We start from the raw sequence: 265,611 nt of genomic DNA on the forward strand, positions 1-265,611 counted from the left end.
TATTTAATGCTCGCTAATAATAGAAATAACACTTTTACAAAATCTCATTTTTCTACTCAATATACATTGCACTATTTTTATAATTGTTATACTACGGATTAAAAATGATGGAAATAAAATAGCCAGTATCATATAGAAATATTAACATTATGCGACTGTTGATTGCTTTGAAGGTTTCAGTTTTTTCTTACGCATGAAGGTGAGATGAAGCAGCCTGTTCTGTCTGGTCAGACTCTTCCAGTCTAAGATCCGCAAAGTCAGGACAGACGTCTGTAACATTATTATACCGTAAATCAAGAATCAAGGATAAAAACAATGAAATACTCCAGATTGTCAGTTATTGCAGTCGTAGAAGCTAAAATATCAGATGAGTTATGTACATGCGAAAGCAGAGATTTGGCTTCAGAAGGCATGTGTTAAAGCGTAATGCTTATGAGAGAGCGTAACTCCTAAATCAGTTACATAACTCTAACTAAAGCTGGTATAGAAAAGGGAAGATGCGATGTAACTGCCAACAACTATCTAATAGATGTTTCAAAATTTTTATGTTCTGCTAAATTGTATGAAATGAGAGAAAAGTGGGTTTTTGCCACCAATGGTGAAAGGGTTTTCTAATTAATATTGCAGAGTATCATAACTCCTTAGTGTTGAGTTATTCCAATCAATTTTGAGATTTTACCTACTCCGTACTACTAGTTCTGTAAACTGTTTGTTTATGCATATGCTAGCCATCAAACAATTTATTAATAAATAGTAAATTATTATATTAAATTGTTGGCTCAGCAATGAAAGCCTCAAGTTCGACAATCGACCAGAGAGCTAAACTTTCAGCAGGTGAGAAAATATGTACTTTCATCTACCGATGCAAATCATGCCATTCAGGAAACATATTCTTACTCTCTGCGCAAGCTTGACAACATTCTTTATTGTGTTTCGCCTGAGGTTTGCCAGGTCTTCTGTCTACCCGAACGCAGGGCCGATAGAACCCATAGTACTCTTGGCCAATCCTGTTGAACAGGTTTCCGATTACCTATAAAGATGAAACAAGTGCTTATAACTTATGCACTAGATACGCTCAACTCTTTTTACTACAACTAGAGCCTTTTTACGGATTGCACGCTTAGCCATAGTTTAATACTTGTTTCGTTGCCCAAAGGCAACGAATAAAATAAATGAATAATTCATACTAATTTTTTAGATTTATATAAAAAATGACCCCCAAACTGCAAATGTTGTTTGTACTATTACTTAATTTTCTCTGCCATAGTAGATAGCGTCACATGTATTTGTATACCAATTGTTGCTAGTTCACAAATCAATGCTGATAAATTCGCAGTGCGTGACACCTTGTCTACCATCTCCCATCTCTCACACATTTGTTACCCATGTTAAGACCTGAAGCTGGAAAAAAAAGGCTTGGTGCAATTACAAAATAAGGTTTGGGCCTTTATGAGTGTCTTTTTACTGTACTGTTTGGCATGACATTGACACAATGTTTACTTTTTATTGCCTATAAGGCAGAGCAATGCAGCTAAATTAGTTTGTTACGTTAAACTGTTCTGCAATAAAAATAGAACGGTTGTCAATTTATAGCCTAATTTCTACTAAGAATTTGTTGTGTTGCCATCCGCTATTTACTAAGGTCCACATGCTATGACCAAACACCGCTCATCTGAGCTGCAAACCCATGTGAATGCAGGGAATGACAATTATAGACACGGACACTCAAGATCCCGCAGAGACGTTTTAACCTTACAGCAATCTACCAAGTCTCCAGAACATTGGTTGGTCCATTTTTAAATAAAGTTCATGATTGAAACACTAAAATAATAAAATTCAAACAAGATTTTTAAAAAATACTCGGAAAAGGTGCAGTATAACATTACTTTTGGTTCCCTTGTGCCACTAATGAATGTCATATAATCTACGCTAGCAAACAAAAAGGATACATTGTTATATTTAGCATTATGTGAACACACATGTAACTTCTGAACAGGTTCTTACCTTGATAACCTCCTCTGGATACCACATGGCATGCTCGAATGTCTCTGGAGTGCATCGTTGACATTTTTGCCCAAATAATCGAAAGAAAACAATTCCTGTTAATGAACTCTCATTGAACTGAAAGTTGAAAACAACTCGACCCTTCATGCTTGTCCAGCCATGGTCACAAAACTACAGAAGACAAATTTGTGTGTAGCAGTAGATAAATAAAACAGATCTTTAAAAAATTTTGTTTTGACTCCGTCAAATGACTTCATCATGACTCCATATGTTACCCAGACGTAACTTTAAAATACTTTGCTAAAGTAAATTTATTCTTTGTACAAAACACACCTGACCATTGGGTGACATGGAACTCTATTACACTTACACTCTATGATTAAGCAGTACTGAATATGAAGTCTGTTCAGTGGCTGTTTAACATGCATTTTGTTTTAGCTGAACAACAAAACTTTATTTTTATTCAGTCATGTTAAGTACTCTGCTGTCGGTAAGTTGAAACACTTCTGTCATTGGGCACCCTCCCCATTAACCAAGCAAATAACAACGATCAACCAATACGGTACCATCAGTTAACCAATATGGTACCCTCAGTTAACCAATATGGTACCCTCAGTTAACCAATATGGTACCCTCAGTTAACCAATTATAGGGAGCAGCAGTTAATAGGGCGAGTTTGTGTTCCATCATACGATATCAACAATAATTTCTCTCAAAATTAAAATTTGGCGATTGTATTTTAGTTCAGTTATCCAGGTCATCCGTTATGGTAAAAACGGATTCACAAACAGATTTACAAACTTTACAAAATTTACATTGCAATTATTTGGTATCAAAAGGCTCACCATGTCTTACTCTGCTGGGTTGTAAGTGCAAAATATGTAGAAATGTAATTACAAACTTTTAAAAGCTCAAAAACGATGAATAAAAATAAAATTTTAAAAGAAAATGAATTTTTTTCCCCGGACTTTTTTATTACTCGGGCAACGTCAGGCATTCATCTAATAATATAATATGTTCGTCACCTAGAGCCTGAGTAAAAGAAAACAACCTAAAGAAAAGAATATAAATGTACAGATGAAATACAGCGTATCCTTTTTTGTCATACAAAAAATGATATGCGGTATTTAGGATGTGGTGATATGAAGCCTAGATTTTTTAACAAAAGCCTTTCTCTTCACTCTAAAAGTGCTCTAACACTGATAAAAGCGTTTACCCCAAAAATTAACTATCACAAATACAACAAGAAAAGATAACTTCTCGTTTAAAATGAACATTGGCACAATTTACAGCTTTGATAATATTGGCCCATCCATGGCTCGTCCTCCAATGGAAAAAAGCTATTGCAATGTTTATTTTTCTTGTCTCATTTGTAAGAAGAGATATTTTACTTTTCAATGCCATAGATAGCAGTGTACCATGGAAAGAACAGAGTTTAGCACAAGATGTATTTCTACGTAACCATCCGGTTTATCGCTGAGTTATGTGTAGTACTTCGTTAGAGCGCAAAAAAGCTTGTTTCACATAAGCTGCCGTTCTTATATTAGATTTTCATCTGCAGCAATACCAATGGTTGAAACAACATGCCAAGCAATGAGGTGAGCTAAAAGAGCTTGTTTATCTCTTAACCCATCCATAAACTTGGATTTATCTTCTCTGGGCTGCTTTCAGCGATGTATACAGACAATGTAATTGTTCTACCGAAGACCCGCAAACGAACTCAGTAAAATATTCTTTGCGTAATAAAACACATTGAATGGCAAGCATTTGGTTACCATAGCCTAAAAACATTAACATACTTATAAAGATCTTAGTCTACGCCTTTTAGTGATGGACTGTCATGCATGCGCCTCTCTCTTACATACAGACCCTATCTGACTAAGTTCCCTTTACCATTGTGTACCCTGATCAAGGTGAAAACAACAGCGATTTATCCTAAAATTGGAACGCAAACGCTCCAGGTGTGCCCAATCTCACATTCATTTTAAAGGTCTTCCAGATATTGACCACAGAGACAAGCATACATGTCGACTCAAGAAATCTAGAATCTAACTTTGGCGGTAAAGTGAACTCGATGGAATAATTGATTGCTAAAAATCAAAACGAAGAACATGATATCCGATGGAAACGAGGAACACCATTTTACCTACCTTGCACAAAAACCTGACCTTCGCGCAATCAGTAAAAGTGTACCACTGGTAATTTAGGGGCCGGCCCAAATATGGACTCAGGTACCACCTATGTGGGAAAAAGTGCTGACAGAGACGGTTAAATTCACCGTGCCAAACAACCTCCATACTATAGAAACAGAACAAGGTAGCGGATTACTATAGAAACAGAACAAGGTAACAGATTACTATAGAAACAGAACAAGGTAACATATTACTATAGAAACAGAACAAGGTAACAGATTACTATAGAAATAGAACAAGGTAACATATTACTATAGAAATAAAACAAGGTAACATATTACTACAGAAACAGAACAAGGTAACATATTACTATAGAAACAGAACAAGGTAACAGATTACTATAGAAATAGAACAAGGTAACATATTACTATAGAAACAGAACAAGGTAACATATTACTATAGAAATAGAACAAGGTAACATACTACTATAGAAACAGAACAAGGTAACAGATTACCTATAGAAACAGAACAAAGTAACAGATTACTACAGAAACAGAACAAGGTAACAGATTACTATAGAAACAGAACAAGGTAACATATTACTATAGAAACAGACAAGGTAACAGATTACTATAGAAATAGAACAAGGTAACATATTACTATAGAAACAGAACAAGGTAACATATTACTATAGAAACAGAACAAGGTAACAGATTACTACAGAAACAGAACAAGGTAACAGATTACCTATAGAAACAGAACAAGGTAACAGATTACTATAGAAACAGAACAAGGTAACATATTACTATAGAAACAGAACAAGGTAACAGATTACTGTTTGCTATTTTATCTACATACTACAGATATTTTATACCAGCTAAAACAGTTAACAAAAAGCCCAATTTCAGTTTGACAGATAAAACTGAAGGTTGACAGATCTTTTGTCAAAAGGTGTGGGTTGTTCTATCGAATGGAGATTTTGTGAACGTCGTCATCAGGCGGGAAATTCAGTAATTTTTGTTTAATATCTCAATCGCTTTCTAATAGTACCTATCGTAGTAAACCGAACTGCATCTCTTAGTCTTGATTGGTCAACATAGTTCATTCATGCATTTTGCTGGTTTTCATTTTGCTTCTAAATAATAGTGTAACAAATCTTTGTAAAAAATAGTGAAAGAAGTACATGAAGTAGCCAAGTGTCCTATAAGCCTGGTAGATAACTGACAGAGTAGAAAGACTGAAAAATAACAGCAAAGTGCGGTCAATATGTACAAAGAGTAAGACTGAGAGATGAAGTTTGGTTTACTACGATAGGTACAATTAGAAAGTGATTGAGATATTAAACGGAAATTACTAAATTTCCTGCCTGATGACGACATCCACAAAATCTTTCGACAAAAATATCGAAAAGGTTTCCTTTCGTATTGTCATCAATGCATCCGTCTGATGTTTTCAGGCGGTCTGATAAATGTGTAATACAGAGAGCCACCAACATCGGTCTCATCTGAATAGGTAACATACTTTCTAGTATAGCAGCTCAACGATCTTCCGATTTTCTTATCTTCATCAGGATCTACACTCCTCATAGGTTTCAGGGGTATATCTCTTGTCCGCATAAGCGTTGGAAGTGGCAGTGCCTCAGCCACCTGTCCCATGACAATAGATTGAACTTGTCTAGGCATTAGCTGGATACTAGGGTACACAGAGGAAACTTGCTGTCCATATGGGTAGTAGCAACTCCACTCTGGTGCGGCCATTACAGCTGCCCCTTGAAGTACGCTCTAACAGCATGAAAACAATTGCATGTATGCTGTAGTATTCGGAAATGCAGAGTTGTTAGACATGACACTAGAATAAAGACTAACCTTGCCTTCCTTTCGCAGCTGGCTGAGTTGACAACTGTGAAGTAGAAACTCCCACCAAATTTCCTGTAGACTACAACTGCGATGTAATGTCAAGAGGGCTCAGATGGATGATAACGGGATTTATGGTGCTTGTGCGAGGTCCACTTTAAGATGTATATTAGTGGGTAGTACAAGGAATAGTTGTCATAGCTGAATTAGCCATAAAATGGTACTTTCCATGGAATTTGGTTAGACAATTTTATGGAGAATGCTGCTCATCAGTAGATTCGTGTATCTAGGTTATTTTTGTTGTAGATCATGTCAACGAAACCTTGGTTGTAACTACAGCCAAGAGGCTGGTAGAAACTCTACATGCAAGAGCTTGCTAAATTCATGAGGTTTCAGCTATTTTTGTACATTTGAAAACTTAGAAAGTAATTTTTTCTAGACAGACACCTTGACAATGAAATAATGCATATCTTTTTCTTTAACATCTCTGTTCAGACCTATCATGTAATTCACATTGGTTTTGCTACTACCTAATGTTATCTTACTTTCAACTAGTAGTGTATTTGGCTTTCCAGCATGCAGGCACAACTCCACTACTCAGAGGTAACACAATCAAGTTTATTACCTAGAACATTTAACCAAAATACACAATCCAATATGTGATAGACCAAAAGCAATGAACAGATATTTCCAACAATAACTATGAGATGTCCAATGATTAACCAACAATAGCTTAATCCGCTACCATGTACTGTTTGAAAGAACATAGTCAAGAGATTGGCAGAAGAGAAGTGAGATCCTTTGCTGTTCACATTTATTGTAAAAAATATTTGATGACCAGCAAACACGCATTACCTTTAGCAGAACTGGCAGCCTTACTCGGCAAAGTAAAACCTATATTAACAGGATAATAAATACTTGAAGCTACGTGTGAACCCTGAAATTAACGTGAAATAATGAGTCTGATAGCATACAGTGCACCCTTATCCGAACTAACCCTCCCACCCCCAAAACATCACACAAATAATGCCCGAACAATAAGATAAGGCTTTAGGAAGAAATACATTGCACTCAATACATTGCACGCAATAATAGTGCATAAAAAATTTAAGGAATGAGTATGTCAACAATCAGCTGCTCGTCCCCTATTGAAGGAATCAATTCTTTCCAATACTTACCGTTTTTATATACATATATAGCTCTTACGAGAGAGAAATTGTTTCGGAAGACCCTGGGTAGGTGTATACAATATCGTATTGCATAGTGATTAGGCCTCATTGCAAACATAACTGCAAATAAGTAAATAAAATAAAAAAGATAGGTGTATAAGTGTATAAGGATATGCTCAATGTCAAACGCCAGCTCAGAACTGGCTATCTCCCTTCCATCAAGGGCACACCGGTTACACGGTTACACATACACACCAGGAGACTATCTGTGTATTGATGTCCCACAGTTGCACACGACTATTGCTACATTCCCTCGACTTTCCGGTATACGTTGACTAAGCGACATTAAAAGTTGGTGAGACTCTTGCTACGATTAACCTTGACACCGACCATTCGACTGGCTCGAGTATTTGGACGGACAGCTGCGAGGCCAGCTCGCATTTCCTCCCTCTCTTGTACCGCTCTCAGCTGCCTGACAAATAGATGAGAATTTTGTGAGCATAATGTAAATAAAGAACATACGAATAGCGACACACAGCTGCCACGGATAAATCGAAAAATGGCAGTAAAAGTAAACAACTCTGAGCAATATAACACCTGCTAACGAAAGAAGCTTTCGCTCTCTCAGAGGTTTTACTTACTCAGAAAGCACCTGATTCTTAAACTTCTCTTCATTCAGCTCTCGTGCCAACTCTTGTCGTGACCTCAATGCTGCCGGACACAGCTCTGGATGCGTAGCAATAGCAGCGGCTGATGGCCTACAAGCCACATTTGGCTGCACCATTCTCTACATATAACAAACGAACGAATCAGACTCGAACTGACATCATATATACACACGAGGTGCAGACAGACAGCACGGGATCAAGGAGGCTATAGACAGCGAGGGACCAAGGAGGCTATAGACAGCGAGGGACCAAGGAGGCTATAGACAGAGGGACCAAGGAGGCTACAGACAGCGAGGGACCAAGGAGACTACAGACAGCAAGGGACCAAGGAGGCTACAGACAGCGAGGGACCAAGGAGACTACAGACAGCAAGGGACCAAGGAGGCTACAGACAGCGAGGGACCAAGGAGACTACAGACAGCAAGGGACCAAGGAGGCTACAGACAGCGAGGGACCAAGGAGACTACAGACAGCGAGGGACTGAGACAGCATACCTGGATGAGTTTGTTGAAGTTGGCCGAGCGACCTTCCATATATGGAAGGTTGCCAGTTCGCAGGTCGTGCCACTCCTTTCCATTCTTTGGAAGCTTGGTCAGAGTTGCCTGCAAATATTATACCAGCAATTACGAGACTCTTAGACAATTAAGAGATACTTAGCAACTGACATATCATATTACAAAGATGCTAGTACCTTATAGAACATAAAAAAAAAGCAACTGACTCGTTAGCCAGTGAAAAGGACAAATTAAACTTACGGCCTGATAGATGGTGAGACCGAGGGAAAAGATATCAGCCTTTGGAAGGTTGTGAAAATCATCGTGAAGTATTTCATTAGGAAGGAACCTGCAGTCACCCTCCTCAAGGTGTAATGTACCCAGGGAAGCCACATTCCCAAAGTCACCTAAAACCATGCACAGCTGTCTTAGTCACACAATCACATTTTCAACATAACGGTTTTCAAATTATTTATTCAAAACACTTCAAACAGTTAAAATCAACGGAGAGCGCCTTAATTTGCTGCCCACCACTCAATAGCTTAATATAACAACTCTTATGTAATAGAACATGCTTCCACCTTTGGCTCGAGCAAACACGCTAATTCAATTTCTCACCAGTAATTTAATACATAACGCGGAGACAAAGAGTCTAAAAGACGTATCTCTAAGGACTTTGAATAGAATATCAGTTAAATCATTGTAAAACTGGGATATCAAGCGGTAAACAAATTACACAATGCCGCTATATATCTCTAATTAATTGAATCAGCCGGATTCTCAAGCAGAGCTAGATTAGAGCTAGACTAACCTATCTTATAGGTGATTTCTTCGGTAAGCTCGGAATCATTACACTGGTCATCCTCAATGCCAGATTCTGGTGACTGAGTTATCATCGGATTGTACTGGATAAATATGTTCGCTGCAAACACAGTTAAATATTATGGATACTACGAATCCATGCGTTTCCAGGTTTGGACGGTTGAACCGTATGAAGAGCTGTTGGTAGAAACCAAAAAGGTAACAATCACATGAATGCACTCAGCAGTTTAGCCTGTGAACCTAGCTTGTCTCATCATAACAACTGACTAAAAATATGACCTTTTCTGTATGGAAACACATACCATATCTAGAAATGATTAACAATGACTACAATGGCACACAAAGAAAAAAAGAAAATGAATAAAAAATTCAAGACTTACCAGGTTTTATGTCCATATGCACGAGCAGCTGGGCGTGGATATACTTCAGCCCTGTGGCAATCTGTCTCAGCATCTCCTTGAGCTCTCCCTCAGTAAACTGTGTCCTTCGCTTGATATGCGTCTCCATCTCTTCTTCCAGGTTGCCTCCTGTGCAGTACTCACTCTGTATGTAGAGATAGCCATCCTCAGCCCATGCCGAGTAGTAGCGTACAACATGAGCATGCTTTCCCAAAACTGCCTGAGCGTAAACCTCATTCCTCGAGCACCGCCTGTCAACAAAAGAAACCTTGATAGCCTCTCATCAGCCGGTACATGGCAGCATTGCATAATAGAGAGAAACGCAGAGAATACTTACTCATAGTTGCTGCCAGCAACAGGCTGTTGGGAACGTTTGATCGCGTATGTGCAGCCATCAAGCTTGTTGATGCATTTGAAGACCTTGCCAAACTCTCCATTACCGAGTATGGACTCTTCACAGAATTCCTCCTTGTAACGCGCTGTAGAGATCTCATCCAGATCAGGCTATATAAAGACCATAGCATAACTACTAAACATCTCAAAGGTGAACTATAGAAACTAACGTATGTACCGTCACCTCAACAGTTAAAGTACTAAATCCTGAAAGATTATTATCAACAACAATGGAGTGTATCAATGGAGTACTCAAGACCACAGCTTCTAAAACAGCTGTCTCTTTCTCCCTGCTTCCCGATAAGAAACAGGTAACAAGGTAATAAGGTAACAATTAGCAGCTGGGATTAGAACACAAACTAAATTCACTGAATTTGAAGGTGGCAAATGGCCAAGGTAACCCAGCATTTTCCTAGACCCTTAATCATGAGAAACACATCCATAACAATGAGTTTAAACACAGTATGTTAATCTGTCAAAATAAGAAGCTTCCATGCCTCGGCGTAGCATCACTGTTGACTTATTGACACCGGATTTGAGCACAAGCGAAGAATCACAATATTGTATCAGCTAAAACGCAAGCGTTAAATGTTTACATAGCTCATTTTGTTTAGGTTGGCAAACAAAAGGCATTGACTCGACCGGGACATCTTATCAAGCCAATTAACTGACGAAAATGTTTGGTCGTTTGTCATGGTTACAATAGGGTTGGACAATTGGGTTTAATTCAAATTTATAATAGCGGTTACCTTGACAAATAAAACCGTTGCCAAGCTCTGCTTCTATAGTCATGTGGTTATTGAAACGGCGAATAATTCAAAAGATTAGGACTTGTACGAAATACAAACAGAAAAGCGTCGAGGTCTATTGAGGCTGAGAAACAGCTTCAAGATTTGAACATTTGCAGGCACTTCCTCTATTATTTATAAGAAACCAACGTGAAGAATGTCCTTGGTTTCAGCGTATTTGCTTTTCAAGTTATTGGCCTAACCGTATAGACTTATAACTTTAACATTCAAAATCTTTAAATAAGAACTTAAGCGTCGTAAAAGTAAGTTTATACTGAACTGGGTGGAGTAGACGAAGGAAGTAAAATCCAATATGGAAGGCAGATAACATAACATACCTGTTGAAAGCTCTCTTCTGCATCCATATCACAACTTGAGTCATGCTTTCCTATATCCAGTAGCCATGAGTCATCAGCAAAACCACTGAAACGGAGCCGGACAACACTGGTTGATGCAAGACATGTCGACATAAATGAATCATTAATCATTCAGAGGCGACTGGTGATATGAATAGACTGGTAAAAACTCGATGAGTAATTATTTCAAAAGAACAAATCGGTTGAAATAAAAAGAAGGTAGAACTAGCAGGAGGTCCAATTGTATATTTACTACCATAATTGGCCATGGCAAACATATGTTGAAATTGCAAAAAGAAACGTTTTATCATTATATCACCACTATCGTCTTGCCAATGCATATTTGTGGTATTCAGTCACAAAATAAAACATGACATTTCCTGTTAGTGTTACATTTACAGCTTTTTATGTATGGTTCTTGATGGCATCATCTGATACAAGCAAAATCACCAACATTAACTAGATAAAAATGTCATTAGGTCACCATCATTGGTGATAACCAGTTCAATATATATCAACACACAATAATTTTTGTTTTTGCTAGATAACTGACTCAAAAGAAATCAGCTTGAACTAGGGAAAATATGACAGGTGTTGAATGACAACAACAAAGACAGGACCTACCTATCTGAATTGGACCTATTTCTGTTGAGAGTTTTCTGCACGGTCTTCATATTTCTTGTAGGTGTGAAAGGATTAATAGATAGTCTCTTGGCATCTGGAGGTGCAACCTTTTGGACTCGCTTGCCTCCACTTGAGAAAAGCGAGCCTCGAGGAGAAAACTTTCTTGAGCGAGTGGGTGATCGACGGGACATGACAAGCACCGGAGACGTAGAAGCGCTGAAGGAGCCGTCGTGTAGTTGCAGTGCTCTGAGACGTTTATGAGGAGGGGTTGTTAATGGACTAGATTGTGGTGTTGGACGGAGGTTATTTTCTTTATCTGAAATGAATTAAAATAAACAATGCATGAAATTTTACTTTTTATTTTATGAGTAACTATGATTAAATTCCAATGGGATGACTCCGTTTGAAGGGCTGGATATGCTCTGATCAAAATTATCAAAAGGAACATATTGCAAAGGGGTAATAATAGAGTGTAACATACTGCAATGTTTATTTTAACCCCAATTACAGACAACGCGGCTGACTGTGAGATCAAGGCACCATATTGCTGGGAGACATTCTCAACCGTTTTTTTATTCAGTATCAGGAACAAAGACTTGTGGTAGTAAAGCACGCTACTCTCTCAATAGGGTAAACAAACCAAAATGTGGTTTTTTCGTGTCTCAAACATTCGAAAGTTCAACCATAGAAATAAACAAAAGCTAATTGTCACCCCATGGTATATAGCGAGTGATTCACTTGGGTGAATGACAAATATGAATATCAACACAAAACACCTGCCAAATGATACCAACAAAGAGAATCGCAAAGCATATGAGAGGATAAAGAACAGTGTTCTGTAGTTGAGCAACCAAACAGTACCCAATGACTATGTTCTTCTGGGATTTAAGGTAAAACAAAATTAAAATCAAACAACAAAACGAGTCATATGGAGACAGAAATTTGCTGAAGACTGCGAAGCAGCAACTGCGATCATGATTTTAAAAATTTGATAAAATAAACGTTTGACATAATAAACTGCTAAAACGAATTGTTCCAAATATATTCTTATGCCAAAAAAAGTTCTTTGACAAAAAAAGGTTCACAATATGAAACAAAGAATAACGCAGATACTTCTGAATTGAAAACACTAAATGTGAAAATAGTCGAATGACAAACGCTGTCGAACTTGTAATTTTATGACTCTTAACCTTTTAAACCCTGACGCCTGGTATACGAGCATCTACATGGCTCTGTTTACAAACACTGTTTCTGAGTAGCAGAGTAAACCCATCAAATTTTTACATAGGGGTGTTGGACCAGGTCTTCTACTTCCATCTTTAACCATTTTCAAACATCTTCCTCTACTTCCTTCATTAATAACAATTTTACTGGAATTATATCACAAAATTTTTTATACGACTATGTTGTTGGTATGTCATAGATGACTGTAATGCAGATGAAGAATTTCTTGATACTAACTATAATTTTGCTATCTATTTTCAGTCAGAAAACAATGATGAACGTATAATCAATGGATATGATGCTACCGCATAGATTTTCAAAATTTATTGAAATCGTACAAATTTTTATGGTTTGTGTCCACAGAATTGTGAAACAATTGCTTTTGTATTTGGTGACATTTACTGTATGTTGCAGGACTTATTTACTAGTGTTTTCAACAAACCTCATTGGGTTATGGGCATATTTAGATATATTTAATAAATGTTTTAAAAAGTCCTATTGTGTGACAACTTGCACAGGGGTACTGACACATATTGACAGTACCGGGTAGGGTTCAAAAGGCGCATTATGAACTACTGAATCAGTGTGAAATCATAACTTAATTTACTCCTTATAACACCAGGACTACGTGTCATATTGGATTTAGACTACTACCTACAGCAAGTTTTTTTGCTGTGGTTTATTACATGTCTGACATGTAATAAACCACAGCAAATGACATTTCAGGTATTGTACAATTGCTATAATTGTGCTAAGACAGACCCAGCTTAAGCCAGATTAATCATGCGGATTTACTTTTAAGCACTTAGTATGACGCTGGTCACGCAGAATGAGTTTTTTTCTACTCGTGTAAACATTTGTAAAACATCCAAATCAAATAGTCCAAAATATGGATGATAAAAAAGTGTATTGCAATATAGACAGGCAATCCATTACAATGAAAACTGTTTATCATAATCACGGAAATGTACCAATAATTTGTAGGGCAGAGCGCATGCCGCAACGTTTCTAAAAATTCAAATAGTATGGTTGATGAAAATTGAATATTCTACATGACGTTATAACATGCTAACACGGTTGCAAAATGGTCAATCTACATGAGTTTTGGTGAAGAAACTAAATCAGTTCTGATGCAATACTATTATGGATCTAAGGTAGGCAGCTTGTTTTACCGTTTTAGTAAATGCATGAAAACATTGATGACAGATTTTAAATAAGTATTTTTTGTAAAAACCGCAATAAATTAATTGGATGCGAGTTTGAATTCAATATAGATGATCCGCAGGATAACTGTACCGAACATAACGTTCGTCTAAATGAGATACGCTTTATTATATTTTTAGTAATGCATTTGCAAAGTTTTTTACTATCAAGTGACGTACTTATTGAGCAACACAATAGCTTCATTAGGATGACATTGTGAATTATTAAAATATTGAGTTTATTTGTTATTTTTGTGACGACCACTTCGACACATAAATTTTGGCAGAGAAGTTCCGCAATTAGTATATTGATACAGTAACAAGCACGAAAAATGAAAGAGAAAAGCCAAACGTCTACAAAAATAAAATCTTAATTAATGAATACTTCAAATAGATTGCAATATCTAAACTTACCTATGTTTCTACGGGCTGATTCAACGGGAGGCGAATTGTGAATATCTATCAACCTGCTTCTTATCCTATGTATTTTTCGCAAAGCAGGAGGTTTCTTTGGCGCTGGTGAAATAAGAGACTCATCCCATTCAAAATCAGAATCATCGTCCAGTTTAAATTTTGGAATCGCTTGAGCTGAAATAGGCTTGTACGCGGTAGATGTGTGAGAAAAGAAATTTGGTGTTCCCAAACGATTAGTAGTGTTCTTGTGTATTGAGTCTGGAGATCCAGAAGAGCTAGACAGCCTTCCGTCGGGTGGAGGTGTTAACTCTTTATCGAACATCTTTAAACGCTACAGTCTAGTCGAAGAATACCAAAAACCTCCCAAAACGGGGAATTAATAAATATATACCACCTGTTGATGCTGTTGTTTGTAAATGGCGGCGAGTGATATCACGTGGATGAGTTTTACGGAATGAACCAATAGTAATTAAAAACATCACAGAGCGGTTAGTGCGAGAGCTTTGTTTAGCGCGAACTGGTAAATTCAACACGAAAAGACAACTCTTAAGAGAATATGCTCTCGCTTTGGAAGGGATGACGCACCGCATCCATGGATTATCTTTTCGCCACGTATCATAAAAAAAGCAACATTAGGTCGAGTATGGCAAAAACTACTGAGTTTCAACCGTTTACTTGGAGTCAACTATTATCGATACAGCAAAACTATCACACGTTATTACATGGTTAATGCGTTGACTTATTAGCAAAACCTCACCTCGTCAGTGAGGTAATAACCTACAGTAATGTATTGTACTATTGTGCAACGTTATCATATAAGATATACCACAGAGTAGATTTGTTCGTTTACTACAACATAAATCAGGTTGAGGAAACAGGTCGTGTTGTGCTTCAAGTAATCGATAGCGTAGCAGCATAAGTAGGGCCTGATTCCTGCGGCGAAAATTCTAGATTTTATGGCTCTACATAAATAACATAATAGGTTGATCAACATTGAAGTTGAAAATTATTATTTAATCCTATACAAAAAGCGGGTGTTAATAAGACAGCTCTATATGAGACTCTAAACTTTATAGCCAACAGTTATCATTGTACTCATAAAGAGTTGGTAGCAGGCAAAATACTAGCATGCTTGCTGAACATTATTGCAACCAATATCATGAAGAGCAAAGGAGCTCGGCATGTTGGCATTAGTGTGACTGTTCTTTGCAACCAACTCGGGTGACATTCAAATTTGCCAAAGTTTCCGTGATGAGTTAGAGACTGATCCAAATTCTGATAGAAAGTGAATCTGGTAAGTTAAAAGCTTGTCATCATTGAAAAAGTTGATTGTTTTTAAGAGAGTTGCCATGGATTAATGGAGTCAACATGTCAGCTGGTAGGACTGACTGACCGCCCATTCAGGATGCCCTTAACGAGGTTACGAGGTGGTGAAGTCTTTTGAACATGAGTAATCACACCTTAGCTCAGACAACCGGAGTCAGTTCCGAGCAATAAGTTTCTCTAATTTTCACCATTGGCCACCATTGGAAACTGTCTTTATTCATCGAGAGACAATGAAGTGACAGGATTATAATATTGTCTTACCAGCCATTTCAATAAGTACAGACATAGGATTGAAGTCACTGTGTGAGATACCAGCCAACATTACTGCTTGACACCTGTGATGGTTCTAAGTGCACCGAAGAGTGCCGGCTATACATGTGTTTATCCGTGACATATACTAAGTTTCCATACAACGAAAGCGTAGAAACACACATACCCCCCATATGGCTGTGTAATGTCATCATGGAAACAGCAGTGTTGCTCTTACTCTGTCATGGCTGAGTGTCATTATTTGGAAGCAAAAAGCCCCTGCAATTCGCCATCTTTGTGCCATGAAAACGGCTTTAGCGACCAACAACTTATGCATGCGTTTAGGTCTTTGCACAACCATCGCTTCACTGAGCGCCCTATGGAAACATAATCTGCTTGTCGGCTCAGCGTAGCCCTTTAGCACTGGTGCACCCAGGTGTCGCTGCCATATCGCTGTATGTAAACTTAGCAACTTATGTCAAAATATGTATTTGCAAAACAGTATTCATATCGCGAAAAAGGTGCAGAGCGAGGTGAATGTGTTGGAATTTTACCTTCTAAAAAGTTGCAGGGGTAAACCGCATGAACTTTACTGGCTATGATTGGCAGCGGTCAACCTAGTCTAGTTTTGAAATCGTTTTGAAATTTAAAATTGAAAAGGTTAAAAATATTTGTCACAACTAATTAACCAATAACGAAAGAGGCTGTTGTCAGAAATTAAATATTTTGCTCCTAATTAATTTTTAAAATAAAACAGATACGCTAAGCATCAATTGGGTAATCTTATGGCTTGTTGGTGAATTCTATTAGCTAGTAGCAAGAGTAAATCACAAGCTAATGTGAACAAGGTTAAACTACTAGTTAAGAAGTTAACCCCTTCCCTCACTCGAGATGATGATTGTCTCACCTTTATAAATCATTACGACTATTTGTGCAAGGTTGTGGATATTTACAGATGAAAATCTTCTTATGTGCTTTATATAATAATAGTCTGCTTTATAATTTAAATGTAAATGTTTTATATAACTGAAGCAGAAAAGATTATAAAAACTGAAGTTTACCCACAAAAGTCAAATCACAATAACAGAATAAAAAGAGAACCATACAAATCTTTAAAAAAGAAGCAGATCTCTGACTGTAGAATTCACAATTGACAAGTGACCTACATTTGATATTAACATTTGTATCAGTACTTTTATTTACTGTGCTTTGGGTGAACAAAACATGCCGATTTTACTGGCCGTCTGCTAACACTGCAGGCATTTTTAATTCAGCATAATGTATTATAGCTTATTGATTGTATTAAATATACTTGTGTACATACAAAAATACTATGCACACCCTACTGTCTACCGATTGTTGTAATACCTGTAAATATGTGATTATAGTATGATTGTAATGTATATACTGAAATAGTGAGTCACAATAGGAGTAGCCAGTGTATGTTAGAATAGCTATTATCCTTAAGATTATTCTGTAGCATTCGTTAGTAGGTCTTACTACTGCAAGTAGACATCTGCATTAGTAAGTTAGTCATCTTACTAGTACAGACTTTAGCTGACATTTGAAGTGTTGAGGATATAATGGATACTGTTGCCTATACGTCTCTCACTATGGATATTACCTGAATACAATGCAGCAAACATCTTAATATTCTCTGTGTATCATGCGCGTTAGAGCAATGCAGGAGAAGACAACATCCAATTGGATTCATGGCTCTATCATAACATATGTAGATCTTTTGTTTGGCTAACACATTGCACATGGATCAAGAGTTGTCTTTTCTGTAGTTTTACCAAAACAATGTGGTCCCTATATAAATGAAAAAATATCATATTCATAAGCTCAGACTAAACATTATTCATAAGACAGGAGATACAGTGAGTGTGAGCTTACAAGGAATACGCTGTCATGTGGCAAGTTGTACGTAGGAGATGACAACTCCGGGGCATTACTTGAGTCCAAAACCTCAAACCCCATATTCACTTGTCTAAAATACTCAGATCGCATCTCCAATCTGCCTGGCTATCCATTATATTTCCAGTTCTTCAGGCAATCTGCTAAACCTTATACCAAACACCAACTCCTTGCCAATCCACATAAAACAGCGTTAAACAAGAAAATTTTTTTTTTTCGAAATGAATAATTTTGCTTCACTTTTTTATTTTTGTCTTATGGTCTAATCTGCTTTTAGGGGCATTGACCAGTGATGGTAGTTTATACCTATTTATCTACCTTTTTATCTACCTACCTATCTATCTATATATCTATCTACCTATCTACCTATCTATCTATCTACCTATCTACCTATCTACCTATCTATCTACCTATCTATCTACCTATCTCTCTATCTATCTACCTATCTACCTATCTATCTACCTATCTACCTATCTACCTACCTATTTACCTATCTATCTACCTATCTATCTACCTTTTTATCTACCTGTATATCTACCTATCTATCTACCTATCTATCTATATATTTCTACCTATCTATTTGCCTTTCTATCTACTTCTCTCTTTACATATCTATCTACTTATTTTTCTACCTATCAATCTACCTATCTATCTGCCTACCTATCGACCTATCTATTTATCTATATATCTATCTACCTATCTCTCTATCTACCTACCTATCTATCTACCTATCTCTTTATCTACCTACCTCTCTATCCACCTATCTATCCACCTATTTATCTATCTACCTATCTATCTACCTATCTATCTATCTACTTACCTATTTATCTATTTACCTATCTATCTACCTGTATACCTACCTATCTATCTACCTATCTATCTACCTATTTCTCTATCTACCTACCTATCTACCTACCTATCTACCTATCTATCTATCTATCTACTTACCTATTTATCTATTTACCTATCTATCTACCTGTATACCTACCTATCTATCTACCTATCTATCTACCTTTCTATCTACCTGTATATCTACCTATCTATCTATATATTTCTACCTATCTATCTGCCTTTCTATCTACTTATCTCTTTACATATCTATCTACTTATTTTTCTGCCTATCAATCTACTTATCTATCTGCCTATTTGTCTACCTATCTATCTACCTATCTATCTACCTATTATCTCCCTATGTCCCTATCTATCTCCCTATCTATTTATCTATCTACCTATCTATCAACCTATCTACCCATCTATCTACCTATCTATCTGCCTCTCTATCTGCCTATTATCTCCCTATCTATTTATCTATCTACCTATCTATCGACCTATCTATCTACCTATCTATCTGCCTCTCTATCTACTTATCTATTTACCTACCTATCTACTTATCTATCTACCTATCTATTTACCTATCTATCTACCTACCTCTCTATCTACCTATTTTTTAGCCTATCTATCTACTTATCAATCTATAGCTAATGCCTCCACTGGTGACACTGTAGTACTGAGTAGTAAGTGGTTAACACTAGTAGAAGCACTATGTTAGAATAGCTATTATCCTTAGGATTATTCTGTAGCATTTGTTAGTAGGTATCACTACTGCAAGTAAACAGCTGCATTAGTAAGTTAGTAATTTTACTAGTACAGACTTTAGCTGACATTTGAAGTGTTGAGGATATATTGTATACTGTGGACTATAAGAAGCCTCTCACTATAGATGTTACCTGAATACAATGCAACAAACATCTTAATATTCTCTGTGTGTCATGTATGTTAGAGCAATGCAGGAGAAGACAACCCCCTAATTAGATTCACGGATCTATCATAACATCTTTTGTTTAGTTACCACAATGATCAAGAGTTGTCTTATCTGTAGTTTTTCCAACAGAATTTGGTTACTATATCACTGGTGAAATATCATATTCATAAGCTCAGACTAAACATTATTCATAAGACAGGAGATACAGTGAGTGTAAGCTTACAAGGGATACGCTGTCACGTGTGACACTGTTAAACTATCCCGATTCTTATCTTATGGATAATGACTGCAATCAATGTGTCACATGCCAAAACTCGATGACAAATTTACAGCAGCTCTTATCAACAAGCAGAGAAGATATCTGTGACAGGAATTGATAATATGTTAGAGCAATATAAACAAATACACGCCAAAAATTGCCTAGCTCGTAACTAGCAAGGGTTTGGGAACTCGTATCTTCCAGTGCAGAAGGTCAGGAGTCAGCAGAGCAAGAGAAGTCTGCAGGAATGTGGGTCATGAGTAAATAAAGGTGACGCTGGACGGTGAAAACAACTTTGTAGAATTTTCTGCCGATGTTACTCAAAGGTTTCATCAGAACTTTTTAAGAGTGAATCTAATAGGCCTACTGAATGACTGGCTGTTCGAAATGCAACTTGTTCAAATTTAGAATGGAGTTCTTCCATTATAAATATTGTAAAAATTTTTCATTCTGTTCCAAGGTAAAAAATTACTTTTTAAGCATCTTTACGTTACGTCACACAATAAACTGTTTATTAAAAGAGCAGGTAAAATATAAAGTTTGCTGAATTTCTCATAAACACTGAGCAGGCGTGGATGGAGAATGTACATGTATTGCGTTTTCTGTAGCAATTCGTACCCTGGCATTGTATTCTCACATTTTTGCGTAAAATACACAAATGTAGCAATTGCTTGTGTATCTTGTTTTACTAAAATTAATGATGGAAATAAATAGATACGCTAACAAAACGCATTCAGTATTTTGTAGACGAAAACCGACAATAATAATAATAGTCTAATATGTACTAAAGATAGCGGAGAGAGTGCACCAGTTGGCAACTGAACTGGATCGTCAGGCTTTTCAGATCATCTTGAGGATGTTCGATGTCCGATTAAATTTTTATCTCAAGTTCTTTTTTCAAACTCTGATTTCTTTTAAATTTGAGACGCATGAAGATTGAGGTAAGAAGGTACGCGAAGTTCAGTGCGCAGCAAAAACATCAAAAGGCGCCACACAACCGATTGCAGCCACAGTTGGAGAGCCCAGTTTTTGACCAATGCAACTGAAACTGTCAATAAGCTGTTTTCCAAATCCAAGTTTGTGTCTTCTAAAGCACTATGTTACCATGATGCGCATGACTCACATGATGTGCATGACTCACATGATGCGCATGACTTGCATTATGCGAATTTGGAGTTGCATTACCGTGCGAATTAAGTGTTTCTATGGACATTTGCATGATGCAAATGTCCATAGAAACGGATTGACATCCATCGATGTCAATCCATCCATCGATGCGGATTGACTCCTGTGCCTTGTTTAAAAAAGGTAAGGAACTGTATGCTGTATGGTAATAATTAGCGACGCAGTTAGCTACGCAAGCGCCTGAAACTTGATCAAGAAAGGATGACAGAAGTATTGAAAATGTTTAAAATTGAATAGCTTGTGTGGTATTGTAATGCGCATGATTCGCAAGTAGGATGGGTTCGATTAAGTTTTGCAAATCGAAAAACTCACTTAGCTTGCAGATTTATGCCGTTTTCATGATACGGATAACTTGTGGATTGGCTTAAATTTGTGCATCATGGAAACATTGTAGATGAACCAAACCGACAATAATGATAGCTGCAGAAGTAATGACAAGTAATGCTTTGGTTATAAGAATATGATTCTCAAAGAAAATCTTGAACAAAAATTGGTGGTAAATTTAGTTTGGGCCCAAATGATTAATCTGTTAGGATTTTATGGTGATCGAGCAGTGGTAGGTTTCACAAAACCTTAAAGAAAAGAGGATCGACATGGTTGTTGAGCTATAGCTTTTGTCACCTTCTTATTGGATAAGCTTAATTATTGAATATAGATTTATTATTGACTGAATTGAGGAACCTAATGAATTGCTCAGACAAGCGTTGGTGAGGTTAATATCGTTTCGTTTATTCAGAGGTTATTTTGGAGATTCACCCCTGTATAAACTTGCCTTGAAGGCAGATATTGGCTAATAATACATCATCTGATCCAAACTTGTTAAAATGTGAAAGTAAAACATCATTTTCTATTTTCTTGTTCTTTTTCTGAGATTTTATTATGTTTGACGAATTAACAGCCTGAATAGAGCAGCAGTAACTATTACATTCACTATTAATGTGTTATGGTATAATACATTATATACCATTATATTCTATAATATAAAGTAATATGATCTGACATAATGTAGTAATACATACATTATTTAGTTCAGCTGATGGTTCATTGTAATTGAGGCAACATACTAGAATGATTGAATGATCGAACCAAGTTGTGCATAACCAAAGCTCACTCGTTTGGAGCTTTTGAATTATTGCTCACCTCTCGAGCTAGCTGCAAAGGTTACCTGGTCACCCTTAATTATACATAATATACAAATATCTTCCACATTCTTTCTTTACAGCATGTCGCTTTCTACCTCTGATCTACTACATGTTTTACGAAGGTTAAATGTGCAAATATTACATTATTGTAGTAATCTGAATTAAATATTTTTGGTTTTATTTGAATGATGCAGATGAACAATTGATTACTGGTGAGTGCATTCATTTCTTGAAGAGATTATATCCAACTAGAGGAAACAATGCCAACTTTCTGTGTGCGGGATGAAAAACACCCAATCATATGACCACGAGTTCATTAGCTTGTAAGCAAGCGTAACGAGGTAAAGATTGTATGTAATCTCACCTACGAGAACAGGGCGAGCAGCAGTGAAAGAAGCGTTGAAATCGAGGCTGGTTTATAATACATATTGCTTGCACCAAATTCTGAACATCTCAAGTACAAAATCTTTAGCTTCTGGCGGTTCTTCTCATCGAAGCAACGACTGCGGGTGAAGGCCGGAATAGCGCTTCAGAATAATGCTTGCGCGAACAAATTCGGCAGAACCCTTTCATGGTCCAACATATAACTTGGCGGTTGTTGGGTGCGGAGGAGTAGGGAAGAGCGCTTTGGCCATCCAGTTCATACAGGTAATGATACGTTATATGTTTATATATACTTTTTACCTGCTGAATGCTCTGAAGGACTAGGCACTAAATCTGATGTATGTCTGTAGAAAAGTACCTGAGAGGTGCTTGTGGAAACATCAAACATTTTAACAAGTTAATTATCAGTAAAACTTCATACAAGTAGAAGAGTGATAATATTCAATTTATTACTATTACTATTACTATTGTATTATGGATGTATGTAAACAGTACAATTTATTACTATTGTATTATGGATTTATGTAAACAGTAAAATATATATACTATTAGTAGGCTGGTAGCACCGTGCGCTGCAAGAGATTACCATGTGTAATAGCTATGAGCACAATTATTCTTATATTGGAAAGGTCGTAATGCGGTACAGATGGTAGTGTGCTTGCCTGGAAATCTGAATATTTGGACTCGATTCAGAGCAGTGCAATTTTTTTTTGATGGACAGACAGACATGGCTTTTACTATAATAAAGGTTAATCTAGACTGTACCTATAGGAAGGTGACAGAACACCTTGCTGACTAGTTCACAATACAAGCAATAGCAAGGAGACTCTAATGCCTACCAACTATGTTATTCACATAGTGATATGAGCAATGTCAGTCCCCATTGTACAGTCGACTGACCGAGACACTTTATCCCTCTGCGTATAATTAAAACTTGGTTTGTGCCAGAATTCTGAGATGTATCATGATGAATGTTTGAGACCAAAGTAGTTAGATAAGAGTGATGCCTGAAATACTGCAGACTACATATAGCCACTGATGCATTTGATGCCTTGCATGCCTTAGGAGCGTTAGGTGCCGTATCTCGGTCACATAAAATTGACATATGCCACGAATGCTACACGGTCCATAGGTGCATGCCGAAAAAAAGGGAAGGGAAGTTGAGAGAAAGAGGGCAATGAGGTTTAGATAAAAAGGGAAGGGAAGTTGAGAGAAAGAGGGCTATGAGGTTTAGATAAAAAGGGAAGGGAAGTTGAGAGAAAGAGGGCTATGAGGTTTAGATAAAAAGGGAAGGGAAGTTGAGAGAAAGAGGGCTATGAGGTTTAGATAAAAAGGGAAGGGAAGTTGAGAGAAAGAGGGCTATGAGGTTTAGATAAAAAGGGAAGGGAAGTTGAGAGAAAGAGGGCTAGGAGGTTTAGATAAAAAGGGAAGGGAAGTTGAGAGAAAGAGGGCTATGAGGTTTAGATAAAAAGGGAAGGGAAGTTGAGAGAAAGAGGGCTATGAGGTTTAGATAAAAAGGGAAGGGAAGTTGAGAGAAAGAGGGCTATGAGGTTGGTTTAGATAAAAAGAACCAAAAAAGAAAATGTGTCCTAAAGTCAGCCTGTCAGCTTATTCAAAGTTTCATCATTATTAATTTGTACCCCGCGCTTGGCCCGACTGGCTTCCAGATTGTTCTAGAGAAAAACAGTTAGTTTACACCATATTTAATAAAGAACAGAAGAAACCATTTGTCTTCCATGTGTTATAAACAATACAACCATTGATCAGTTAGGTTACTGGAACTGTATGAGATACAATCGCGGCCTTATATATTTTACAGCGCAGTCATATGAGACATGTAGGTAGTATAGGCATCCTCCCAGCATGCCTTGGCGTTTACAGTCCTCTATCATCTTATCTTTTGTAACTCGAGATGATTGTGATGTTGAATGTGTGAAGGAAACTGCATATCTCCTTGGGAATCTGTATCACCAGTACTAGCATACTAGTGCAGCCTGCAATGATCCGTAACACACTCTAGTCCTGTATATTGATATGTAGTAACTTATGTTTTATATAGGCTTAATGATGGCTAAAGGCTCCTTTCTCAGTTTTTACATGAAAACCTCTGCAGTATTAGAGAGAATTCTGGTTAAGGAATTACTTATTGTCCTGAGAAAGGCAGTGGTTAGATCAGTAAAGTTACAAGGGCTGACATCAGATCCTAAGTTATCAAAAGTATGATAACCGAGTCTGCTCGTCTAGAAACTTCTATGCAGAACTCTGAAGATTTTAGTTTTTGCAAAAACAGAGACCAAAGGTGTTCACTCAATGAAATGTGAGATAGTTGGCTAGTGATGGAAGGACAAATGCTAAGCTTGTGAAATATAGCTGCAATTACTATTGTTATTATTGTCATTGATCTTATTATACGATCCTCACCAAAGTAATCAGACTGGCAGATTAGCACATGAACTCAGCCTTGAGAGTTATTTAAACTATGCTATTAGGAGGGAGCTTTCTGTTTTGATTGAGGCTTGTCAAAGCTAAGCAACAATATTAGGTCTACAGGTAAAGGGAAGGTTGATGTTAAATGTTCAAATCTTAGACTATCATGCTGATTGAACAAGATATTTCGCTGTGAAGCACTCTCTGGTATGCCCCTCAGGTGTACCTTCATGTACTCCAGGCACTCTTAGTTACTATTAAATACCCTCAGGTACTCTCAGGTGCCCTTGGGTACTGTCAGCTGCCCTCTGGTACCGTCAGTTACTCTCAGGTACTCCAGGTACTCTTAGTTACCACTAAATACCCTCATGTACCCTCACTCACCCTTGGGTACTGTCAGCTGCCCTCAGGTACCATCAGTTACTCTCAGGTACTCTCAGGTGCCCCAGGTACTCTCAGGTGCCTCCAGGTGCTCTCAGGTGCTGTCGGGTACTGATATATGCCCTCAGGTATTGTCAAATACTGTCAGGTACTATCAGGTGCTCTCAGAAACTCTGAAGTAATGTCTAAGACGCTGACTGATGCCGAGTGCATTTTGGTTAATAAACTTGACATCATAAAATATTTAATTAAAATCAAGACAATATGAGAGTTTACAACTGTTTGGATCAGAGTGCACATGTAACTATATACACATCATAGTTGGTTATAAAGGTGTCAGCAGGTTTCGAATATGATGCTCTGATTCAATGCTGTCTCCCTTAAAGGTTGACTTGCAACAAAATTCACATTACCTACAGTTATTTGGTATCAAAAGATTCACCATGTCTTGCTCTGTTGTGTTGTAGGTGCCAAATATGTGGAAATGTGATTAAAAGCTCTTAAAAGTTCAAAAACGAAAAGCCGCGGTAGATTGGAATCTCTTTATTTCGATGACGTAGCCATGAAATTTGGTTATTGTCTTGTCACGTGATGTTCTCACGTGAATTGAAAGGCCAACAAAAAGCTCAATAGAAAACTTATCGTAGCACTAGTTTATGACAAACACTTCGGGTTTTACCGAAGACCCCGCATCAAATATAGATGCTCACTACTTTACAGTTTTGTTTTGGTTTGGTCTAATCGGCAAGTCGTAATCTGATCATGTGACCCAATACTTCGCAAATAATTTTTGTAGCACTTTTCGATTATCACAGGTGACCAACAGGCTCGTCATGATTATCAGACAATGATATGTACTCATTCGAGGTAAGGCTAAAAGATTAAACGAACTTTTACGGTAAGTTATAAGATATCACTGCTAAAAGTGAGTAGCAACAGCATTACAATGACGATAAAATAGACGCGTAAGAACAATAGACATGGTTTTATTGAATGCGGGAAGTATACTTGTGAAAATATTTCGACGAATAAGGTTGCATGAAAGTGTAAACAGAAACCATCTCTCACAACTACGTCACATTTGAACGTTTTGGAAAGAGAATCCAAACTACGGCGGTCTCGTGTGGCTGCGATTAACTGTCGTTTTTGAGCTTTTAAGAGCTTGTAATCACATTCCCACATATTTGGCACTTACTACACAACAGAGTAAGGCATGGTGAATCTTTTGATACCAAATAACTGTAATGTGAATTTTATTGCAAGTCAACCTTTAACTGATTTCCTAACATTAAATTACATATCTCTCGAGTTTACTAATGCAAACTCTTGACTGCTATAGTTTTAATATATAGCCGTGGTTCTCAGGGATAGGGTGCAGACTTGAAATCAGTAGGTTTGATGGTTTGAGTCATGCAAGGACCATTGGGGGTGTTAGGAAGGGCACCCAACCACAATTGTTCCTGTGTCAAATCTCATGAGCAAATGGCCACAAAAGGACTACACCAGGAGAAAGACTATTTGTGGCGGTGACTCATAACAGGGAAAATCTAAAAAAAGATTGTGAAAAATAATAATTTAATGGAAAAAGAGAAGTACCACGATACTATAATTTTATTACTATACAAGATATCGACACAGAATGATGCTAATCTAATGTTTCTCATGAGCCTGCTAAGCCAATAAAATGGTTAGAAGATGGAGATTAATCCTATTTGTATAAATAGAGGCTCTCAGCTCTCTATGCCAATAACACGGGCAACAATCTTCCGACAATCCAAAATAAATTTCTAGATTAAGAAAATTTTTGCAGTTCCAAGTATGTAGGGACAACTTTCTACTACCTGCAGGTGTATGTCGAGACAACTTTCAACTACCTGCAGGTGTATGTCGAGACAACTTTCAACTACCTGCAGGAGTATGTCGGGACAACTTTCAATTAACTGCAGGTGTATGTCGAGGCAACTTTCAACTACCTGCAGGTGTGTGTCGGGACAACTTTCAACTACCTGCAGGTGTATGTCGGGACAACTTTCAACTACCTGCAGGTGTATGTCTAGACAACTTTCAACTACCTGCAGGTGTATGTCGGAGCAACTTTCAACTACCTGCAGGTGTATGTCGAGACAACTTTCAACTACCTGCAGGTGTATGTCGGGACAACTTTCAACTACCTGCAGGTGTATGTCGAGACAACTTTCAACTACCTGCAGGTGTATGTCGGGACAACGTTCAACTACCTGCAGGTGTATGTCTAGACAACTTTCAACTACCTGCAGGTGTATGTCGGGGCAACTTTCAACTACCTGCAGGTGTATGTCGAGACAACTTTCAACTACCTGCAGGTGTATGTCGGGACAACTTTCAACTACCTGCAGGTGTATGTCGAGACAACTTTCAACTACCTGCAGGTGTATGTCGGGACAACGTTCAACTACCTGAAGGTGTATGTCAGAACAACTTTCAACTACCTGCATTGCTGAGAGCCACAGCATATTCATAGTAATGTTAAGGTAATGATGTACCCAGCACACTAGCCTACTCTGGAAACGCGACAACAGTTTAAGTTGTACAAATATATGGCGTTATCTTCTAAATGCGCAGCGACCGGATCACTACTACTATCACGCCACACAACTTTTGCAAAATTACAACCAGTTAAAACTATGTAAATCAATTTATCAGTTGGCAATTAGCGCTGCCTTATCAGCCTCTGACGTAATACCTTTATTGAAGAAATAACACCCTCGAAGGCCTCTGCCATCTTGTCATATCACCTAATGATGCCCCTGAGTGCTTTGCTGCATGATGCCTGAAGGGCATCATGTAGACAAAATGGCATTATGCCAAAATAGTCAAGCAGCATTTGCGCAATTTTAGAAAGTACATAAATAGCCATGTCCAAAAGAAGGGCAACGATGGAGGGCCCGAAAGGATAACTGTGAGGTATATTGGCCTTGTGCTAGCCTCAGAAACTCAAAGGGGGTTGAAGCAAGCCTTATTTGCTAGATGCGTTCGAGTGTATTTATTTTCTGTAGCAAAATATGGCTACAGACTGTAGCTCATATCAGTCTCACAAATTGGCATCATATGCTTATCCGCTGTATGAATAATTGGCTTTTATCTATTGCTCACTATTGCAGGTTCGAAAAAATACTAAAGTAATAATTCAATGACTTTGAACGATATCAAGGAGAACATTTAAGAGCCTCTCATTGGTTATTTAGAGTAACTCTACAGTTACAATCCTACAATCAAAAATAGTTAGCTTCCATGAGCTAAAAGTTTGAATAAGGAACAAAAAGGTCAAGGTCGTGAGTATTTACAAGGCTTGCAGTTCACTCATACAAGACTTGTGATATGGCTAGAATGTTTGGCCTGGTCAAACATTTCTGTCTGACCAGGCCTCTATGCCATGTCTTTTATGAGTGAATCACTGTTTCCTTGGCGCGGAATATGGAGTTGTGCACACGTTGAGTTACTGCGTGATGAGTGTTTCAATGAATATTCACGTGTTGAGGATTAACACGGATGCTTTGTTAAAAAAGATAAGGAGTTCTACGCCGGAGGTCATAACGGTAAACTCCTGTCTCGATTAACAGCTATCGAAATAGGAATGATTGAAGTGTGACAAATACTCAAAATGGAATAGCTTGCACGGTCTTTTCTTGCCGATCATTCGGAAGATTCCCATCTTACGCGAGTATGAAAGGTTCTGTAAAAGTTTGTGAGTAAGAAAACTCACTCGACTTGCCGTGTTTGCAGTTTCCATCTTGCGGTTGCGCAAACTTGCAGATTATGAAATGTCATAGAAACATAGAAGAAACATAGAGGAAACATAGAGGAAACATAGAGCATGGTAACCAATGTGAACCAGGCTGTAATTTAATAGATCTACTTTTAGAAAGGTTTAGAGGTTTAGAGACAGCGTTTCTAGGGGTTGTGTTCTCTGAATATTGTTACCTATTCATGTTTTATTAGTCACTCTCAACTTGACAAGGAATTTCATGTCTAAGTATTTTTCGAAATAGAACTGTCAATGCTATCAAATAATATCAATTTATCGCCGTCTTTGAGGTTGATCTCTGAAGGTCAGTTGAGTGTCACCTATGATTCTAGTAAGCTTTGCATCAAACATAGCAGGTCATGTTCTAGGCCTGTAAGCCCAAGTTCTTTGCTATCTAGCTTTTTAGAAAGATTTTGAGTACCTACAAAATTCCTTCATACGAAACAGTTCGAAGCTCAATTATATCTGAGTGATTTACAGTATATTTAAAAGGAAACACAGTGTTTTTATGGTTTTATACATAAAGATTTCTATTATTCGCTCAAAAATGCTGACGTAGAAATATGAATCTGGATGAGACAGATGCCCACTTGTCTAACCATGTTATGACATGAAGAAGAGCTCTCAAGTAACCACTAGCAACCAGACCCCTTCCTTACTCACGAATTAGCAATGTTCCTCCCTAACAATGAAATGTTATTGATAGCGAACACAATTTATCTTCTGTTCTTATTCTTCTCTGACGAACACCACAAAACAACGATCATCGATAAAAAGGATATTAGTCATAAGCCTGATGCCCTATCAGCTCTGACTAAATTCTGCATTTAGTTCATGAGTCAGACAGACCTAAGGCTATGTTTTAGCTAACTCTTCATTAGTGACTAGGGCTAAGCTGTTGGGCTGAGTGCAGTAATTAATATAAACCTCCCTGTCAGCTCTTACCAAAAATCCTCAGAAATGTAAATACTGAAGGCTCGTTTAGTAGTGACACAGAGCTGCCTCTGCCGATGCTGTCATTACTGTTCTACAGAAAGCTGTTGAACCATAAACTCTACTAATTAAATGAATGTGAGTTAATATTGAACTCTGAGCTCTATAATATACTCGTAGTATTGCCTTCAGTATCATCTGCCTGGTCATGTTCATCGTGTCGGGAAGCTGAAACAAATAACAACATTTTATGATCCTATAAGATTTCACGCCTCCAGGATTGTACTTCCATTTTTGTGAAGAGATCAAAGCAGACCCACAGTCTTTACCTGCACTGTATTGTTGTATGTACTAGGGCTATGAAGTAGGGCTGTTCAGGTTGGTCAGAGCATTGTACGTAACATTAAGTTTAAACCAACATAAAGAATTGAAGTCACAAATACTATGTATGAAACTTTTGCCTATAACCGGCGTGTGAAACTGGCGACCTGCGTTTACAAGATGTACATCAGCAACATACAGCTATTTAGAGCTCTAGAGCTGATACCACATGACTCGCTGCCGTATGCTCTGTGGCGGCACCAAGCTTTTCATCTCTTTCTGTAAATGCTGCTCGCGCACACACTTTCCCAAATAACCAGTGGGCTATGAGAAACCATGAGCGCTCAAGTGGCCAACTGCAGCCCTTGACTTATCTATGTTTGATAAGCCACCCCTAATTACACTGTGCTCCACGGCGATTGCCTAACCTAATAGCTAGCTTCTAAATTCCGAGGCAAGTCAGCCTCTATCTACGCTAGTAGCTTTATGTACTTGACCTTTCTGACACGAGGCTTTTCCTTGTGGGATGCCTTTCAAAGACCCCGGCGAGTATCAACTCACCATTGAGGCTCCCCAGTGTTCTACCACAATACTTAAATTGTTTGCCATATTACACATACAGTTAAAAATAAATCTAGTAACCAAAGTTATTGTTTAAAAAGCTGACATTGCCTGCAGGTGCTCTCTTCTTGCAGAATGCTTGGGAGACAAATATAGTAGTATTTATGATTATATAAATGGCTGACTAAGCATTGGGAAGAGTTAAAGAGGCAGCATCTCATAAGCATAGAGTTTGTTAACTGATGCCTGAACTTGATACTGAGGAGTCTTTAAGATTCTTTATGTGAAGGGGGGCACACGTAAAGCATTTGAATTTTAATAGTGTACCCTTCAAAGTATTAGGCGCAATATGGTAGTTGGGGCTTAGATCAGGAGGGGATTGGGCACATCACAGGGGTAGGTGGTAGTACATCAGCGAAACTCCTGGCTCTATATCTTTGTAAGGATTTTACTATTTTTAGGTCAACACAACTGAACATTTACTTTTAAATAAACCCATTCAGTGTATGTTAAAAATGTATTCACGGTTTGTTTATCAATCTTCAATAGAGTTATTACCGTGTCGGTCACACCTCGCTAAACAACACAAATTAGAAGATAACTCCAAGGTTGAGGACACAAGATAAACAAATGCTTGTCATAGACATACTTCCATGATAGATACTTTTTTGACATGATGTCACAGGTGTTATTTTAGGGTTGGCGTAAGGAATCTAAAGTTGTTGACAGCAAGCTTGAGCTTGGCTCAACAGCGATCTGACAGGCTGGCTTTCGTTACTTATTGTTTGATAGATTTTCAATAGAGTAACTGTGTGGTAACAACGCTTCTACTGTAGCAATTAAAGACCTCTTACTATATCATAAAAGGTTGGACAATAGCCGAGCTGGTTATTAGACTGCATGCAATAACAAGGTCGTGATAGAGGAATGCTACACCTTGTCAACAAATGTTTATGTTATTAACTTCATTATGGGCTCGACACCGGCTGCCTGGCTTATTACTTGTTCACTGAATAGGGCCTGGAGTGTGTAATAGTGAGAGGTTATCTGAACAAACCATGTGACCTGGTGAAACCTGTTCTGATTCAGATATTGGGGCTGTTGACAAGCGTGGACAGCATGGAGCAAGGATTAGCCAGTGATTCAACTTCAACTCTAGCTGCAAAAATACCAAAATTTATTTTAATTATTACTATAACTGATGCTCTGTTTTATTCTATTTTTTATAACAAGTAGAGACAACTTCTCTTTGCTTCAAAATGCACTTTAACCTCGAAGTTTGAATACTTTTTATATCAAACAAACGGCCGAAAATCGAATGCATCAAATAAAAGCTAAAAATTTCTACCTGGATTGATAGCCAACTGTCCCTATTCCTCCTTCTTTCGTTATTTTAGTATTCAACTCTTGTATGCTCTTGCGTTCATTGTGGTTTAAAAATCACTGATGGTGTTTTTAATCTTAAAACAAAATTATTTAAATTGTTTCAATTATTTGTAATGGTAAAATTTATTTCGGAGTTTGAATGAATCGCTTTTCAAGCAGCCCTCTAGTACGAGTCAAAGTCGGCCAACTTTGAACTGTTCCCCCACAGTGAAAGAAGAAATGAGTGACAGTTTAAAATCATGCAGTATCTTGCTAAAAAGCTGTCTTCTAACACCAGTCCAACATCCAGCAACTCTGTGTTAATCTATATTCTTAAATCAGTGTCATTTTCTGTCTGTTTGTCCGCGCAAACGCTATCCCTGTCCAAAGTTTTTTGCTGATTTTATCAAAACTTTATACGCCGATGCTTCATGCCTTCTGCCAGGTCGCTAAAAATATTTTGTCTCAAAGCTCCATTTGATTCTTGAAAACTAGCCTCTTGCGTGCTAACTGATTGGAAATGAAAGAACTCCCGGGCATCTTTGTCTTGTATATCTAGTATCTATACTTGGTCTAGTATATCTAGTGTCTATACGTAGTCTTATAAATCTCGTGTCTATACGTTGTATTGTATATCTAGTGTCTATACTTTGTATTGTATATCTAGTGTTTATACATTGTCTTGTATATCTAGTGTCTATACATTGTCTTGTATATCTAGTGTCTACACTTCGTCTTGTATATCTAGTGTCTATACGTTGTATTGTATTTCTAGTGTTTATACTTTGCCTTGTATATCTAGTGTCTATACTTTGTCTTGTATCTCTAGCTTACAGCTAGTGCTGCTATGTGTAGCGTTAGTACATGTTTTGGTTAGGCATATTTTTGCATGTTTAGTGACTATTACTGTTTACATACAGAGATAGTGTAGCGACACCTAGTGACAGGTGCACCTGTACCGAAGCTCTACGCTGCAGACCACGTTTCTAAGCAGACCATGTTTTTAATCGGATGGACGCTTAGTAGAGCGACGGTTTATGTCAAGGTTGTATCTTTAAGAGGTCAAGGACAAAACAAATTATAGATGATCCGAAAAAAACTACAACTTCTTATGACACTAGTTATTCATCAGCTTTTATCACCACTGTATCTGGCTATCACGCTTTATTACTACTGTATCTGGCCATCACGCTTTATTACTACTGTACCTGGCTATTACGCTTTTATTACTACTGTATCTGGCTATCACACTTTATTACTACTGTATCTGGCTATCACGCTTTATTACTACTGTATCTGGCTATCACACTTTATTACTACTGTATCTGGCTATCACGCTTTATTACTACTGTACCTGGCTATCACGCTTTTATTACTACTGTATCTGGCTATCACGCTTTATTACTACTGTATCTGGCTATCACACTTTATTACTACTGTATCTGGTTATAATACAACAAATACTGCGCTGCATATGAAGCACAAGGAAAGCAAGACCTGTGCGCATCCACAAGTGTGGCACCATTGGTCACTACGGCCATTTCCATGGCACAAAGATGGCGGATTGTACAGTTGTTTCGCATCTATACAGCGACACTGAATCACAACTGAATGAGAGCGACACGGCTGCGTTGTCACAAGGGCTGGGGTGAATTTTATTTCATTTCCGTTACCCACACATATAATATAATATTTATATGGTTGACAGTATTGAAATGGTTGGGCTCACTCACTTAATTATATATAGATGTTGCGATTGTTAGAAAATCTCATAAAAACTGGAGAAACATCTTTGATCTCTTTTGAATGCGTGTTATCTCAGGGTGGTAAACAAAACATGTGCCTGTTACACGGGAAGGTCTCCTGAGATATTAAAAACAATTTTCTGATTCAGCGGATGGTCTGGATTACTACTAATAAATTTCCAACGATTTTCACAAACACCAAAAATAAAAATATTCAATCGTGGTAGTGCACGATAAAGTCGTGTTCACCATTTTAGACTGAATCGGCTGCGAGTGGGAGTGCGATCTGTTTCTTCTTCATTATGTAAACATTTATTAATGTATTCCCATAAGCTTAGATTGTACTGAGAGCTCTTGTTTCTATATTTGCATAGACGCGCTTGTAGCCTAGGCACCTCACCCCAACCTCTCACTTTCTGCTTGAATAGATAACAAGTAGAAGCAGGTTTGAGCAACTGCTGGACCACACACAGTGGACATTCGAGTCAGCTTCTGTTAAAAATTGACCTCATTTTACAAATGATACCCTGATAAAGTTGCTTCACTTTGGCAGCAAGCTTTATCATGTCATCATACAAGAGCTGTTGGCTCAAAGTGCGTAGCGTAATAGAATAATAATAGGTCAGCGCTCGCCAAATCATGTATTGATTTATCAAAGAGAGCATGCTTTGCAATAACACACTATTTCCTGTGTCATCAACTGTGTCTGGCCACAGATCATTACTTTTCTATCATTCAGAGAAAGCCTTAGCTGAGGCGAGATTAGCAACCTTTGAAAGAAACTTCTGTTTGATTTTCTTAAAAATTCAATTTTAAGCAAAGATCGTCATCAATGATATTTGTTAGCATTCTTGGAAGGCCTCGGTCTTATTGCCATATCCATTATATTATTTCAAACCTATTACGAATAGAAGTCGGTTACAACAAGCCGCTTGACTTGCGTATACCTACTGACTGTTGGGCTCTGTCTGTAAAGGCAGCAGCTGTTGTAAAACACTTAGTCCATTTTCTTATGTCTCTTCCTGTCTTGTTATTGCAGGGCTACTTTGTAACAGAATATGATCCTACGATTGAAGACAGCTACATAAAAATATGTACCATCGACGGAGTACATTGCAAGCTTTCTGGTAAGAATGGAATAGTTCTACGATACTTTTAAGCATGTGTTATGCGTTTGTTTGAGTAGCTCTATAGTTGCCAGACGGAGGATGCTCTGCAAAATTTTAATAACCATGAGAAAATTTGCTGCCTATTGTTCATTGCTGCCGTTTATTATACATTGTGCTAGTTTATTACATCCTCTGTCTTTACTTGAGCTTATCACTGTCTATGATTATAACTTACAGCTTATAGTTCTTGCATTGACTTTGTTCTGTTACGCAGAAGTTTGTAAAAAGGGTGAAACAGCCAAATACGTACCTATTTATATAAAATATTCGCTCTGGTAGTATCATCACATGACATTTATATCATATAGACTTCCAAACCACTAGCTAGCAAAATTGTTTAAAAACTGGCGTGTACACCTTTGACCGTCAGTGAATGATTTAGCGAGGAGAGAAACTTGATCAGGTCAAGGGCAACTGTACATAGAGTAAAGCGTTAGTCTTCATTTATCTGGATGTCTTTTTACTATGGTGGTTGTATAAAAGCTGCCTCTTCAGCAAGAGAATTGAAAGTTCAAGACCAACCTGAAGTTTATTTTTTGTGTTCACTATGCTATTAATTTATTCTATATCTCATAGGAATACACAACTTTATTTTACAAGCAAATCACCATAAACATTTAATCTTCATTATAATAAGAGCAGTATCCGTCTGTCTGTCCGTGTGTCTGTCCGTGTGTCCGGAGCCATGCCAAGGACATTAGAAAAAATATTGCCCAGCACAGGAGTCAAACCCGGATATTTGGATTTCTAGCTGAGTACACTTCCATCTGCAACACTCAATCACCTTGCTACACCATGAAATAATTATTCATAGAGTTATTATACATGATGGTCTCTCATGGCGAACAAGACCGCCAGCGTACGAGTATATATAAAAAATGTCATATTGTGCCAGTAGGCAGTATTTGTTTGCATATGAGCAAGAATGGCTTCAGCTGTACCTTAGCACTGTAGCTATTTAGGTCTGTAGATGCAGTTTAAAATGTGTACATACATGTAGTTGTACGCCTATCTATAACATTTCTAAACTTTTTCGAGCTGCCAAGAAGTTTTCATGCCAGCTGGCACAAGACTGGAGATCCCATCCTGTTGCTTCAAAACATGTATGCATCAGAGCTTGGCAATGGTGCGAGATTAGCTATAAGGAGGCTTTTGTGACATGACATAAAGGGGATGACATAAAGGGGATTACACTCGCTTACTATAGTACAACAAAAGGTGTCTTCAAATTAAAATTCATACAGAATAGAGAGCTTAATTCAAAATTAATTCAACAGAGTTACATGCAAGAGAATGTAACTCTGAATTCACCTTAGTTTTGCCTCGCTCACAAACAGGTCTCAAGGACAAAAATTAAAAGTACGTAACAAGACTCCATTACTAGTAATCTTGCTTTCACATGAACACTCTTATGTTGGTTTTTCTAAAAATGACAATTGCAAATGTATGTATATTTATTTGACCTGCACGAAACATTTTCCTCATGATATGAAGTTTAAGTTGTTTGACAAGGTTTGAAAACTTTTACAGTGGTTTTTATTTTCTCTCTTAATTTATTTCAACTACACAAGACACTTCTCTCATGATATGTAGTTTGAAAGTTAGAATGGCAAATGTTGTTATATATTAAATACAAATCAGTTTTCTGACCAGACTTTTTTATTACCCAGGCAACGCTGGGTAGTACAGCTAGTTTACTCATATACTTGAAATGAATAAACTCTGACAGTTCTCTGCCATTACTATTGGCTATTTTTTACTCTCAGCTACTTATTCCTACAAAATTAACTAAACATACTACAGACACGCTGCAGTAAATACTTGTTTTTCTATCATCACCTTTCACTTAACTTTGTACTCAAGGCTAAACAATGCCACGGTGAACCTAAACGAATGGTTTGTGATTTAACACTTGAGGATTTGTGAGGTGATTTTATATAGAAGTTTTCTGCTAAAAATTTCTGATAGTTATTCTACTAGTGCTATTGATTATTACACTTTATGTTTTTGTTGGAGTTAAACTCGTAAAGTAAACATAGACACGCTGTAAATATTTTTCTCTCTGCAGTCAGATTTTATTCACTTCTGATCTGAATGGTTAATCATTCATCTGTAAAGATCAAAGTTAGCCCTGCAATACAAGCATTAGGATTAAGTTGAGCACATATGGCATGGATACATATCATATGATATTGATTAATAGATAAACACATAAAAAGAGATAAAGATATATGGTGAGAATAAGTTTAAGGCAAAACATACCTCTGTCAATCATATGTATTTCAGCGAGTTATTATAAATTTTATGCTCGCAACTGTTGCTAGTTGCAAGTGACTACTACTAGGTACCTGGATATTTTTATCTGTGTAAAACTCATCAAACATAAACTCGTCATAAATGTCTTTTATTTACAGTTTTTTATCACATTTTATCACCTCAGGCTCACTTGTTTATAGCTATACATCTACATCTTATAGCTATACATCTACATCTTATAGCTATACATCTACATCTTATAGCTATACATCTGTCATGATACAAATTAACCCTGTATTACGGGCATTGTAATTTACTTGAGTACATATGCAAATACTGGCATAGGTTGACAAACACATAAAATGGGAAAGATGTCAAGCAGGAAAAAGTAGAAAGTTAATAGCATGTATTCTATCCATTAATTTCCTAAATAATATTCCGCACTTTAATTATATTAAGTTACAAAGTGATTTTAAAACTACTCATGTTTTAGAAAAATAGCTTTAATGAAAAAATTCCTACTATTTTTACATTCAGATGCTTGTGGTGATTGGAATTCTAAAAGCTACAAGAGTTGTCTTACCAAATCAAAAGATTTTAGTTGATCGATAGGAATGTTGCCCGGCTAAAGAAAGCCTGAAGGAGTTATATAGGCAGCCCCGCAGGTTAATTCATACAACATTTTTAGGTCTTGTCTATTTATAGGCTTACTTTTATAGCTGCTGCCACAGCAATGCTTTTTTATATACTTGTAGGCTGGGTGGAAAACAACATTATTTGCTTTCTGTAATGAATAATTAGTGAGAATAATTATATACAAACAAAGATGCTCACCTTGGGATGATGATGATGCAACGAGTGATATGAATGATAGAAACATGATTAATTTAGTACCAGCAAGTCTGATGAGATAACCGCTGAAAAGCTTGGTCAAAATCTAATTGCAGAAAAGAGGCTCACTCTAATAGCTAATCTCTGATTTCTTCGGAAACATGTACAAAATCAAAATTACTAACTACTTCTCCTAACCTTCAAAAATATTTTTAGCTTTTTGATTTAAACAATCGTACCTTTTGATACAATGTCATAAAACTTTTAAATGTGATAAAAAAATGATAGCATCAATTTTTTTATTTTATAATAAGCAAATTATTCTTCATAATATATAATCTATAAATGTTATAGAATTCTGGGTGATCACCATAGACATCAAATAGCACCTTGATGATCTGTATAAAAATGTATTTTACCACGAGTATAAACATGACAAGTTCGATACAAGAGAGTTTCTTAATTTAAAAGTTTGAAAGTTTTAACATATCTTGAAAAAGATTATCTAGCCCAAGAATCCTACTTGGTATAATAAAAAACATGCATTTCAAACTAATTACAACCCATTTACTAAGACTATAAGGTTGTTTCAAGTAAAGTGCTTGTTTTTCTAAAAGTAACATCGACCATGCGTTGCAAATTCTTGATAAAAAATAGCTGTTTGTTTTTATTTAATCAACTAATGCTGGAATGGCAGAGCCTCAGAAATATTTATGAACATTTATCACTAGTTTTTACTTAATTTTAATAAATCCTGAAAAGTTGGAAATTTATGTGAGTTATTAGGCCATTGCTGAATAATGGCAACAGTCGTACCATGTTTTTCTTTACCTAGCCACTCGGACCACTCATCAATGCAGGTAAAACTATTACACAGCTCGTATGACTACACCAAATACCTATTTCTAGGTCTCACAAAGTCTCAAAAAGAGCTGACCTACACATACGCTATAAGAAATGACATTTTTATAAAGATACCCATTCAAAGTTTTCTACAGTACATGCGGAGAGCTTTATTTGTATCTTGACTATTTAATTCGCAGAACGCGATAGCGCATGAACTCTATCAGAGGTCAAGGACAAATGTGAACTGTTGTTGTTGTTATTGCTACGCAGCCAATCGTCTACTCAATGGACTAATAATACTTGATGCTGTGCACAAAGCATTATTATTATTTATTGTTAGTAGTGTTATCCTCGTGTCAGACAAACAAATCTTACTGTGAATGTAATTACGGGTACATTGTTATTGTATGTAATTTTTCATAGTATCCAAGTGTTTATGCTACACTAACATTATGAAAACAACTGTTTGAAACTTTTTTGCTGTACACAGTTATATAAGGGGTTACACAGATAGAAGTAAAATGGGTATTCGGCAGCAGTTGAATGCACAAACAGGTAAAGGGCAAGGGAGACAATTCAAAACATGAAAATGCGTTACTGTACGATCTTGACGACACATTCATGTCACTCCTATAATCGTAGAGGATATGTGTATGGTTTGCAGAGATAGCTTTAAATATGCATTTAGGCTGTTTGCTTATTTACAAATGTTATGCAAAAGGTAGCAGATGCATGAGGGTCTGGCCAATGTTTTAGTTTTACTTAAACAGCCACCAACAATCTACGACTGGTGAGTCGAGAGAAATAGAGAGAGATAATAAAATATTTTTCACCTATGGTTGTTCTTATTATCAATAAATTATCCATTTAAATTGTGACAGAACATATATTTAAACTACGACGAACTATGTGTTTCAGTATTAGACACAGCAGGACAAGAGGATTTCCATGCTATGAGAGATTCATTTATAAAGTCATCAGATGGTTTCCTACTAGTCTTTTCCTTTGCAGATAAACACAGGTAGGTTCCAGTGCTTATTTCTGCTTATTTATTAGACAAGCTGTTCATCTAAAAGCCTGACCTACTAATCCTAGTATCCTGACTAACGAACCATACTAGCCTGACTTACTAACCCTAGTAGCCTGACAAGCTAACCCTAATAACCTGACCTACTAACCCTAGTACCCTGACTAACGAACCATAGTAGCCTGACTTACTAACCCTAGTACCCTGACTAACAAACCATAGTAGCATGACTAAGTAACCCTAGTAGCCTGACAAACTAACCCTAGTAATCTGACCTACTAACCCTAGTAACCTGACCTACTAACTCTGGTAGCCTGACTAACTAACCCTAGTAACCTGACCAACTAACTCTAGTAGCCTGACTAACTAACCCTAATAACCTGACCTACTAACCCTAGTAACCTGGCCAACTAACCCTAGTAGCCTCACTAGCTAACCCTAGTAGCATGACTAAGTAGCCCTAGTAGCCTGACTAGCTAACCCTAGTAACCTGGCTAAGTAACCCTAGTAGCCTGACTAGTTAACCCTAGTAGCCTGGCTAAGAAACCATAGTAGCCTCACTAGCTAACCCTAGTACCATGACTAGGTAACCCTAGTAGCCTCACTAGCTAACTCTAGTACCATGACTAGGTAACCCTAGTAGCCTCACTAGCTAACCCTAGTAGCCTCACTAGCTAACCCTAGTAGCATGACTAGGTAACCCTAGTAGCCTCACTAGCTAACCCTAGTAGCCTCACTAACTAACCCTAGTAGCCTCACTAGCTAACCCTAGTAGCATGACTAAGTAACCCTAGTAGCCTGACTAGCTAACCCTAGTAACCTGACCTACTAACCCTAGTAACCTGACCTACTAACTCTAGTAGCTTGACTAACTAACCCTAGTAACCTGACCTACTAACCATAGTAACCTCACTAGCTAACTCTAGTACCGTGACCAACTAACATGAGTTCGCAAATAGAAATTATTAATCAACTGAAGAATAGTACTTGGTTAACAACAATCAACAAAAGGTAGACGACTCTATAAATTAATGAATATTTTATTGGTTTTTATCGTAATTACCAAAAATATTTACACTTGACGAAATAATACATTTTTGCCACATCCAGACTTCAAAAATTGAAACATCAATTTAAAGAAATACTAGATAAAGATACTCGGGTGTGGTGGGAGCTACTAAAGTCTCGACACTGTAAATACATAAAAAACTGAAAGTTTAAATATATGGATTGTTATATCACAAAAATTGTGTAAAAAGTGTATATATATATATATATGATATTTTGGCGAAATTTGCCTATTTACTTTGCCACAAGAGTGAATAAGCTGTTTTCAATGGTTTTGTCTATCGATCGGCCCAAACCATTATAAAACATATGCACATGGCAAGGCAAAAATGGGGCAACTGCCTGTAACATACCCCTTGCTGTCAGCTAAAGTAGCAACGTTGTTAAAATCATTTTTTAATCGTTTGCTTTTCTACAAAATTTTAAAACATGTAAAGCAAATATTACCTTAAATCCCATTTTATGTGTTATAGCTTTAGTAAAACTGCTAATAATAGAGTTGTCCTCTCACAGTGTAAACTCCTGAGTGAAAAAAGTTTCTAATTATAAATGAAGCAAGCTGAATTAGCCATACACAGTTAAGGAGATGTTGGAGATTTCACTTAAGTATTATACATTTCAGGTCCTGCTATACACTTCAGACCATGTTATACACTTCAGACCATGTTATACACTGCAGACCCTGTTATACATTTAAGGCTTTGTTACATTACCTGTAACAGGTACTTGTTGTTCTTGCAGCCTAGAGAGCTTAAGGGTTTTACACAAACAGATAGTCAGGGTGAAGGACAGAGACAATATTCCAATGGTATTGATTGGTAACAAGTGTGACTTGAGCCGTGACCTTCGATCTGTGAGTAGCAAAGTTTCTATTCAAAGTCTCATCTATTAACACAGAAGTAGACTGTTTTATTACAGTTTTATTAACTAAAAGAGAAATGCAGATATACTGTTGATTATCAATAGACTAGCCGATTTCCTGGTGTTGCAAGGGTATTAAAAACAGCTTATAAACAGTGGCAGGTAATGTAGTTGCCTGCCACTTGTCATTAGCTTAGCACATTGCTAATGGTTAACTTGAATAAGTTAGTATCCCTATTGCTAAATTTGGCAATAAGAGCTGTGAGAGCAAGCTTTAGTGACATTGCGCCGTAAAGCATAGTGCTATGCGTATTTTAACCTAGATAAAGAGTCATATCACTCAAAGAATCCACTGCATCTCGCGTAGCTCAAAGGTTTAATTTATCGCCTGGTGAACGGAAGGCTCCGAAATAAAATCTTCTGCGATACAGATTCTTCATTGCTAAATACTAGCCAGCTATAGCTGGAAAGACTGAACGACAGAATTTGGGACTTATATAGGCCTATATATAGATTAGTTCAGCTCTGCGCTCTCGACCAAAACATAAACAGTAACTGGGTTTGCATGAGCCAGTTTTTTTAATATTAAAAACCCTGCAATAAAGTTATTTATAAAAACACCAAATTTTCTATTAATATAATTTTTGTTCCAAGCCAGGCGGTCCAGAATGCTTTAAATATGGACAAAAGTTTGGGGTTTGGTTCACAGAGAAGGTCACTGGTTGTGGCTGGCACCACATATGATCTTAAATAACCCCCTTTGACATATTTTCAGATTTGTTTAGATGGCTATTTGGGTTTACGACTAAAACCATTTAAAACCCATGTTGTTTGACATAAAGGTATATTATATATTATTGCTCAACGCAAAATTCACATAATAATTACATGAGTGAAATGTTTTGCAGTAACTAAAAGTTGATCATAAAACAAGGCTATCTATAGATCATAGACTATAGTAGAAGTTTACCATTTTATTAAGCAGAATGGGGATGCGACTAGCCTGTCTTGACAAGCTGCTGTGTTTGCGTAGTTGTCCCCCCGTCGAGCGGCGAGCAACAACAGCTTGTCACAAGACATACCGCACCTGATGCATCAGCTGCACTTATAAGGAGTTGTTCTCTTCCGTCTACGCGGCTTGGCCGCGATGTTATGTCGGTCGCTCCATTGGTAATCATAACGGATTTCGCGCAAAAATTTCTGTAGAAAAAAAAACAAGATTACAACGTTTAACCAAAAACCAGTTTTTGTGATAAACTTTAGTAGAACTTAAGAACAAAGTAAACCCAAAATAAAATCCGTAAGAGCAAATAAAACTGACTGATACAAAAATAGAAATAAAATTGACTGAGCGCACAAATAACGACATGTTTAGTCGCTGTTGTAGCCTAAGTTCTCAAATTCTAATAAAGTTTACTGCAGAGAGGAGTCGCCAGTTAAACGTTCTCATCTTAATTTTTCTACATAAATTTTTGCGTGAAATCCGGTTATGATTACCAATGGAGCGACCGGGATAACATCGCAGCCGAGCCGCGTAGACGGAAGAGAATAACTCCTTATAAGTGCAGCTGATGCATCAGGTGCAGGACGTCTTGTGACAAGCTGTTGTTGCTCGCCGCTCGACGGGGGGACAACTACGCAAAAACAACAGCTTGTCAAAACAGGCTAGGATGCGACGCGAATGTGACTTTCAGACTGCATGCTTACATACATGTACATGGGATAGTGCAGACAATTCCACATTTAAAAGTAGTTGAATTATATAGTTTCCAAGGAAAGACAACTTCATATCAAATATTGACAAACCCAGAAACACCATTTGCAGAGAACTGTTTCAGTGAAAACCCAGTGAAATCAACTACTGTAGCAAAACTGACCCTCTAAAAATGGCCTGCCAATGATGTACTCTACGAAACTAGTTACGCAGACAAAACCAAGTTTGATCAGTCCAAATGTGTTTTTTGACCTGCGGAAACAATGTGCGATAGTTTGATTCTAAAATGAAGACCTACATGTACAACAACATTGTGCGATTATCATAGGTATCAGACTAAATAGGTCAATAAGCTTGTTTGCAAACAATCATTTTGACCAAATATATCGCTGCAATATAAGCCGACTCTTTGCTGACAATAATAACTATTTAACCTCCAAATGTATAAGGTCGGTCTTATAAAAGCTCAGTCTGCGCTGATTGGCTTGAATCTGCTGTTGGCTCTTTAGCTGTTGGTATACGAGTTGCTAAGCAAACACCGCTAGGTTATTTAACTATTTGCGTGTTTTAGGTGAGCGGCGAACATGGCAAAGCCTTAGCTCGAGAACTTAAACTGCACTACGTGGAAACAAGTGCAAAGCTCAATCTCAACGTTGAGCAAGCTTTTCATGACACTGCCCGCTACATCAGAAAATTTCAAGAAGAAGAAAGACAACTCCATATTGTCAAACCAAAGAAACGGAAAAAAAGTTGTATCATTTTGTAATTAACCTTCTATTAAGAATTTCCGTCACATTATATAATATAGATACTATTATTTACATTGAGTAAAAGTGATGAAAGTGCAATCACCCCTTAGACTTTTTACCTTCTATTAGGGAGAGGTTTGTAAAGAATGTAGCTATGATATTACCTACTGGTTGACTATTATAATGCTGGACAGTGGTAACTGGTGGAAGCGGTGTTAACCTAAAACTATTAAAATATAATAGTTTTAGGTTAGTACCGCTTCCACCAGTTACCACTGTCCAGCATTGTTATACTGGTCTAGACAAGTTGCTGACCAACAGAAGAATATTTTTGTACACATTTAGATTGGTTGCTAATTTTATTTTGTGCTCCTATATTTAATATATTTTATTATAAACAATTGTTTGTTTTGCTAGCCTCAGTTTCTAAACTTATTTTGCAAGGCCATAATGAGGGGAAGCACTGTTTCCCTTCAAGCCTCACTTCAACTATTCAGTGATTTTGCTCAGGAATTTGAAACCTAGCTTCAAAAGTAGGCGACCTTGCAGTTGTGACCTTTATGAAAAACTCATAACTGCCAATTGATAAGTTCTCACTGATGACCAGATGCCTTACAGTTTCAGTAAACTTCGGCCTGGACATCTATGTTGTTGCCTTAGTAGTGCAGTAGTAGTGAACACGTCACAGCCATGCAGTATAATTACATTACATTCTTTTACTACTGCACAGTATGCATGTAGATGCACTAAAACTATTTTCTAATGGACAGTAAGCAGTGCTGCGGCGGTATTGCCTACTGCACAGTGCTGGATGCAGTGAGAGTGTGACTAGTGCTCATTTCACAGAGCTAGATGTAGCAGTAACACTTGCATTACTGTGTACATATATGCACAGCACATTTACATGAAAACTCATAACAGAATCAGGTATTAAGTTGACTTTGATGCAATAACTATACAATTGTGAGATGTGAGTGCTAATCAAACTCAAAACAAAATTGATCACAATTGATAGATTGTATACGGTTGAAATGAAAATCTACTATGGTTCTAATATGTAACATTAATAAGAACACAATAGAAAGACCCTAATTTCATCAACCAGAAGTGCGATAATATCTGTTCAGTAATTCCAAAATGATCTCAGTGTAAGAGCACAAGCTCATGAGCTTGCTAAATATAGCATTTGACAAATTTGTACAATGCAGTACAGATGTTTGAAAAGCTAGCACTGTCAGTTGACCCACAGTATCAACTTCAAGTTTTGAAGAATGAGCATTTGTAGTATGCAGGAATTGCCTTGTTTCAGGTAATGTTTCATGGGAGTCAATGCGCAGTAGACCGTAGTGGGTAACTTGCAGTAGGAGGGTAGTTGCAGTTGCAGTAGGAGGGTAGTTGCAGTTGCAGTAGGAGGGTAGTTGCAGTTGCATTAGGAGGGTAGTTGCAGTAGGAGGGTAGTTGCAGTAGGAGGGTAGTCGCAGTTGCAGTAGGAGGGTAGTTGCAGTAGGAGAGTAGTTGCAGTTGCAGTAGGAGGGTAGTTGCAGTAGGAGGGTAGTTGCAGTAGGAGGGTAGTTGTAGTTGCAGTAGGAAGGTAGTTGCAGTAGGAGGGTAGTTGTAATTGCAGTAGGAGGGTAGTTGTAGTTGCAGTAGGAAGGTAGTTGCAGTAGGAGGGTAGTTGCAGTAGGAGGGTAGTTGTAATTGCAGTAGGAGGGTAGTTGCAGTTGCAGTAGGAGGGTAGTTGTAGTAGGAGGGTAATTGCAGTTGCAGTAGGAGGGTAGTTGCAGTTGCATTAGGAGGGTAGTTGCAGTAGGAGGGTAGTTGCAGTAGGAGGGTAGTTGCAGTAGGAGGGTAGTCGCAGTTGCTTGCAGTTGCAGTAGGAGAGTAGTTGCAGTTGCAGTAGGAGGGTAGTTGCAGTAGGAGGGTAGTTGTAGTTGCAGTAGGAGGGTAGTTGTAGTTGCAGTAGGAAGGTAGTTGCAGTAGGAGGGTAGTTGCAGTAGGAGGGTAGTTGCAGTTGCAGTAGCAGTAAATGTCTATTGCTCATAAGAAAATCTTAATGTACTGCAAAATTACTGTGAACTGCACTGCAATCATGTAGTGCAGTTCTAATACTTGTGTTGCTGACAGCGTTAAAAGCTAAATGTGATATATTTCTGTATTCTGCTAAATTAGCTTTATTTATTGGTTCAAATTTGATTTCTTCGCAAGAGCTGCTGACGTATGTCAGTGCCTGGGCTATGTTAAGTATATGTACATATTAATATATGTATTGGTATGTACATATTAACATTTTCATATTAATATGTACGTTTTAATACATGTACATATTAATATATGTATTATATATGTACATTTTAATACATGTACATATTAATATGTACATGTATTAATATGTACATATTAGTATGTACATATTTATATGTACATACTAATATGTACATATTAATATGTACATTTTATGTATATAATAAAAAGCGCAGCATGAAGAAACGAAAGTGGAACTATGTCGGAGCAGACTCCTGGTGGTGGGAGTTGTCAAATAATTCCTAACATACTAAGAATTGCTCTTTAGATTTAGAGAACAATAAATAATTAGCAGGCTCCAGTGATTATTCAGGTCTACGAAGTGATTTGTGCATATCAATGTACTGGCATATTCAACGTATGAAAAATCCACTTCAGGGAGGATTTGATCTCAGAACCTCCAGGTCTACAGAAAAAACGGTAAAACAGATGGCTGCTGATTCACTTTCATAACATCAATCAAGATAAAGTTTCTCTTTATCAATTTTGACTAGTGACTAGCTGTATGGCTAAAATGTCCTTTCTCCAACATAGCATTAACGTATGAGACAGCTGTTGATCTATGTCCCTATGTTCGACTCGTGTATTTACATACTAGCTGGATGTCCGGCGTTGCCCGGGTATTAAAACTCAGCTTATAAACAATGGGAGGTAATTATTACTCGCTATTACCGGCCACTTGCTATTAGCCTGACACATTGCCAATGACTAATTTGAGTACGCTTACTAATAAGAGCTAATTATTTGCTATCACCATTGAGCCGCATAAAATTACACTACCGCTACCGCTCTCCATGCCGTTGCGTCATCACGTTGCGTCGTAACGGAGAGCGGTAGCGGTAGTGTATTCACTCCTATATGATGGCATATAATTCCTAAATTTTAATAGCTATAGCTGGACATACACATACACATACCCATACACATACACGAACAGATACACGAGTTCACAGAAACACAGACAATTTACAGATTTAGCGATTTACATTAACAGCATGTATGTTTCAAATGAAATATTCGAAGATGCATACCAAATTAAATCTCTATTTTGTTGTCATTTTTAAACAGCCAATGATAACGTATGCTCTCAGAAACAATTTAGCAAATAAAAAGTTGATAGACAAACACAAATTGCCTCATTGAGCCGGAGAGCTGATGGTCAGTATTTATTATAAGTGTCAATCATTCTATTTATAAGTTAGAAACTATAAAAGACGGTTGATAAACATTTATTGTGCAACTAGCTTTCCATTTTCAAAAGGCTTAGTTAAGCTTGATGTGGCATGAACTTTTATTGTAGCTTGAGAAATTCTTTATAAAATAAGCCAACAAACTGGAGTTGTTCTCTCTTCTATATTAAAGGTACAGCTCTCTGTAATCAACAGCATTCAAGCATCTATACAATTTAGAAGCTTTAAGTTTAGCATAATTTAAATAATTTAGCACAATAAAAAGCATCTATACAATTTTAAATACGGTAAGTGCCGAGCTTTAGAATGAAGTAAAAGCTCATCTAAAAGTATTGAAATAATGTGTAATTATTGTCAAAGAAAAACTATTATTGTTTCAGTAGCTACCACCACTACCAACATCATCAGAATTTCTGGTTTTCAAAGAACTGCCAATCAAGTTTTTTTTGTCCATTGACATTCTGGTAGACCTTTTGCTTTAAACTTTTTCAAATAAAAATGCTAGAACATCAGTGGTCAAGTTGAGCACCATGAGTGCTATGAGAGCATAAAATAATGAACCAAAGATAATGGCCGTCGCTATGCAGATCTTGATAAGCTTTCTCCTCTCGATTATAGACATCTCATCGTTTTGGCTTACAGCTTCGGCGTGCCGCAAGCTAAACCAGACAGCGAGGAAAGCTATGAGCGGACAGCAGAGGCAGGCCAAAATCGATCCGCAGAGATATTCCGACCTGTTTTCCCAACTCTGGGTGCCAATAAGATCATACCTTGGAGGATAACTGTTCATAAATGCCTACAAAAATTTAATAAAAATACATATACTAGAAAGATTTTAAATGTTATCTCATCTGACCGCATTAATACCACAGGCTATTGTGTATAACTTTGAGACCTTGGCCTGTGTCCACATTTGTGTTTGCTTTTTACAGGCTCTCAGACTATCTATCTCTCAACAAACAAGTTGATATTTTACTAATTTTTATATAACTGATGAATATTGTTGGTATATAAAATAATAAAATTGCATAACTCTAAACATGCAGAGAAAATTGCATAACTCTAAACATGCAGAGAAATTTTTTCAAGAATAATCATGATATGCAACAAAGTTCACATTACAGTTATTTGGAATCAAAAGATTCACCATGTGTTACTTTGCTGTATTGTAGACGCAAAATATGTAGAAATGTGATTACAAGCTTTTTAAAGCTAAAAAACGAACAGTTAATCGCAGCCATCACGAAAACGCAGTACATGTAGCTTGAAATCCTTTTCCAAAACGGCTCAAATGGGATGTAGTTGAACATGATGGCTTCTGTTTACACTTTCATGCAACTTCATTTGTTAAAATATTTTTACAAATATGCTTCACGCATTCAATAAAACCATGTCTATTGCCCTTACGCATCTATTTCATCTTCATTGTAATGCTGTCACTTTGAGCACTGATATCTCAAAACCTACCGTAAAATATTGTTTGATTTTTTAACCTTAGCTCGAAGGAGTGCATATCATCTTCTGATAAAAATGACGAGCCTGTTGATCCCCTGTGATAGTCGAAAAATGCTGTAGAAATTGTTCGCGACATTTGGCAGGAAGTATGGGTCACATGATCAGATTACAACTAGATGATTACCCTAGGACACTTATATTTCGCTAGTATTTAGTTTCGTGAGTAGCACACAGAGTAAAATTTCGCTGCAACTTAATTTCGCAGCTCTGATGAGTGCGAAAATATAGTGATGTGAAAACAAATACAGTGGAACAAACAAATTAGATTCCTCAGGTCCGGTCCTCTAGTAAAAAAGTTTTTATATTTGCGACTAGTTTGTATTTGTAACCCGCAGGTATAAATGTATGGCAGAAATCAATAATTCAACGTGATCGCTTGCTGCCATTTGTTTCTTGGACTATCAATGACGTCTCGGTCCTTTCCGTCGTGACCGATATGGTACCAATATTAGATCTCAAGTATTTATAGCAAGCGATGGCCATGACACGTTTTGAGTTCACAATATTTCAAATTTAAAAAAAATCAAATACAGTACATGTCTCATAAAAAAGAAAATAGATAACAACCAACATCACAACCAGAACTGTATAACATGGTTGGACCTGGTGAGGGTTGTTATCGTTTTTGGTTGGCAGTAAAATTCATCACTACAATAAGTATTATTTAATTGTATGACTTCACCTACCAGACTTTCATCCTCATCAGTTACAAATTCGGTGACTAAACTGATATCATCATCTTCTTCGTTTGTCTTGGCTTTTCCAAAAAAACTTGTTATCTTAATTTGCTTTGCCATGCTGCTCATTCGGTGTATTAACGAATTTACTAGAAATTTCCCAATGAGCTCAATCACACACAAAATTATCTGCATTTCTAATATCACGATTTTGTTGTGGATATCAATGAACTACAGGGCCGTATTCCCTTGGACAGCTGGCCGGCTAAGACGCTCCAACTTTTTAGGAATTTCATAGTCCAACGGCTATAGAAAGGTTTTTATCGCTGTAGAATATCACTTTATTCGAAGCCATAGATACAAACATCAACTTTTAGTAGTTCTTAGGCGTCATTATTATCTTCATCAGCGGCAAAATATTCTTGTTAACGACTTTTATAAAGGTTTGCAAAATATCAAGTTTTAGCAAACATCTCTTGCCCATATCCTACTTAATGAACTTGAAATAAAATCGGCAAAAATGATCTTTGTTAAAACGCTTAAAAGAAAAAAGATGTCTTCTTTCTGAGCTTTTTAACTGCATACAAGTTTTGCCTGTTTTAATTTTAAAACGTTTTGTCAGTCACATCAGCTAAAACAAAGCAAATCTCAAAAAATAGAAAAATGTTGATACTTGCCAATAAATTTTTTTAAACTTCACGTGAGAGGCCCGGCTGAGGCCCTACATAAGAGAAACCTGTTGGGAGCTTACAGCACCCCCCCCTCCTTCTCCACACCCCAGATGTTCATAACTAGTCGTGTAACATTAGCCCCCAACTTGCAACCAGTGAATACAGGCCTGTGTAGAACATAGCTATTTAATTTCGAATTTTCGCTAGTTCGTTATGATAGTTTAGTTTCGCGCATGAATTTTTCGCGTGATGATGACTCCGCGAAAACGCGAAAGTTAGATGCCGCGAATACTTAAGTGTCCTAGGGTATCTATATTTGATACAGGCTTTCCGGTAGAACTCAAAGTGTTTGTCATAAACTAATGCTACAGGACGTTTTATATTGAGCCTTTTATTGGCCTTTCAATTCATATGAGGACATCACGTGTCAAAACAATAACCACAATGTTTGAGAACATCATCAAAATAAAGAGATTCCTAGCTACTGCGTTTTCGTGATAGCTGCGATTACCTGTCCGTTTTTAGCTTTTAAGAGCTTGTAATCACATTTCCGCATATTTTGCGCCTACAACACAGCAAAGTAAGACACAGTGAGCCTTTTGATACCAAATAACCGTAATGTGAGTGTTATTGCGAGACAACCTTTAAAATTTCTCTTGCGCATTGGAAAGGCTGCGATGGCTTTCATCACATTTAGTCATTTCTTTGAGTCAACTGTAAATTATTTTATGAGGCTATGGTCAGGGGTTTAAGATATTATCTCACCATGTAAAAGCTAAAATATACCAAATTCTCTGGTACTTCAAATCACCACCTAAGTTTGTACAAGTGATGATGAAACAACGCAACCACCCATATTAGCTAGTTACTAGCTATAATATCACTAATAGGTAAGTGTGAGAGCTACTTTAGCAGCATGATTGCTAAACTACTGTTTGTGAATTACATGTGTACGTATTTCCTTTTCCCCTTCTCTTGTGTTTTAACTCTCCTTTCTGATCTACTATATAAACGGCAATTGTTGTCTGCGTATGTGTGTGTTCGCCGTATAGAGTACCATACTTTTCGGACTGTTAGCCGCTACTAGGTATCTAGGACGCATTAACGGGAATCTCCGGTTAGTGTGTCTCTATACATAACATATTCATCGTTTTTACACAAAAATCACTGATCTCTGGTTAGTGTGCCTCTTTACAGTGCCCAACCGCACTGTTTCGTTTTAAACAGCAAAGTTGCTGCTATGTTAAAAAGCACCGTCCTGAGTTTTGCGGCCTATACAAAGGTGCCTATATAGCTATACAAATGTACTACTCATTAAATAAAATAAATTAATGAGTAGTAATTTACATGCAATTAATATTTATTGCCAACGTGTATCGAGAAGGTCACATAAAAGTTTGTTTCTTGCGGTCACTGGAAAAAAACGCAGTTCTCACCCACTAAATTTCCACATCAAAAAGGTAAGTACTTCTTATTCAATGTTGTATTGTCTATGAATTGCTACACTTCCACTACATAACCCTTTCACTTGTGTCCATGTACAAGTTTAGCTATCGGCCTACTGCCAGCCATTTTGCTGATATTGCTTCATGATATTTTTTCAATTTGAAACTCCATCTAGAACGTTTGTTTTGGTTATATATTTTATTTTGCCAACATGTTAACAAACACTGCTATACAAAAAATTCATTGTATCTATACTTTGTGCATGGCCTCACATACTAAAGCGATGTGAAGCCACGAAGCTCAAACGATCCTCTACAATGTTCCTTATTCTTACAAAACCAATACTTTCACCACCATCAGTTTCAGTGCTGCTATTGCTATTTTAATTATCTGTGTAATCACAAAAATCTAAATCTGAATCGGCTATAATGTCATCAACAAAAGTAATTGTTTTCTAACTCGGTGGCGTTTTCAAAACTTACACAAAAAATGGTTGTTTTTAAGTTAGAAATTCTCAAACAAAGACTTGAAATTAAATTTTAGGCTAATTTTATAGAGAAATCTTTGGACAACACGGTCACTACCATAAAAGTCTTAAAGATCGTTGGCTGTGTTATCAACGAATAATAAAATTCAGTTACTAGCAATTGCTGGGAAAGTCGTAAAAATGTGTCTACGTCGGTCGACCATAGAAAACGCATAAATGAGTCTACTTCAGTGAAAGGGTTGAAAATGTTGGATTTGCCACTGTTTGTGATAGTAAACATGTTCATTTCCTTGTGCAGCTGAGTTACTTTTACTTTTTTTCCAGCTACGAGTACTACAGAACTACAGCTACTACAGAACTTGCAGGGTACTGCTACTGCGTTTTACCTACTAAATTTCTACATCGAAAAGGTTAGTACTTCTTATTCAATGTTTTAATGTCTATGAATTGCCACACCTCCACTACTTCAAACAGTGGATTTGCGAACGTTCGTGATAGTAAGCATGTTCATTTCCTTCCGCAGCTGACTTACTTTTACTTTTTTCCAGCTACGAGTACCACAGAACTACAGCTACTACAGAACTTGCACGGGCACTCCGAGCGTTGCGATAGGCGACGGTGAGAAGAAAGCGAGCGGGGTATATTACAAAAAGCACATCATCTCATTCACTTTTAGAAACGCTTGAAGCAGTACAATGCCTCCCAAAAAGCCTACTGCCCAAATGCAAGAACAGATTGATTTCCGTAGAGAAAGAGACCGAATTCGCAAAGCAGCAGCTAGACGAGCAGAAACTGCAGAGCAAACACAGCTACGCCTACAACGAAACAGAATGGCAGCTGGTAGAAGAGCAGAAACCGCTGAACAAACACAGGTACATCGAGAGCAGGCCAGAATAGATGCTGCAGCTGCTAGAAGTGCAGAAACTGCTGAGCCGACCCAGCAGCGACTCAAATGGCTCAGAGCAGCCGCTACAGCTGCCTGATGTGCAGAAACCTCCGAGCAGATGCAGCGGCGACAAGAACATGATGCACTAGCTACAACAGCTGCTCGGCGAGCTGAATTTTTAGAGCAGATGAAACGCCGACAAGATCAAGATGCACTAACTACAGCAGCCGCTATCAGGCGCCGTGTATGGGCAGAAAACTTCGCACTTGACTACAGTCCTGCAACACAGTATAGGGCCGAATTTTTCTATGGGACGAATGTCCAAAAATGCTCCAGATGTAATGCCTTATGCTGGAAAGGCAAGAGGCTATATATGTAGTTTATATAGTAGATTTTATTGATGATAAATTTTATCAACACAACCACATTATGCTGCACAGTTTGTATATACCATGTCAAAAAACAGGCTATAGACGAATAACTGGTGAGTCATGATTAGTGTTTTAAGCATGCGGTAGTCTCAATTCAATAAATGCTGACGATAGCTTAGCAGTGCAAAAGCAAAATACTTTCTAGAACTTTTTAAAATATGTTAAACTTTTCAATACTGCCAGTTTGAAGAACTTCAGTTTACCTAGCAATGTCAATTTCATTATTAGTTCTGTGTACAAAATTAGGACAACTCCGATTTGAGTGGTTCGACACTGATGCATTGAAGACTAGCTGTAGAACACATTGAATATTTCTATTGGTCTCTCCAACATTATTGACATGTACGACTGCATATGTGTATGCAGTTTGATCAGCACAAAAATTTCAGTAGATTGCATATTTGGAGTTGTTTTACAGTATGAAAGACAACTCCCAATAAAACTATTGCTTTACGTAATTCTGTTCCTAAACACTGGTAATGCAGCTAGTTATATACATGTATATGTGCTAGTACGCTGGCAGTCTTGAGCAGCACATATGAAAACCACAAGCAACTCTATCTGAGAAGAATAGTAAAATATATATACTAGCATACATCGGCAGACACCAGAGTACATCTGCAGACACCCATCTACATCATCGTAGGCCATCATACACCTTCATACACTTATGTATGCCTGTGTATACCTCAATGCACTTGCATTCACCATGTACATGAATACATACATATACGTATACTATACTTGTACATATACACATACCTGTACATATACATAATTTATACCTATGCATATCCACATACCTATACATGTGCCTATACATATGCATAAATGTATATTAGAACACTTACACAAACAAACATACATATACACATATGTATACATATATGTACATATACATATGCATTCACACACGCAAATATGTATACATGAACAGGTACACAAATATACACGCATATAAACTATACGTAAACGCACATGTATACATATGTATAAATATACATATGTATGTATATATTTATATATGTACATAGGTATATGTACTGTATATACTGTACATATAATATAAATACATATACATATACCCGTACACAGATAACTACAAAGTAGTGTTGAGATGATTACCACAATTCTTTACCGACTCACCAGATTATCCATGTCATTTCCAATGCCAAACAGTTCCGCTTCACCCATTGGCTGCTCAAACAGCTCTGGTCCTTGTAGCATTGTATAAGATTTGGTTATAGGGGGTGTATTCATAGCAAGCTTCCTGTCTTCCATCTTAACAGAAAATGGTCATGGCATGCTCGGCCGAAACACAAAAGAGAAAAAATAGGCGATGTTACATTGATGTTTGAAGTGAGTAGAAGTTGTTTCCTCATGCCTGTGATTTACAATGAGACTGAAAGTGTGTTTGAGTTGACTAAACTTTAAGATGCACATTTCATTCCTCAGCCATCTTATTCTCAGCTTTTGTTGATAGCTGAGAGGTTCGCAAACCATCCCGCCCGCAGATGTGCTAAAGGACTTGGACTATAAATTTGAATAGTGCATAAATTTTCATCTGTATCCAGTATAGTTTTACTGTCCAACCTCGCTACAAATCCTCACTACACTTGTCCTACAAATCCTCTCTACACTTGTGCTACAAATCCTCTCTACACTTGTCCTACAAATCCTCTCTACACTTGTGCTACAAATCCTCTCTACACATGTGCTACAAATCCTCTCTACACTTGTGCTACAAATCCTCTCTACACTTGTGCTACAAATCCTCTCTACACATGTGCTACAAATCCTCTCTACACTTGTGCTACAAATCCTCTCTACACTTGTGCTACAAATCCTTTCTACACATGTGCTACAAATCCTCACTACACATGTGCTACAAATTCTCTCTACACTTGTGCTACAAATCCTCTCTACACATGTGCTACAAATCCTCGCTACACATGTGCTACAAATCCTCTCTACACATGTGCTACAAATCCTCCCTACACTTGTGCTACAAATCCTCTTTACACTTGTGCTACAAATCCTCTTTACACATGTGCTACAAATCCTCGCTACACATGTGCTACAAATCCTCACTACACTTGTCCTACAAATCCTCTCTACACATGTGCTACAAATCCTCACTACACTTGTCCTACAAATCCTCTCTACACATGTGCTACAAATACTCGCTACACATGTGCTACAAATCCTCGCTACACTTGTGCTACAAACCTCTCCTATAACAATCAAAAACCTTCTCATTTCAGCTCAGTACAGATTTTACCACTCAGCACAATCTAGCTACAACTATGTACATCGGAATTGCCTCCTCTGTGCTACTCCTCAAAAGATCACAGAAGATTGTGAAGATTTAAAGACGAATTTACACAAAATTTTAGTAGATTTTACCCGAAGATATCAGTATTTTTTAACACTTGCGATTGCTTTTGATGTTTGAGGTGATCTTATTGCCAGGATGTTTCAAAATTAAAATCGATAAAACTTGATCATGGTTAAAATGCTCAGAAGAACAATGCGTGACAAAATGATGTCACTGATATCACGGCTGTCTGTATTTCTCATTATTGATACCAGCTAGTGCGTTCAAGCTGCAGCGTTATGTGTCTCTACTCTGTCGGTCTTTTTGCAACTATTATAGATGCAACTATAAATATCATAGTCGAATCGGAGCTGTCTAACTGTAATCAAGACTTGTAGATTTTAATCTTGAAACATCCTGACAGTCAGATCACCTCAAGCATCAAAAGCAATCACAAATGATAGAAAAATACCGATACTTTCTGGTAAAATCTACTAACATTTTGTGTAAGTTTATCTTTAATACAGTAATGAAGGAGTAAAGGCTGTAGGAGATCTAGGAGGCTGCAGGTAATTTGAAGGCCACGAAAAGTTCTCGTTTGTCTAAAAAATTAAGAGGTCTAAGAGCACTGGAAGGTTAAAAAAGCTGTGAAAGGTCACAGTGGCTGTAAGGTGTACGTCATAGTAGGTTATAGGTTGCAGAAAGTTGCACATCATAGTAGGTTATAGGTAACAGTAAATTGTAGGTCATAGTAGATTATAGGTGACAGAAAATAGTACATCATAGTAGGTTATGGGTGACAGAAGGTTGTAGGTCATAGTAGGTTATAGGTTGCAGAAAGTTGCACGTCATAGTAGGTTATAGGTAACAGTAAGTTGTAGGTCAAAGTAGATTATAGGTGACAGAAAATAGTACATCATAGTAGGTTATGGGTGACAGAAGGTTGTAGGTCATAGTAGGTTATAGGTGACAGTAAGTTGCAGGTCATGATAGGTTATAGGTGACAGTAAGTTGCAGGTCATGGCAGGTTATAGGTGACAGTAGATTGTAGGTCATAGTAGGTTATAGGTTGCAGAAAATAGTACATCATAGTAGGCTATAGGTTACATAATGTTGTAAGTCATAGTAGGCAACAGGTGGCAAAAAGTTGTAGGTCATTGTAAGTTACATGTGGCAAAAAGTTGTAGGTCTTAGCCGTTTATAGGTGGCAGACAGACGTTAGATTTAAAAAACATATGGCAAAAGGTATTATATTGCGACAAAGAAATAGTAAATGCGTAAATTATGAATACACTAAAAGAATTTTGCTGATTAGCACTACAGAGATTAGTGAAATGTGCAATGCCGAGCAAAAAACCGGAAGCAAGCAATCGGTTTTACTCACTAGAGACTGGCCGGGGGAAGGGATTCACAGTGAGCTGAAAAAGATGAATAAAAATAAATGTTTGGACCAAAGGCTAAATAAGGCTAAAACATATTACAATAATAAAAAAGATTAAAAACGATACTCTATTAATTACCCAAAGTATCTGGAAAAAGTAGACATAAAAATCATATAGATAAAACTGAATATTAATTGAATTAATATTCAGTTTTTGTGAAAGCTGCGATTAACTGTTCGTTTTTTAGCTTTTAAGAGCTAGTAATCACATTTCCACATATTTTGCACCTACAACACAGCAAAGTAAGACACAGTGAGCCTTTTGATACCAAATAACCGTAATGTGAGTGTTATTGCAAGTCAACCTTTAAAATTTCTCTTGCACATTAGAAAGGCTGCAATGGCTTTCATCATATTTAGTCATTTCTTTGAGTCAACTGTAAATTATATTAATTGAATTAATATTCAGTTATATTTAGTTAATTCTTACATAGTCAATGTTCTATGATCTAATAAAACACAACAGGGTTGCCAAGAATAGGAGACTGCTCAAAGGCTAACATTACCTACTACACTGCTTCTCCAGACTTCTACTGTACGTTACAGCTTGGTACTCTTTATGGCTGCAGAATCACACACAAACTCTTAACTTTGAATGTTCTAACCAGATGCTTGTTTGATTGTTAATTGAGACAATGCTAAACAATCGAACGCACTGCGTTGTTTGTAACAAACTTATAGGCAAAAATTTCTCAACAATCTTTGCTCTTTTTTTTTAAATGCGCTTATATTATCTTATTTTATATTTTATTACTTTATATTATATTTTCTTGTAAGGTCAAAAGAAAAAAAGTAAATCTTTTTCAATGTTTGTACGTCAAAGTTGTGATTAGCTAGAGGCAACTAATCTTATATGCATATATCGTATTTTGTTTAACTAATTTTATATTTAACGAACTTAATTATTAAAATTTTAGGCAGTTTACTAGAACACTAAAACAAATACAATGTATAACTTTTTTACAAGATCACAGTTTAGGGAACTTACTATTATACCTTACTACTAAGGTTACTCACTATACCTTACTACCAAGGTTACTCACTATACCTTACTACTAAGGTTACTCGCTATACCTCACTACTAAGGTTACTCGCTATACCTTACTACTAAGGTTACTCACTATACCTCACTACTAAGGTTACTCGCTATACCTCCCTACTAAGGTTACTCACTATACCTCACTACTAAGGTTACTCGCTATACCTCACTACTAAGGTTACTCGCTATACCTTACTACTAAGGTTACTCACTATACCTTACTACTAAGGTTACTCGCTATACCTCACTACTAAGGTTACTCGCTATACCTCACTACTAAGGTTACTCGCTATACCTCACTACTAAGGTTACTCACTATACCTCACTAATAAGGTTACTCAGTATACTTCACTACTAAGGTTACTCACTAAACACCACTTTTAAGGTTACTCACTATACCCTATTACTAAGGTCACTCATTATTTAGAGGTTAACATATGTTATACTCCAGATATAGAAGGGTTAACATTAGTTATACACTAATTATAGAGAAGTTATCACTTGTTGTATACTAGGTATAGAGGAGTTATCACTTTTTATACACTAGATATGAAGGTTAACACATGTTTTGCTTTAGATATAGAAGGGTTAACGCTTGTTTTACACTGAATATAGAAGTTAACACATATTATACACTAGATTTAGAGGTTAACATAGGTTATACTCCAGATATAGAAGGTTTAACAGTGGCTATACACTAGTTATAGAGGAGTTATCACTTGTTGCATACTAGGTATAGAGGAGTTATCACTTGTTGCATACTAGGTATGCTACACTTTTTATATATTAGATAACGGGTTAACTTTGTGATTAACACTGTATTTTATTATAAAGCCTGCAATAGCATTGATAATACGATCTTTTAATTACATTATTCACCTGATTGCTTACAGCAAGTACGAACCCTCTTGCCATAACATGACCCTATTGACGATGTTAGGGCTTCCAACGCATGATCTGAATATAACACACATGGTTATTGTGTTGAAAGAAAAGCGAAGACTTATTAGAGTAATGAAATTGGTTCCTTTATTCAGGGCTGAACTGCGATTAGTTAAACCAACATCCATTTGTTTATTAATGACAACCAGTCATTCAAACTAATCTATTCAGCCACAAGTGTTCTTTACTACTAGAAGAGTTTTACCAATGGGAGTTGTCCCTACAGACGACCCAGTAGAGGCAAGTTGCGGAGAAGAGAGTTGAACTGCTCCGGTACAGTGTCTCAACATTTGTACAGTTGAGCAAGTCAGACAAGTAAATAGTTTTAAATTTACTGAACCTGATGATTCATCATTTTTAAGTTTTTTTTCTGACAGTAGAAAGTTGACAACTTATGCTTCTGATATAATCAACAAGAAGACAGCCGACATTGACTAAGGTAAGTACAGGTAAGTACAGTACGTGCATCTAACATGGCTTTCACAAGCTGAATTTGGTATAATCTGGTGTTGTAGTAATAAGCATGGCAGCAAAAGTTGATCTTCATGTTACCAGGAAGCGTATGTACCGCGTGGCTCAGACCTGCCTTTATTACTCCATAATTTTCAGCTAAGCAGAACCTTGTACACGGTTCACAGCTGCATCGTGTCAATATCATACAAGCCCACTCAATATAGTTTTCACTGATCACGCACTTAAATTCTTGTTCCTCAGAAGCAACAAATTAAATCGTTTTACTGATTCCATATGTTTCCTTGTTTGCTAAGCTATTGCCTTGTCAGGAAAATCATTAGCGTTGTTAAGATGGACCCAAATAGTGCATCCAGCCTTGATCTCTCTTCAGCCTTGATCTCATGATCTTTACTCAAATTTATAAATCTCAATAGTCATACACACTTGTTGAAACTACAGAAAAAGAATTAACTTTGTATTTCAATGCGGATGATCAGCCACACTTAAAATTCCCCTCATCTTTACAATTCTTTTATGCGCAGGTAGCGACTTTGAATGCAACTAAATCTGCATAATTAGAATCAAAAGATTTGTCGTGACCAATCAAGCCTCAATCAGAAAAGAGCATTAGCTCTCAAAAACTAATTCTCGACTAGCCCACTCAGAGTTTCACCAGTATTTCTGACGACATATCACCATGATTTATGTCACTTGGAAACAGCAAATGATTAGACTTACCAGCACCATGTCAGAAATAATTCCTTTCTTTTTTAGATTTATTCATAACAGCGAGATGGCGAAGTCTGAAGCAGCGTGCAACAACGCTGAGCTTAAACACGGATATTTTGAGTTGAAAGACATTTATGAAAACGACGGAGTTCGATACTATCATTTGGAATACGGATGCAGCTTTGGATACAAACGTGACTCAGACGACCCACACGATCGAGTACTGTGCACCGAGGTAGCGAACTCGACTGTATGGTTGGATGAACATCAGAATGAAGCTATCCTGAAACCCGTGTGTGAGCTGAACGGAGTAGCTTGTAAGTTTTGAGCGTTAAAAATCTAGCATCGGGGTCTTTCCATAACTCTAGTAACATTTTATGACCTCAACTAAAGGCAGGCTGTAGCAATTACTTCTTAGATATATTGCCAAGACCGTTTTTACTAAATTGAAAATGCTCCTTCAAGCTTCTGTTTGAAATATGTGGGAATAAGGGAAGTTGTCTCCACCTTTATACTGGAAAGGAAGATACTTGTATGAAATTGTAAAGAGGTCTCACAATGCAACAATGTTCAGTGTGCTAAGTGAATGTAGGGTGGCCAAAAGTAGAATAGGAGGTATACAAGGAGGTACGACACTCATTCAAGCATCACCTTACATTGTCATAAATTTTAAAGGTTTTTATTTTGAACTGCATTTTTTCTTTGAAATTTTGTTTACGATTTTCTCAGTTGTTGATTTGCTGCAAACTTGACGGTCTGAAGTGTCAGGTGTCCACTGTTTGTTAACGCTTATACAAAGGCAAGGCAATCATAAGAGCTAGACTTCACATTAGCTCGATGCAATGACTTTATTTTTGTTCTTGATCATCAGCTCATTTTATATAATACGGTGGGTTTAAAATTACACCGTTCTGTTGAACAGCCATTGTGAGGACCAAACAGCCAGTAGACAACTCCTACAGTGAATTAACCCTTCCGCAGCCTATCCGCTTTAGATCATTCTTGTAAAAATTGGGCTATAGTGAGTAATCAATTCTCAAACCGGCCCTTGTTCTAGCAATTATAATTGTAACTAGAAATTCCACTGTCATACAGCCCACGACCAAAGAGATGGCCAGAGATACTGGCAAAAAATAAAGGGTACTGATGGTTGAGAAATGCAATATTAGCAATCAAATGGCTCTGCAGTGCAATAGGATAACTGCAATGGTAGCTGTAATGTACTGGGTGTGGGTGTTATTATATACAACAATAAGCAATAATGAATGGAAAAGATGTTTATATTTTCCCCCTGCAATAGGAGAAATGCAATATTGGCCAATATTAGAAGTAAAATGCACTGATACTCTTAGAATAATCAATTTTATTAATATAGTAATAATAGAAAAACAATACACAATTTTGATTAAATTTCAAAACGTAATAGGTAGCAATATCGAGAAGTGGTATTTATATAGGTTTTTAGAAATGTTATTTAAAAAGTGTTTGGTCATGACAAACAACAACAATGAAAGGAAAATATTACACGTTTATATCTCTCCCTTGCAATAGGAGAAATGCAATGTTGGCCAATATTATAAGTAAAATGCACTGATATTATTAAAATAACCAATATTGTTAATATAGTAATACAGCAATAATAGAAAACCTATGAGCGTTCATGCGTCTCGAAGATTTCTCCAAACTGCAGCAAAATAAAAGCTGTTATTAAAGTGTTATAAAGCTGTAGGCCTAATTTACTGTAATGTATGTAATTCAACAACAATAAAGAAATATGTTTATTATAACTCTGAAATGCAAAATTAGAAGTAAAATGGCAAGCTACTGTGTACTATACACAGTTTGAAAGTTGGTTGCGTTGAATGTAGAATGGTTTTGATAAGCGATCTTTAACAGAAAGCGAATAAGAGTATTCACGCGTATAAAACTGTAGCAAAATAAAAAATGTTCTCGTCATGAAGGGGCGTTGTAGTTCGGCCCTAGCTTGTACATAAGTTGTAAAGAATTTCGGTTAACGTTTCAAATAATGAAACCTTCGGTGATTGGACAAAAAACACAGGCTGATAAACTGTGTACCACAATTTCGTACCTGTAAATCGGTCTACGCCTCAAACGGTCTACGTTTATTACAGAAACCTTCGAATAACTTCGATTACGAGTGAAAAATGCCATAGACTGATGAAATGAGCACGGTTTTCTCGTGAAATGCGCACTGCTAAATAGTTCTACAATCGGTCGCACGGCTTTATTGGCGTTTCAATTTTCGGTCTTAACTTTTATTAAACCGAGCTTTTCAAGCTTTTTGTGGCAATTTTCGTTCAAATTAATCTGTCTATTTGTGTATAATCCGATCAGATGGGTAAGTTTTAAGATATTATCGTTGGTTTACAAAGACTTGGTAACATATTTAAATAGGTTTAAATGTGTTTTGTATCGTTATTATACTTTAACGACTTTAAATTCCGATGCTTAAATTTTTTGATGAAATTTCTTGACGAGGGTTTGTCTCATTGTTGATGAATAATTTTCGTAAGTTGTGTGCACATGCATTTATCATAAAACTCCCACACTTCCGCTCCGCTCGTGTGGTCGTGGGATGAAGGAAACAATGCTAACAAATGAGCAGCTGGTGGGGGTTTATGCAAGCTAGCTTTTCTCAGATTCTACTGCTTAACATCATTCAAAATGTGCCATCGATAGATATTAACTATACTTACACCGACCAACGTCATTTACAGCAAATTAGACCCGGAAACAAAAACAAAAAGTGGTAAACTGAATTATGTGTATTGAAAAAAGATCTTTTTGCATAACTCTGTTCTATAATGTAAACAGGCAGTATTGGTGTCTGGTATAAGGTGTTGGTGTCTGGTATAAGGTGCAGCGGCTTTTTTGAGGAAGAGGGGATGTAACGAATAGTCAGGCAGATCGGAGATACGATTTGAGTACTTTAAACAGCAAATATCTAAAAAGACATTTAGCTTCCATTTAGCATAAAGGACATTTCGATGCTCTTGTTGACTGTCCATATCTGGTAGCATATAGCATTAATACAGTCTTTTTATGTTTTAGTGAGCATTGGAGTAACATCTTCGGTTGGATCATTGCTCTTCATCTGTATTATTGTTCTCGCTTACCTCTACGGCAGAGAAAGAAAGCGAAACCGTGAATTACATGCAGCCAATAGCAAGATGCACCCGAAAGTACCTCAAACACCAGATGACATGTCAATATACGAAGGGTTCTATTCTCAACCTGTGCAGCAAGCGCAGATCAGTTCAGTCCACCACGATACATCTAGGTCGCTTGATAAACCTAGAAACAGAAACGGGTTTAGTCCGTACTCAAAGAACCTTGACAAAGAGGCCCTGATGACACCAGTAATCAGGAGCAATTCGCTGTCCAAGAGGTTCTTCAAGCGCATGAGCCAGTACCAGCCTAAATCATTACCTCGCCCTACTAAACTGGGACACATACAGTTCATCAGCTCAGGTAGGTTCGACCAAGGGTATGATAACAACTTGAGTGCCAGGACGTCTGAGAATACTGGCTATAGACAGATGCAAGGCCGCCAACTCTATGATATGAAAACAGACACCCAGAGGCGCCAGTCCAATCAAAGGAGACCAGTTTACGACTTGCCACCATCAGAGAACAGCAGCGCAATAACATTCGTTTAGTTCAGCTATTTGAAGTTTTTTTCAGTTATTTTATTTTTTCAACATTTTTGAAGTTTTGGTCACACAATCGGAGTTATGAAAAGCTTGCTGTACCTTGAAATTCTAACAACTGCCTACAATGTATTTTCTGTTTAAGTGGGCCCATCAACTTTCATATAGACATTTTTACTGCTATTATAAGACTATTTATCGGTATATATCGAAATTGATGAGGTCGTACTTTTTAGTCCTAGTGACTACAATGGGAGTTTAATAATTATTGTGACAGCGATAGACCAGACTGGTTTCATACACTAACTATTCTCTTGCCTGTTATACTACATTTTAGCACTTTGTAACTTTACAATGTTCAGACTAGAATTAAATTAGTTGGAACTTTTAATATAACTCATGTACAATATAATAAATGGCACTAATTTGGGTTTATAGTAGGATATCCTACAAATCTTGAATAAAACGAATATTAATTTGGTAATGTTGTACATTCTAATTCTCACTCAGCTTGACTACTCAAAACATATTTAAAAAAAGGTGATGATCCCTATAGGTTGAACAAAGAGAGGGAGGACAACTCAATCAGTGACTACTTTGTGAAATTAGTTGGGGACAGACACACCACTAGGGTAGCAAAGGTACTTTAAAATAAGTATACTACAAGAACAGTCTCTCAAAATGCTTGTCTTTACTTGTCACACAAAAGTATTTCGAGGAACTTCCTGGTAACAAATCGATGCAATTCATAAACACTTGTTATGGCAGATTAGCTAGTAACCTGAGAACTAGATTTAGCACCCAATATGAGCAGGAAGTAAAAACAGGTTCTTGATAATAGTTTATGCTAGAGCGAGTTTAATCGCAACAACTTAGCTCGGCTTCTTAACATTTCTCTAGGTTGAAACATCTCAGCGAGCGTGAAATGGAGGAGACATATTAGGAAGAGATGTCAGGTCTCAACGATTTAGCAAAAGACTACACATCTTGAAATGTTCCTATTTGGCACGCCGTGCTAAACAGGAGCCTCGTGGTCAATTCAACTGCTTTAGAAAGATACTAGAACTTCAGCAAACACAACTTCAATTCAGGCATCGAAGACAGATGCTTGTGCTTCCTGGGGAACTGGCTCAATCATAATCACAGGCAATTTGTTTGACAAGCTTTTGTTCCTAGAAGACAGATTAGGTGTGTTAGTTGAGTTAGTGTCTAGCTGACCAGATCCCTTTTCAACAAAACCAATAATACACCCGCCGCTATTTTAACAGCCCTGACCTTACATGAACTTCCTCTTCTACTAGAAACAAATCAACAGGCTGAAGCTTCAGTAAATAAGGAGACTCCTGGTTAACAAACAAAAACATGTAAAAATGATGAATGCAGCAGTTAACACATCGTGTTATTAAGTAATATTTTAATATAATGTTGTGTATTTAGGGTCAGAGTTCAGACTACAGTTGATATAATTTTCCTTCAGTAGTAAAAAAGCAATAGTTATTATAACGCAAAACGTATGTGGGTATAATGAAAGAAGGTGACTCACATTGGAAGGACAATTGCTCAGGTGATCTGACCGTATATTTGAAAGTGAAACCTAACTAGCTCTTAGGCAGATAAAGTCATTAAAGGGAAAATCAGATTGTTAGAAAGGAAGGTAAGCGGCAACATAGCAGCATCTTTAACCACAACCTTACTTACCTTACGTACGTGTCAGTGTGATAATACCCTTTATCATGTTTTGAGTGGTTTTGGTACTGACTAACCCCAGCGCGGATCTTCTGGTTTTTTCTGCTTCAAAATATGGCAGTAGCTGTCATTGACCTTGCCACACAGAAAAGCTTCTAAACTATGAACTGATACGTTTTCGAACGGCACAATAAGTTTGTTATTACATGCAATCGACTTTTTTTGTTACATGTAAATGACATTAATTCAATCATAGGCTTTATTTGCTACATATTTTCTCTAAGTAACCAAAAGAGTATATAAAGCCTTGCTAGAAAGAGTCAGCTTTCGACTGGATTGTGTTTAGGTTGCTCTGACGCCAAATGTGCATTTAATTTTAGGAGATCAAAATGGTGTCAAGCTGTGCAAACCAAGCATCGGAGAATGCAAACTTCCAGTTTCACTTCAATCATACTTGCGATTCGGTAAACCGGTTCTATTACACATACAGCTGTGATTTTGGATACGCTATGATACACACAGACTTCATGAATAGCGGAATCTTTTGCATAGAAATGGACAACAACTCTGTCCAGTGGACAAACCCATTAGGGCGGGTTATCGAGAAGCCCGGCTGTAGGTTTGACCCATCTACGGGTAAGTACTGAACAATGTATAAACTAGATGATTGTGAGAACATTGTAATTAGGAAAAGGGAAGAATTGGACTTTTTGATATTGTGTATATATGCGTATAGATATAGGTAAATATATTGTGTATATATGCCTATAGATATAGGTAAATATATTGTGTATATATGCGTATAGATATAGGTAAATATATTGTGTACATTACATTGTTTACATATCAAAACCATCTACTCCTAGTGACTGTTCCTGGCACATTAACTGTCAATGATATTGTGACTGCCTTGACACTTGGACCACCAATGGTTACAGGGGTTACAAGATTACACGGATTATACCGAGTATACTGCCAAGAATTACGAATGCTGTGGATTAATTGGACTGTTTTGTATTCAGTTGCAGGGCTAAGCGCGGGTATAGTTGCCGCTATCCTACTAATTACTGTCGTGGCTGTCGTGTGCAAACTACGACAAGCCAAAAGAACTCTCAGAGATCTAGCCGATCTGCAAGCTCAAATAGAGGCTGAGAGTATAAAGAATGACTACATCGCTCCCCAACGCTCCCGACTCGCAAGCCTCACACCACATGCCGCTATTCCTCTTCCTTTGGAGCCAAACCCGGGTCATCAGAATCCGGGCTATGTCGTTAGTCCTGGTGATAATAATTCAGACACTTCTACTGATCCTTATATGAGGGCAACACGGGATGGCTCAGAAAATGATGGGTCAGAGGTCGACCGCCATTCAAGCCATATTTATGAGATATCCGACTTGGATAGCGATGAGAATTCGAGAGCAAGTGACGCCTCAGATCAGGAAGACATCACCCCCCACCAAGATGACGTCAGCTTCCATCGAGATGGTACCACTTCTCGCCAAGAAAGCACCACATCCTGCCAAGAGGACACAACCTCCCATCAACAGCAACTAGTTCTACCAACTAGGATGAAGCATCACACGAGTGATGAGTTATCTTCTTCAGACGAAGAAAGTCCGAGCAATGAGAAAACCGATTCGATTCAGGATTCCTTAACATTGCCTCAACTGGACAGTTTTCCGCCTACAAGAGAGGATGAGTCCGAAATGTAATATTTGTAGATTTATAATGTTCGGATGCTGTAACGTGTCATAGAAAGTTATGGAGAGCGTCTTGTTCTGCTCTACACAAGCTGATATGATGTGTAATTCTTTCATTCATACTATTCCATTCTCACTCAATACTCAATTTCATGCATACCCATGCAATCAAAGAGAAGCCTATATGACTGGTTAAAGCAAACGAATACGTATGTAACGCAAAACAAATATTGTATGTATTCTCAGTACTTTGTTCAACTAAAGCCAGTGATTATTATTTGATTTCATACTTCTCTTTGCAGCATGTCACCATCGTTTGTTAAAAGGATCAACTACGTAATCTTTAAATCTTGTCGCCAAAAGTTTATAAAGTTAAGGTGCGTGTAGGAGCTTATGATGAGCGGAGCAGAAATTCTAGCAGCTACAAGTTTTGTGTAAGTCATTAGGTTTGACAGAAACACTTGGATGTTAAAAAAATTTTGTTTTAGATTCAGATACCTGTTGAGACATGATTTGAATTTAAAGTCTTTATAAGACTTTTGTATTAGAATATAATATTTTATATTGTACTATGATATAATATATAATAGTACTAGTCTATAAAAAAATAAGCGAGTGCTACTCACTGAGTACTTGTCTATAATAGCATAATCAAGTGCTACTCACTGAGTACTTGTCTATAATAACATAATCAAGTGCTACTCACTGAAAACTCGTTTATAATAACATAATCAAGTGCTACTCACTGAGTACTTGTCTATAATAACATAACCAAGTGGTACTCACTGAGTGTTTGTCTATAATAACATAATCAAGTACTACTCACTGAGTACTTGTCTAAAATAACATAATCAAGTGCTACTCACTGAGTACTTGTCTAAAATAACATAATCAAGTGCTACTCACTGAGTGTTTGTCTATAATAACATAATCAAGTACTACTCACTGAGTACTTGTCTATAATAACATAATCAAGTACTGCTCACTGAGTACTTGTCTATAATAACATAATCAAGTGCTACTCACTGAGTACTTGTCTATAATAACATAATCAAACGCTACTCACTGAGTACTTGTCTATAATAACATAATCCAGTGCTACTCACTGAGTACTTGTCTATAATAACATAATCAAGTGGTACTCACTGAGTACTTGTCTATAAAAACATAATCAAGTGGTACTCACTGAGTACTTGTCTATAATTACATAATCCAGTGCTACTCACTGAGTACTTGTCTATAATAACATAATCAAGTGGTACTCACTGAGTACTTGTCTATAATAACATAATCCAGTGCTACTCACTGAGTACTTGTCTATAATAACATAATCAAGTGCTACTCACTGAGTACTTGTCTATAATAACATAATCAAATGCTACTCACTGAGTACTTGTCTATAATAACATAATCAAGTACTACTCACTGAGTACTTGTCTATAAAAACATAATCAAGTGCTACACACTGAGTACTTGTCTATAATAACATAATCAAGTACTACTCACTGAGTACTTGTCTATAATAACATAATCAAATGCTACTCACTGAGTACTTGTCTATATGGACATACATGTATTTGAGTATTACTGAGAAGGTAGTTTTACAAATGGGTAATTTTTTCATACAAAATGCTTTAGCCTAGTTCGTATGAACCTACATAACATACATATTGCTACACATGACTTGAATACTTACAAATCAGGTGCCATGAAAACCTGGCATGGAAATCAGCGTATTTGTCAGCATGATGTATACCGAACAGACAGTTTACATGGTGACGATGCCACATTTTAACAAACATTTCTTTCTCAAATTTTGGTATCCACAGAGCACTCTGAAGCAAAGGACTTTACTGTAGATGCCACTGGAGAAAAGGGTGTTTTTAAAGTGCTCTTGGAGCAGATTGATTAGGACGAGTTTACCTGGAGTGGTTGGAGCCATCCGAAGAAAAAAAGTGGTGGTACATGTATTTGATTCTAATTTTGGTCTTTAAAAAACCAAGATTCTGTAAAGAAGTATTACACTTAACTGATATGCAGTTCAGCACCGCAATGCATATGAAATTATGAATTACCCATCCCTATAGAACTTCCAATCATACATACAATTGGAGATATTTAAAGAACCAAAATAATCTTATAATAATATCTTCATCTACGTGCCTGAGCTACCTGTGAACCTATGAGACAGATGAGACCTATTTGATTCTTAAACAATTTCTCATAAGTGCACAAGAATAATTTTTCCTGGTCATGTGTGTTGGCAAATAACTACTAAATTAAAGTCAGCCGACGAACTAGTGACATCATTTTTCTTATGAACGTTTTAACTGCGATCAAGTTTTGTCGATTTTAATCTTGAAACATCTTGATAATCAGGTAATCTCAAACATCAAAAACAATCGCAAATAATAGAAAAATACTAATACTTTCTGATAAGATCTACTACAATTTTATGTAACTTTGTATATTAATCATTGTTATCATATGAGCAGAGGAATAGACTAGTTTTTTAGAATTACTAAAGCTTATAACTTTCCAGGCTAGGCTAGGCCAGCCCCCCTTCACTGCAGGAACAAAAGGTGAAAAAGCAATGCTATAACATAAACACTCCTTTGTCGTCGCAATTATATTATTGTGAGTTTTAACACTCTGAAGCTCAGAATGCTTTGATGAGAAGGGAGAGCTTCAACTTCCTCATCTACTGCAAAACTTTCAGCCAAGTGTGTAGATACGAACACAAGTGAGTCAACAGTCAAGTAGAGCAATCTCCCGGAGAATTTCATGTAAACGTCTTTGTCTAGTTGTACCTTATCAAGTTACGCACGGAAAAAATACTTCAGATATAGCAGCGGAACCAAAGGATGGTAAGGAAACAATAGCATATGTTGCTGTAGCTACCACTTCAACATCTTCTTATTCATTTTACTCTAATATTATACGATGTAAGCAGTGCTCAATGTAATGTTGTACAGTGTATACTGTGTTTGCTGTAATATTGTACAGTGTATACTGTGTTTGCTGTAATATTGTACAGTGTATGCTGTGTTTGCTGTAATATTGTACAGTGTATGCTGTGTTTGCTGTAATATTGTACAGTGTATGCTGTGTTTGCTGTAATATTGTACAGTGTATGCGGTGTTTGCTGTAATATTGTACAGTGTATGCGGTGTTTGCTGTAATATTGTACAGTGTATGCTGTGTTTGCTGTAATATTGTACAGTGTATGCGGTGTTTGCTGTAATATTGTACAGTGTATGCTGTGTTTGCTGTAATATTGTACAGTGTATGCGGTGTTTGCTGTAATATTGTACAGTGTATGCTGTGTTTGCTGTGATATTGTACAGTGTATGCTGTGTTTGCTGTAATATTGTACAGTATATGCTGTGTTTGCTGTAATATTGTACAGTGTATACTGTGTTTGCTGTAATATTGTACAGTGTATGCGGTGTTTGCTGTAATATTGTACAGTGTATGCTGTGTTTGCTGTAATATTGTACAGTGTATGCTGTGTTTGCTGTAATATTGTACAGTGTATGCTGTGTTTGCTGTAATATTGTACAGTGTATGCGGTGTTTGCTGTAATATTGTACAGTGTATGCGGTGTTTGCTGTAATATTGTACAGTGTATGCTGTGTTTGCTGTAATATTGTACAGTGTATGCGGTGTTTGCTGTAATATTGTACAGTGTATGCTGTGTTTGCTGTAATATTGTACAGTGTATGCGGTGTTTGCTGTAATATTGTACAGTGTATGCTGTGTTTGCTGTAATATTGTACAGTGTATGCTGTGTTTGCTGTAATATTGTACAGTATATGCTGTGTTTGCTGTAATATTGTACAGTGTATACTGTGTTTGCTGTAATATTGTACAGTGTATGCGGTGTTTGCTGTAATATTGTATCGTGTATGCTGTGTTTGCTGTAATATTGTACAGTGTATGCGGTGTTTGCTGTAATATTGTACAGTGTATGCTGTGTTTGCTGTAATATTGTACAGTGTATGCGGTGTTTGCTGTAATATTGTACAGTGTATGCTGTGTTTGCTGTAATATTGTACAGTGTATGCTGTGTTTGCTGTAATATTGTACAGTGTATGCTGTGTTTGCTGTAATATTGTACAGTGTATACTGTGTTTGCTGTAATATTGTACAGTGTATGCTGTGTTTGCTGTAATATTGTACAGTGTATGCTGTGTTTGCTGTAATATTGTACAGTGTATGCGGTGTTTGCTGTAATATTGTACAGTGTATGCTGTGTTTGCTGTAATATTGTACAGTGTATGCGGTGTTTGCTGTAATATTGTACAGTGTATGCTGTGTTTGCTGTAATATTGTACAGTGTATACTGTGTTTGCTGTAATATTGTACAGTGTATGCGGTGTTTGCTGTAATATTGTACAGTGTATGCAGTGTTTACTGTAAATTTGTACAGTGTACCAAGTGTTTACTCTAATACTGTACAGCATATGTAGTGTTCACTGTAATATTGTACAGTGTACGCAGTGTTTATTGTAAAGTTGTAGTGTTTACTGTATTCTTGTACGGTGTATGCGGTGTTTACTGATACCTCTTTGTTAAGTATCCATCAAGCCCAGAAGTAGCTTACAGGTGCATTGTGGGGCATTGTGTGATGTCACTACTGGGCCATTCTGATTGATCATACGCATGATAACCACTTTTTTAGAACTAATAACGATAGAGGTTCTGATAGAGCTAATTGGGTGTCATTACTAATAGTTGGTGTTTCAAGGAAAACAAAATCCAGTCTGTAACTAACCAACGCTTTATGAGCAAACAAACAATAAAGACATGATGTGTACATGATCATGTGTATTTGATTAAATAATTCTTTGTGGTTACACGAGGAGTATTGCTGGTATTTATCACAGTTGAATTGACTGAACCTAATCACTATGCCACCTGGTGGACTATGTCTCAAGTTGTACTCCCCTTCTTCCTCCTTCATCTTTAAAGGAAGGCATAGTCTATATCGCTCGCACTCATAAAACTCTGTTTATCTCCTCCAATTGTGCTAAAGAACCATAACCATTGTTATTACCTAAACAGGTACTGAGGTCAGCAATTTATTAGGTCAACAATTTATTAAGTCAGCAATTTATTAGGTCAATAATTTAATATGTCAACAATTTATTAGGTCCGCAATTAATTAGGTCAATACTTTAACAGGTCAACAATTTATTAGGTCAACAATTTATAAGGTCAACAATATATTAGGTCAATAATTTAATGTCAACAATTTATTAGGTCTGCAATTTATTAGGTCAATGCTTTAACAGGCCAACAATTTATTAGGTCAAAAATTTATAAGGTCAACAATTTATTAGGTCAACAATATATTATGTCAATAATTTAATGTCAACAATTTATTAGATCAGCAATTTATTACGTCAATAGTTTATTAGGTCCACAATTTCTTATATTCCTTGAGAGAGTTAAGATATAATAATTTTGTTGAGTCACCCAATTTTAGTATCCATCTTCAAAACATCAGCTAACTTTACCCTTCCTATAACTTTCCTTTGGAAGACATGTTTAAGATAATGCAGCTGAGCCGATGATATATTTTGGAAAAAGCTTTCTTTTAGTGGTGCCAGAGTGAATAGCAACTAGCGAGTGTGAAGAACATGTTTGCCTCCAGCCAAGTGACTGTGTAAACATATAAGTGTTGAAGGGCAGGCATTCATGTAGTGAAGGCATGTAAATGAGCACGCGCAAAAACTTTTATTTAAAATTGCTGAACGTTGAGTAGTTCAATTGTATTTGAATATTTGTGTCATCAACACTGTTAACTTCAATGTACTATTATTGTGTCAGGTGACCAGCATGGACCAGCTGGAATGGAGCTGTGCAAACCAAGCTTTAGAAAATGCCATCTTAACATTCCAGTTCAACCAAACATGCAATTCTGTAAATCGGTTCTACTACACATACAACTGCAAGTTTGGCTACTTTAAAGTTCATGTGGATGAGAAGAAAAAAGGGGTATTATGTCTGGAAGAGCACAACTCCACTAAATGGACGACTATTGCAGGAAATGATGTCACACCTGAGTGCAAACTCGATAAGTCTATGAGTAAGAAATTACTGACGTCTACATAAGGGGCATATTTTGAATTACCGATACTTGAGTCACCTAGACTCCAAGATTCTTATAAATTAAAAATATCCTTTACTTTATTTCCATGTTGCTAGTGGTGCTTATCATTGTGTTTATCGTATGCTATATGACAGAGCAAACATCATCCAGACACAACTGGGTTGTGAAACAAGGTCGTCACCTTTTTTCATTTTTATGCAAATGAGAAAACCGGAGACAAAATTTAAAGGTCGACTTGCAACAAAATTCACATGACAGTTATTTGGTATCAAAAAATTCACCAAGTCTTACTCTGTTGTGTTGTAGGTGCCAAATATGTGGAAATGTGATTACAAGCTCTTAAAAGCTCAAAAACGAAAAGCCGCCGTAGATTGGAATCTGTTTATTTCTCTGACGCCGTCATTACAGTTTGGTTATCGTCTTGTCACGTGATGTTCTCCCGTGAATTGAAAGGCCAATAAAAAGCTCAATATAAAACTTATCGTAGCACTAGTTTATGACAAACACTTCGGGTTTTACCGAAGACCCCGTATCAAATATAGATGCTCGCTACTGTACAGTTTTGTTTCGGCATTATTCAATCGTCAAGTCGTAATCTGATCACGTGACCCAATACTTCGCAAATATTTTTTGCAGCACTTTTCGATTATCACAGGTGACCGACAGAGTCGTCATGATTATCAGACAATGATATGTACTACTTCGAGCTAAGATTAAAAAGTTTAACGATTTTTTATGGTAAGTTATAAGATATCAGTGCTAAAAGTGACAGCATTACAATGATGATAAAACAGACGCGTAAGAACAATAGACATGGTTTTATTGAATGCGTGAAGTATATTTGTGAAAATATTTCGACGAATGAGGTTGCATGAAAGTATAAACAGAAACCATCTCTCACAACTACGTCCTATTTGATTCATTTTGGAAAGAGAATCCAAACTACGGCGGTCTCGTGTGGCTGCGATTAACTGTTTGTTTTTTAGCTTTTAAGAGCTTGTAATCACATTCCCATATATTTTGCACCTACAACACAACAGAGTAAGACATGGTGAATCTTATGATACCAAATAACTGTAATGTGAATTTTGTTGCAAGTCAACCTTTAAGCACTTCTAGAGCACTTCAAGCGCTTTACACCCTTAATTTAGATTGCACTCAAAATAAACTCAAATACAGACGCCTGACAATTTTGGCTGTAGGCCATTAGTAGCTAGCTTCTATTTTTTCTCGATGTACTGGTGCCAAAAGATTGCAAGGCTCACTCAAAACAAAGACGAACTTATCAATTCGTAAGGCAGCCACCAAGTTCGTTGTATCAATTCCATGCCAATGCCATCAGCTGGCTTCAAGTCATGTTCCCACTTATTTGAATTTCTCTAAAAAGTTAAACATTTCTCTTTGTAGTTTTCCTGCTGAGGCGATAGCGAGTTCAAAAGTTGTGTGTCCATTTGGAGTTGTGGGTCCATGCAGAGGCGATAGCGAGTTTTAAGTTGTGGAATTATTCGGAGTTGAGGGTCCATGCGAAGGCGATATCTGGTTCAAAGTTGTAGGTCCATTCTTCAGTGACGCATGTGATTTTTAAATCGCTGTCGCACCTTGTAACTCGAAGAGGTACCTTCATGCCCCATAGTAGGCACAAACTTACTGCCAGCTATGGTCAATTTGGCTCAGGCGAACTCGATTTGCCATTTATACTATTAACTCTAAAAGCAATTGACTATTATTAATAGAAATACTCAGAAGTTAATCATCCTTTTATTGTGACAACATGGAAATTTTAGAAACATCCATTTTTTACTCGTCCTAGTAATAGTGGGTATCATTGACAAACGAAAGGAACAAAGTGATTTATCATCATGCAAACTGTGAAACCGAGATACAATATTTTAGTCTACAAACAAAATTACGATGAAATTATAAATCAGACTTGCCTAGATACCAAAGAATTTGAACAGCTTACGAGAGGGTGGGGGAGGTTTGGAGAAAAATATCGCAAGAGATTTTTATGAGTCATTGCCACAAATCTTGTTGCAGCGTGTGTCAAGGTCAAATACTCTATACACCAATGGTTGGTTCCCTAGCTGTCATCTGTCATCCTTACACCTACGTGTTACTCGGTCTGTGAATATAGTTGTAGGCATGGGTGTCAGCATAGTGACACTAATCTTGGCCATTGCCATCGTAGCTGTCATATGGAAGCTAATAAAAACAAAAAGAAGGCTTACAGAGCTCTCCAGAGCTTACAGGCAGCCGAAACCAGAAACAAACACTGAAAATTCATATTGCCAGACTCAGAGGTCAGCGCGTCCAAGTCTTCACCCACCCTCTCCTTTGCTTCTTCCTCCAGAACCAGCATTCGTGCTGCAAAATCAAGATCGCATCAGTGATGACCAGGAGTCTTTAGGAACATCTTCTAACACATCATTGGATACAATTGATCCATATACGATGCCAACTCTGACCGGTCAGTTGAAAAATGACCATTCAGACGATGACAACCAGTCAAGTCAGCTTTTTAGAGTGTCTGCTTTGGAAAATGAAGAAGTTTCTAGAACAAGTAGTGTCCATCTAAAGAAACATGTGGCTCTTCCTGCCTTAGTAGTACATCGTGCCAGTGATGAACTGTCTTTATCTGATGAAGACACTATAACTGATATCGCTGACCCTAAACAACTGATTACCATGCCTCTAACAGATGCCAGTTTACCTAACACAAGTGATCAATCTGAAATATAGCTCTGGACTTGTAGCTTCAATGTCTGTGTAGTCCAAAACAACAAACCCTCCAATATATGAGTTATGCTTAATAATATTTCTTTTTTGCAGCATTCAAATATATATAACTTATGAAAAATGCCTAAGACAGGCGCAATGAAAATCACATAGATTAGCTAGTTGAAAGCATAACAGATTTGTAATTTAGTTATACACAAAATACAACCGGCCAACATCCGCAAGCGCATAAGCAGTATCATTGCATTATTGGTTCTAGATTATATACCCAATGTCAATCATGTTTAAATTTGAGCTGACTTAGCGTTGTATTTTATTTTTACGCTTACCGGTAGTACTTCACAGCATCTTTTGTTACACGCATGCTCTCCTTTCACTTTAAATCTGGGATGCTGAATGATAGAAGGTTCTCAAGACTAACCAGAAAATGGAATATTCAAAACATAGCCAACATGTTCATATTTGTTTATATGTTTATATTTTCCCATTCAACGAGAACTATCTAGTATGAGTGGACACTTGTAGCCATAGGCTATCGCTATTCTACGTATGAGGACGTATGTTTGCTCATCTTTTTTACTCATACCATATCCATGTACAGTGAGCATAGAAAGTATACTTTAATAAACGTAAGGCAAGAAATTGATTGCTGCAAATCGCCGCTGTGACTGTGACAGCTATGGAGACAGTCTAGAAGTAGCGGAATCTAGTCAGTCACCCACAGCTCTACAAAATAGTTATTAGCAATGCAGGTCTGACTATAAATGGCGATTAGCCAGTGTGAACAAAACCTGAAGCTATGAAGCGTTGGCTATTAAGATCTAGTATGATCATGACCTGCCCAAGATAAATTACACGTTAAGCAATAACAAAGCATTACATCACTAAATGCGCTCTTTAAAACGGCTGGTCTATTTGCTGAACACAACCCCAAGGAGGAAGTTAAGCGCAAACACGCTTACCTAGTTTATTCACTACCTCATCAATTATATGTAGACCAACCAACTACAAGCCTGTTAATGCAATCTTAGCTAAAGGTATTAGACCAGATGATAAAAGACTAACAGAGGTAAAGTTGTGATGAAGTCTGCAACATTGATACACTGTATGGGAAGAAAAGCATTGGGCTGCCACTAAAGGGCTACTGTGTAGATGTATAGTCAATTCTACAGATTTTAGACTCACACGATACAGAGCTCAGTTACTTTCAACAAACAGAAAACATCAATGATGAGTAAAGCCAATTTGTACATGTTGACATCACAGTACCTACACACTGTATATTTCTGGGCTGGTACGTATATTGTAAATACTTCAGATATAGCACATTGTATACAGTATAAGGTAAATGTGATGAAATACATAAAAACTTTGTAGGTGGTAGCTATATAGAGAGAGCTTGTAACAACAAATATTATAGAATACAAAACAATAATATTGGAGTGTAAAAAGAAAGCCCATTGGCTAATCTTTTCTTTTTCTCTTCTTTTTTGGAGTTTCCTCCTCGCTTGAACTGCTGCTGTCAGAAGTAGAACTGCTACTGTCAGAGCTGCCAGTTCCAGAGTCACTGGACGAGCTTGAACTGCTGGCGCTGTCAGAATCACTCCCCGAGCTGTCGGAGGAGTCACTTGACGAGTCACTGCTGCCACTGCTCTCGCTACAGAATGCCAGCAACTCTATCACCTTAACATCATGGTCATTATCTTATTTGAGACTTGACTACTTGTGGGGAGAAACTAAACTTAGCTAGCTAAACTTAGTCAAACTTTATTGTCTATAAACCCATTATGCCTGCGAGATGATATAGCTCCTACACAAACCGTTCTAAAGGTCGCTAGCTAGAATCACTTGTATCCTTTACCATTAGATTTCTAGCTAAAACAAAGCTATGGAAATACATGGCTATATATTGTAGAAATTAGTTTTAAAACAAACTCGTCTCTTGTGGCCAGCAGCGCAGTCTCAGTAAATTTGAAGGGTTGATTGTGTGTGATGAGTTACTATAGATTTGAAAAAGAAATAAAAAGGAGTTTACTAACACTTGCTCTGCGTTCGTTATAAAAAATATCTCATCTTGGCATGGCTCTGTAACGAAGAAAAGTAAACAGGACATTTCAGAATTACTAGAAAAATCATTTAAATATACTTTAGCTGTTATGGGTTTTTATTGAAGTATTCAAAGAACTTCAAGTTATAATACAAAATAAGTCAAATGTGAAAAGCTCCAGAATAGAAATGAATTGTTTATTATATTGCTGGTTCTACAGCATGCCAGCTTTATGATATGGCAGACAAAGCTGCGTAGATATTAGATGATATTGATCAATCAGTTTCAACCATGCTGCCGCAGCTTCAACCATGCTGCCGCAGCTTCAACCATGCTGCCGCAGCTTCAACCATACTGCCGCAGCTTCAACCATGCTGCCGCAGCTTCAACCATGCTGCCGCAGCTTCAACCATGCTGCCGCAGCTTCAACCATGCTGCCGCAGCTTCAACCATGCTGCCGCAGCTTCAACCATGCTGCCGCAGCTTCAACCATGCTGCCGCAGCTTCAACCATGCTGCCGCAGCTCAGCAGACCAACTATAAAAAGGCTACAGCATATGAAAATGCAAGGCTAACAGTTTGAATAAAATATTTTCACTGATGTAGCTGAATTTTATGAGACTAAATTACAAACGAATTAAAAGCAAAAAACAGAGCGAATAAGCAACGATGACCTTTTGCTTGTGTTACCGTTAGAGAAGTGCTTTTTTAAAGAGAAGCGTGGAACAGATGGAACAGAGGCTAAAAGGTAATTGAAAGGTTATATGTCAGCAACAAGGAGATTATCTCTGTTTGCAGTGCAGCATCTTGTCATTCAAGTAAAATGGTCAAGTATCATCAGATCAAATGAGTGTGAGTTCACAAGATAGACTTTGTTGAGGGTAGCTTGTCTGATGTACCAAGTTATGACACACATGAAAGGTCAGAGCATCAAAATGTCTAGTAGGTGACAAGGGTTTTAGCAGCCTCTGAACCCGTATTACCCTTTTATTGAGTAAAGATATCAGTGCTGTGCAACAACCCTAGACAAAGTCTTAAAAGAAATGGACCAGATTTTGAAAGGTTGGGAAGTGGAGTGCTAGCAACTGACTGAAAACAAATATATAGAGGTTTGTTACCCACAAGCAAATACTCATATGCATCTTCAATATGCAAATAAAGGCTTTTCTTCAAGATTAATGGAAGTTTGTACAATAGGCAGTAATGCAAGGCGAAAAGAGGAGACTATTCCAAAACTCCTACAAAACTATCATTAATCAAAGCTTACATGTAGTTTATTTAGTAAAAACCAGTCACTGATAGTTGGTAAAACCTTGACCTGAACCATACTGCTATCAGGTAAGGGTCTAATTAACCCTTTCGCAGGTGAGTTTTTGAGTCTATTTCAGATCGTCCTGGGTGAATTAATTTTTCAAAAAAATGAAAATTTTGAAACTTTATTGAAATGATATTTTTTCCTACACTATGGTTGTATGATAGGTTTGTATCATATAACAAGGCATTGTACAAACAGTTTTACACCCTTTGTGCCTATATGAGCTATTTAAACTACCCTTACACATGTAAATTTTTAAAAAAATTGAAAAATTTGCTTGTTGTTGCGATAATGTTATATTGTTGAATAAAACATATTCTGTATTCATATTACAAATAAAGCATTTTACAAGTAGAACCACACTTGAACTACAATGGGACTGGTAAAATCATTGACATTGGGGCATTTGTCATTGCTAAGGTTCCTAATTACAGTCCAAACCCCATCATTACTGATTGCATCTCCTCCACCATCCCTTGGCCCAACAACAGAAGCATCATCATCACTAGACTCATCACTTATATCAAAGTCCATTAGATTGACATCAGAAAAAATTGAGTCATTGTCTGAGTCATCAACTATAGAATCTGCCACAACAAACTGGGCCCTTCGAGTTGATCTAGCAGGTAGTTGGGAAGATAAAGCCATGATTATAAAAATGTTTTTTGTGTTCTCAAAACATCAATGCTTGGATCTCACTAAGTAAAAAAAGCACAAAGAAAGGGCATCGACGACGATCGTAAAGCATAAAAATCATTTCGGGGGAAAAAGGCTTCGTATCTTACTGAGTAAAAAAACATATCGATATTGATAACAATCGCCCAAAACGAGTTGAAATGAAAAGATACATGTCTAAAATATAGTTATTCAAGTCCTCACAGGTGTTCTTTTACTTTAAAAAAGTATTTAATTTGATAGAAAAATGAACACAGATCAATAGCAAGTTTTTTTGTTCACATAAAAGCATGAAATTCGATTCGGGGAAAAGGGCTTAGTATCTTACTGAGTAAAAAAAAGCATTGAAGGACGTTTGATAACGATCGCCCCAAAATAAGTTGAAATGAAAAGATACATGTCTAAAATGTAGTTATTCAAGTCGTCACATGTGTTCTTTTACTTCATAACGTATTTAATTTAATAGAAAAATGAACACAGACCAGTAGTAAGTCTTAATACGTAGTGCGTACGATATCGACATTAATGTCGCACCACCCACTAGGATCGATATCGCAAAATGACATTAATGTCGCACCACCTGCAAAAGGGTTAAGCAAAAATGTATAAAGGAATAGAGTATAGACGGTACTTTAGGTAAAGGAATAGGGTATATACAGTACCTTAGATAAAGGAATAGAGTATATACGGTACCTTACGTAAAGGAATAGAGTATATGCAGTGCCTTAGGTAAAGGAATAGAGTATACGAGGGGTGATCATAAAGTTCCCGGAATCGTTTTCCTAGTCAAATATAAGACCATGTGCAGTTGTTTTGATTGTTCCATGTTGCTAAGCAGCACGGGATTTCCCCATAGCCAAAGTTTTACGCTTGTCAGAGCACCCGCAATGAAGTTATAGTAGGTAATGTCAAGGTCATTTTTTATCGTTCGTCGGATTTTTCGAAAATGAATGAAGTAGAAGAGCGACGCGTTTGTGTAAAATTTTGTGTAAAACTTGGAAAGTCCGGTGCTGAGACGCTCCAAATGTTACGGACAGCTTATGGAGACTCTGCCCTTAAGAAAACAGCCTGTTATGAATGGCACAAAAGATTTAGAGAGGGAAGAACAAGTACTAAAGATGATGACCGCATGGGCAGACCGGCAACTTCAAGGACCACAACTGCCACAGACCTTGTGAGGCAGCAGGTGATGGGAGATAGGCGATTGACTATACGGGAAATATCAGCAGAAAGTGGGCTTTCTTATGGTACATGTCATCTTATTCTCACTGAAGATTTAGGCATGAGAAGGATCTCTGCAAAGATGGTACCCAAACTGCTCACTGACGACCAAAAAGAAAAAAGAGTTAGCTGTTGTATCGAACTAAAAGATGCTTTAACACAAGATCCTGACTTTATTTCAAAAGTTGTGACTGGGGATGAAAGTTGGGTCTATGGTTATGACCCAGAGACCAAATCACAAAGTTCTCAATGGAAATCCCCTGGCTCTCCTAGGCCTAAAAAAGCTAGAATGTCTCGCTCAAATGTAAAAACGCTGCTGATAACATTTTTCGACATTAGAGGTGTGGTACACTCTGAATTTCTGCCACATGGTCAAACTGTGAATCAGCATGTGTACAAAGACATTCTGATAAGACTTAGAGACAGTATCAGAAGGAAACGTCGAGATTTGTGGCTCTCAGGTAACTGGTACCTACACCATGACAATGCTCCGGCTCACACCTCATTGATGGTACGTCAGTATTTGGCAAAAAATAAGGTGACTGTGCTTAACCATCCCCCTTATTCACCTGATTTAGCACCATGTGACTTCTACCTATTCCCCAAAGTCAAATTGACAATGAAAGGTGAAAGATTTGACGACATACCAACTATTCAAGAAAATGTGACGAGACAACTCCGAAGCCTTACGGAAAGTGATTTCCAGCATTGCATGGATCAGTGGAAACACAGATGGGACAAGTGCATAGCAAGCTCAGGCGATTACTTTGAAGGGGACAGTTTAAATTAAGTGATTACGATTAACGGTTTTTGTGTACTGAGACAATTCCTGGAACTTTACGATCGCCCCTCGTATTTGTTAGTAGTGGATAGCAGCTGAGGACTAAAATAGGCAGAATACCTCGAGTGTCTTTGTTTCATTGAAATTACTTTTCCATGCACTGTAGAACATTACTTCGATGTAACCATAGATATATATACGTATTTAATATAGGGTTTTCAACTACCCATAAGAGTAATTTAATAATGGCCATTATCATAAGGTGAAGACAGCCAAAGAGTTGGTGAAGACCAATTGAAGGCGTGCCACTCAAACAGCACAGCCAATTTTAAAAATAAGACCTTTGAGACAACTGAGATTTTTAATGAATACTCTAAAGTTGTTTTTCACAGAATGACTAGTGCCCCTCTGGACCATGTTGATCTTCCCGCAGACAAATGTCCAATAAGGATAACAAGCGATGGAGCACTAAAACTGCTGAAAGGCCTGAAAAGCAGAAAAACTTCCAACCCCTGATAAATTGAGGCAGAAGATCTTAATCTGGATCCAGAGGTTGCCAGTAAGATTTTGGCAAGCATATTCTAGTACTCGTTAGTCTTAGAGGGAGTTACTTCTAAAGAACTGTCTGTTTCATCGAGGGTTTCTCAGGGTTCTGCACTCGGTTCCTCCTTGTAATTAGTTTATATCAATGACATTTTAGCCATCCTCAGAGCATCCTTGATTAAGCTTCTTGTGGATGACAATTTACACCGTTGTCTTGACAATAGCCCTGCGGACTCGTGAAATTTCAAAAGGATTTATCTCTGCTCGATCAGTGAGCCGTTAATTGTAAAATGAATCATAATCCTGATAAATGCCAAATTGTCTGGTTTGCCAGAAAAGTCAGCGGCAATCGAAATGTCTCATATTACCTGAATGGCAAATCATTAACATTAGTAAACAATTTTAAATACTTGGGAACTTTCATTTCAAATGATTTGATTTGGGATATGTATATAACATCACAATAAAAGTCTAATAACGCCTAAAGTCAATAAGAGTAGTGAGCGATCGGGCCTGATGAAACATATTTTGTTTAATGCTCTGATGGGGTAAGGTGGGTGGGCATACCTCACTTTTTGTCAACCACTACTGGAATACACAAGTTAGGTATGGAGCCCCATTGAACACACCAAATAGAGTCACTGGGGGTGTTCAGAAAAAAGGCAGTTAGATTCATAGCAGGGATCAGGGTAGGCAGAGAATTACAGAGGTGACAATGTTTTTGGAAATCGATTTCTTGAAGTTGGGATGCAAAAATGGCCAAATGTCTCTGATGCTAAGGATTTGGCCAGATGACAGTCATGTTTCCTATATTGATAGACTAGAAAACTAGAACCTATTTGATCAATTAAAAACACTATTCATGATTATGAGACTACATTGGTTGCAGGTGGTGCTCTGTTGGCGGCGAGTGTAAACACCGGATTTTATCTCTTAGCTTTTTCTATCTGGAACATCACATAATTTGCGCGGTATACTTGTTGTATTATGGGATTTGTTAGGCTCAGGCTATATTGGTGTCTGAGCTCAAGGCAGTACAGGTGGTCTTGGTAATTACGGTGAGTGCATAAAGCTGGACAAAGCTAGTGGGTAAAGCTAGTAGATAAGCTAGTGTAAGGCAGTATAGGGGAGGATATAAGGAAGTGTAACGAAAGACCGAGGCTCTTCTTCATCTTCACATCAGTACATGTGAGTACATTGATTTATACAACATGGCGCAGTTGACAAAATTCTAATTTTTTTTCTTTGTGTGTTAACGTTAGCGATAATTTTTCTGGTTACGGGGTTAAGTTTAAACGGTTGATTAGACCCTTTCACGGGCGTGCAGGTGAGGTAACGTGAGGTAGGGTGGTGTTGTGAGGTGTTGTAGCGGTGTTGGTGAGGTGTAAATATTTATTACATATTCGGAGGTGGAAATTACACTAATTTCACATGAGTGGGGTAGAGTGAATTTGTGGCGAGAGAGATATCGTGTTGGGTAGAGATGGAGAGTGGGTTTCCGAAGCTGGTGTTTGGTGAGCACGGTGATGGGTCGTGGGAGAGATTTATAGAAGAGATGAATTTATGTATTGAGAGTGCTGTTGAGAGAAGAGGTTATGAAGGTGAAGGGGACAATAGACGCCCTATTATGAGAGGTAGGTTAGTGCCACTATTGAGAGCTATTGGGCACAGTGGTAAAGAGGTATTGAGGAGTGCAGGGTTTAACGTAGATGGCGTAAATTCTACTTATGAAGGGGCAGTGGAGGTTTTGCAGGATTATTATGGTAGACAAGAGAGTATGTTCGTAAAGGGGCATAAGTTCCTTACGGCTAGGCAGGCACTTGGAGAAAGTGATAGAGAATATTTACAACGGGTAGAGAGTTTGAGCAGATATGCGGAGGTGACTAACAATAATGATAGGGTAAGGTTTGCCCTTATAGTGGCGGTTAACGGGTTGAGAGATAGAGAAGTAAGCAGAGATTTAATGAAGAACGCCAATCTGACTTGGGAGTTGTTACATAAGGCATTGAGGGCTCGTGAGATGGCGAATCATTCAGACAGGTTCGTGAGAGCAGATAGTAGAGGTAGTGATTTAAAAAGTGAGGTTAAGAGAGAAGTAGCAAAGGTATCAGAGTTTGATAGTCGAGCGCAGTACAGGAGTAATGATAGAGATAGAAGTTATGTATCAGCAGGTAGATCTTTCCCTAGGGGTAGCCCTAGGAGTAGAGAGTATTATGGTAGTGAGGAGCATGATACTAGTAGATATGGGACAAGAGGCAGGGAGTATAACAAGGACAGTGGCAGTAGGAAGTATAGAGACAATAGCAGGGAAAGGTATGTCTCTAGACATGGAGAAAACAGTAGGGAAAGTAGAGATATAGTTTGCTATAATTGCAGAGGTAGTGGTCATGAGATGCGGAGTTGTCCCCACATTAAATGTTTTTCTTGTGGACGGCGAGGACATGTATCCCGTTATTGCAGGGATAAGGGAGGCGATGTAGGTTACGATAGACGAGGTCGAAGCAGGAGGTCAGGAGGTAGCCGTGATAGTAGCTATGAGCGATATGGCAGCAGGGATATTAGTAGGGAGAGGTACAGGGGCCGAGAAAGCCCCCGCGAGATGAGAGACAAGTCTAGTAGGTACAGGGACAAAAGTATGGATAGGTTTGAGGGGGAGAAGTATAAGGAGAGGCGCGAGACGAGCCGGTATGATGAAGGGTACCGGGATAATAGTAAGGGCAGAAGTGTTAGATTCTCTGGTTATGGAGATAAATATGGTGAAGATCAATGACTAGGCCAGGGAATTACTGTAGACTGGTACCTACAACATGACAATGCTCCGGCTCACACCTCATTGATGGTACGTCAGTATTTGGCAAAAAATAAGGTGACTGTGCTTAACCATCCCCCTTATTCACCTGATTTAGCACCATGTGACTTCTACCTATTCTCCAAAGTCAAATTGACAATGAAAGGTGAAAGATTTGACGACATACCAACTATTCAAGAAAATGTGACGAGACAACTCCGAAGCCTTACGGAAAGTGATTTCCAGCATTGTATGGATCAGTGGAAACACAGATGGGACAAGTGCATAGCAAGCTCAGGCGATTACTTTGAAGGGGACAGTTTAAATTAAGTGATTACGATTAACGGATTTTGTGTACTGAGACAATTCCTGAAACTTTACGATCGCCCCTCGTATACGGTACCTTACGTAAAGGAATAGAGTATATACGGTACCATAGATAAAGGAATAGAGTATATATGGTACCTCAGGTAAAGGAATAGAGTATATATGGTACCTTAGATAAAGGAATAGAGTATATACGGTACCTTAGATAAAGGAATGGAGTATATACAGTACCAAAGATAAAGGAATAGAGTATATACGGTACCTTAGGTAAAGGAATAGAGTATATACAGTACCATAGATAAAGGAATAGAGTATATACGGTACCTCAGGTAAAGGAATAAAGAATATACGGTACCTCAGGTAAAGGAATAGAGTATATACAGTACCTTAGGTAAAGGAATAGAGTATATACGGTACCTTAGGTAAAGGAATAGAGTATATACAGTACCTTGAATCTTTTTTAAGTTTGCCTGCCACAGTCCGTTTTGATGCACGTTGTGCAGCCTTCCTGTAATGTGAAGGTGTAGCAGTTAGGGCAGCTTATGAAGCGATAGAGTTACACAACTACATGTAGAAGAGTACCGGTATACTGTATTTATAATACTGCAATGAGCAGAGGTCTGCCCGAGCCGAGTTATTTATAATACTGAGGATTATAAATAACTGTATATTCGCGGCTTAGCTGTATCTAGGTTCTGCTTTATCAAAGCTTGGCCGTATCGAGGCTCGGTCGCATCGCGGGTGTTTGCTGACCTTCGTTTGTATATGAACAGCCTATGATATGTTGTCGGTCTCATTTCTAAGGCATGAATGGGAACGCACAGCCTTTTGATGAGAAGTCACCTAGAGATGATAAAAATAGAATCTCTAACCAGAAAAGCTCGAGACCACTTTTCAACTATTAAATGAAATGTGACCATCCCTTTACCTCCATCTACAGAAAATCACCAATTGGTGCTTTCCATCATTTTGTTATCCTGACACTGATTGGCTCAAGAACTTTTAGTATTAACTTTGTCTCTTTGACTCTTGTTCCAGCCGTGCTTTGCCATACAGCGCTTGTTAATCTCTCACTAATTTCAATACTGTATATACAATGTACTAGTACAATGTACTAGTACAATGTACTAGTACAATGTACTAAACGAGTGCCCGCCACGTGTCAAAGGACATGTACTTATATGAATAGTAATTGAGAGAATTTCGAAAGCAGTTCCTAAGTGCTTTAGTTGTGGCTCATATAACAAAAGAATCTACAACTAGTTTACATGAAGAAATTCTCATTTTCTGGGTAGGTCTAGAACATAAACCCTGTGAAGTAGGAAGGATAACTGTAATAGAGAATACTATAAACATACAGGCTAAATTCATGGAAGTAGTTTCCACAAACCTGTGATGCTATAACCCACCTCACAGTCTAGAGATGATTGAAAAGACATTTGTGATAACATAAAACAAATGATATTGTAATCATTCACTAGAATTGACCTTCGATACTTTTTGCTAATAAGCCTCAGTTTTGCAGAAAATAGGTACACACAAAATAAACTGACATGAATTCTCCTATAAGTTATTAACTAAAGTGCTATTAGCCTTCGAGATAGCCTAAGTTCACCAGAGAGCAACACAAATAATGTATTATTATTAAAGTTACTTGGCTGAAACAACTTTCTCCAACTGACGCCGTTTCAGGTCTTTTTTCATCTCTTTGGTTCTGGAGGGCCGATAAAGGTACTTCCTCTCATTGGTGCACTCATACGTCCAATGGCCTTTTTCCTGGCACTTTTGACACTGAACCGTTGCACTCGTCTTCAGACTACACAAAAAAGTTGGGATAAAAGTTGTTCTCTCACAGAATCGCATCATCTCCCCATTTCGCAATCAATCAAACAATATGCCTTCTGAAACAGGCATGTTTTATGGCGATTTAAATTCTAGCGATAAAAAGGAACAAAAAGCAACAAACAGCTTGCCTTTTCCCAAGCTTATGTCTTATATATAGTAACCTAGCAGTCTAGTGTACTGTGAGAGATTGTCAGGTGTGCCGATAAAGCGCACAGAGTAAGTATCTATTATTTTATCTTTTATTCTATTATATCTATTATTTTATCTTTTATTTTATTATTATATCTTTTATTTTATTATTATATCTACACTATTAGTAACAATTATTTTGAAACTTTGAAAGGTGGTCATTTAGCGCTGCCGTTGCAATGTTGAGCTACTAAACTGAATATCACCGAGTTCGAGTCCTGTTCGAACAATCTTTTATCCTAACCTCTAACACTGGACAGACAACTCTTATTATAGTAACGATGTATCAATAATCTGGTACCTCTGTTCCGCCAAATTTTGGAAGGATCCATTCAGAAATTTTGCTTATTCAGAGTCATGTGTGATCTAATGATATGAAATAAGTTGAGCTCACAGCTCTGTACGCTAGTCAAATTGTGACACCTGTGCGTTACGAACAACAAACAAGACTCATAATGGAAGGCTGCATATTAAAGACAAGTAGAGACTGACTTACCTCGATACGAGAAGCTTCGGAGGCATCGCCATTTTTGTATGCAACTAGGAAGCCTGCAAACATTTCACAGTTTGACATGATCAATGTATTACAAAATTAACACTGAATAGATTTTAGCTGCAAAAATATTTTTAAAACAAAATCTGCAATAATGAGATGCAAGTTTAGAGTGAAGAGATGGCCACACAGCAACAGAAACAGTATGTCAGCACTCAGCGGAACTCATATTTGACTTGTTTAAACGAAAGAGAATTCTCAACGAACAAACGAGAAATAGATTGAAAAAGGCATTCATCAAAATAAATCATCTTGCTATACCCGCAAAAGGAGTGAGATGTGTTAACAATCAGAGCATGTTTTATTTATTTATCTCATTCCGTTTATTCATCTCCTTTTTATTTATGGATGACTACATTTTAATGAATATGCAATGTGAATAAACCAGCAGAGGAGAAATGAAGTGGCATATTCAATTACTACTTGTGTATTGTCCCATCAAACTGGAGTATGAATTTGTTCAGTTTCAAGGTTGTGATTTGAACAACTTTGGATGGTTATGTGTGTCCATCTATGACAAGATGTTATTGTCTTTATTATAGATCAAGATGAAATTCTGTAAGAATGAAGAATAAGTTTTTATGACAATTCATTTCAAGAAGCAATTATGAGATCTGTTATTACTGAGGGACTGTTATTACTGAGGGACTGTTATTACTGAGGGACTGTTATTACTGAGGGACTGTTATTACTGAGGGACTGTTATTACTGAGGGACTGTTATTACTGAGGGACTGTTATTACTGAAGGACTGTTATTACTGAGGGACTGTTATTACTGAGGGACTGTTATTACTGAGGGACTGTTATTACGGAGGGACTGTTATTACTGAGGGACTGTTATTACTGAGGGACTGTTATTACTGAAGGACTGTTATTACTGAGGGACTGTTATTAAAACGAGAGACTCTGGTACATGATTTAGTTTAAAGTTAAAGACTGATTAAAGTTTGATTTTTAGAACAGTTTTTTAAACTTCAGACTTTCTACAAAACAAAAGACTTTCTATTTAATATAGTATCGATTTAACTATACCTGACTCAAAAATAAAAGAAGCATACTTTTTGGAACACTTAGAAAAAAGTCGTATTATTTTCAAACAAATAGCATAAGTTAATGCTGTTTTCAAAATACACTTAGCACAACACTTTACATGTATATAAACTACTGTCAAATGTGAAAAAAATTGAAGTTAATATAAATTTGGCAACACCCTGATGCATTCTAACGCTAGATTTTTGTTGAAGCCTTGTCCATTTCGAAGAATAATTCTTCAATGAACTACCTCAAGTTTGTGCAGCATTATCTGTGCCTAATGAATGCAGCTCATTGATCGGAATAAAAAATGGCAGGGGATACATGAGGCTACTTTGTAGCGCAATGGTTCATCATCAGTTGAAAATCTTATGCGCCAGGTTTACGCCAAATAGTTTTCAAGTTTCAGCTCGGCAAAAACAACAACTAAGCTTATAATTCGTCTCGTTTCAAACCTAATCTAATTGTTGGTTTTCCATCAGAGACTGTCAGAAGGGATAAGGGGACACCTATATAACTTGTTGGAAAAACAAAAATTTTTTCTTTTGCTCTCTTTTTTGCATAACAGACATTACACCTCAGTTTTGCTGTGAGAGCATATATAAAAGGGCTTAATGCAATTATTTTATAATTGTCGAAAAAAGTGTGTTTTAAAATGCTGAGCTTCTTAATGCTGGTAAATGGAGACATTTATTGTGTCTTGTATTATAAGAATGATCAGCTTCATCGGTATCAGATGGAATCAAGCCGGATTGCTCTACTCTCATGAAAAAGTTAAGACTAATTAATTTTTCCTTTCCTGTAGCGAATCAATACCTGGATCTGATCTTTTGAGAAGCTAACGATCCTTTTGATATTAAAGATAAATATGAGTCTGTTGATGTAGCCATGAATCAATGGTAGGTCACTGACTGGCAACTGGCAACAGAGTGTGGAATTGCTGGTGAATGACTAATACTTTCTATTTAGAAAGAGCCCACCTGATAAATTTGTCATGGTTCTTAACTATATTTTGAGAACATAAAACGTGAAACGGAATATATGAATAAACGAGATCGTTGTGACATAATACGAGAGAAAAGATTATTGACCAATCAGATCACAACATGAAATAAACAATTAGTTGATTAGTGTTCACTGAGACATAATGCATTGTTTCTCAACACACCCCCGCAAAGTTTATGCCGATGTTTTGTGTCAAATGCTGGTGTTGTACCTTCCCCAATGGCTTCGTCAGGATGTCCGCTAGGTTATCGCTACTTGGTATGCACTGATATTCAGCTTCGTCACACTCATGGATGAAATGATATCGTACATCTATATGCTTTGTGCGGTTCATCTGACCTGGACATTTTGTTGTGAGTGCTATAGCACATTGATTGTCACAGTAAATGTGTGTTTTTGGTGGTTGAACAATAGAATGTCCTTGTGATACGCAAAATTCACGTAGATAAATCATCTTCTTCACAGCTTCAGCAAAAGCAATGTATTTAGCCTCACACGATGATAGTGCGATAGTCGGTTGTTTCCTGGTTCTCCAACTAATATGAGCACTGCCGAGTGTGAACATATATCCAGAGGTCGATCTTCGGGACTCGTTGTCTCCGGCCCAATCTTAGTCACAATAGCCAGTTAAATTTCCGCGACTTTGTGTAAACGTCAGCTTGTAGTGTTTGGTTACTTGGATATATCGAAACCAGCGTTTCAGTGCCTCGAGTTGAGGTTTCCCAGGGTTGTTCAGATATTGAGATAACTTGGAAACTGTCCAACAGATATCTGGTCGAGTGGCCGTCATGAGGTATAAAAGACCGCCTATGGCTTCTCTATAGGGATAATTCTTCGTGTCGTCAGTTTCTGTGTTATTGTTAGATAGTAGCTGGATTCCCTTCCCAGCGGGTGTTGCTGCCGGTTTGCAGTTTTCCATTTTGAACTTGCGCAAGATCTTGGTTGTGTACCTCTCTTGGCTCATGTGGTAATGTCCTTTCTCACCAAATGAAAAGTCAATGCCAAGGAACCCTTCGAGTCTCCCTCTGTCATCCATGTGAAATCTCTTGTTCAGAAGCTTCTTTGTATAGTCAATCTTTGTTGGTTTGTTGCTCGCAATGATGATGCCGTCGACTCAGAACAGGATCAGAATTTGGTCTCTGAGATCAGCTTTTGTATAGATACATGAGTCACTTAAGTTTGAAGTGAATCCATTTGATGTCAGGAATTCTGTCAGTCTGATACCAGCTATGCCCACTTTGTTTCAGGCCGTAGATAGATTTTTTTCAGATGACAGCTGAGTTTTGTGCCATCTTGTGTTTTTTCCTCATAGCTTCGTGGTTGTTCAAGATAAATCTCGTTGTCTATGGGTGCATTCAGATATGACCCTTAACATCCATTTGATGGAGTTCCAGACTTTCATTAGTAGTCTTTTGCAGTAAGGTCCGAATTGATGCTTCTTGTGGTAGGTGAGAAAGTTTCTTCATAGTCTATTTCCCGAGTCTGGGAATAGCCTTTGGCCACATATCTGGCCTTATACTTCACTTGACCAGGGGCTTCACCTTGCTTCAGGGCATTAACCCAACATGCTTCGGTTTCATTTCTGTTGGCAGGTAAGGTTTTGACTTCCTAGGTTTCGTTTTCTTTCAGTGTTTACTCCAATGTCCATTGCTTCCTGCCATTTGTCTCTTTCATTAGATGTTATGACTTCTTCATAAGTGTGGAGGACATTGTATATCACCCTGTACGCATAATCAACATCGACTGTTTTGTGAACATAGTCAGATAAATATTTTGGTTCATTTCTTTGTCTGTTGGGATGCGTTTTGGTATTTGTAAGGTTTTCAGTAGGCTCTTATATCGTATTATAAGTATGTATACTACAATATAACAATACTGTAGTATTGTAGTATGGCAATACCCTTTGGTGTGTCATTTCTGCTCTTGTTAGTTTGTTTTGTAGCAGGTTCTTGTGGTATGACATCGCTTCTCGGTGTGTCATTTCTGCTTTTTATTTTTTTCCGTCAGCAGGTCCTTATGGCAAGACATCCCCTATCGGTGTGCCATTTCTGCTAAAATTTGTTTTTTCTTCAGGTTCTTGCGATATGAAAATAATTAGTGTCATTTCCACTGATATTTGTTGGTTCTTCAATTAAATCGTCATCCATATCCGAGGCTCCAGTTTTATGGATCTGAAGATTTTTTGAGGTTATGATTGTGTTTCTCTCTATCAACACTATGTAACTCTGACTTCTTGTGTGTATACCTAAGTAGGTACCAGGTTGGCCTCGGTCCTGTAACTTTGTTTTGTGACCCTCTGAGTAGTAGGTGAATGATGAGCCAAATAGATGAAGCTTCCTCATGTCTGGTTTGATACCTGTCATCCGTTGAAAAGCAGTTGACCCGGTTCGTCTCTGATAACTTCTGTTGCGGATGTATTGGGCATGACGAAGTGCGTAGGGCCACAAATTCTTAGGAAGGTTTGCATCTTTAATCATCGCTCTTGAGCTTTCCATGAGTGTTCGCGAGGATCTTTCAACTTTACTATTCTGGTAAGATGAGTATGGGACTGTGGTAGTGTGTTTGATTCCATGTCCTCTCATTATGACTGTGCAAGATGCACCAATGTATTCTCCTCTTCCATTTGAATGGAGCGCTTGGATTTTTCCAACTGCTGCAACATCTGTGATGAACAGCTTCAGGGCTGTTGTGGCATCATCTTTGTGACGAAGTGGGTATGTGTGTACCGTGCTTGAGAATTCATCTATGAAGTTGATAGCAAATGTGTGGTCTTTCTTAGATGTCAGAGATATCAGTCCACAAAGATCTGAATGTACTCTTTGGAGGGGCTTTGTAGCAAGGATCTGTTGTTCATCTTGTTTGTGCGGTTGTTTGGATAGCTTTGTTTTTAGGTAAGTGATGCAGGTCTTACGATACTTTGTTTGACCAGAAGCTCTCATGCCATCGGCCACCTCCTGTAGTTTGATTATGTCTTCACGATTGACATGTCTCAAAGTTTTATGCCATTCATCAAGTGACTTCGTTACATAGGCAGAACTCTGTTTCTCACTGTTGTTTGTTTGTAGGAAGAACAGTCTACATTTGCTTATGATGGGGAACTCTGTGATTCTTGTAACTAGGATGTTTCTTTCTGGTGAGAATGAGATTTTGGCTTCGCATGCAGTGGCTGCGCGTACTGAGAATAAGCTTTGAGAAAAGCTAGAGGCGTAGAGTGCATCTTTGAGGAACATGGTTCTCCCCTGATTCTGCTTGTCTATGATTGTGTATTTGGTGGTCCCACGAGCCTTGATGATCTCATTTGATGAGTGACCATCAACCATTTCAATAAAATGCTTTGTTGGCTGGACAGAGTGGTCAAAGTCAATGAAAGCTTCTTTGGTGTTTATTACATGGCTTGTTGCGCAACAGTAGACCATGAGTTTGAATGATTCAGAATCCTGGGATGAAGGGTTTGTGGTGTTGAATGTACCTGTTTTGAATGCAAATGAGTCATCATCATCATGTGTTGTGTTGGCAGTATTTGACATAACAGTTCTCTTTTCTGTGGCAAACTATCTCCACATGTCCTTTTAGGTGACAATGGCCACATTTCAGTTTATTTCTGGAGTAGCATTGAGATGCGTTATGATTTTTTCTTCCACATGCCTGACAAACTTGGCTTGAAATATTGTGGAATTTTGTTGGTTTCTGGTTAGAGAATGTTCCGGAAGGATTTTGGTTCCTTGTTCGCCTTTGTGTGCTAACAGTCATAGCAGTTGCGAGTTGGCTTCTTTGGTGTCAATTAAAGTTTGTGAGTTTGGCTTTGATTTCAGCGAAAGTGAGTTTTATCAAGTTGCGTATGTACAACAATGAATGATTGATAAGAAGGGAGGCCTTTCAAAATCATGGCTTTTATCAGATTGTCACTGATTGTTTTATTAGCTGATTTCAAACCAGTTGCATAATTTTCAGCACGAATTAGATATCCTGTAATGTCTTCAGCTTCATTAATCTCGATGGTAGTGAGTTGTTCATACAGTGTAAATACTCTTGGTTTTTCAATGGATATGTAGTGATTACGAAGGATTTGTAATGCCTTACGTCCGTCATTACTAGCATCTCACATGATAAGTTGTAAAGAGCCTTCATCTATGTATTGAACTAACTCAGCGTAGGCTCGTTTACTGTGCTTATTAAAATCTGTATGATAATCAACATCTTCTTTTGGCAAAGTTGACTGATGAACAAGTTCATTTTGAGTGTATAAGTGAGCAAGGAATCTGGTTTCCCAAATGTCCTAGCAATTCATGTCACCATTGAAATGCAGTTTCTGCAGTAGTTCATTTTCACTGGCCCTGGGCCCATAACCTGTTGATGTAGCCATGAATCAATGGTAGGTCACTGAATGGCAGCAGAATGTGGAATTGCTGGTAAATGACTAATATTCTCTATTTGGAAAGAACCTGTTACATGTTGTAGCTGTATGTCCACGTGCGTAGTCACAGACTTTACGGTATTGCTTTTACCGATGCTACGCACGTGCTGTTGTTTTGCCTTTTGGCCACACCCAATATAAATATAAGTCACACAGGCGCCGCTTTTGGTTTCCTGCTTGGTGACAAAACATGGCCCCCAAAATACTGTCCGAAGGGTAATGTTCAAAATTCTGTTGGTCAGCCTTTAGCTAGTAAGCAGCCATAAACCCAAACAAGTTATAGAGCCCACCCGATAAATTCGTCATGGTTCTTGACTTTATTTTGAGAACATAAAACGTGAAACGGAATATATGAATACACGAGGTTGTTGTGAAATAATTTGAGAGAAAAGATAATTGATTAATCAGATCGTAATATGAAATAAACAATTAGTCGATTAATATTCACTGAGGCATATTGCATTGTTTCTCAACAGAGTCTTATTTTGGACTTTTTCTAATTTTTCATATCTTTTTTAAGAGTAGGACCCTATGTTTGACACCCATATTTTAACCCAGATCTCACTAGGGTCTCGTAAACAACAAGCTTAGTTTTAGTACCTGCTATTTTTAATTGTACTAATAATTAGTTCAAAGGCTAGATGAATAATTTTGTAATAATTACACTCAAACAAGCCAGCAATAAGTGATACTCATTTATGTATTTAAAATCCTGTTGAAAAAAATAAGCGAGCATATATAAGGCATAGGTTGCACGCGTTTTAGGCAGAAATTCGACTCCATTGACTGAAGCACCCTGAATTATTGTTTGTCGAAGCAGAACTCATTTAAAAATGAGTTATGATCTAAAAAATTTTAAAAATATTTCAGTAAGTAAAACACACAAACAATTTAGTTCAATCTCAACGATATAATTAGGCGTTTCAAATGTACATACCCAAAATGTACAAGATTTAGCTTCTGCAGAAGAATCATTTGAGGGACGATGAGACGTTGTCGAGTCACGAACACTTCGTTAGTGGACTCCAGCCATATATATTCGTCCTGGATCTTCCTTCAAGATTAAACTTATGGCAGTACACAAATAGCACTTTGAAATAAGTACAATCGAAGCCGACTATGTTATATAATTAGCTAATCTAATTTTATGTGCTTGAAGATTTCTAACAGGATTCAATGTAACGTGGACTCCGGTCGGTATAAAGAAACGCTCGATCAACAATCTCCTCGAATTGTCCTTTTTTGTAGTCGCAATATGAGTCATGGGCGTGCACTTTTCCGCTTTGTTGGTCCCCGTCACATTTTTTAAGCTTTAGCGTGCGGCAAAAAGGTTTGGCCGACTACTGTTAATTAAGAGTAAAGTATTGAGAGATGATAGCTTCTCAATATTGAATGGTATGTTTTTCTGATGTATGCAATAACTGTATTTTGTGTAAGTATAAACATAAAGCTCATTGTATCACGAGAAAAAAGTTAAGTTTTTTAATGACTTTCTCTGCGGATGTTCCTTTTGAATGGTGCACCTAGAAGATCCAGTATTTAGTTCTTCACCAGAATTCATACAAATGATAGCCTTTTCAATTAAACCCAATTTCCTTTATTTACTGTGCAGTTTATTTCCTTGTGATTTTTAGTTAAAACTGGAGTAAATAAGAATATCATTGTTTGATCATTGGCCTAAAAGCGGAGTAGAACTAGGTTTGATGCTAGCAGGTGCGAAATAGTCACAAATTTTGGAGCAGCGCAAACATTTGAGTCATGAACAATAAGCTTACAACACTATTGTCACGAAATTGAGGTTTGGCTGCACATGACTAATACATGTAGATGTACCATTATATGGAGTTTTATTATTGCTCATCTTTGCTTATATTTCTGATAATTTTATTTGTGGACTAGCACATTGTGTTGTTTGTGGATATATGGCATGGTTTGCTGTGACTACCGCATAGTTTATTTGACTATGTTTCTATGTGACCTCTGCATTATTCATCATGCGTTTCTCATGACTACACGATTGATGTCAAATGCACATGTCCATTTAGGAACTTTCTAGATGCTTTGCTTTCATTTATAAACAGACAGCGCTCTGCAGTAAGAATCAAATCCTTTTTCAGAAGTTATTCGATCAGGTTGTTTGATATTTTGCTGAGACGCTAGACGTATATAAATTGAATTACATTCCTGCGACAGATTAACGTTGTTCATCTTATAAACCTGGTGACAACGATGAGCTTTTGAAGTTTATCGGTTCTAAGTCTATGACTAGTCTATGTTCTATGATTGCAACTTCTGCGTATTATAATTTTCATGTGATCATAAACTATGTAGCTGGTTGCACAGAGTTGAAATAGTCACGACTCTCGTTGTCCACAGATGCAATAGTCAAAAATTCTTGTGTTCAGGTTTAAAATAACAACATTCCATGGCTTTTAGTTCTCATAGTAATATACAACAGAGTCATACATGCACTAGTGATTTTGGAATCTTAATCCATAACCTCAAATAGCAATGGGTTGTATTTGTAGGTTGATGTCCTTCTGGCATATATTTGGGCTATTTATCAACGGGTCTGTTGTTGTTGAAGTTTTCCACGTTGCGTTTTTACTTTAAGGTATAAGTTGTGCTATCAACTTTTTTTAGACGAGGAATGAATATTCTGCTCTCTAGATTTCCTAGCAGAAGTGGTAGCAACATCGGACTTGTGAGACTGCGGGCTCTTAGAAAACACATGATGAGTTCTACTAGTGGTTCGAAAACAGTAACTGTTGGGCTCATCATAATAGGCAATGAGCTAGTGAAAGGGCAGGTGCAAGATAGCAATTCTTTCTATATGTGCCAAAGGCTTCACAAGAAAGGAGTTCAGGTGAAGACGGTTGTGATGGTGCCGGATGATTTCAACATGATTGAACATTATTTAAGAGAATTTTCGAGTAAGTTTACTTTTGTACTTACTTCTGGAGGAATTGGCCCCACCCATGATGATATCACATTTGAGGCAGCTGCAAAAGCTTTTAGAGATGAGATGAAAGTTGATGAGGCCTTGGAGAGTATTTACAAAAATTACTTCAAGGAGAACTACACAGAAACTCACAAGAAACTCTCAACTATTCCAAGGATGGCTTCATTGTTTCCAAATAACCAAGGTTTTCCAATAGTGCAAATGAGGAACATATTTATTTTACCGGGCGTGCCTCGATTTTTGAAGTTAGCAATTAAAGCTGTAGAGGATCATATTGGAAGCTCCGCTGTATCAGCGGCTGGTCAGACGGTGTACCTAACACTAGATGAAATGAGCATAGCTCGAAAGCTTAGCCATGTTGCGCAACAGTTTCCAGAGGTAACGATTGGCTCTTACCCAGTTTTTGACAACAACTACTACAAGGTGCGAATCACCTTTGAGTCATTGAATTCTGATATTGTAGAACAATGTGTTAGCAAATTTAGGCAAAGTTTACTGCCTGGCGTCGAGATAGACTACAACGAGAATCCATTAGACTCGGCGAGTCACGACTTGAAAAAAATGTTGAGGACAGAGCTAGAGGCTCCCCTTACAGAAGCCATGTCCGTATGCACTGAGGCACTAGAGCGATATAAGTTGGATGAGATATGCATCAGCTTCAATGGAGGAAAGGACTGTACAGCGCTACTCCATATCTGGTTCGTAGTGCCTGATGTTTTAGCAACAAAGATGTATATTTGTACCAGTGTGGTTTGACCAGCTGGTGTGATGAACTGTATTGACTGTAAGGGCACCAATGTTACCAGTTGACAAACCTAATTGATAAAGACTATCTAGTATTTACTTTATTGACTAAGTTTTATTTTATAAAATTTTTCATAGTCATGAAAAGGTTATAACCTTGAAAAGTCAAACATGCTTTTTAAATCTTGGGATGTGCTTTAGAAGTTGTTTATGGTTTAGGTGATACTATATCAGTAGCTAAACTCAGAATGGAAGTTGTAAACATTTATTTAAAGGGGCCTAGGATCAGCACGTATATATTTTTAGTAAAAGCATTGTTGAACCTCTCTATTGGTATTAATTAAACCCTTGAAAAGTTCCCAAATTCCTCAAACTGTCTCAGGCCTGGACATTCATTTCTCAGCTGATAATGTCGCCGTATCATATTCGTATTACACATCCTATCAAACAACTATTTTACCTTTATATGCAGACCTGTTTAGAGGTTACGGTCTAAATTAGCAGTAGAACTGGCCTGTACTCACCCTCTAGATATTTATGATGTCTTCAGTTTCAGAAGCTTGGGTTTGCTGATGACTCTTCTCAGGATGAAATTTAAAATATATATAATATTCTAAGTCTTTTATTGCTGTTTTATATATGGTTTAATTACAATAGTAAAATTTAGCTTTGGAATTTGGTGCCGTGACACTCTCTAGTATCTACCCGAACTTCACCTAGTTTTTCACCTGGCCTTCTGCTGATTACTATTATTAGACTGTGCTTGCAAACCATACTTATCAGGTATACTTGGTTAGGTTTCTTTCTTTTACAAATTTAATGCTTTTTAAAAGGAAGTAAGGGATGATGTAACAACGTTTAGCCATCGAGTCTTTAGTTGGCCAACTAGATAATTAGCTCTACAGTAAAAGCTATGATAGCTTCATGCTTAAGTCAGCTGAATGAGTACAAGCTGCTCAATGAGGGAGTTGTCTGTTCCATTATCATTTTTGCCAAAGTTATTGGCTTTCTTGCTGTCACAGCTTTAAAGAGCACCTTTTTTTGGTGAGAAAAAATATATCGGGATATATTTGCCATTTTGTTAAAGATCACTCAAGTTCAGTTTATTGGAGGTCTTCATTTTTCATTCGGAAATGTGCTGCGTACTTTTAGTGATTTGAAAGACCTATATGTACTGTCAAACCTCTGGAAATGAATTTAATTCATTTTGAGATTTTCTTCCTATGGCGAACCCTTCATATGCTGAAGCAAGTATTCCCTTGAGAATGGGCTGAATTTTGTTTAAACTGTTCCACCGCCCCAGAGCCTAGAATAACTCCTTAATAAATATTGCCGGTAAATCCACATAGCGTGCTGGCTAAACAGGATTCACGTTCTGACACATAGAATTGCTCACCTCATAGTTAGACCAAGGACCTAGTTTCTTGGTGTTCTATGGACTATTTGTAGTTTACTGAATTTGTATACTCATGCCTTTGGGTGTTTTTATTATTTATAAATATTGTAGGTACGCAGTCGCTAGCCAGCACCCTGACTTTGGTAAAGAAGGCAGTCTACAGGCACTCTATATACGGAACAATGAACCTTTTCCTGAAGAAGATAAATTTATAGAGGAATGCATCAACAGGTGACTTGCATGTAATTCTTTTTTAGCATAAATGACAGCCAAAGACAGGTTATTTGTTTGCATTACCTGCTTGACTATACATTCATGCATCTTGGTTTTGCAGTTAATTCTGTAGTGTTAATGATAAAAGTTTTGTGAGATCGTGTGTCAGACGATGTAAAAAGATACAATATTTCTGTTGATGGGCTTCTAATGCTAGAATGTTTCACAGTTATGGTGCTGAACCATTACTGCGTTAAGTAGCATTAAAATTAGGCTGTAAGGAGCAGGTGGTCATAAATTTATGCATTAGCAACTCATTTGTATTATAAAGAGGGAAATTTTGACTTCTTGGAAAGGATTCAAAGTATTTGTAGCTCGTTTGCCTTCTAGTTAAATGGCTCTATTATTCAGATTAGCAGAAACATTTTTTTTAGATAAGGTACTTGTGAAAAAATATTTTTCATTGTTGATGAAATATTTTAGTCTCTCCGATAACAGCTATCACTTTTCACTTTTTCTTTCATATCTGATTATACATGTAGTTAATTCTCTGATTCTGGACTGCCAATGCAAGTCATGTATTGCTTCCAATTACATTGCTTTTTAGCAGGTTTTCACACAATTCTTTACAAACATAAGAGGCTTTTACTGTTTCGGCTCTTTAACGGCGAGGGTCTTTTTGCCAGCTGATGTTCTTACAATGATCCAAACCATTTTGTAACATTACAAAAGGTGAACTTTTAATACAAACTTATAATAACTGGGAGATTCTGTACATTTAAGGATGACCATGGACTTTCGCTAGGAGAAAATTAAAGGCAGCAAAATCCATGGCATTCACTGAAATTTACCACAATCCCCAAAATAACTTTTTTGTAATAGTTTTTTGGCGAAGAGACGGACATACACGTTAATAAGTTCGTATTTTTTTTGTATTTTGGTAACATGATAGAACCTTCATTTAGTGGTTATATAATTGACAAAGTCATAAAATGGATCAAGTCGCACTTGCTTTGCTGCCAAGGGTAATTTTGGAAGCCAATAAACATCCAGACGTATTTCAAAGTTGCTAGTGTTTCAAACCATACTATTTTTATTGTACCAATATGTAACTCTATATGATTTATAAATGTGTGTAAATTAGTTTGAAGCTTGTGAATGCACACTCATCTCATGTCTAGTCAATGAATTTTTTATCAGAGAAAAAAACTATTTGGACAGGTAACATCTACATGTATACGAATTTAACCAGTGATGTTTTCTACCTGTAGGTGCTTCTTTTATTTTTAGATACATTTATGACTTGGGCCTACTTTATGTTAATTTCTCACTTACATAGCATGCTGAACTTAAGGCTGAGGCTAGAATTTCATTAAAGGTTGACTTGCAACAAAATTCACATTACAGTTATTTGGTATCATAAGGTTCACCATGTCTTACTCTGTTGTGTTGTAGGTGCCAAATATGTGGAAATGTGATTACAAGATCTTAAAAGCTAAAAAACGAACAGTTAATCGCAGCCACGCGAGACCGCCGTAGTTTGGATTCTCTTTCCAAAACGGCTCAAATGTGACGCAGCTGTGAGAGATGGTTTCTGTTTACACTTTCACGCAACCATATTCGTCGAAATATTTTCACAAATATACTTCACGCATTCAATAAAACCATGTCTATTGTTCTTACGCGTCTGTTTTATCGTCATTGTAATGCTGTCGCTTTTAGCAGTGATATCTTATAACTTACCATAAAAATTCATTTAACTTTTTAACCATACCTCGAAGGAGTACATATCATTGTCTGGTAATCATGACGAAAATTGTTGCAAAAATTATTTGCGAAGTATTGGTTCACATGATCAGATTACGACTGGCTGATTAGACCAGGCCGGAACAAAACTGTAAATTAGCGAGCATCTATATTTGATACGGGGTCTTCGGTAAAACCCGAAGTGTTTGTCATAAACTAGTACTACGGTAAGTTTTATATTGAGCTTTTTATTGGCCTTTCAATTCACGTGAGAACATACGTGAGAAGACGATAACCAAACTTCGTGGCTACGTCATCGAAATAAAGCGATTCCAATCTACCGCGGCTTTTCGTTTTTGAGCTTTTAAGAGCTTGGAATCACATTTCTACATATTTGTCACTTACAACACAACAGAGTAAGACATGGTGAATCTTTTGATACCAAATAACTGTAATGTGAATTTTGTTGCAAGTCAACCTTTAAAGCTAACTAGTTTTCTACAAGTAGTCTAGCTTGAGACGCTGGCAGCAGTTAGATATAGGAGTCTAAAGCCAGGCTGATGATGACTTTGCATATTAATTTGCATACTCTCTAAGCAACGTTGACTCACATCAGCCATTCTGTTATACTGGTCATGTAAACATTAGGTTAACCACAAGTGTACTTATATAACAACATTCTTCCTTGGCAACTCAGGCTATGAGAAAGTACAACACAAGATGACTAACTTTTCTTAGAATATGAGCTAGAACACATACTTAATGCTTATACTTGTGTTCATTTGCCATTTCTCATTTAGTTCTACTAGATAAAACAAGTTTTTTGAAGTGGCAAACATCATCCTTGTCTAGCTAGCATCATTGCTGTCAAATGTACCCAGCGTGCTATACTAGCCATAAATATCTTTAGGATAAAATTTTCCTTTCTTTCCGTCTGCCTCTACTATTTATTATGATTATGCGTGAATTAATAATTCTTCAAAGTTCAACACATTTCTGTTCGAATAGGAAATGAAAGGCAGACGCTTGATTCAGTTCAGTTTGGATGCACACCTAGTAGTAGCACTTTAGTTGCGAAATCATTCTAAGCATGATGCTGTATTTGTCATTTTCTCCCCACAAAACAATTCCGAGAGCACAACTCCCATGTGCAGTCATTGTCATAATAGAAATGAACTCATTGCAATTAAGAGTCTTGATAATTAGGTATTTTCAATAATTACTTCCAAAATTCGGCATTTTCAATTACTCAAAATAAATTTTATATAAACCGCCCGAATTCTGAGATTCACCGAATTCATAGTGTAATAGATAATTACGACTGTTAGAGTACAGGATGGCTAGGACGAGAATTGCAAATAGGTGTAGAATATTTAAAAAGTAGTTTAGAAAATTGTGAAATTCAAATAATTTGAGCGGAGCTACTTAGGGATACGCAGCTATTGCCATATCTCCGATAAGCGTAACAAATTATGCCATGGCCATCAACTCCTGCGATCATGCATGGATTTAATGACGTAATATCAAGTTTTATATAATTCTGCTTTAGCTGTAAAAAATCCACTTCGACCTTTTTATAAGATTTTCTAACTGTAGGTATGAACTGACTATCATGAAGTTCACTGGAAAAATCAAGGAACAGTTGGCAGAGATGAAACGTCAGCACCCAAATATAAAGGCAATTATCATGGGAACCCGCTTGACTGACCCACATGGGCAACATCTCACAGCATTCCAACCAACTGATCAAGGATGGCCAACAGTAATGCGTGTAAATCCAATACTTAGCTTCAGCTACAGTAACATCTGGACATTGCTACGGGGCCTCAGTTTACCGTATTGTACTCTCTATGATGATGGCTACACGTCGCTAGGCAGTGCCAGCTCAACTAAAATGAATCCAGCGTTGAAGTACGTGGACTCAGATGGAACTGTTAGGTATAGGCCTGCATATACACTGACTGACGGTGAGCTTGAAAGAGCTGGACGAGGCTCTCAGCCAACATAAACACATGTAGACATTGTAGCAATTTTAAAACAGGAGTTGTCCTCTTTCATGACTACTTGATAAGGGAAGACAGAGTATATTTCCCTATTTTGTTAAAGTATAATAGGTGTAAGTACAAAGTTCATGATTTTCCATAATGACCAGTGTTGAATTTAGTCGCTTAAACACCGACTAATAGCAAATCTTATTGGAGTTGTCCTTCCTTGTTTATTACTTGTTAAGAGTAAGCTCCAAAGTCGAGTTTGTACAGGATGCACTTTATATTTACATTGCCAACTGACTCATGCAGAGATCATGATAGGCATTATATATTACAAATGAAATATCAATGAATAAAACTGGTGAAGAAGTGAATGCTATACTATAGCATATTGGCTATACAAGAGATTTCTAACAGCGTAGTAGACTTCACAGACGCATCCCTCGAGCTGTATTACTCCAGCCACAGTCTGTAAGATGAGCGTAAGACAAGCTTAAAAATTTAAACAATTGGATAGATGTGTTTTCTTTCAAAAACTAGTATAATTCTATTAAGACAGACTCACTAGCAATTTTTTTGCTACCAAACAGTATGCATACCAAACTATTTTTATGAATGTGTAACGTCTAGCTGAGTTTACAGTTAGCCTTAGCGTAGCCAGTTTTAATACGAGCTAAATCAGCTAAATCTTAAGCGACAACCTTAATCAAGAGGCGAGAATAAATATTTGTCAGTATTAAGCAGTTTATCTGAAAAATTCTTGAAATACTGTTTAACCAAGTATAAAACGCCAAAATTTTAAAAATAAATTATACTAGTCCTGCGTGGTACCTATATAAACAACGCCTTATTGTCCAAATAAATGTTAAAAGCTCAATGAAGACACTTCGATCCAATTCAATTACTGGATGGAGTAAAAGCTCACAGGCTAAAATGAACTCTAGATTCAACAGATCAAAATAAAACAAGAAATAGTTATTATAACTTACTCCAAAACTAAACTACAAATAATAAAAAGGTTTCCTAAAACCATCAAAGGAATGCTGTGCGATATTTGACAAGGGGATGTAACTTTGCTAAAGTAACTAATTTATATCTGCTTACCGGCCAATTATTACTGGGACCCCCAACCAGTTGCAAATATAATTTGATTCAGTGGTTTGAGTGTGCTTTACAAGTTGCTTTGCATTCAGTTTTGATAAAATCATTTCTCTTGATAATAATGACTAGCAAAGCATCAATTAAAATAAAACGAAACATTTCAGAGACTTCACTTCCTTTCAGAGACTTCACTTCCGTCAGAAGAGACTAAGAGTTAGGCACCAGGATGAATCCCGCACCCTTAATGAATACATATAAAATATTTTCTGTAATCCAAAAATCAGCCATGCAATATGAGATATCTGGATCTAGTTTGCTTTTAGTGAGACTCAGAGGATTAGAAATCTGAATACCGATATCACGATATCTGGGCTGGATTGACTCCGGTATTTAAAATCGTGGCATCTCAGCTAGTAACCATCAACATGCATTTGCACAAATTGTGCTAGCAGACAATGGCCACTAGTAATGTAAATTAACTTTAATGAGTAGGTACATCACTTAACAGATGCATTAAAATTGTTTCCTTATGAGATGTGCTAACATTCATTTTTTTTATTAGCTGGATGTGCTGATTGTTTGCCTCGTACTTGCCTAGTGCATCAGCGATTCAATAATAGTTTTACATTATGCAAAAGGTGTGTATAACAGCGACAGACCTTTTTAATAGCGACCAAGTCATTGACAATGAGGGCTCCTTTGTTGAACTCAGCCTGAAATCCTGCCTTGACTAGTGCCTGCTTTAGATCAGCAAGCTTGGGTTCATTGAAGAATATAGCCTTATGAGGAGGAATACGGCTTGCAGGCAATCGATTAAGGGACGGCACTACATCAGCCTTCACTGCGGCCTGTTGAGCTAGAAGACCAGCAACAGCATATATACTGTATTGTTACATCACAACTGTATTGTTACATCACAGCTGTATTGTTACATCACAACTGTATTGTTACATCACAGCTGTATTGTTACATCACAACTGTATTGTTACATCACAACTGTATTGTTACATCACAACTGCACTAATAAGCGCGAGCTGTCAGCGCTCACAGTATTTTACTCTCGTCTGCAACTGTCTACAACCATGTTTGCTCATCTCATATGCACATATCTACACATGTAACACATGTCTACAGTTATTCATACATGTCCACTTACATCTACACATGTAACACATGTCTACAGTTATTCATACATGTCCACTTACATCTACACACGTCTAAACATGTCTTCACAAGCTAACAAATGTTTACCCTTATCTACACTTATTTGCACTCCTATACATACATGTATCTATAACCACAATCTGTTTCTCATCTACTCGTACAACATGCCAATAGGCACAAAAACCATCTGTTTAATTACCAATGCGACTAGCACGATAGTGAAGGCCTGTTTTCTAAACAATTTCCTACACTTTATTTTGTTTGAACCCATTTCACTGCATCATACAGACTAAACTTAGCAAATAGTTAAGTTTTATGAAAGAACATGGTTACACCTTTCATTTCAAACAAGCCTAACAGATGTAAATATATAAATATACTATCTCTGAGTGCTTTACCTACCCTTGAAGCTCTTGAATGGCAAATATTATTCACATATTTTATACAGTGATTGGTCGTGAATAGGGCTGAACGACGTCTGTCAACACTATTCATTTTAAAACAACAAACATGTAATCGGAACTGAGTGGCCCATCACAGACAGACTCGCGGCTAATCCTCCTTACAGGATAAAAATGAGAGAAGACAAACCCAGAGAGAGTACAAGGCAGGTCCTACCTAACTTCTCTTTTAACTCAGTAGCTCTCTGCAGTTTCTCCTCTTCCGACAAATTTTCATCGTCCTCATTTGTAACATTCTCATCAGAAGCGGTTACTTCTGGTATTTTTATCTGTAAGAAAAGTGCAAAGCGCAATAGCCTTAACTACTGTACTTTTGGTATCAATAGTAGATATTCATGACCAAGTAGCTAATCCCAAGGCTATCTAATAGAACTATTCAATGATAAATCATTGAACGAACGCCAGTCAAAAATGCCATCAAAAACAACACCATTTCGAAAAAGCTCCCTTTATGTTTTTCCAAATTCCAGAATTAAAATCTAAATAGCTATTCAGAAACTCTCACATTTCTACTGCCCCTTATTACTCTACCTGCTGCTCCTGATTACTCTACCTGCTGCCCCTTATTACTCTACCTGCTGCCCCTTATTACTCTACCTGCTGCCCCTTATTACTCTACCTGCTGCCCCTGATTACTCTACCTGTTGCCCCTGATTACTCTACATGCTGCCTCTTATTACTCTACATGCTGCTCCAGATTACTCTACCTGCTGCCCCTTATTACTCTACCTGCTGCTCCAGATTACTCTACCTGCGGCCCCTTATTACTCTACCTACTGCCACTTATTACTCTACCTACTGCCCCTGATTACTCTACCTGCTGCCCCTGATTACTCTACCTGCTGCCCCTGATTACTCTACCTGCTGCCCCTTATTACTCTACCTGTAGAGTTGCTAATAAAGGACAGACTGCTGTCTTCTATCTCAGGCTTTTGTATAAATAAAAAATGTTTGTGAACGTAAAACCGAGTGAAATGGATAGAAAAGGCCATTTACCTGTCCATCTACCCAGGCAAGTTCTGCTGTAGATGTCTTTGCAAACTTTATTTGACTGATGAGTGAATCAATGAGCTTCACCTGCAAAATGAACAATTAGATCTCTTTAGGTGATGTAATGATTTTCTCTCATGTGCATAAATGGCTATGCCTGACCGTAGAGGAAACACACCCACCAGATTCTGGACTACGAATAAAATGAGGTCAGAAGGTTGGTCAGCAGAATATGAATGTAATAATTTATTATTTAGGGTTGAAGTAATGGTACAAGAGCGTGTGACAGGTACTGTACAATGTGACAGGTGTTGTAGAGTGTGACAGGTGCTCTACCTGGAAAATGTGACGCTCCATTGTGGCGTCTATGGTGTCTCCGATTGCAGGACTGAATACCTCACCTAAACAAACAGAATTCTCTTGGCAGTACTTGGCTAATGACATTGTTGAGTCCTTGCTACCATGAACTAATACCTGCAAAAGAGGCCGCCAGTAAGCATAGAGAGTCTAAGCATGAGTCCGAGTTGAATGGCAGCAGTACTGCCATTACCAACTGCTAGCACAAAAATAAACAATGGACAGGGCTGTTCGATGAATTTTTCTTTGATAAAATGTATCAAATCTATCATGTAACATTTGACGACTAATATTTAGTAGGTTCTTGAATTAACGATTTGCTTGTTGTTTCAATTCACCAAAAGCAACAAAGGGTTGTTGAGCAAAACAGAGAGCTCCCAGCAACCTACTAGTAGATATTCAGCGGACCACAGATACACAGCCCACTAAGAGCCCGGTTCGTGCCACGCACGAACACTACAAATACTCAACCTACTACAGCTACAGAGTACTCAGTTCATGACAGGCACCTTATACTCCACAATCCATTACAAGCACTTGAAAGAGCAAAACTGACCGGAGCAAGCACAAGATTCACTCACAAGTTGCCGAGGTTTGATCTTCTCAAGCAATTCCTTGATACTCTTGCTATCAGACCTGCCTTCAAAGTTGATGTAGAGAACCTTGGCGGCAATGTGCACGGTCTGTACTGTGGTTACACACTTGGTAGGTATCTACAGAAACCGTGTTGGTAACAGTCAGCTGGTGTCATTGGGTACTAATATGGATAACTCCATCTACATGTAGCGCATACAATAAGACACGCAAGAAATCCTGTCAGCCAGTTAAAGATGAACTTGCACAAAATTTCAGTAAATTTTATCGGAGAGTATCGGTATTTTTCTATCATTTATGGCTGTGTTTGATGTTTGAGATGATCTGGCTGCCAGGATGTTTCAAGATTAAAGTCAGCAAAACTTGGACGTGGTTAAAACGCTTAGATCAACCAGAAGTGTGAATATGACATCTATAGTTGCAAAGCGACCGAGAGAATAGAGACGCATAACGCTGCAACTTTAACGTAATAGCCGATACCTGCTATAACAATGATTGCAACTAGTGACATCATTTCGCATGTATTTTTCTTCCGAGTGTTTTATATGCGATCATACTTTGTTGATTTTGATTTGGAAACATCCTGGCAGTCAGATCACCCCAGACATCAATAACAATCAATTGCAAGTGATAGAAAAATACTGACACCTTCTGATACAATCTACTAAATTTTGTGTAAGTTCATCTTTAATGATTACAAAGCATCTTACTGCGTGGCACCACAACTGAAAACCCCTTAGTTTCTGCAGCTTCTTTCAATTACACTTGGTATAATAATAACCTAGGTAGAAACATAGAGCTACATAGACTAAACTGCTAGCTCAGTAGCTACTAGGACTATCAAGAAACAACAGCGGGTCAGTTGTTTTCTAACCCTCAAATAACAACAAGTCAGCATTCATATGTCATCACCTCATCCTCGACGTGCTTTTCTGGCTCAGGTTCCACCTCCATGACTTCCTCTATTCGGGTTTCCGTTTCTTCACTAGCCATCATTTGAGTGTCTACTAACTTCACATCTGAGAAGTTATACTCCTCCAAACTAAATATAGTGAATGTATAAACAGAACGCAATCCAATACTCCAAATTCACAAATGCTAAATTGTTTAAATGGTGTACGCTAAGAAACGAGATCTGCCATTAAAGAAGTTACCGCGAACACCAGCACCTTGAATATTAGATAAAGCGGAGCGGAGCTATACATGTACACACTTGTTGACTAGATTTTATACAAGTGAGTCGTGTGCACATAGCAGAATGAGTAGAGCAAACCCATAGAGAGGTTTGGCTATCTAGCCACAAATGGCGGAGTTAACAGCTGAATGGCCCTTTATTGCTGACTATTACAGTAGGCTATCCGCTAATGTCTAGAAGGTAGACAACCCTAACATAGCCATTGTCAAATACTACTCTCAAATGGCATAACAATAAACTAAATGAACAGCACTATAGGTTATACGAATTATAAAGTGATAATTAACAAAATACGTAATAACCGGATAATTGATAATAATTATAATAAAATAACAACTACAGAAATGGCAACAATCAACACATGCCACAGATAGGTAACATCTTTACCAAAATTGCTGGAACATCTTCTATAGCATTTTTATTGACTAAACCTTTGAGTGGCTCACCTGATGATCTCGCCATAGTCGTCCCACTTGAGTACTTCCTCCACATATGGAAACATGGGAAACATCCTCTTGGCCTGCTTGAAGAAGCCTGATCGAGACTTAGCCTGGCTGCTTGTGAGTAGCAGGTCATGTTGGTCTTGTTTCTCACCCGGTATGTGAGCCTCAGGTTCCTCGTCTGATATATCTGAGTCAGACTCCCTAGGAGAGAGCAAAGTCTAAATAGAGCGCTACTCGCGAATAAAAAGAGAAAGTCTGTTGAGAATCTTAACCCGTAATGAACGATGGTCAAGCAAGCAAATGGCATTATCAAAATATTTCTAAAATTAAAAACTAAAATGAAGGGAAGTAAACTAACTCTAAAGCCTCGCGCTCGGCTTCTAGCCGCTGCTGTTCCAGCTTTTCCTCCAACTTTTTTTTCTGATACACTTCCAACTCCTCACCATCTAGTTTAACTCTTGCTTTTACCTGCAACATAAACAAATATTGCATACCTGCAGCATTGACAATTCTGGTGAGGGTCAGAACAGCAGACTAGATACTTGAGCACCCCAATTTGCCTGAGAGTTACGAGGGCAAAGAAGTTGTTTTACAGTTTCAAAGCTTCGCGTGAAGTAAAGTACTAAATTTTTAATTATATTACAGATTTCTGCAGGCAGATCTCAATGAAACAGAAAAGTAGATCTTATGCCATGGGTTAGGAATAAAAGGGCAGTCAAAAACCTCACAATAACTTCACAAACGGCTAATTATCGAACAATAACTCTTAACATGATAATCTGTTTCGTATTTTATCTGAAAGTTTCATCAATACAAAATTTATAGGAGTTGTTCACCCTCGAGGACATGTCCCAGTCTGTAAATGCTGACCAGTATTTCATACTATTTAGACTTCGTGCACCAGTGAATAGCAAAATAAAACTATTCAATCTTTTCAACAGATTTAATCCTTGTATTAATTACTTGGTAATATTGAAACCAGTATGTCAACATTACCTAATTTACAAGATGGTATATACCGTAAAACCTCTAATTTAATGCCAACTTTGATACTCTGACGTACAGTAGAAGCTCCTATAACATATACCTCTTATAACGCAAAATCCAGACAGCGTAAAAATTTTATGCAAAGTTTTTACTTCCTACTACGTAACAAATTCCATATAATATAAAATGCTAAGTTGGGCGAGTTCTCAAATTCTATTTGAACGTTAATCTATCTCGTCGCACTTGCGAAAGCAAAAACGACGTGCATATAGCCTTGTACCTACATATTATATACGTATATAACTTTCGCAACAATCTAATTCGTCGTGATCCATCCTCAGATGTGTCGACAAATCATAGAATAGGGAAGCTGCCCATTGTTCGTAAATACAAAGGCGATCGATTGGTACAGATGTTACAGCGTCGGTCCACCAATCTGAATGTTACGAGTTGGAGTACCGTCGAAAGTTCTCTTTCATCCTAACCCTGACACCTGGATACAGATAGTCGACGGACAGGTAGTATCGCTTTTTTGTGAAATATTTTGTTGTGTTGCTTTCTTGTGTCGACGTATGAAATATTTGTTATTAGTTTTACTTTGAAGAGTACACATTGCTGTTTAGAAAAATAAGCAAATCGTTGTAAATGAGCGTCGAAGATATGAGCTCCCCATCAACATATTGTAGAATTACCGCAAACATGGTCTACAAAAACCAGTGAGATTGATCATAAAAAGGAAAAAAGTTGTCCGTGCAAACTAATAATGCTGCAGTTACGGGACAGCCCACAAATTAAAAGAGGTTAAGTAAAGTTTTTCCTTTTTGTAAGCCCGAAGGGGTGAGTTTGGAAAGATTTTGGAACGGATTAAGTAATTTACATGTATTTTACTGTTCTTATAACATAAAATCTGTATATCGTAAACATTTCTGAAACGGATTATTTACGTTGTAAGAGTGCATACTGTATGTGAAACATGGTTTACATTTATGATGGTGTGTGAACAACTAGTTTTAGGCTAAAAGTTGTGCTTAACGTCCATGAGACTAAAAGTTTATCATTATTTTTGCGAAATGCAACGTGTACAAGTTTTGCTCGGCTAAAAAACTGTTTGGACACTAATATCAACTAGTTCAGCAGTGCTGAAGAACAGTTGAGGTCAGAGGACATTGTAGAAGGTATTAAAAAACCAAAAGAAAATGAAATGATTTCGCTAGTTGCTTTCACTCGGCTTTCGTATTGGCCGAACGAACGGTGCAAATGTTTTTGTTTCAAAAATGTTAATTTTGTTTCTCATGTATTATAAGCATGATTTGTTTATGTTACTTGTTCCTGAATATGTATTTGTAGCATTTGATAGATTATTATGTAACTTATAAATTTGTAGATTTATAGCATATTATTTGATACTATCCTTACAGTTATCTTAACTCGTCTTACAATGGATTGATGCTCATAACTCCTCTTTGATTTAGTTGAACAGTTTTGGCTGCAAACTGTAGCGAACATATCAGTGAGTACAATGAGCTTTCATGCAACATTGTCAAATATACAAGTGTAGTTACATGTCATATTGTAGTTATAAAATAAAAATATGCCTTCAAATTTAGAATAAAATAAAAAAATTGAAAGCGCCAACAAATTGGAAAGCAGGGCACAGGCTATAACATCATCGCAGACTATTACCAGCAATAGATATCAACTGGTAGAGCTATTTCTCGGCTTCCCAAGGCATATTTACTTAGAGATCTACAAGTTGGAGGAAAGTTAGCAGATTTCGTGCATCAACAAGTGTTAATGTTGCTCCATCCAAAAGAGAGTGCAAAACATGGGCGACATCCGCTTTGCCCGTAATAGAGGTAAATTTATCTTCCCGAAATTCTGATGAGCTATTTGAAAAATACAACGCCACCCTCTATTTGAACGCCACCTCTATTTGACCGCCACTATAGAGGAAGGGTTGAAAAATAGAGCGCAATGACGTTCAAATAGAGGTTTTACAGTAGTTGTCATTGTTCTTCATCTATCTATTACAATAATAAACACAGCAAAGTCTATAATATTCTTGGCGATTTTCTTGAGCAACAACGCAACTAATAAGAAAACTACCCACTTCTAACTCTAATTCCTTGACGTCACCTTTCTCCATAAGCTTTCGTGTTAGTGTGTTGGGAGATGTTCGGTTGGTAAGCACTATGGTGTTTCGTGGGTTGTCACACCATCGAATAAACAACTCCCTTGAAAATCCTGACTGTAAATCTGGTACACTTGTCAGCACCACCTAGAAGCAAGGCACAGGCTGCAACAAATACCAGAAAGGAGTGGCAGCATTCAAGGATCTATTTACACAACAGTTAATAGCATCATTATTGCTGCGTGAGTTTTTGTAGTGCCTCTAAATAAGCTCATTCACCGTATATAAGGCTACCTTCAAAACAGAGTTGATGTGTTGTGTGCCATTATGACAATTAAATACACTATTAACAGCGTAGTTCAAGGAACAGTTAGAGATCTCAATAATTTATTATTTCACAATTCGGAAGACAGTACTAGAAAATATGTTACACGTAGAGCTACTACTGAAACAATGAAATAGAAATCAAGTGATAATAGAAATAATAGTGAGTAAAACACTAACTATCAAATATTTTTGTCTATATTATCTTTCTAATATGAGTGTTGGCATAACTCCCACTTGCTAAGATTGTCAGCCTAAATTTTTGATTGTACTAGAATATTAGCAGACAGCTAGTGACATATTTGCTGGAATATGGCAGGCCAATGCTGAAAACCCATTTAATGACAGTAAACTCTGTTTCTTAGGTATTCTCAGAAGGAGAAGTCACAGGTGTATACAAATACTTCTAGGTGACTTATGCACTGAGACTAAACTCGTGGTTCGACAAACGCTTTTTGTTTCCTGTTCACTATTTTTTAGAGTAAAAATCGTTACTGTAGTTTCTACATTTCTCACTGGCACCACTCACTCATGGTATACCGGACTCACCAGGCTTAGCATTCTAGGTATAATCACATTTTTAATTTGTGCACCAGAAATAATTTTTAGACTGACTTGAGTAAAGTCATCTGCCTGCTTATAATGGTTTTGAGTTCATAGCTTGACACCTCTGCTTTATTTTACTAAAAATAAGGACGTTTGACTTTTGCTATAAGCAGATATAAAATAAAATTAAACAGTTTTAAATGAATCACACCTCTCGGTGCATTCAACTTTGGTTGCCTGAATGTCTGTAAGTAAAGACTTTGTGCTCAGACACATCAGCTATCTTAGGAACAATGCAGAGCTGTTTGTAAAGATTGTGAGCAGCTTGTATCTTTTTACTTGAAATATTTTGTACAAATAATGTGCAATATATCCGTGTGGGCTATATTCAATGTTGAACATTTCAAACACACGACGTCAAACACACGACATCAAACACACGACATCAAACACACGACGTCAAACACTTGACCTCAAACACACAACATCAAACACACGACGTCAAACACACGATGCCAAACATACGACGTCAAACGCACAACGTCAAACACACGACGTCAAACACACAACGCTACACTAGTATTGGAATCTGTGACCTAGCACAAGTGAATCATTAAACAATCATTCACAATAACGCGCTTTTCTGCAACTGACTTGCGTTGATTGTTGCCAGTATATGTGCAAGCCACATGTGCGCATGTAACATAATGCTCCAATATACATAATATACATACATAATGCTCCAATGACTACCGGAATTACAGTTGTTCTTACAAACAAGCACTTTTTAATCTCCTCGCCGAGTGGGAGAGAACATATAGTGCATATATAGTGTATATATATATATAGTGTATATATATAGTATGAATAGTTTATATATAATGTATATAGTGTATACATATAGTATATATAGTAGACACTCCTATAACGTATACCTCCTATAACGTATACCTCCTATAACGTATACCTCCTACAATGCAAACAGAAAAAGTAAAGAATTTATGTGAAATTTTTGCTTCGCACTACGTAAAAAATTCCATGTAAGGCAGTGTCAAGTCAGGCGAGTTCTCCAATTCGATTCGAATGGTCACCTATCTCGCCGCTGCAAGAGGAAAATGACGTGCGTATAGCGTTATATCTACAGCATTATATGTATACAACTTCCGAAACATTCTAGTTCGTCATGGTAGATCGTTAGGTGTGTCGACAAAACAGAGAATAGGGTGGCTGTGCAATTGTTCATTAATAGTTGAAGGCGATCGATTGGTGCAGGTGTTACGACGTCAGTCTACCAATCTGAATATCACGAGTTGAAGTATCATCAGAAGTTATCTTATATCCCAACCTTGACCATTGGATACAAATAAATGACTAACAGGTAGTAGGTCTACCGCTCTTTTTATAATAAAAATATTTTTTGTTCTGCTTTATAGTAAACATATAATATATTTTTGTTTTACGTTGCAGAATAGACTTGACTGTTTAGAAAAAAGTAAGCAAATCGTTGTAAAGGAATGTCAGAAATGTGAGCTCTTCATCATCTTCTTGTAAAAGTACTGTTATCCATAGGTCTTCTCTCATCAGGTGATAACTTGAGAAAGTTATCACCTGATGAGAGAAGACCTATGTCCACAATTTTGGACATAGGTCTTCTCTTACCAGGTGATAACTTGAGAAAGTTATCACCTGATGAGAGAAGACCTATGTCCACAATTTTGGACATAGGTCTTCTCTTATCAGGTGATAACTTGAGAAAGTTATCACCTGATGAGAGAAGACCTATGTTCAAAATTGTGGACATAGGCCTTCTCTCATAGGTCACCTATGTCCTTTGGACAGGTGACCTATGAGCTATGAGCTATGACCTATGTCCAAAACTCTATCCAAAATAGTTTTTAACAAAACTATTTTGGATAGAGTTTGAATTAAAAAAAGATTGTTTACATATAATGAAACAATATCGGCATTTTTCGGTAAAATGACTGGCCGTAGGCCGATAGCTAAATTTGTACATGGATGTTATACAAGAATTGTTATCATCAATTCAACATATTCAGGATTTTTATTTTGTTTTCCCAGTTCGTAATAATTGAATCTTTACCGAATCATCCTTTATTGTAATCGTAGCAAAACCGACTTAATTTAGCTATTACTTGCTAATTATTTCACATTTATATCGAAACCCTTTTATAGTTGTTTTATTTTTAGTAATTTATTTGACCTGCACATTTATTTGAACCTTTTCCTCATGATATGTAGTTTGGAAGATGCAGTTTGTCAAACTTTGAAAACCTTTACGGATGTTTTTATTTTCTATTAAATTATTTCAACTACACAAAACACTTGTCTCATGATATGTAGTTTGAAAGTTAGAATGGCACATGTTGTTATATGTTAAATATAAATCAATTTTGCGACCAAAGACTTTTTTATTACCTGGGCAATGTCGGGTAGCACAGCTAGTATATGTATATGTATATATATATATATTAGAGGAATGCCCGGGCAATAAAAAATTCAAGGCTTTTTATTACCCGGTTTAGAGGACACGACTCCTATCATACCACGCATTTGACAAGGCAGATGACTGAGTGTAACCAACTAGAGGTAATATGTACAGGCAAAACTTAATACCCTCGGGAAGACAAAAGAATATCCAATTACTAAGAAGAAAGAGAAAGCAATTTAATATTTTGGGTCACTACACAAATTATGATACATGACAGAAAGGAAGGAGTGTTCAATAACTTGGTTTTATTTTGATATACAGTAAATGCAGAGGAGTTATTGAATAATTGAGTAACTGAATTAAATTTATTGGCTGCCGGCACTAGCTGGCTGGAGAAAAGCAACTAAGATGAACATTCACTATCTTGAGAATGTTTTGCTAATGATTGAATACAGCCATGCACCATCAGCAGGAACCACACAGTAAGGGACAGGTCTACAACCCCCAATCCATTCAATCAGCTGCACAATAGCAAACTGTGATGACAATCAAACTACAGCAGCGCACCTGTTTCTACAAATCATTAACATGCTAGAAAAGGGAAGGACACATTGCAATGCCTAAGATCAATTGCTCAAGAGTTTTTATATCAAACATGTAATAAGACTGCCTTACGCTGAAATTGGAGAGATTGAATTACTAGCTCTGCCTCTTTTCATGAACAGATTTATAGACATATCATTATTTTGTATATATATATATGTACAAATTAGTAGTACCGGCTGATAAATCCAACAACTATTACAAATTAGAGGGGGACAATTACAAAAATCTGCTCAAAAACAACATGACCACTAACTACAAGAAAGCAGACAAGGACACTATCACGCTTATCAATGGTAAAGCTAAAGTTACTACGGATAAATTAGACATAAGCAATAGAATTAACACTATGGTGGAGAGAGAAGCCTACATCACATTAAAGGACCATAAGTCTAACTTTGAAAATAACCCATCATGCCGACTGATTAACCTGACCAAGTCAGAGATTGGCAAAGTCAGTAAGCTATGGCTGCAGCGCATCATGAACGATATAAACGACAAACTCTAAATTCATCAATGGAGGAATACTACAGCAGTGCTGTAGTATTCTGGTTTAACAATATCGCAAATAAGAACAAATACCCTACAGGATGAATATATTTGCGGAGTTAAGTTCCGCGCAAATTGCCTTTTTCGTGCATATCTGCGGACTAATTTATTCGTAGATAAACACACTCACTCTCTATTAAGAGTTAACTCTATTGCGGCGAGCAATAGAGTTAACTCTTCACATGCGTCCACCACGCGTTTAGGTTTCTATTTAGCTGACAACTATGAGTCGATCATGCTAAGCTACAAATTTCTTGCTGCGCTCAGAGATTTTCACGTATATACATCGATTTGGAGTCCTTTGATGAACCAACACCTTGTGGTAAGTGATGAGTTTTTTTAAACCATTTACTAAATTAATAATTGAATTTTACTTTGGTTCTTTGGTAAAATGCAGTATTTATTTTTCCCATCCTTTCCGCTTCGTTATTTGTTTTAGAGTGAGAGAGAGCCCAATAATCTGCACGGCCCATTAGCAGTAAAGCTAGTAAACGCAGACTGCGCAACGGTTGGTCATCTACCCTGTGAAATAAGTAGAGTAAGCAGCTTTTCATCATACACGGAGGCACAATGACTGCAAAGGTGGTGGATGTCATTCCTAGAAGATCATCAATCATTCAGGGAGGTCTTGAAATTGAGGTAGAAGTGACCGCAGCTGCTAACGAGGAGAATACAGTGAAACTCGGATAACTCAACCTTCAAGGGACCGAGCAAAAGTGTTCGAATTATCAGAGTGTTCAAGTTATCAGAGCACTGTCACAAGTCCATGTATTCACTTATTTATTAGTAGATACATGAACATATACAAACTATAATATAAATCAAAAGCACAAATGGCTTGTTTCAAATTAAATGCTTCTAATGTAAAGTTTAAAACGTTTTTATCAAAAAGTATAGAGATTTTTCTATCACTTGAGATTGGTTTGTTGTTTGAGGTGATGTTATTACCAGGACGTTTTTTAGATTGACATTGGCAAAACTTGATCGTTGCTGAAATGCTCAAAGAAAAGACATCTTTTTCTTTTGAGCGTTTTACCCACGATCAATTTTGCCGATATTTCTTGAAGTTTATGGAAAGATTACCTTACTTTACCTGGGATTCGTTAAGAGCAACACTCCGAGGCAGTTCAATTAAAAGTTTTACGAGGTTTAACAGTACATTGTATATCACTCACGCTTTTTGAATGGATACTTATTGAATGTACACACGTATTCTGTGTTTAGGTCAAACGATGAATAGTTTTTTTAGCTAAGAAAACGTATACGCTTAATAAAAACAAATTTTAAGACGTTTTAAACATTCAACATTCCGACGTTGATTCAACACGGAATCAACTTCGGAAAAATATTCGTCACGGGCTAGCCGGGTCACGCACTCAAGGATTTTCGCCACGCACATACAAAACAACAGTTTGAAAAGATTTTTGTTTTGTATGTGCGTGGCGAAAATCCTTGCGCCCGTGGCCGGGCCAGTCCGCGCTATTCATCGTATAGCAGTATAAATCAAATTTCACTAAACCTTTAGAACAGTCGTTGACAAAAATATTTTGCCGATGGAGGTAATAACGACGCTTATGAATTATGAAAAGTTGAGGTTTACCTCTATGGCTTGGAATAAAGTGATTTTCTAAAGCGATAGCATCCGTTTCGGTAGCCGTTGGGCAAAAAACAGTTCGTTATAACAGTGTTGAATTCGAGTTATATAGAGCCATTTATCATTGCGTGGGAACGGATCAAGCAAATCCAGTCGAGTTAACCATGTGTTCGCTATATCCGAGGGCGAGTTATCCATGTTTCACTGTATTTACTTATCAAGAGTATCAATTTAATTTTATTGCCAGACAGCCGCTATAAGGGCCAAACTGCTTTTATTTACTCCATTTATCGCCTGTAAAATTTTATTTGTATTTGAAATATTTTATTTGTACACTCAAGCTTGTAATAAATTTTACGGTAATATATCTATACATAAAAATATCTCCATATCAATATCTCTAAAAATCCTTAAAAATCTCTATATTTATGAAATATGTATAAATATATATTCTGAATATATATATATCTCTACATATGAATTTATATATAATATAATCATGTTTGCTGCAGCGATATCAAAGAGTTGTTGTTGATGAAGGGGTCTAGGTTGACTGGTTGCTTCTCTGCCAATATTCCTGCCTATGTGAATATTACTACTTGTCTCTAGTTTTCGTAATCGGAATAGGTTCTGTTTCATTCTCAATCTGCAGTAAACACAAAAAAATATTAACAAGTGTAAGGGAAGTACAAAAACAATAGCTGAAGTATTGAATGAAAGCTATCAGATTTTAAACAAGAGAATGAACTAACGCAAGTTAATTATGTAAAAACGTATGTGTACTGCAAATCAAATACATACCATAATGTCCAGATCAGAATCATTATCGTCATCAACTTCGGTATTAGAGGTTGATGGAGTTTATTTCAATGTAAAAAGCTGTAAGAGAGATTCTTGCAATGACGACACCATGCCGAATAACTTGTGAAAACCTTGAATAATTTTGTAAAGAAGTGTGATGCATTGGCAATGGGGTTAACTCGAAGACCCGGCGATGATTTTAAAAAAGTTTGGAACTCAGCTACGTTTAGTACTTCTGCCTAGCGGCTAGTTTTTAATTTGAAGCAGTAGTTACTCTCCCTTGTGTTTAACAATAGAACTAATTATTCGCGGAATTTAATAATTCACGGAATTGACTGTTCGCGAAATTGCGAATTATTAAATCCATCGAATATTTTCATCCTGTAGGGTATACATTCTTAGAGTTTGATGTGGTAAACTTTTATCCTTCGATCACAAAACAGCTGATGAATGACGCACTGGATTTTCCTCCATAACAAACATATCAGAGAATGAGAAAAATACCATCACACACGCCAAAAAATCATTTTTGTTCAGCCAAAATATAGCATGGCCAAAGAACACATCCAATAGATTATTTGACATTACTATGGGAAGCTTTGATGGGGCGGAATGCTGTGAACTAGTCTGGGCGTACATACTCAAACCGAATTAATAATGAAATAGGCAATACTTTTGGATTATATCGCGATGACGGCCTTGGAATAACCAACAAAACACCAAAAGAAGCAGAAAAAATTGAGAAAAAACTCAGTTCCATTTTTCTTACAAATGGACTGCATTTAACCGTATCCGCAAACAAAAAGGTGATCAACTTCTTAGAAATAAACCTCAACCCAACTACAGCTATACACAGAATCTAGCACAAGCCTAATGCACATCCACATTATGTACATACTAAGTCTAACCATCCACCTAGACTAATAAATAACATACCACTAGTTATAAACAAGAGACTTAGTGACATCATCAGACCACACTACATTCACTGCCGAAACTGACATATACCAGCAAACACTCTATCATAGTGGACATAATTACAACATTCTGTTTCAACCTGACCAGAAGATTAATGCTCCAAGTAACAGGAAAAAGACCAGGTACCAAGAAAGGTACTATGGTATAATTCACCTTTCAACAAGAATGTAGCAACTAACATCGGTAAGACATATTTTTCATATTCTAGACGTAGAGTTCCCAAAATCTCATATTCTACATAAAATTTTCAATGAAAACTCAGTTAAAATTAGCTACCGTTGCATGAACAATGTGAGCAATATCATCAGTGCTCAGAACACTAGGCTACTGCAGCGTCATAATAGTACGCTAATGAAAACAGAATCGAGAGACTGCAACTGCCGAGATAGTAGTAGCTGCCCACTACAAGGAAAGTGCTTGGGCATGTCTATCATATATACAGAACAACAGTCAACACCGATAATAGCTTACCAGATGAGCATTACATAAGTTTGACTTATACCACATTTAAACAACGATATTACAACCATATGTCAACCTTTAGAAATGAGTGCACAAGATCACCTAGCTAAGTAATTATATACGGACGGACGCTGAAGGACAAAAACATAAATTATAATATCAAGTGGGAGATAGTGAGAAGAACCACATCTTATAATAAGACAACAGGCAGATGTAACCTATGTCTATATGAGATATTCTACATCATATGCAGACCTGAAACCGCTACTTTGAACAAAAAGTGTGAGCTTGTATTAACATGTAGACACGTTGGCAGATTCGTTTTGAGTAATTTTAAAACTTAATTTTTTAACACCTAGATTGTTAACCTTTGTCTCATTACATTGTACATCATCGCATTGCTTTCTAATTTTAATCCTACTAATCAGCGATGCTTTCAGGTATTTTAACAACTATGCTTTTATTTCAACCTATATATACATGGCGCTTTTAGTGTTAGCAATTTTATCTGAAGATTACTGCTTTGCAATATGAAACTATTAGTAATAAAATTGTTTTAAACTTGACTTAAACTTTCATCTTGCTTAATTTGACATTGCTCTATTTTATTATTGAGCACTTCCGCGCAAGAGACTGCAAATCCTGCCTTTATTATATATATATATATATGTGTGCACAATGTATGTAGATTATACATAAGTACGCACGCGCATTATGTTTAAAAATGCAGACAACTCCGTTTTCACTAATTCTAAAGTAAACCATCCAAAGACGCAACAAAAGGTGGTATCAAGTATTAAAAAGGTGACATACAGTACATTTGGAGAGCACCACCTCAATGAATGCAGTATATATATAATTAATAGCTGATAAGTAAGCCTCTACAGCAGTTCGTTTATAACATCCACAAAGAGTCTTATTACCACATGTAGTAAAATGTTGACACATGACACACCTAAACTGTACAACACAAGACTCAATGGTGTGCCATATAAATGCATTGGAGGTCAATTACGCTTGATTGTAGCATTTTATTGTTAAGTGCATTGTTGATATGATAACAACCTACATATGAGAGAGCCCAGCAAATTAATCTACACCAACACAGGTGTACATGAAAAGTAAATTATGTTTGAGCAGTCAGTCCTTGATGAAGAAAAAACTATCAATTTATGATTCTGGCAGCTATACTCAAAGGACTAACATTGCCTTAAGTTTATCAAGACATGACTAGCTCTTGACTTTGTAGAGGACACGACTCCTATCATACCGCGCATCTGACAAGGCAGATGACTGAGTGTAACCAACTAGAGGTAATACGTACAGACAAAACTTAATACCCTCGGGAAGACAAAAGAATATCCAATTACTAAGAAGAAAGAGAAAGCAGTTTAATATTTTGGGTCACTACACAAATTATGATACACGACAGAAAGGAAAGAGTCTTCAATAATTTGGTTTAATTTTGATATACAGTAAATGCAGAGGAGTTATTGAATAATTGAGTGATTGAATTAAATTTATTGGCTGCCGCCAATAGCTGGCTAGAGAAAAGCGACTAAAATGAACATTCACTATCTTGAGAATGTTTTGCTAATGATCGAATACAGCCATGCATCATTAGCAGGAACCACACAGTAAGTGACAGGTCTACAACCTCCCCATCCATTCAAATAGCAGCACATTAGCAAGCTGTGATGACAATCAAACTAGAGCAGCGCACATGTTTCTACAAATCATTAACATGCTAGAAAAGGGAAGGACACATTGCAATGCCTAAGATCAATTGCTCAAGAGTTTTTATATCAAACATGTAATAAGACTGCCTTACGCTGAAATTGGAGAGATTGAATTGCAAGCTTTGCCTCTTTTCACGAACAGATTTATAGACATATTATTATTTTGTACTAATTTTTATTACAATTTGTCATCACTAAACAAGACTTGGAATTATTACATATTATAAATGCGACATAAGATTACAGTATTCAGAGAAGTGTGATATAATATTAGAGCATGCATAGAGGCCCAACTAAATCTTTCTTCTTTTTTTATAGTCAGATAGGCAGTCTTAAACAAAGCTCTATCAAATCTGAATCAAAAACCCAATTCAAGTCACAATTCAAACAAGTATTGAGTCAAAAATTCCACTTAACAAATTAAAAAAATCCCTTCCATAGACATCAGAAATAATAAATCATATCTTCAATTATTATTATTATCTATTAAATTACATGAGCAACACAGCTACGCATTGTTTTCATAGAATGATGTGAGATTTACCTATAATAGGTGAATATAAATGGATATAATATTCATTTATATTCGCAAAAGAGGATGCAGCTTTCCAAGAGCAAATAAACAATTTACCAAGATCACCTCATGTATTGATAAAAGACTAAGCCATGACTTACTATTGCAACACGGACACTTTCTAGACACGTTCACATCAATCCTAAAAGCTTCGATATTTACAAGAAGCTTTTTAAACTCAATTTTTCAAAAACTTTCTCCATGTTGTGATGTGACTTTGAAGTTTGTTTCCATTCTAATACACGTAAAGCTCTACAGAATAATTGCACTACATATTCACTATAGTTGCGCGTGTGCAGTGAGCATGCCAATATTCATTCATGACATGAAATGTTATCCGTTATGTTATCACGATTGCTTTCACTAAAATGGTAGCACACGCTTCGAATGATCTCAAAAGCGTTTTTAGCATGTATGCATTAGTTCAGTATCTCCTTAGCTAATCCTGCCAGTGATGAGCCTTTTGAGAAATTCACCGTTAACAATAAGTCTGACAGTAAAACAATTATTTTGTAGGCTCACTTAAAAATTTGCAGAGAAAACATAGCTAATATGCTAGACTTGCCAAAAAAGTATTAGATTGATGTCCCTAGCCGTAACAATGGAGACGACGGACATAAGCAAGAGCTGAATTAGATTCTTGCCACGAGGAATAAAATGCTATTAAGTCAAGATCTCACGAAGCTGGGGGTTAAATTATCAAGAACTAACTGACATCATGTCTCAAGTGCTTGCTGTTAGCTCTGCTCATGACATTATTTTTGACGAGTTTACGTATGTTGAGCAACAATGTAACAGCCACACCTACTAATTTGTGCCACGTAATAAGGTAGTTTAAAAGTCTTGAAGCAAGAAAGGGGTATAAATAAAATGTTTCCTCAGAGAATCCATATATTGATCGTTTTTCCACGCAAGCTTATTGCTCGCATCCATGCAATTAGGCCATGTATATCATCACGTTATCATCAGCTATTGAACCTTGAGTGACTCGTGCTGCTTATATTACAGAATCTCCGCTGCCAGTTGTTTGCATCCTTAGACAGCATGGAAAAGATGATCAACCAAAGCTCAACCTGGACCAGCGTATATGGATATACTGATTATGAGACACGTAAACTGTGCTTAACAGATGCAGACATAATACTTCTGGGTGAGCTGGCGCAGAACTTTACATTTGACACCAATTGCTCAGACGGTGACAGCACAATTACAGGTAAACCAAGTGCACATCAACATCCAGGTTCATATATACTTAAAGGTTGACTTGCAAAAAAGTTCACATCACAGTTATTTGGTATCAAAAGATTCACCATGTCTTACTCTGCTGTGTTGTAGGTGCAAAATATGTGGAAATGTGATTACAAGCTCTTAAAAGCTCAAAAACGAACAGTTGATCGCCGCCATCACGAAACCGCCGTAGATAGGAATCAGTTTATTTCTCTGACGTAGTCATTACATTTGGTTATTGTTTCGTCACTTGATGTTCTCACGTGAATTGAAAGGCCAATAAAAGGCTCAGTATGAAACGTCTCGTAGCACTAGTTTATGACCAACACTTCGGGTTTTACCGAAGACCCCATATCAAATATAGATGCTCGCCAGTTTACAGTTTTGTTTCGGCTTGGGCTAATCGTCTAGTCGTAATCTGATCATATGACCCATACTTCGCGAATAATTTCTGCAGCATGTTTCGATTATCACAGGTATCCAACAGGCTCGTCATGTTTATCAGACAATGATATATACTCCTTCGAGCTAAGGTTAAAAAATTAAACGAATTTTCACGGTAGGTTATAAGATATCAGTGCTGAAAGTGGACAGCATTACAATGACGATAAAATAGACGCGTAAGAACAATAGACATGGTTTTATTGAATGCGTGAAGTATATTTGTGAAAATATTTCGACGAATGAGGTTGCGTGAAAGTGTAGACAGAAGCCATTTTGTACAACTACGTCCCATTTGAGCCGTTTTGGAAAGAGATTCTAACCTACGGCGGTCTCGTGATAGCGGCGATTAACTGTTCGTTTTTGAGCTTTTAAAAGCTTGTAATCACATTCCCACATATTTTGCACCTACAACACAGCAGAGTAAGACATAGTGAATCTTTTGATACCAAATACCTGTAACATAAATTTTGTGGCAAGTCAACCTTTAATTTCCTATGTGAAATCTGATTCATGGTTTCGTATGGGAGATAGCTAGCGTCTTGCAAACTATTAATGAAATGCGTAAAGCCTGGCCTCGCAAAATGGAGAAAAACTTAAGTCTATCAATTCTTATAGAATAATAGGTGAGGCTGCTGAAGCGTCCTTTAACAGTGTTCCATTTGTTCACCGCAATTGCATACTAGTCTTAACTCTAACTGTTTGAGAATTCCTTGTTTGCCAGCATCAGAAATAAATAAAACCCGATACTTAAGACGTTACTGTTTTCGAATCCGATTAGATGCGTATACCTAGGCCCTGATTTCTAGCAAAACATAATCAAGTCAAGAAGGACACTCTTATGCTTATGAATCACTTATTTATTAGAGAAAATCACCTATATATTAGATAGGATCACCTATTCATTAGAGATGATTACCCAGTTATTCGATAAAACGTATTTGTTAGATAGAATTTACCTATTTATCAGATAAAACCACCTATTTAGTACAAACAATCACCTATTTATTAAAGGACATCACAGATTTATTAGATAGAACTACCTATATATTACCCTACAGGATGAAATTATTCGATGAATTTAATAATTCACGAATTCCCGTACTGTCAATCCTGCAAATTATTAAAATCCGCAAATATATGGTTTTATTTTTAACCCAAGGAAGAATAACTACTACCTCACATTGAAAAACTAGTCGCTAGGCAGAGTTAGTAAACGTAGCTGAGTTCCAAACTTTGAGTTAAGCCCATTACCAATGCATCACACTTCTTTACAAAATTATTCAAGGTTGTCACAAGTTATTTGGATTTCGGCAAGGCGTCATCATCGCAAAGATCTGTCCTGCTGTTCTTTACGTTGAAAAAACTCATAACTTACTACAAGTTGTTGGTTCACAAAGGCCTCCAAATTGATAAATATGAAAACCTCTGGATTCAGTCAAAAATTTATAGCTTAGCATGATCAACATAAATTTCCTAGCTAAATAGAAACCAAAACATGTGGTATACGCATGTGAAGGTTTTTAGTCGATTGCTAGTTGCTTTCACGGATTAATTTATTCGCGAATGTGTTCATCTGCGAATAATTTAGGCCGCGAATATGCATGAAAAGACAATTCTCGCAAAATCTAACTTCGCGAATAATTTCATCCTGTAGGGTATTTATTAGAGAGAATCACCTGTTTATTAGAGAGAATCACCTGTTTATTAGAGAGAATCACCTGCTTATTAGAGAGAATCACCTGTTTATTAGAGAGAATCACCTGTTTATTAGAGAGAATCACCTGTTTATTAGAGAAAATCACCTGTTTATTAGAGAGAATCACCTGTTTATTAGAGAGAATCACCTGTTTATTAGATAAAATCACCTGTTTATTAGAGAGAATCACCTGTTTACTAGAGAGAATCACCTGTTTATTAGATAGAATCACCTGTTTATTAGAGAGAATCACCTGTTTATTTGACAGAATCTCCTGTTTATTAGAGAGAACCACCTGTTTATTAAAGAGAATCACCTGTTTATTAGAGAGAATCACCTGTTTATTAGAGAGAATCACCTGTTTATTAGAGAGAATCACCTGCTTATTAGAGAGAATCACCTGTTTATTAGATAGAATCACCTGTTTATTAGAGAGAATCACCTGTTTATTAGAGAGAATCACCTGTTTATTAGAGAGAACCACCTGTTTATTAGAGAGAATCACCTGTTTATTAGAGAAAACCACCAGTTTATTAGATACATAGAATCACCTGTTTATTTGACAGAATCACCTAATAAACAAGTGATTTTATCAACAAAACACCTGTGCCTTAAATGGAAAAAGAGGCAGATTTCCAATTAAGCTCACAACAATAAATAATTCCTGCAGTTCCTCATAGTCAGAGATTGCAGCCAAGATAGAGCAAGAGATATAGCAAGCATGAAAACAAGAATATAGCAAAAGATAGGCTCCGATTGCTACCAACAGCTGTTTCCGTTTCAGTACCTACTTCAGAATGTAAACAATATTACTACTATGTTCATACAATAATAATTAGCATTGTATATTTTTTTAATAAAATGACCAATCAATGCATTAACATTGACTTAGGTGAAACGATTATTGACTGAGTTTTGCCTAGTAGTAAACAATGGCTGCCTCATTCTAAGGAGACCCCAAGGGAGTAGATTTGCTCTCTTCATCTGCTGATAAATTGCTTGACAGTTTATTTAAACTGAACGCTATAACATTAGAACGCTGACAAGAATCTGATAAAAAGGGCTTGCGCGAGACAGCAGTTGTACCAAAAACATATCAGTATATATAGCTGCAGAGTAAACTTGAGGGATTATAGCACTCGATCTATAGCAGTACAAGTGCATTTAGTGAAAAGTTATAGCAAAGTTGTCGGATAGTTTACGCCGGAAGACACAATCACATGACAATCAGAGCAGAGGAGATTGCTGCGACTAGATCTTGAGGTACGTTAACAGGTCAAATGAGTTGCAATAGGCAGAAGGGTGTGATGCAGCCATACACCTCTCGGATAGTTGCTGTGAGGAAACAAGCATTCAGAAAGCCTATCCTAAAACTTTGATAAAATTATTAAAACAGAAGATAAAATGTAGAGAATGCTGGAAAAATGAAGTCTAAAGATTACCAGAAGAAGTTGAAGTTTAAGGAAGACAAGGCGAAGTAGAAAAATATTCATTGTCTAGTTACAAATGCTTAAAGAGTTTACAAATTGAGATGAGAACGCCTTTGAGATGCGCCCAAGAATTTAATAGGATACCTTGCGCTTTGATAGCAACCATAATCCATTACAGGTACTTATATTATTAGAGTTTGTACAAATTTCCTTATAATTACCTAAAAAGGGGGAGGCAGGGAAAATTATAAAGACATCCTAACTCAACTAGCGTCATCATGACGTTCATCGACTAGTTGAATGCTGCATGATTGGTTGCAGCATACTCGTAAAGTATATTAGCACATCAGAGTCATAGAGTATTATTTAAAAAATGGTTTTTCAAGGACTGCATGTCTAGAGCATTATGTTGTGTTGTATCTATTAGAAACCATGCGTATGTCCTGAAAGTCCCTTTTACAAATAATGTGATGGAGCCAAGTCTGCAGCTATACAAAAGCTCGTCCACTTGTTTAAGCGACGTTGCAGAAATAAAACCAATAATTTACTGTTAGACTCTGCATCCATCTAAAGAAGAGCACCACTCCAAACCAACCATACCTAAAAGCATCCTATCATGATTGAACTGCTATATACTTGATATAAGAATAGCTTCATATCATCTATGCAATTTAAGGGTCTACGACTACCCGATTTCATGCGATTTCATTTCAAGCATAGCATCATACGATCTCAATCTATTTTTTTCATCGACATTCACCAAGCTGGCATTTACAAGTAAATAAATTTTACTCAGCACTATTATATCAAATAATAAATCATGTCAAAAGTCAATGTTTTTAAAAAAAAAAAATTTTTGTGCTACTGAAAGTACTGCATGACAAAAGGGATATTTTTTAGTGTAGCTGTCTGTTTATGGTTAATAATAGAAATACTTTCTCGCCTCATGACTGACTAGAATGTAGCTAAAGTTGTACAAGATTTTTATAATAGTGAAGCAACTGTGTATGAATCCATATTGGCAGGGCGATGAACTGTTGGGGTTCTAATCTAACTGCATTCAATTGAAATAAAATAGTCAGTTTTCTTTAAATAAAGAGAAAAATAAACCTAAGTCAAAAATTTTTTTTTTTCGAAAAGCCCTAAAAACCTAATCCAGTGAGTTTCATAGTTTGAGATGTCAATTATATTTCATTCCAACTAGGGGTTTAGCATTATCTTTTCATCCATTTTTAAAAGATAACTGTGAGACTTAGACTTATGACAAAGGCTTAGTTTCAGCTAAAATAATTACAATCAATGTTGGAACAACCAAAATATTATACCTTTGTATAGATTGAGTGTCTGGAACTTTTGCTAAGTTATTTCTTTGCAATTATACAAACTATTAATATGATCACAAGTTAACATTTGTAGAGAGGAAATGTCTATAATTTTATTGCGTTAAATTCTTTGCCTCTTTAAAAACTACACTTGCCATTTTAAGAGGCTATCGTAAGTGGTTTAGAAGTGAAATAGTTCTTTTTCTAGACCACACACTGTCAGAAAGCCTACAATCACAATACAGTGGTGTTTATATGATATCTGAATGATTAATGCTGAACTTTAAAAAACAACGAAGACTGTTTCTGTCAAAGTAGTTTTGATAGTATCATTGTTATTATATAACAAATGGTTTAACCTTACTGTTGGTATACTATTTGACTTCCATGATGGTAAATTCAACATCTATAAAATTTATAAACATGCTAAAATACCACAACATAAACTCTAAGGAATTTGAAATAGTAATTTACTTGATACTGACTTTAACATTGCAATGTTTCGTTACTACAATGTTTCGTTACTACAATGTTTCGGTACTACAATGTTTCGTTACTACAATGTTTCGTTACTACAATGTTTCGTTACTACAATGTTTCGTTACTACAATATTTCGTTACTACAATGTTTCGTTACTACAATGTTTCGTTACTACAATGTTTCGTTACTACAATGTTTCGTTACTACAATGTTTCGTTACTACAATGTTTCGTTACTACAATGTTTCGTTACTACAATGTTTCGTTACTACAATGTTTCGTTACTACAATGTTTCGGTACTACAATGTTTCGTTACTACAATGTTTCGGTACTACAATGTTTCGGTACTACAATGTTTCGGTACTACAATGTTTCGTTACTACAATGTTTCGTTACTACAATGTTTCGTTACTACAATGTTTCGGTACTACAATGTTTCGTTAGCATTACCAACATTACTCGAAGGACTTTAAAAGATGCAAAAGATTTGACCTACTGTCTGGCAGCAAGATGGGCAATACATGTAATCAAATGTCATTATTCACCTTAGTAAAACAACCTTATAACATTTACAAATATTCACTATATTCAAAATTTTATAGGTTTCTAAACTTGGCAGAACCCGAATCTGCAAAACACCAATTCTCAACTGTCACAGACCAAGACACAGTTTGTCCATTTAGCATGATTGACTATTTTACTTATCAGAATTGCAATGCACTTATGGGTGCAGAATAGCAACCAAGCTTAACATTAAGCATTTGGAGCCTTCTTTTGGTGAAAAATGTTTACTTTTTTCTTGTTTGACTAATGATAATCATTTATATCGCTATTAAATAAGAATCTATAAACAAGTCTAATCCTAGTTGATCTATAACTGCTATTTTATAATAATAAATCCTTAGTACAGCCTCACTTAGGCTCTGCAAATATTATATTCAACCTCTTACTCTTGATTAAAAGTAGTAATCTAGCCTTTTATTCACCTAAATGATCATGCGTGGGCTTATAAACCCTTTGAAATTAGGTCACGCTTCACTGAAATCATTGTGTTGTCTGAGACATGTCCTGCTCGCAACCCATTTCTTGATGGAATGATAAGCCTTCTGTCCAATAAAAACCTCAGTAGCTACTTTCTTTATTGTGTTTAGACTGGTTTCAAAAATTTTCAAAAAAACTGTTGGTACAAAACTGTTGGCACAGAACTGTAGGTACAGAACTGTTGGTACAGAACCATTGGTACAGACCTGTTAATACATAACTGTTGGTACAGAACTGTTGGTACAGAATTGTAAGTACAGAACTGTTGGTACAGAACTGTAGGTACAGAACTGTAGGTACAGAACTGTAGGTACAGAACTGTCGGTACAGAACTGTCTGTACAGAACTGTCAGTACAGAATTGTTGGAAACACTACTAGCTCATGCAGCTCCTGATCAGCCCTAACTTTAGTTTGTTTAACAGAAACATCTTTGTTTTAGGTCTTGATTTACGATCTTCGATGACACCTACAGAAATGAAGATCTTGCTTGTAATCTACTGCATAATGGCAGCCGCCGCACTCTCAATGAATATATTCATTATAGTCACTATCATTACTAACAAGTTGCATGAGAAGGTGAGTAATGAGAGGTCATTGTGTAAGTTTCCAATCAATACCCTAGAGAGAAAGTGGTCAGTAATAAGCCCTGGGCATTAACTACCATTGTCTTTCAGAGCGTAATTGCATACATATATAAATATACTTTTCTAATCTAACATGAAATTAAGAGAAAATTAGCCAAATAAGCTTGAAAACAATATTCTTTGTCTAAAACCGCTTTCCTCAGCTCTAAAACTGAAAATAGAGTGATGCAAAACTTGCTTTTATTCAAACAACTTTTTGACTGGTTATGAACCTGGCAGGGTGAATTTATGACACATCGGCAAGTCTTCAACACATGAAATCTGAGAAATTAAAACTGACTGCTGAGAAAATGAGTAAGATGATATTACAGATGCAGCAGTCAGTCACATACCACTTCTCTTACCATAAAAATAAGAAGATATTTAATTAGAAATAGTTTGATAATTATAGACAATTAATATCTTAGTATTCATACGTGTTATATATATTTAACTACGACATCAACATGTAATTCACAGCTAATACTATTGGTATTATACTTATTAAACCCATGAGTTAAATGCATTATCATAAGCCTAACAACGCTGACTGAAAACACTCTCACTTTCTCACCTTCACACATTGATACCATAGAATCAAAATAATTATTTTTGCTACCTAATGTGATACAGTCACACCTTGATTTCAATCCATAATCCGTTCCAGAAGTTGATAGCTGAATACCGCTTTGTTCAAAATCTGAAACTAATTTTCTCATGACAGTTAATGTAAGTAATTTCAATCTGTTCCAAGTGTACAAAACAACTTTTTTATATTCTTGTATACCATAAACTGTATACACATGTAATAAGAGAGCAGGTAAATTAATTTAGTGGTTGCTTAAAAAATCTATTAACAGAAAAGACTAGGTTGGTAATGTATTGCATCGCTGTATCTGGAGCAACTCACACCTTAGCCTCATTTACTCTTAGTCTTATGTAATGTATACAATGAATAAGAGTAGAAATTATCTGTATGTTTTATTTTAATATCCTATCTAAGATTGTAAAAAGGCATAAACATTTCCGTACGCTTTCATTTTTGTCAACCTTAACATAAACATTCAAGCAGCAAAGGCTTACACAAACAAATCTAATGAAAGAGTGAAGTAATGCATCCTAGCAGAGATGCTATAACGCATCCTAGCAGTGATGCTATAAAATAAAAAGCACAGCAACAACATTTCTTGTGTGTTATTTTTGCCAAGAGTGACATAGGGAAGAGTTATGTAAAGTTAGATATGATCAAAAACTGAATTTTTCTTCCAAGTCTGAGGCGTAAAAATCTTGAATTTTTCTGGTTGACATCTGATTCGATCACGAACAGAAGCGTTCGAAAGACGAGGGGTATTTCTGTACAAGGCAATGATTCATGAAAATATGAACTACCGTAGAGCTACTCTCAAAAATAAAACTTATGCTGTTTCTCCAACTGCCATTTGGAATGATTCTTTTCAACGTGTTGGGATGCCACTGTTATTACCTATTTATTAGATAGAATCTCCTATCTAATATTTTGCTAGAATATTTGCTCCTATCTATAAAAGTTGCTAGAGTATGAAGAGGCTCAAAGAAAACCAACAGGGGTATGACTGCCATAAATAAAAACATTTGTTACAAGCAGTATGTTTGTCTATGCAAACAAATAATTTCCACACATATTAAAAATAATATATTGATTATGTCTGTTGCAATGATTTGGCATATGAATTTGCATCCGTTTTCTTGGAATGGATGGAAATAGACTTTTGTCCATGGACATGAAAGGGGAGCGCGACAACGCGCTTCCACCTGTAGCAATTATAGATCTTTCATGACCATAAGGAGCTGCGTATTCCACATTTGCAGACAGTGTAAATATATGACTAGTAGTCACATATTTACAGCATATAGCTAAATGGGAGTTTGCCCTCGAAGGTTGTGTGTATCACAGACCTCATTCAAATTAAAGATAATCAATAATTTTAACTTGAATGAACATTGAAAAGAAAAATTAAAGCCTACTGCGTGAGTTATAATAGAAACTTCACAGCTGCCAAAGAGATTGAGCTGATTAAGCCCAATAAAGGAAAATAAAATTTCAAGATATTTTACACACAAGCAACAACAAAGCCTCGAGGGAGAGGGGGGAGAGGGAGAGAGAAGGGGGTGGAGAGGAGGGGGTGAAGAGGGGGGAGGAGAAAGAAGCTATTGATAGTGTAACACCAAGTGACTCGACATTCATTTGACAAGTGGAAGCAGGTGTCAATTCCAGTAAAGCTTAATAACAAACCTTTTTGTGTTTTATTAAAACTAACTATCAATTTCACTTAGCTTAAATACCAATAAAATATGCGCACTATGACGAGGAAATATGATAAACTCTCTCCCTTACGTAATTACATGTATATCATACTCTAGCAGAACTTGAATATCTCAGATCCAAGTGATGAAATGCTGACTTGTCAGACATTGGAGTATTGCTAGATTGCTACAGCTCCTGGTATGACAGATAGTAAACCACAGAAGTGGTGTAAAATAAGACAGAATTTACACACATGGGTGCTTTCAGATTCCGTTTATGCAATGGGGGCCCAAACACAGCTCTAATCAGGATTCAGATTTAAATCACATACTTCTCATACAAGTTTATGTCAAGACTACTGTACACATACGTACAAGAGAAACATTTGCCAGTAGATATGTATATATGCCTCTACGATGTCTTAATAAGAAAGGTTGTCTGAGATCTTCAGGGCTATGATAATCAACATCACACGGTACAACAAGCGCATTCAGCATATACTAAAAAACTGTCATGGCATTCATCTGCAGGTTGTCCTCTAATTAATAGACCGAAGGTCTGGCTACATATACTGATGAAATATATAATTTGTGTAGCCATCACATTGGCAACGCTTTGTAGATGCATTGCATCGAAATGAGCATGTTGGTCTACATTGAAGGAGATACAACTGATGCATCTGTTATTGGTTGAAATAGCTGATTCCAACAAATGTAATTTTGACTCCTCATTTTATCAGTTTCCAGAGAAAGCTGCATTCATTTAGGATTTTCTTTGGAATGAGGATGATAATAGGGCATCCCACAAACAGATATTGTACTTATATAGAGCCAAAGATACACGTATATTGAGTTCTAACATGTATATGAATGCCACTAGTATAAATAGGAACTGTTCATGAAAACCTTCAAATAGCTCTTTACGCTATTAAATCTATTGATACACATTTGTTTTCTATAGTTTAATTTATATCGTGAACTCAAATTATTTTTTATTTGTACGATTTTATCATTAACATGTAGTGTTTTTACCATGGACAGAAGTAGAGCAAGCAAAACACCTGCGTAAACACTATTGATATCACAACTTGTTGATGACCTATACTAAATAATAAACATGCTAACGTTATTTCAACAATATTTACTCATGTAGGTACATATAGCAAATATCTACACTCTGTGTCAATTTTGCTTATCGTCAGTGTGTATAGACAGACCTCAATCGCGATGCTTAACATTGTAAAAGATGTGTGCTAGTTTATGGGCACATAAGTCATCGCATTCTCATAATCAATGCCAACTATTCTTTAATGCATATATAAAAAATATAGGGCAAGGATTTAGAAGTATAACACGATTAATCAGTGTCAGGAAACAGATGCCAATGGAAATAATGTCTACAGCAAAGCCTTCTAAACCTTCAGTAACTATAAAAATAGTATTATGTGACATCTATTAAAACATTAAAGAGTATAGGGTGGCATTAGAAACGAGAAGAAAACAAGACAAAATTAACCACATCACGGAAACATGCTATTTCCTGAGTTGTGACATCAGATTTACTATATTAGCAAAAAGATGGCTGAAGTACACCTCGTTAATAATGTTAAAACAAAGAAAAAATTTATTACTGGCAGTTCAAACTTGCAGTAACTAGTATGAAACCAAAAGTCTTTCGTCTCCATTTTTCTATTCAGTTCACTAGGTTTTGCTAAGAATTTGCTTAAGAAGATTTTGTGAGCCAGAAGTGAGCTGATTCGGGTGAACATTTGGCAGCCAGTCGTTATTTTAGCTTCCTTGCTGCTTTACACCTCAGTAGCTTGCTTTTCACCAAATCAAATAAATGGAAGCCAAACATGAAAAGCATTAACAGCCTCTGATTAAAAATGCTCTGAATATTTTTTTCAAATAAAACAAGTCGTTAAGCTAACAGATTTACCTTCGCTTCAGGTACATTTTCATGTTCGTTAGGAACTTTTCATGTATGGAAAGTTTCTAACTCCTTGGAATATAATTGTTGCTTAGTGAGCTTGCAGTTTTACGGTATTTCATCTATATGGAAGCAGTGTGGTTCAAGTTTCATTGTAATAAAAGATGGTAAAGATTTAGGCTGCATTAAAAAGTTTAATTTGAGGTATCATTTAATAGTATAGAACGGTGACTGATGTCATATCATCACTTCTTGGTAACAAAGACTTATTTATTTTCGGTTATTATAATTCCAATAAAAGTTACGGCAGTATAGAACCTGGGTAAAAATATTCATAGAATCTTGAAGTTGATATGATGTCACGAGTGCTCAATTTGGTCAATGTTTAGGGAGTTAACTGGCCATTAAAGAAATGGAAAAAGGTTAGCATGACCTTAACCTTGTGAAATATATTAGTGTGGACTGTGCATTTGACAAATTCAATCAATGATGTCTGTTTCGTACAGACTGTTACTGATGTAGTCTTTTAAACTCTTGACCACTAATATTTATATGACTCAACGCTGTTGATTGCGGGTCTGACCACAGTAATTCTTTTGCTGACAGAGGGTCACCTTAAAAAGATGAGTCAACAAGGTAAAGCTTTGAAGATTTTAAAGTAGCATTACGTTTAGGCTGCTAGAGAGGTAGACATGGCAAGATATTAAAAACTATCTATCATGGTATGGGCTATGGAATAGACATTCGTTTAGTCCAACGACTGAATGTTTAGAACGCTGGACTAAACGTTCTAAATGTTTAGTCTAAGTTTTACAGATGAACTTGAAAATAACTCCAAGCCCATCTATAAACTAAGAGTTATTTTCTTCTTGCTGCCTTCAGAGACACGTGACTGACACAGTGATTATTCTGTCGATGACTCATGAAAGAATTTAATAAAAAATGAGCAAATATTAATAGACCGTGCTTGCTATAAAACAAGTGTTTAGTTAGCAAGCTAGCAAAACATTAAATACATGTAACTTGAGAAAGTCTAGAGCCGCCGCCTTTTAGTGATGGACCATCATGCATCCGCTTATCTCCTGTCTACAGACCCTACCCGACTAGGTTATCGTGTACCATCATGTACCCTACATGATGGTACAAGATAACCTGATACATCAAGGTGGAAACTGCCATAATTTATACTAAAATTGCAAAGAAATACGTGATAAACGTATGAGCCCCCTCTTTTACCTTAACTGCGTACTCCCTATGCATAGGGAATCCAAAGTGACCTTAGTGAAACGAATACACATAACTATGTATGATATGGTGCAAAACATAAAAATTCTTTTGTTATTGTAGGTAACCTACATATTCATCACAAACCTTGCATGCGCCGATGTGTTTATGCTCACAGTGAATACACCAATCAATCTATCATATGTCATGTTGAACAACTGGGTGTTGGGCAAAGCCATGTGCCACATCGCCTACCCAACCTTTGCCCTACCAGTGTATGTGTCCAGTTGGACTATGATGTTCATAGCCCTTGAAAGATATTTTGTGACTCGCTCCAACAACACATCGGGAATTGGATTAGGAAGGAACAAGGTAGGATTTCACCATCTCTCTATAACTATTTGTGTCAGACTAAACTGGTCTAGATGAGCTATTATTTTAAAATGAAATGGTGGCCCATACGTCTCTATGCCAGCTATAAGCACATACAATGTTCGATATTAATATGTCTGCTATAAATGAAAACACACCATTGTAATATTGTATGAAATATTTGCGATCCAATAAGGACCGTGTCAACTAGTTGATCTTTGAAGTCACCAAAACCTTTTTTGATTAGATAGTGTAAGTGCCAACAAACTCTTAAACATTAAATGCTGAAACATAAAAAATTGTTAGAAGTAATTTATATTATTGTTCTCCTAAACACCAAGACTATACACGTACAAAGTGAAAAGATTTAATGGTAAAGAGAGTAAGCTAGTGTTATTATTACAAAATAAAACAAAATTGTTTAAATAGGTGTATAAAGAACATTTTAAAAACTGTACCAAACTTAAAAGAGGTCTGTATGGTATGTATGTTTTAATACAAGATTGCTATGAATGCAACATGTCCAACCAAATACAGTTAAACCCCTAACCAAATACAGTTAAACCCCCAACCAAATACAGTTAAACCCCTAACCAAATACAGTTAAACCCCAAACTAAATACAGTTAAAACCCTAAACAAATACAGTTAAAACCCCAACCAAATACAATTAAACCTCTAACCAAGTACAGTTAAAACTCTAACCAAATACAGTGACAACTCTAACGGAATACAGTTAAGCCCGACTAAATACAGTCAAACCTCCAACCAAATATAGCTAAACCTTAACATACATTATGAAGTTAATCAGTTTCCATATTAGCCTTGTAACCTGAAACTGTTGCAGGTTGCAGCAACTATTCTTGTAAGAATATATTGTATTTATAGCATGATTTAACCGAGCGACCAAAACAGCAATAAATTCTTGAAGATATTACATGAAGCATTAAAACAAAGGTATTATCATATAAACAATTATGCAAAAAATAAATGTATATTTATGAAATAAGTTAATAAAGTAATAATTTGTAAAAAAAGGTTTTTGTTGCTTTTTCTCAGAACAACATGAATGGAAATACGGGTTGTGCAAGGCTTCAGTTTGGCGGTAGAGTAAGTGACAGAAATATATGGCATAATTTACTCTAGCCTAAGCTAGATAAAATTTACATAAACTCATGTTATATATTTTTTATTAATTATATTTTATCATTAACCTCTATTAACATTCCTTTTTTCAATTCTTAAATTGAAATGAGTCGACAAAGGTTATGTATTTGGAGTTACTTACAATGTCAAGATAGATATTAGCTAACATTTGATGAGGTGTATCAGAAAATTCCCATGGAGAGGTGATAGTAACAGGAGGTTTGACTGATGACAAAGCCAGGCTCGTTGCACACGAAATCAAGGCTAACCTGAGGGCTAAGTGGCTCATGCGTAGCTAGTGAGGCACGCAGAGCCACTTGGCAAGTTAGCATTCACATAATTTAAAATAATTTTCATATGCTTTGAAAGGACTAGGCCTGGCTCTTGTTTTGGTAAAGTATGGCCACACATGATGATTTTATTGTTGGTTCTGAACGAAATCACGAAATGAACGAAAAACACAGAATTATTCGGCCAAAATTCACAGCATTGTTAGAGCTGTGCATGCACACCAAAATCTTCGACGAAACGCTTTGAATTGGTTGAACAAATTATTAGCGATGTTAGCAGCTTTTGCGATTAGTTTCATCCAAGACATTTATTATGACATACAGTACCAGCGCAATTCAACATACCGTAGCACATACGATGCAACTGGCTAAATTGCGCTATTATTGGTTTTTTATCGTTTGGACAGCATGACTACAAACCGTTTCTTTTTAATAATAACAATATCTTTTTAGCAGCAAAAGTTTTGTTGTAAAAAGAGTTGCCATCTTGAGCGCAATCAAATCAATTGCATCGTATTTACTATGGCAAATCGCGTTAGTATTTTTCTTGCGTGTCGCATTATGTGTCTTGGGGTATATAAATTGCGAAAGCTGCTAGAATCATGCTCGCTACTAATTTGTTTAGCCAATTAAAAGCGTTTCGGTGCATGCACAGCTCTGACAATTCTGTGAATTTTGGCCGAACAATTCTGTGTTTTTCGTTCATTTTGTGATTTCGGTGAGAACCAACGATAAAATAGTCATATGTAGCCGTACCTTTACAGTTTTACCTTACATAATCAGATGTAAGACATTCATCTTTAGTATCAAAAATAGGTAATTAAAAACCTAGCAACACGTGCAGAGACTTGTGGGTAGGTAAAGTCTTGGCCACGCATGAAAAACCTTCAGACTTCTGTCTTATTATAAGCTCATCTACTAAATCTTTTAGCATATAAAGCTTGCACTAACACAGCCCTTTTGTAAACATCACAACTGATGTTCGTGCACATTAGGAATATTTTTAAAATATTGACTTGAAGCAGTATTCAAGCAAGTTTGACGAACAGCAATAAAATACAAATTTGCTATACAAACAGTTTTTTACTTTTTGCTAAGCTTAGTTAAACAAAAAGAAAAAAACAATTACTAAATTTTGTTTAGTAGATAGTAAAACATTTTCATGATATGTTCAATGAATTACTACTAAAGTTGAGCTAAAGAATCTAAGCAAGTAATTGGTGAACATTTCACAAAGTTCTCTTTAAAGTGTATGTATCTCTTGAACAAAAAAAAATGATGTTCAAGCTGTTTCTAGAATTTATGAGTTTGGTGAACATTTAGGCAATTTTGATGATCGGAGGAGTGATTTTCATATCGATTCTCTTCACTATACCGCTGATGATGTACACAGATTATGACCGCCCGATGGATCTCCTAAAGGTTAGTTAGAAGCCTTGACATGATGAAGAATTTCTAGTAATACTATGCTACAACCACTCTACTACATTCAACAAACGTTGCGGAGAAACATAAAACTAGTCTGAAAGAATATATATAAACTATAAAAAAATTAACCATATGTACTAGAAGTATTGTGTAAAATTTTTGGATGAAATGGGTGAGCTAGAAGGAACCCACTCAGCAGTTGAGAGGACACTCAGAATCTATCAACAAAACTAACCAAAGGGCGTTTTAAGTTTTGACTACATAGTTGCAATTGTAAAACAGTAATAACTAAGGAATTGTACCAATTAGGACCTAATTGTGACCTGATTAAGCCTGCTGGAATAAAACTGCTAGTTTTCTCACGATGCTGTCACAAAAATGACCTCCATCGTCATAATTACTGGCTTCTATGTTCTGACCAGAAACAATACAGTACCAAGTCCATCCTAATAGGCTGTTTTTTGTTGTTTTTGACTCCAGTTCTTTTAAATGGTTAATATAAACAATAAAAGTGTCATCATTTCTAAACCTCTGTATAATGCAGGCAAAAATATAATGCATGTATCGAATGCTTCTATCTAGTGAGCAATGTGTCTGGTCAAACTTGAGGCTGCTCTCTTGAACCCTCAATTGAGCCTGTAGGTTATGAAAAAAAAAGTCTTCAAATGTTTTCAAATGGACATAGAAAAAATCTGAATTACAACAACGAATATGGCTGGTCCAACACTACGAAAAAAACTTAATTTTGAGTGCAATCTGCACAGATGAGCGCAGTGAATCGTTTATCAGGCTGCATTTAGCACAATATCATATGATGTTAAACTACTGCGCTGAGCGATCAGAATATAATGATTAGTCTCAGCTGTGTGCAAATGTTGATTATTCAGTGAAAACTAAACTTATGTGTACAGGGCAAAAGAGCTTTCTGCATTGAGTCGTGGCCTTCAGCTAAAGCCCAGGCCCTCTATTCGAGTCTTATCGTTCAGACCCAGTTTGTTTTACCAACAATTCTCACAATTGCACTGCATGCTGGGATATACAAAGTATTCCACAAAAGGTAAGAATATACTATTCACATTGTTGCTATAGAAATTTATCATTTCCATGCTCTGAAAATAGCTTACATTATCTCACATCGTCCATGTGTATTCGTAAGGTTAAAGCCAAAGTCTAACCAAAGACAGACAACCGATGTTTTAATTTTTTCCTGTAAAGCTTACGAGATGACAGCAGTTGAGGAAAGACCCACATGTCGAGAGCGGTGATATAAAAGCTGCTACATCAGTTGAAGCATGCTTCAACAAGTGAAAAATAGAGAATATAAAAATTAGTATATTCAAAATGGTAGGAAAACAAGGAGTTTAAACTTTCAACAAAATGGTCTTTTCAATAACCCTTTTTAGATGCATAGTTAAGTATGTTCATAAATACTAATTACTATCATATCTCAACTCTTAGTAAGGTCAGCATAAAATACTGGCTGCAGCTTAAGAAACTGACCAACATAAGGTATTGAGATTCTACATGACTTGTTCCAGATTAAAACAACTAGTTCTCACTGTACAGCCTACTATCCTACGTTATCAAAGTATATCTGATGACGCATTATAAACGCGTATACCTTTGGAGAAAGAAACATTTTGCAAATTAGTTGTATTCTATTATTAAATATACACATTTAGTTGAAATGCAATGCAATAGATTGCACTGGTATATTACTAACATACAGTAAAACCACACTTGAAGCTATGGAGCATATTACCAGATACATAAATTACACAAAATGAATTAAGTTAGTTGCTAGTATATTGGAGAAGTCATAAAGATAACAGAAGATAAAAATGAGAAGAATATACGCACAAGATCAGGAGTTACGTGAATATACAGATTCTTTGTATAGTTTCGTGTGTGTAGAATAGAATTTAAATATCAAGATTATGAAGAGTACAACCAGCTTATGCGCGACTTTAAAAATATTTCTATTCAAACTTGTCTATAAAATTAATATAGTGCCTTGATTTTTTCCAATTCTATGCTGTCTGAAACACTGTGCAATCAAAGTGTATAGTACAAGTTACAGCATAATGAGGAGCTCCTCAGTTTGCTAGCAAAATCTTTTTACAGAAAGGTCAAAGGTCAGTTAAGTAACCATTTTTTAGACAACCTATTTTTGGCAACAATTCCGCTATTGCACTTGGCACTCATACCAATATCAGCGATGTTGTTAAGTGCAATTAGATGTTTTCGTTTGATAGTTTTAAAATAAGCATGTCTATGTTCTGATTGTGTTCAGTCTATGTTACGACAGTTTAAGACATTTGAACAAACCCTCAAAGAGGTCCGGATTGTCTAAAAAATTAAACTTGATAGAAATCAATATTCCACACTCACACTTTATCTGATTACTACATGACACACACACACACACACGACACGCACACACGCGCACAGGCACACACACGCGCACAGGCACACACGCACTAGACACGCACATACGCACTAGACACGCACATACGCACTAGACTGCTCAACACTTTCAATCCCAAGTGATCAACCAGCAGCAATTCCATCTAAGTGAATAGAATAAACGTGTACCTTCCGGTAATAAAATTTTTTACCAATCCTTTAGCAGCGTCCTGATGTTTTAGGGAACAGCAAAACAACTTATATTGTATGGAAGGCTAATAGCAGCAAACTAGTTAGAGCTGGTAGCGATAAGTGATTTAAATGGTTCTTGCCAGTAACAATCACAACTACACTTAGTAGATACCTAGTATAGAATATTCACTGTTTTGACAAAACTGTCTGTGAATTGCTAATGTTTAGTTCGAGTAGTAAAAACAAGAAAAATTCATAAGAAGTGACATTCAATGAATATTTTATATAGTAATAACTAAAGAACCTGTTACTAAAGAAGATAATAGCATTCCTTGATGAGATTTCCTGAAGATAGCTTTAAACAAAGATATACATTTTGAGTAGTTTCTTACTTTTATCAAAATAATTAGAGCCAACATATAAGAGTTAAAATACAGCTTTACATATTTTTCAAAGAGTGGTAAATTGACGATTTCTAGCTATAATTTTACCTCGACAAAATAAAGACATTTGCAACTCAATAAATCTAATTTAGCTGGGTTTTGTGTAGTTTGAAGCAAAAGGAATATTTGTTAGCATTAAAAAAACAGAAATATTGTGTCAACGGGGCTATGATGTATTCAATGTTCTGCAAATCTTGTTTTGCATTATCTTCAACAATATTATTTTATTATGTAATTTTTACAAGCAAAAAAATTTTCATTTCGGCATAAAGCTTTTATTAAAACTATCCATTCAAGTCGTGGCCACTCACATAGTTTCAGCTCATACAATAAGACAAATTCATCTACTGCAGCAAACTAAAAAAAAACATCATGGTTTATGCAGCACACATTCAAGTCTCTCTTTCCCATTTATGGCAGTTTCCACATTGACAAAGCTGCTTTGGCTGGTGGGACCAGATAAACATCCTGTAATCAATAAAACAAATGCAATAAATATATGTCATTTATAGATATGACATTCTAACGCATATCTACTGAAAGCTTTCAAATTGGGAGTTAGATAGATTGTGAGTGTAATTTTAGAAATGAATAAATGTTTAACAAAAGCATAAGTACATCAAGTCAACGATTCGAAGCTTTGATTCTGGAAGTTAAAGATGTGCATTGATCAATCGATTTTCTTCACTTTCTACAAGTGAGAAGTGAACATCTAAAGTCAAATCATAAGTCTAATTTACTAGCTAAAACTACCAAAAAAAATTTGAAGCAAATATAGCTAGGAAAATGATAAAAAATTATAAAACGATGATTAATGGTAGCAAAAAGTTATAATTCTATTAATTAGTACATGTATTAATGAGTACTAAAATTATTACCTTTAGTATATTCATCAATCTAAGCCATTGTATTGCTAGATGCTATGGGTTAAAAAGAAGCTGTCAAGAACTCACTGTACATATGCATCTCGCACGCGCACACAGGAAATTACATTATAACCTCAAACAGGGAAATATAATCTGAATGTAAACTCAACAGTATATCCATAAGAGACTTAAAGTAAAAGATAAATTTACCTCCATTCTCCTATCTTCCTATGTAGCACTTTAACCACCTGATGCTCAGAAAACTCGGAGTCACCTTCGCAGTAACTTTACAGTAATTTTTACAATTCTGTTGTTCGTCAATAAAACGTGTCGATCGAGTAATTTATTAAAGTAACGATGTTAATCAATTTACTAAATATCGATGTCCATGCAATTTAATAGTAGAGTAAAAGCCCTAAATTTGAGATCACAGACAACGCGTTTTACGAGTGATAACATTTAGTACGGCCTATATAAAAATTTCGTGCTGATGATTGGCTAATGAAGCGATCTTACATTTATCGCTCGTGGACTCTTTTCAGATGTATCACTAGTTACGTCACAAATGAAGCACCCGGTCGAATCTGAGCTTTTTAAAAGATGGCCTCATTCAAACGCATATATCTCTGGACAGGATTAGTCTACAAAGACAAAAATGACATCAACTTGTAGCTGATATTTTAGCCTTTTATTGGTCTTAATTTCATTAAATCGACCTTTTTGACGCAACCACATCTTTAAATCCATTGCATCTTTTGTAGCTTAATTGGGTAGGTTATCGCCTGGTGAACCTGAAGTTTTGAGATAAAATCCAGCATTAAGCGGATCATTCCTAGATGTTAATAGCTTTAGCTGCACAGGCCGAACAACGAACTTTGAGATTTATATATATACTAACTGTACTACCCGGCGTTGCCCGGGTAATAAAAAAGTCTTTGGTCAGAAAATTGATTTATATTGAAAATACAACAACATTTGCCACTCTAATTTTAAAATTACATATAATGAGAAAAGTGTTTTATGTAGTTGAAATCAATTGAGAGAAAATAAAAACAACTCTGAAGGTTTTCTAACTTTGTCAGACAACCGTAATTTTCAAACTTCATATCATGAAAGAAATGTTTTGTGCAGATCAAATAACTTTTAAGAAATAAAACAACTATAAAAAGATTTAAATATAAATGTAAAATAATTAGCAAGTAAAATGTAATAGCGAAATTAAGTCTGTTTTGCTACGATTTCAATAAAAGACGATTCGGTAATTATACAATTAATACGAGCTGAGAAAACAAAATAAAAACCCTGAATATGTTGAATTAATAATAAAAATCCTTGCATAGAAATGCATGTGTATAAAAAAGGTTACTGTTCCACCAGAAGCTATCTATCAAAACTTTGAATATGACGATACTGGTACCTCTCACTACTGGTACCAATGTAAGAACGAGATATCGTCTTTGTCTGACCGAATGGAGAGAAAATGTTGCGGCTCTTCCTACGGAGATAATAGAATTGTCGGTGTAAAAAGAATTGGCCTTGATGGCGGATATAGCAATTGAACCTAACAAAAAAGCATGGTGTTTCATAGAGTTGATAGAATAGACCTGCAAATAATACATCATTTAGCGCGTGCATAAGGTATATGGTATATGATAGTGCCTTTGATCTATACGCCTTGTATAGCTCAGTGGTAGAGCGTTTGGATTTAAAACTTATGGTTGCAATCTCTGTGAGTTTACATCCGCCATATTGGCGGAGTTTTAAATTACAAGATTTTAATAGCTATAGCTGGACATGCACATACCAACTTTGAGAAAAAAAATCTAGATATAGAAAATAACTGTGTCTTTTCAGAGAATGTTATTGGGTTTAATCTGTGTTATATAAGGCATATTATGTTATCAGGTACATTTTGTCACAAAAGATGATTGCTGTGACAGTGACAAGGTATGCCACAGGAATGACAAGTGAGGAGAAGAGGGCCAAGAAGTCATACAAACAGAAGAAGTCTGCGTCAGAGATACTTTTAGGAATAGTTGTCGTGTTTGTCATATGCTGGAGTCCAGCTAATATCTTCATGATGATTCTTGACACAAACCCTAACATCCTACCTACACGGAAGGTAAGATATTTTTCGTATCCACCAAAGTACCAAATCGAGTTAAAAAAGAACTACAAGTTCAACCAAAAACTTGTTAACCGGATACAGTTATTAATTATTTTGATAGTGTCGGGAAAATATTACCTGATAAAAAAGGTTCTCTTAAAGAACCTTTAGTACCACTACATACATGATATATATATATATATATACATATCATGTATGTATATATATATATATATATATATATCATGTTTTTACACTGTTCAAATACATTATCTTACATTTCAGACCCCAATGCTTTCATGTCACACATTTTGCCACAAAACTTGTCGGGGACACCAGATAATAATGCTTTTTATATCAATAAGTGTTGGTCGCTAGAAGTTGTACTTTGTGTCAGTTGATGTTTGGATTGGTGCTATCCCAGCAAACACTGATCCGTTATGACCATGTTTTTACTTTGTGATAATTTAAACTTGAAACATTTTATTTGTTTAATCACACTTTGTGGGCGAGTTCTATGGAAAGACCCATATATTACATACCTTACTATATGTGGTGTAAGGCAATTAAGCAAGCATTCTAATGTTACCAATGTTACTCTTACCAACCTGTAAAAGTGAGAATAATTTTTTACTGGGTGTGGGTATTCAATATCCAGAATGTATTAATAATAATATATTCAATATCTAAAAAGTTGGCTGAAACATGAAGATTAAGTAATAGATAACTCGAGCATTGAACAAGCCTAGATTTTGACAAACTCCATCAGTTTCCTGCTAACTCTTTTGCACAGAAGGAAACCGCATGATACTGCTTCACAAGCTTCTAGAAATTCTGCTAATCTACTGAATTCTATAAACACACTTCTACTATATCTTGCAGTTATATGTTGTCCACTATATGTTCTAGATACCACTTATCCATTGCATATTAATGATTCTGGCAACAAGTTCGGCTTGCATCAATCCTATCTTCTATGGCTGGAGCAATAAAGCCTTCAGAACGGCTGCTTCCAACCTGTTTAATGCCTGCAGTGGATTAAAGATCTTACATAACATACAGAACGTCTGCCGAAAGGTAAGTAGAGAAAACCTTATTTAGTAACACCACACATCTGGAAATCAATACTGAAGCTAAGGAAGCAAAGATTGTTTAACTTCCTTGGGATTGTGGGGATTGTGCAACTTCTTATCAAAACAAAAGATTTATAGAACTCTATTCTTTGTATTAGAAGGAATAATCAATCTAGTGTCTATTGTTAGTCGGAGAAGGATTTGCAAGTAAAAGTCAAGAGATAACAAATTATGTTTATGCACAAAGATTGCGAGTTTGCTAACGCTTTAGGATTGTTGCTCTGAAAACTGCATGACAATACATTTAACAGGACTTGCTGACACTGTCAATAAAAGAGCACCTAATTGTAACATGTAGCAGTAGTCGAACTCCTTAAGTAAAAATAAACTAGAAAAAATGCTGCAAACAAGGTGAAACGTTGATATATAAATATTGGGTATATACGAGGTCTGATCCAAAAGTTCCCGGAATGGAGTTGTATACTCGTGCATATTCACACGATGGAAAAACCCATTGCAGGGTTGGCTGGGAAACACCTCTGGAGTGTTGTCACAAAATTTCAGGTTGCTATGACAATGCGTTCTCATGTGAGCTAACGATATGTCAAGGTATGTCTGGTGCTTCCGTCTTTTTTTTAACAAATTTATCGTCATGCCTAATCAATCAGAACAGCGTATTCGCATTAAGTTTTGTGCGAAATTAAGGAAAACAAGTACTCAGACAGTTGAAATGTTAACTATTGCTTTTGAAGATGCTGGTCTATTAAAAACACAAATTTTTGAGTGGTACAAACGTTTTTGTGAAGGTAGAGACAGCACTGAAGATGACGCGGGATCTGGCAAACCAGCGTCGGCAAGAACCTGCTTGTAAATTGACAGTGTGAGGTCACTAGTCATGCCAGATCGACGTTTAACCATTAGAGATATCTTGAGAGACTGAACTTAGTTTTGGAACTGTTCAAAAAGTTTTAACTGACAATTTAAACAATTTTTTAACAAATTAAACGAGTCGCAGCAAAGTTCGTGCCAAGCTTGCTGACTGATGACCAAAACGAGTTCAGGATGCACGCTTGCAACGATTTTAAAGAAGCTTTCAGGAATAATCAAAACTTTATTTTAAAGATCGTAATTTCCTTGCTTTTCCTAATTTCACACAAAATTTAATGCAATGCGCTGTTCCGGTTTATTAGACATGACGATAAAATTAAAAAAAAAAGATGGAAGCACCGGACAGACCTTGACATATCTTTAGCTCACATGAGAACGCATTGTCATAGCAACCTGAAATTTTGTGGCAACACTCCAGAGGTGTTTCCCAGCCAACCCGAGGTGTTTCCCAGCTAACCCTGCAATGGGTTTTTCCATCGTGTGAATGTGCACGAGTATACAACTCCATTCCGGGAACTTTTGGATCAGACCTTGTACATGTATAAAAACATTCAACTTTTTATAAACTTGGTAGATAGAAAACGCATACAGATTATGATATTTGGCTTAAAAAAGGCAATATTTTTTTGCAACGATTTCGCTACTATCAATCAAAACTCAGCTTCCCAGAACATGTGGTACAGAGTAATTTAAGATTTAAACGATGGTACAAGTAGCCCCACAATGCTATAAAACTTATCACATGAGTAGAAGAATGACATCTGGGACAACGAATATACTTTTAGGCAAAAATAGACACCAGAGATCAGCTATGTTGAGAAAAGTCAGTTACTGTGAGTTGGCACACTCATAATCCAAAAGACGAGCAAAATCACCTTATTATTTAAATACTTCAACTTGCCCCACTTTGTTTTGCAGTTAATGTTTGACAAGGCACGTCACTGCGCAACCACATGGCTTTTTAAGCCTAACAGCAGTGTGTGATTATGTATGAACTGGTGGATTATATTACATATCTAATTCAAAAACAATTTTTCCCTTGCTATAGCTATACTAAAACGCACAAAGCTCTGCACTATCAAAGCCATTTGCCACGTTCTAATTTCACTTATATATTTTTAGAAATCACAGGTTTTGGAAAATCTGACATTAGACGAGATAGATAATAAAAAACGCAGCGGCAGGCAAACACCAAATCTAATAACAATGCAGTCTGAGAGACCAAACTTGGAACAACCTTTGCTCAATAATGAAGGGCCTAAAGAAAAAAGCATACGTGCTGACTGCCCAAGCCTGATGATGGATGATGAGACGGTGATTAACGGCCTCAAAAGACATGGCTGTTGTATTGTGAGATTAGATGATGTGCTTGATATAGGAGGGCCGAATGAAAACGAATGTCACCTTTAGATCAACTTAACATAACATCATTCTTTGTATTTGGGTAAATAAATGTGTATTGATGAGATTATCCATTAGGTTGGTTATGAAAAACCGATGGACAAAGGCATGAGGGTCATTAATAATGGTCCTTGGAGGATTGGCTGTTAAGAAAAGATAAGGGAAGTGTGAGAGCTTGAGGGTTATTTTGAGAAGGTCTCAGGAGAAAAACGTAACTGCAGAGGAAATGTCAATGACTTTGGCGTTGTTGCTAAAGGCGGGTAGTTATTTTCTAAAGGACTGAGTAGACATCTGAGAATCTTTAGCAATATATTGGTCATAGTCTGCATAGAGATAATAAAAACACATAGGATAGCATACCGGTAATTAACCTTTCTTGATGTCAAAATTAGCGGGGTACCCACTTTCAACAGATCTTTATGCATAAGCCTTTGAATTTGATTTCAAGGTGCGGATCAGTTATGCATAGCTCGAGTGTAGCAAACACCATACAGCAGAGACAAATCTGATTTCTTAAAACAAATGTGAGCTTGTATCTGACAGATGCTACGCAAGTCCACACTTGACATCATTTCTTCAGCGTGCTTCCAATAGGGTTGGTTGGTATAATATCTATTAGATTGATGTTTGTTTGGAGCGCTATTGCAGCATTTGTGTCTCACTCGTATATTATATCAGTGACAAACATACTTTTTGAGTTTTTTGACAATCTAAAAGATATAATAAGCATAGCAAACTGCTATTACAGTAATCTTTTCAATGACTAACAAAAATAAATTATTATTTAAAATGGACATATAACTGTATTGGTTAATATACAGTTAACACTGGTATTATTGTCGAATTACTAGCGATATCGTAAGAAGCATCTAAAAACAACATTGGCATGTCTGCTCCATTCGCGTGGTCACCAAGGATCGGCACACCTCTGTGAGCACCTCTTAGTATAATTTTCTCCTTCTAAGGATGCCATCCTTTTCAACTGTTGACAAGCATTAGTAGACTGCAAAGTAAAAGCCTGCAATAGAGTTCAAAATAGCAAAAAGTCCCAGCAAACAATCCAGTCAAATCTCAGGCTCAAAGTTTTATACCCATAACCAGACACTATTATAACTGAGATCTCAGGCTCAGTACTTTATATACATAACCAGAAACTATTATAACTGAGATCTCAGGCTCAGTGCTTTATACCCATAACCAGATACTATTATAACTGAGATCTCAGGCTCAGTGCTTTATACCCATAAGCAGATGCTATTATAACTGAGATCATGGTGAGTAGTAAGTAATGTGAACCTACCTGACAAAGGTCCTGAAATAAGATGCAATGTTCCGTTTCCGATGGTGCTGCTTAATGATGAGGTCACGTTCGATCGACAAGATATTAAAAAGTAGCGAAAAAGGTTTATCACTGGCAATTTTATTCTCAAACAGCTATGAAAAATCATGGGTTCGAATTACCGGAAGTAACCGAATTCAGCCTTATTGACCAAAATGTTAGGGTGCATGGCACACACCTCCTATGAAAATACACAAGTCCACCTTGAACTAAGTGAACTTTACATTAAAGATATAATTTGACTCTTACTTCATCACATACTGTCACTTTTAACATTTTGATAATTTGAGTAAATTATATGAAAATTTTACAACTCATGACAACTCCAAATAGGTAAGAAAATAATGGGCTTAGCATTTTATTGATTTAATAAAAACTATTAGTCGTGAATATGACAACTACAATGTTGGATGTCTTTGCTTGACATGACACTTGAGCTTTCTTATTATGCATGTGAGCTGTTGTTATCATGTGCATGAACATTGTTGCTATGTGCATAAACATTGTTGTTATGCGCATGAACATTGTCGCTATGCGCATGAACATTGTTGCTATGTGCATGAACATTGTTGCTATGTGCATGAACATTGTTGCTATGCGCATGAGCTCTGTTGTTACACTTACCAGCATCGTTACTATCCTCACAACCTTTGATATTATGCGCAGGAGATTTATTGCTAGGCAAATGAGTTCTGTTGTTATACATAAACATTCCATAGGATTGCATACACCTCTTCTGCATGTAAGTTGCTAAAATGTGTATGCTTGTGCATCTAGGGCTTTGCATGTGCTTTCAACATGTGCAGATACCCAAAAGGCTATGTTTTTCGAATTAATATAATTCTGCAGCTGCAAGAAGATAGCTGAATGGGGAATATTGATAATTTTTAAATATTTACCAATTTTCCTGTGAATTTCTCATGGTTGATCCTTGAAATGTACTTTCACCTGTGTTTGCCCATATTGGAATGATGCTATTTGTTACTTCATGACTACACTTGACAAGACTTGGTATATATAAGTCAACCTAATCTCTTGTAAGATTCTCAGGAATAAACATAAAGGGAAGGCTACTAATCCATAGAATATGAAGAATAACATGAGGTGGATAGTGAATGGAACATCGAGGATGAGTAAGGGCTGCTATTAAGGAAAAATGATTAAGCTTTCTTCTTCTAAGTCTATTGATGCCCTCAAAATGTTTAACTTTTCATGTTTGTAACAACCTACACTCAGTAATCCTTGTTTTGTGTTTTACACTCCAAATAATCTTTCGTCTTTAAATATTTTTATGGTTTTAAGCAAATTAACATACCGTACTTGTGAGAGTGGTGGCTTGAAGTTAGGTTATGGGGTGTACCAATTACAGTGGTGGCTTGAAGTTAGGTTATGGGGTGTACCAATTACAGCGGTCGCTTGAAGTTAGGTTATGGGGTGTACCAATTACAGTGGTGGCTGGAAGTTAGGTTATGGGGTGTACCAATTACAGTGGTGGCTTGAAGTTAGGTTATGGGGTGTACCAATTACAGTGGTGGCTTGAAGTTATGTAATGGGGTGTACCAATTACAGTGGTCGCTTGAAGTTAGGTTATGGGGTGTACCAATTACAGTGGTCGCTTGAAGTTAGGTTATGGGGTGTACCAATTACAGTGGTGGCTTGAAGTTAAGTTATGGGGTGTACCAATTACAGTGGTCGCTTGAAGTTAGGTTATGGGGTGTACCAATTACAGTGGTCGCTTGAAGTTAGGTTATGGGGTGCACCAATTACAGCGGTCGCTTGAAGTTAGGTTATGGGGTGTACCAATTACAGCGGTCGCTTGAAGTTAGGTTATGAGGTGTACCAATTACAGCGGTCGCTTGATGTTAGGTTATGGGTGTACCAATTCCAGTAGTCGCTTGAAGTTAGGTTATGGGGTGTACCAATTACAGTGGTCGCTTGAAGTTAGGTTATGGGGTGTACCAATTACAGTGGTCGCTTGAAGTTAGGTTATGGGGTGTACCAATTACAGTGGTCGCTTGAAGTTAGGTTATGGGGTGTACCAATTACAGTGGTCGCTTGAAGTTAGGTTATGGGGTGTACCAATCAGAGTTCTTTTTTGCAAAAAAGTAAAGATGGATAGATTTATGCCACTGTGGACTCCTTAATGTTTTAAATACTTCTAAAAATACTATAGTGTAGAATGCTATACCAGATCTTTTTTCTGTCAAAGAGAAATTAACTCAAATACAACTGCCCTTGTAAAAAGTATTTAGTTTTGGCCCTGAGCATTAACCGTGATAAGCCTACCTTTGGTTCTGGGAGTTCATCAACATCAGCGATAGTATGGCAGCACTTGATGTACTTAAAGCTGAATGGGTTGTTTCTTTTGTCTTCAAAACCTCTGACTATCTTATCACTCATCCACTCCATCTGAGAGGAATGAGCAAAATTTTAGATCTTTAGATCTTAGTCTAGCAGCAAAAACTCATAGCAAAAGCGAAGTGATTAGGAAACAAACAAGTTTGAATTGATAATTGCTCCAGCAAAAGCCAACCCAATAGGGTTACTGCTCTGCAAGTAATCCTAATGTCCTCTACTATGGTCACAGCCTACCCAAAAGTTGCACTCACATGGTAACGAAAGTATGGCTCACCTCAAAATTAAAACTGTCAGTTTTGTGAATCAATATTCTGCAGAAAAAAATTTGTACAATTAGTGCATGGCTTTAGATGTTAAATGTTGACTGGCACTTTTATTCAAATTTTTATAATCCACTGCTTCTGAACATGGAGTTGTCTGCACTACGGAAGGACATTGAAGGTCACAGGGATGTCACATTGGAATCCTACCAAACAATAATTTCCTTCAATATATATAACCTTGTTTTTTGCATTCAATGTTTTTTCCAACAATATATTTATATAATTCTGTTTTCATACCAAACGTTATTTGAAGAATGTTTTTTCTCTGTGTTAAACATCAAGGACCCAAATGATAGTCGTATGGTTCACATTTAAAGGAAACCTGTCAGTGTCCCACATAGTTATATATCTGATCTCTTGAAGGTACACTAGTGTTATATAGCTGGTTTTACCAAGCAGCACATGAAATTTCTAATAAAGCCTGTTTTCTAAATGCATGGTCTAGTTTATTGAAATTTTTTCAGACAAAAACATTAAAATAACTTGAGTTACATAGTAGAATTGTTTATATCATTTATTAACCTGAATCTAAAAGCTACTACTAGAATTATATTTGAATGACTTAGACTCAAATGAGACCACAACTCCCACAACTGTTTCATCTGTATTTATTAGAAGACCTGTAGTATACAGAGATAGATGTAACTGGCCCATGAATGTTGATGCTGGCGCAAATTAGCCTACACTGAACAAGCTTCACAAATAGTTAGGTACCTGTGACTTTGCAAACTCGAGCACATTGTAGCAGACATTGTTGAGCAGCGCTATACTGTAGACCATCAGGCCAGAGTCAGGGTTCTTCCAGAGCGTCTCCTGTCATATAGAGAATGGCGATGAAAATAGGGACAATGTCAGAGGTTCTCTTCGATGGTCATGCAAAGTTGAAAAGATAGTCTCTGTCAGTCATAAACGCAAGCTAGACAACACTATGTCGTAAGTACAACACTAAAAATACAGAATGTACCGGTATGTAGGTAGAACTTTATTGGCATTGATAATCAACGAAATAATGTTTTTCTTTACGTGCCAAAAAAAAAATTTTTTTTTTAGAAATGCCTAAAAAGTAGAGATCTTTCAGGGCTGTACCTGCAGTATTTAAAATAGAATATGGAATAATCCTTTGACAGATATACATGTAGCTACAATTATCAGCCAGGAAGATAAGTTTCAGCACCTCCTGTAGAAGGAAAATCCTTACAACTACACAGACTATTATCGCTTGTACAAAGAACAGTAGAAGACTGCACTAACTAAGGAATCCATGAAGTACACTATGTTACAACAATGACACACTGATGGTACTCGCTCTGGGGGCACGCTCGCTCCGGGGGCACGCTCGTTCCGGGGGCACGCTCGCTCCGGGGGCACGCTCGTTCCGGGGGCACGCTCGCTCCGGGGGCACGCTCGCTCCGGGGGCACGCTCGCTCCGGGGGCACGCTCGCTCCGGGGGCACGCTCGCTCCGGGGGCACGCTCGCTCCGGGGGCACGCTCGCTCCGGGGGCACGCTTGAAATATATCCTTCTCACTTGATAAACTCATTGACTCACACCTATACACAGCTTAAGTTATACTAAATATTTAAGCATTAACTAAATATTATCCAATAACCACATGCGGAAATACTCACTAGAAGCTGAATAAGCTCAAGAGTTCTACCAGCTGTGTCTACCGCAACAAGTACATTGCCTTTCTTCCTCAGTGCCTGTATCATCTCAGCTGCATATAAGAACAGAATCATGACATCATAAACCATTTTCATCGATGCAAGCAGTTTGTTCCATGATGCTGCTTATAGATCATGTGTAAATACACCATCGGGGAGCATACATGGACTGTCCATGGAGTGTACATGTAGTGTACATGAACTGTATATGTAGTGTACATGGACTGTACATGTAGTCAGAAGCAAGGCAAAATATCGCAAAAAGTAAATACGCTTACTCAGCAAAAGTCCATCTCGAGCTTTCCTGCGCTCCTGCTGCAAATTAGCATTGAATGCATCTGTGATGAAGAGAGATGGCCTTGAGAGAGCATCAAGATTGCAGCCATTTAAATGCCTGTAGAGAAAAAAAGACACCATAGACAAAACCACCCTATATGTATTTTATAGATAGACCCATGATGCCGCTAGAAAACCTATAAAAAAACAAGTGAGAGCAGTTACAATATAATAAGTAAGAATATCTTGACACGTGGAATCATGGGAATCGTAAGAGTGTACAGAACTAATGTATAAATTTCTCAGGCATGAGCTAGAGCAGGAGTATAACGAGTATCAACTGCCAAAAGGTTTTATTCAAAATGCTCCGTAATACTCAGAAAATATCAAGCCAACAGTGTAAAGAGTGCTACTGCTGGAGAACTGACCAGAACCGGCACAGGCAAGGACATATTATAGAACAAAAACCAGCTCCAAACCTATGAACATTTTGTAAATCCATCTTAAAAGACAATCTTACCACGTAAACTATGATCGGGATAAGACTCACTATCCATAACACTTGCATAGACTCGGTTAAACCCGCAGTGCTAAGACTAACTATCCATAACCCTCGCATAGACTCGGTTAGACCCGCAGTGATGAGACTAACTATCCATAACACTTACATAGACTCGGTTAGACCCGCAGTGATGAGACTAACTATCCATAACACTCGCATAGACTCGGTTAGACCCGCAGTGATGAGACTAACTATCCATAGCACTCGCATAGACTAGGATAGATCCGCGGTGATGAGATTAACTATCCATAACACTCGCATAGACTCGGTTAGACCCGCAGTGATGAGATTAACTATCCATAACACTCACATAGACTCGGTTAGACCCGCAGTGATAAGACTAATTATCCATAACACTCGCATAGACTCGGTTAGACCCGCAGTGATGAGATTAACTATCCATAACACTCGCATAGACTCGGTTAGACCCGCAGTGATAAGACTAACTATCCATAACACTCGCATAGACTCAGTTAGACCTGCAGTGATAAGACTAACTATCCATAACACTCGCATAGACTCGGTTAGACCCGCAGTGATAAAACCAACTATCCATAACACTCGCATAGACTCGGTTAGACCCGCAGTGATAAGACTAACTATCCATAACACTCACATAAACTCGGTTAAACCCGCGGTGATGAGACTAACTTTCCATAACCGTCGATAGGTAAGACAAAGAGGAGACATACAGTAATAAGAATAACAGTACACAAATACAACACTCACCTTTCCTTCTTGTGATTAAAGTCCACAGCATATATTATCTCCTCGTCTCCATCTTTCACAATTCTCCAAATAGCACCACCAAGCATGTGACCAGCGGCGAGTGGAATAGCACGGATACCTTGGCCTCTTCCTGTAGCAGCAAGAAGTCAGCAATAGTGCCATACTGGTCGGTATGTCGGCGGTCAGTATGTGAGCGGTCAGTATATCGGCGGTCAGTATGTCGGCGGTCAGTATGCCGGCGGTCAGTATGCCGGCGGTCAGTATGTCGGCGGTCAGTATGTCGGCGGTCAGTATGTCACCGGTCAGTATGTCGCCGGTCGGTATGTCGCCGGTCGGTATGTCGCCGGTCGGTATGTCAGTGAAATAGACAAAACTATATAAGTTTATTGATTCACTCCGTGTGTATAAGACAAACTTCCACCCGAAAAGTTTTTACCATCTTTAATAGCTGATAGGCCATTTACAGTTAAAGCCGAGTCAGCAAGATCAGCCACGATTGCACCTACCGGTAAAATTAGCTGTCTGCGAATATTTCAGGGTTGTCATCTTATCGAATGCATTGTCAACATCGTCCAATGTGAATAGGTTAAAGTCTTCATAGTTGTTGCGAGACTGCAACAAAGCGAAACTACAACAAACTCATACCATGACACTGCAAATGGCTAAACCTTCTATGTATGTCATAATTCATTAGTTGTGGACCACAGGGAATCGATCAGTCTGGATTCTGAAGATGCTAGCGATAGATACTTCAATAGCAGTTTACTGTGATTCCACTCATCATTAATTAGCAGAACTACACATTTCGGAGATAGAAGCAATTATACACAGCTCTATATAAAAAACTGTCCAATATTCGGTCAAACGCGAGTGTTCATTGTAACGGGTGTTCACTGTAGCGAGTGTTCACTGTAACGAAAAATCATAGGACAATTCATTCGTGATTAAATACAAAAAGCGTTGTGGTAACCTTGACCAATGAAAACAGAGGCCGCTGTATATCATCATACAATTTTATTGATAATTGGAATCGTCTCTTAATTTTCCAACTGCCTTTAGAAAGGAGAAAATGGAAGAGTCAGTCGCAGCCTTTGAAGTCTGAATTTCATACATGATAGTAAGTGAACCCTCACAGCTAATGGGTACATTGTAACCATATCATGTGATCTTGATAGAGTCACTCAAGATAATAATTCAACTATTCCACTTGTTTTACCACTTGATGTTTACTCAAAACGCCAATGATAATCATAGGTACATGAGAAACCCTAGTCAAATGTGCAAAGGGAGCTGAGACCTGTTTAAGGTGGAGGCATCCAAGTCTATAAAACCCTGCGATTCAAAAAGACCTTGAACTTGTGCCAGCCTATCACAGAAATATTTAAATCAATTGAATTTAACTAATGACATTGCGTGAGCCGTGTTTACAATTGTAGCTATTGTCACAAACATGGTTTTTCTCGAATAACTTCGCATGCTGCTCGTGATAACTTATGAAAAATCTGATAACCATGCACTATCCAATGAACATTTATCTCACAGGTACAGTCATACGTCGACTTTCAAATGCTTCCAGTCTTAACCAGATTGCATTACGCCTAGAACATTTTAAATGTTTCCGCCTCAGACGTGCATCACAAACTTTGCTTTTGACATATTCTCCTATACTTATATTTTTTATATTCGAATTAGTAGAAATAACGGATAATAAATGTTTCTGCAGTGATTTTTGCACACAAGCTATATTGAAGTACTCTTTCATTAAAAAATTTTCAGATCGTAACTTCGGCGTAGGCTAGCCTTCACTACTTGGTTGTTTATTCTAAAATCGGTAAAAATAAAACATACAAAATGTTTTATGGTTTTTCCATGAACATGTATATTTTAATAAAAGTAAACACTCAGTCGATACATTTATGCACAAGGCTGGACAATTGCTACAGATACAGCAGTACAATACATTCCCAGCATTGAATAGTCTATTAATAGATTTTTGATGAGACAATCTTTGTATTTCACATTTTAACTGTTCTCTTCCTACATATGGATACAAGTAATGGTGCGCAATAGTAAAAATGTTTTAAAAATTTGTTTTCTGGACTTGAAAGGATTGAAATATTTCACATATACATTAATCATAATGGGAAAATGGTTTTAGATTTTAAACAAATCGCCTTTCAAACAGCCTTATAGAACGGATTATGGTTGAAAACCAAGGTATGACAGTATGCTGATGGACAGAATTCAGAGTTGTTTTCTCTTTGTGACAACTATTCTACGAGAAGACAATGCTTAACTCTTGTATTGCTTAGCAAGTGTCAGCTCTGCTGTTTTTTCATACATTTGATCCACCGATCTTTGCAAAAGACTATTTTGGTAGATCATGAGTCTCTGTTACCACAGGGCAATGTAATGAATGAGCCAGATTACGGCCTCCAGACAATAGTAACCCTCCAAGTATAGATACTAGCTAATTATTTCATAGAGATATGCTAAGGTCACTTACTCAATTCAAACATTGAAGTGACAAGTCATCGCCTACCTGGCTGCTGAATACTTACAAGAAACAGATCATACATGAAGAGTTGTCCCATCTTGTGAACAGGCATGGTAGCATATATAGGACAGGTTATATGACCTTTGCCCACCAAGTATGGAATAGCGCCAAGATGGTACAGGTCAGGAAAGGTCAGCAAGACAGCATCAAATTTACTACACATTCTACGAGATAAAACAGTGCAGTTTAAAACAATCATGTAGAGCAGTCAAGTCTACAAGAGAACATAACTTTGACATGATGATTAAAGTACAGTCAAACATGGATAACTCGAACTTCAAGGGACCGAGCAAAAGTGTTCGAATTATCAGAGCGTTCAAGTTATCAGAACACTGTCACAAGTCCATATATTTACTTATTTATTAGTAGATACATGTACATATACAAACTATAATATAAATCAAAAGCACAAATGGCTTGTTTCAAATTAAATGCTTCTAATGTAAAGTTTAAAACGTTTTCATGAAAAAGTATAGAGATTTTTCTATCACTTGAGATTGGTTTGTTGTTTGAGGTGATGTTATTGCCAGGACGTTTTTCAGATTGACATTGGCAAAACTTGATCGTTGTTGAAATGCTCAAAAGAAAAGACATTTTTTTCTTTTGGGGTTTTACCCACGATCAATTTTGCCGTTTTTTCTTGAAGTTTATGCAGATTACCTTACTTTACCTGGGATTCGTTAAGAGCAACACTCCGAGGCAGTTCAATTAGAAGTTTTACGAGGTTTTACGGTACATTCTATATCACTCACGCTTTTTTAATAGATACTTATTGAATGTACACACGTATTCTTTGTTTAGGTCAAACGATGAATAGTTTTTTGTAGCTCAGACAACGTATACGTTTAATTACAACATTTTTTAAGACGTTTTAACTATTCAACATTCCGACGTTGATTCAACACGGAATCAACGTCGGAAAACTATTCATCACGGGCTAGCCGAGTCACGCACTCAAAGATTTTCGCCACGCACATACATAACAAAATGCGTTTAGAAAAGTCAATGACAAAAATATTTTGCCGATGGTGGTAATAACGACGCTTATGAATTACGAAAAGATGAAGTTTACCTCTATGGCTTTGAATAAAGTGATTTTCTAAAGCGAAAACAACCGTTTCGGTAGCTGTTGGGCAAAAAAACAGTTCGAATTAACAGTGTTGAGTTCGAGTTATCTATAGCAATTTATCATTACGTGGGAACGGACCAAAGGAAATGTTCGAATTAACCATGTGTTCGAGCTATCCGTGGACGAGTTATCCATGTTTGACTGTAATTGGAGCATCTTTGTAGCCACATCAGGAGACAAGTGCAATGTAAATTGAGTTTGTGGTGTGGGAATCTCTCACTGACATAGCAGCATAGCACTCAGCTACCACCTCACTAACTCACCTGTAGGTCTACTCTCTGCTAGCTGCTAACCACTGGCAGGCAAGTTGGTCAAATGGTTTTATTCACTAGGGCCTAGCTAAACTCTGTTGGTTTCTACTCGAAGGATGTCAATTGAATTATTAAAATCTGCGCTAGTGTAAACTAGTGAAACTACCTACTTGAGTATGGGGTCGAGGCGACCTAATGTAAAATCCTCATCCCACCCGCAGTCTAGAAGAATGCTGAAGTCATCAATCTAAAATAGAGTTACTCAAGCATTTCTCGTACAACAAGCTTTACTTTCTCCACATCAAGCTTCCTCTCATTCAATGCAAAACAAAAACATTGAAAGCATCAAAGTGCACACATATTGCAACACACTCTAGCCGAGATCACTGGTTAAGAGGACTAGCCATATACAAAGAGTACAGCTTGAAGACCACCAACAACATGAAAAAGTTTGACAGATGATGTTTTGTTTCTATATTAGAGGCAAGTATGGACTCTCCTATTAAACTATTTCTTCAGATAGCTATCAACCAACCATCATGACTTTCTCAATGCAGAGTCAATTTATGGCAGCTAATAATTTCAGATCACTGCTTCAAGACGAATGAAAGAAGACAACTTCTACTTTTCTTACTGCTTCAGTTGGTGAATTTTGAGTCTATAATGGATGGAGATAGCGACTCAGCAATGCAGACTGACTACCTGTTACATCTGCATGGTGTGCATGAAATATGTTATTCAGTTAGCTGGCGGTAATACACAAATAATTACTAATACATTAAAGATTATTCATGCCATACTTGGCCCAATTGAGTCTGTCTGTGTTACTGGATAATTACAAATGAGAATCTGATCAAGTATTACATTAAGCAAAAATCCATATAAATATGGCAGCAAATTTACCGAAGTAAACATAGTTCATTAAATCAACTTTTTCATTCTCATAGCTGTCAACTACCCTAGGACACTTATGTATTCGCGGCATCTAACTTTCACGTTTTCGCGGTGTCATCCTCTCGCGAAAGTTTCATGTGCGAAACTAAACTATCATAACAAACGAGCGAAAAAGCGAAACTAAATAGCTTTGTTCATCAATACTGTAGAATGGAATTTTATAACGACATTTATTTTAACGTTTTTAATGACCACTATAGCATCGTTAAAATATAAACCAACAAAATAGTTTGACTGTCAAAATTTATTACGTTATCATTTTGCAATTAATTATGATTATTTTCCCATTAAGAATGATTTGTAATGATAGAAATTTGATGTCAATGCACATGCATTAGTAGCGTTATCGTTTGCTGGGGACATCAATCAATGCAGTGAGCACCGTGTGTTGAAAGAAAATAAGACACACTGACACTCGCAGTACTACAGAAGCAGCATGGCTCTGGAAAGGTTTGGATTCACCACTGACACCTCTTCAATAACTTGTAATTTTTTGAGATTTGTTTTGTTTTAGGTGATGTGACTGACGAGACATTTTAAAATTAAAATAGGCAAAACATGATCGCAGTTAAAACGCTCAGAAAAAGGACATATTTTTCTTTTGAGCGTTTTAACAAAGATTAATTTTGCGGATTTTATTTTAAGTTCATTCGGAGGCTTTTACGCTTTTGATGGGACATGGCCAAGCAGGTGTTTGATAAAACTTAATCATCTGCAAACCTTTATAAAAGTCGTTAACAAAAATATTTTGCCTCTGATGATGATAATAATGATGCCTAAGAACTACTAGAAGTTGATGTTTGTCTCTATGGCTTGGAATGAAGTGATATTCTACAGCGATAAAAACCGTGTCCATGGCCGTTGGGCAAATAACTTTTCGAATAAATGATGTTGAGGTCGAGTTATCAGAAGGAATTTATCATTGCGTTGAAACTGACCAAACAAATCCGTTTGAGTTAACCTTGTGTTTGAGATGAAATGTTACATTTTATCTGAGGGCGAGTTATCCGAGTTGGACTGTACTTACCGTAAAAAATTCCCAAAAAGTTGGGGTGGCTCAGCTGACCAGCTGCCCCAGTGAAAACGGGCCTGTTGACAGTCCAAGAAACAAATGGCAGCAAGCGATCAAATTGCATTATCAACCTTGCCCACACCATTCTACCTGCGGTTCACAATTACAAACTAGTCGCAAATTGAATTTTTTTTTTATCGGTGAACTGAACCTGAGGAATCTAATTATGTTTGTTCCACTGCATTTATTTTCACATCACTATATTTTCGCACTCATCAGAGCTGCGAAATTAAGTTGCTTCGAAATTTTACTCTGTGAGTTACTCACGAAACTAAATACTAGCGAAATATAAGTGTCCTAGGGTACTACTGAAACCTTCAACGATATATCAAAGTCAGTTACAGCAAAGTCAGTTACAGCAAAGTCAGTATTATGCTGCAGAATATTCATGTCTGACATTCTAAGCAGAATTAAAAAATAAATGTTGACACTCAGGAATTACTTAAAATCAACTGCACTTCTCTTATTAAAATAGCAAGTTGGAAAATATTAACATTCTATTTTGGCTAAGGAATGTAACAAAAACGAACTGCTAAACCAAGCTCCAATATTTTATATTCAAATCGTCTGGTGCACAAATCGTAAAAACTTGCTAGCTTAAGAATTGAGGTTGGCAGAAACGCCAAAGATAGAAATAATTCAAGCATAAATAAATGATATCCGTAAAAACCATTATAAAAATAGTAAATAATAAATTTGAAGAATCAGTGTGTTATCACAGTAATAAAATTATTGTCTTCTCGGATTAAAATGTTTTGTGACAAATATCACAGCTACTGAGGCGCCTAACTTCTACTAAATGGATACTAGAAAAAGCATTATGTATCACTTATACAAGGCATCTTTATCACTATTTCAAAACAGCGAGGTAAGAGCAATGCTTCATACAGAAATAAAATATTTATGACTATTATTATTATTAAATTATTTTATATTATTATTCAGCTGTGAATAATAGTATAAAAATCAATATTCTGTGGTTACCTGCAGATGGTATGCCAGAGGTCCTTCCTCTAAGGCACCTTGTAAAGCTGTAAACTTTATTATGGACGTCATCACAGTTTCCCCTAGCCAACAACCCTTTTAAGCCTGTAATTTCATATTGAAATATGATAAGTCTATACCATGATGATATGCTTTCTTTGCATGAAATATTTTATAAAATCGTATGTCTGTCGTAGATTGTCTGAACCTAAATTACAAAGCTAAAAATGATGAGTCGTTGTATAGTTTGTCTTGATAATCTGTTTTGTTGAGAAAAATGTGTAGGTGTTGTTAAGAAGCTAATGAGTTATATAGGCATACCTGCCAACTCTCACGCATTGGGCGTGAGACTCACGCAATCACCCCAAAGAAAAAATGAAAATGCGTGAGAAATGCGTGAGATTTTTGCCCCAATTTCCACAACTTTATATATACTATCATTGATACATCAACTGCCCCAAAACCAAATCTCACGCATTGCCCCACTCTTGGGTGGGCAGGTCTGTTGATACATCAATTGCCCCACAACCAAATCTCACGCAATGCCCCACTCTTGGGTTGGCAGGCCTGTATATAGGCCCAATGAAATTGACAGGGTTACACCGAAAAAATTGAGTGCACACATAGATACGTGCACTTAAATTTAACTTAGGGCACAAATTAGGGAAAACACATACACATTTTTCCACCAAGATGAAATATTGAAAAGGTTCTCGAAACAACAGAAGTGCCGTCGTAGTTAGAAACTAGTAAAACTCCACTTACCACTTGGCTATTAATAGGAAACAAGTTCATATTAATGGCCAATGATAGTAGGCTGTAAATGGGTATGTTTGTCATAATTCTAATTAGGGTTTATTATCTTATTTTTGAGAAGTGTATAAGAGCTATAACTATAAGTTATTTTTAGCATTCATTATTAAAAACTAGTTATAGTAACTTTAAAAGTAGAACTATCCAAACCTGTTACAAATCATTTTAGACAATATCAACGCCCAAACAAAAAACTCTCATTGTGTACCTACATGTAAATACACGTAATGCACGCACTATGTTACATCGAGGGAAAGTGTTAGATCGAATGTTTTTTGTTTTCCCAGAAGCTCACGTTACGCGCCATATCCCGCAGATCAGTAATACGAGTTATAGATACAATGTAGACATAAGACACGCTAGTTACATAAAAACATTTTTCGTAGAGCTGTAATTACTTTACGATTATATGCGGCCGCCACCCCGCCATCTTAAGCGTTAAAAAGTGGCATCCATGCTGCTGTACGGTGCAATGTACCGTAGTACTCACAGTTCGTGAAATAGAGGTCCGCTATGATTGGTCAAGCTCGAATGGTTTTTGAATACAAATTGTCTTATTATGAATAAGAATAACTCTCAAGCCCAAATAGATTAGCTGATTATGTTGATGATTAGATGAGATATGGCTTTTATTGCTTTTTATAAGGCAAGTTTTACTGCAAGCCAATAACAGCCTTATACAGTCAAATACAATTTAGGGTAATTTTGAATTGAGTCTATAGAAGTTGAAAAGAACCATACAGTTACACATTCAAATATTTAAGTTTGCACGTGGACATATACATGTATATACATGCACAATGCTAACTTTAATAAATACTATCATCGATGTTAGGTTCAAACAATCGCCATCTACCTCTGTACACAGATAAGTAATCATTCCTCTTACAGACGTGACATGTCTGTAAGAGGACACATTGTGACACTTGTCAGTGACACATTGTGTCACTGAATAGTGTCTTTTTCGGTTCCTCTCTGTTTCTAACAGATTTGTTCCTCTCAAATTATTTCATGACTCTCTCCACTTAACCGTTCTCCTCGTCCTTAAAACTTTGAGAATACATTCTACGGATTAGAGAGAATGTATTCACTGCTCCTCACTGATCATTACATTACTTCATGTACTCAAAAATAGGTGTACTGCATTGAATACAATTTAGAAGCTCTCAAGAATTTTTCATAAAATCAGAGTCAGGTACTTGCAAGTACATCTTTTTAAACAAATAAACATTTCATCTTTCATTATAATTATTGTGCTAAGTTCGATTGTGCAAGAAACGGGTTTCCAATCCATCAGCACCAACAACAAAAATGTGGTATCCGCCATAAAAACTGACTATTACTCAAGGCATAATTTTCAGATGCTCAATTAAATTTTATTTTTCAATTTATTTTAAATATTCAATAATTTTCAGTCAAGCCCTTACTGGTCTAGCACTGATGAATCATTCACGTGACCAGTGGAAGCGTCAGTCTGGTCCCTCAGACACTTACAACAGCCACAAATTCTGCTTATTACTTCCTATTGGACCCGATGCGATGCCTTAATGGTTACACAGAACAAATCTCACAATCTGAGGCTATGACCTTCAGTACATTTTGCAAACTGTATTGTTTATCACTTGTTCAGTATAGTTGGGTTTTTGCAATCTTTATAGTTTATATACAGTCTTTAAGCTGGATATAAATCAGCTTCAGCTTTTTGTATCCGTTTACTGGCGCAACTAAATGCCCACCTTTTTAAGTTTAAACATCTCCAAGTTCGATAATTGCAAATGTGCTACAACATCTCCTTATTCATTTGTCTATCTGACATCGGTGATAGAGTGCTACAATGTCTACCTTAAAATATACAAAAAAAGCTGAAAGATTGGTTTGGAGCCAAAGTGCAGCCACCCAGTACAGTATTTACACCTACTACTAGCTAAACAAGTTCAAAGCCTTCTCTTTCCCTAGTTAATTAGCAGCTCACGTTTATTTGTCGGCCATAATCAGCTGTCATGATTATTAAAAGATGGTTTCTTAACCGGTTATTATACGTCCGTCTGTCCGCATTTGCTCATAATTTGGCTATAAACACTGCTAGGGATGCGCTGATTAAATCATTACACTATGTAACTGTATCTCATAGCATCCACTTAAACATATTGCCAAGGCGCTAAGGAAGATAGTTTCATCGTTATGAACTTAGTTTATAACAATCTCTATCTTGGCGACTTTGCTCATTGAGGTAAACCTCTGAAGAACAAGTTTGCTTTTTTTCAGCGAATCACCTGTGGGCTTTAGTTTGGATTGGTTAGTGACAGGCAGTAAATGGAACAAGCTCATGACTAATAATTAGAAAACGCTCGGTAGATCCCAGAGCATAATGCTATGTAATGCTGTCTGCTTTGATGCCCACGCTGCCACTGTAACTCCTTATCATCTTGACCGCTGTCAGCATCACTTCAAGGGTCAAGTTAAAGCACACTTCGGCGATTAAATTACATCTCAGCCTCTTTAAAATTGAGAGAAATTAATTTTATTTTACTGCACGAGGTTGGAAGACAGGTGTGCAATGAGGCTGCAGAGGCAACTGTCATCATGCGCTGCATTATTTCTTCTTTGGACTATAAGGGTCAGAGGTGAAGAAAATAGGCACCTTTCATTTGGTGAGTGTTATAGATTCTAATTCATGTAATCATATTGCTAGCAGCTGGTTCGGCTTAAATAATTCAGATGAAGGAAAATAATTCATTCAGGTTTTGGCTCTGGTTAAAAGGCCTGATACTCTGTCTACAATAAATTATTTATAAGTTATTCAATGACAAAATGGCATCTAAAGATCACTGCTAAAAACCAGCAAACTCATCTGCGTTTCTCAAAGCAACAAATCAATACATTTTAAATCGTACATGTACATGTAGATATGGATGAGATGGGAAAAGTAAAGAAAATTGTGTTCACTCAAAAACTATGTTTAAAACAGGGCGAGCATGGCCATTTAATGAGCTGAATTATTAATGTTATCTAGTTATCTGTGTAAAAAGAACTATGCTATATAAGACTACTAGTTGAATTCTCGAGGTTGCACAAGTAATAAAATAATTGCTCAATGAATTTGATTAATTTTCCTGCAAGCTAGTAACGTAAGCTAGTAAAATCTTTACTATAGGAAAGCCCATACTGAGACTAAACAAAACAAATAAACAAAACAATAAACAAACACTGAGATTTATATATATATTATATATATAGATTGAAGAGAAAAACAATAAATTTCTCAATGTACTCTTATTGCATGACACACAATCTTAAATTATTTAGTGCTTTTCCGGCCAGTTATGCTAGAACAGTGGGAATAATTTAGCTTTGGATTCTTTATTGGCGCGATTTGGGGGTCACGTCTGATTTTCCTGACTGGTGAGAACGCTTCTAAGGCAGTGGTGCTGTCCGGCTCTTTAGGGCATTGGTATTGTAGAACTTTCCTAGGCTTGCCCATTTTCTTGACTGGACCATTATCCCGGATCAAACCAGGATATTGGAATTACCAGCCAAACGTGCTACCATTCGCACCAGTCCAGCCCCTTGCCACATCTATGAATAATTGTGTACATAATATTACACATGGTGATCTCTCATATTGCCCTGGACTGCCAGCATATCTATATATATATTTTTCAAAGTTTGTGTGTGTGTCTGTGTTTGTGTATGTCCAGCTATAGCTATCAAAATCTTGGATTAGAAGCTTGCTGCTTGCTGTATTTGAATTCACGGTGATTAAAACCCCAATCTTCCAATCCACGCGCTTGACCATTTCTCATGATATGAAGTTTGAAAGTTAGAATGGTAACTGTTGTTATCTGATAAATAAAATAAATTTTCTGTGCGGGCTTGTATTACCCGGGCAACACCCGGGTAATAAAATTCTTTGCAGATTTACCAATAAAAGTTGGTAAATTTAAAAGGTATACTGATCAGAATTGAGATTATATAGCAACTGAGTGGTAGTGAGCTAAAGACTGCTATGTAACCAAATATGTCGTCCTAACATGAAGTTAATGTTATGAGCACACGCGGTGTAGATTATCTACAACTTTTCCAGTAAGTTCCTTCCCAGCTTCACCCATCTCTATCATTTGACAATCGAATACAAAGGGTTTTACATACTGTCAACAATTAGTTACTCCTATAATGTTGGTTTCGGTGTGTTAAACTGTTTCACATGGATTCTCTGCTTACTATGCAGGAGTTCTTCTAAACACCAATGATCACATCGATGTCGAAAGGAAAGTGTTCGAATTTGCACGTAGTTCTGTTGACACGAACGTAGATTTCCACGTGTCGGAAGACATAGCACTGGTTACTCGCGATATTACGGACGCGTTTGATACCTCCAAGCAAGGTGAGTGCTTTTGTTTATTTCTAAAACTCTGCGCTGGGAACCAACTCTATATCGCATGTTTCTCTTTCTTTTCTCTGATTATCTGCTCGCTATATCATATGTTTTCATCTGATTCCCTCATGACTGCCATATTTGAATGATGTAATGCATGCAAAAGCATCTCCTGGCTGTCTCAAATCAGCGATGATTCTTTGAAGTCAGTTCTTTGCCTAGCTAAAAACATATGAGTGTTAAATAGTCGGCCATACATTGTGTTTTAATTCATTCTACCAGATTGATTGGGTTGTTAACTTGTTACAGAAGTATAAACTAGTTTTTTATTTTCAGCTTTTCCAGAGGTCATGGTAGATTTGTCCAAATAGACAAAAAAAAGTTAAATTTCAAAATGTTAAATACAATTACAGTGAACATTGAGCTAGTAAAATATAGAAAACTACTGTAGTTGAAAAATAGCATCACTGAATTAATTTTATTTTATTTAAAAATTGTTTTCATCTTTCTAATCCAATATAAACTGGATTATGTAGGATTTTTTGAGTGGGCCAGAGTAGAACAATTTGCTATAAGAGAATGTGTATAAAATAAATTGAGGTAATATTATTTGCGGCATCTAAATCATAATTTAGAGTTGATTGCTCAGACCAACACTCTTTATTCTATAGTTATTCTCTCCTGGTTGTTGTGCTAGCTTTATCTCCTCCGCGTCTATTATTGTAAGAAAAGCAGTCAATGAGAATTCCAGCTAGTAGACAACTACCAAATACCGTTAGAGACATATTAGAGTTAGTACTGGCACTTCTCTAATAAGTACGTACACAACTATAACAAGTATAACACATTTGTAAAGTGGAATAAAAGTAAACCAGATTAATAGTTAACTATTCTTACATAAAGCTGTCCTAACAATACCAAGAGAAATTATAATCATGTACATCTAATATAACTAATATCTAAAAAATAAAGTCGCAGTATCGTGGGATCAAACAAGAAGTTATGCTCTGCTTAAAATTATTTGAAATGATTTGTACAACTCACATTATGCTGTACGCTTGCAACTCTGTATTAAGCTGCTTGATTTGATTGCAGTGTGCTCAGTAGCTAGCTCAAGGCAAGGAGTGGCAGCAATATTTGGGCCATCTGATCAATTCTCCTCAGACTACGTAAAGTCCTTCAGCACATTTTTCGAAATTCCACATATAGAGGTGGGCAACTCCTATACTCAGGTCATGTTCTGTTATGTTTACATCTAGCTGTGAAATAGTCTTTAGATGACTTGTAGTTACTAAAGTTGAATAATTTGTCATGATAAATAGAAGGTTTGATTAGCTGTAGCTGAACTGTACTAGGAGTAGACAACTGCTAAATGTAAGAAGTGTATAAAATGTGTGTAAAAGTTTGATAGACTAGTTTTGGCGCTTTTATAAAACTAATATTTACTATAATAGAAGCTGCGTCTGTCTGTCCTTCCGTTTGTCTGAAGCTGTGCAAAAAGCTTTAGGAAAAACGATTACATTGCCTGTGAAACGAACTTGGATTTCCAGATTTTCAACCAAGCGCACTAACGATCTGCCACTGGACCACCTTGCGGCATCGCGGAATAATTGTAGACATACTGATTACACACGATGATCTGTCACTCGCTGCGCACAGAACTGCTAGTGTTTCAGTAATCATAAGATAGATATTAACTATACTTACACTGACTAACGTCATTTACAGTAAATTAGATCCGGAGACAAAAACAAGAAGTAGTAAACTGAATTATGTGTCTTGAAAAAAGCTCTTTCTGCATAACTCAGTTTTATAATGTAAACAGGCATGGTGTCTGGTATAAGGTGTAGAGGTTATTTTAGAGAAGTAGAAATGTAATGGACAATCAGGCAGATCGGAAAGAGGGATGAGGGGATGTAACGAATAGTCAGGCAGATCGGAGATACGATTTGAGTACTTTAAACAGCGAATATCTAAAAAGACATTTAGCTCTTCATCGTTAAGGACATTTAGACGCTGATCATAACTGTTCATATCAGGTAGCATAGCTCTAAGTAATAGTAATAACACAAACTGTTAACATACTAGTAATAATGACACAAACTGTTAACACAGAAACCACCTTCCATTCTACGACATGCCACTTATCCGATCTATTTGTAATCATTTTAGATGCTTCCCGACTTGTCAGTTTTGAAGAGCCACAGAGGTCAAAGCTTGAGAAACTTTAGCCTCAGTCTCTGGCCTGACCTGCTGACGATGAGGCAGGTTTATGATGATTTGGTCTCCAAATTCGATTGGCTACAAATAATGATCATCACTTCTACGAACAAACCAACAGGTGAACTATAAGAACATTTTATTATATAAAATGATGGTGCTGCTATGTGTGAGACATGTTGTGATGTGGAGTATACTTTGTGTTGTCAAGTAGCAAGTATAGGAGCAATGATGTGATAACTTGATAATTAATGGTTCAATTTGATGTACTAATAGACTAAGTCATTTCCTCTACTCATAATTACACTGAGTTTATTTGTTCAAGACTTAGAAAAAGGGGCAAGGTTAAAACAACGGTACAGAATGAGGTCAAGGGTATATAGCTATTGCAATACCTTAACAGGAGTAGATAAATCCATTAACATAGAGTCAGTAAGGTTCTAAGGTCTTAGCTTTTCAAATCCACAAAGTCAAGCTTAAGTTTAGCCTCACATTTCACCTGTATGTGTACGCACAGGCTTACATTTCTATCTTATGATGCATCAGTCTAGAGGTCAGCTGACTACGTTGTGTTGTGTAAAAGTAGATGGAGTGAAATGGTGTTCACCGTACACTTTGTTTTTACCTGCCATAGATTTCCGTGACTTTAATAAGCAAATAAAAGGCTAGCTTATTAAATTTTCCATTAGTCGGATTTTATATGACTATTAGCTATATGTTCACAGTTGTGTTGTCACATGCAGGTTATTTATCTGTCCTTACACGCGTATTGGAAAGTGGAAACAAAGGCAGACGGGATGTGATGGTGAGAACAATTAAGAACAATGAAGAGGCTGTGGCAGCCATCAAGACTTACACTCTCTATAAGAATGTTATAGTAGATCTTTTGGCAGACGACTGCGTTTCTTTCACTAGAGCTGCCTCGGATGCCGGTCTTCTTTCCGGATACTACCACTATCATTTTACAACAATGGTACAGTAACTGCTGGGCCATTCTCTACCCTCTGTTGTGTAATAAATGTAAACTATAACTAATTATAATTCTGATTAATTAATATAATCTGGTAATTGTTAAATAATGACTAACATTTGTTATTACTATAATAATAACAATAACAGTTATTAATTAGAGTTGATAGGTACTTTGGTGGTGTAAAGGTTAGGATATAGGTAAAAGTTCCAGTCTTGTTAGTTCCATATTTACTAAGTTTCCCTACAATGATACCGTAATGACTCATCCCCTCATGAGCGCTGCAATGCACTCATGGATACTCAGAAACTCCAAACTTCCCTATAATGATACCGTAACGACTCATCCCCTCATGAGCCCTGCAATGCACTCATGGATACTCAGAAACTCCAAACTTCCCTACAATGATACCGTAACGACTCATCCCCTCATGAGCCCTGCAATGCACTCATGGATACTCAGAAACTCCAAACTTCCCTATAATGATACCGTAACGACTCATCCCCTCATGAGCCCTGCAATGCACTCATGGATACTCAGAAACTCCAAACTTCCCTACAATGATACCGTAACGACTCATCCCCTCATGAGCACTGCAATGCACTCATGGAAACAGACGTATCGCCCTCATGTTTTTCATGATCCAGTGCCACTGTTTAGAAGAAAAGCCCTTGTGCGATGTGCCATCTTTGTGCCATGGAAACGACCTTGAAACGACCTTGGCGACCAACCGCGTCGTGTTTGTGTATGCTATAGAGCTTTCCAAAAGGCATCACACAACCATGGCTCTACTATAGCGTCCTATGGAAGCATGATCCGCTTGTCGACCGAGCGTAGCGCTTCACCCAGGTTTAGCTACACTATAACTCTATGCACACTTTGTAATTAAATGCGGCTGCTAGACTATTATAGCTATAGGTATACGTGATTACACGTTCTAATGTTGCATCACTGATCATTTTTTAACCACTGAGCTAACTGATAACCTTGTTGTGTATAACCCTAATTACATCATACTTGTGCTGATATAATATATATAAATTGCATCTTTTTAAAGGATTTATGCGCTTATGCTGATGCGATTGGACCAGAAGCGACAGGAACAGTAAATGTCACCGCATTTTCTCTGATTGACTTTGAGAGTGAAAGCTTTAAGAACCTGAAGCTTATGTGGACAAGGCATTCATCAGGAGATGATTTCTTGCAGATCATGAGCCAAGTATATTGAAATATAAAACTGTTGCTAAACCTGAGTGACTATTTGACTGATAAAAAGTTGAGCTTCTCTGTCAAACAATGGCTATGTTGTTTTTATATCTGGCATTCACTATTGTAGACAAAGAATGCTCTCATATATGACAGTGTTTACTATGTGTCCCTTCTGCTGAACGACCAACTCGGCCAAGATCCATCACAAAGTTATCCTACTGAAAGAGTAAGTTGCAATGGAGCAGGGCAGCCTCAGCCGTGGAGCCACGGTAGATCTCTTTACGGAAACCTTACGGTAAGCACCTAGTATCATGCTATTGACACAGAAACAATTTAGCGCCTTCATGTCAATAAATGCCAAAGTTCAGTACGGTGATTGCTGAGTTTAAAAAGTTGGTGCCAACTTGATGTATCTTGCACTTTTATATGCTTTTTCAATACATTTCAGCTTTCACCAGAAGTCATGGTTGCTTTGGAAAACCCCCCAGAGGTTAGCCATAAATTTTCTAGAAATTATTGTTTATATAATTTACAGAGTTTAACTATAGATATAGGAATGTTTTCCCTCCTTATGTGCAAGTCATTTTCATTTCATCTGTTCAACGACTAATGACTGTCACTGCACATCCATGCTTCAAATGGGTTCGAAGTTGCACGCTGTTGATGAATTCGCACCCTAATATTTCATCAATTCATAACTGCACTATAGATCTTGCCAAGATTCGCGATGTACCCCTAAAAACACAGCTTGTCAAAATAGACTCACTTTCGGGTCACGGTCACTTTCCAATTAATGCCTAGTTAACTAGTTGCACTGAAAAGTAATTATCTTGTCATCCTCGCACGAGGATGACAGACAGACGTACGTAAGACAAAAATTCAAGCAGAAACAGTAGTGCATAGCGATAGAATTTTTTGTCGCAGAGACCTGCGTGGTTGTAAGCTGAAACTTTTTTACCACCACTGACGAGAGCTTAGCTGAGTGTTCTTGACTCAGATCCATCAGCTGTGAGTGTTTCTAGAAGAATGAAGTACTCTCACAGCGAATGCCTCTGCACAAATCTAGCGAAGCGATATGGCGTCAAACGTGTTCAGATTGTGCCATTACCATGATTTGGAGTGGAAGCAACTCCGAACTCATTCAAAGGATGGAAATACAGTGTATACATGAATACCCAAATTAAACAGCTTGTTGCTTCACAGACAGACAGACAGACAGACAGGCCAACATGCTTTCCTCTATGTTTTCGCTTAGTCATAAGCTCATCCAGACAGAAAGCTAGAAGCCCCTCACATGGTCAGCCGTTTTCTAGCTTTTATCAATTGCGCTGCTTATTTCAACTGAAGCTGCATAGGCTTGCACAGCCAATGTTTCAGTCCAACGTAATTGCTATCATAAAAGATGCTGCCATAAAAGAGCTAGCCCAGTAAAAAACCAGCGGTTTTGTTAGTCTAATAAGTATCAACACTACATAAAATTATTAGAGAAGCAGTTATCCCCCCACACATTCTGTGGATTATGTACTTATGTATATCTGCTATTGCATGCCTTTACAAGAACACACTGATACATACATGCTCACACTCGCATAACATTCCTAAAAAATAATCTATTGACAAACAAGCTGGTCTTTGTTTGCACACTTTACTAAAGATTCGCTTCATAACCTGTTATAACGCCATTATATAGATCGGCCTTGATTACTGTTGCCAAGTATCATTTGTGAAAGAGGGGCCAAGGGCTTGCTATTCAATTCTCCTTTGGCAGCGTGTGCAGGTGCTACTTAACGTGTCATCGTTATAGTTATTTTTCAAATATTTTTTATAGGAAAAAAGCAATTGTACAAATTGTCTTTTTGACCTTCTCTTCAGCATCCGTCATTTGCATTTACCTCAATATGTTCTTCCAGAAAAACGTCAGTTGGCGGAGAGATCATGAGGTGACTGGGCAAATAAAGCTGGACCCAGATGGAGTTCGTAGATCTTTCACCATGCAATTGTTAGAGTTTGACACAAATGGAAAAGTTCGAAAGGTGTGTCAGCAAAAGCCATAAATAATCAAAAAGTGTGTTTTGTGTTGCATCTGTTGATTAAAAATGAATTTTTTGAGCAAAAACCTTTTTATTACCCGTACAACGCTGGACATTCACCTAGTATATATATACACTACCTGAATACCAGACAGGTATTAAAAAAGAGTTTTGCACAGAAAATCTACACTTATTTACTATCTAAAATTTAAACAAAAGTGGTTGTTTATTCCTGTGTGTGCTATAAATTTTGTTAAGTTTATGTTATATACACATGTATATATTTCTCAATGTTGGTGTGTCGTTCCGGCTATAGCTATTAAAATCTTAGAATAAGGAATCCGCATCGCAAAATATTTAATCTCCGACCTTCCTGTTCACCAGTCCGACACTTTACTAATTCATCCACACAAGCCTGATAGATTCTTAGGCGATATATGTCGGTGCATGGGAGCAAGTACGCAACAGCTTTCCGTTACTACACATGGTGATGACGTAACGTCACGAGAAGCTGGTAGCTCTTATTAGTAAGCTTACTCAAATTATCCATTGGCAATGTGTCAGGCTAATAGCAAAAGGCAGGCAACTCTCATTACCTCTCATTGTTTATAAGCTGATTTGAATACACGGGCAACGTCAGGTAGCACATATAGTATATATATATACATATATATATATATATATACTAAAAGTATATATAGTATATATTAGTATATATATATATACTAAAAGTATATATAGTATATATTAGTATATATATATACTAAAAGTATATATAGTATATATTAGTATATATATATATATATATATATATACTCATGCTACAGACAGTACTGTTTCAGCTATTGAAGCCTCATCAGTGCGGCTCAGAGCTTTGGCAAGGGACACAAATCCCATTACCAATGAGAGTTGACTTCCTGCCATGAAACAACTAGGTTGCCTCACAGACTTTAAGAAAGTCAATATGCCGGCACTAGAGTGCTCAAATCACAAAAGTGATGAGCTTTGCACAAAGGCTAATAGTGCCGCACCTCTCACAGAGTGCTCAACCAAACCGAAGTGAGGGAGCATATACTCATGCTACAGACAGTACTGTTTCGGCTATTGAAGCCTCATCAGTGCAGCTCAGAGCTTTGGCAAGGGACACAAATCCCATTACCAATGAGAGTTGACTTCCTGCCATGAAACAACTAGGTTGCCTCACAGACTTTAAGAAAGTCAATGTGCTGGCACTACAGTGCTCAAATCACAAAAGTGATGAGCTTTGCACAAAGGCTAATAGTGCCGCACCTCTCACAGAGTGCTCAACCAAACCGAAGTGAGGGAGCATATACTGTGCTACATATATATATATATATATATTTGAAAAATTATTGCGAAAAAAGTAAACTTTTAGTATTTGCGTTACAAATTTGTTTCGTGCGAAGCACTCCTCAGACGCAATTGTACTAAAATGAAAAGCTTTACCGAATGTCGGTAAAGCTTTTCATTTTAGTACAATTGCGTCTGAGGAGTGCTTCGCACGAAACAAATTTGTAACGCAAATACTAAAAGTTTACTTTTTTCGCAATAATTTTTCAAATATTTCATACTCCACTAATAATCTTTTAGGTTTTTAGTGTAGAGTTCTCTTTTTATATGCTTTTGCACTTGCTTTTAGTTAATATATATATATATATATATATACATGTATATATATATTTGTAGCACTTTGGGGAGTTTGGGCAGATATTTTTCTTCTAGTAAAATTTTTCTTTTAGTATATTGGTTCAAACATGAAGCGTAGGCATTTCAATCAATTGCCATCAAAGATTAGCAGGTGTAATAAGGTGCACAATTATTCCATTGCATTGCAAGTAAGCCTTGTGGTGTAGTGGTTAGCTCACCTGCCTGCAGGACTGCAGGTCTCGAGTTCAATTCCTGTGCGAGTGGATTGCACACTTTAATGCGCACATGAGGCAGATAAACACATATTTATACACGAACACAAAATCTATAAATATATATATGTTTATATACATATATACGGTACATAGTCCAAACCTACTGGTTGACTTACTAAGGTGGGCACTGCACAAATTCATTATTATTATCTTATATTAGGTTATTCAATCACAGTGTAGTTATAAAAGTGAGGTAGAAGATCAAAAGTTATGCATGTCTTTCAATGTTTGATCTGTAACAGGTTGGACATTGGAATAATGAAGATCGGCTAGTTATCACAAAAAAGTTTGATAAATTCAAGAAAGATGTCAGAGAGGAATTTAAAAGAATAAATTTTACTATCGCTGTAAAGGAGGTGAGTCTTAAAAGGATTTTATTATCATATGGTTCTGTTCTCTCAACAAAGTTAGCAAATATTTAATACGTTTTATTGATAGAACACATGGTAATCTGTCAAGCTGAACTGCCATAAACGTTTTTGAGTATTTTGTCAGAGAATCTAACCTAGGAGTTTTGCCTGCTTGTTGAAGTTCCTTTGGTCCTTTTCAAGATTGAGCAGCAACTAATGTTTCTACCACGATATGAGCAGCTATTGCTACGGTTTCCTCATTTCCCTCAATGTTTCAACCATCTTTTAGTATTTTTTTCAGTTTTTCTCTTGATTGTCCACTCTTTTGGCTCTTTCACTGCTATATCCAGCTGTCATGTATGATCTAGCTCCATGTCTTCCAATAGTTGTACACTATGGTCAGTCGGCATATTCAAGTCATATTCCATGAAATCTCCACCTTTTATTTTATTCGTGTCTTTAGACACTTTTGGTATCATTATTTTTACTATCACTATTTTTATTATTACTATTATTGCATCATCTTTATTATTACAATCTTACTAATCACAAGACTGAAGGGTCTCACCTATTGTCTAGAATGGTCTCACCTAGTGCCTAAAATGGTCTCACTTAGTGTCTAGAATGGTCTCACTTAGTGTCTAGAATGGTCTTACCTCGCGAGCGTCTAGAATGGTCTCACCTAGTGTCTAGAAATGGTCTCACATGGTGTCTAGAATGGTCTTACCTAGCGAGCGTCTAGAATGGTCTCACCTAGTGTCTAGAATGGTCTCACCTAGTGTCTAGAATGGTCTCACTTAGTGTATAGAATGGTCTCACCTAGTGTCTACAATGGTCTCACCTAATGTCTAGCATGGTCTCACCTAGTGTCTAGAATGGCCTCACCTAGTGTCTAGAAATGGTCTCACATGGTGTCTAAAAATATTGTAACTGTTAATGTTGTTACAACCTGCTCCTGATTAGCTGAGTAAGTAATATATGTAGGGGAGCAAAAGCCATACTGTTAGAGATGCTGAATATCATCAGAACGATTATCACTGTTATCGTTACTTGTGTTGTTATTTATGCAGTTACAAGAACTCTTTCTGTTGCATTAATCGATATCAAGTGTCTTCACAATGATGACTTGATAACTTACCTTTTGGAGCTCTACCAGCGCGGGTGCACCTTAAGTATTCTTATAACATCTCTGAAATGGTTCAGTGACTTCCTGTTTTATGCCTGTTTGTTTCACATACCTGTCTTGATTACAGGAACATCCTGCTGTTTATATTAAAAGATTCACAGATGATGGAAAGTACATTCCAGAATATTGTAAGTTTCACCCTAAAGTTCCCTATGAGTAGATTATATTAGCTAAGCGGTACATGTTATAAAATATGTATTACACGTCATAAGATAGGCAGTATATGTCATAAGATAGGTATTGTGTATCATAAGATAGGCAGCACATGTCATAAGATAAGCAGTGCCTGTCATGTTATAAAATAGGCAGCACATGTCATAAGATAGGCAGTGCGTGTCATAAGATAGGTAGTGCATGCCATGAGATAGGCAGTGCATGTCCTGATATGGGTAGTGCATGCCATGACATAAGTAGTGCATGTCATAAGATAGGTAGTGCATGTCATAAGATAAGTAGTGCATGCCATGAGATAGGTAGTGCATGTCATAAGATAGTAGCACATGTCATAAGATAGGTAGTGCATGCCATGAGATAGGCAGCACATGACATCAGATAGGTAGTACATGTCATAAGATTGGTAGTGCATGTCATAAGATAGGCAGCACATGTCATATGATAAGTAGTGCATGCCATAAGATAGGCAGCACATGTCATAAGATAGGCAGTGCGTGCCATAAGATTGGTAGTGCTTGTCATAAGATAGGCAGCACATGTCATAAGATAGGTAATGCATGTCATAAGATAGGCAGCACATGTCATATGATAAGTAGTGCATGCCATAAGATAGGCAGCACATGTCATAAGATAGGCAGTGCGTGCCATAAGATTGGTAGTGCATGTCATAAGATAGGCAGCACATGTCATAAGATAGGTAATGCATGTCATAAGATAGGCAGCACGTGACATAAGATAGGTAGTGCATGCCATGATATAGCCAGTGCATGACATAAGATAGGCAGTGCATGTCATGAGATTTCCAGTATTGCTGAGTGAGCTCTATGTATTTTCCATTTTATCTTTTCTAGCCAATGAGAGATACTCTGGGTTCAGCATCGACTTGATGAAAAAGATAGCGGAGGATTTAGAAATTGCAGCATATCACTTTGTCGAGGTGACTAAAGGCAGTGAAATGAATGATGATGGTTCATGGACAGGAATTGTGGGAGGGCTAATGACGAGGGTAATAATCTTTAGATTTACCTCTCTCAACAAAAAGAGAGGCGCAGTTTTCATTAAAAAGGTGTAACAAATTTGTTGAATAAATTTTGAAAATTACTTTTTGTCGATATATAGTGCACAACAAACTTCTTGCTACGTTGAAAGTATCAATAGCTTAAGGTCATCCCTCCTCTTACCTCCTTGCCCTTTCCATCCAGCGAGCTAGTTCGTAGTAAGTTTGGAAAAAACATAAAGCGATTAGTTTATCTGGCATTGTTACACGTAGATTGAATTCTTTTTCTTTGACTGCAAGGCTCAAGTACTAAAAAATAATTTCCCCAGTGGGATTCAAATCAACTCTTTCCAGCATGCCTTGTTGTGTGTTGTAGGAGTATGACATTGGATTGTCACCCATTACAGTTAATGTTGAGAGAAGTGAAGTCATTGACTTTACCCTCGAGTACATAAACCTAGGTATGTGTGATTACAACAGCCGTGAGGAAATGTTTTGTAGTTGGCAGTAAATAAAAGGAAGAACTAGCTACTAACCACTGAAACTAGTAGCGCGAATAAACATTGTTGTGCAGCAATCCCCTTGCTACGGGGAATGACAACAATGTTCTCATTCTGTCCTTTAATTAAAAACTTTTATGCAAAAATATACAAAATTTACCATTTTAACTTCTAAATAAATATGTTTAGTTGATTTCTGTGTACTGTACTGTGTTTATTTCTGTGTAATTCATACTGCACCGCTGCAGTGCTTACTATCATAGCTCTATACTGATTGCATTAGTCTTGTTGGAGCTATCTGCATAACGCTAGCTGCACTGCTAAGCATGAAGCCATGAAAGATTGACATGTGTAATAAGTATGTACCTAATTTATTTCATAGTATAGCCAGTTCGACAGCGCGGTGTATTGGATACATGAGTGTCTGTAGAACTGAAGGTTCCAAGTTGAAATGCAATACGAAGTGGATTCGTCATTATCAAAACTTTATTGCTATAACTGAATACACGAACAGACCAACATCAATATTAATATCTACATATACTAGCTGAATGCCTGGCGTTGCATAGGTAATAGAATGCCCCAATGAATTTGAGGAACATACCTGAAAAACTCTCTACCAAAATCTTTATTAAAACAATACTCGCGTTTTGGCCAGCTTAACAAGCATTACTCGTAACGATCAGCAGTGCTAGTTATTAACCCCAAGCAAGCGCGGTGAATATCTTAACCAATGTAATGACTATTTGACCAATGAATCCATTGTATTCCGTGAAGCTTACTGGTTAGGTTAGCCGCCTCTAAATTTGGAGGTGTCGAGATCAAATGCAGAGCTGTGTGAATTTTTGTTGCTAGATTTTAATTGCTATAACTGGACACCCGGCATAACAAAAAGACAAACACTGAGATTTTTATACATAGATAGACTAGCTGAACACCCGGGGTTGCATGGGTAATAAAAAAGTATTTGCACAGAAAATTTAATTTTAATCAACACACAACATCTACCATTCTGACTTTTAAAGGAGTGTGTTGATTTCTCTGTACTGTGTTTATTTCTGTGTACTGTGGTTATTGCTATGTAATTCATACTGTACTGGCTGTAGTGCCTACTACAGATTTATACTGATTGCAATAGTCTTGTTGCCCATGTGAGTTAAAGCATTTTTCTTCTAGCCAATGATTCTAGAATCATGCTAGTTGAAATATTTAGAGTGAAGCCATGAAAGATTAGCATTTGTAATAAGTATATGCACAATTTATTCTATAGTATAGCCAGTTGGACAGTGCAGTGTATTGATGAATGCCTGTCTGCAGAACTGGAAGTTTAAAGTTCAAATGCAGTGCACAGCAGATTTTTCATTCCTAAAACTTTGTTGCTAAAGCTAGATACACAAATTGACAGACCAACAAAAGGCAAACAAGCGCTGAGGTTTATATATATAGATTGTTACTCTCGAAGGAATTCTCGCGAAAGAACAACGTCAAACTAACAGTTCTATAATGCTCTACCCGACAGGTATAAGCATACTATACACAAGAGCGCCAGAAGAAAAGATCAAGCTTTTTAAATTCATGGAGCCCTTTCAAGAAACACTTTGGGGGGCAATCTTTGGAGCTTTTATTATGACAAGCTTCTTCCTGCATTTGATTGGCAGGTTTGTAGTTTTATTTGATGACTATGAGATAGTCGCTGTGCTCTAGATATTATTGGTAGTTAAATTCTGTCAGTTACTCTCTAGCTTTGTCATGTACATACACGCTGCCCAACATCAGCAGGCTGAAAGGAATATTTGTATGCTCTTTTTGGAACAAAATTCTTACTTATTTAACATGCTAGCGAAGAATATTAGAAGATTGCTACTCTGTATTTTGAGAAGGCCTTTATCCAAGGCTTCTGTAGAATTTAAATGATCTAGCTGTAACACGACTGCTTAAATCAGCTACAATACAACTGCTCAAGAAAGGGGGGCACACACCTCAACCTGATCACATCACGCTATATACACGAGTAATGTGTAACCAAGTAGCCTGTTCGTGGGCGCACTGTATTGACAGCCCCAAGATGGTATAAAGGATATGGAACTATTGGATATGCAAAATGAGATAACAGGTTTAAATAAGTTCATCTGTAGATGTGGATGTAAAAGGCAACTTATTGGGTTGTTTCAACGTGCATTATCTGAAAATCAAACCAATATCCCTACTAACTATGCCAATTATACCCTAGGACACTTATGTATTCGCGGCATCTAACTTTCGCGTTTTCGCGGTGCCATCCTCTCGCGAAAGTTTCATGTGCGAAACTAAACTACCATAACAAACTAGCGAAAAAGCGAAACTAAATAGCTTTGTTCGTTGATACAGTAGAATGGAATTTTATAACGACATTTATTTTAACGTTTTTAACGACCACCATAGCATCGTTAAAATATAAAGCAACAAAATAATTTGACTGCCAAAATTTTATTACGTTATTATTTTGCAATTAATTATGATTATTTTCCCATTAAGAATGGTTTATAATGATAGGAATTTGATGTCAATGCACATGCATTAGTAGCGTTATCGTTTGCTGGGGACATCAATCAATGCAGTGAGCACCGTGTGTTGAAAAAAAAAGACACACTGACACTCGCAGTACTACACAAGCAGCATGGCTCTGGAAAGGTTTGGATTCACCACTGACACCTCTTCAATAACTTGTCATTTTTTGAGATTTGTTTTGTTTTAAGTGATGTGACTGCCGAGACGTTTTTAAATTAAAATAGGGAAAACATGACCGCAGTTAAAACGCTCAGAAAAAAAGACATCTTTTTCTTTTGAGCGTTTTAACCAAGATCAATTTTGCGGATTTTATTTTAAGTTCATTCGGAGGCTTTTACGCTTTTGATGGGACATGGCCAAGCGGGTGTTTGATAACGGGTGTTTGATAGCAGGTGTTCTTCTGCAAACCTTTATAAAAGTCGTTAACAAAAATATTTTGCCTCTGATGATGATAATATTGATGCCTAAGAACTACAAGAAGTTGATGTTTGTCTCTATGGCTTGGAATGAAGTGATATTCTACAGCGATAAAAACCGCGTCCATGGCCGTTGGGCAAATAACTTTTCGAATAAATGATGTTGAGGTCGAGTTATCTGAAGGAATTTATCATTGCGTTGAAACTGACCAAACAAATCCATTTGAGTTGACCTTGTGTTTGAGATGAAATGTTACATTTTATCTTAGGGCGAGTTATCCGAGTTGGACTGTACTTACCGTAAAAAATTCCCAAAAAGATGGGGCGGCTCAGCCGGCCAGCCGCCCCAGTGAAAACGGGTCTGTTGATAGTCCAAAAAACAAATAGCAGCAAGCGATCAAATTGCATTATCGACCTTGCCCACACCATTCTACCTGCGGTTCACAATTACAAACTAGTCGCAAATTTAAAATTTTTTTTATCGGTCAACTTAACCTGAGGAATCTAATTATGTTTGTTCCACTGCATTTATTTTCACATCACTATACTTTCGCACTCATCAGAGCTGCGAAATTAAGTTGCTTCGAAATTTTACTCTGTGAGCTACTCACGAAACTAAATACTAGCGAAATATAAGTGTCCTAGAGTATGTTAACCTCCATTTTAACCTCGGTAAGACCTGGAAAAAAGAATGACAAATAGAGAGATCTTCAATACTACTGGCTCTGGGCCATTGTCAAACAGGTTGAAGTTCTTCAGACTCTGCTAGGTTGGACATGCCACTACATACTCCCTTGTCTCCTACTCCACGGAGTGTGGAGGAAGGCACAAAGAAACTCAAGAAGCTCAAAGAAACTATGAAACGCCACCTCAAAAACATCAACATAAATTCTATCACCTGGACAATCCTCTCTGGGACAACTGAAGGTCAAGACTCCATGCTGGTCACCTTCATGATACTATACAGACCTGGATGATCTGCGATAGAAGCGACTAATGCGCCATAGGTGCGAATGAATATTTATGCCAAGCATTGTCATTCGTGACAGATCCAGGCCAACAAACATGTAAACCTCAGCTTCTTAGAAGAAAATTAGAACGTATGTTTTCTCCTATGTAAGAGAGCCGACCACTTAATCAACCAACTAATTATCTTTCTAGGAATAAATTTCTACGACCGTTGGGTGAAGTAGTTGTTAGGGTTGCGAGAGAAACATGGTTAGCTGAAATGGTAGCTGTTTAGTTCTCTCCTGGCGAGCTGGCATCCTGGAGCTGAACTTGATATCCTAGAGCTATAGCTGACATGATATGATCTGAAAGCCTACAGCTGACATCCTAGAGCTGCACCTGATATCCTAGAAATGTGCCTGATATCCTAGAGCTGTATCTGACTCTAGAGCTGTAGCTGACATCCTAGAGCTGTACATGACATCCTAGAGCTGTACCTGACATCCTAGAGCTGTACCTGACATCCTAGATCCATACAATGTATCATACAGCTGTACTTGACTCCTTAGAGCTGTAGCTGATATCTTAGAGCTGTATCTGACATCCTAGAGCTGTATCTGACATATTATAACTGTACCTGACATCCTAAAGCTGCACCAGATATCCTAGAGCGGCCCCTGATATTCTCAAGCTGTACCTGACCCCCTAGAGCTGTACCTGATATCCTAGAGCTGTACCCGACTTTGGCTTAAATGACTGGAGGTAAGTACGCTGCAACCTCTCATCTTTCTGCAGGTTCAGTCCTAAACAATGGGATAACCCCCACCCATGCAACCCTGATGTTGACCTAATGGAGAATGACTTGGGACCTGCCAACAGCATTTGGTTTACTATTGGATCTTTTCTACAACAAGGTATGGAAAATAGCTGATAAAAACATTAGAATGGCAAATGGCACTTACGTCTATTTCTATATATCTATTACGTATATCTATGAGAGCTACATGCTAAGCCATTTGCTGCTGTTATTCAATAATTTGCCTGCTTTACCTGAGACTTCCTTTAGTGAACAACGCAGTAGAAACACGGTATCCCGAGAAATAAATACAAAAGTGGAAGGGCATGTTGTTATGTCGCCATTAAAACTAGGTTATTATGCTACAGCTGCCAAATTAGTGATTATAATCCATTCAGTTTCACATCACTGACACAGAAGGCTGTTGTGTGGCCTTTACTAATAAACACAGCAATATTTACTATAATAAGAGCGATGTATGTCCAATGCCACGCTAACAGCGTTAGTGGAAAACATTGCTTCATGCGGAATTGATCTTGGACACTGTTTTACATCCCGGCTTGTTAAACACTACCCTACTCGGGCGCCTTATGACCTCACCTGATGATTATGCACATACTGATCCCTCATGACAATCTCTCATGGTGCACGATATTGCCAAGTTCCTAGTAAACATGGTGAAAAAAAAAGCTGAAAGGAATAAAAACATGACATTTTCTACAAATGCACAGGAATGTATTCAAATGTACAATAATTAATATTGAAATATAAATTTGTATACGAAAGATAAATGGAATGCAAGAGTGAGAGATTGATATCAATCAGCAGACAAAATTAATATTCTTATAAACAAATGATTATAGTAAACAGCCAGGAATAAAACTACCCTTCATGCCATACATATAGTTCTATTCTTAGTTGAGTGCCATGGTTAAAATGGTCTCTACAAAAACTATATAAATGTATGACACTGGATATGAATGCAGCCCTATCAACTGCCCAAGTCTAAACATTGGTAAATACCTCCATTTGTTAAAACATCTAATACAAACAAAATGGCTTCAGTATGTTGAGGTCTGTAGAAAAGCTAGGAAGATAGGGAGATTGGTGGAGCCACTAATAAGTATAAAACATGACCTGGAAAAGGCCAGGTCAATAATCACACCTGTAGCACGTTATAGCTCGTATGTATCTTCTCCCATAGGCAGTATGTAGCACATGCAGCAAACCCGCAGCACACATTGACAGCGAGTACAATGATGACTATAAGCCACTTAGAGGTACCTGTGGCGTCTAAGTACTCATAGCCTGCAAAGAAAAAGGGTACAGCATGTAGTGCGTCTCGCAAGGCCTTGCAAAGGAATACTGAGAAACTTACTAAATTCGCAAGGGTGAAAGATAGGCATAACCATCTATATCAACGATAAACACAAATGGATAAATAGATTAGTAACAGAAGATGAGAGAGAATGGATGGGACATATCTCTGGATGGGACATATCTCTGGATGGAACGTATCTCTGAATGGGACGTATCTCTGGATGGGACATATCTCTGGTGGGACATATCTCTGGATGGGACAAATCTCTGGATGGGACAAATCTCTGGATGAGACATCTCTGGATGGGACATATCTCTGGATGGGACATGTCTCTCGATAGGACATATCGCTGGATGGGACCTATTTCTGGATGGGACATATCTCTGGTGGGAAATATCTCTGGATGGGACATATCTCTGGATGGGACATATATCTGGATGGGACATATCTCTGGTGGGACATATCTCTGGATGGGACATATCTCTGAATGGGACATATCTCTGGATGGGACATATCTCTGGATGGGAAATCCCTGGATGGGACATATCTCTGGATGGGAGACACTCAATGTAGGACACCAACAATATGATGGGCATATAAAACCCGAGGGTGACTAGACATGATGTTAGATATCTACCTTCATACTCGCAGATAAATGGATGTTTATGTCCATCCGGATCAGTGCATGAGCCATGATCATACCATGGATATTGAACGATCGATGGGAAACCCTTCTTCCAATGAAATCTCATGAAAAGACACGCGTCAGTGGAGAGACGCGCTGGCTTGGCGTGCTGCTCTACCACATCTCGGTCCTCTCCATAGTTGAACCAATTGAGAATGACAGACTGCACTGCAATATCACAAGAAACAAATTAATTAAACAGGATCCAACAGGCAATTGGCCAACCTTTGCATAACATCCTAGACAATATTACAACTTGAAACTTGAATGTCTTCATTATGCTCACTTGAAACCATCATTAGCTATGAATTTGTTGCGCTGCTGCAAAAACGCCATCCCAAAGTTTGTACTTTTATTAAAAATTTATAAATCCAAGTCAAAATAATACTTCTATAGAAACAACACACTTCAAAGTGGCCTTCCACTCCTATACATTTTCATAGCTAATCTGGATAAGAGAGCCCAAGTACTTAAATAGCCATGACGCGATTTTATGTCTAAGACTTACCAGTACGAGACGTCGCGTACTGGTCAAACCTCCAAGTTGTTCCAATACTGTCCCTCATTGCACCTATCCAAACATCAGGGTCATACCCATTCCACGTTGTACTATCAAGGGGGTCATAGTCAGTCTCAGGCTTATATGTGTTTGCTGGATCACTGAGAAAATTCTCTATCATGAACTAAAAACATTTGCATAAAGCATATATTTATACATATATCTATATATGTTATATACAAATTTCTCAAAGTTGGTCGTGTGTGTATCTGTCGTCGTTGTACGTGTCCAGCTATAGCTATTAAAACCTTGGAATAAAGAATCCATTAGTAAGCTTACTCATGTTATCCATCGGCAATGTGCCAGGCTAATAGCAATTGGCAGGCAACTCTTATTACTGCTCATTTTTTATAAGCCAGTTTTTAATATTTGATCTCGGGCCCTCCTGTTCACCAGTCCGACACCTTATTAACTATGCCACAGAGCTTGGTAGATTTGCTAGGCGATATATGTGGCTATTATCTAGGGCTCTAGGCGATATATGGGAGCAAATAGGCTACCGCTTTAGATCACGACGCAAAGTCATGGCGTAACGTCACGGGGAGGGGTAGCTTTTATTAGTAAGCTTACTCAAATTATCCATTGGAAATGTGCCATGCTAATAGCAAGTGGCAGGCAACTCTCATTGTTTATAAGCAGATTTTTAATACGCCGGGTAGCACAGCTAATATATATATATATATACATACTGTGAAACCTCTAATTGAACGCCACCTCCATTTGAACTCCACCTCCACTTGACCACCAACATGAGAGAAGAGTTGAAAAATAGACCGCCACACTTCAATTGAACGCCACCTCTATTTGACTACCACTTTGACACTGTTTGATTTTTACGAGCCCATAATATCAACTGATCAGTAGAAAAGTGTCCACAAAATCGTATTAACATTGAATCGTTTATATCAATAACAATTAATTCTCTCGTTGTCGAATTCCAAAGCTTCTCGTTTTTTTCATTAAAACTTTGAAAGCAACACCATAGAAGTAATCAATAACGGTCTCAGGCTAGTGGTAGCTCTCTGTCTAAAGCGGTCTTTCTACTTCGAAGTAGCCTACTTATATAAAAACGGCTTAAATTTAAGATGGTAAACGAACTTTCAGAGCAACATTATATAAATAATTACTGTCTCAGGCTATAGTGGTTCCTTGTTTAACGCGGTCATGATACTTCAGAATAACGTTATAAAAAGTATAAAAAATGGTTTCAATTTGCGATGGTAGATGGAACATTGAAAGCAACCCCATGGAAATGACTACTAACTGTCTCAGGCTAATAGTGAGTTTTTGTTTTCAATGCGGTCCTAACACTTCGAAGCACATGCATATAAAAGCCGCTTCGCAAGTTTTGAACCGAAGGTTACGTTTATTGTGAGCAAAACTTTTACGCGTTGCATTATTGATAAATGCAGCGCGTGAAAGTTTTGCTTTCCCAAAGAATTGTTTGGACGCTAATGTCGACTAGTTCAGCAGTGCAAAAGAAGAGTTGAGGACAGAAGATATTGCGGAAGGTCTAGGACAACTAGAAGATGTTCGTTCCATCGAAAGCAACAATCAGAACGCAGTTATGCGAACTAAAAAACATACGATGAAAATATTCAAAAAGTTTTTAAAAACGTTAATTTTTGTTTCTGCATGTAATATAAGTATGGTTCGTTTATGTCACTTGTTCATGAATATACATTTGTATCATTTAATTGACTATTGTTGCATACCTTATAAATATGCAGATTTACAGCATGTTATTTAATGGCATTCTTGAGGTTATCTTAATTATCTCAGCTATATTAACACGGCTTACAATGGATCGATACTCATAACTCCATTTCTATTGCACATAAAAAGCTAGTTTCGGCTGCAAACTGTAGCAAACATATCCGTGAGTGCAATGAGCTTTCACTTAACAATGTTAGCTATAGATATCAAATAAAAATACGTCTTAAAATTTAGAGTAAAATAAAAATTGAAAATGGCAACAAATTGCAAAGAAAGACACAGGCTATAATATCATCCCAGGTCAATTGCAAACAATAGTTGATAACTATTGCAACCAATAGTCATCACTTGGTAGAGATATTTCTCGGTTTCTTTATGCACATTTTTTAAGAGATGTTGGACAAGTTAGAGGTAAGTTAGCAGATTTAATGCATTCAAAATGTTTAATATCGGTCACCCGGAAAAAGAGGGCAGAATATAGGTGACATTCGTTTCGCCTGTAATAGGGCTAAATTTATTTTCTGAAAATTCTGACGAGCCAGTTGAAAAATAGACCGCCAGCCTCTATTTGAACGCCGCCTCCAATTGACCGCCATTATTATAGAAAAAATGTTAAAAAATAGAGCGCAATGGCGTTCAATTAGAGGTTTTATTTACATAAAGGCATATCATAAAGCATATACAGTCAAACATGGATAACTCGCCCAGGCATAGCTCGAACACATGGTTAACCCGAACGGTTTCTTTGGTCCGTTCCCAAGTAATGATAAATTGCTATAGATAACTCGAACTCGACACTGTTAACTCGAACTGTTTTTTGCCCAACGGCTACCGAAACGGTTGTTATCGCTTTAGCAAATCACTTTATTCCAAGCCATAGAGGTAAACCTCAACTTTTCGTAATTCATAAGCGTCGTTATTACCACCATCGGCAAAATATTTTTGTCAACGTTTTTCTAAAGGTTTGGTGAAATTTGATTTATACCAAACATCCGCTTAGCGATCGCCCTTCGGAAGCAAGGTAAAGTGAGGTAATCTTTGCATAAACTTCAGGAAAAATCGGCAAAATTGATCGTGGGTAAAACGCTCAAAAGAAAAAGATGTCTTTTCTTTTGAGCATTTCAACAACGATCAAGTTTTGCCAATGTCAATCTAAAAAACGTCCTGGCAATAACATCACCTCAAACAACAAACCAATCTCAAGTGATAGAAAAATCTCTATACTTTTTGATAAAAACGTTTTAAACTTTACATTAGAAGCATTTAATTTGAAACAAGCCATTTGTGCTTTTGATTTATATTATAGCTTGTATATGTACATGTATCTACTAATAAATAAATACATGAACTTGTGACAGTGCTCTGATAACTTGGACACTCTGATAATTCGAACACTTTCGCTCGGTCCCGTGAAGTTGGAGTTATCCATGTTTGACTGTATATTATTCTCGAACTCCACACAATATAAAAAGTTAGTTCATAAGAACAAACAGCTACATAAATTGATCTAAACATCCTATCATGTCAAAATACTTTTTGACTAACAAGAACAGTTGGGGTGACACGAATACCTCGTGTCACCCCAGAAAATTTCAGAGGTATAAAGATATATAGCCAGCGACTTGTGTTACCGGCTATATAACTTTCAAGTACACCTAGCTGCTGTTTTATTTACTGAGCTCAATGATGCCAATAAGCAAGTGTCAATGATGAAGACAGGAATATAACACATGGCCATACATGAAATATCTCAGCAGGAGTATTCATTGCATAGGCCTACCTGCTTGTCATTATCCTTGATATTTAAAAGTCTGCCACTGTTGAGCTGGCAGTATTCCCGAGCACGTTCCCAATTCTCTCGATCCTCTTCAGCGGTAACAAATTGATAGCATCGCTGAGTAACAGTGTTCTCAAATAGGTATCCTTTCAGTGTTGGTAGACAAAATCGCAACTGTTTTTTTTGTTGTTGCCCTTTAACACTAATGATGAGCACTAAAATACAATGCCACATTAGCTCCTAAACTGTGACATCAGGAATGCAAGTGTGAGCACTAAAATACAATGCCACATTAGCTCCTAAACTGTGACATCAGGAATGCAAGTGTTGAGCTGATCCCATTAATAGGTTGTCACCTTGAGCTACTACCATAAAAACCTGTTAACTTTTGTCTGTTATTTCATAATAGTTCACTTGCACAATCAAGCATATAAACAAATCATTACTATAACACATCTTTGTATGGTGTACTACTTATAAATTCGAATGATTACAGTAAGCAAGGATACTCTCCCAAGGAAAACTGGTCAAAATCATTATATATATTGAACATCAAATATGCCAGAGCATAACAAGAGTTTAATTATATATATATGTTCGTTTTTAAAAATCAAGCTATGGGTCCTGTCATGCGTGCATATATCTACTATGATTATCCTACACAGACAAGCCATAGCATTCTACGCTAAATGTTAGCTAATACCAACTTTGTGTTTCCCCTTTCCTGTTTGCTAGTCTATGCTCTAGAAACTATAATCTAAATTTTTAGCTTTCTCATTGATCGGGGCTCTGCCACTCATATAACAAATTTATAGTCTATTATAGCATGTCTGCGTTACTAGTCTGGATACAATTGGTTTTTAATTGGTCTGTGGAAAATGTTCAATCGTATATTTTTATGTGACCAACGTTTAGACAATGTTGATTCACATCCATATCTTGGCATTGAGCTGCAAAATAACCTGAAATGGGAAACTCACTATGTAAAAATAATAAGCAAAGCTAATAGAACATTACATATGCTAAGGAGAGTTTTAAAGAATGCTGACACAAAAACTTGGCAGATTGCTTATTTTTCTTTGGTGAGGCCACTTTTAGAGTACGGTTGCACGGTATGGGACCCGTTTATGAAAAAGATATCAAAAGATTTGAGAAAATACAGAACACCGCTTTAAGGTTCATTTTTAAACTAAAGGGGCAAGTCAGTTTTACAGAAATAAGAGCAAATACAGGGATCGAGAGTTTAGCTAAACGGCGAAAAGATATTAGGTGTGCATTTTATTTAAAAGCAGTGGAAAGGAACTTTACGGTCCCTGATTTAAAAAATACTATCAAGCACCATAACACTCGACAGAAAGCAGGTCTGTTTGTGCCAACAATCCGGACAAATGCGTTTTTTAATTCTTTTTGGCCAAGAACAACTCGAGACCTGAGAGGTTTTTAGTAAAGAATTTTTGTAATAAAAGAGTTCCCACACCTTTCCTTCTTTCTAGAAGGGTGTAGTGAAAAAATTTTAGATTAGATTAGTATATAAAATTATAAAACTACTTGTTATTGTTTACGGTCAACAATGTTCTTTTAATAAACTATAGCTGTAACCTATAGCTTTACCTTATAATAGAAAAGCTTTACTGGAAGTGCTAGCCCTAATATTATCAATGCAAATACTTGAAAAAAATTAGACTCCTCACACATTGACTTATCATTGATTGTGAATTTGTGATGAGGAAAATTTAATTCGATAATGAGGTTTTTATTGCTTACGCCTTTAGCTAATAAAGTCATATTTTTATTGTTGTGTGTGGATAATGGATATCATGTTTTTGCACTGCCAGTATATGTTGTATCTGGTCTTAAACATAATGTAGGGGCTTGATGTCATAGACCTAATGGAGTATCAATCTGAGGCCTATATTTAACCATCAAACACACTGCTAAAAAATAAAGAGCTAGATGCATGTACAAAATAGGCTTGCATTACATACAGGTAGACTATAATTTGTTAGGATACATCTATAAAACTTACGTTACACTGTTACATACAAATGTTCAACAATACTTACTTAAAAATCAGCAGTTATTGATGCACGGTTACCACTGTGAAAAAAAGCTATGACTGTCATTCAATATTAACTTTCACTTTTCATTTTCCTTAGTATTAGGCTACATCTCTCGCATTAGCGATCTAAGGAGGTAAACCTTTAATTTCGTTGAAAAACGCAGATTTTGATATTTTCGAATATCGCTATCGGCTTTTCTTTAATTCGTGCAGGTTATTATAACCTAAAGTTCCCATCAAAGACTGACCTACCTTTTTATTTATTAGCGTTACAAATTTTAACCGACCTATAATATGTATGTGCATAAAAACATGCCACTACATATATTCTAGTGACTACCTAATGCAGTTAACAGACATATACTGACTAAATCTAAATAAAATAAGCTCACCAAGACTAATAGCGCAAAAGAGCGGAATCCAGTCCATTTTTATTGTACACGCATAAATCGGTGACGTATTTAGCAGTTTCACGTTCTTGATTCTATACTACATGTGGAGATAATTTTACGCAACACAATGTAGAATACGTACCTATCGCGTTACCCTTTTAGGTCGATGCTTTGAAGGACAGACAACTCTTTATTGGCCATATCGACTCGATTATAGTTTCGGTCATTTAGCTTCATGTTTAAATTTTTAAGTTGAAAACCCTTTACTATCATGTGCATCCCTAAATAGGATGTGATTATCTATTGAGCACATTTTATGTGCTCCCAGAATTACATTCCTATCATGTGCTTGTTTTCTTTTGTTGTTCCTTATTACCTTATACCTATTTATAGCTTTTCTTACATAACTATAATTGTTATGGCAATGCATGTCCAAGGCTTCACAAGGGCCTCTCCAATTTGTTTGTTTTTTTTAGACCAGAGTTTTAGCACTTAATAATACATAAGTGTGATAATGGAATAGAATTTTTCTAGTTTTCACATGTAACTACAAAATAGTTTGTGTCTCATTTTAAGCGTGTAAGAACGTTTCATTCTATTGATATCTGAATTCACTGGCTTTTGCAGGTACCGAAATAATGCCAAAGTCGACCCCAACAAGAATAATTGCCATGTTTTGGTGGCTTTTCTGTCTTATCTGTGTCTCTTCATATACCGCTAACTTAGCTGCCTTTTTAACGAAAAGCAAGATGAAACTACAGATTACGAGTGCTGATGACCTTGCCAGACAAACAGATATCACTTATGGTTGTTTCGCTACAGGATCTACCAGAGTGTTTTTTGAAGTAAGGGTTTTTACTTGTTTGTTAATTTCCCATTTTGTTGAACGTCTTTATGGTAGTTTATCAGAGCTGCTACTAACTTAGAAAAAACTTTAAAAAAGTCTTAAAAATCATAATATTCTTGTAGAGCATTATTTAAACTGGTCGCATTGTCATGACCAGCACATAAACCACAGTAAGCTATATTCAGCAGCAAATGTGAAGATTATTAAGCTGAAATAGATTTTAAAGGTTTTAGAATCTTTTTCAATAGTAATGCAATATGTACATGTACATTGCTTCAGCATCTTATAAATACTTGTTTTAAAATAACTTTAGCATAGCTGTAATACAATGGTCTTCATAAATTTCACTGTCGGTGTTATTTAGTTGCAGCTTGTACTTGTACAGCTCTGAACTGGCAAGTCATTTATTCAATCAGTTGAATGTCAACTCATCCCATGAATGGTTTTAGAAGTCAACTATACCAACCTTTGCTAAGATGAATGCTTTCATGGTAGACACAAAAGAAATATACAATGTAGAAAAGGGATCAGAAGGTGTGCAGAAAGTGCTAGATGGAGGGTGAGTGTTTTATAATTAGTAATGTCAAGGAGAAGACAACAAAGAGTGATATGTAATGACACAGTTTTATAAACAAAAATTTCTCGCCGCAGATACATTGTTGTTTTACGCTTGTTGCTTTTCAGGTTGCGGTTGATTGATCAATGGGAGAGCGATGAAATGATAAATGCCATATACTGTATATATATAATACTAGGTGAATGCCTAGCGTTAAACGGATAATAAAAATGTTTTTGCTCAGAACATTTATTTGTAATCAACATAGGCCTATACAACTTACTATTTTAAATGAAGGTGTTCTGTTTATTTCTGTGTACTGTGTCTATTTGTGTACTGTGCTTACTTCAATGTAATCCATACTTCCCGGCTGCAGTGCCTACTACAGATCTATACTGATTGTAATAGTCTTGTTAGCCATGTAGATTTACAAGTTTTTCTTCTAGTATGGCTTCATGCATACCACTAACTGCAGTGTTGAGCGTGAAGCCGTGAAAGATTGGCATGTGTAATAAGTATGTGCCAACTTATTCCATAGCATAGCCAGTTAGATAGGGCAGTGTATTGAATAAATGCCTGTCTTCAGAACTGCAGGTTGTGAGTTCAAATCCAGTGCCCAGCAGATTTTTAATTTCTCAAAATTTATCGCTATAACTGGACAAGCAGACAGACAGACAAACGTTGAGAATTATGTACATATATATATATATATATATATATACTAGCCGAGTGCCCGGCATTGCTCGGCTAATAAAACAATTACCCAATGAATTCGAGGAACTTACCTGGTAATCCAAAACTAAAACAATTACCGTGCTTGCATACAGCTTAATAATCGTTACATAACTCATAACTGTTAACTGTACTAGTTAATGACTCCAAGACCAAGTGTGATTATTTTAACCGATGTAGAGATTCTGCTAGCGGTTTGGTTATCGTAGTGTATTGGATTAGATCGCTGGTCTCCAGGCGGGAGGTTTCAAGATCAAATCATCTGCGATGCAAAATTTTCATTCCTAGATTTTAATCGACAAACTTTGAGGTTTATATAAATGGATACATGAGTTGAATGCCTGGCATTACCTGTCAATACAAAGTCTTTGCACAGAAAACTTATTTTTATTTGCCATATACGACATTTACCATTCCAATCTTAAAACTTCATATCATGAGACAAGTGTTTTTGTGAGTTCAAATAAATTCAGAGAACAAATAAACAATGGGTACATAAAAGTGTGTATAAAAAAGGTTACTGTTGCAGCAGAAGCTCGTTGTATTCCAAGTTTTGATGAACAATAATGGTATCGCTCAATACTGGTACAAATGTGAGAATGGGATATCGGACTGTTTTTGTCTGATACTTTGTCTGATGGATCGGAGAGAATGTAGAGGCAATGCCTACTCCAGATTATGCATTTGTCTACATACAAAGCATTTAGCTTTTACAGATTAACCGAAACAAAAAATGTGGGTGTAACGACACATTTGAAATTGAAATGGTACATTTGAAAATTACAAATAGAAAAAGAAACAATTGAGTTTGAACTGGCTGTAAAAAATAATTTAAATGAAGAACAAATGCAAAAAGTAACAACAGTAATACTATAAGAATACTGTTGTATTCTTATAGTATTACATACAATTATAGTATTATAGTATTACATAGTATTCTTATAGTATTACATTATAGTATACATTACAATCTACACTACTTCAGGCTTCAATTCTTTACAAGAATACAACAGTAACTGTTGTATTCTTGTAAAGAATACAACAGTAACTGTTGTATTCTTGTAAAGAATACAACAGTAACTGTTGTATTCTTGTAAATAATTGAAGCCTAAAGTACTGTAGATTGTAATGTAGTTTATTCACTGACGGAAACACACAACTTGAACTGAAGATGTGGTTGGTATTTATATGGAACCAAAAGTAGCTTTATAAATAGTAGCTTGGTATATGGTAAAAATACAATAGAGCGCTATATGGCTATCTTGCTTCAGATGTAAACAGGATTGTTATAAGCAAAAGGATTACTATAGCCATAAACTATTATCTCATAATTGTCACAATCTCTTATAGCTCAATAGCCATAACAGTAGTATTAATTCATAATAAAATGTACATATCTAGCTTTAATCACGATAAGGTTACCGTAGATAAGCTAATACAGATAAGAATGGCTTGGCCTTGTGGTTAGTTGCACGGGACTGCATGCTTGTAATTGCAATCATTGTGTGTTCAACTCCAGTGCTGTAGGCGTTTATCATCGCACACTTTTAACCAACCATAGCTGGACACAGTGGCAAATAAAAAACAAAACATTGATATTTGTATAGGTTTAGGTATATGGCATCGATCATATTTGATATGATCGATGCCATATACATGTATATATGGCATTGACTTATATATATGGCACCAATCATATCATCGCTCTTCCATTATTCAATTTTGGCCTGACGAGCGACAAGATGTAAAGCTGCATTGTATATATATTTATATATATATATTGTATAATTATATTTATATATATACTGTTTGTAGCTATGCATATATAATGGAATCAACTTCACTCAAGTATGAACTGACAAAGAATTGTTCTCTCATTCAGATTGGAGGAGAACTTAACTCCATCATGTACAGCATAGCACTACCTAAACGTAAGCAGCTTACTTATGTAGTGCGCCTCCACAGACTATTATTAGTTTTTATTTGATCCTGAGATTACTATAAAGGAAAGACAAACATGTCTGAAACTTTTATAGAATTTAAATATTATTTTTGAGTAGCCATCAGGCATAATTTCAGTAGATGTACTTGCAACAATAAGCGATGCATTAAAGAGGTCACGTAAAATCCGTTTAAAAACTGCAGCTAGTGCTTATAGACAATATTAATTCTAGTGTAAACATAAGATGTTATGAAAAAATAAAGACACAGTATAGATATCAGATACTACCATGGAGGTACTAAGCGCTGTCATAGAGATATTAGACGCTGCCATAGAGAAGTTAGACACTATCATAAAAATATTAGAACTAATTATAGAAATAATGGAGACTACCCAAAGTAAATTAGACACTGCTATTGAGATATTAGATACTGTCATAAATTTATTAAGCACAATGCTATAGAAATATTAAAACACATACAAATATTAGACAATGCTGTAGAGGTATTAGACACTGTCATATAGGTATTAGACACTGTCATATAGGTATTAGACACTGCCACAGAAATATTAGAACTCATCACAGGAATATTAGACATTACCATATATAGGTTAGACACTGTGAAGCAAGCATTGATACATCTGATGCAAGTCAGCCGCTATTATATATGATTTCCTAGTGTATTAAATAGAGAGTGTTTGCTGCAGACTCACCCTATACCAACCACATCTCTGATACCATATTGAAACTCAAGGAAAATCAGATCATTCTTAATCTGTACAACAAGTGGTGGCAAGTAAGTGACCCATTCCTTTTCTCAATCTAACCTTGCATTGCCATTGCTGTCGCAGCTTGCATGATGACTCTCACCCCATAGCTAGCCAATTAAATATGTACTTTGAAAGTCTAAAATTAATTGAAAAAGGACAAACTCACATCCATGATATTGATCACAAATACAGATTCTTATACCTCTATTAAAGTCAGCCGTGATTAGAATATAATATGCATATGAGTTAGTCAGAGGTTTTTGAATAAGCTTTGCACTGTTTTGAGTACAGCTGCACCTTAGTAATGACTGCAAGAAACCTGTGTATTCTGTACGCCAGTTATATTTCTGCTTACCTTAATTAGTGTCGCACTACTACTGCATTGTCTTTGCATCTTGGTTATTGAGGTGATGACTGTAGTGGGATTGCACTACTACTGCATTGTCTTTGCATCTTGGTAATTGAGGTGATGACTGTAGCGAGATTGCACTACTACTGCATTGTCTTTACATTTTGGTTATTGAGGTGATGACTGTAGTGGGATTGCACTACTACTGCATTGTCTTTGCATCTTGGTTATTGAGGTGATGACTGTAGTGAGATTGCACTACTACTGCATTGTCTTTGCATCTTGGTTATTGAGGTGATGACTGTAGTGAGATTGCACTATTACTGCATTGTTTTTGCATCTTGGTAATTGAGGTGATGACTGTAGCGAGATTGCACTACTACTGCATTGTCTTTGCACTTTGGTTATTGAGGTGATGACTGTAGCGAGATTGCACTACTACTGCATTGTCTTTGCATTTTGGTTATTAAGGTGATGACTGTAGTGGGATTGCACTACTACTGCATTGTCTTTGCATCTTGGTTATTGAGGTGATGACTGTAGTGAGATTGCACTACTACTGCATTGTCTTTGCATCTTGGTTATTGAGGTGATGACTGTAGTGAGATTGCACTATTACTGCATTGTCTTTGCATCTTGGTAATTGAGGTGATGACTGTAATTGAGGTGATGACTGTAGCGAGATTGCATTACTACTGCATTGTCTTTGCATTTTGGTTATTGAGGTGATGACTGTAGCGAGATTGCACCGTTATTGCATTTTTTACATCTTGTATTTGTGTTGAACCATGCCGTGATCCAGGTGTTTGGGTACTAAACGCTTCCTTGTCAAGAAGTTGCTATATAGTAGAACTGGCCCCTTCACATTCTTATTACGATATTCAAATACAATGGACTTGTACTGCGATATATTACTGTACAAGTGTACATGTATATGCATATTCAGGTCAACCAAATCTACTCAGTATTTTGGGTTGAAACGCAAGGAATTCCCGAACTAGTCATATATTTTTGTGACCATTTTTATTTATACTTTAACAACTCTAAATATCAGTCAGATATCTGGCTGCTCTACAAGTCAGTCAGCTGATGCTATCTATCTAGACCTCTAGAAAACTCAAGCTGCTGCAACTGTATCCGGAAAACTTGCAAGTTTTACAGCCATTAACTAAAAACATTTACTAATTTTTAGAGAGAGGTTATTAATAGTGATGCAATTTATCAAATAATTAAAATAAGAAAAAACAGCAATAAAGATAATCAAAAGCCTTCAAGTTTGCTGCCAATGATTAGCGTGCTAGAAGAAGCTTCCAGAAGATGAACCTTATTAAGTCTAGCAGAAATTTCTCTACTTTTTATGATAGCAAACCTTCAATTAAAAGCTGATAGCATGTTCAAAATAGGTCAACTTTTTGACGCTTTGATTAGCTAGTTTTAATTCTTATTTTCTTTTCATAAATAAGTTTATCTTTCTTTTTATATGCTCTACCATAGTTATGTTTTTGTTTGTCTCAGGTCAACAACAACTCATGTACAAAATAGGTCAACTTTTTGACGCTCTGATTAGCTAGTTTTAATTCTTATTTTCTTTTCATAAATAAGTTTATCTTTCTTTTTATATGCTCTACCATAATTATGTTTGTGTTTGTCTCAGGTCAACAACAACCCATGTACCGACCAGAACAAAGGACCTTCAGGAATAGAATCCAACCAGTTGGGTTTACCAAACTTTGTTGGAGTCTTCTTAGTTCTTGGTCTTTTGTTGGCTGTTGCTTTCATCTTACTGATAATAGAGATGATCTGCGGAGCGCGTAAGGCCAGTCGGGAGAGTCAGGTAATATAACTTTATAAGCCAGCCATTGGAAACAAAGCAACCATGAGTGTTTTTAAAGTTCGCTAGAAAGTAAAAACTTTTTTACTAACAAAGGTCTTTTTCACAAAAGTTAGTTTGAAGTAATATGTGTATCGCTTGTTTAACTCAAATCTTGATCTCGTGATGCCACAGACATAGTTAGATGTGCCAGATTAAGATAGAGTGTGACCTAAAGATGTCTATGTGAGTAGAGCTAGATCCTAAGAGTCTCATTAGAAATGGCCAGAGCTGTGGGTGCTATACGGCTCCGGAAATGTCAAAATGGATCAGGCGGAGCTAATAGTTTGTACTCTTGCTACTAAATACTTAGAAGATAAGATACAAAGCTACCAAGTAGTGAAAACACTCAATTCCCAGTTGAAAATTTTTTGGAACAAGATAAAATCTAGAGTAATGCTTTTACTATTGAATTAGTAGACTGCTGCAAATTATCTTGTTATTACTTGATATTATTACTACAAATTACCAATCTTAGGCTATTGGCAATGATTTCATTTTAAACAAAAATGTTTTTCAAGATACTCCATACAATAATCATGGAATAAAAAAAGCAACAGTTAGTCAATAAAATCAAATAAATAGTTTGACAAACAGTGTTTAAATACCTTTGTATGGAGAATGGATATTAGGTGGAAGATTGTTAAAGGAGCTAACAATGATATTTCCAAAATAATTGTTAGATGTAGCAATTTGTTCATATCCCGTAGGTTGAAATGAATTAAAAACATGTAATTGTCAAGCAAAAATGAGAACACAACCCATGAAGTATCTTGAAACATTTAACTGATGTAAAATCAACACTTAGCATAGGTAAAGTAAGAAAGTGCAAAAATTTGAAAAGATCATTCATTTGAATAAGATGCACTGGAATATGATGTAAATTTGCAGTTAGTCAGAATGCTTCTTTTTTAACAAAAATAAATTATTAGTGATATATCTTGGAGCTAGATTACAATAAATATGTTTACCATAAATAATAGGACAAAAGATAAACTGGTAATAAAATACAATAACAGATTTTGAGTTTATGTATGGCCTGCAGAATTGGAACCGAGTCAGTGACCTAGTGACCTTAATATAAATATTGTTGACATAATTACTCCAAGGAAGTCTACATGTATATTCATGAATTGGCTACTTCTATGAGTAGCTAGTTTTTATGAAAATAGATGAGCGTGTGTGAGGAATTTCTGCACAATCTCAAGTTTGCGGCTCGAGGCTGCTGCAAGAAGCATGACCAAAAACCAGCTAAATGGCAACGGGAAGTGAGGGGCCACGAAGAAGTTTGTGAAGAAAACTTCTATGGTTCTCTTGACCGGCTTTCATTGAGTATTGGTAAGAAAAGTGTTATGGCTTCTCTCAAAGAGATGAAGGTCTGTCAACAGCCCAATCATACGATGTAGGCTATTATTTTCTTCCAGCTCACTAGTCTAGGCAATCATTAAAATAAATCAACGGATGTAGGCTATGCTTTGCCCGAGTTCTAAAAAGATCAGCGGATGAGAGTTAAAACACTGTCAAAAAAATCTTTCTAGAAATCTACCTGCTAAAATTCAAACACTCCACTTTTGGACTTACGTTAGACTGTGTTCTAGACAAGTCCTCAGTCTTGTCATCTCACAAGGTTTTCTGTTAAAATTTTAATAAATATTTACACATGACTACCCTAGGACACTTATGTATTCGCGGCATCTAACTTTCGCGTTTTCGCGGTGTAATCCTCTCGCGAAAATTTAATGAGCGAAACTAAACTATCATAACCAACGAGCGAAAACGCGAAGTTAAATAGCTTTGTTCATTGATATCCACAATAAAATCGTAATATTAGAAATGCAGGCAACTTTCGTCTGTGGTTAGGATAAATGGGAAATTTCTGGTAAACTCATTATAGCTAATACACCAACTGAGCAGCATGGCAAAGCAATATCAGTTTAGTCACCGAATTTGTAACTGATGAGGATGAAAGTCTGGTAGGTGAAGTCGTAAAATTGAAGAATAATTATTGCAGTGATGAATTTTATTACCATCCAAAAACAATATCAACCCTCATCAGGTCCAACCACATTATCTCTTTCACTGCCAATCATGTACAAATTGGTTACCGGCCTAGTGCCAGCCATTTTACCGAAATTGCCGATATTGCTTCATGATATGTATACAGTATTTTTCAAGTTCTACTTTGATTATCTGTATAATCACAAAAATCTAAACTGGCTATTATGTCATCAACAACTAATTACCTGTTTTATGACTCGCGCGGGGTAGTTAATTAACTCACAGAAAAATCTTCGTTTTTGGATTAGAAATTCTCAAACAAAAGTTTAAAATTGCTTCGTTGTTTTAGGCTGATTTTATAGAGAAATCTTCGGACAACACAGTCAATTTCATAAAACACTTAAAGACCGTGGGTTATGTGGTCAACAAATAATAAAATCAGGTTACCAGACAATTGCTGAGAAAGTCAGAAAATGCGTTTATGTCAGTGGCCCCTAGAAAACGCATAAATGCGTTTATGGCAGCGTAAGGGTTATACAGTTTTGGTTGTGAAGTTGGTTGTTACCTATCTATTTTCTTTTTCTTGGGATTCGAGCGTGAAAGTCACGGCGGGAGGGACCTAGATGTCATTGATAGTCTAAGAAACAAATGGCAGCAAGTGATCAAATTGAATTGTCGATCTCACCCACACATTTCAACCTGTGGTTTACAAATACGAACTATTCCCAAATTGAATTTTTTTCTTATTAGTGAACTGGACCTGAGGAATATAATGTTTTTCCACTGCATTTATTTTCACACCACTATAACTTCGCACTCATCAGTGCCGCGAAATTAAGTTGCAGCGAAATTTTACTCTGTGTGCTACTCACGAAACTAAATACTAGCGAAATATAAGTGTCCTAGGGTAGCTACATTAATACTCAAACCATGTGATGTCTCCTGAAGATCTCAGGCAAGTGGTTCTTGCAGATCGTTTAATTAAACTTCAGGGGCTGGTAAGAAATTTTTGAAAGTAAACATAACTTGATGGTAACAACTACTATTATTTTAGGTTGATGCCATCATTACATCGATACGTCAATACGTCGATACATCGATACGTTAATACAATCGATGCAATTGACACAATTATGTTATGAAGGAAACTAACCTGAATGCTGCCAGCATACAAATCATCCATCAACCAATCAACCACTCCGTTACTAATATTTCTTCAACATTAATCAAAACTATTTTTTGCATGGCAAACTATTTCCTAAAAAGTCTCTGAAAAGCTGATAAAACTTTTGGTATTAATCTGTTAATATGCTACTTTAGTAAATGATATGAGTTGTTGCTATTGACAGACCAAGTCTCTCTTCTGCAACAGCATGGAGAATAATTGACTAAACAAGTTACTCTTGCAAGTTCTTTATGCAAAATTCATTGTATTCCTCACAGCAATCTACAGCTAATTGTGGATATTGACCTGGTCTTAAGATTTGTGGTGAAAAAATGCCTGCCAAAAAGCGGAATGCTTTGCGCATTTATGGATATACACCAGCAGTGAGTTTGCCGTCGCTATAAAACAAACACACAACTTGTTTAATCAATGTATGCATGGAGTTGTGCTCTCGTTCAAATGTCTGTCAGAATGGCTCTCTTTCCAGTCTATGCTTCTATATCTTTTATGTGTACATAGTTCAGCATTGCTACAGTTTATAACTGTTTTATATTTGTTTGCACGTCGCTTAGCTACCAGTATGTACTTATGTGTTACGTGCAATGATGTCTTGTATCATTTCAGCATTTAACAATGATCTTACAACGCTTAGCATAACTAAAGATGCTGTTTATGAGCTCAATATGGCTAGTTAGACTGCTTCCTAACTTGTCAGCAGACGGTTTGGAGTTATTTTTTGCTAATTTTACAAGTCGTCTGTTCTTAGCTGCCGCATATAATACTAGGCTGCTAATTGAACACTACAAGTGACAACTGTTATCAAATTTGAAATATTCATCACTTAAGAATCTATTACTCAAACCACCATCCTTTAATTCATTCACAAAAACTATAAATAGCCTATTTGTGAGCCACATATGGCTTATAGAGAGCACAACTCCTTGTTTCTCCATGCTACGCTGTCTTAGGATACTTTTTGACATCAGATAATGTTAACCCATATCATAGGCACACCATTCTAGGTTCCCTGAACACATCTACCATGCCAGCATGGTCAGACCACCCGACTATCAGATCTCGGTCTCCTCCACGTTCCAGACCGACGTCCATCAGCGATAGAAGACGGTTTGGTTCATTGCGTCGCCATTCTGCATCTGACTCGAGCGATAGCTTGGAGATGAGGGAAAACCTGTTAGATACAAATAAGAAAGCGACTGTACATTCATCCTCAACAGATAGCCTGTTGACAGTTCGGGACAGAATGACTCAAAGTATGACTGCCTTTTAATTATTTAGCCTGTGAGTTGCCTGGTGGAATAGCACACCTACACTTATAGGAAGGATCTTATACTCACCCTTTTCTGTCCCAAGTTTTAGTTACTCTCTGTCAGCTATTTTACTTTTTATATTCTGATGTTAGAAAGTCTGTAAAACTTGTATGGGTGTCAGTTGAAAGAAGGTCTGTTGAATTCGTGTCATTATTGATATTATTGATTATTGATATTGCACGCTTTTATTGTTTTCTTATGCAATAATCTTACATTAAATATTAATCTATGTTATTATATATAAATATATTGTATTACATAAGCACAATTATGAATATTCAATTACGGTTATTTATAGTATTGAAGTGGTAGCAAGAAGAATTGATAAAGAGAAATATTTGATGGCTATGGGTAAAATTATACGTTTCAATTGCAGCTCCTGCGCCTTTACATGTCGCAAGTCTGGATTTAAAATTTCAGCATGCAAATATCAAAACGTCATACTTTTTCATGAAGCACAACAAAATACAATATTTCTACACGCATTACATCAAAGTACAATGTGTGTCGAGGTGCTACATCGAAATGTGACATTACTGTGTGCAATGCACCAAGATACAATATCATTTGTATAAATTGCCTCAAAAGTGCAATATTCTGCATGATATCTATACAATCCATCTATACAATAAATTTAATTAATCTGGTTGATTAACTAATGCCCTCTTTATAATTCTTGTATTTTTGTAAAATTTAACAAACTGTTGGGTTAGAGATGAAATTATTGTCAAGAAAGCAATAAAAATATATATCGAAATGCCATATTTCTACAAGTAATACATAAATTTGTAATATTTTCATAAACACTGTGCACAGTACTTTTACATGGATGTTATTTATTTAAAGCACATTTTTCTGTTAGATTTGATTTGCTATACACCTAATATGATATGCTACATACCTGCACCTGATATGATATGCTATACACCTGATATGATATGCTACATACCTGCACCTGATATGATATGCTATACACCTAATATGATATGCTACATACCTGCACCTGATAGGATATGCTATACACCTAATATGATATGCTACATACCTGCACCTGATAGGATATGCTATACACCTAATATGATATGCTACATACCTGCACCTGATATGATATGCTATACACCTAATATGATATGCTACATACCTGCACCTGATATGATATGCTATACACCTAATATGATATGCTACATACCTGCACCTGATATGATATGCTATACACTTGATATGATATGCTACATACCTGCACCTGATATGATGTGCTGCACCCCTGATATGATATGCTATACACCCGCATCTTTTAGGATGTGTTATACACTTGCATCTGATATGATAGGCTTTACACTTGCCGCTGATACGATTTGCAGTATCATGCCATATAATGTCGTATCCATTGAGAAGGCTCCTGTTTAACCCCTAGGTAATAAGGATGTAGATTTCTCTATACAGTTTTTAAATCTAAAATTTATTTTGATACAAAATTTTAGCTTCAGAATCTGTTATAAATTTGATGAAAACTGTGGCAGTGATTTTTCTCTCCCGATTTGAAGATGGAGCCTCACATATACATACAACATTGCATCCGCTCTTTTATTGGACCACATGATAACTATATTAGACCGCATGATGACCATATTTGACCACATGATGACCATATTTGACCACATGATGACCATATTGGACCACATGATGACCATATTGGACCACATGATGACCATATTTGACCGCATGATGACTATATTGAACCACATGATTACCATATTGGACCACATGATGACCATATTTGACCACATGATGACCATATTAGACCACATGATGACCATATTTGACCACATGATGACCATATTAGACCACATGATGACCATATTTGACCACATGATGACCATATTAGACCACATAATGACCATATTAGACCACATGATGACCATATTAGACCACATGATGACCATATTTGACCACATGATGACCATATTAGACCACATGATAACCATGTTGGACCACATGATGACCATATTTGACCACATGGTGACTATATTGGACCACATGGTGACTATATTGGACCACATGATGACCATATTAGACCACATGATGACCATATTAGACCACATGATGACCATATTTGACCACATGATGACCATATTAGACCACATGATAACCATATTGGACCACATGATGACCATATTTGACCACATGGTGACTATATTGGACCACATGGTGACTATATTGGACCACATGATAACCATATTTGACCACATGGTGACTATATTGGACCACATGGTGACTATATTGGACCACATGATAACCATATCAGACCACATGGTGACCATATTAGACCACATGATGACTATATTGGACCACATGATGACTATATTAGACCACATGATGACCATATTAGACCACATGATAACCATATTAGACCACATGATGACCATATTAGACCACATGGTGACTATATTGGACCACATGGTGACTATATTGGACCACATGATAACCATATCAGACCACATGGTGACCATATTAGACCACATGATGACTATATTGGACCACATGATAACCATATTAGACCACATGATGACCATATTAGACCACATGGTGACCATATTAGACCACATGATGACTATATTGGACCACATGATAACCATATTAGACCACATGATAACCATATTAGACCACATGATGACCATATTAGACCACATGATAACCATATTAGACCACATGATAACCATATCAGACCACATGATGACCATATTAGACCACATGATAACCATATCAGACCACATGGTGACTATATTGGACCACATGGTGACTATATTGGACCACATGATAACCATATTAGACCACATGATGACCATATTAGACCACATGATGACCATATTGGACCACATGATGACCATATTTGACCACATGATAACCATATTGGACCACATGATGACCATATTAGACCACATGATAACCATATTGGACCACATGATGACCATATTTGACCACATGGTGACTATATTGGACCACATGGTGACTATATTGGACCACATGATAACCATATTGCGTTAGTTAAAAACACTTCTTGTGACTCGTGTGAAATTAAAAAGATTTCAACAAGTTGATGGCAAACATAGTCGTGGCACCTTTCATGCCCTTGTCAATATATTTTAGTAGGAATATTCCATGAATCACAAAATGAGGTTGACAATGCTGTAGATGCATATAGGTATAAAGATAGTCATAGCTGCTAAAGATTTGCTGAATAAATGTAAACTTAAAACTAACAAAGTGAGGGAAAACAATAATCGAGCATATTCATCATATTGCACAAAACTTGTTGAGCAGAAAAGAGTGTCCAATCACGACAACCTTCATCATTCATTTCACAATAATAAATAGAATCACATTTGCAACACGCCTTTTAGAACCTTCCAAAAAGAAATGGATACGAACCAAACATCATTACAGAGGAGTGCGAAGTAGGAGGTACCGGACTGGTGAAGTTGGACAATGGAAAATTAGTGGATGGAAGGATTGTACTCGGAATGCTCTTTGACGATCGCCTGTAACGGGCTCTGCGATTTTGGAACCATATTCTTAAACGCGCCTCATCGATGGAAACTTTAGCAGCTAAGTTATCATAATCTTCTGAAGAAGGATACGGGTTGCTGTTGAATGTCGTCTCCAACATTTCTAGCTGGGTTGTCTCAAAGACAGTCCTCTGCTTCCGTACTTTCCTTAACCGAGATTCTCGGCACCCGTCTTCTCCTGATGGACTCGAATCTGAAGCATTCGTAAAATGGGTTTAGCGTTCTTTGAAGCAAAACAGTACAAAATCTATAGAAGGCTTTCATGTAGCATTTAGCTCTAGACTATCTGCTGTAGATTATTGATCATCTTGAAGATCGTTTGATTAAACTTCAGGGGTTGGTAAGATACTTTTGAGAGTAAACATAATTTGGTGGTAACAATTACTATTATTTTAAGTTGATACCATCAGTACATTGATACATTAATACGTCGATACATCGATACATTAATACAATCGATACAATTGACACAATTGTGTTATGATAGATTGATACATCAATCTATCGATACACCGATATATTGACAACACGATAACATCAATAACATCGAAACATCAACTATGTTTCGACGTTTTGATGTTTGTTATGGTCGTTAGTGAAAAACAATTACTGTTGTACCAAATCAGCAATAAAACTAAAGCTGCACAACGACTATAAAAATTGATCGCGATTAATAACTGGTCTGAACCAGTTAATCTTCGATTAATCTTAGAATTGATCTAGCAAAAACCTGCATATTCAAAAACAAATAATACAGCTACATATAGATTAATTATATTTTAAACAATTGTTAGCAGTAGTACATGTTATGTACAATGTACATAAGTTAAAATGTAATCATTATTATGAGTATGAAAACTGTCTATGAAAATCTATAATTAAGTCAGCCAAGAGTTGAGGCAGCACAGTTTTTTCACATTATCTGAATAAAGAGATGCCCTCTTCCTACATACATTATTGCCAGAGCTTTAAAAAATAGCCGCTCACAGGGGACAGCAGTGCCGGTAGTCAGTAGTATTAGTTATTGTCTGCGACAGCTGGTGATGATTTCTACGTGGTAGGATGAGAATTAGTTAAAATATATCTTAATGATGATGTGCTGTGGTGGTAAGCAAATTCTTTCTGGCATATACTGCACTTCACTTTCTTGTTTACGCTTCCAACAACCTACAGAAATGCGCTACCTAAGGTGGAAGACATATTTCTGCTTTCATGCTCCAATAAAGTGTCAATCTTATATTACTAATATTCTGAAGCTGAAATATGATTGTGATTTTTTTGAAAAATGAAAATACATGTATAATTTACTTAAGGAAGTTTTTAAAAATAAACAAAAATAAACTGTAAGATATTAAATAATACTGAAATCACTTTTGTTGCTATTACCTAGAAAAATGTTCAAACAACTAACGACATGGCCGCTTACAGCTAGATCAGCACGGCGCTTGTGCATCGTATTGTATAAACAAGTTTAATGTTAGCGACTCACTGTGTTTTCATAGTCGAGTGCAAAATAATTGTGGTTTGATTAATTGGCTAGAAAGTGTTGTGTGTCATAATATTTGTTAGTAAATTAAATGGTAGTAACGTGCTACGTTAGTATTACTAACATATGGTACTAAACAGTACAAAGGAAAGAAACCACATCAAGATCATCACCTCGGTTGCATTTTAATTGAAGATGAGTTGGCCCAACTCAGTTAATCGTTTATTTGTATTAGTCGGCGTTTATAGTTTAATTAACGCGATCATTGTGCAGCTCTAATAAAAACACTTGTGTGTATGACTTTTTATTGGCTTTAGAAATCTTCAACAAAATTATTTTTCCATTACATGTCCAAAAAAAATATTAAAAGAGAAAAGTCAGAAATTACTTAGTGAGTTGAACAAAAGCGTTTTAAATGTTGATAATCTAATAGTATTTTTGAGGAGTTGGGATAGTGAATTGAAGGTTGTAGTAAAAGAAAGTTCGTAAATGGAAGTATATGACGGTGGGTGTAGCGTGTTGATGTCACCAAATAGAAAACAATGTTTGTCATATGTGTGGAAGAATAAGTATCAATATTCTGGGCAAAGTACGACTTTGCCTACTTCGAATGCATTTCTACTTTTCGTAGAGCAGTGCATGTAAGTTGCTTTGAATGTGAGTATTTGGCTCACAATGTTTTGTCCAAAAAAGATCATAAAAATAACTAATAAATATACTAGCATGTAACTAGTGCATCACCGAGTTTAAGCAATTGACATCCTCTCTGACCTCAAGCTGCCAACTACTGCTTTAGAAAGATAATAAAAACACTTTGGAAAAGCTATTCGTAACTTGACTTTATTTGACTCAAACCTGTTTAAAAAACACAAAATCACACATTCAGAGTTTCCTATGTTCACTAAAAATATATAAACAGCTGAGCAAAAGGGTTTTCATTTCACTACTATTTGAATGAATTTCAAAAATTTCACTACTGCATATACAGCGGTGAAACAGCGTAATTGATAGTTATTTGGACGTACTACAGTGAAAAGGCCAGACTTGAATAAACATCAACAGTAAATTTTGACAGAAATCAAAATAGGAAAAAATACTACTGTATAAAGTACATAATATACTATAACTGAGATATAATGTACATAATATACTATAACTGAGATATAATGTACATAATATACTACAACTGAGATTGTTATAATAAGGTATCTTTAGGGGTCATTGGGTTGAGCCACTATCAAAACAAAAGAGATTTAAACTAATTTGATATTTCCTTAGTGCATTAGAGAGAAGAAAACTCCTGAAACAAGGTTCTTTGTAGCTAATAGTCAAATGTTCTTATAGAATCAACATCTGGTGAATTGCCTGTCATAATTATCATTAATTGCCATTTGACATCCATGCTTCTTCCAACCGTATTGGCAAGTCAAGCGTATAATTTTTTAATCTCTAACATGGTGATAGTTTCAAGGTGTCACTTTCTCTCCATTCTCAAGTGTATAATAACATACGTTTGCTCTGCGTGATTGCCATTAATAGGTTTGGACAGTGTAACCATTAGTCTAAAATGCACTTAGTCACTTCGGTCAAATCTATTTGGGTTAATTGGCATTTAAGTTACTTTGTCACCAACGCAGTTGAAATCTTATATTATGGTTGTCTCTCGATATTGGCTCTCAGACACTTTTAAATAGTTTTCTGCATCTCTTTGGGAAATTACTTTTAATTGCTTAATAATGTCGTGCAAATAAAACTAATTTTAGATTTGCTATGTCAGATTGTTCCAAACTCTATTATAATTTGGCAGAACTATTTGTTCACAAAGGTCAAGGCCCTATTAGTATTGATACCGTAAACTTGAGTGTTGAAAGGTGCAAGCAATGCTTTAAAATAGCATACTTTCTAACAATATTTGGTTTTCATCTTTTTTAGAGATTTTAGATGAAAAATGTGTAATATAGTAGTTGAAGCAACAATCTGCTATATAGAAAGCTAAATTGCGACGGGTATATCTGTGTATATATACATGTATATCTGTGTATATATACATGCATATAAACCATCAGTCACCTGATGAGAGCGGGAGCAGGAAACAGTACTGTAGTGATTACAGAGAAAAACAACAAACCAAAAAAAGTTAAGTGCAGTTCCCTGTCCCAACACTGTAGTTATTTATATATAAATCTAACTATTCTAAAGCTCAGACTTACATTCATCTGAAAATGAAAGGGTCAATGGATTGCAAAACTCTCTTCCATAGCCTGAGTCATCACTGTAAGCAGGACTTGTGGGTGATGTTCCACCCGTATCTTCCCACTCGGTCGCATGATGTGACCCGTGGTAGCTCTCCGAATGTAAAGAAAAAGAGTTGAGAGACTGGGCTGGAGATGGTTCCATCTTTACCTGAACAATTGAAGAGCGAATGAGCATATTTGGCCTGAACATGCCTGAGCCTAGTGCCCAGAGATCCTCGATTGCTGGAGACATACTCAGTTGCAAAAAGCTATTTAGGGTTGGATGCCATTCCTATTACAACCAGAATTGAACCCAACCCGCTGTTTCTGGGTCAGGTGTTCTAGGCCACGCCTGCTCACCAGTTACATAGGCTATAGGCTTAATCTCTATTTTTGAACAAGCTTTATATTTGTCACAAATATTGATAACAAGATCATCTGGGGCGTTACATCAAAAGCCACAAATGTCATAGAAACTAATGCTAACTAGGAGGAAGATCTATAAAAGTCAAAAAAGAATGAAAATGGAATGAATGATAACCTGGCTAGAACACCCATCCATGTTTGTTAATTACCATATACTCTAAGAACTGGTTATGTTGTTTTAATTACTATTATGGTTTACCAATAAATAAGTAATACATTTTAATACAGTGGATGATTAATAGATATTCCAACACAAATTTACATGTGGTTTTCTAGAGATCTTAGAACAGCGCTTCTTGAAGATCATTTGATCAAACTTGAGGGGTTGATGAGACATTCTTAGGTGTTTGACAGCAGTAGCATGTTTGCTTTCACTTACATGGTATATATTATATAATTTATACTATATTATACTATATAAGATATAGTATAATATATATAGATTACATTATGCTATAATGTGTTATATTATATAATATTAGGTTATATTATAGAATGGTAGAGAACTATATTACATTGGAGAATTATAATATTATACGTTAATATGTTATACATTAAAATATTATATACTGAAAAATTATAGTATAGAATGAGTACATTTTATTGCAGTATATTATATTTCAGTATACTTTATATATTATGTTACAGTGTATTATATATATTATGTTATAATGTATTATATATATATTATGGTATAGTATATATAAATACTATGTTATGTTATAATATAGTATATCATACTATATTATGTATATATTTCCCACCACAAAGGGTTCAATGAGTGTACATACAGCATTCGTAAGGTTCATCACCTCCGATAAGGTTAGTTGCCGCTGCTTTAGAAGAAAAATCATTGAAAGACTCTCCTTAGCCTCATATCACCATATGCACCGCTTGTACTGCCATCTGGTCATCTGACCTATTCACTTCTTCAGCAAGTGAGTTCACAGTGAGTTCAAACTATTAGCATCTGTCACATTATTTCATTTTAGGTTTAATAGTTCAAACATCCAGTAACATGGCAATACCTTTAGAGACATGGCAGAATCAATAGAATCACTGCTGCTCTCGACTTCAGGAATGTGCAGGCTATCTGATGTTGCTAAGTCATCTATACTCGCGAAGTTGGCTTTCTTTATCTTGGCTGTCCTCGGCGTTTCCATCTGCAGAAAATAAATAACCTAATCACCCGCGATGAGACCCTGACACTTAACTCTAACAGGTTTATGTAAGAGAGTTAGCGAAAACAGGAGGCATATTGATTCTTACAGTTTCCCTCTTTTATTACAATCATGGCAGCGGTAAAACTGGAGATATACATACAGTAGGTAAGTTGAATACAGCTATCAGAATGTACCAACCAAGCTGTCGTCTCTGACCAAGAGCTACCATGACTTGTTGATAATAGCCTTTGTGTCGCTGCCGCAGTTATTGAGTGCAGTAACATATGCTTTTGATTTTTATGAGTCGGAAGTTATCAGAGCTGGTGTCATACATACAAAGGAAATTAATGGCAGTGTTTGTAGTGGCAGCAACTATCTAATCTGTTGTTGGTCAAAGACTAGATTTTTACTTTGTGGTTATTTCTGCAACACCACAACCTGATCTAGCTAATCAGCACAAACTATTCTTGTATGAGTGTGCCTAGGTAGCTTTTCTGATGAACTTTCTAAAATTATGTTGTTCCACAAATACTACGCGGCCTTCTCTTTTTTATTATATTCAACTGATAGCCGTACGTACGTTACTCTAAATCAGCTAAAACATAGATAGTAAAACTTCTCTGTCTGTATTTACTGCAAAAATAGTTTGGTGTTACCTTTTATTGCAGAAATGTTTTATTGCTGAAATATTTCAGTATAAATAAAACCACTAAGTGAATTATTAAGTTGGAAGGTTTGTGTATATTGCTCACAGACAAATTTATATAATCAATACGGCTGACAACCGGTGATTTCAAAGTATTCATTTAAACAGTTTTATTAAAAAATTGACAGAAAAAATGTGTCAATGCTGTTTTATGTTTTAAAATGTTTTAAAGGCATTTTTTGCTTTTTAAGAGTAATGTATGAACACAATTCATAAAAGTGTAGAAGGTAGGCTTTTCACACCTTGTGTAGTAAAGATGCAAAGATGCATTGTAAAAATAAACTGCAAAATTTTTAAAATGTATACACATGTATATAATACAGCTTTTAAACTGTACCAATTATTCTACGCTCGTGTTAGGCAGGATGTGCTGTCACATTCTAAAAACAAAAAAACTAAGCCATAGTTTTTCAATAACACAGAGCTAGCAAAGCAAACTTTAGGTTAGTTACTTGTCAGACATCAGAGCAAATTTCCCTACTAAAGTTGAGAAACAGAAGTTACCTTGTATCTCGTGTGCAGGGGGTGAGATATTCGTGTCATGTGAGCAGGTAAATGAGGAGCAGGTAAATGAGTCCACGCCGTGCTCTTACAACTGGCCAAGTAAACTCCCAACAATTGGAGTAAATCTCTTATATATCTACATATGTAACTACATAACAGCTAAATTTACCTTATCTTTTATCCCTTATCCTTATCATTGGCTCATTTGCTCTAGCCTTGCCTTTCTATTGGTCACTTATTTAATATTGATTGTCTATTGGTTGATGAAAAGTAAATAAGGATTAGCTTTGAAGCCTCCAACAATTATATCAGATTATAAGGAGACAATTAGAGCTTATGTTGTAGTTATTTGCCTGCCTATAATAGGCTTGCTTTCATAGATTAACTACCTTTATGCTCGTCTGGACAATTTGAAGCACTAGCTACTATTAACTAAATACGTACTTATACAAATTTAATACATCTTGGTTAAAAAATATATATTTGGCAATAGTGTAAGCATACAATATCATGGTATTCACAGGGCACTGGCTTTTTTAAATTTTTGCCACAAAATGCTGAAAGTGGATTAAGCAAATATTTACTATAATAAGAACTGTGTTTGTCTGCCTCTCTGAAGCCATGGTAAGAGCACTAAAAAAGATTGCACAACACGGTAATTCGGTAATTAAACACTTATAAACAGGGTCCCAGCTAAGCACACTACTAACTGCACCACTGGGGCACCTTGCAGCTTCACGAATATTTGTGTGCATAGTTATTACAAATGATGATTTTTCACGGCATACAGGACTTCCAGGGTACAAGCAGGAATAGAGACCAAGTTAAGGGTTTAGCTTTTCTGACCACAGGTCAATCTTTTCCATTCATATAAGGATGAAAGAGACGACCTCGCTGATGTCACATAGCTTGAAGCAGTTCAGCAAAATCGAAATAAAAACTTTTGTGTATGTCTGATATTTTCTCTGGAATGTTCCGCACACAGCTTGTAGTCAGTATGCGTAAGAGTGCATGTTTTGTATATGCTTTCTTATAAAAGACTACCTAATTACGCTTAGACAAGAACACTGCCACCAGTTCCATTTCTACAGCAATCAGGTATGTAGACTCACAGAGCTTGTCAACAATATTTGACATATCCGAGCGAGCGCAACTCTTTGATTGAGGCAAGCCATCTGAAATGCGAAGAATACTCTTGTTATGAGCTATAATTTTGGTTATTCATGTTGTTTAAGGGTTTTGTGACAAAAAGAACAAAGGTTTAGTTGAGTACTGGCCCTCTGCTTCGGTGTGAGAAGATGACCTCGGTGCAGACTCCATCCTTCACGCTGCAATGCAAAAAATTATAAGGCTCGTAACAAGTGATTATTTAATAATAGGTATTTTAGGTGTCATTGCTATTGCATCCTATGAAAAGATCAGGTTTTACCCAATTACAGAGCTGGTCACTGTGGGATACCACCTCTGAGCTAATGGGGTAATTATTCAGCTCATAAGATAATCTAAGCGTTGGTATGAATGATTGTAATTGCAGAAATGAACTTAACCAACTTGGCAAGCTTTCTTTTGCCACAGCACCTCTTAAGCCGATGTGAAGGCTTTTATACTAACACGATCAGCAAGCATAGATCCTTTTTAAAAGGAATTGAGTTACAAGTAGCTAATAGCTTGTAGTCTGGGGCCAAACTCCACCATAGCTCTTGGTACGTTACCAACTGGTTTCAACTACAGTGTCGGTTACAGTCTACGCTACAGTGTCTGTTACAGTCTACGCTACAGTGTCTGTTACAGTCTACACTACAGGATATGTTACAGTCTACACTACAGTGTCTGCTACAGTCTACACTACAGTGTCTGTTACAGTCTACACTACAGTGTCTGTTACAGTCTACACTACAGTGTCTGTTACAGTCTACAGTGTCTGTTACAGTCTACGCTACAGTGTCTGTTACAGTCTACAGTGTCTGTTACAGTCTATGCTACAGTGTCTGTTACAGTCTACACTACAGTGTATGTTACAGTCTACGCTACAGTGTCTGTTACAGTCTACACTACAGTGTCTGTTACAGTCTACACTACAGTGTATGTTACAGCCTACACTACAGTGTCTGTTACAGTCTACACTACAGTGTCTGTTACAGTCTACGCTACAGTGTCTGTTACAGTCTACACTACAGTGTCTGTTACAGTCTACGCTACAGTGTCTGTTACAGTCTACGCTACAGTGTCTGTTACAGTCTACACTACAGTGTCTGTTACAGTCTTTATCACAGTCCCTACAACAGTCTCTACTACAGTTTCTACCACAGCCTCTACTATAGTCCCTACTACAACTCCTACTACAACCCTTAAGAAAACAGCTGGAGTCTAAGCTACAGTAGCTATCACAGTTGCTGCTGTGTTGGGAAAACCTTAAAAAACTTAGCGTAACAACTGACTGAAATGTTCACAGCTAATTAGTTTGCTAGATTTTAGTTTGGCAGCTGTATTACGCACCTGCTCATTGTTACCACAATTCATATTCCAAGCTGTGTAAGATGTTGAAATTCACATGTTGGTATTGAGGTGATAGTTGTCTTCTCCACGAGCTCTCACCCTTAACTTAGCTTCATGCTGTGTGAATAAGGAACACATGATCAATATCCTCATATTTACTATCCTTTCAAATGTACCATTTGTCCACATCAAACATTTAAGATTGGTAATTTAGCTTCAGTATAGGAATATAGACTCAAACAGTGTCAAGGTTGGCCTGATGGAGACCAACTGGGAATAATCCCAGACAAAATTAGTTGGCAAATGGATGTGTATACCTTGTGTTTAATATTTACTGCATTGTAGAAATTTTAGAGAAAGGTTTCTTTTCTCTGCTGTTTTAGCTACAGATGTATTTCCACATTCTTCATCTTTCTCTGCTTCTCAGGTTTTTTAACTTATCTTATTCATTGTGACTCGGGTTGTTTTACACTTAATTTTATAAGAAATATAAATTACAATAATAGTAACGGTTATACATTATCACACTAGTCTAATATGCGAATTTCTTGAGACAATTCTGATCTTCAAGTAAATCAATGCGATAGCCAACAAACTATAAACATTTTTGTTCCTGCAGATGTTCAGGTAGAACTTAGAAAAGCACTTAACAGCAGTGAATGGCTGAGCAAACCGTATACAATATTAGGCGGTGTTTGTTGGTAACCAGGGCCTCTCCGTAAGCGCATCTCGTGCCAGACACTCTTGTCATATTACACATCACTGGCCACTCTTTCTCTTAATCCCACCTAATCTGCCAATTTCCATCAATATTTACATAAATTTACAACTTGAATCTGTAGTTTATAACAACATGACCGAAGGATATTTCCTGAAGACAAATATTATACTATCAAAATCTTTCTGGGAAAATGTCAATTTAGACCGGTTGTAGAAATGAGTGCAAGACATTAGCAATCTAGCGTGCGCATCCTTTCACGAGTATCTTTATTCTAACTGTCTGAACGTGCAAACCTAATCTAGCGCAAAATCCACTCGTATTGTTTGATGCTAGAGTTTGAATGAACAAATATTTACTCTCTAGCAAACTTATACTGTCACTGACACATCCTACCAAATATTTTTCGTACCAAAAATTTAACATTGTTAAAAAGCATCTTTTTTTACAGATGATGTATTCTTTTCGTTCACGAGCTTTTCTGTGAATTTACATGTATATACTATTAGCCTAGCAGCACTGTAGGGAATGCATTGTAATTATTGAATTTAAATAATTTAAATTTTATTGCAAGATAATGAATGACTAACCACTTTAAAATATTTATCTTTCTCTATACAGCAACAATATTCAATTTTATTAGTTTAACAATTTAAGCAAAGTCTTAAAGACACTCTAAAATGAAAAATTATTTACTTCAAAGAGATCTTTATGTACTTGGTCATACCAGAAAATGAGTTCTTGGATAGTAACTAATGCTAACAGAGAAGACACAAACAATAAACAATGATAGGTTATTTAAGAGGAATTATCTTGGAATTATATTGCCACACAACTGTTGATCACCATTGCTCCGTTCGCCACACATATATTATCAAATAACTTGACACCTTTAAGCCTTATACAAGGAGTGTCACTAGCATCTGCAATGTGATTTCGAATGCTTGCTTCTTCCATAACAAAGCTTTCATATTTCTACAGATTTTACTGCTTTGTTTTGCTTTGATGAAGTAAATGATCAAGCTTGCTTAGTTATAAAATTAGGCAGTTTCTATGTTAACAGATTTAAATATTTTATACTTAGCTAATATGAGAACTAGCAGGGTCTTTATATAGTATAAATATGAAATATTTAAAGCCACCAGCATAGCCGGTACTCAATTTTGTAACGAAAAAATCTATGTCGTTGTGTCATCACTCACTGATAAAATGACTGACTGGGTTAGAGAGAGTCAAGCTATCTTGTACAAGCAGCGGTAGGAAAGTTTACGTTACTAAACCTACTACTGCTATTTCTCAACAACATTCAAAACATCACCTCGGGTTCGTAGCTTGTGGATCATGGTGTGCAACTCGTTATATTGTATAAACTGGCAATTAAAGAAGGTAATAATTTTCTATGCAGATAACATTTCTAAATGCTCGCCAAGTTTAAGAAAGATTTTAATGAACTGGAAAACAGAATTCAGCATCAAGTGATTTCCTTTGTCAAATTGTTTGGTGTCCAAAGAAGAAGTCAGTTAATTAGGAAAAGGAGTAAGTAAATACACTTTGATTAAAATGGGAAGAACTGTTGTTTTTAGGTGATTGCTAGCATTCATCAAATCTATTAAAGTTATTGCGTGAAGTAACAAGCCCCTTCGAGTTCTGGAGTAATCCTAGATGATGGCAATCATTTTAATTGTCGCTTAGAGCCATTCTGTTAAGAGATCGCTAGCAATTTAATCTGAGCATTTGAAATTCTTAGAACAATTGTTTCACAGAAACTCGCTTGACTGTCATTCGCCATCAGAGAGATGCACAGCTGAGCACTTCACCTCGCTGATTGCCTCTTGCGATCACCTTCAGTCATATAATTGTACGATTTAGTCTACCCTAGAATGGGCTAATAGCGGAGCGATCCAGCACTCACCCGCTGTTTGCCAGTCAGTTCTAAAGAGCGGTTGAAGACGCCAATTGTTTATGAAAGCGTTTGGTTGGACTTAAGCATAGGCTAGATATACAAGCCTCAATTATCATTGCTTGACATCTCGGTTGCCTCAACAACATCTTGGAAGTTTTATTCCTAAGTCAGGGCTGTAATAATTTTATTGTAGATCAAGCTTTAGCTTCTATCAATTGATAATTTGATGGCAATATTGGGACAGAGTAGACTCCCAGCCTACTTTGGGACAGTATCTAGTGGTAGTATATAAAATCAACACAATTGTGACGAGCTTTCTGAATAGGCTGCAGCGGATAGGCCTATATAAAATTCTGTTTTACCTTAATAGAGAAAAAGATTAAAAAAAATTCAGCAAACATGTCTTTGCAATATGAGCCACTTTTTGACTTCTTTGCTAGATAGGCTTGTCAGGGTTAACCTGTCTATTGTTGATTTGACAGCTAATGTTGCCATCAATGTATTGTAGGAAAGCCTAAAAACCTACTAACAGTGTAGGGCAGCAGTTAAAATCTAAAGTTAAAGCCGCTCGGGGATCAAATCCAGAGATTAGGTTTCCTAGCGAAGCACACAACCGTCAGTATAACTTGACTACTTTTCCACATAGAAGATTAAGTGTGCGCCTAGTTATTACATATTCTGATCTCTCAGAGTGCGCTAGACTGCCAGCATATTGGTACTATGTAATTCTGCCTTTTATAAGTATATTTGTCAATCATTGATGATAATTTTCAGCCTGGCCTCGCTGCATTCGTATCTTTACTCCCTGAATTTCAGAGCACCATCCTAATTACAGAGCTCTCGATGGCAACTCCTTAGCAACTTAAATTGATTAGTGAACAAAGAGACCTCTAGAATACAATAAACAACCATAATACACTCATTAACTAGAGATTGGGGCCACGCATAAACATCTATCCTATGATCCTTACAATCTTCTTGTGTAAACGAACAATACTGTTGAAGTTATAATTAAATGTTTGTTAGCATTAGAGGGAGAAGAGTGGCTAGGATACGTTCTAATTGGCTAGATACTGAATAAGTAACTAGTGTATTGATACTTAATGTTATTACCTGACTCCAATCAGTCTTAGCCTCTACATCCTGTCACCCTCTAACAGCCTAATTGCTAACGTAAATGGCTTAGGGGAAGAATCTAAGGCTTATCGCTATGGCTACCATTTAACAACAAATAAATATCTGGCACTCATTAATTTATATCATCAAAACAGCCCCTGAGGATTATTTTTTTGATGTTAAGAACTAAATCAACTGAATGCTGTTCTATATGATCAAGTATCGGTTTGAGAACTCCAATTCAATGGAATATTTAATAGCGTTGATAAGTCCTCCCTATATTCCTTCATGGTCATATCAAACTCCAGTCAGATTTTTATATGAAATTTATTTTTCATGAAAAAGGTTAAATTATTTATTTATTAAGCAAACAAGAAATCATAAAACTGAAGACACATGCTCATACATGAAATGTGCTGTCATTCAAAATACGAGTAGGTGAGTCTCTTGCCTCAAGGCTGTCTAGTGACAACAAGAAAATATTTGTAACAAACTGCTTGATGATGCAATGATTCCAAATTTCAGCTTTTTGCATCCTTGTCTATCTCAATTTTTACTAAACTTTCTCAGAACGCTGTTTCTTTACCTTTAAATGTCACCCTAACCCAAAATGACATATTATAGAAGCCTTTGACAACATCTTAGACCAATATCATGTTTGTTTGTTGAGGCAACTCATGGGGGCTAACGAACTAATAGCTACAGATAGGCCTTCTTTTTCTGTAACAATTAACTTGAGCTATTAATTTCTTTATAAGCTCCTAGTTTATGCAGTAAAAATACTAAAGCCTTTACTTGATGATATTTAATGCACTATGTAACTGTTGCAGACTAAATATTTTGGGAACGACAATATCCTGTTACAGCATGCGTGTTAAAAAAGTACCTGCTAGACTCACTGAGGTAGTGTCCATGCTTATTTGAGTTACCGGCTGCTTACAAAATCTCAAAACTTGAACAGCCATGTTATTATGCAATGACCTTCAAAACTTTTTTCTAGTTCTATTCATTTAACCAATATACATGTACTGTTTGCTAAAGCTCAGCACTTATTGTTGAACCAACCATCTGAAATGTAACAAATTTTTAGAGTTGTGTCCACATGAATCAGTTATGTCCCACATTATCATACATCAGTAAACTAGGCTTCAGCGGAATGCCATAGTCCCTGTCTTTCCAAAAGTCTAAAAAAATTCTGAGACATTTCACGAAAGTATAGGGAGGAACTGCAGTCTTATGAATTGGTAGGGGCATCAATTTTACTGTGAGAGTTCCGGTTCGAAAATAACTTCATGAATTATCTTTTCAGAGCCGAGCTGATAAATTTTGCCTTTCATTTGGAGAGCTAAGGTAAAGCTGACAATTCCAATAGGAAGTTAATGAAGAACTGATAGACTTATATTTCTCATGTTCTGGTTGAAGGTATTTTAGACAATTATAAATATAACTATACTGTACAGTAAATCAAACTGAAGAAATCACGGAAAATGTATTGAATAAACCTTATTAGCAGGCAATGATGCACTTTACTAAGCTATACAAATCTAATATCATTGCTAAACTAATACCTATCAGTATCTTGACATGAATATACATATGAAGCTAAAATACAGGTCGATGGTACAGCATCAGTTTGCAATAAGCATTTATTAATTGCTGTTGTGTGTACTTGTATATACATTCTAGATTCATGTGTGGACAACTTCTCATTCAACCGCTTTATATCAAAAACTGCTGTATGAATCCTTGCTATAGATAAGTTATTGGAACTTGTATACTGGTAGTCCCATACACCATGAGAGATCATCATGTGTAGTAACTATCTACACAATTACTAAGCTTCGTAGCAAGATGATTGGGTGGTGGAGTTGGTAGCGTGTTTGGCTTGATAAGTGGAGTATTTAGGTTAGAATTCTGTGCAGTGCAATCCTTTTTCCCAACACTGATAGTGTGATTTCGGACAGACACAGCTCTTAGTATAGTAGACCACATGTGACTAAAGCATGCTTGACTACAGATGTTAACAGCGCAAACGCAGCAACAGATGTAGAAAAATATCAAGCAAATAAAATAAATACAATTAAAAGAACAAATAAAATTTATTTTCTGATTGAAAAAGAGGCAATGGAAGTTAAGGATTATGCTAAAAATATCCATAATAAAATTAATTATAAATTGATGAGAACGGAAACCAACGCTTTAACAAGACAAGCTCCAGATAGCTGGAACTATTCGATATTCTTGATCATCCATTGTAAAGTGTAAAATAAACACAGGATAGAGAAGGAATGAACTTTAGTAATTTGAACATCAGCCAAAACTAAACTCCCTTCTGCAGTAGCCTGTCAACTATGTCAGGTGATTGCTGAGCCAAATACTCAGCAAACTTTGGATCAGCTTTCATGTTATCCATGAATTCTTCAAGCCAGGCATTTTTAAATTCAGCTAGCGGGTAGATGGGAGAGATGAATGTCCAAAGAGTGAACAACTCGATGTCTGATACAGTTACCTGCAACAAAAAATGTAAAATAAAACCATAAAACCGATTAATAACATTATAAAATTTAAAAAACAAATGATCAGCAGCAAGTTGAAAAAAACACTGACTCAACATTCGCAACACTATTAGACTACCAAGTTTTAAAATGTGTTTGTTCAGCTCCCTCAATAATTCCTGTTTTTCACCTTTGCATTTTTCTTTCTTTTTTCGAACGTAACGAAAAACATCATTTTTCTGATGAACATTAACAAAAAGTTATACATACAACATGTTCGTCTATAGCACTAGCTGAGAAGAAATGCTGGCACTCAAATTATGAATACATCTAAGTGGTTTGCTGATTAATCTATGAGATAGGTATTTTGTTGCATTTTCAGAATAGAGAGCGTTAGGGCAGCTGAAATCACACGTACTCCTACTACACACTGCAGCTACTTATCGTTACACGCAAAGGTAATAATTAGCTTGAAAATAAATCTCATCCACAAAATATCTCATCCACAAAATATCCCATCATGGACACTAGTGTAAGGCTAGTTTTTGGGCACATAAATACTGCCTCGTTATAGCTGGTTAATCACAATCTGATGAAACTATTATTGACAAGAACTGATCTGTCCATGCAGCTACATTAGCAGTAGTCTTTCAGAGGTGCTAGCTAGTAGAACTATAACAGAGGCAAAAAAATGGAATCCTTGCTTTTACAGCTTACCTTGTCACCGAATATAAACTTGTTTCCATTTTTGCAAAAGGTTTCTACAAATGATTGGGTTTGTATTAGTTTCTCCCGAACAGTCTTCTTCTTTTCCTCGATATCATTTGGAGAAGGTCGAAGCTGAAAAGCAAAGATTCGAAGAGAGCGAACTAGGATATGCTACTGTAGAAGCTTCGGACAGAGACAATACCAAAAGATGTAAACTTCTTCATTTCTATTATGCTTATAGCTAAAGTTGATAAGCTTACACAGACATACAACATACTCACTTTGTACAACTCAGAAAGGAGAATGTGCTCCAGGAGATGATTTCCTAAGTCTGTGATAGTCAGAGATATAGAGTTGCTTTGGGCTTTTTCATATTCATCTTCAGGTAAAAAACCTACAGACAAGATTAACTACTTGCCAAATGTTGAATATGGAAAACTGAGTCGTTGAGACAAGGTCTACTGGCTACATTATTATGGACCACAGACTATTTACTGTTCCACAAATAGTTCGTTATGACCATCTGTATTTCTCTATGATAATATTCCCAATTAATTTTCCTATTTACTGAATACCAGCCTTTAGCTTGGGGCGATCAAGTATTTCAATGTGGTAATTGGTAGCTCTTACATGCAAACCAAATGATAATACAGTCATACTAATAGTATACAGTTGTAGTTCCATGAAAGTAGACTGACAACTCCACAAAATAACGCCTAAACGTTTTGTCTGATTTTTACCGAATGTTTTGCCTGTCTCCATAAAACATTCATGAGCAGTCCTTTTAGGGAATAGCGAAAACCCGACCAAAAAAAAATTTCTTACCCAGCTTGTTGGCAAGGTAATAGTTAATTGCTGAGGTCTGACTGAGAGCTCCTTTAGATGTCTCTAGTATAGGAAGAAATCCAAGTGGTGTTTCTGCAAAAAAGCATCTGATACCTTGAATAATAATTAATATGACCAGCAAGGAATAAAAACTGGTGCTCTAAATAGATTTTTAAGTAATATACAAACCAAATTTACCTACATACCAGACAATGGACGTGCTGACCTAGGTATAAAACCTGATGATAACCATGCTAGTGTGTTACTACTACCTGTAGTGCCTGTACTGATGAAGGGCAGCTACGTATGTTGATAAACGTACAGATAAATATAGCACAGATAGACATGTGCTGATATATCTATCAAATGTGCTGATGCAGATATCTGATAGAAATATTAAGAAGAATAGAATAGTTGTAGCTGGACAACGCTGATGCAACATCATGGCGTATTGTCATTAAAAGCCTAGCGCTTATTAACTAGCCTACTGGAATTTTCCATTGGCAATGTGCCAGGCTAATAGCAAGTGATGGACAACTCTCCCTAGTTCTCATTGTCTTTAAGTTGAATTTTGCTACTATTTTCGATTGGCAATGGCCAGGCTAATAGCAAGTGGTAAGCAACTCTCATCACTTCTTATATTTATAAGCTGTTTTTAATACCCGGGCAACGCCGGGAGGCACAGCTAGTAGTATATACAGGTAACTAAATATTTAAACACGCTAAAACTAATAATGAAAGCATCTATGCATTCTTTCTCTCTATGCTATGCAGGCATGTAGAACAAATGCAATTTATATACATTGAAAAGAACAAAGTAACAGGAATAGCAACAGAAATAATATAGTCAAATTAAAGATTATCTTCAAGTTAGAAGAGTCATAATCAGTTATTTTTAGTAACAGACCTGCTGCAAGTGTCTGGCAACGTTACAAATGGCGATATTGTATCTAATAATTTGAATTACAAGTAACTGCAGAGAGAAATCATTCAAGCCAACACGGAACATTCATGCGAATGCTAAAACCCTTAGAATTGTGAGTAAACAACAAGAACTGACCAAGACGAGTAATAACAACATACATACATACGAGTCTTCAACTTTCCCCAGTCTTGGAAAAGAATTCGTACATCTTCGAACTTTTGACCAGCCATGAAAAACATAGCTCTGGCTGGTTCAGCTCTCGCTTTCAGGTCAAAATAGATCAGCTTGTAAGTCTCTTCCGCCATTTTGTTTGCTGATTTATGACTAAAACAAATGATGTTAGTTGTGTGAGGATCAATGAACAATTACTGATGTGTACCAAGTAGTTTTCACAAAATATTTATCTTGAACGCTTATCAAAACAGTAACTGTTATATTATGTTGTATGCTAAACAGTAACTGTTATATTCTGTTGTATGCTAAACAGTAACTGTTACATTCTGTTGCATACTAAACAATAACTGTTATATTCTGTTGTATACCAAAACAGTAACTGTTATATTCTGTTGTATGCTAAAACAGTAACTGTTATATTCTGTTGTATGCTAAACAATAACTGTTATATTCTGTTGTACGCTAAAACAGTAACTGTTACATTCTGTTGCATACTAAACAATAACTGTTATATTCTGTTGTATACCAAAACAGTAACTGTTATATTCTGTTGTATGCTAAAACAGTAACTGTTATATTCTGTTGTATGCTAAAACTGTAACTGTTATATTCTGTTGTATACCAAAACTGTTACAGTAACTGTTATATTCTGTTGTATGCTAAAACAGTAACTGTTACATTCTGTTGCATACTAAACATTAACTGTTATATTCTGTTGTATGCTAAACAATAACTGTTATATTCTGTTGTATGCTAAAACTGTCTCTGTTATATTCTGTTGTATGCTAAACAATAACTGTTATATTCTGTTGTATACCAAAACAGTAACTGTTATATTCTGTTGTATGCTAAAACAGTAACTGTTATATTCTGTTGTATGCTAAAACTGTAACTGTTATATTCTGTTGTATACCAAAACTGTTACAGTAACTGTTATATTCTGTTGTATGCTAAAACAGTAACTGTTATATTCTGTTGTATGCTAAACAATAACTGTTATATTCTGTTGTATGCTAAAACAGTAACTGTTACATTCTGTTGCATACTAAACAATAACTGTTATATTCTGTTGTATGCTAAACAATAACTGTTATATTCTGTCGTATGCTAAAACTGTCTCTGTTATATTCTGTTGTATGCTAAACAATAACTGTTATATTCTGTTGTATACCAAAACAGTAACTGTTATATTCTGTTGTATGCTAAAACAGTAACTGTTATATTCTGTTGTATGCTAAACAATAACTGTTATATTCTGTTGTATACCAAAACAGTAACTGTTATATTCTATTGTATGCTAAACAACACCTTTTATATTCTGTTGTATGCTCAAACAGTAACTGTTACATTCTGTTGTATGCTAAAACAGTAACTGTTATATTCTGTTGTATGCTAAAACAATAACTGCTATATTGTGTTGTATGCTAAACAATAACTGTTATATTCTGTTGTATGCTAAAACAGTAACTGTTACATTCTGTGGTATGCTAAAACAGTAACTGTTATATTCTGTTGTATGCTAAAACAGTAACTGTTATATTCTATTGTATGCTAAACAACAACTTTTATATTCTGTTGTATGCTCAAACAGTAACTGTTACATTCTGTTGTATGCTAAAACAGTAACTGTTATATTCTATTGTATGCTAAAACTGTAACTGTTATATTCTGTTGTATGCTAAATCTATAGCTGTTATATTCTGTTGTATACAGAACAAAATTGTTATATTCCGTTGTATGCTAAAACAGTAACTGTTATCAGGGCTGCCTCTGCCAATATCTTGAGTAGCCCCCATAGGCGACTTGTAAGGGCTGTAGGCCCGAGCGGCCGTCAGGATGGGTTCGGGAAGGGTGCAACGCCCTCCCGAATAGTGAAAAGATTTTACAGAACACACACAAGAAACCCTACTTGAGAGCAGTTTTAATTGTATTATTGCAACTTTTACAAGCAAGCATAATACTAAAAAGATTTCTCAAAAGATCAAATCATGAAGATTGCTGTATATCACCTTCTGTACGAATTATTGAATACATGTCATGTGGTATGCAAACTTGTGCCAGGAGTAAGAAAAAAATATTACGATTATTGATTAAGATTTGATAATAAACTCTAAACAGCAAATCTATAAATAAAAGACAAGATTATTTAAAATTGAATATTAGAAGGTTTGTGATTCTGCTGAGAAGAAATAATAGTAGAACAATGAAACTAACTTAAAGCACATAAATTACATAATTTTTTAATTGTATATTTCAATACATCAGAGTCTTGGCTTTCAATTGAGCTATTGTTTGCCATGGTGAGACAAACATTGGTTGGTGTTTATAGGATTTCCCCAGAGCTCTACCGCGAAAAAATTTACTGGCCTAGTCTCGAAAATTGTGACATCACAATCCTCATATTCGTTGTTGTGTGCTCTTACCGTTTATTTATCAACTACGATAATGACGCTAGTGGCAGGCGAAGGTAGGACAACTCCAGAGAATGAATGAAGATGACAAAGGAATCAATGTCATTAGTTCTCCATGTACATATTATTTCTATGATAAGTACCTCAGACTCCAAGAACCATACTATATTTTTCCGATGATATTATGCACTATCTCTTTATTTTTAATGTGATGTTGAGGGTGATGACTGTGACTAATTAATTTCAAGCATTGCGTGATCTCACGAAAGTGCGATTGACATTTAGTTCTAGGGCCACGCAACTGCAGGTCATAATTTAATTGATGTGATTTCAATACCTTTATCAACGACAGTACATTTATTGAAGCATAATTAATTAACCCAGAACATGTGTTTGTATAGGTCGGGCGTTAGCACGATCGCGGGCATTGTTGATTATCTAGAATCTTAGTTTATTATTAGCGCTCTCTGGGTTTAACAGCACAGATTGTTACAGAAAAACGCAGCCTCAATAGCAGCGAAAGGGATCGACGACCTAAGGCTAAATGAGAATTATGACGTCACATTTTGAGTACCTGAACCAAGTGTATTTTTTTGCAGGACGTACTTTTGACACCCCGTTTTTTATAGTTCTATTATTCTTTGTGTATTAAATATAGGCTCATTCAAAAGCCAAGATTCTGATGTATTGAAATATATAATAAAAAAATTATGTAATTTATGTGCTTTAAGCTATCTAGGTCTATAATAAGAGCACCAGTAACTGAGTGACTCAAAGTTCAATGTGATATCAGAGTTCTTTCCTAAAGATTACTTAAATTTGAAGATGGTACATTTTGAATATAACAAAGTTAGAGATTCCTCCCACGCCTTAGGTGATCAGGTGTGGTGCTGATGGTACAACCCTTACTCATGGATAAACAGGTTCAACGAGTGAGCATAAGATAAAAACTATACAATAAATATTTCCATGCAAATATAGATAATAACATAGCTCACTGAACAAACAAATCATAGACATAAAATACGTGACTAGAGCTTGTCAAGCAGATATTAAAAAATAAAAACACAAAATTACGAAGTTTAAATCAACTGTTACATGTATGCAGCCTCAGAAAATCCTGAGTTGATTTCTTTGCAATGAAATAGATGTTTTTACGTAAAGATAGTGTGAAAAAAATTAGCAAGCATACTCGATATATGAGCAATGAGAAGAAAGTTCGCGGCAACTTTCTTTTTTTCTTGAATGTTTCAAGATAGTTCTAAACACGTCTGCTTAGCGCAGCGTCGATATAACAATAATAATAAAGATAACATTTCAAATATCATTTGAAAATTGTAATCAGTCCAGCGACTATCGTCAGAATATTTCGTAAAACAGCAATAAGGCTAGTAAAGCCAACCAAGAATTACTCTACATGACCCCGTAAGTAATTGGCTTCAAATAACTATCAAAATATTTATCGTAAGTGGAAGTAAATGTTTTGAAGACAAGAATTTATGGTAGTCGTCAGAATCAAAACTCTTCGTCTGTTCAACAGCGTTTAGCATATTTAAACTTAATCGTTATCGTTAAATATGTGAATCCAGAACAGACAAAACCGAAACGTCTGTTTTCCGTTCTCTTCTCAGCAGTAAAAAATGGTGCCCAAATGGATTCGCTAAGTTTGCAACCACTAGTAAAATCCTGAAAACGGGCTCTGCACGATACGTTCGCACTTTCCGTCCAAACATTGTCGATACTAAACAGCAAGAAAATCACCGTTTGGCCGATCTGGGTGATGATATTTTGCCTCCGCACAGCAAAGGCTGCCTCATAGAACAATACGGCCCTGACTGTTATATTCTGTTGTATGCCAAAACAGTAACTGTTATAGTCTGTTGTATGCATAGATATAGTAAACCTTAGATATGCGAATAATCAAAACAAGTGAGGCCTATAATTGAATTATGGACGGTTGGGCGACAGTCAAGAGGGCGACAGACACTTAGGCGACACTTTTGGTTCAAAAGGCGACAACTTCAGACGGAAGGGCGACACAGCGGACAAACAGGCGACAATTCTGGACATTGAGGCGACAATTCTGAGGGCAGGATTAATTCAAAATATTAGGTCCTGCTATGGCCTGTTATGTTGTTGTGAATTAGTAGTAAACAATAACAAGACACCAACTTTATTGATGCCCAGATCGGAAATCTTGCATTAGCATACTTTTTACGCATTGCTCCACCTTATTTCCTTGGCATCTATTACCTGCTTATATCAATGATATACAGCCCAAAAGGATAGCCGACGGCTATCATATGGGCGGGGTTTAATTATGGAGCTCTATTAGGATTGTGCTAGCCTGGGTTTCAAAGCAAACACAACTCTCGCGGGGCGGTCGCGTTGCCTTGTTAAGTTTTAGAAAACACGAATCGCTGTTATCGTTTCATTAGCTTATTCAGCCATTAGACCCCGCGGGTCACAATAGCAAACATTGAATTTCTGCAATGTAGGGGTAATACCTAACCAAAATAATGTATCTAATCAAAATAAAACATTTCAAATTACCTACTTTTAGTAATTTTAAAATTAGTAAAGATCGTAGTATATGCCTAAAGTTGAATATAATTACCCGAACAATGGCATTTTTTTTCTAGTTTTTGATTAATATTTTGCCACTCGTAATATAAAATGACAAAGTCTTTCATCGGTTTCACATTGTTTTACCTTGCCAATAAGATGGGACAGCAGGCAAAGCTGTGCAGTGTAGTTTTCATACTCAAAATCTAATGCAAAACCGAATTTGAGCTATTTTACGATTGTGACTATTAATATCACGAATGCTTGTGAATGGCAACTGACTGATCATAACGGTGACAATATTGGGATACTATATTTATTTGACAAAAAAATGAATTCAACAGATAAGTAAAACAACCGCTATAGTTCATAATATTCGTAAATTTACGAGGTGCTTTATTCAGCATATTTGTTTGTTCGGGTGCCGTGTTCGGGTTAATCCCAACAGAGCTTCATCATTAAACCCCGCCCATATGAGCGCCGTCGGCTATCCTTTGGGGCTGTATATCATTGCTTATATCCTCATTAATCTGATTACATTATTCTTTTACACACAATAGAATTTCATATTGTATTAATGAATGTACCAAATATTTATTTAATTGAGATAGTTAATATTTAAAAAAACTGCTGAGATTAATCTGTCTTTAATCGCCCAACTATTCTTCTGTTCATCCTTTTCCACAAATTTAACTTTAGAGTCTGTCAACACGCTCAGAAGTCATTTAGCCAGTCACTATTTTCTTTTTCACTTCTTTCCTTGAATGCTTGGAAAAACTGGCAAGTTGCTTATCAGTGTGGCCAGTGTGGCAAGAGTCTGAGATTCCTTACCGCTTAATTTATGACATCATAGAGGTACCAACTTTTTCAACCCCTTTGAAGCGATGCATTCTTGAGTCACTAGCATACCGCTGTTGATGAGTCATTATACTACCTTTGGCTCATGTATCATGTATTAGGACCCTCAGTCGTAGATCTCAAATTAATGTATATTCTTGTTCTGATTGCAGTATGAAAATAAATACATACATATGAGTTTAGCTTTGTACATTTTAATAAATTTGCTTTCTGGTATATTTATACAAATAGTAAAGCGGATTTTTATCATAATTTATATAACTTTCAAAAATACGTATATCAATAGTTTGCAGCATTAATTTTTTTACAATGACTTTATACTGATTGATACTATGTAGATAAACCCATCTAGCGATAGAACTTCTCTTTCCTATCTAGAATGACGAGATCAGGTTCACGGTTATAAATTGGCAACTGAATATTACTTTCTACTAATTCTAAAACTTACATGAAAAGATAATTTGAATTACAGGAGTATAATTGTACACAGTGACTCGCAGGTACTCGAATGCACTTGCACTTCCAATCATACACAAAATTAATTGCAGGAAATTCCCTACACCACTATTTAATAAAGTTGTTATTAAAGTTCAAGCCAATGGCTGTCTATGTAATATCTTCCCATCTTTTCTGAAGTCTGTCCTTTGTTAAAATAGTCGCATATAAAAAAGATTCATAGTGCGTGTTAAAATGCAAAATATAGTATATGATGTGGTACATGGCAGCATTAACCTGCAACTGAGTATATATCACAAAGGTCTTTGAGGTGTTGATCACTCCTCATTGTCTCAAACTACAGGTTGTGTGTGCCATCGGGGTCTGTGACAAGGGTAATTCGGTCAAATAGCTCAAGTGACTCTAGGGTAACATGGCATCAGGACCAGTTGATTTTTATGCTTTGGAATGGATCATTTTTCCATAAGCTTTCTGTGATGCTGTTTAGTCTTCTTGCAACAAGCTGCAGAAGTTAGTAAAATATGGATATATCTTAGACACCTATGTCAGAAAAAGCCTTCACTCTTCATACTCAAATAAAATCTCAACAAACATAGATCAGTGAGAACCGCAATTTAGCCTATTGAGTCTGCATTATAATGACATTGAATTATTATCATAATTGCAAAGAAACAAGGATAAGGAAATCATTATTTCCACAAGTGAATGAGAAATTACAATAATTGGGAATTGTCTTTTCATCTCACACAAAGAGCAAACTCTTCTCCCAGCTACTGTGAATTTTGACGATCGAAACCATAAAACTATTTCTTCTCGAGGTAAGATAACTCTAAAGTTTCAACAATCAGAGAAGGGATAACTCTAAAGTTTCAATAATCAGAGACAAGATTGTCGACAATTCAGCTGAGAACGTGACTTTTCGAACAGTTTTGAACAAACATGCTGATACAAAAACAAGTTTTGGTGTTTTAATTGAATAAGCTAGATGCATTTTTAGAAAAAAACCTTAATATTTTGTTAATTGTCTGGGCTAGCATAATCAGAGAAATCCCAATCCCACCAATGGCGTTTAAAAATACATGTTGCAATTTCGATTTATAAAATGGTCTGTAAAAAACAATAACACTTTCAAGGCTACGTTTCAAAAATATACGTAAGCATAGCACACAACGACAGCATCTCATAGTTTGTCAGTACATTCATTACCTTGCCTTCAACCAAACAGCAAACCAATTTGTCGCCTTTTAGTCTAGAATTGTCGCCGGTTTGTCTGCCGTGTTGCCTTTCCGTCTGAAGTTGTCGCCTTTCAAACCGAAAGTGTCGCCTAAGTGTCTGTCGCCCTAATGACTGTCGCCCAAAAGTCCAGTTACCCTATAATTAGCATGACGCAACGTCATGGTGATGTGCAACGTGAATCTGCTGATCTATTAACTCCTGAAGTGAAATTATATAGATGAAGACCGTTTGATCTAAACTATCAATTAATATCATTTGCTTATTTTTTTTATTGTAATAGTATAGCCGTAAGTACCTTTTATAATTGTTTTTAATCTGGCGATGGCAATTTATTTACGCATTACTCTCATATTTAACGCATGATATCCTCTCGTATTAAAGATGTAGTTGCGTCAAAATTTAATTTGATCTTAAAAGAAAGAATTTTTTTCTCTATCAGTTGATATGTTGTTTGTTGTGTTACGGGATCGCATTGCCAAGATATTTGAAGATTAAAACCGATAAAATCTGATCGCCGTAAAAACGCTCAGGCCACAAAAACGTGCCCAGCCTCGCCAAAAATGATGTCACGCGTTTGGCAACCTGTCTCTATCTCTCGTATTCACATCGGCTATTTGCGATAAAAGTCTAGTCTTACGCGGCTCTATTGGCATATATCTTATTTTGTATTTGCTCATGTTGGCTAGAATAAAATTTAAAATCCTGCTACAGATGCATTATTATGAATGTTTAAAAGGCCTCAAATAACGAAAATTGAAAATTTGTTCTACTCACGTTCTCCGAATGTTATGTAAACATTTGGGTACCGACTACCAATTCTACCGGTCTACGGTAATTCTGTCAAGTCACTTTTGTAGAACGCGGTCTTTGTATCAGCACAGTTCTGCATCTACCCATACAAACGATATACAGCCTCCCATAAGCCCCGCCCACATTATGTCGCCTATTACCTATTGCCTACGTACTCGTTTCTTGCTAGTAGTATTCTTACCGAATACTAGATAAGTGAAATAAGCAAGCCACCTCTTTGAAATGAATATAGGCAGGGATAGAGTTTTAAGAATGAGAAGTCTGCTGCAAACTGGATTTGAACTCACATTCTCCAGTTCTGCGGACACCCATATACCATATCCGATACACTACAATATTCTGCAAATCATGTTTTGCATTATCTTCAACAATATTATTTTATTATATAATTTTTACAAGCAAAAATATTTTCATCTCGGCATAAAACTTTTATTAAAAATATTCATCAAGTCGTGGCCACTCAGATAGTATTAGCTGATACAATAAGACAAATTCATCTACTGCAACAAACTCAAACAAAACATCATGGCTTATGCAGCACGCATTCAAGTCTCTCTTTCCACTTTATGGCAGTTTCCACACTGACAAAGCTTCTTCAGCTGGTGGGACGACATAAACATTCTGTAATCAGTAAAAAAAATGCAATAAATATATGTCATTCTAAAGCGTATCTATTGACAGCTTCCAAATTGGGAGTTAAATAGATTGCGAGTGTAATTTTATAAACGAATAAACATTTAATAAAGGCACAAGTACCCCAAGCCAACGATTCGAAGCTTTGGTTCTGGAAATTAAAGATTTGCAATGATCAATCGATTTTACCCACTTCCTACGAGTGAAAATAATTTGTATTCATGACTCTAATTTACCAAAGAAAATTCGAAAAAAATATTACAGCTAGGTAAAACGGCAGATAAGCTATGAAACGATGATTGGAGATAGCAAAGAATTATCATTTTATTAATTAGTATATGTATTTATGACTATACAAAATATTACATTTACTAAAGTATAGAAGACTCTAAGTTAATTTACCTCCATTCTGTCTTCTTCTGCAGCAAAACGCTGCTGACGCCTGTCAGCTTTGGCCATAGGCTGTCTACTCTAATCTTTTACTAAAAGTTGCTCAGATAACTCTGAGTAGCGGTCGCTCGAACTTGAAGCCATTTTAAAACTATGTATAACTTAGTAATTGTTGAAACGCGTTGAATCAGTAACGAGTAATGAGATCTAATTAGGAGAATCTTCGAGATCACAGACAACGCGTTTTACGAGTGATAACATTTATTACGGCCTATATAAAAATTTCGTACGCATGATTGGCTAACGAATCGACCTCATATTTATCGCTTGTGGTTTCGTTTCAGATAACAAGCTTGTGACGTCACGAAATAGCCACCCGCTGGAACGTGAGCTTTTTAAAAGAGGGCCTCATTCAAACGCATATATCTCTGGACAGGTTTGGTCTACAAAGACAAAAATGGCATCAAATTGTAGCTGATGTTTTAGCCTTTTATGGGTCCTAATTTCATTTTTGACGCAACTACATCTTTAATCTACATTTTATCCACCTGGACTGAAGAGCTCAAGACCGGATATAAGAAAAAAGCGCTTTTTCTTGAATAACTTTAGATTTTGATCACGCAGCTTTCACCGACATTATCAACTACGAATCATATTCTTACTGCATCACTACGGTTATACCCATAATATTGTTATTATCATTACTACAGTTTTTACTCATAATACAAACATTATCGCTTCTATTCAAGACACTGTCTACGCTTGCTGGCTCATTTCTGTGAAGGTTGGGGCAATTTCGCTGAATTTAAACAAATTCCCTTTATTGTTGGCAGCCTCGTGGGATAACGCTATCAAGAACACACACCGAAAATGGCAGAAGGAGAGGAGAATAAGGAAATACTAAAGTACTTGAAACAACAAGCGGAGAAAAATGCCCAACCAATAGGGCAACAAATACAAGCACCAACGTACGATGGAGCAACAGATATAGAGGAGTTCGTAGAAAGTTTCGAGGAGATAGCTCAACACAACAAATGGAGCGAAGAAGAAAATAACTTACGTTTTAAACTAGCATTGAAAGGAGACGCCGCAAAAGGCCTACCAGCCACAAACTACGAGGAAAGAAAAAGCCAACTTTTGGAAAAATATGGAATAAAAGGAAAACATGCTCATCAACTACTAAAAAGGATAAAGTATAGGCCAGGGGAAGACATATACACCTTCACCAGCCAGCTCCAGAAGGTTATAAGGATAGCACACCCCACGCTAAGCGACAAAGATAGGGAAGCTATAGCTATCAAGGAAATTTTGGGAGTACTACCAACTAACCACCCGGCCACATGGGCCATGACCTTGGACCCACCCAAGAACTTAAAAGAAATCCAAAACAAGCTCAAGGCATTCGACAATAGTAGCCCCGGAGTGCTACACATAGATATAGCAACTGAAGAAGTGAAGAAAGAGGAGTCAGCCAAACCAAAGGCCATGTACGAAAGCCTACTTAAAACACAACTACAAACACAAGAGGCACTACAAAAAGTGACGGCGTTAGTCAATCAAGTGACACAACTACCAGAGAGACGAAAGGAACCTCGCAGAGAAACAAAGAGATGCTGGAGGTGCCACAGAGAGGGACACTTGGCAAGACAGTGCAGTCTGCCTCCCCTAGCAACTCAAGGGAAGAGAGAGTACTCGGCGGGAAAAGATTATGTTCAGGGTTAAAACACCCAGGGGATCCTGGACAGAAATCTATACACCTGGGCATTCAACAAGCCACGCATACCGATAACACGGCCGCCTACTACATCACCGGTTGGGCGGGAACAGCAGAAGCCACCTTCTTACTAGATAGCGGCTGCTCAAAGTCGATACTGCCAACTAGCCTATTTAATCGCATACGGCAAAAACACGATAAGCCTATCGAACCCGTACACTGTCAAGGAATACTAGCGGATGGCAGTAAGCTACCCCTAGAGGGGCTAACGACGATTACATTCTAATCGCTAACCTACAGGAAAACGTGTTGCTTGGCTTAGACTTTTTCACAGAAAAAGGGTGCCGCATAAATTTCAGAAAAGCGCAACTACATCTATACGACGAGGTTATCAAATGCTGTGACCAATATGGCGGGCCACTACAAGTGGGAGTGCAAACAGTAGAAGCTACAGAGATCCCTCCATTTTCGGAAATACTCATCCCAGGCCCACTTAACCAGAATTGGAATGGACAGTTTGCCCTAATCGAAGGAAAAACACCAGACACTGATATACGAGTGGCCTCGTCAGTGCACCACCACAGCAGGGAAAACTATGGATTAGAGTGTGCAATATTTCGGCGAATACCATCGAGTTACCGCCAGGAAAAAATATCGCGACTTGTAGCCAGGCGAGGCAAGCCTTAAAGCCAACAGCACCAACGCCACCTTCCACACAGCTACCCGAGGTGTTAGAAACGTTACTCGACCAGAGCGGGTTACAAGGAAAAGACCATGCCAAAGCGAAACAAATGCTGACGCAAAACCAGGATGTGTTTAGCGTAGGAAAGTTTGATTTGGGGAGGACAGGTCTCACACGCCACCGGATTCCGTTAGCGAAAGGAGCTCAGCCAGTAAAACAGCGACCTTATAGGCATGGACCGGCACAGGAGGCCGAGATTGAAAAGCAAGTGGCCGAACTGCAACAACAGGGGCTAATCTCAGAGGGAAAAGGGGCGTGGAGTTCTCCTGTAGTCCTAGTCCAGAAGAATGATGGCAGCTGGCGCTTCTGCGTCGATTACCGGAAGCTGAATGCCGTGACGTCCAAGGACGCGTATCCACTACCGAGGATTGATGATAGCCCCGACACGCTGGGGCATAGCCGGGTATTCAGCACCTTAGATCTGACCAGTGGATACTGGCAGGTCGAGCTGGATGCGGATGCCAAGGAGAAGGCAGCTTTTGTGACGAGATCTGGCCTATACGAATGGGAGGTCTTACCATTTGGCCTCACCTCGGCTCCCTCTACGTTTGAACGTCTCATGGAGACAGTACTACGAGGACTACATTGGCAGACTGTCTTGATCTATCTCGATGACATCATCGTGTTTGCACCGGAGGTGGATACTCATATCCAACGACTAGAAGAAGTTTTCTCCAGACTGCGGGCCGCGAATCTGAAACTTAAGCCAAGTAAATGTGCCTTATTTGCAGATAGAGTCAAATATCTAGGCCACATTGTCAGTCAGGCTGGTGTAGAAACGGACGAAGACAAGGTAGAGGCTATTAAGAACGGGCCCCCACTCCAACATAAACGAGACCTAAGATCGTTCCTCGGGACGTGTAATTACTACCGTTGCTTCATACACGAATATTCTGAGATCGCCAGACCACTCAACCAGATGAGCTCGAAGAATGCGATATTCAAATGGACAGGCGCTTGCTAGGAGGCGTTCAGCACGCTACGGCAAAGTCTGGTCTCTGCACCGATTCTAGCGTATCCAGACTTCAACCTACCTTTCATCCTGGACACCGATGCCGGCGCCGTGGGACTAGGTGGCATACTGTCACAAGTGCAAGACGGGCAAGAGCGTGTCATTGCGTATTATTCCAAAATGATGTCGGCGGAGGAACGTAATTATTGCGTAACTCGCCAGGAGTTACTTGCTATAGTCAAGGCAATAGGACACTTCAAGCCCCAACTGTATGGCCAGCGATTCGTTGCGCGCACCGATCATGCCTCACTAACGTGGCTACTGTGTACCACCCATCCTCATGGCCAACTCGCGCGATGGATGGAGACACTGGCACCATACAACTTCACGATAGAACATCGTAAAGGCAGGAAGCATAATAACGTGGATGGGCTGAGTCGCCAGGTGTGCAAAGATTGCAGGCAATGCAACCGCATGACCCAACACGATATACCTAACAAGCACCTCCAGGACCACGAGCAATTGTCGGAGATCGCACCCTGAGTGAATCGTACGGACTTGCCACCAGTGAGCCACGAAAGACCGCCCCAGGTTCCTCTGCTTCCGGAAGGCATAGTATGCCGGACCAAGGATCTTTGGTTCCCAACTCACTCCGCTGTATATACACCGCCCTTGCTCTCTTCGAACGTATCTCTGGAGAGTCATGTCGGACCTTCGCGGGTTCTTCGGCCACCAGAGGATACAAACCTTGCACCCACCAACCGGTGGCCTCTATCCCCTTTGACAAAACAGAGACCACCTTATCACAGTACGAACTTGCACCCAGGTCGGGTGGCAGACCCCAGGGTCGTGTCACAAACCCGGGGTAGCATGGTACCCCAGCCCAACAACCGTTGGGCCCCTACACCGCAAGAGAGCAATTTCGAAGTCTCATGACCTCCACGGTTCTTTGCCCCTGTGCCTATGGAACGCTGCCAAGTGATAGCCAGCGATCAAGAAACTCGGAAGAATCCAGAAGAGCTGAACACGACGTCGCCTCTACCACGTCGATGGAGCGATGTAGTGCGCACCACTCCGAAAAACATAGCTCTCCCCCGAGCCCGGTAAGTGCAAACCTCAAAGAGTTCACACTTGAGTCAGCAACAGAAAGATGACCCCAACTTACGGCCCATCATCCAGGCCATATTGGGACAGACCAGCATCGACTCTCGAGTGGTGAGCGCTGAAACAGCACAGCTGTGGAATATCCAGAGCCACGTGTTTCTGACAGAACAAGAGGAGCTTCAGATCACGGGACTTGAAGGAAAACGATGGGCAATCTGCCCCCGTGCGCAAAGGAGGTCTTTGATCGAAAAGACTCATCAGGAGGCTCACTTTGGGGCAAACAAAGTCATAGCTGCGCTGAGACGAAATTGGTTTTGGCCTGGCCTGACGAGTCATGTAAAGAGACTGGTCAGAACGTGTATGGCTTGTCAGCGAGCCAAGGGCACCGATCACCGCCGCAGCCGAGCTGAGAATCATCTGTACGCCGGTCGGCCTTGGCAGATCATGGCAATTGATCTGTGCGGTCCACTTCCCCCTACCACAGCTGGAAATAATCTTATACTCGTACTCACGGACCATTTCACCCGTTTGAGCGACGCCATACCGATACCAGACGGGAAGGCAACCACCATCGCAAGGATTTTGGATGAGCGAGTATTCGCATATTTTGGCATTCCAGAAGTCATCCATTCTGACCAGGAAGCTCAGTTCCAGTCGGAGCTCTTCCAAGCATGCTGCAAAATTTGGGATGCGACAAGACGCAAACATCTCCGTACCGACCACAAGGCAACTCTGTGGTTGAATGTCTCAACAGAACGGTGGGCAACTCGCTGCGAGCCCTACTAGCAGGACAAGAGGTGGATAAGTGGGACAGACTGTTACCGCAGATAATGAGGACTATTCGGGCCACCCCCCACCGCGTAACCGGCGAATCCGCCAATTACCTGATGATGGGAAGGGAAACTCGGTTACCCCCGGATATTCACCATCCAGTAGAGGCACCAGAATTTACAGAGCAGGAATATGCTGTCAAGTTACAGGAGCGATTGCAACAAGCCGGACAACTCCTGAGAGACCAACAGTATCGACCCCGGGGAGAAGTGAATGTTCCACCTCTATTTACAGTTGGAGACCAAGTATGGCTGAAATCTTTCTACAAGGGAAAAGGAAAGGCGGCTAAACTCCAGCCGAAATATATCGGGCCATACAAAATTACCAAGAGTCTTCCGTATCAGGTATACGAGATGGAATGACACGGCAAACGTACAGTCCAACACGAAGGACGGAATAAATTGTATCTCGAAACTACATCCGTCGCTACCGAGACAACGACAACACCACCAGATCCAACTCCAGCTGAGTACGAGGAGATAACCATGGATGAAATTTTTCCGATTTCTGCCACAGGCCCAGCCGAGACAGAAGTACCCGACACAGCGGTCCAGGAAGACCAGGAGATCATAGACCCACCGTCAGGAACGCCCCCGCCGGTCCAAGACGAAGAAATCTCAGCATTAGAAACGGGGTCCGAAGAAGGGACATATCAGTCTGCTAGTGATGAGGAGGGTGAGCCGGAAGTAGCGGTTCCTCCTTGCCCAAGGCGCTCAGAGCGGGAGCGACGAGTACCCGAGAGATAGAGAGACTACGTGACCCATGCGATAAGTTATCTCCCCGGAGTCCGAGGACGGACTCCACTTTAAGGAGGGGGCGATGAAGTGAAATTATATAGATGAAGACCGTTTGACCTAGACTATCAATTAATATCATTTGCTTATTTTTTTTATTGTAATAGTATAGCCGTAAGTACCTTTTATGATTGTTTTTAATCTGGCGGTGGCAATTTATTTACGCATTACTCTCATATTTAATGCATGATATATCCTCTCGTATTAATCTACATTTTATTCACCCGGACTGAAGAGCTCAAGACCGGATATAAGAAAAAAGCGCTTTTTCTTGAATAACTTTAGATTTTGATCACGCAGCTTTTACCGACATTATCAACTACGAATCATATTCTTACTGCATCACTACGGTTATACCCATAATATTGTTATTATCGTTACTACAGTTTTTATTCATAATACAAACATTATCGCTTCTATACAAGACACTGTCTACGCTTGCTGGCTTATTTCTGTGAAGGTTGGGGCAATTTCGCTGAATTTAAACAAATTCCCTTTACTCCTATTGACTTAGCACTAAAAACTGCTCAATTTTTCCATAGTTTGTGCATCTGAGACTGTATATTTTATTGAACATATGTAAAACTTATATACAGTAATACTTCAACTTACGAGTGCCCTAACGTAAGAGAAACTTGAGGTATGAGCCAGCTTTTAAGCAAGTTTTAGCACTAACATACGAGCCATATTTGACATACGAGCACATGAGTCAGTTGCCAAGTATGTCGGAGGTGTTTTATGAGAACAGCATCACTCTGCATTTTTCAACTGCTCAGATTATACTTTTGTACCATGTTTTTTGTGCGCGATTTTCAGTGCAGAATTATTTGAATTAAAAGTACTGTGCGTAGACCGAAAGTTTGCCAGTAAAAGGATAGACAATGCAAAGAAAAAGCGGATGATAACAACTGATATTAAACGGACAATTATTGAAAAATATGTATGCGTGATTGAGCTAGCTCAGCAATATGACAGAAATACATCCACAATTATCAAACACAAGGATTATATTCAAAGCATTTAGTTTGCAAAAGGACTAACCATAGTTTCTAAACGACCCAGCGATCTTCACGACCACTGATAGAGAGACTGCTCAGGCTTTGGATAAAAGACAAACAATTGGCCGGTGATTGCGTAACTGAAACGATGCTACGTAAAAAGGCTGGTGCTATCTATCAAGACTATTAAAATAGACATTCGGACAAGTTGGCTAGTGGTGGTGCATTAACTCTTGGTGACGACACCTGTGTTCGTCCTGATTGAAAGGGCGACAAAGGCAAACGTCCTTAGATAGGTTTGTTTTAAAACGGTCGGCTGGTCGTGCGAGCGAAACAAAAAAAATTAGCTAACTAGCGAGAAACTAAAACTATGAACGCTGAAGAAATTTTAATTACGTTAGGTTAAAGATTACTGTTTGCTTTTAAGTTTGTCTTTTAAGACTTGGATAAAATCCAAATTTATCAAAGTCAACTGTTGTAATAAAGGTTAACTTATCTCTCCCTCTCTGGCAAATGCTAGCGTTAGCTGCTATTGTATGTATTTAATTTTACATTTTAATTAATCACATTTCCTTGCATTATTTTTTATTTGTTGCTCTTTAAAAGCATTTGGTAAGTTAGGACAATAACCAACATGTTCTTTCTGTTACAATATCTTGTTTTGAGTATTTTATTTGCATTCTTAGAGTGTGGAAACCAATCAATATATATTTAATCATTTTATATATAAATAAATTGCACCAATATGCGAGTAAATTGACATACGAGCTCAGTCTCGGAATGCATTAAGCTCGTAAGTCGAAGTATGACTGTAATGACTTTGGATGAGAAAGGCAAAAATCTTACACATATGGTAATGAATAATACCAATGATTTACAAGCTTCTATATCATTGATAATACAAAGAGTGACCAAATAGAAATTAAACTAATAACAAACTGATGAATCAAACGAGATTTAGAAGCAGTTACGCTGGACCACTGTATTAAACACCCATTAGACATGACTGAAAATAACTAGACGAGATATTTTTTGTCTGAGGTTGGTTGAACTAGATTACTGCTTTGAAGCGGCATAGTGTATTCTGATTTTAGTATAGTGATTTTCTATAGTTTTGAGTAGACTGTTGGCATGCACTGTACATGTAAAACCTTGATTGAGGTTGTGTAATAAGACATATATGTTATTGTCTGTGATTTTACTTGTTTAAAAGCTCTCTGTGTGATACCATTATAGCATTGTACCATTATACCATGTAGCTCTCCATGTGTGAACGTAGGCACTTTTCTGCAGCAATACATATTAGGCCTAGCAATCTGGTCACCAATCCTCCTCTGTTTTTAACTGAGATTAGGGCTATGTCATCACTATTTTTACTTCCCACTACTTCTACACCGGTCAAAAACTTAATACACGCATCACATTTGGGTTAGAAAAAAATCCTCATCACTGAACTCCTCATCTTCACCTTCCTCAGCTTTTGTCTCTTCTTTCTTTTTCTTTCTAGCCAGAGAATGTAGCAGGAGTTGGCCAGTTTTTTCAGCCCTGCTCACATCAAGATCAGTACAGTTAGCATTGGGACGGTGTGATATCTGCTTTTATGAACAGTGCTCGAAGTGCAGATCTAAAGCACTGCACATCCGGGTTATTGTTATAGCCACCCTGAGATCGTATTGTGGAAAACAGAATCTCAATGTGATCCTGGTTGATCTAAAAGGTTAGGAAGTAGTTGATGTAAGGGTAGTTGCTGAAAAGATATTGAGCAATGCCATGTACAGATTTGGGTCCTGACTCAAAAGCAATGACGAAATGATGATGATTTTCCTATTATTTTCCACTAGCATCTTTCAGCTTGGTGTCTTTAATCGGCATAGACAGCTTATGATATTGTTGAGAACTTCTTGTTTTGAGTTAAAGTGCTGTCTTGTTATGGGCAATAGAGGAAATACCTGGAGTGTTGTGGTCTCTTCTGATGACATTTCACTAAGAATTTGGTCTTATTATTACGTTTATGACTTCAAAACTAGCATGCCAAGCGTGCTTCCACTACTGAACTTATTGCTCAATTGAAGGCTTTGATGCTGCGATGCACATCACTATGACGTAATGTCGTGAAAACAACAGCCAATTATAGGCCTCACTTTTACTCCATTGTAATTATAGCTATTCGCCAAACTAGGGTTTACTATATCTATGGTTGTATGCTAAAACAGTCACTGTTATATTTTGTGGTATGCTAAAACTATAACTGTTATATTCTGTTGTATACTAAAAATAACGCAATCAATTGGTTTCATTCATGGTACATACTTGAAAAAATAAAGTTGCATTTGTGAGTTGTATACCCATTCGCTGAAGCACCACAGTATGAGCGTCATTAGCATGTCTTGACAAACTGTTGTTTTTTGCGGAGTTGTTCCCCCGTCCGCGGGCGAGCAACACAACAGCTTATCACAAGAAATACTGCACCTGATGCATCAGGTGCACTTATAGGGAGTTGTTCTCTTCCGTCTATGCGGCTTGGTCGCGATGTTATGTCGGTCGCTCCATTGGTAATCATAACGGATTTTGCGTAAAAGTTTATGCAGAAAAAAAGATTACAAAGAAATACCAGTCTTTGTTGTAAATGTTAGTAGAATTTAAGAATAAAATAAATTGAAAATAAAATCTATAAGAATCTTGTATATAGTACATATCAATCAATTTATCTTTGTATAAGCTATCCTGCATTACTTATTTGAAGTCATCCTCTCATGTAAATTTTCTTTTAACTTTTACACAAATAATCTCAAACTAAATATGAATTGTTCACTACTATCTTGCATTCAGGATTCTTCTAGTTTCCGTTTTATTGGATAATATGCCTGCAAATAGAGGCTTTTTGTTATTTTGTTATCAGCAAAATAAAAGATTACTAACTAACTAATCTATAAGAACAAATAAAACTGACTGATCCAAAAATAGAATTAAAACTGACTGAGCGCACAAATAACGACATGTTTAGTCGCTGTTGTTGCCTAAGTTTTCAACTTCTACTAAAGTTTACCGCAGAGACTGGTCGCTGGTTAAACGTTGTAATCTTATTTTTTCTACATGAATTTTTGCGCAAAATTTGTTATGATTACCAAAGGAGCGACCGACAGAACATCGCGAACAAGCCGCATAGACGGAAGATAACAACTCCCTATAAGTGCAGCTGATGCATGGCTGAACTGGCAGCTCACCCCAGTAACATGCATAATTGGGGGTCCTACCACACAAAGCTGTCGTCAGAATAGTCACTTTTAAAATCACTGTCGTCACTTTTAAAATCACTGTCGTCACTTTTAAAATCACTGTCGTCACTTTTAAAATCACTGTCAACCTTTTTCAAATTGGTAACCAAAACAACTTCTTTCTTCACATTCGTTATTTTAATACAAATATCTATACTGGTGGCACTGGGTTGCGTTAAAAATCTGAAACTTGCTAGGTTTGAACTTCTGCTAACCAAAAGCATGGCTCAACCAGCGACCTTCACAAACATATTAGTGATGTTTGGGAGCGTTGCTGATTACTCCGCGAAGAGTGACAGCCGTCTTAGGTTTTTAGAGCTATATTTCTTGTACGGAAAATAGACCGAGATTGCCTTTAATAATCACTGTCAGTCACAGACTTGGAAACGGATTTGCTGTCAATGTCGTGGCATTTCATTGCTTTAATTATTTGGCAGTCTATAAATGCTGGGCCAGATGCTTCAAACCAAAACTAGTAAAGTTTCGGTTGACCGTGGTGATTTATGAACAAATAATAAGTTGGCCTAAGTTAGTAACGGTATGGCAACACGTAACAAAATTTCCGTTGGTTCTAACCGAAATCACGAAATGATTGAAACACACAGAATTATTCTGCGCTGCTAGAATCGTGCTAACGAGCACGATCTCAGCAGCTTTTGCAATTAGTATAGTCAAAGAGACGTATAATGACACACAATAGTAAAAGTATAAGTGCAAATCAACATAGTACACACGATGCAATTACTTAAATTGCGTTATTGAATGTATTTATTGTTTGGACACTATAGCTACAATTTGTTTATTTTTTAATTATATTTCCTTTTTAGCAGCAAAAGTTTTGCGGTAGAGAATGTCGACATATCTAGCGCAAACAAGTCAGTTGCATCGTATTTACTATGATAACTTTCTGTAATAATTTTCTTGTGTGTCGCATTATGTTTTCGGACTACGTATATCTTAAAATTTGCTAGTCGTGTTTGCTAACTAATAATAGCGCGACTTAGACAGTTACATCGTGTGTTCTATGTTGAAATGCTTCCGTATTTTTATTGTGTGTCACGGTACATGTCTTGGACTATACTAATTGCTAAAGCTGCTAGAATCGTGCTCGCTAATAATTTGTTTAATCTGTTAAAAGCGTTTCGTCGACGAACTCGGTGGGCATGCACAGCTCAAATAATTCTGTGAATTTTGACCGATTAATTCTGCGTTTTTCGTGATTTCGGCCAGAACTCCGAACCAACGAAAAATTCGTTACGTGCAGCCGTACCTTTAGTAATCCTATTTACGCAATCCTCGTCACCTACATTGGTAAATGGTCGTCTCGTCTGTCACTTTTTAAATATCCCTGTCGTCGGGTCGTCAGAGACGTCACAAAACATGGGAGGACCCCCATAATTTATAATCTGCAATAACTATGGGGGTCCTACCACACAAAGCTGTCGTCAGAATAGTCACTTTTAAAATCACTGTCGTCACTTTTAAAATCACTGTCGTCACTTTTAAAATCACTGTCACCTTTTTCAAATTGGTAACCAAAACAACCTCTTTCTTCACATTCGTTATTTTAATACAAATATCTATACTGGTGGCGCTGGGTTGCGTTAAAAATCTGAAACTCGCTAGGTTTCAACTTCTGCTAACCAAAAGCATGGCTCAACCAGCGACCTTCACAAACATATTAGTGATGTTTGGGAGCATTGCTGATTACTCCGCGAAGAGTGACAGCCGTCTTAGGTTTTTAGAGCTATATTTCTTGAACTGAAAATAGACCGAGATTGCCTTTAATAATCACTGTCAGTCACAGACTTGGAAACGGTTTAGCTGTCAATGTCGTGGCATTTCATTGCTTTAATTATTTGGCAGTCTATAAATGCTGGGCCAGATGCTTCAAACCAAAACTAGTGAAGTTTCGGTTGACCGTGGTGATTTATTAACAAATAATAAGTTAGTAACGGTACGGCAACACGTAACAAAATTTCCGTTGGTTCTAACCAAAATCACGAAATGATTGAAACACATAGAATTATTCTGCGCTGCTAGAATCGTGCTAACGAGCACGATCTCAGCAGCTTTTGCAATTAGTATAGTCAAAGAGACGTATAATGACACACAATAGTAAAAGTATAAGTGCAAATCAACATAGTACACACGATGCAACTGCTTAGATTGCGTTATTGAATGTATTTATTGTTTGGACGCTATAGCTACAATTTGTATTTTTTAATTATATTTCCTTTTTAGTAGCAAAAGTTTTGTGGTAGAGAATGTCGACATCTTTAGCGCAAACAAGTCAGTTGCATCGTATTTACTATGATAACTTTCTGTAATAATTTTCTTGTGTGTCGCATTATGTTTTCGGACTACATATATCTTAAAATTTGCTAAAGTCGTGTTCGTTAACTAATAGTAGCGCGACTTAGACAGTTACATCGTGTATTCTATGTTGAAATGCTTTAGTATTTTTATTGTGTGTCACGGTACATGTCTTGGACTATACTAATTGCTAAAGCTGCTAGAATCGTGCTCGCTAATAATTTGTTTAATCTGTTAAAAGCGTTCGTCGACGAACTCGGTGGGCATGCACAGCTCAAATAATTCTGTGAATTTTGACCGATTAGTTTTGCGTTTTTCGTGATTCCGGCCAGAACTCCGAACCAACGAAAAATTCGTTATGTGCAGCCGTACCTTTAGTAATCCTATTTACGCAATCCTCGTCACCTACATTGGTAAATGGTCGTCTCGTCTGTCACTTTTTAAATATCCCTGTCGTCGGGTCGTCAGAATCGTCACAAAACATGGGAGGACCCCCAACTATGCAATATCTGGTCGCTCAAATAACCCACAAAACTTGAGGAATTTTTGCTTCATCTTGAAGGTTTGTCATATGGCACAGGAAAGAAATGTACTTTGATAGTAAACGACAGTATGCTCAAATAACTGTAATAGATATTACCAACAAAGATAATGGAAAATCAGTAATTATCATTGGCCAAAGAAATGTTCAAGGAATTGATTGCTGCATTTTAATAAAAAAAGGCAAGTGTTTCTTGCAAACTAATATTATGGCCCGCCTTTTTAAAAAAGGTAGCGTACTGCGTGTGCTAACAGACTATGAGCAAACTAAACTGGGAATTAAGCGTGTCAGTGGTTTCTACTGTAACTAGCAATGTCCTCTGCTTCCTCCTCTGTGTGATAGATATCTTCATAGAGCTAAATAGATATCTTCATAGAGCTAAATAGCTTAACAATCACCGGATAACAGAGGTCAGCTACAGAGGCTATTTCCAATATTTTTAAAGCGTGTATTCCTCATCCTAAGGTACCATAAGTTTTTTTAAAGATAAAATATTCATTACTTGTTAACTCACGCTTCAAGTAAAAACAATTTTCTCAACGTAGTAGCTCAAAGGACAATTACTATTATGTATCAGATAGTTTTTACAAGATATATTCTAAAAATATAAATTAAATTATGTTTTGTATGTTTTACAAATGTTTTCATGCTATAAATACTTCTGCGCAAATCAAGAAGTAAATATTCTATGAACCAATATTCTCCATCATAGTCGCAAATCTATTTGAACCCTTTTAGCGGGTCAATAAAAGTGAAAACCATGATACTAAAAATAGCAGTTATAGTTATTTACTGAATGTAAATGTTGAAATTGCAGATTTAATAATTATTACAAATACTGTGCAACTATTATTTGAATGAAAATCAAATATATAGTTGCAAGAGAAGACACTCTCTCCTTCAGTGTTTTGCTTGAATACAAATATTAAATGTTTTTTTAGCTGCAAGTTAATATAACTTAAAAAACAATAGGTAACTAAGAATAATTAAACCAAACATGATGTACAGTTTATAACACAGGTTTGTGTCTATATATAAAACACTGGGGATAAAACACAACAGATATAGTATTTCCTGTGAGTATTACTTGTCGGACAATATAAAGTAAAGATGTTTTGAAAAGTTGTAATGCGTTAGGAATCACGTCTGAGGAAAAAAATAACACTCAAAAGTTTAGTATTGTAGTAAACTTAAAACATCGCGAATGCTATTCTAGCGAGCAACTGGAACTGATTTTAACGACCACCCTACTCGCATAGTAGCCACAGAGAACTCGCTCTATGCTCGTATCACAAGGACTACTGTATTTCAAAGGATAACTTTACGCTTAAATTTGCTTTTATTTCAGTGTTCACATGTCGAGGCACTCGCGTTTCGAGGTACGGCTGTAATGAGTGTTTGTGTGTTTGTTCGAGGCGCCATTTTGCTCAGCCCAATGAATTACCAAGTCAACGTCATGCTTGGCCGAAATGGAGACATGAGCCAAAAGCACTCCTGACCACAATTCTAACACATTTCCTTATCTAGTCACCAATCTCAATGTCAACCCATCAAGTCACCTACATTGTAACAATTATAATTATCCAACTTGGCAAATAATTATTATGCAAGGTCGAAGCAGAATCAAGAATTACAAAAAAGCTTTTCCCATATATACACGTTCCCATCTAACTGTTGATTGCTGGCTTTAAAGAATTTCATCCTAAGCCAGCAAGTTTGTACATCATATGGAGCGTACATCATGTGTATCTGTATATTGTATATACTAGTGTCTGAAATACTGTTCAGATGCTACTAAAACTTATTTATGATCATGGTTGCGTGTCGGAATAATCTAAACATCTGCTCCAATTAGTTAGTAGTTGTTAAAATTCTTCTAAAGTAACACGTTTTTGTTTTGTTTATAGGCCTACTTTTTCTCACGACTAAACTTTGTATTAAATACTTTTGGTCCTTAGACTATTCCTTTCTGTTACGTGAAAGTGATGCTCACAATATATTCTCTGTAATTTTTCACTCTAGCCCGACAGCCTATACAACATAAATACTGCTGCAATATTTTTGGCAGGTCAGCCTGTGTTTTGCTCTTGAGGGAGACACATGGATATGTTACTTTAATAACATTGTTTTTTCTGTTGCAGAAATTACATCACCTTCTGATCGTCAGTTAAATAACTGAATGCAAGCTCAAAGAAAGTTACAACGATAAATAAAACTGGAGTTAATGTTCTTACAGAGTCGAGTCCCTTCCTGTTGGTTTCAGCAGGTTGCATTTTAGGAAGCGATAGGTACAGCGCACTTTGTTGAAATATATGACAATGTTATTGAAATATTGTCATATATGAAATATATGACAATATACAGATAGGTTAACTTTTCGGAGTTATTCTTACGACGTCCTTTTAGGGCCACCACTTTCCATAAAGTTATTTCTTTAGATCATCTCGCTTGATTTTTACGTTTACTACATTTCTTCAGTGTTACGTTCTCGTTAATACAAAAGTTAGTATAAATGTTAAACAGTTGAGCCTAGAGGAAACAAAATTAAATTTCATTGTTTTGCTGTATGTTTTTCAGTTAAATTTGATAACATTGTTCAGAGTTAAATAAGACACGACCCTTAGATTAGCGTCTAGCGAAGCACTGTCGGAGCAGGGCATTGCGTATTTATTTCTGAGCTAATGGTTTACAAGCATAACATGCAAGCAAGAATTGGAGCAGCGTATAGCAGACATGGTAAACACACTGCGAATATCCATAACACTGTATTTATCTAATAATGTTAATTAATACACACACTAACTGCTGCTATTATGTATACCTACACAAACCAATGATATACAGCCCATGTATATCATTGCACAAACTTTTCCAAATTGTATTTTCTGTAAACTTTTTTAGAATGTTTTAATACGAATGAAGACCTTCTAAGTATTAAAATTGCAATGAACTACTTTTGTAATTATTAGCCAATATTAGAACTTAGTATGATTAACTAAAGACAATTCAGACAAGAAGTGAGTGAAAAGTAATACGAAAAATGTGCGTTTAACAGATTCCTAAGACCTCGCACCAGACAAGAAAGGATGAAAGGATCATCAAAACCTGGAAATAACTAAGCACATTCACACGAAGACCTATTGCACATTCAATCACTATCCTTACGTTATCCACGTGTTGTATTTACGATGTGTAGTCATTGTTGACATCTATTACCATGAGCGGACAACTGCCATTTTACGACTCGTTGTTTATGAGTTTGTACCCAGTTGTTATGAAAGGTCTGATGACATATGGTCTAGCAGCTGCTTGAAGTATTTGTCCAATTTTAAAACTTTATAGCATCTTCCAAATATTAAGACAACTTTGTTTTTCTTTTTTGCAACTTAGCAAACAAAACTGCATTACATTTAAGCTGGTAATTATCAACCATACTAGCCAAATCATGAAAAATTAACTCTATAAATGCCAAAGCTGTTGGAATAAAACAATGCATTGGCTGATATAGATGATATTATTTTGAAAATTAATTAGTGCAAGTTTGATGCCTCATCTATGGTTGCAAGGCCACAGTGTATCGAGTTCACCAGAAAAGAAATTTATTTTAAGAAACTTTCCAAGAAATATGAAAATGGAAATTGATGCATACATCTGTTAAATTAAGTCTAAAGTCAAGAAGTGTAGCTAAACAATCACAAATATAAAACTAACAGCATTATATATATTATTTTATTTTAGAGAAGTAAAATTGGATGGCAAACAGTCTAAAGCGGATATTTGTGGTCGGGAAGAGGCTGATGATGAATTAAGTTGTAAGCCTGATCCGGTATGTCGAGCTCTGCCCGATAGCTCAATATTTCTTTTTGGAGTTGTTTCTTTTCTTCTCGCAACCTTTTATTCTCTTGTTCAAGTAAAGAGGCATGAATGACTTGGCTGTCCAACTTTGCCTGTTTTGTATCTCTTGAGCGCTTTGCTGCTGCATTGTTTCTATTTCTTCTCTCTCTATATTTTTCATCCGCTGTTTTGTCTGTCGAATTTTGGTTATCGCCGCCATTGTCAGCAGAGGTTGATGAGACGGCACTAAACATAGTGCTGTCGGCAACCATAGAAATTGTCGATGAGGCCCCTGATTGGTCATGGGACAGATTGTCATCTGTGGAAGAACAGTCAGCCTGTACATCTGCAGTTAGCAGTGAAGTAAGCGCGGCTGATTCAGGGTTCTTGGTCATTTTTGTTGATTCGTGTATAGAAAGTCTGTGCATTGCTCTAAAAAATACAAAACTTTTAAAAACAGTTGAAACGCCAGAAAAAATCAGATGTCAGAAAAAATGTTCATCATTTACAGTCTAATTCATAACTACTTTAGAATAAACATAAGTTTATTAATTGCAACGTGTTAACATTTGTTAATTTTCATCAATCTGACTACTTGCCAATGTAGTTGTAGTTATAAACATGACAAAATGAGTACTTACCATTACTAACTTTGTTAATATAGCAAAATTTTAGCAGAAAAGCTAATACAATTATAGACTAAAACAGCAAGCATAAATACATTGTGCAACATACCTTGTGTTGTTCCTCCCTTCTTTAGAGTCACACTAAAACTGGTCTAAACAGCTCGAACAATAAATTCGAGTTTTGCAAACAAAGAATAAGTGAGGTCTTCTTGGGCAGTTTGCTAAGTGTTCCCATACGGAAGGAAATTCAGGGATATCCAAACCTAACGCAACTACATATTGGATAATCATAATATTTCTGATGACAAAATTCTTTCTGTAGAGCCATGCCTTACTAACTGTTATGTAACACTTATGAATAGAGTTAAATATTATGTAACATCGTGGTTACGTGCTGTTTACTTGGATGATGAAGGTAGATTTGGGCCAATTTCTAGCAATAATTGAGAGAATGCATCTAAATGCAGTCCTTCTTTGTTCTCTATCTCATTTAAAGAGCTTGCGCTCCCCTGGAGTTTGACTCCTGGAGCCAGCTCGCTAGGGTGTCAAGGCCTTCAATTTTCTGTTTATAAGCCTTCTGTAAAACTCAACGACCACCCAAGCGGGTATGATTAGTTTTTAGTTGCTTTCAGAATTTACAAGTACCGAGACTAAAATACAAATAGATGACATGACATTTTAAGCCTTTAAAAATGACTGACCAGTACGCAAAGTTCTCTCCTGTTCGAGGATCCATTAGTCTAATGACCAGAAAATACCTTATACTGACTAATATGCCTCTGGTCAACCTCGCTGTACAAAATGTTAAGTTTATAATTGAGGACATCGCTGCACTCTAGCTCAGCTGGCTACCAATTGGATAATGTTGCCGTTTCTTTTTGCCTATTGGATGATATTATCTAAACCGAATGTATGCAAAACTGACTTGGAAATACAAAGTTTGTTTCAACTAACCTTCTTATTATTAGCTGACCTTCTGACAAACAACCTTTCTAACTAACACTCTTTGAGTATGCAGTCATTTGAGCCTCTGTTCCTTGATGTTCATCTAATGTAGTAGATCGCACAATGGACTTACTTTGCGCCATTTATAAGCAGGGAACATTGCTACAGTCTCAGTTGGGTAAATCTCAAACCGCTGTACTAATACCTGACTTGCACTGTCAGCTGCCTGGCACAATGTTTGGAGAAAAAGACGATCAATTTAAGAGACTACCAGTTTACCAGCTGTTGATCAGTTGGGAATCTCTAGAGCTAATAACAAGCTTACACAAACCCTACTGTTAGTAGATCTAATATGTTCCATGTTTTTCGTTTTCATAAGCTGTAACGTGTTGTTATCGTGAAGGTTTTGAAGATGCAGGCAATAAAGAAAAACTGTTTAAAATGATTTTATAATTAAAAATAAATACTTTAATTAAACTTCACAAAAACTCATTCGATTAAATGCCAGGTTAATGTTTTTGAGCTTAGCCTCTGTCATAAGCAGTAATAACACAAATCACCACAAGACTTTCCATATCAGAAGTCATGTTATCAGGTGGTTATTGGTCGAGTCGACTGCCAGCTTAATTTCTCATTAGCCTCTACTCAGATTTTCTCATGTTTAGCTTAGTTTGTAAAATCTCTAACCACTGTTCCTGTTCTATCACGTATGCAATGTTTATCTACTTCTCAACATCTCAAATCTGGCATCCCATTGATTGCAAGAGAAGGCATGCCTTTCAAGCCCTGACTCGCTAGGCTAGTGAGTGCATACATTTATTGTTGCTGTTTATGAGCTTTCAGCTTAAACTAAAATTGGATTTCAGAGTTATGCAGTCATTTTGAGAAGCATATTTTAAATGACTGCAAAGAATAATAGAGGAAATGGAGGTGACAAGGAAAAGGGATGGCTACACCAGGAGTAAGCGCGAGTTGACTAGTATCAGTGTGGGAGCTATTTCTTGAAAATATAGTATGATGTTTACTTACATTGCATAGCTTACTGCAAGCAGAAACTGTGCTCTGCGAATGTTTTATTAAAAGCATTGTTGCTCTGCAACCTTCATGCTGCTCTGCCCAAATCACAGAGCAATTACTTTAAGATCGTGACTGGACATGCCCAGTGGCAAGAGGACCTCAGCGACTGGAGACACGCTCAGTAGCAGAGAGCGACTAATGGTTTAATTTCATTCTTGTAACCACCAGTGGTCTTTTTTGGGAATTGAGTATTTTGTCCTGTATTTTGCAGGACAGACGTTGTGATCACTAGGTCACGGCTACTCTCACTACCACTGTAGAGCAGCACAAAATATCATTCATTTATCAGCATTAGCTAACGGATTGAATCGCTTAGAAACTTTTGGATCTTTCCAAAAATTTGGTTGCCTTTTCTTTGCTACCCGCTTAATGTAGTAAAACAGGTCTGAAATTGCATACCATCTGTATTTACAAATCTTGCAGTAGAGTTGCTCTCTTTATCCAGCGATTGAGATGTTATGAAATAGTTGCAGCAGAGTTTGTTTGCTTCAAGCTAGCGCTCCAATTTGTATTCTTTCTATGAAAGTCTACAAGATTGCTAGTAATGGAGCAACAAAACCGCAACCCCATATCAAAAGTGAATTTATTAAAATTCACTTTTGACAGGGTGATTCACGTTTGATGTGGTGATGTGGCTTATACACTGTCATCCTGTGTATAAAGGCATTTCATAGTATATAAAGCTATACGTGTATCTGCAGTAGAAATTATACACTAAAATTTAAACTGTTTTTGGTTATTAACATAGAAACACTCTTCACATGGCAATTAATTTGCTGTAAGCTTAACAGCTGTACTTGAATAAAAACTGCAACCTACTAGTTAATACTACAAAAGCTCTGTAAGGTGTAATTATCATTCCTTTAAGAATTTTTATTTAATTGAAATAAATATCTAAATTATTTGGGCTTTGGTGTCATCAATGTTGGTGCAAGACCAACAAACGTCTATCAGCAGCCATTGCTGACCAAGATATCTTAATAGCGGGTATGAAGTGGAGACAAGGCTTCATATCATATAAACACATACATTTGCTAGTGAGGCAAAACATCTTTGTGAGATTTTTTAGCATTTGCGTCTTTGGTTCACTCCCTCATTTTACTCTTCTGTCATTGGTTGGTTCCCTTCTTTTTATGTACAAGGGTTTCTCTACTCGAGTGTGAAAGAGAGATAGGAAAAGACTGAGTGTGTATATAGACCACAGTGAGTGTACCTATGTAAAAAAGCATGTGTCTATGTAAGAGAATGTATGTGTCTATGCGAAACAGTGGTTGTGTACACATGTTTATGTGAAAGAGCATCAATGTCCATGTGAAGCAATGTGTTCTGCAACATAGATGTAAGCCTGCCTAACTGATGAGAACTCCCTCTCGTAACAGATTAGACACTGAACTGGGTTTATGGTAAACTGACTTTCTAAAAATATATTTTCCATTGAAGCAGCCATATTAGGCCATCATTATGTTGACACCTGTTGACACCTGTTGACTTGGTATGGTCTATTGTAGCGGTTCCCAACTACCTTGGAGCCATGGACCCCATAAGCTCCTTATCTGAAGGTCATGAACCCCTTTATAATCCTCATAATATATGGTGTTTATAACAATGCATTGTAAATTGGTGTACATTATAAACTAGAATAATATAAGAGCCAGTAGATTTGACATGTTTCTATTTATTTACTTACATAAAGCAATGCTATAATATAGTGCTTCGACTTTTAATTTTCAGTAGTCAGTTTGTTAGTGGGATGGATTGTACTTCTTGTTTTTCACATAACTCTCAATCTTTGGGGAAATGGTTGACAAAGCGCATCGCATGTCATCTTCAAGTCCTAGTCAGTTTCGTTGTTTCGATTTGAGAACAACCATGGAAGAGAAAGCGGACTCGCATATGAATGTAGACATAAATGGGAGCAGAGTTTGAAGGGCGAGTTTGGCTGTCTGTGGATATGAATGAATTCTGGAAGGCCAAAATTCTTCAATGGTTTTATCTTCATAAACATCTTTGGCAGATGAGTCATTCTGCAAATCTATGAGTTATTCCCGCAGCTCATCAGGTACGCTTTCAGCAAAACAGCGGAAAGAATTTCTGACAAGCTCAGTTTTGATTTACTCACTTCAGGAAAATAGTGCTGAAACTCTGACTCCAAAGAATCCAAGTGAGATATAATATTATTTAGTAATGGTTCAGGCATTGAAATAGGCTCTTCATCTTTGGGCTCTAGAATCAAGGAAAGTGATTCAAACATAGAAAAATTACCTTGAGCTACCTTTTTTCCATAATTCAAGTTTGCATAGGAATTCTTTCAAGGCATTTGTGAATTGACTATGTTTGTGTGTCTTCCTTGCATCTGGCGATTAAGTTTGTTAATTTGGTGGAATATGTCCCCCAAGTAGGCCAGATTAATTAAGCAGCCAAACTTCATCCTTAAACCATGTTTCAAATTCTGCTTTGTTGTTCTGTTCACAAAAAACCTTAATTTTTTCTCGTAGTTTCAATGTTCTTGCAGTTACGTTTCCTTTGGAAAGCCAACAAACATTTGTTTGATATAAAAGAACTTGATGCTCTGCTTCCATATCTTCGCATAGTTCTTTAAACAATCTAGAATTCAGGGACCCGCCTTTGATACTGTTTACTATGCGAATTACCAGATTGAGGATTGCTGAGAATGATTTAGGAAGGGTTTTGGCAGCCAAAGCTTGTTTGTGTATCATACCATGTACGCCTTGACATCTGGAACTACATGTAGCTGTTTCAGTCTTGCTTGGAACCCAGAGCTAGATTCTAACATTGATGGAGGACCATCTGTGCAGCTGCCGCATATGTTTCCCCTTGACAGCTTTTCAGTCTCAAAGAATTGTGAAACCTTGTCAAGAATGTCAGAGGCTCGTGTAGTTGTTTTGAGTGCACTGCAAAAAAGGAACTCTTCTTTGATGTTTCCATTGTTGTATACTAAACAATAACTACACTATTATACTCTGTTGTATGCTAAAACTATAACTGATATATTCTGTTGTATACTAAACTATAACTGTTATATTCTGTTGTATGCTAAAACAGTAACTGTTATATTCTGTTGTATGCTAAACAATAACTGTAATGTTCTGTTGTATACTAAACAGTAACTGTTACATTCTGTTGTATACTAAACAATAACTGTTATAATCTGTTGTATACTAAAACTGTAACTGTTATATTCTGTTGTATGCTAAAATAGTAACTGTTATATTCTGTTGTATACTAAAACTGTAACTGTTATATTCTGTTGTATACTAAACAGTAACTGTTATATTCTGTTGTATACTAAACAGTAATTGTTATATTCTGTTGTATGCTAAACAATAACTGTTATATTCTGTTGTATACTAAACAGTAATTGTTATATTCTGTTGTATGCTAAACAATAACTGTTATATTTTGTTGTATGCTAAAATAGTAACTGTTATATTCTGTTGTATACTAAAACTATAACTGTTATATTCTGTTGTATACTAAACAGTAACTGTTCCATTCTGTTGTATACTAAACAATAACTGTTATAATCTGTTGTATGCTAAACAGTAACTGTTATAGTCTGCTGTATGCTAAAACAATAACTGTTATATTCTGTTGTATGCTAAAACTATAACTGTTATATTCTGTTGTATGCTTAACAGTAATTGTTATATTCTGTTGCAAGCTAAACAATAACTGTTATATTCTGTTGCATGCTAAATAATAACTGTTATAGTCTGTTGTATACTAAAACTATAACTGTTATATTCTGTTGTATACTAAACAATATCTGTTATATTCTGTTGTATGCTAAAACTATAACTGTTATATTCTGTTGTATACTAAAACTATAACTGTTATATTCTGTTGTATACTAAACAAACACTGTTATATTCTGTTGTATACTAAACAATAACTGTTATATTCTGTTGTATTCTAAAAGTGTAACTGTTATATTTTGTTGTATGCTAAAACTATAACTGGTATATTCTGTTGTATACTAAACAGTAATTGTTATATTCTGTTGTATGCTAAACAATAACTGTTATATTCTGTTGTATACTAAACAATAACTGTTATATTCTGTTGTATACTAAACAATAACTGTTATATTCTGTTGTATACTAAAGCTGTAACTGTTATATTCTGTTGTATACTAAAACTGTAACTGTTATATTCTGTTGTATGCTAAAACTATAACTGGTATATTCTGTTGTATGCTAAAACTATAACTGTTATATTCTGTTGTATACTAATAGTAACACAATCAAACAAATATCTGAATTAGTTTCATTCATGATTCTTGGAAAGATGAAGTTGAATTTGGGAGTTGTATTCCCCTTTCTATTTGCTTGAGAACCACAGCATGAGTGTCATATGAATGCAAAATGAACTGCCATCGCTTGTCGATTTTGTGATGCAACTTTGTGAAAGTTTTTCACTCAAGGATAATGACTTGAATTCCTCGGTATTCACGCTGCTAAATCTTTACTGTTAAATAAATGGTTTTTTTAATGAATGCAAAAATTTTATGCTTTTTGCCACAAAAAAACGTGAAGATACGAACTGCTTTTTAATCATTTCACCATAAAACTCAAGAACTTATTCATTTGTAAATTATTTGACCAAAGAGCCGCTATATTATCTTCAAAAACAAATTTAAAATTTTCTGAATGTTTTATAGCAATAAAATTTTCGACAAAGAACTACTCTGAAAGTAGAATAAGTTAACATATCGTGTCAGCTTTACTGTTTAGGTGTTCTCTGCTATCAAAAATCTTATTGAAAATAAGACCAGCTCTATTTCCTTTCTTACTTAACTAGATGGGCAAGTCAAAAGATCAACACAGCTCACCCCAGTAACATGCATAATTTATAATCTGCGATAACTGTGCAATATCTGGTCGCTCGAATAACCCGCAAAACTTGAGGAATTTTTGCTTCCTCTTGAAGGTTTGTCATATGGCACAGGAAAAAACTGCACTTTGATAGTAAAAGACAGTACGCTCAAATAACTGTAATAGATATTACTAACAAAGATAATGGCAAATGAGTAATTATCATTGGCCAAAGAACTGTTCAAGAAATTTATTGTTGCATCTTAATACAAAAAGGCAAGTGGTTCTTGCAAACTAATATTATGGCCCGCCCTTTCAAAAAAAGGTAGCCTACTGCGTTCGCTAACAGACTATGAGCAAACTAAACTGAAAATTAAGCGTGTCAGTGGTTTCTACTGTAACTAGCAATAGTCTCTGCTTCCTAATGTTTTCATGCTATGAATACTTCTGCGCAAATCAAGAAGTGAATATTCTATGAACCAATGTTCTCCATCATAGTCGCAAAGCCATTTGAACCCTTGAGCGGGTCAATAAAAGTGAAAACCATGATACAAAAAATTGCAGTTATAGTTATTTACTGAATGTAAATGTTGAAATTGCAGATTTAATAATTATTACAAATACTGTGCAACTATTATTTGAATGAAAATCAAATATATATTTGCTAGAGAAGACATTCTCACCTTCAGTGTTTTGCTTCAATACAAATATTAAATGTTTTCTTAGTTGTGAATTAGTATAACTTAAAAAACAATAGGTAACTAAAAATACTTAAACCAAACATGATGTACAGTTTATAACACAGGTTTGTGTCTATATTAAACAATATAAAACACTGGGGATAAAAAACAACAGATATAGTATTTCCTGTGAGTATTATTTGTCAGACAATATAAAGTGAAGATGTTTTGAAAAAGTTGTGATGCGTTAGGAATCACATCTGAGGAGAAAAAATAACACTCAAAAGTTTAGTATTGTAGTAAACTTAAAACATCGCGAATGCTATTCTAGCGAGCAACTGGAACTGATTTTAACGACCACCCTACTCGCATAGTGGCCACAGAAAACTCGCTCTATGCTCGTATCACAAGGACTACTGTATTTCAAAGGATAACTTTACGCTTAAATTTGCTTTTATTTCAGTGTTCACATGTCGAGGCACTCGCGTTTCGAGGTACGGCTGTAATGAGTGTTTGTGTGTTTGTTCAAGGCGCCATTTTGCTCAGCCCAATGAATTACCAAGTCAACGTCATGCTTGGCCGAGATGGAGACATGAGCCAAAAGCACTCCTGACCACAATTCTAACACATTTCCTTATCTAGTCACCAATCTCAATGTCAACCCATCAAGTCACCTACATTGTAATAATTATCCAACTTGGCAAATAATTATTTGCCAAGTTGATATGACATGAGTGTCATATGAACGCAAAATGAACTGCCATCGCTTCTAGATTTTGTGATGCAACTTTGTGAAAATTTTTCACTCAAAGATAATGACTTGAATTCCTCGATATCCACGCTGCTAAATCTTTTACTGGTAAATAAATGGTTATTTTAACGAATGCAAAAATTTTATGCGTTTTGCCACATAAGAAACGTGAAGATATGAACTGTTTTTTAATCATATCACCATAAAACTCAAGAGCTTGTTCATTTGTAAAATATTTGCCCAAAGAGCCACTATATTATCTTCAAAAACTAATTTAACATTTTCTGAATGTGTTATAGCAATAAAATCTTCGACAAAAAACTACTCTGAAAGTTGAATATGTTAACATATCGTGTCAGCTTTACTGTTTAGGTGTTCTCTGCTATCAAAAATTTTATTGAAAGTAAGACCATCTCTATTTCCTTTCTTACTTGAATAAATGGGCAAGTCAGAAGATCAACACAGCTCACCCCTGTAACACGCATAATTTATAATCTGTATAATAACTATGCAATATCTGGTCGCTCAAATAACCCGCAAAACTTGAGGAATTTTCGCTTCATCTTGAAGGTTTGTCATATGGCACAGGAAAAAACTGTACTCAAATAGTAAAAGACAGTACGCTCAAATAACTGTAGTAGATATTACCAACAAAGATAATAGCAAATCAGTAATTATCATTGGCCAAAGAACTGTTCAAGGAATGGATCGTTTCATTTTAATGAAAAAAGGCAAGTGGTTCTTGCAAACTAATATTATGGCCCGCCCTTTCAAAAAAGGTAGCCTACTGCGTTTGCTAACAGACTATGAGCAAACTAAACTGAGAATTAAGCGTGTCAGTGGTTTCTACTGTAACTAGCAATAGCCTCTGCTTCCTAATGTTTTCATGCTATGAATACTTCTGCGCAAATCAAGAAGTGAATATTCTATGAACCAATGTTCTCCATCATAGTCGCGAAGCCATTTGAACCCTTGAGCGGGTCAATAAAAGTGAAAACCATGATACAAAAAATTGCAGTTATAGTTATTTACTGAATGTAAATGTTGAAATTGCAGATTTAATAATTATTACAAATACTGTGCAACTATTATTTGAATGAAAATCAAATATATATTTGCAAGAGAAGACATTCTCACCTTCAGTGTTTTGCTTGAATACAAATATTAAATGTTTTCTTAGTTGTGAATTAGTATAACTTAAAAAACAATAGGTAACTAAGAATAATTAAACCAAACATGATGTACAGTTTATAACACAGGTTTGTGTCTATATTAAACAATATAAAACACTGGGGATAAAACACAACAAATATAGTATTTCCTGTGAGTATTACTTGTTGGACAATATAAAGTAAAGATGTTTTAAAAAGTTGTAATGCGTTAGGAATCACGTCTGAGGAGAAAAAAATAACACTCAAAAGTTACGGCTGTAATGAGTGTTTGTGTGTTTGTTCAAGGTGCCATTTTGCTCAGCCTAATGAATTACCAAGTCAACGTCATGCTTGGCCGAGATGGAGACATGAGCCAAAAGCACTCCTGACCACAATTCTAACACATTTCCCTATCTAGTCACCAATCTCAATGTCAACCCATCAAGTCACCTACATTGTAATAATTATCCAACTTGGCAAATAATTATTATGCAAGGTCGAAGCAGATTCAAGAATTACAGAA

General features: G+C 36.7%; 16 protein-coding genes across 25 annotated transcripts in view; 7 read left to right on the top strand and 9 right to left on the bottom strand.

Moving 5' to 3' along the window:
• Positions 1–299, top strand: part of LOC137405491 (activated Cdc42 kinase-like) — a 63,670-nt gene extending 63,371 nt beyond the window's left edge. For all 9 annotated transcript variants that reach the window (XM_068091781.1, XM_068091775.1, XM_068091776.1 and 6 more), the window contains one exon: positions 1–299. This exon is cut by the window's left edge and continues 418 nt beyond it. The gene's annotated coding sequence lies outside the window, so the exon portion shown is untranslated.
• Positions 300–364: 65 nt separating this feature from the next.
• Positions 365–5,789, bottom strand: LOC137404451 (receptor-transporting protein 3-like). Its single transcript, XM_068090661.1, has 4 exons — positions 5,658–5,789; positions 4,155–4,302; positions 2,005–2,175; positions 365–1,030 (listed from the first exon to the last, which is right to left on the bottom strand). Exons 1-4 carry the CDS (start codon positions 5,750–5,752, stop codon positions 857–859), a joined length of 588 nt encoding a protein of 195 aa, XP_067946762.1. The 5' UTR covers positions 5,753–5,789; the 3' UTR covers positions 365–856.
• A 797-nt stretch (positions 5,790–6,586) lies between these two features.
• Positions 6,587–14,944, bottom strand: LOC137403774 (wee1-like protein kinase 1-A). Its single transcript, XM_068089811.1, has 10 exons — positions 14,542–14,944; positions 11,702–12,017; positions 11,060–11,144; positions 9,878–10,044; positions 9,523–9,791; positions 9,132–9,242; positions 8,582–8,727; positions 8,321–8,428; positions 7,800–7,945; positions 6,587–7,630 (listed from the first exon to the last, which is right to left on the bottom strand). The coding sequence occupies exons 1-10, from the start codon at positions 14,861–14,863 to the stop codon at positions 7,504–7,506; spliced, it is 1,797 nt and encodes a 598-aa protein (XP_067945912.1). The 5' UTR covers positions 14,864–14,944; the 3' UTR covers positions 6,587–7,503.
• A 3,381-nt stretch (positions 14,945–18,325) lies between these two features.
• On the top strand, positions 18,326–19,484 carry LOC137405306 (guanine nucleotide exchange factor subunit RIC1-like). The gene is made up of 3 exons (XM_068091533.1): positions 18,326–18,595; positions 18,794–19,081; positions 19,362–19,484. The coding sequence occupies exons 1-3, from the start codon at positions 18,326–18,328 to the stop codon at positions 19,482–19,484; spliced, it is 681 nt and encodes a 226-aa protein (XP_067947634.1).
• A 3,270-nt stretch (positions 19,485–22,754) lies between these two features.
• On the top strand, positions 22,755–44,875 carry LOC137403879 (ras-like protein 2). Its single transcript, XM_068089979.1, has 5 exons — positions 22,755–23,029; positions 35,322–35,409; positions 40,303–40,405; positions 42,221–42,332; positions 44,626–44,875. The coding sequence occupies exons 1-5, from the start codon at positions 22,919–22,921 to the stop codon at positions 44,818–44,820; spliced, it is 609 nt and encodes a 202-aa protein (XP_067946080.1). The 5' UTR covers positions 22,755–22,918; the 3' UTR covers positions 44,821–44,875.
• A 15,695-nt stretch (positions 44,876–60,570) lies between these two features.
• On the top strand, positions 60,571–65,008 carry LOC137405307 (uncharacterized). Its single transcript, XM_068091534.1, has 3 exons — positions 60,571–60,585; positions 61,374–61,645; positions 64,401–65,008. Exons 2-3 carry the CDS (start codon positions 61,393–61,395, stop codon positions 65,006–65,008), a joined length of 861 nt encoding a protein of 286 aa, XP_067947635.1. The 5' UTR covers positions 60,571–60,585; positions 61,374–61,392.
• Positions 65,009–78,526: 13,518 nt separating this feature from the next.
• Positions 78,527–97,162, bottom strand: LOC137404294 (zinc finger CCHC domain-containing protein 10-like). Its single transcript, XM_068090480.1, has 5 exons — positions 96,914–97,162; positions 89,468–89,520; positions 88,592–88,753; positions 87,386–87,445; positions 78,527–78,898 (listed from the first exon to the last, which is right to left on the bottom strand). The coding sequence occupies exons 2-5, from the start codon at positions 89,497–89,499 to the stop codon at positions 78,706–78,708; spliced, it is 447 nt and encodes a 148-aa protein (XP_067946581.1). The 5' UTR covers positions 89,500–89,520; positions 96,914–97,162; the 3' UTR covers positions 78,527–78,705.
• Positions 92,173–92,598, bottom strand: LOC137405309 (uncharacterized). Its single transcript, XM_068091535.1, has one exon. It carries the CDS (start codon positions 92,596–92,598, stop codon positions 92,173–92,175), a length of 426 nt encoding a protein of 141 aa, XP_067947636.1.
• A 113-nt stretch (positions 97,163–97,275) lies between the features above and the next one.
• LOC137405372 (FAD synthase-like) lies at positions 97,276–105,053 on the top strand. 2 transcript variants are annotated; one of them, XM_068091606.1, is made up of 4 exons: positions 97,276–97,408; positions 98,620–99,636; positions 101,190–101,309; positions 104,634–105,053. In XM_068091606.1, the coding sequence occupies exons 2-4, from the start codon at positions 98,627–98,629 to the stop codon at positions 105,043–105,045; spliced, it is 1,542 nt and encodes a 513-aa protein (XP_067947707.1). In that variant the 5' UTR covers positions 97,276–97,408; positions 98,620–98,626; the 3' UTR covers positions 105,046–105,053. The 2 variants fall into 2 exon arrangements, with proteins under 2 accessions (XP_067947707.1, XP_067947706.1); XM_068091605.1 differs by having other exon boundaries at positions 97,312–97,371.
• A 22-nt stretch (positions 105,054–105,075) lies between these two features.
• On the bottom strand, positions 105,076–166,702 carry LOC137405371 (cleavage and polyadenylation specificity factor subunit 2-like). The gene is made up of 20 exons (XM_068091604.1): positions 166,603–166,702; positions 165,578–165,682; positions 162,738–162,814; positions 161,192–161,351; positions 159,137–159,242; positions 158,631–158,760; positions 157,342–157,457; positions 157,028–157,116; positions 156,115–156,213; positions 155,006–155,128; positions 114,428–114,595; positions 111,689–111,798; positions 111,334–111,531; positions 110,605–110,734; positions 109,680–109,811; positions 109,078–109,215; positions 108,748–108,828; positions 107,909–108,020; positions 106,786–106,982; positions 105,076–105,494 (listed from the first exon to the last, which is right to left on the bottom strand). Exons 2-20 carry the CDS (start codon positions 165,647–165,649, stop codon positions 105,402–105,404), a joined length of 2,331 nt encoding a protein of 776 aa, XP_067947705.1. The 5' UTR covers positions 165,650–165,682; positions 166,603–166,702; the 3' UTR covers positions 105,076–105,401.
• Positions 166,703–170,673: 3,971 nt separating this feature from the next.
• Positions 170,674–186,284, top strand: LOC137405310 (glutamate receptor ionotropic, kainate 2-like). The gene is made up of 13 exons (XM_068091536.1): positions 170,674–170,774; positions 171,861–171,976; positions 172,938–173,106; positions 173,729–173,958; positions 175,013–175,174; positions 175,292–175,459; positions 175,613–175,654; positions 177,075–177,197; positions 179,380–179,493; positions 180,741–180,801; positions 181,699–181,853; positions 182,221–182,305; positions 186,067–186,284. The coding sequence occupies exons 3-13, from the start codon at positions 172,938–172,940 to the stop codon at positions 186,282–186,284; spliced, it is 1,527 nt and encodes a 508-aa protein (XP_067947637.1). The 5' UTR covers positions 170,674–170,774; positions 171,861–171,976.
• A 1,486-nt stretch (positions 186,285–187,770) lies between these two features.
• Positions 187,771–195,635, bottom strand: LOC137404326 (uncharacterized). Its single transcript, XM_068090520.1, has 5 exons — positions 195,561–195,635; positions 193,113–193,324; positions 189,566–189,740; positions 189,010–189,225; positions 187,771–188,359 (listed from the first exon to the last, which is right to left on the bottom strand). The coding sequence occupies exons 1-5, from the start codon at positions 195,595–195,597 to the stop codon at positions 188,211–188,213; spliced, it is 789 nt and encodes a 262-aa protein (XP_067946621.1). The 5' UTR covers positions 195,598–195,635; the 3' UTR covers positions 187,771–188,210.
• Positions 195,636–196,883: 1,248 nt separating this feature from the next.
• LOC137405311 (glutamate receptor ionotropic, kainate 2-like) lies at positions 196,884–208,525 on the top strand. The gene is made up of 7 exons (XM_068091538.1): positions 196,884–196,966; positions 199,511–199,626; positions 200,346–200,434; positions 202,412–202,591; positions 203,800–203,965; positions 206,813–207,061; positions 208,449–208,525. The coding sequence occupies exons 1-7, from the start codon at positions 196,884–196,886 to the stop codon at positions 208,523–208,525; spliced, it is 960 nt and encodes a 319-aa protein (XP_067947639.1).
• Positions 208,526–210,515: 1,990 nt separating this feature from the next.
• On the bottom strand, positions 210,516–215,773 carry LOC137405312 (retina and anterior neural fold homeobox protein 2-like). The gene is made up of 3 exons (XM_068091539.1): positions 215,643–215,773; positions 214,381–214,573; positions 210,516–210,877 (listed from the first exon to the last, which is right to left on the bottom strand). The coding sequence occupies exons 1-3, from the start codon at positions 215,682–215,684 to the stop codon at positions 210,516–210,518; spliced, it is 597 nt and encodes a 198-aa protein (XP_067947640.1). The 5' UTR covers positions 215,685–215,773.
• Positions 215,774–225,575: 9,802 nt separating this feature from the next.
• LOC137404485 (glutathione S-transferase 4-like) lies at positions 225,576–228,735 on the bottom strand. Its single transcript, XM_068090707.1, has 5 exons — positions 228,556–228,735; positions 227,465–227,557; positions 226,921–227,033; positions 226,649–226,771; positions 225,576–225,945 (listed from the first exon to the last, which is right to left on the bottom strand). The coding sequence occupies exons 1-5, from the start codon at positions 228,692–228,694 to the stop codon at positions 225,757–225,759; spliced, it is 657 nt and encodes a 218-aa protein (XP_067946808.1). The 5' UTR covers positions 228,695–228,735; the 3' UTR covers positions 225,576–225,756.
• Positions 228,736–254,953: 26,218 nt separating this feature from the next.
• Positions 254,954–255,418, bottom strand: LOC137405313 (basic leucine zipper transcriptional factor ATF-like). The gene has a single exon (XM_068091540.1). The coding sequence runs from the start codon at positions 255,416–255,418 to the stop codon at positions 254,954–254,956; it is 465 nt and encodes a 154-aa protein (XP_067947641.1).
• Positions 255,419–265,611: the final 10,193 nt, after the last annotated feature.

The sequence above is a fragment of the Watersipora subatra genome, chromosome 9, assembly GCF_963576615.1.
Source record: "Watersipora subatra chromosome 9, tzWatSuba1.1, whole genome shotgun sequence".
Taxonomy (NCBI): domain Eukaryota; kingdom Metazoa; phylum Bryozoa; class Gymnolaemata; order Cheilostomatida; family Watersiporidae; genus Watersipora; species Watersipora subatra.

Coding starts and splice junctions, on each gene's coding strand:
- LOC137405372 (XM_068091606.1), top strand. CDS start 98,627: ATGAATATTCTGCTCTCTAGATTTCCTAGCAGAAGTGGTAGCAACATC. Junction 99,637..101,189: donor ACAGCGCTACTCCATATCTG/GTTCGTAGTGCC, acceptor TAAATATTGTAG/GTACGCAGTCGCTAGCCAGC. Junction 101,310..104,633: donor ATAGAGGAATGCATCAACAG/GTGACTTGCATG, acceptor TTCTAACTGTAG/GTATGAACTGACTATCATGA.
- LOC137404485 (XM_068090707.1), bottom strand. CDS start 228,694: ATGGCGGAAGAGACTTACAAGCTGATCTATTTTGACCTGAAAGCGAGA. Junction 226,772..226,920: donor TCCTTTCTGAGTTGTACAAA/GTGAGTATGTTG, acceptor TTTGCTTTTCAG/CTTCGACCTTCTCCAAATGA. Junction 225,946..226,648: donor AGTTTATATTCGGTGACAAG/GTAAGCTGTAAA, acceptor TTTTTGTTGCAG/GTAACTGTATCAGACATCGA.
- LOC137403774 (XM_068089811.1), bottom strand. CDS start 14,863: ATGTTCGATAAAGAGTTAACACCTCCACCCGACGGAAGGCTGTCTAGC. Junction 11,145..11,701: donor AATAGGTCCAATTCAGATAG/GTAGGTCCTGTC, acceptor GCTCCGTTTCAG/TGGTTTTGCTGATGACTCAT. Junction 8,728..9,131: donor AGAAATCACCTATAAGATAG/GTTAGTCTAGCT, acceptor GCATGGTTTTAG/GTGACTTTGGGAATGTGGCT.
- LOC137404451 (XM_068090661.1), bottom strand. CDS start 5,752: ATGCGGACAAGAGATATACCCCTGAAACCTATGAGGAGTGTAGATCCT. Junction 4,303..5,657: donor TTGAGCTGCTATACTAGAAA/GTATGTTACCTA, acceptor CTGTTTCTATAG/TATGGAGGTTGTTTGGCACG. Junction 2,176..4,154: donor AGGTCAGGTTTTTGTGCAAG/GTAGGTAAAATG, acceptor TGTCTTCTGTAG/TTTTGTGACCATGGCTGGAC.
- LOC137405371 (XM_068091604.1), bottom strand. CDS start 165,649: ATGACGTCCATAATAAAGTTTACAGCTTTACAAGGTGCCTTAGAGGAA. Junction 159,243..161,191: donor TCATGTATGATCTGTTTCTT/GTAAGTATTCAG, acceptor GCTTTGTTGCAG/TCTCGCAACAACTATGAAGA. Junction 157,117..157,341: donor TCGAGATGGACTTTTGCTGA/GTAAGCGTATTT, acceptor TCTTATATGCAG/CTGAGATGATACAGGCACTG.
- LOC137405312 (XM_068091539.1), bottom strand. CDS start 215,684: ATGATTTTTCTTCTAAAGCAGCGGCAACTAACCTTATCGGAG. Junction 214,574..215,642: donor GGCAACTAACCTTATCGGAG/GTGATGAACCTT, acceptor TCAATTGTTCAG/GTAAAGATGGAACCATCTCC. Junction 210,878..214,380: donor CCTTTCATTTTCAGATGAAT/GTAAGTCTGAGC, acceptor CGAATGCTTCAG/ATTCGAGTCCATCAGGAGAA.
- LOC137404294 (XM_068090480.1), bottom strand. CDS start 89,499: ATGGCGATGCCTCCGAAGCTTCTCGTATCGAG. Junction 88,754..89,467: donor CCGAAGCTTCTCGTATCGAG/GTAAGTCAGTCT, acceptor TTTTTTGTGTAG/TCTGAAGACGAGTGCAACGG. Junction 78,899..87,385: donor AAACTTAAAAAAGATTCAAG/GTACTGTATATA, acceptor GGCATTCTGTAG/CGAGAGCAGTGGCAGCAGTG.
- LOC137403879 (XM_068089979.1), top strand. CDS start 22,919: ATGCTTGCGCGAACAAATTCGGCAGAACCCTTTCATGGTCCAACATAT. Junction 40,406..42,220: donor TCCTTTGCAGATAAACACAG/GTAGGTTCCAGT, acceptor TTGTTCTTGCAG/CCTAGAGAGCTTAAGGGTTT. Junction 42,333..44,625: donor TGAGCCGTGACCTTCGATCT/GTGAGTAGCAAA, acceptor TGCGTGTTTTAG/GTGAGCGGCGAACATGGCAA.
- LOC137405309 (XM_068091535.1), bottom strand. CDS start 92,598: ATGGATGACAGAGGGAGACTCGAAGGGTTCCTTGGCATTGACTTTTCA.
- LOC137405307 (XM_068091534.1), top strand. CDS start 61,393: ATGGCGAAGTCTGAAGCAGCGTGCAACAACGCTGAGCTTAAACACGGA. Junction 61,646..64,400: donor TGAGCTGAACGGAGTAGCTT/GTAAGTTTTGAG, acceptor TTTATGTTTTAG/TGAGCATTGGAGTAACATCT.
- LOC137405310 (XM_068091536.1), top strand. CDS start 172,938: ATGCTTCCCGACTTGTCAGTTTTGAAGAGCCACAGAGGTCAAAGCTTG. Junction 177,198..179,379: donor CAAATGGAAAAGTTCGAAAG/GTGTGTCAGCAA, acceptor GATCTGTAACAG/GTTGGACATTGGAATAATGA. Junction 182,306..186,066: donor CCTCGAGTACATAAACCTAG/GTATGTGTGATT, acceptor GAAGTTCTTCAG/ACTCTGCTAGGTTGGACATG.
- LOC137405313 (XM_068091540.1), bottom strand. CDS start 255,418: ATGACCAAGAACCCTGAATCAGCCGCGCTTACTTCACTGCTAACTGCA.
- LOC137405306 (XM_068091533.1), top strand. CDS start 18,326: ATGGTAGTTTATACCTATTTATCTACCTTTTTATCTACCTACCTATCT. Junction 18,596..18,793: donor CTATCTACCTATCTATCTAT/ATATTTCTACCT, acceptor CTCTCTATCCAC/CTATCTATCCACCTATTTAT. Junction 19,082..19,361: donor ATATCTACCTATCTATCTAT/ATATTTCTACCT, acceptor CTATCTATCGAC/CTATCTATCTACCTATCTAT.
- LOC137404326 (XM_068090520.1), bottom strand. CDS start 195,597: ATGGACTGGATTCCGCTCTTTTGCGCTATTAGTCTTG. Junction 189,226..189,565: donor GTACGCGACGTCTCGTACTG/GTAAGTCTTAGA, acceptor GTGATATTGCAG/TGCAGTCTGTCATTCTCAAT. Junction 188,360..189,009: donor ATTTATCTGCGAGTATGAAG/GTAGATATCTAA, acceptor TTTTCTTTGCAG/GCTATGAGTACTTAGACGCC.
- LOC137405311 (XM_068091538.1), top strand. CDS start 196,884: ATGAATGCTTTCATGGTAGACACAAAAGAAATATACAATGTAGAAAAG. Junction 196,967..199,510: donor CAGAAAGTGCTAGATGGAGG/GTGAGTGTTTTA, acceptor TACTGTTTGTAG/CTATGCATATATAATGGAAT. Junction 207,062..208,448: donor TCGGGACAGAATGACTCAAA/GTATGACTGCCT, acceptor CTGATATGATAG/GCTTTACACTTGCCGCTGAT.